Source organism: Chlorocebus sabaeus, chromosome 19 (assembly GCF_047675955.1).
Source record: "Chlorocebus sabaeus isolate Y175 chromosome 19, mChlSab1.0.hap1, whole genome shotgun sequence".
Taxonomy (NCBI): Eukaryota; Metazoa; Chordata; class Mammalia; order Primates; family Cercopithecidae; genus Chlorocebus; species Chlorocebus sabaeus.
In genome coordinates, this window is record NC_132922.1 from 25,901,912 (window position 1) to 26,121,666 (window position 219,755).

A 219,755-nucleotide genomic window follows, 5' to 3' on the forward strand; every position below is an offset into this window, starting at 1 on the left:
AGGCGGAGCTTGCAATGAGTGGAGATCATGCCACTGCACTCCAGCCTGGGTGACAGAGTGAGACTCTGTCTCAAAAAAAACAAAAAAACAACCCTGAGGTTTTGATGCTGCTCATTATAATTAAATCAGGCTGTGCTTCCATAGCTGAAAACTAGTTTTCCTCAGTCATGTTTAGAGACTGATGGAGGTGGAGATCTGTGCACAGTGCTCACTGCCTGATGACTATCGTTCTGAACGGCAGCCATGAGTGAGAACCAGCGATGTTGGGGGAATGAACTCGTTGTCTTTGGGAGCATCGGAGTGAGAAATGAGCTAGCTCAGCAGTCGGGATTCAGGGAAGTGTTAATTTAGAGCTATGCTCTCAGGTCAAATGGCTGACTGGGAACCCCTCTTGTGCACTGGGCCTTTGGGAATGTGGCAGACTCTTTGCAAAAATGGCCTCAATTATCTCTCAGCCTGGATCCATGCTCCTTTTCTTTTTTCGAGATAGGATTTTGCATTGTTACCCAGGCTGAGGCACAGTGGCATGACCGTGTCTCACTGCAGCCTCTATCTTCTGGGCTCAAGTGATCCTCCCACTTCAGCCTCCTGAGTAGCTGGGACCAGAGACACATGCTACCACATCCAGCTAATTTTAATTTTTTATTTTGGAGAGATGGAGTCTCATTACGTTGCCCAGTCTGATCTTGAACTTTTGGCTTCAAGTGATCCTCCTGCGTTGGCCTCCCAAAGTGCTGGGATTACACGGGTGAGCCACTATGCCTGGCCCATGCTCCTTTTCAGTATCACTTTCCAAAGACTCTCATCAGGAAGTACAATCCATTTGCCTACCCTTTGAAGCTGGGCTTAGTCATGTGACTTACTCTGACCAACAGAATGTGGCAGAAATGACTACGCCAGAGAAGTTGAGACCAAGAGGCAGTGCATGTTTCTGCTTACCTTCTAGGATCTGCCATCATAGCCATGTAAACAAGCCTAAGCTAGCTTGTTGGAGGATAGGAGATGGAGAACCCAGTTTCCCCCACTGCCCTAGTCAACAGCCGGACAACCATGAGAAGCAGAGTTGCCTATCTGGACATCGGCTGACCACAGACACATGAAGAAGTCTGACTAAGAACAGAAGAACCTCCCAGCTGAACCTAGCCTGGACTGCTGACCCACAGAATTATCAGCTAAATACATGGCTGTTTTAAACCACTACGTTTTGGGTCATTTGTAATGCAGCATTAATTGTGGTAAGAGCCAACTCATACAAGAAGTCAGAAGTGATTCACCTTTTCTGGGAAAAGGCCAGGTAGATATTACAAAAATCTGACCCCGTATAGGGTTACTGGGGTGTGAGTGGGAAGACACAGTATTCAGAAGCAAGCATTTCTTTCTTTCAGAGTAAAAAAAAAAAAAAAAGACAAAAAAACCCAGATTCACATATTTCTCTGTTTATATATATTTTCTCTATATATAGACACAACTCTTCAGCAAACATTTACAAGATATGTGGGCCACATTGAAAAAAAAGAGTGCACTCTGTGGACAGAACGACTCCCACGCATCCAATTCCAGGACACAGAAACACACACGACATACAGAGATCTGAATAGGCACAGTAAACCAAATAAATATGACTTATTCCAAATCACAACCACAGATGCTCTCTGGAACATCACGAGAGAAGGCAGAGAAGAGATTTTGTGCTGTACTTTGAGACTAGTCTGTTAAAAAAATAAATAGGAATCAGAAGGTCTGGGACCTGGGTCTCACCAAAATAACACCCTCTGTAAAGAACAGCTGAATGGCAAAATACAGTTTTCTCCGGAGGGGCCTTTTGCACATTTCTTCCTGTCTTGGAAGCTGGGGTACATAGCGCAGGGAGACGCAAGTCTAATGGCAGCCAGAACGTTGCTGTCTCCCGTTTCTGCTTTGGTGGGGTGGGGTAGGAGCTGGGAGCCATGAAGGCTACCGTAGCCTCAAGTCTCCCACAGAGCTCTCTTCAGAAAGTAAGGGTTGACTAGACCTCTATCCACCCTGCACCAGAGGCTAGGCAGAGGTTGGAGGTTCAGGTGCAGTTGAAGTTGCTGTACTGAGGGCAAGAAGCCTTCACAAGCACACAAGGCAAGGATGCATCCCAATCCCGGTGTGCTCAGGATGGGAGGACTAATACGCCCCTTCGCAAATGCTTCAATACGCTGCTTTACCTATCCTCTCCCCTCTCCAAAATCCCAGCTGCCATTCTTTGACCACCCTAGAGGTGGCAGGTCTCCCGGGAAGAGCCTTTCTCTCTGATGCTTGCTGGGTTTCCCCCATTCTGGGTGCATTCTCAGAACAGAAGAGCGGGCAAGACTGCTCTATCAAAAGGACAGGTAGGCAGAGTACACTAGCTCACTTCCGGTCTGTTTGTGGATTGGTGACACTCTGTGTGAAGACCTCGGGGGGACTGTTCCAAGACCTAGCATGGTCCCGGACCCAGCTCATCAGCTGATGTTCCCTAAGGAAAACACACACCACGCTCTACGCTGGCCGACCTCTGCCTTCCTTTTCCTCCTTTGTCCTGAGTGAGTAACTGCACTTAGAGAAAAGCTAATTCTAATACCACCATTAAGTAGCTTTCACCACACACACACATTTCTAAGACCAAATACTTGGAAGGAAAGGCAGTTTTCCCTTGCAAGATGGCAGCAGGATACAGACTCTGCCCGGCCTGGGCGGCTCTGAGCAGGACCCCAAAGAGCTCTGACCGTCTCATGCCTACAGACACTTTTTGGGTCCACTCCCTATGTGGGGAGATGCTTTTCTTGAAAAGAAGAAAACGAGTATCTTCTGGCATCACACAGAGGAGAAAAAAAGGAGAAAATACAACAGATGGAATCCCAGACTCCAAGAGAGATGTGTGAGGGACTCCTGTGTGCCTTTTCTTTTTTTATATTTTTTTGAGACAGAGTCTCGCACTGTCACCCGGGCTGGAGTGCAGTGGTGCGATCTCAGCTCATTGCAACCTCCACCTCCCAGGTTCAAGTGATTCTCCTGCCTCAGCCTCCCAAGTAGCTGGGATTACAGGCGCCCGCCACCACGCCCAGCTAATGTTTTGTATTTTTAGTAGAGACAGGGTTTCACTGTGTTGGCCAGGCTGGTCTCAGAACTCCTGACCTTGTGATTTGCCCGCCTCGGCCTCCCAAAGTGCTGGGATTACAGGCGTGAGCCACCGCACCGGGCCTCCTGTGTGCCTTTTCTAAGTGGGGGGAGGCCTCAGGACCAGGATGGTTTAGCATCAAAAGAATGGGGGAGGAAGTCATTTGTAGTCCCTCCTCCAAGCCAGTGGTTCTCAAATGGGGGCAATTTTGCCCTGCAGGGAACATCTGGCAATGTCTAGAGACATTTTTGGGGGTTGTCACAACTGGGGTGTGAGTGGGGGATGGTGCGACTGGCATCTGGTGAGGCCAGGGATGCTGCTCAGCATCCTACAATGCAGAAGACAGTCCCCTCAAAAAGAATCACCTGGCCGCAAACGTCAGTAATGTCGACGTGGAGGGTCAATCTCTAGCCATGTCCAGAATATCGCCAAAGGCTCCTTGCCGAGGAGCACAGAGGTAGCCCCACACACCTCTTCTACACCAATTTCCAAAAAGAAATTCCCTACCCAGGTCTCATCTTACAAGACAGTTTGGAGGGATAGGGAAAGAAGAAGAGGAGACCATTCTGGACACCAGCAAACAACGATGGCTCCTCGTCCACCAACAACCCCTACCTCCTGCAAGGGAGGAACGCCAGACTTAGGCAATCTTTGGTCAAACAGGAAAACGTAAGGCTAAATTGAAGGGGTACTCCCTCCACCCCACCTGCCCAGAAGTGAAAGTCAGGGTAGTTTCTTTTTGCACTGAACTCCATGCTTGTGAGCAGACACCAGGACCCCGCTCCTGGGGTGACCGTTCAGCCAGGAGGAAAAATAAGCAGAGGAACAGGTGGGGCAGCTTGGCTGAGGCTGCCTGGGTGAGGTGCCCCTCACTTGTTCTCAATCAGAGTCTGCACCTTGTACACGAGGTCCCGCGCCAGCTTCAGGACTTGCTTGGTGTTGTGTCGCTCAGCCATTTCTGAAAGAGCAGAAAAAAATCTCATGAGCCTCCTTCTGTGTCCAGTCTTAGGGCACACTTCCAGGCCCTGGAGGCTTCTCTGGGGGCGTCTCCATCACAGATTGGCTCAGGAAGCAGAGGCCCTGGAGAAGCCCTCTAACTCTGGACCTCAGTTTCCTCATCTGTAAAATGGGGATTGGAACAGCAGCCGCCTCACCAAGTTACTGTGGGGATTGAATGGGATAATGCTGGTTCACAGGATGTGCTATAAAAAAGGTGAGGTCAGGCCGGGCGCCGGTGGCTCACGCCTGTAATCCCTGCACTTTGGGAGGCCGAGGCGGGCGGATCACGAGGTCAGGAGATCGAGACCATCCTGGCTAACACGGTGAAACCCCGTCTCTACTAAAATACAAAAAAATTAGCCGGGCACGGTGGCGGGCGCCTGTAGGAGGCTGAGGCAGGAGAATGGCACGAACCCGGGAGCGGAGCTTGCAGTGAGCCGAGATGGTGCCACTGCACTCCAGCCTGGGCGACAGAGTGAAGACTCCGCCTCAAAAAAAAAAAAAAAAAAAAAAAAAAAAGGTGAGGTCAGTCGGGCGCGGTGGCTCACACCTGTAATCCCAGCATTTTGGGAGGCTGAGGTGGGCAGATCACCTGAAGTCAGGAGTTTGAGACCAGCCTGACCAACATGGAGAAACCCTGTCTCTACTAAAAACAGAAATTAGTCGGGTGTGGTGGCGCATGCCTATAATCCCAGCTACTCAGGAGGCTGAGGCAGAAGAATCACTTGAACCTGGGAGGCAGAGCTTGTGATGAGCCAAGATTGCACCATTGCGCTCCAGCCTGGGCAACAAGAGCGAAACTCCATCTCAAAAAAAAAAAAAAATGAAAAGGTGAAGTCCTTCCACTCCTCTCCTATAAACAGAAAGACTGAAAGCAGTGCTGGGCACACAGTAGATGCTGAAAGATATGAAAAGGAGGAAGCAACAGAGGGAGGAAAGATGGAGAGGGAAGAGGAGAAAGGGACAAAAAAAGCAAAGAAAATAATAATTTTATCAAAGAGCCATACAATGTGGTCAGACTTCCAAACCAAATAATCCTAAACGTAGATATTTATCATAAACAAACCATTCAGTAGAAAGCAAAGAAAAAACAAAACAACACTAAAATTAAGACATGGTTCCCAAACTGGGTACCAAGGTACCCAAGCATGTCACAGTGAACTTACAGGGACACTGTGGAGTATCTGGATATTTCGAGGGAAGCGCGGCAATGCTTCATCTAAGTTGAGCGCCATGTCAGCTGTTAGCTGGAGTGAGTTCATGAATTTTACTACACTCTCATCAATAACTTTTTTTCTTTTGAGACAAGGTCTCACTCTGTTGTCCAGGGTAGAGTGCAGTGTGGTGTGATCTCGGCTCACTATAACCTCCGCCTCCCAACCTCAAGTGATTCCCATGCCTCCTGTAATCCCAGCCTCCCGAGTAGCTGGGATGACAGGTGTGCACCACCATGCTGGGCTAATTTTTGTATTTTTATTAGAGACAGAGTTTTGCCACATTGGCCAGACTGGTCTGGAACTCCTAGCCTCAAGTAATCCACCCTCCTTGGCCCCCCAAAGTGCTTACAGGCGTAAGCCACCATACCCAGCGTCCCATCAATGACTGTCTTTGCAAAGCTAGGTTTTCAGCAGCTGCTGAAATAGAAAGTAAGTGCCATGGGCCGGGTGCGGTAACTCACGCCTGTAATCCCAGCACTTTGGGAGGCCGAGGCGGGCGGATCACAAGGCCAGGAGATCGAGACCGTCCTGGCTAACACGGTGAAACCCCGTCTCTACTAAAAATACAAAAAATTAGCCAGGCGTGATGGCGGGCGCCTGTAGTCCCAGCTACTCGGGAGGCTGAGGCAGGAGAATGGCGTGAACCCAGGAGGTGGAGCTTACAGTGAGCTGAGATCGTGCCACTACACTCCAGCCTGGGTGGCAGAGCGAGACTCCGTCTCAAAAAAAGAAAAAAAAAGAAAGAAAGTGCCATGTGAAAATCAATATGGAACAGAAAACGAAAGAGGTGGTGTCCAATCTGATTCCAAGGCTTGAGAAGGTGTGCAAAGCCCAACAGGTGCACACACCCCATTAGCAATTGTGCTTATTTAGGAATGAAGTAAAAATGTTATTTTCTTTAGATATGTATGTATTATTGGCTGGGCATGGTGGTTCACACCTATAATCCCGGCACTTTGGGAGGCTGAGGTAGGTGGATCACCTGAGGTTGGGAGTCTGAGATCAGCCTGACCAACATGGAGAAACCCCATCTCTACTAAAAAAATACAAAATTTGCCGGCTGTGGTTGTGCATGCCTGTAATCTCAGCTACTCAGGAGGCTGAGGCAGGAGAATCACTTGAACCCGGGAGGTGGAGATTGCAGTGAGCCAAGATTGCGCCATTCCAGCCTGGGCAACAAGAGCAAAACTTCATCTCAAAAAAAAAAAAAAAAAAAAAAAAAAAAAAAGCTGTAATCCCAGCACTTTGGGAGGCCGAGGCAGGTGGATCACGAGGTCAGGAGATCGAGACCATCCTGGCTAACACGGTGAAACCCCACCTCTACTAAAAAATACAAAAAACTAGCCGGGCGAGGTGGCGGGCGCCTGTAGTCCCAGCTACCCGGGAGGCTGAGGCAGGAGAATGGCGTAAACCCGGGAGGTGGAGCTTGCAGTGAGCTGAGATCTGGCCACTGCACTCCAGCCTGGGCGACAGAGCAAGACTCCGTCTCAAAAAAAAAAAAAAAAAGATAAAATATATGTGTTATTTTTTTAACGGCTTCTAAGTTGTTAGGATATAAATATTTATGAAGTGGTTTGGACCTAACTACTTACTAAATGAAACTTTTGGCCTGAGGTGCTTTATAATTTTACAGAGACACTAGCAGTGCATGAATTGAGAAAATTTAGGTATCTTTATGCTAACAGATTAATTGCTTTGGACTCTCAATCACACCTTCAAACTGAAAATAACCTACATGCTAATGATAAGAAATGGTTCAGTAAGTTATGGAACAGTCACTTGAGATATAGTTTGTAGTTTAAAAAAATGACTGGTTGGGCACAGTGGCTCACACCTATAATCCCAGCACTTTGGGAGGCCAAGACAGGCGGATCGTCCAAGGTCAGGAGTTCTAGACCAGCCTGGCCAACATGGCAAAACCCTGTCTCTACTAAAAATACAAAAATTAGCCAGGTGTGGTGGCGCACATCTGTAGTCCCAGCTACTCAGGAGGCTGAGGTGGGAGAATCGCTTGAACCTGGGAGGCGGAGGTTGCAGTGAGCTGAGGTCGAACCACTTCACTCCAGTGTTGGTAACAGAGGGAGAGACTCTATCTCAAAAAAAAAAAAAAAAAAAAAAAGATTATATGAAAGACAATGTTTGAAATATTAAGTGAAAAAAGGTATATACAACTGGATTCTGAAATTGTAAAAACATAAAAATAAACATGACTGTGGTTTCCTGGATTAGACCCTAGAACAGAAAAAGGATATTGGTGAAAAAAAACAGGTGAAATCCAAATAACGCCTGTAGTTTAGTAGATGGTAATGTGCCAGTGATAATTTCTTAGTTTTGGCAAATGTACCAGAGTCATGTAAATGCTAACAGTAGGCAAAGCTAGGCCAAGGTACCATGCATCTTCTGTGTATCTAAATCTAAAACAGTTCTCAATCTACAATTTCAGTAGACAACTAAAATGCAAAATTATTCCCCCCAAAAGTTTACTTAAATTAAGAACCCTAATAATGTTTCAAAAGTGAGGTCACAGTTGGCTTTTTTCTTCTTTTGTTTTTTCCAGAACTTTTTCATTAAAAAAATGTTTTAATAGTGATAACAGTGGCGACAGCTTTCGTTTATTGGCTTCCCTCCAGGTACCACGTGCTAGGATTTAACCATGTTGTCTCCTGTAATCCTCTGGACCTCCCTGTGAGGGAGGGAGTGTTAGTACCATTTTATCCCTGAAGAATCTGAGGCCTAGAGACGTGAAGTCACTTGGACAAGGTCACACAGCTCCCAGGAGCCTGGATCAGAATTCACATCTGCCTGATTTCAAAGGCTGTGTCTTTTTCGTGTTACTTTAATTGCTGCCCTGGGCCTGCTTTTCCCACACACATCAACCAAAGCAGACCACTGCTAGCCCATTTCACAGATGAGGAAGTGGATGTTTAGAGAGAGGGGAAGTGACTTGACCATGGGCACAGCTGGTCAGCGGTAGAACCAGGCTTTGCCCCTAAGCTGATTTCAACACCCGTAGTCCCTCTGCCAGATCCCTGAGAAAAATGCACCCTCAGCATTACGAGATGTGAACTTGTCCTTTTGGAAACAGCCATAAGAAGTGTGCAGAGCCCTCTTTATCCCCTTCACCATGCATCCATCTCAGCCCATCTTCATGCCTCCTGAGATCCCCAGAAGGGGCCTCCAGCAGCCTGCACCCCTCTCATGAGGCCCCAATCATGTGGGTACCATTAAAGAATTTGATGATGTCTGTGAAATCCATGTTGTTCTCCAAAATGATGTCGCGGTAGACTTCCACCAGAGCTAGCGCAATGAACAAGACGTAGTGTGCTGAGGAGACATGTTTGGCTGCCCAGATGGTCTCCCAGACCAAGAAGACGTCATCATAGATGAGTTCTGCCAAGACACCAACACACATGGGGAGAGAATTGGTGACAGGGCTCACAATGGTGCCTGCCCTTGGGAAATCCCCAAAGCTGGGAAAATCCCGGGCAAGTTTTGCCTTATGCCTCTGCCCTGGTGCAGTGGATAGAACTCAGGTCAGAAGACAGGAGAGGACTCTGTCATTTGACCACCAGAAACCTCAGTTTCCCCATCTGTAGGATGGGCTGTGTAAACCACGTAAGTTCTAACTTCCTTCCAGCTCTGACATTCTGTAAGTGGAGGAACCAGGCATGTGTGGGTTTGAATTACACAGATTCGTCCTTGCCCTGCCCCTAGACCAGCAACACCTGCTATCCCCGCACCCACATCTCCATCAGCACCCATGGAGGCCTCTCTCCTTTCCCCCCCCACACGGGCAGAGCTGGCTGTGGCCTCTGAGTCTAGTGAAGAGGCAGAATAGAGCAACGGTTAAAAGTAAGCCTTCGGCTGAGCACGGTGGCTCATGACTGCAATTCCAGCACTTTGGGAGGCTGAGGCGGGTGGATCACAAGGTTAGGAGTTCAAGACCAGCCTGGCCAACATGGTGAAACCGCCATCTCTACTAGAAATACAAAAAAAATTAGCCAGGCATGGTGGCGGGCGCCTGTAATCCCAGCTACTCAGGAGGCTGAGGCAGAGAATTGCTTGAACCCGGGAGGTGGAGGTTGCAGTAAGCTGAGATCGCGCCACTGCACTCCAGCCTGGGCGACAGAGTCAGACTTCGTCTTAAAAAAAAAAAAAAAAAAAAGGCCGGGTGTGGTGGCTCACGCCTGTAATCCCAACACTTTGGGAGACCGAGGCGGGTGGATCACCTGAGGTCAGGAGTTTGAGACCAGCCTGGCCAAACATGGTGAAACCCTGCCTCTACTAAAAATACAAAAAAAATTAGCCAGGTGTGGCAGCGGGTGCCTGTTATCCCAGCTACTCAGGAGGCTGAGGCAGGAGAATCGCTTGAAGCTGGGAGGCGGAGGTTTCAGTGAGCAGAGATCGCGCCATTGCACTCCAGCCTGGGCAAAAAGAGTAAGACTCCGTCTCAAAAAAAAAAAAAAAAAAAAAAAAAAAAAAAAGCCTTCCTATGTCTGATAAACTTGGTGTGAATCCTTCCTCCATCACTTGCTGGCAAGGGGATCCTGGGGTAGTTACTTCTCCATGAGCCTGTCTCTTTCCTCATCTGTAAGTGGGGTGAAGCTGATAATAGAAAAAGGCTAAAGAGACAATACACATAAATGACTCAGCACAGTGCGTGGCACTGAAACACTCCATACATGTCAGATTTTTTTTTTTTTTTTTTTTTGAGATAGAGTCTTGCTCTGTCACCCAGGCTAGAGGGCAGTGGTGTGATCTCAGCTCACTGCAACCTCCGCCTCCCAGGATCAAGTAATTCTCCTGCCTTAGCCTCCTGAGTAGCTGGGACTACAGGCGTGCACCACCATGCCCAGCTAATTTTTTGTATTTTTAGTAGAGACGAGGTTTCACCATGTTAGGTCTTGATCTCCTGACCTCATGATCTGACCTCCTTGGCCTCCTTGGGATTACAGGCGTGAGCCACCGCACCTGGCCCATGTCTGATATTATTATAATTATTAACATTATCCCAAATCTGTACAACAGCAACAAAGTACTGTGTTATATGACACTTTTATGTCATGTTGGAATGTGCATGAAATAGCCCCTGCCTCATGGGCTTTAGAGTTCTTGGGCTCTGAAAAGCAGCACAGCAGAATGAAAGAGGTGGGTTCAAATCCTGGCTAGACTCACCCCAGCCCTGAAGTTATCTCTCCCTAGCTCTGAATTTAACCCTTCTCAGCCTCGGTTTCCTCATTGATTGGAAAGATGAAGATCTTAACAGCACCTACTGCAGACTGTCAATGTCAAGATAAGGCAGGTGAAACGATAGTCCCAACTCCATAAACGTGTGCTTCTCTCCCCTGCTGCCTCTGCTGCCAACCCTTCAACCTCACCTCCACAAGATCTTTTCCCCTGAAAGTTCTGCTACAAAGAGTCTGGACACAGGTCCCCCGTTTAAAGTCTGTACCTCGCTTGAAATCCAGCAGGAACCAGCGGTAGCAGAAGTAGAAGTGAGTGTAGTCCCCATTCTGATGCATCAGCTCAAACAGCTCCGAGTCCAGGATCTGTCAAGGAAGGAAAGGCAGCATCAGCCTCTTGGGAAAAGGCTGGAGCAGAGGAGACAGCTGAATAAATGGTGGTACATCCACACACCAGACACCATGTAGCCCTTAACAGACAGGTATAGTTTAAAAAATGGGAAAGGGGCCGGGCTGCGGTGGCTGAAGCCTGTAATCCCAGCACTTTGGGAGGCCGAGACAGGCGGATCACGAGGTCAGGAGATTGAGACCATCCTGGCTAACACGGTGAAACCCCATCTCTACTAAAAAATACAAAAAACTAGCCAGGCGAGGTGGCGGGTGCCTGTAGTCCCAGCTACTCGGGAGGCTGAGGCAGCAGAATGGCATAAACCCGGGAGGCGGAGCTTGCAGTGAGCTGGGATCCGGCCACTGCACTCCAGCCTGGGTGACAGAGCGAGACTCCCGTCTCAAAAAAAAAAAAAAAAAAAAAAAGGGAAAGGATCTGAATAGACATTTCTCCAAAGGAGATTCACAAATAGTCAAGAGGCACATGAAAGATGCTCAGCATCCTTAATCCTTAGGAAAACGCAATTCATAACCACAGCAAGATACCAATTCACACTCACTAGGATAGTGAAAAATGACAGACAATAACAAGTGTTGGCGAGGATGCAGAGAAACTGGAACCCCCATACACTGCTCCTGAGAATGTAAAATGGTGTGTCTGCTATGGAAAACAGTTTGGTAGTTCCTCAAAAACCTAAACACAGAATTTCCATATGATGCAGCAATTCCACTCTTAGGTTTATCCCCAAGAAGAATGAAAACATCTCTCGGTCAGGTGTGGTGGCTCAGCACTTTGGGAGGCCAAGGCAAGAAAATTACTTGAAGCCAGGAGTTTGAGACCAGCCTGGGCAACATAGCAAGACCCTGTCTCTAAAAAAAGAACAAAGAAAGAAAAGAATGTATTATTAGCCTGGCATGGTGTCCTGGGCATATAGTCCCAGCTACTCAGGATGCTAAAGTGGGAGGATCATTTGAGCCCAGTTCAAGGCTGCAATGAACTATGATTACACCACTGGACTCCAGCCTGGGTGACAGAGTGAGACCCTGTGTAAAAAAACAAAATGAAAACAAAAACATATCCACATAAAAATCTGTACATGAATGAATGTGTGTAATAGTGTTATTCATAATAGCCAACAACTGGGAAACAACTCAAATGTCCATCAAGACATGAATAGATAAATATAAGTAGCATATCCATACCATCTATTTTAATATTATCTGGTAATAAAAACAAACTAAGTTTTGCTTTTATTTTTTTGAGACTGAGTCTCGCTCTATCGCCCAGGCTGGAGTGCAGTGGCATGATTTCAGCTTACTGCAAGTGAGTTCAAGTGATTCTCGTGCCTCAGCCTCCCAAGTAGGCTGGGATTACAGGTTCAAGTGATTCTCGTGCCTCAGCCTCCCAAGTAGCTGGGATTACAGGCACCTGCCACCATGCCTGGCTAATTTCTGTTATTTTTAGTAGAGATGGGAGTTTCACCGTATTGGTCAGGCTGGTCTTGAACTCCTGACCTCAGGTGATCCACCTGCCTTGGCCTCCCAAAGTACTGGGATTACAGGCATGAGCCACTGCGCCTGGCCTCGAACTAAGTTTTGATACATGCTACAATGCATCATACATACACGATAAACCTTGACATCATTATGCTAGGTAAAAGAAGCCAGTCACAAAAGGCCACATATTGTATGATTCCATTTATATGAAACGTTTAGAAAAGGCAAATCCACGGAAACAGAAAGCAGCTCCTTGGTTTTCAGGGGCTGGGGAGACGGAGGGGATGGGGAGTGGCTGTTAATGAAGAGTTTCTTTCTAAGGTAATGAAAATGTTCTGAAATTGGTGATGATCGCATAACTCTGTGAATAAATGAAAAGCCACTGACTGAATCGTACACTTCAAAAGGGTAAATTTTATGTATCTAAATTATATTTTAACAAAATGTTATAAAAAAACAGGCGGTGGAAGAATACCTCCAGCTATTGGATATGCTAGTCAGTGGGGAAAAAAAACCTTGTTTGAAAAATAATGTACAGAAAGAAAAGTATGTACAAAATGACTCTAATTATGGAAAAAATGTACATAGAAAATGGGCAAAGTTGGCCGGGTGCGGTGGCTCACGCCTGTAATCCCAGCACTTTGGGAGGCCAAGGTGGGCAGATCACGAGGTCAGGAGATTGAGACCATCCTGGCCAACACGGTGAAACACTGTCTCTACTAAAAAGAAAAAAGTACAAAAAATTAGCCGGGCATGGTGGCGGGAGCCTGTAGTCCCAGCTACTCAGGAGGCTGAGGCAGGAGAATGGCGTTAGCCTGGGAGGCGGAGCTTGCAGTGAGCCAAGACCACTGCACTCCAGCCTGGACCACAGAGCGAGACTCTGTCTCAAAAAAAAAAAAAAAAAAAAAAGAAAAGAAAAATAAATAGGCAAAGCACATGAATAGGCACTTCACAATCCAAATGAATAAAAAAAAAAAAAAAAAAGAAGATACTCAATTTCACTGTCAATCAAGACAATGCAAATAAAATCACAATTAAAAAAACTGAATGAAGAAGACATACTATTTGATCGCACAGCAGGGTAACTATGGTCAACAATAATTTCACTGTACATTTAAAAATAACCAAAAGCATGTAATTGGATTGTCTGGAACACAAAGGATATCAATGCTTGAGGGACTAGATACTCTATTTTCCATGATGTGCTTATTTCACGTTGCATTCCTGTCTCAAAACAACTCATGTACTCCACATATATATATACCTATTATGTACCCACAAAAATTAAAAATAAAAAAATTATAAAACACAATGGGATGCTCGAATTATATCCAAGAGATTGACAAAAATATGTAAGTATGACAATATCAAGTGAGGATGGTGTGTGTTGAAACCCTTACCATACTGCCCTGGAGCATTAAGAAACTGGTACAATCACTTTGAGAGTGATTCCGTCGTGCCTGATAAAACTGAGGACGTGCATTCTCTCTGCCCCAGCAATTCCATTCCGAGTAGATGACCAAGCAAAGTTGTTGCATGCATGCAGCAGGGATGCACACATGAATTTCAGTGCAGTGCTGTTTATAAAGGCCAAAGGCAAAACCCCAAGTTCCCCAAAGCAAAAGCAAAACCAAACCAAATAAAAACAACCTAAATGACCACCAACAGGAAAATGGATCCAAATCAAATGTGATAGAATGCGCTGTGCTCCTAACACAGAAGACTGTACTTCCGGGAAAGAGGAATCAACTGCCCCCTTGTTGATGAGCCTCTCAAACTTGTTACTGAGTATAAAGACAAGCCGCACAAGAGTTCATACCATTTAAAACTATTTATGTAAAGTGGGGAGTAAAGAAACAGAGTTATATGCTGTTTAGGAATATATGCATATATTGTAAAAGAGTTTTTAAAAGTACATTATAATGGTGAACACAGGAATCTGCAAAGTGCTTACCACTGGGAGGAGAGTGGTGGGGAAATGCTATCAAGAAGGGGTACACGAATAATGAAAAATCTAAAGTTAACTTTTTTTTGGGACAGAGTCTTGCTCTGTCACCCAGGCTGGAGTGCAACAGTGTGATCTCAGCTCACTGCAATCACCACCTACCGGGTTTAAGAGATTCTCCTGCCTCAGCCTCCTGAGTAGCTGGGATTACAGGTGTGTGTCATGCCTGGCTAATTTTTGTATTTTTAAGTTAGAGATGGGGTTTCACCACGTTGGCCAGGCTGGTCTCAAACTCCTGGCCTCAAGTGATCCGCCTGCCTTGGCCTCCCAAAGTGCTGGGATTACAGGCGTAAGCCACCACGCCTAGCCTATGGTTAATATTTTATTTCTTGGGGAGGTGGGGGTGGAAACATGGGTGTTCATTATATTACTCTTTTACCTTCCTTATGTCCAAAATATTTTGTAGTATTTTAAAGTTCCACTAAAGAAGAAATCAGAGCTAACTGTAGCTCTACCGCTAGTGTGTAGATAACAAAGCATCCGCACCATTTACTCGTTAACACATTTGCATTCCTTCTACTCAAAAGGTTGAGTGTCTTAACTCCTCTGGGGAGTAGATATACTAATCGCTATGAATGCTGAAGAGCTAGCATTTATTACAATACTTCTCAAATTTGAGCTTGCACCAGCATTACCTGGAGAGCTTCATATGGCACAGACTCCTGGGCCCAACTCAGAGATTTTTATTCGGTGGAAGAAAGGTGCCCAGTAATTTGCACTTCTAACAAGGTGCCAGTGAGGCTGATGTTGCCAGCCCATGGACTATGCTCTGAGAGGCACTCAGGCACTGTGCTGAGCACTATAAAATCATTAGTTTATTTCATTTCCATGATAATTCTAATAACTTATTGGGACTCACGAAAATGAGAAAACCTATTTCACAGATGAGAAAACTGAGGCCCAGAAGAGATAAGAGCATATGCCAAGTTTGTACGACAGAAATAGGATTCCAGTCCAGGTGGGCTCTAAACAGCTCAGTCTGGGGCCACTAAGCTTTACTTACTGTTTCCCAAAAAAGTCCAAAGCAGGACTGGACGCGGAGTCATACCTGGATCAACGACCTCATGTTTGCAAAGTGCGTGTCCATGGCGCCTCCGTGGGGGAAGTTCTGGTTCATCCTCTTCATGAGCTCCGTGAAGCAGCTGAAGGCAAGCGCCTCTGAGAAAGCAGCACAGAACAGTCAGCTGCCCCGCTGCCCAAGTGATGTGGTTTGGATGTTTGTCCTCTCCAAATCTCATGTTGAAATATGACCTTCAATGTTGGGGGTGGACCTTTCGTGTATTTTTAGTAGAGATGGGGTTTCACATGTTATCCAGGGGGGTTTCACCATGGTCTCGATCTCCTGACCTCGTGATCCACCCACCTCAGCCTCCCAAAGTGCTGGGATTACAGGTGTGAGCCAACGTGCCTGGCCTAAAAGGCTTTATTTTTATTTTATTTTATTTTTGAGATAGAGTCTCGCTCTGTCGCCCAGGCTGGAGTGCAGTGGCACAATCTCGGCTCACTGCAAGCTCCGCCTCCTGGGTTCATGCCATTCTCCTGCCTCAGCCTCCAGAGTAGCTGGGACTACAGGGGCTCCCCACCACGCCCAGCTAGTTTTTTGTATTTTTTAGTAGAGATGGGGTTTCACCGTGTTAGCCAGGATGGTCTCGATCTCCTGACCTCGTGATCCGCCCGCCTCGGCCTCCCAAAGTGCTGGGATTACAGGTGTGAGCCACCACGCCCAGAAAAAAGGCTTTATATTTTAGAAAAGTTTAGATTCACAGAAAAACTGCAAAGACAGTAAAAACTTGTCATACACCCCACACGCGGTTCCCTCTATTATTAGTATCTGGACATTAGCATGATACATTTGTTGAACCAATATGGACACATTATGAACTAAAGTCCATACTGTATTCAGATTTTCTTAGTGTGTACTGAATGTCATTTTTCTGTTCCAAGCTGTCATCCAGAACAGCACATTACGCCGCTTGGTCATGTTCCCTTAAGCTCCCCTTAGTTGTGGCAGTTTCTCAGGCTTTTCTTGTTTTTGATGACCTTGATAGTTTTTTTTTTTTTTTGAAACAGGGTCTTGCTCTGTCACCCAGGCTGGAGTGCAGTGGCACAATCTTGGCTCACTGCAAGCTCCACCTCCCAGGTTCACTCCATCCCCCTGCCTCAGCCTCCCGGGACTACAGGTGCCCACCACCACACCCAGCTAATTTTTTTATATTTTTAGTAGAGACGGGGTTTCACCGTGTTAGCCAGGATGGTCTCAATCTCCTGACTTCGTGATCCGCCCGCCTCGGCCTCCCGAAGTGCTGGGATTACAGGCATGAGCCACCGTGCCCAGCGACCTTGATAGTTTTGAGGTGTAGTGGTCGGTATTTTTGTAGGATGCTGCACTATTAGCAATGGAATTTATCTGATGCCTTTCTCATGGTAAGACTGGGTTATGGGTTATCGAGAGGAAGACCACAGAGGTAAAGGGCCATTTTAATCACATCATAAGGGTATATACTATCAGCATGATTTATGATTGCTGATGTTGGCCATGGTCACCTGGCTGAGGTCGTGTTTGTCAGGTTTCTCTGCTGTAGTTTCTTTCTCATCCCGTCACTGCCTTCCATACTGCACTTTTTGGAAACAAGTCACTATGTGTAGTTCGTGTCTAAAGAGTAGGTAGTTGGCTGGGTGTGGTGGCTCACGCCTGTAATCCCAGCACTTTGGGAGGCCAAGGCGGGTGGATCACCTGAGGTCAGGAGTTCAAGACCAGCCTGAACAACATGGTGTAACCCTGTCTCTACTAAAAATACAAAAACTAGCCAGGCATGATGGCGGGTGCCTGTAATCCCAGCTATTCGGGAGGCTGAGGCAGGAGAATTGCCTTAACCTGGGAGGCGGAGGTTGCTGTGAGCTGAGATCGCACTATTGCACTCCAGCCTGGGCAACAAGAGTGAAACGTGTCCAAAAAAAAAAAAAAAAAAGAGTGTAGAATTATGCTCCCCATTTATTATGTATGTATGTAGTATTTATTTATTTTTCTTTTTTGAGACGGAGTCTCGCTCTGTCGCCCAGGCTGGAGTGCAGTGGCCGGATCTCAGCTCACGGCAAGCTCCACCTCCCGGGTTTACACCATTCTCCTGCCTCAGCCTCCCGAGTAGCTGGGACTACAGGCGCTGCCACCTCGCCCGGCTAGTTTTTTGTATTTTTTAGTAAACACGGGGTTTCACCGTGTTAGCCAGGATGGTCTCCATCTCCTGACCTCGTGATCCGCCCGTCTTGGCCTCCCAAAGTGCTGGGATTACAGGCTTGAGCCACCGCGCCCGGCTGTATTTATTTACTTTTGAGATAGGGTCTCATTCTGTCACCCAGGTTGGAGAGCAGTGGCACAATCACAGCTCACTGCACCTCGACCTTGGCAGCCTCAAGTCATCTTCCTGCCTCAGCCTCCCGGGTAGCTGGAACCACAGGTGTGTGCCAACACACCTGGCTGATTTTTCTATTTTTTGTAGAGACAAGGTTTCACCATGTTGCCCAGGCTAGTCACAATCTGCCCATCTCGGCCTCCCAAAGTGCTGAGGTTACAGGCATGAGCTACCATGCCAGGCCTGTATTTTATTTTATTTATTTTATTTTATTTTATTTTATTTTATTTATTTTGAGATGGAGTCTCGCTCTGTCACCAAGGCTGGAGTGCAGTGGCATGATCTTGGCTCACTGCAACCTGTGTCTCCTGAGTTCAAGTGCTTCTTCTGCTGCAGCCTCCCGTGTAGCTGGAATTACAAGTGCCCGCCACAATGCCCGGCTAACTTTTGTATTTTTAGTAGAAATTTTTCACCATGTTGGCCAGGCTGGTTTCGAACTCCTGACTTCAAGCGATCCACCCGCCTCAGCCTCCCAAAGTGTTGCAATTACAGGCGTGAGCCACTGGGCCTGGACCTAGTTGTTGTATTTTAGACATAAATGTTTATATATTTAGCCCAGGGGCTTGGAATACAGTAGCACAATCATAGCTCACTGCAACCTCCAACTCCTTGGCTCAAGCAATCCTCGTCTTAGCCTCCTGAGTAGCTGGGACTACAGGTGTGCACCACCACGCCCGCAAATTTTTAAATTTTTGTGTAGAGATGGAGTCTCACTATGTTGCTCAGGCTGGTCTCGAACTCCTGATCTCAAGCAATCCTCCTGCCTTAGCTTCCTGAGTAGCTGGGACTACAGGTGTGCACCACCATGCCCGGCTAATTTTTAATTATTTTTGTAGAGATGGAGTCTCACTATGTTGCTGAGGCTCATCTTGAACTCCTGATCTCAAGCAATCCTCCTGCCTCGGCCTCCCAAAGTGCTAGGATTACAGGTGTGAGCCATTGCACCCAATCCCATTTTGTAACAGGTTTACTGAGATTCTCATATAAAATTCACCCTTTAAATGTACCATTTAGTGGTTTTAGTACATTCACAATGTTGTGCAATCACCACTATTAGTTCCAGAACATTTCTTCACTCCCGCAACCCCAAAATCCCTGTATCCATGAAGCAGCAACTTCACATTTCTCTCTCCCCCAAGTCCCTGTCAACGACTAGTCTTTCTGTCTCTATGGATTTGTCTACTCTGGACATTTCATATAAATGGAATCACACCATTTGTGATATTTTGTGTCTGGCTGCTTTCACTTAGCATAATGTTTTCAAGGTTCATCCACATTGCAGTTTGGATCAGAACATCATTCTTTTTTTTTGCCAAATAATATTCCATTGTATGGATATACCACATTTTGTTTATGCATGCATCATTTGATGGACATTGGGACTATTTCCACTTTTTTGAGTATTATGAATAATGCTATCATGAACATATATGTACAGGTATTTGCATGAACATATATTTTCAATTCTCTTAGGCATATATCTATGGATGAAATTGCTGGGTCATATGATAACTCTATGTTCATTACTATGAGAAACTGCCAGACTGTTTTTTAAAGTGGCCAAACCGGCCGGGCATGGTGGCTCATGCATGTAATCCCAGCACTTTGGGAGGCCAAGGTGGGCGGATCACCTGAGGTCTGGAGTTCGAGATCTGCATAGCTAGCATGGTGAAAACCCATCTCTACTAAAAATACAAAAATTAGCCAGATGTGGTGGTGGGTGCCTGTAATCCCAGCTACTTGGGAGGCTGAGGCAGGAGAATCACTTGAACCCGGGAGGCAGAGGTTGTAGTGAGCTGAGATTGTGCCACTGCACTCCAGCCTGGGCGACAGGATGAGACTCCATCTCAAAATAATAAATAAATAAATAAATAAATAAATAAATAAATAAATAAAGTGGCCAAACCATTTTACAATTCCACCAGCAATGTATGAAGCTTCCAATTTCTTCATATTCTTATCAGTACATGATTTTCTATTGTTTTGATTCCAGCCATCCCAGTGTATATGAAGTGGTATCTCACTGTGGTTTTGATTTCCATTTTCCTAATGACTAATGATGTAGAACAGCAGTGCTCAATCTTTTTGTCACCAGATACCAGTTTCCTGGAAGACAATTTTTCCATGGACAGGGAGTGGAGTGGGGGGTATAGTTTCTGGATGAAACTGTTCCACCTCAGATCATCAGGCATTAGATTCTCAGAAGGAGTGCACAACCTAGACCCCTCATATGCACAATTCACAATAGGGTTCGCACTCCTAGGAGAATCTAATGCCACTGCTGATCTGACAGGAGGTGGGAGGTGGAGCTCAGGTTGTAATGCTCACTAGCCTACTGCTCACCTCCTGCTGTGCAGCAAGGTTCCTGTCTGTGGCATAGGGCTTGGGGACCCTGATGCAGGGCATCCTTTAACTTGCTTATTGGCATTTGCATATCTTCAATTCTATTGAGAAATGTCTATTCAAATCCTTCAGCCACTTTAATCAGGTTGTCTTTTTATTGTTGAATTATAAGAGTTTTTTATATATTTTGACTACGAGTCCCTTATCACACATACGACTTGCAAATATTTTCTTCTAGTCTTTGGGTTCTTTTCACTTTCTTGATGGTGTTCTTTGAAGTACAGAAGTTTTTAATTTCGATGAAGTCTAATTTGCCTATTTTTTCTTTATGTTTTTGGTGTCATATCTAAAAAAAATTCCCTAGCCTAAGGTGACAAAGATTTACTCCTGTTTTTAAGTTTTACACTTTTAGTTCTTGCATTTAGGTCTATGATCCATTTTGAGTTAGTTTGTTATATGTGGTGTGAGGTAAGGGTTCAACTTCAATTTTTTGCATATGCATGTCCAGTAGTTCTTGCACCATATGTTGAGAAGACTGTTTTTCCTCACTGAGTTGAATTTTCTTAGTACCTCTGTCAAAATCAATTGACTATCAATGTAAGGGCTTACTTCTGGACTCTCAATTATATTCCATTGATCTACATGTTGATCCTTATAGAAATACCACTATTTTAAGACCTTTGTAGTAGATTTTGAAATCAGGTACTGTGAGTCCTGCAACATCTCCTTTTAAAAATTGTTTTGGCTATTCTAAATCCCTTAAATTTCCAATTTTAGGGTCAGCTTGTCAATTTTTTAAAAAACAAACAAACAAACAAACAAAAACAAAGGCAGCTGTAATTTTTGACAGAAACTGTACTGACTTTACAGATCATTGGAGAGCATTGTTACCTTAACAACACTAAGTCTTCCAATCCATGAACATGAGATATCTTTCCATTTATTTTGTTTTTTAAAATTTACTTCAACAATGCCTTGTAGTTTTCAATGTACAAATCTTGCATTTCTGTTAAGTTTATTCATAAGTTTTCTATTTTATTTATGTATTTATTTATTTGAGATGGAGTTTCACTCTTATCACCCAGGCTGGAGTATAATGGCGCAATCTCAGCTCACTGCAACCTCCGCCTCCTGAGTTCAAGCAATTCTCCTGCCCAAGCCTCCCAAGTAGCTGGGATTACAGGCGCCTGCCACCATGCCTGGCTAAATTTTGTATTTTTAGTAGAGACGGGGTTTCACCATGTTGGCCAGGCTGGTCTCAAACTCCTGACCTCAGATGATCTGGCCACTTCAGGCTCCCAAAGTGTTGGGATTACAGGCGTGAGCCAACATGCCAGGACTATTTGTTTTTTATTTATTTAATTTTTTAGATAGAGTCTCATTCTATCACCCAGGCTGGAGTGCAATGGTGCAATCTCGGCCCAATGCAACCTCTGCCTCCCAGGTTCAAGCGATTCTCTTGCCTCAGCCCCCCAAGAAACTGGAATTAGAAGCATGCACCACCACGCCTGGCTATTTTTTTTTTTTTTTTTGTATTTTTAGTAGAGACTGGGTTTCACCACATTGGCCAGGATGGTCTCAAACTCCTGACCTCAGGTGATCTGCCCACCTCGGCCTCCCAAAGTGCTGGGATTACAGGCATGAGCCACTGCACCCAGTCAGTATTGTATTCTTCTAGATGCTATTGCAAATAAAATTGTTTTCCTAATTTCATTTTGGGATTGTTCATTTCAAGTGTATAGAAATACAAGAGACTTTTGTTTATTGATCTTGTATCCTGCAAACTTGATAACCTTGTTTATCAGTTCTAATTTTTTTTTTATTCCTTAAGATCTTCTATATGCAAAATCACATCTGTGAACAAAGATAGTTTTACTTTCTTTCCAATCTGAATTATTTTTATTTCTTTGTCTTTCTTAATTGCCCTGGCTAGAACCTATGGTGGCAAAAGTAGACATACTTGTCCTGTTCCTGCTTTTAGGGAGGAAGTGTTCAGATTTTCACCACTGAGTATGATGATATTTGTGAGGTTTTCACAGATGCCCTCTATCGTGTTTAGTTCCCTTCTATTCCTAGTTTGTTGAATGTTTTTTATTATCAAAGGATGTTGGATTTTCTTGTGTTTTTCTGTGTCAATTGATATGATTGTGTGGGTTTTTCCCTTTATTTTAGTAATGTGGTGAATTACATTGATTGAGTTTTGCATGTCAAACCACCCTTGCATTCTGGAGATAAGCCCAAGTTGGTCATGGTGTATCATCTTTTTTATATCTTGGTGAATTAAGTTTATTGGTATTTTGTTGAGGATTTCTGCATTTGTATTCATAAAGGATATTGGTCTGTAGTTTTCTTGTTATGTCTTTGTCTGTTACTGGTATCTGGGTACCAATGAGACACCCAGTTCTCATACGAGGTCTGGCTTTATTGAATGAGTTAAGAAGCATTCCTTCCTTTTCTATGTTTTTGAAGAGCTTGTAAAGAATTGGCATTAATTCTTCTTTAAATGTTTCACAGAACTCACTGGTGAAACTGTCTGGGTTTGTTGTTTGTTTTTGTTTGTTTGTTCTCATTCATATTCATACAATGAGTGGCTGGCGAAGGCCTATCTGGGTGTTGAGTATTGGGCATCATGGAATATAAGGACTTTTTATTTCACTAGGATATTGATGTGTTCACCAGACAGGCCTTCGGAGCACCTGGCTGGAGCCACATTCCGTAGAGTCACAAAGTGAGATCAACCCCTCTGCCATGCAGTGGAAAGGAAATGCACCCCCAGCCCTGGGGCAGTAAAGACACACTCACCATCATCCAGAATGACCAGCAGAGGAGCCAGAAGATCACACATGCCCTGGACATAGCCGATCTCAATGTGCTGCCAGATGTAGCTAGAAGAGACACAAGGGGCCAATTATGGCAGCCACGGCCTGCCTCTCCGACACACTCCAACTTCCGCTCCTCCCGCTTCGGTCCCCAATCCCTCACCTGGACCTCTCCCTAGCCTCCTGCCTGCATCCCTGTTCCCAGTGTCTCTCTTTAAACATCCTATGTGCAGCTACCAGGATGACCTCCCTAAAGGCCAACTCAGGAGGCCTCTTCAGGCTCAAAACTTGCACAAGCACCCTGCTGTCTGATGGGATGTTATCCAAACTCCTTTACTGGGGGTACAAGGAATAATGGCCTCCTCCCAACGCATCTTCACAGCCTCAAACATTGCTTCCACACTGTCCTCCTCTCCAGCTACATTGACGTATCCACTTTGCACAAAAAGATCACAAATTTATGTTTCTGTATCTTTGCCTTACAGCTCCCTTTGTCAGGAATTCCAATCTGTCCCTTACTAGTAACAGCTTATATTTACTGAGCACTTACTGTATACTCAATCCACTCTTTTCTTTTCTTTTTGGGACGGAGTCTCGCTCTGTCGCCCAGGCTGGAGTGCAGTGGTACGATCTCCACTCACTGCAAGCTCCACCTCCTGGGTTCACGCCATTCTCCTGCCTCAGCCTCCCGAGTAGCTGGGACTACAGGCGCCCGCCACCATGCCCGGCTAATTTTTGTGTGTGTATGTTTTTAGTAGAGATGGGGTTTCACTATGTTAACCAGGATGGTCTCGATCCCCTGACCTCGTGATCTGCCTGTCTCGGCCTCCCAAAGTGCTGGGATTACAGGCGTGAGCCACCGCTCCTGGCCCCTCAACCCACTATTTTCAAAATAGTCATGTGAAACATGGACCATTATCCCATTTCACAGATGAGGGGACTGAAGCATAGACAGGTAAATGACATGCCCCAAATCATACACCTAATAAGTGGCAGAGGCAGTACTTGAACCTAGGAGGCCTTACTCAAGGATATATGATCTTAGCCTGTATGTGAAATGGTTTCTTTAGTTTTCCTTTTTTTTTAAGACAGAGTTTCACTCTTGTTGCCCACGCTGGAGTGCAATGGCACAATCTCAGCTCACTGTAACCTCCACTTCCCTGGTTCAAGCGATTCCCCTGCCTCAGCCTCCCAAGTAGCCGGGATTACAGGCGCGTGCTGCCACGCCTGGCTAATTTTTGTATTTTTAGTAGAGACAGGGTTTCGCCATGTTGGCCAGGCTGGTCTTGAACTCCTGACCTCAGGTGATCTGCCCGCCTCGACCTCCCAAAGTGCTGGGATTACATGTGTGAGCTGCCATGTCCGGCCTATGGTTTCTTTAGTTTTCTTAACTTTGTCAAAATCCATCTCAAAAGGTCACCACCTCTGTGAAGTCTTCCATGATTTCTCCCTATGCCTTTACCAGGAAGAAGTCAGTTCATTTTTACTTCTTCCCAGCATTTTTTTCATTTTAATGTAACACTTATCAGACTATATCATAGTTTAAAACATTTAAAAAAATGTACATTCAGGCTGGGTGTGATGGCTCATGCCTGTAATCCTAGCACTTGAGAGGCCAAGGCAGGTGGATTGCCTGAGCTCAGGAGTTCAAGACTAGCCTGGGCAACATGGCGAAACCCCTTCTCTATTCCAGTGCAAAAAATTAGCTGGGTCTGGCAGCCTGCACCTATAGTCCCAGCTACTTGGGAGGCTGAGGCAGGAGAATCACTTGAACCCAGGAGGCAGAGGTTGCAGTGAACTGAGATCTCGCCACCGCACTCCATCCTGGGCCACAGAGCGAGATACCATCTCCATAAAACAACAACAACAACAACAAAAAAACAAAAAAAAAAAACTACATTCATATTATGTTATACAATATATAATCGATTAGACATTACTAAATTGTTAGTGGTCATTAATTCTGGGTGAGGGGCACTGATGGGCAGAGATGAAGGGAGACGTTTCTCTTTCTATCTTACGACCTTCTAATTTCTTTGATTTAGGTTTTTGTTTTGTTTTGAGACAGGGTGTCAGTCTGTTGCCCAGGATGGAGTGCCGTGGTGTGATCCCAGTTCATTGCTCCTCAACCTCCCAGGTACAAGCCATACTGCTGTCTCAGCTTCCCAAAGTAGCTATGACTATAGGTGCACACCATCATGCCTGGCTAATTTATTAAAACTTTTCTAGAGATGGGGTCTTGTTATGTTGCCCAGACTGGTCTCAAACTGTTGGCCTCAAGCGATCCTCCCACCTTGGCCTCCCAAAGTGCTGGGATTCGAGTTGTCAGTGATCTAGATTTTTAACAAGCATGGGTTACTTTCATATTTTAAGAAATACCAATAATAATTTTTTATTATTCTTATTACTTTTTAAGAGATGGGGTCTCACTCTGTCACCCAGGCTGGAGTACAACGATGCAATCATAGCTCACTGCAACCCTCTCACCTCTGGGCTCAAGCTACCCTCCTGCCTCCACCTCCCAAGTATCTAGGAGTACAAGTGCATACCACTATGTCTTGCTAAATGTTAAGTTAAAAAAAGTTATTTTGTAGTGACAGGGTCTCACTATGTTGCCAGGCCAGTCTCTACTTTTTTGAAATCTGTGAAGAACTCAAGTGGCCTCAAGTGATCCTCCCACGTCAGCTTCCCAAAGCGCTGGGATTACAGGAATAATATCTTTTTAGTCAACAGTAATAAACAGTCTTAGATCCTGGCTTCAAGAAAAACAGAAGAAGAACAGATTCTACAGCCAGAGAGGCGTGGCTATGAGTTCCCGCTCAGCCACTGCCCGATGCCCACTCAGCAATGAGGCTCTTCTGGAGCCTCCACATCGTCACCTAAAAAAGGGGTTAATACCTTGTAGTGTTGAGGAATAAGTGAGTGATGATAGTATAGGCCTCAGGACAGTGGCTGGTATACAGTAAGTGCTTAATAAATGTTCTATATTATTGTTGTTAAATTGTCACTGTGGGCTAAGTAAGATTCCAGGTGAGTACGATGTCAGCTTCAGAAGCTGAAATAACTTCTAGGTGGGCCCCCTATGTCCCCCATTTCACCCATCCCCCCTCCCCATCCCCTAGATCCCCCCGCTGCCCCCAGCCACCTGCACATGATGTTACGCAGCTTCTCCAAGTTGGCGGGAGTGAAGTACCAGTAGTTGCGGTCACACCTCTGCACATCCTTCTCGATGCGGTGCAGGTTCACCGTGTACAGGTCCAGCAGCTCTGGCTATAGGCCACCGGGGCGGGGGGTAGGGGGAAGAGATGAAAAATTACATCTGAGTCCCCACTGGGAGGCAGCAATCCTATCTCTTCCTCCTAAACCTCTCCTGTTGTCACTGAAAATACATCTCCTACCTGGACCAGTCAGGTGTTTGATTTTGTTTTTGTTTTCTGGGAGGGTGTCTTTAATTTGCAGGATGGAAATTCTCCCTCAGAGAGTTACAACTATAGCTGGAAGTGAACCTCTCCCTGCTGAAAACTGGACAAGGAGAATGAAGAACTGAACAGAGGTCAAATTCTGGTAACAAACCAGCCTGGCTGCTTGAACAATTAGCTTAATTTCAAAATGACTCAATGATATGGCAAGAAAATAAGAAACATTTAAGGACCAAAAACTAACCCAGAAATGTGAGGAAACACTAAAGCTGGCCTTTGCCTTAAGGAAAGCTAGTAAAGTGGGAAAATTAAAGCTTAGATTTAATTGGTTTATACTCCCCCACCCAAGCTGAAGATCTAATAAGAGACCTTCCTACAGGAAGGTAGGACCCCAAAGAGTCACACTCTCAGCAAGGAAAAACTAGGAAAACCCACTAATATTTTGGGATCTCCAAACAACTGCCTGTCCACAGTGACAGCAATATTTTTCATCCACAGTAGTTCACCTTATGAATGTTGACACTTTGGGTCTGAGTGAAACAGCAACGATACCTGACTGCTTGTACCTTGAACATAGTTATTAAATTAAATGTAAATGTTATCTCCCTGGATAGTTAAGAGCCACAAATCAGGTTTGTAACTCATGCGATTTATAACCCAAACTCCCATTACCTGGGTGGTCTGAAAGATCAGAGAATGTAGTTGTCATCTCAAATTTGTTATTTCCCTAGTATTAGAAAGAAGCAAAAGAATACCCCTCTCTTGAGGAATCTACCTTCCACCTGGGTCTTAAATAGTGCAGCAGATAACATCCCAAGAAATATGAGCTCATGTTCAAAACATCACAAAACACTCAGAGAAAGAAGGTGCCCAGAGTGACGGTCAGCATAAATACAAGACAACAGAATCAGAACCATCAGGGCTTCAGTTGTTAGAGGTATCAGAAACAGATCATAAAATAAGTATGTTTATTGTATTTAAAGAAATAAGGCAGGGCGCCAAGGCTCACGCCTATAATCCCAGCACTTCGGGAGGCCGAGGTGGGCGGATCACTTGAGGTTGAGAGTTCGAGACCAGCCTGATCAACATGGCGAAAACCGATCTCTACTAAAAATACAGAATTAGCCGGGCGTGGGTGAGTGCTTGTAATCCCAGCTACTCCGGAGGCTGAGGCAGGAGAATCGCTTGAACCCAGGAGGTGGAGGTTGCGGTGAGCTGAGATCATGCCATTGCACTCCAGCTTGAGCAACAAGAGAGAAACTCTGTCTCAAAAATGAATAAATAAATATACAAATAAATAAATAATAAAAGAAGAGGTTAACAGAACAAAAGCTGGGGTGCACTGGTTCATGCCTGTCATCCCAACACTCTGGGAGGTCACAGTGGGTAGATCACTTGAGGCCAGTTCAAGACCAGCCTGAGCAACATGGCAAAACCCTGTCTCTATAAAAAATACAAAAAATGGTCGAGCGCGGCGGCTCACGCCTGTAATCCCAGCACTTCGGTAGGCTGAGACGGGCGGATCAGGAGGTCAGATGGAGACTATGTGGCTAACACGGTGAAACCCCCTCTCTACTAAAAATACAAAAAACTAGCTGGGCGTGGTGGCAGGCGCCTGTGGTCCCAGCTGCTCGGGAGGCTGAGGCAGGAGAATGGCGTAAACCTGGGAGGCAGAGCTTGCAGTGAGCGGAGATCCAGCCACTGCACTCCAGCCTGGGCGACAGAGCGAGACTCTGTCTCAGAAAAAAAATAAAAATAAAAAAATTAGCCAGGCGTGGTGGTACATCCCTGTAGTCCCAGCTACTTGTGGGGCTGAGGTGGGAGGAAGGATCGCTTGAGTCCAGGAGGTGAAGGCTGCAGTGAGCCATGATTGCGCCACTGCCCTCCAACCATCGCGACAGGACACTGTCTAAAAAAAAAAAAAGAGCAAGAGACTATATAAAATAATCAAGTAGGTCATTTTATAGCATATTTGAAGAAAGGCCAAATAAAAAGTTAAAAAATATATTAAACACTAGAGACAGGTGACAGAAAATAAAACATTCTGGAAGAGAGAATTACTCAATTGAAAGGAGATCTAAAGAAACGATCCAGAATTCAGCACAGAAGGGCAAAGAAATTATAAAAAAGAGAAGCCCACCAAGCGCAGTGGCTCATGCCTGTAATCCCAGCACTTTGGGAGGGCGAGACAGGCAGATTACGAAGTCAGGAGATGGAGACTATCCTGGCTAACCCGGTGAAACCCCACCTTTACTAAAAATACAAAAAAATTTGCCAGGCATAGTGGCGGGTGCCTGTAGTCCCAGCTACTTGGGAGGCTGAGGCAAGAGAATGGCGTGAACTCGGGGGACGTAGGTTGCAGTGAGCGGAGATCGCTCACTAATAATTTGGACAGAATAAGTAAAATGCACTCCAGCCTGGGAGACAGAGCGAGATTCTGTCTCAAAAAAAAAAAAAAAAAAAGCGAAAAATGTGGAAGTCACTGAGGTACGTGCTTCATCTAAAAAGAGAAAACAGGCCGGGCGCGGTGGCTCAAGCCTGTAATCCCAGCACTTTGGGAGGCCGAGACGGGCGGATCACGAGGTCAGGAGATCGAGACCATCCTGGCTAACACGGTGAAACGCCGTCTCTACTAAAAAAAATACAAAAAACTAGCCGGGCGAGGTGGCGCCTGTAGTCCCAGCTACTCGGGAGGCTGAGGCAGGAGAATGGCGTAAACCCGGGAGCCGGAGCTTGCAGTGAGCTGAGATCCGGCCACTACACTCCAGCCTGGGTGACAGAGCAAGACTCCGTCTCAAAAAAAAAAAAAAAAAAAATCAAGCCTGTAATCCCAGCACTTTGGGAGGCCGAGACGGGCGGATCACGAGGTCAGGAGATCGAGACCATCCTGACTAACACGGTGAAACCCCATCTCTACTAAAAAATACAAAAAACTAGCCGGGCGCGGTGGCGGGCGCCTGTAGTCCCAGCTACTCGGGAGGCTGAGGCAGGAGAATGGCGGGAACCCGGGAGGCGGAGCTTGCAGTGAGCCAAGAGAGCGCCACTGCACTCCAGCCTGGGGCACAGAGCCAAGACTCCGTCTCAAAAAAAAAAAAAAAAAAAAAAAAAGAAAGAGAAAACATGAGTGACACAAAAGAAAGCTCAAGTTCAGGACGGAGGAAGATCGTGAATGATAACGACACATCAGGTGCAGTGGAGTGGAGGGCGTCAGTAGGCTTTTGGGGAGAAGTCCTTGGACACACAGAATAAATGAAAAACCTGGTATGTTTGAATGTTTGAAAATAGATTTAGGAAAGTGGCAAAGACTTCTGGGGGTGAACTGACTTTAAATATGCAACAAACTAAGAAAAAGAAAACAGGAAAATGAAAACACATCTAGGAAAAACAAATTTTTTACAGGAAAGACAAAAATTAGGACAGTTTACTACACGGCTTACATATTACTCTGTTAAAATAATGCCAGCACTGACATTTACAGTAGATACATAAAATATTATAACACTGTACACATTTTTTTTTTTTTTTTTCCGAGACACAGTCTCGCTCTGTCGCCCAGGCTGGAGTGCAGTGGCCCGATCTCGGCCCACCGCAAGCTTTGCCTCCCGGGTTCACGCCATTCTCTTGCCTCAGCCTCCCGAGTAGCTGGGACTACTGGCGCCCACCACCACCCCCGGCTAATTTTTTGTATTTTTAGTAGAGACGGGGTTTCACCGAGTTAGCCAGGACAGTCTCGATCTCCTGACCTCGTGATCTGCCCATCTCGGCCTCCCAAAGTGCTGGGATTACAGGCTTGAGCCACTGCGCCTGGCCCACTGTACACATTTAACTAAATCATTACATAACTATATTAGAAGGACAGGGATGAGATGGTGTCACGTGTGGTGAGAGCTGGAAGTTGGGAGGAAATGGGAACTGAACCATCCTCTTTGATAGTGGGAAGTCACTAGAAAATGTCTGAAACTGAAAGAAAAAGAGATCAAGAAGCAGCAATGCCAGTGTGTTAGAGACCTGGGGGCAAACAACAAATAATTTGGGCAGAATAAGTAACATGATGGCCTCTGCGGAGGGTTAAATAGGGTGAGATGGGGCAGGTATCTTCTGGGTTTTATATCCAGCCTTTTCTGTGTTTCACTCTTTATGGGCTTGCCTATCTTTGAAAGAAATAACAAGTTCTTTAAAAAATAATCATAAATATGACCCTCCCTTTCAGTTGATGGCCTTTGGCTTGGGCTTTCTAGTAAGAAACCAAACTTGAATATTTACAAGGTATTGGACCTAACTCTAAATCACAATGCTCATGACCAAGGCTGCTGTTGACTGACTGCTTACTATGTGCCAGGCACACAGGACTTTAACTCATTCATTCTGAAAACAACTCAGGGAGAGAAGTAAGATACACACAGAAAAACTCAGGCTCAGAAGAATAAAATGACTTGCTGAAGCTGGGATTCGAACCCAGGGCTGTTGATGACAAAGCCTGCCTTTTTTTCTTTTTTTTCTTTCTTTATTTTTTTTGAGACGGAGTCTCGCTCTATCACCCAGGCTGGAGTGCAGTGGCCGGATCTCAGCTCACTGCAAGCTCTGCCTCCCGGATTTATGCCATTCTCCTGCCTCAGCCTCCCGAATAGCTGGGACTACAGGCGCCTGCCACCACGCCTGGCTAGTTTTTTGTATTGTTTTAGTAGAGACTGGGTTTCACCGTGTTAGCCAGGATGGTCTTGATCTCCTGGCCTCGTGATCCGCCCGTCTCGGCCTCTCAAAGTGCTGGGATTACAGGCTTGAGCCACCGCACCCGGCCATTTCTTTTTGTCTTTTTTTTTTTTTTTGGAGACAGAGACTCACTCTGTCGCCCAGGCTGGTGTGCAGTGGCATGATCTCGGCTCACTGCAAGCTCTGCCTCCCGGGTTCACCCCATTCTCCTGCCTCAGCCTCCCGAGTAGCTGGGACTACAGGCGCCCACTACCACGCCCAGCTAATTTTTTGTATTTTTAGTGGAGATGGGGTTTCACTGTGTTAGTCAGGATGGTCTCAATCTCCTGACCTCGTGATCCACCCATCTCAGTCTCCCAAAGTGCTGGGATTACAGTCTTGAGCCACCGTGCCCGGCCCCCGTTTTAAAATACTGTATTATCTTCTCTCCCAAATGGGTTTCTACAGTGAATCCTCCATGATGGAAAAAAATGCAAGAAACCAGAGGTCTGACTCTGGGGTCATTCTGGATAACCGGCTTGTAGTACATCTCACCCTCCTGCAGCTGGAAAGAAGGAAATGGAACGGAGGGTCCTGGTGACTTACAGAGTAGGTGACACCGCTTGAAGACACAGGGGACACCTCGTTGGCAGAAGTAGTCACAGCCAGAGAAGCCAGGGCAGGGAAGAGACTTTCCATCTCAGGCTCCTCCGAAAGGTTGTCCTCGCTGTCCGCCTGGCCACGTTTCTCTGGCTCGCTGCTCCTCCAGCCCTCCATCACGACATCGTCCTTTTCAGGCAGGGCCACGTCCAGGCTGCCCGTGATGGACATGAACTCGTCCATGCTCTCGTTGGCCAGGAGGTCGCTCTCCAGGCTGTCCTGCACGGCCAGCTCCTCCCGGGGAGCCTCATCCTGGGATGTGGTGGCCTCGCTGCTCTGCCTGTCATCCACGCTGCCATCCCGAGGTCGCAGCACCGGGGGAGTGTTCCGCTGGGCATCCAAGACACTGTCTTCTGTGCTCAGACTGGGCTCCGAGTGCTCTGAGAGGCCCGAGGAGAAGTTATGGGAGGAAGGATGACCCGAGTCTGGGGAACAAGTGCCATTCACTAGGTTCCCATTGGGGATCTTGGGCTGTTTCTCCTCCAATCTGCCTTCGGCCTCCACCTGCTCCACCTCATCCACAGACTCAAACACCTGAGGACAAGGTGCACAAAAACAGATGGACCAGCATGTCCACTGCAGCACTACTTACAGCAGCAGCCTAAATATCCAACAACAGGTGATCGGCTTAAATATGGATCAAGCATGCAGTGGAATACCATACAGTCAGTGAAAAGAGTGAGGCAAAGTAAAGTGTAATATATGCTCCCATTTGTGAATAAGAAAGTGGTCTAGGCTGAGCATGGTGGCTCATGCCTGCAATCCCAGCACTTTGGGAGGCCGAGGCAGGCAGACTGCTTGAACCCAGGAGTTCGACACCAGCCTGGGCAACATGGTGAAACCCGGTCTCTGCAAAAAATACAAAAAATTAGCCTGGTATGGTGGTGCACACCTGTGGTCTCAGCTACTTGGGGGGGCTGAGGTGGGAGAATCACCCGAGCCTGGTGAGTCCAGGCTTCAGTGAGCTGTGATCATGCCACTGCACTCCAGCCTGGGTGATGGGAGTGAGGCCCTGTCTCAAACAACAACAAAAACGTATTCTATGCATAGAATAACCCAGAAAGAAACAAGAAAGTAATGCAGTTGAGTCTGTTTGGTTTTGTTTTTTGAGATGGAGTTTCTCTCCTGTCACCCAGGCTGGAGCGCAGTGGCACAATCTCGACTCAATGCAACCTTCGCCTCCCCGGTTCAAGTGATTCTCCTGCCTCAGCCTCCCAAGTAGCTGGGATTACAGGTGCCCACCACCACACCTGGCTGATTTTTGTATTTTTAGTAGAGACGGGCTTTCACCATGTTGGCCAGGCTGGTCTCGAACTCCTGACCTCAGATGATCTGCCCACCTCGGCCTCCCAAAGTATTGGCATTACAGGTGTGAGCCACCGTGCCCCGCCTGCAGTTGACTCTGAAAAGGGGATACTGGGGAATCAAAATAAGGTGAGACAATAGCTTTTCGTCATATAGACTTTTACCATGTGTACCTAATTTTATTTTTATGTATGTATTTATTTATTTAAGATGGAGTCTCGCTCTGTTGCCCAGGCTGGAGTGAAGTGGCATGATCTTGGCTCACTGCAACCTCTGCCTCCTGGGTTCAAGTGATTCTCCTGCTCAGCCTCCCAAGTAGCCGGGATTACAGGCAAGTGCCACCATGCCCAGCTAGTTTTTGTATTTTTAGTAGAGTCAGGGTTTCACCATGTTGGCCAGGCTGGTCTCGAACTGCTGATCTCAGGTTATTCACCTGCCTCAGCCTCCCAAAGTGCTGGAATTACAGGTGTGAGCCACCATGCTCAGCCTCATGTATACATAATTTTTCTCATTCAAAAAAATTAGTTAACACATGGAAAAGGCAAAAAAAACCCAAAAAAAACAGAAAAAAAGAAACAAAAAAAACCCTATTGCTTTTACACCATGTGGTTGACTATTATGAATCAATTTTTAAAGTTAGATAATACATGAAATACTATGAAAAAAATCTCCAGAATAAATTTGAGAGATTTTTTTGTGATTCTTTGTGTCCTTAGGTCATATCAAGGGTACGCAGTTAAAGATCATGTTCCAAAGTCATTTGAAGTATTTCTTCCCTGTGTGTTTATGTCACCAACTTGATTTATGGTTAGCTTCATGTGTTTCTGTGTTTTCAAAAACCTCTTTTTGATTCAATTGATTTAAATTATGTAAAATATTTACCTAGCTTCAGAGCCAGGACCAGAGGGGTTTTTTTTACTCCAAAATCAGAATTAGGAAACAAGGCATATTCAAGGAAATGTAGCTTCTGTCTCTGCCCCCTCCTCTCTTGGTAACCATTCTGATTCGTTTCTGGTTTCTCCTTACACTGTTCTCCAAAACGGAGGCAAATATATACAGATATTAATATTGCCTCTTCTTACATAAAAGGTGACAACACACTATGCATGTTTTAGCACTTGGCTTTGTGTGTGCATGTGTGTGAGACAGGATCTCACTCTGTCGCGCAGGCTGGGGTGCAGTGGCGTGATCATGGCTCACTGCAGCCTCAACCTCCTGGGCCCTGGTGATTCTCCCAGCTCAGCCTCCAGAGTAGCTGGGACTACAGGCACACACCACCATGCCCAACTAATTTTTTTTTGTATTTTTTGTGTTTTTTGCAGAGACAGGGTTTGCCATGTTGCCCATACTGGTCTTGAGCTCCTGGGCTTAAGCTATCTGCCTATCCTGGCCTCCCAAAGTGCTGGGATTACAAGTGTGAACTACTGTGCCAAGCCAGCATTTTTCTTTAAAAACGGAGTGAGATTGAGTCATCTCTTTTCAGTGATTGAAATGGAAAGTTGTTGAACAACATATATGATGGCACTTAAGTACATTTTTTTTTAAACTATCAAACATTGCCATAGATTATCTACATATTTCTGTGTATGTACAGGCATGCAGAAGGTTTTGAAAGGAACACAGCAAACTGATGATAGCGGTGTTATTTCAAAGGAGGGCAGGCAGAGATTAAGGATGATCAAAGCAGACTTTGACTTTCTCTGCAATGTTTTAGTTTTTTGCAAGGGTGATAGATCCATATATTTCTTGCATTACTAAAACAAAAAACAAAAAAAACCCACAATGTTTAATGCTAATATAAAAAGCTAAAACAAATAAAGCAAAAAGTGATCTACAGATGACGGACACCCAGTCCCCAGGACCCCAGGCGGAAGGGAGAGGCGTGGGTGGGAGGGGGCGGGGCCTCCACAAGGTCACCTGTGTGCTGCTGCTGGAGTCGCTGTGCAGGCGGATGTTCTGGTGGCCCGAACTGCAGCTCTGGGAGGACTGAGAGAAGAAAGAGCGGGAGGGAGGGAGGGTGAGGCTGCACCCTTGCCCAGAGTAGGAAGGACTGCTGGGTTGGGAGCCCAGGAAGTCTTGTTTCATCTCTATTCCTAACTTGCACAAGTCCTCCCTCAAAGCATCAGTTTCCTAGCTGTAAAATGAAAGGGGGGACCACTCCCTGCTTCCTGGAGCCTCTTCAGAGACCCCTTTGACCTCTAGGTCCCCACCTCTTACCTCTGCAACTACAGCACACCACTTTTAACTGCTCTGTAATTGAGACTTCTGGCCAATATTTCAGTTCAACGCACAGAGTAACTGGTTCTATTAATGGTTCCACATTTTTTTTTTTAACCTGATCCCTGTATACATGCTTCTGCCCTATAAACTCATAGTCCTTGCCTACTCTAACACGTGGCCGTGTTGCTTGCTTTTGTCAATGGGATGTTAACAAATTGATTCAGCAGAGGCTTAGAACACCCTTGTGCATTTCTGCTTTCTCTCTGTGGCATCTGCCTTCACCGTGAGAGCATGTCCAGGTTCACTTGCTGGGCAGTGGGGCACATGGAGCACAGCTGAGTCACCCCAGACAAATAAGAGAGCCCAACCAAGATAAACAAATGTTTTAGTTGACCAGCTACGGACAGCCAGTGCCGGAATAAGCCTCACCCAGCCCAGTGAAGAACAGATCTTCCCAGCTGACCCACAGAGTTGTGAGCAAAAATAAACGCTGACTGTTGGAAGTCACTGATTTTTGGTGGTTGTTTGTTACATACTGTTATTATGGCAATTGATGACTGATACAATCACTGGTGAAGAGAATTAACTTTTTTTTTGAGAGGGAGTTTCACTCTCGTTGCCCAGGCTGGAGTGCAGTGATGCAATCTCGGCTCACTGCAACCTCCGCCTCCCGGGTTTAAAGTGATTCTCCTGCCTTGGCCTCCTAAGTAGCTGGGATTACAGACGGCTGGCTAATTTTTTTGTATTTTTAGCAGAGATGGGGTTTCACCATGTTGACCAAGGCTGGTCTCGAACTCCTGACCTCAGGTGATCCACCTGCCTTGGCCTCCCAAAGTACTGGGATTACAGGAGTGAGCCACCACCCCTAGCCAAGAATTAACTTTTTTTCTGAGCTCCTACTTTGGGCTATTAAACTGGAGGTTCTGGGAGGACAGACCAGTCTGTCTGGGTCACTGGAACATTCCTGATATCCCAGGATATTCCTGATAGTACCTGTACATAGTAGATACTCAATAAGCAGTTGTTGAATCAATGAAAGTCAGGCAGTGTACCAGGCACTTTATATACATCATCTTGTTTGGACTCTACACGAACCTCCTCTACACCTGATTATTCCCATTTTATAGATACATAAAACTGAGGCCCAGAAGAAAAGGTACTGGTAGGGAACCCCAGAACTACTAAATGGTGGGACTAGAGTTTGAACTCAGGTTTGATTCCAAAGTCACCCCACACTCTTAAAGAAAAAGCCAGGGGTGAGACTGTCACCAGGCCCCAGATACCCAGTCTTCACCACTCTTAGAATAGCCCAGTGAAGCAGACCCTGACCTTCCCCAGCCCCCATGCTCCCTGAGGCCAGCAGCCCATCACCTCGTTGCTGATGGTTGAGTCCCTGTGCAACATCCGGTGCAGGTGGCTGTCCAGGCTGGCCCCAGATGAGCATTTGGCCAGGGCGGCCGCATGGGACTCCCGCTCCCTCTGCCGCACGATCGCCTCGCAGCCCAGCCACTCGGCCATGGTCTGTGCATAGCAGGCATGAATCTGCTCGTCCACCTGCCAAGGCAGATGCAATGTCACCCAAGGTGTCAACAAAGGGGCCCATGGGGAGGGCCAGAGCAACCTGGAAGAGAGTGGCTCTGACCCATCCAACATTCATGCAGTTAACATCCAGCACATATTAACTGAGCACCTACTATGCTACTCCTAGCACTGGTTAGGCTCTGAAGACACAGAGGGAGCAAGGCTACTTCTTTATTTCCTTCCTTCCTTTATTCATTCATGCACACATATATACATTTCAACTATTGAGTCCCTACTATGTGCTAGACAGTACACAGGCCCTGGGGATATAAAAGTGAGAAGACTGGGCCGGGAGTGGTGACTCAAGCCTGTAATCCCAGCACTTTGGGAGGCCGAGACGGGCGGATCACGAGGTCAGGAGATCGAGACCATCCTGGCTAACACAGTGAAACCCCATCTCTACTAAAAAATACAAAAAAAAACCTAGCCGGGCAAGGTGGCGAGCGCCTATAGTCCCAGCTATTCGGGAGGCTGAGGCAGGAGAATGGTGTAAACCCAGGAGGCGGAGCTTGCAGTGAGCTGAGATCTGGCCACTGCACTCCGGCCTGGGCGACACAGCGAGACTCTGTCTCAAAAAAAACCAAAAAAACAAAACAAAAAAAAGTGAGAAGACTGTTGCCTTTTCCCTTTCTTTCTTTTTTTTTTTTTTTGAGACGGAGTATTGCTCTGTCACCAGGCTGGAGCGCAGTGGCGCAATCTCGACTCATTGCAGCCTCCCGGATTCAAGGGATTCTCCTGCCTCAGCCTCCCACGTAGCTGGGACTACAGGCATGTGCCACCACGCCCAGCTAACTTTTGTATTTTTTTTTTTTTAGTAGAGAGGGGTTTCACCATGTTGGCCAGGATGGTCTTGACCTCTTGACCTTGTGATCCACCCCCTCAGCCTCCCAAAGTGCTGGGATTACAGGTGTATGCCACCGCGCCTGGCCAAATGTGAGAAGATTGTTTCATTCTTTTTTACTACGTTCCCTCTCTCTTTCCTCATTCATTCATCTATTCATTCACTCATTCATTTAATTTGATAAGTACCCATTACATGCCAGGCACCACTAGCCACATAGAATACAAGATAAGCAAGATGCTGACCTTCCTCCACCCATCCACTCAATCAACACATGACCTGAGGGCCTCCCACGTGCCCCACATGGGCTACAGGTGCTGAGGATACAATACGAATAAAACCAACCCTCTTCCTTTCCTTACAGCAATGGCCTTACAGAAGGGCCACAGATTTCCAGCTTTTTCCTTGTGGGATTCAACCAAGAGGTGGGGAGCTTCCACTGTCCCTGAGTGACACAGCCCAGGTAACAGGCTCTGCGTCTGCCAGACCTCTGGGCACCATGGGGACAGATAGGCTGACCTAGGTAAGGAGAGGCAGGAGGGGAAAAGAGAGGGTGGGGAGCTCGACCCTCTCCTATGGTTACTCAGGACTTCGGGAGGGGGACTCAGGGTCCATCCTGCCCAAGGGCCTCGCCTGAGCCGCTCCCTCCTGCCCACCTCCCTGAGACTCCTCCAAGCCCTACCCACCTCCCAATTCCCACTGCCATCCTAGGCCAGGGTTACACCACTTTCACCTAGATGCATGGCCCCAGCAGCCTCCATCCAGGTCTCTGTTGCAGCTGGGCCCCTCCGATTCATGCACCACTTAGCAGTCGTGATCCTTGTTTCCTCTCCAGCCTCCTCTCTCACTGCTGCTTCCACCATCCTAGTCCTGGATGTCTCAGCAACTCACGCCCACCATGCCCTTCCTGCCCCTCTCTAAACCCATGGGGACACACACCACGTCACGCTGGTCTCCCTTCCAGACCTCTGCCTGTGCTGTCTTCTCTTCCCTTCTTCACCCTCTTGGCCTGAAAAGTAATTCCTTCCGATAATATAGGAACAACCAGCTCCTCCAGGAGTCTTCTGTGACCGCCTTCTCACCTGCCCAGCTTAGGTGCTTCCCATGTGCTCCTGCAGTCCTTGGGGCTGCCTCAGTCCCACCAGGGACCACCACAACCCCCACAAAACTGGGATGGACCTCACCTAATGCGCTTCTGCGTCCCCAGCTCTGAGCACGCGGCTGTGCACATCAGAGTTGTCAGTTACTGACTGCCCAGGAAGCCATCAGGCATGGGTGAAGTGTGGAGGGGCCTCACACCAGTACTGAGATGAACAGACACTTCACTGGCATGGGTCCTTATAATACAGAACTACAGAAACTTTCTGCTTTCAACTCTCCTTCAACTTTTCTGGTTACTCCAGGGAGAAAGGGCCAGTCTGGGGCTCCTGTGCTTCCCACACTTCTCGATACTTCATAATCTCCCCTCCATCCTTTATTTATTTATTTTTTTAAGATAGGGTCTTACTTTGTCACCCAGGCTGAAGTGCAGTGGTGCAATCATAGCTCACTGCAGCCTCCAACTCTTGGGCTCAAGCAATCCTCCCATCTCAGCCTCCTGAGTAGCTAGGACTATAAGCACATGCTACCACGCCCAGCTAGTTTTCAAATATTTTGTAGAGAGGGGGGTCACGCTACTGTGCTCAGGCTGGTCTTGAACTCCTGGCCTCAAGCAATCCTCTTGCCTTGGCCTCCCAAACATAATCTCCCTTTTTAACAAAGAGAGGGCAAGCCTTAGGCAGGCTATAACATCTACTTAGAACAGAATTGCACCATTTAGTCTTACTCTATTTTTATAGTTTCCTTCTATTCACGGCCAGTTATACTGGCTTCCTGGCAGGGATATAAAATATCTTTTAAAGTAAGTTGTATAAATCTTAAGTGAGTCAATTTAAAGACAAATTTAGGTAAATAATAGTACAAGTGATACAAGAATATAGAGTGTAAAATACCACCAGATTTTAGGCTGGGTGCGGTTGGCTCACGCCTGTAATCCCAGCACTTTGGGAGTCCGAGGTGGGTGAATCACAAGGTCAGGAGTTCAAAGACCAGCCTGGCCAACCTAGGGAAACCCCACCTCTACTATAAATACAAAAAAAAAAAAAAAAAAAAACTAGCCGGGCGTGGTGGCAGGCGCCTGTAGTACCAGCTACTTGGGAGGCTGAGGCAGGAGAATCGCTTGAACCCAGGAGACGGAGGTTGCAGTGAGCTGAGATCGCACCACCGCACTCCAACCCGGGCAATAGAGCGAGACTCCGTCTCAAAAAAAAAAAAAAAAAAAACCACAAGCAGATGCAAAATCTGGTGAAATTCTAGTAAGGCCTGTAGTCTAGCTACTTGTATTGTGTCAGCGTTAACGCTCTGCTTTTGACAGTGTACTTTAGTTACATAAACTGTTACCACTGGGGAAAGCTGGGTGATGGGTACCTGGGACCTCTGTTACTATTTTTGCAGCTTCTTGTGAACTTATAATTACAGATGCTTCTCGACTTATGATGGAGTTATGTCCCAGTAAAATGCATCATAAGTTGAAAATATCTTAAGTTTAAAATCCATTTAAGGCCAGGCGTGGTGGCTCATGCCTGTAATTCCAGCATTTTGGGAGGCCAAGGCAGGCGGATAACGAGGTCAGCAGTTCGGGACCAGCCTGGCCAACATGGTGAAACCCCGTCTCTACTAAAAATACAAAAATTAGCTGGGCGTGGTGGTGGGCACCTGTAATCCCAGCTACTTGGTAGGCTGAGGCAGGACAATCACTTGAACCCAGGAGGCGGAGGTTGCAGTGAACCAAGATTGCGCCACTGCACTCCAGCCTGGGCGACAGAGCAACACTCCGACAGACAGAGACTCTACCTCAAAAAAAAAAAAAAAAAAAAAAAAAAGAGAGAATATGAAAACATTTAAAATTACACGTGTTATAATAATCATGACAGAGTGGTACTGGCAGAAGGATAGATTCACAGATCACCAGAACAGAAGGGATAACCCAGAACCAGACCTACAAGTATGTTCCCAACTGTTTTTTTTGTCGTTTTGTTTTTTTGAGACGGAGTCTTGCTCTATTACCCATGCTGGAGTGCAGTGGCGTGACTTCGGCTCACTGCAACCTCCACCTCCCAGGTTCAAGCAATTCTCCTGCCTCAGCCTCCTGAGTAGCTGGGACTACAGGCGCCTGCCACCCTGCCCAGCTGATTTTTTTTTTTTTTTGTATTTTTAGTAGAGACAGGGTTTTGCTATGTTGGTCAGGCTGGTCTTGAATTCCTGACCTCAGGTGATCCACCCGCCTCAGCCTCCCAAAGTGCTGGGATTACAGGCATGAGCCACCACAGCCAGCCCCAACTGTTTTTGAACAGTGCAAGAGCAATTCAATGGAGGAAGGACATCTTTTCAACAAATGATGCTGGAGCAATTGAAGACCCAAAAGCAAAAAATGAACTTTGACCTAAATGACAGACTGTATATATATATATAAAAAAAAAAACTCAAAAGATTTTACGTCAAATGTAAAATAGAAAATTTTTAGGATAAATCGTAGGAGAAGATCTGCAGGACCTAGGGCTAGGCAAAATTTTCTTAGACTTGACACCAAAAGCATATTTCACAAAAGGAAAAATTGATAAACTGAGTTTCATTAAAAATTTAAAGATTTGTTGACCGGGCGCGGTGGCTCAAGCCTGTAATCCCAGCACTTTGGGAGGCCGAGACGGGCGGATCACAAGGTCAGGAGATCGAGACCATCCTGGCTAACACGGTGAAACCCCGTCTCTACTAAAAAATACAAAAAACTAGCCGGGCGTGGTGGCGGGCGCCTGTAGTCCTAGCTACTCGGGAGGCTGAGGCCGGAGAATGGCGTGAACCCGGGAGGCGGAGCTTGCAGTGAGCTGAGATCCGGCCACTGCACTCCAGCCTGGGCGACAGAGCTACACTCCGCCTCAAAAAAAAAAAAAAAAAAAAAAAAAAAAAGATTTGTTTTGCAGAAGACCCTGCTTACAAGATGAAAAGTTACAGACTGGGAGGAAATATTTGGCAATCACCTATCTGAACAAAGGGCTGCTATCAGAGTATATAAAGGACTCTCCAACTCCACAGGAAAGAAAAACAAACAATCCAATTAGAAGGTGGGCAAAAGAGGTTAGCAGACATTTCACCAGAGAAGATACACAATGGCAAATAAACACATGAAAAGATCTTCAACTTCACTAGCTGTTTGGGAAGTGCAAATTAAAACAACGAAATATCAATTATCCGTGTCAGGTGGCTGAAATAAAAAATAGTGACAAGACAAAACTCTGGTCAAGATGCAAGTGTGGATCATTCCTATTTTGCTGGTGGACACGGAAAACGGTATAGCCACTGCAGAGGTGTGGAAGTTTATTTTCTCCCCTTAGAGACAGGGTCTCCCCATGTTGCCCAGGCTGCACTAGAACTCCTGAGCTCAAGTGAACCTCTTGCTGGGACTAAAGGCATGTGCTACAGTGAAAGTTTGTCAGTTTCATATAAACATCAAACTGAACACGCAACTACTATATGACCCAGCAATTACATTCTTACTCATTTATCCCAGAGAAATGACCATTTATGCTCATACAAAAACTGTACACGAATGTTCATTACAGCTTGATTTGTAATAGTCAAAAAACTAGAACCAACTCAGCTGTCTAGCAACAGGTGCTACAGCCTATCATGGAATACTACTCAGCCATCAAAAGGAATTCACTCTCGATACTCTCAACAACTTGGATGAGGTTTTATGCTGAGTGAAAAAAAGTCAATCCCAAAATGTTACACACGGTATCATTCCATTTATATAATATTCTTGAAATGATAAAATTATAGAAATGAAGAATATATTATTAGTGGTTGCCAGGGATTGCGGCCAGAGTGTGGGTACGGGGGAGGTGAGTCTGGCTATAAAAGGACAACGTGGGGTTCCTTATAGCATCAAAAATGTTCTGCATGTGGGCTGTGGTGATGGACACAGATCTACACATGTGAGAAAACTGTAGGGAAACACACACACACACACACACACACACACAAATGAGTACAAGTAAAACTGGGAAAGTCTGATTAAGATGAGTATATTATATACCATGTCAATACTCTGGTTCCGATATTTTACTACTTTAGAGTTTTGCAAGATGTTACCATCAGAAAAAAATTGAGTAAAAGACGCACGATATTTCTCTGCATTAATTTCTTACAACTACGTGTGAATCTACACTTAGTCCAAAATTTAAAAGCCTAAAAATTGCCTATGTGGCTTGTGTTGTGCTTCTATTGGACAGCGCTGCCTTCAGGTTCCCATCTTTCCCGTATCCCCCTCCTCTTCCTTCTTCCAGCATGAAACCAGAGCTCCCCAGCCCCACAGTATCTGGCTCCTTTTGTTGCGAAAGACCCCAGTGCCCATGGTGGGTAACCGACCTCTTTCCTTTCCGTTTCCGTCATCCCGAACTGGTAGTGGCCCAGGAGGAAGGGCCACACGGCCTTGCGGATCTCAGGCTGGATGCCCCCGTAGTAGATGAGGCGTAGCAGCTCCCGCTCCTCGTAACTCTGTGGTGGGTGGGGAGGAGCAAAGAGTTTGGTCAACAGAAAAACAGTGGGTGGCTTTAGTAGAGACAGAGTTTCACCATGTTGGCCAGATTGGTCTTGAACTCCTGATCTCCAGTGATCTGCCTGCCTCAGCCTCCCAAAGTGCTAGGATTACAGGTGTGAGCCACTGCACCCAGCCACCCTGAGCTATCTTCTTTTTTTGAGACAGAGTCGCTCTGTCACCCAGGCTGGAGTGCCATGGTGTGATCTTGGCTCACTGCAACCTCCGCCTCCCAGGTTCAAGTGATTCTTCTGCCTCAGCCTCCCGAGTAGCTGGATTACCAGTACTTGCCACCACATCCAGCTAATTTTTGTTTTCTTAGTAGAGATGGGGTTTCACCATGTTGGCCAGGCTGGTCTCAAACTCCTGACCTCACGTGATCCACCCTCCTTGGCCTCCCAAAGTGCTGGGATTACAGGTGTAAGCCACCACACCTGGCCACCCTGAGCTATCTTCTCACCAATATTCCTCAACTCCTGTGCACTTATCCTTCTAGAATACTAATTGGCAACGCCCTAACTGTATCATTATGATCTACTTCCATGATCTACCTGGGGGTATGATCTACTTCTATGATCTACTTTTGTGGTCCAGCAGTCCTGCTTCTTCAACCTAGCCCTCAGATATCCAGGCATGAATAAGCAAAGTCATAGGTACTTGGATATTTGTCATGGCATCGTATGAAAAAGTCAAACCCAGGCACCTCTCCAGCTGCCCATCAATGGGTGAACATGTGTCCCTACACGGGTATGCAACAGAGATGTAAAAGAGTGAGGGATACATCTATGGGAACCCACATAAAAAGGTGTTCAGATGGGCACGGTGGCTCACGCCTGTAATCCCAGCACTTTGGGAGACCGAGGTGGGCGGATCATGAGGTTAGGAGTTCCAGACCAGCCTGGCCAATATGGTGAAACCCCGTCTCTAAAAATACAAAAATTAGCTGGGCGCAGTGGTACCCAACTACTTAGGAGGCTGAGGCAGAAGAATCGCTTGAACCTGGGAAGTGGAGCTTGCAGTGAGCCGAGATTGCACCACTGCACTCCAGCCTGGGCAACAGAGTGAGACTCCGTCTCAAAAACAAAAAAACAAAAAAACAAAAAAAGATGTTCAATGTGTATCGTTAAGTGAAAAAAAAAAAAAAGTTGTAAAACATATGTAGTATGTAGTATGAGCCCATTTTTATAAAAAGAGAAAGGGCAGGCTATCATGAATTAATATTTTAATTAATTTTCAGCCCATTTTTGCCGTGTGCTTATTTGAAAATATTATCTTGCAATTATTAATCTTGACTCAGCTCTAGGAAAATTTCTTGGCTGGGCGCAGTGGCTCACACCTGTAATCCCAGCACTTGGGGAGGTTGAGGTGGGCAGACCACCTGAGGTCAGGAGTTTGAGACCAGCCTGACCAACATGGAGAAACCCCGACTCTACTTAAAATACCGGGCATGATGGCGCATGCCTGTAATCCCAGCTACTTGGGAGGCTGAGGCAGGAGAATTGCTTGAACCCAGGAGGCAGAGGTTGCAGTGAGCCAAGATTGTGCCATTGCATTCCAGCCTGGGCAACAAGAGCAAAACTCCATCTCAAAAAAAAAAAAAAAAAAAAAAAATTATCTAAAGCAAATTAATCCAAAGTGAACAATTCTAGCTGCTACATCATACACTAATATCTTTTGTGCACACTAGGATGACTTTAACAGGTATGTGATGCATTGTGGGGTTGAGTTTGTCTGTTTTCTTTCTAAAATTTCATTTTCAGGCAAAGGTTTTGCAGCTACAATTAGTCAAGCTGCGGGACCAGCAGGTCCTAACTGCACATGCACGGTGGGAAGGCTGCCCTGAAGGGCCCCGGGGCCTGTTCCCTCTCACCTATTCATTCCAATATTAAAAGCCTATTTCACTTTAGTCTTAGGTGTACTCAACCATAATGGCAAGCTCATTTTTGTATTTTTAGTAGAGATGGGGTTTTACCATGTTGGCCAGGCTGGTCTCGAACTCCTGACTTCAAGTGATCCACCTGCCTGGGCCTCCCAAAGTGCTGGGATTACAGGCGTGAGCCACCGTGCCCAGCCCAGCTGATGCTTAATAATAAATGCTTATAGACCGATTTGTTCTTTACTCCTTCCAGGTGAGCATATGTTTTACTTCCCATTCAATCTCCCCACTCATGGGCAGAAGTGAGCTGTAGGTCTTGGAACTCTCAAGAAGAGAAGGGGAACTCCAATTTGCCTATGCAGAATCCAAGCACATCAGCTCGAGTCCTGGGCTTATTTCTCAGATAATAAGATGACCCCCCTGGAGCCTCTGCATCACTGCAGACCAAGCCCGGCTAAGCCTTACTGTGCTGTCCTGAAGGTACTGCTCCCAGATCCCGGCTGTCAGCCCCTGTCCAGCATCGCAGGGCAAGTCCGGAGACACGATCATGTGATTGACCAGGGCTGACAGGTGGGTCCTCACGGTGGACAGGTGTCTGCAGTAGGCCAGCCCTGTTGAGGGAGGGAGGGCAAGTGTCATCATCCACCACCTGAAGCCCCTCACCTTGTCTCATGGGGCCTCCCAAATGCTGTCCCACCCCCCATTTAAAAAAATTTTTGTTTCGAGACAGGGTCTTGCTCTATTATTAATTATTATCATGGCTCACTGCAGCCTGTACCTCCCAGACTGATGCGATCCTCTCACCACAGCCCCCTGAGTAGCTGGGACTGGAGGCACGCGCCAGCATGTTTGGCTAATGTTTTATTTTTTGTAGAGACGAGGTTTCACCATCTTGCCCAGGCTGGCCTTGAACTCCTGGACTCAAGTGATCCTCCTGCTTCAGCCTCCCGAAGTGCTGGGATTACAAGCACAAACCACTGCACCTGGCCCACTCCTGTTCTTACTAAACGCCATGACTCAGTGAATTCTCGTCAACTTCCCCTTTTCCAGACAAGGAAGATGGAGCTTGACGCACTTGCTGGCTGGACTGCTAAATAGCTCTATAACCACAGGGAAGTCTTATCACCTGCCTCAGCCTCAGTCAGGGTGATGGCACCCTTCTCTGCTCTAAGCCAAAGCATTTAATTCATAGGCTAGAGGCAGAGAAGGGGCAGAAAGGAAGGTGGCCAGTGACTCTGTGGGCTTGCTGTGCCTCTGTCTGCCTCTAATCCATACAGCAAGAAAGAGAATGTGAAATGTGGACAACTCCTGTTCAAATTGCAGCTGAATGAGTATTTATCCAAAAGAAAGGTAATCAAAGAGATATCTGCACCCCCATGTTTACTGCAGCACCCTTCACAATAGCAGAGATACAGAATGAACCTAAGTGTCCATCAATGAATGATCTGGATAAAGAAACCATGGTATACAAATGCAATGGAATATTCAGCCATAAAAAGAATGAAATTCTGTCATGTGCAGCAACGTGGATGGAACTGGAGGTTATGTTAAGCAAAAAACGCAAGGCACAGAAAGACAAATATCGTATGTTCTTACTTACAATGGAATCTAAAAAAGTAGTTTTCATGGAGGTAGAGAGTGGACTGGTGGTTACCAGGGGCTAGGAAGGGAAGGAGGTAGGAGGAGGATGCAGAGACGTTGGTTAATGGTACAAAAATACAGTTAGATGGAATACGCTCTTGTATTGGATGGTATAGTAGGGAAATTACAGTTAATAATTTACTATATATTTCAAAATAGCTATTAAAGAAGAACCGTAATGTTCCCCAAATGAAGATAAATGTTTGAAGTGATGAATTTCACAATGACATGGACTTGATCAATACACAATGCATACATCTATCAAAATATCCTATGTACCCCTAAAATATGGACAAACACAATATATGTATCAAAAAATAAAAAACAGGGCAGTCCAGTGGCTCAAGCCTGTAGTCCCTGCACTTTGGGAAGCCTAGGTGGGCAGATCTGTTGAGCCCAGCAGTTCAAGACCAGCCTAGGCAACAAGGTGAGACCATATCTCTACAAAAAAATACAAAAAATTAGCCAGACATGGTGCCACGTGCCTGTAGTTCCAGCAACTCACGCTTGTAGTTCCAGCTACTTGGGAGGCTGAGGTGAGAGGATCGCTTCAGCCAGGGAGGTAGAGGCTGCAGTGAACCATAATTGTGCCACTGCACTCTAGCTGGGATGACAAGGCGAGACCCTGTCTCAAAAAACCAAAAATAAAAATAGAAATTTTAAATTTTAAAAAAAGAAAACAAAAATTGCAGCCAAATTAAAAAGACCCCCCCGTAAGTCAGTAACCAGGGAGATGCTGAAGGGGCACCAAGTTTGCTTTCAAAGATGGCCCTGCCTTCTTAAAGCATGCCTACCAACGTGCCACCCCTTATCTGGCCCACGCTGGCACCTGGAAGGTGTCAGGTAAAGTGCCTGAGCAAATGCCAGCCTCTGCTGTTTGAAGGGGCTGTGCCCCTTCCTTCTGGCTCTCCAAGACTATTTCGTCCTCAATTCTCAGAGAGAACCCTGGACCTTCTGGAGACTGCAGACTAAACCTTAACAAAAGAGACAATCATAGTGATGATGGTGAGGAGGAGGATGATGACAATGATATAATAGCTAACACTTACACAACACACGCTGCATGGCAAGGAGCCGTTCCCAGAGTTACGTAACTTAACTCATCCCATTCTCCCCACAACCCTAGAAATTAGTTACTACTATTATCTCCATCTGTTTTTTTCTTTTTGAGAGGGAGTCTCGCTCTGTCGCCCAGGCTGGAGTGCAATGGTGTGATCTTGGCTCACTGCAACCTCCGCCTCCTGGGTTGAAGCGATTCTCCTGCCTCAGCCTCCCGAGTAGCAGAGACTGCAGGCGTGCACCACCACACCCGGCTAATTTTTTTTGTATGTTTAGTAGAGATGGGGTTTCACCATGTTAGCCCAGCTGATCTCGAAATCTTGACCTCAGGTGATCCGCCCGCCTCAGCCTTCGGAAGTGCTGGGATTACAGGCATGAGCCACCATGCCCGACCATTATCTCCGTATTATAGATGGAGTAAACTGAGGTATAAACTGGTTATGTCACTTGCCCAAGTCACATCGCTGGGATCTGAAACCAGGCCACCTCGCTTCAGAACTCAGGTTCTCAGTCACTGTCAGGGATGAGCCACACTGGCCAACATTGTTCCAGACCCATCTTAACCCTCCACCCCTTCCTGCATAAAGAGCTTCCATTTGGGTCCAATAAATACTTGCCCAAAGCCTGCTTCGTGCCAGGTCCTGCATTAGGCACTGCGGATGGGTAGTAACAGAACAGATAAAGTCCCTGCCCTAGTGGAGTCACACTCTCCCCGCCTCTCCAGGCACTCAGGGTGTGAGCGCCACTGCTGTTTCACAGGCCCATGCAGGTTGTATTAAGATATTTCTAGAATCCCTGAATATACACAAACGTTTCATCTTCCCCATATAGGCTGTGAGGCTGGGGAAATAAAACCGAAAAATGAAGACAGTGGGGACAGGCATGGTGGCGCATGCCTGTAATCCCAGCACTTTGTGAGGTTGAGGTGGGTGGATCACCTGAGGTCAGCAGTTTGAGACTAGCCTGGCCAACATGGTGAAACCCCGTCTCTACTAAAACAGAAAAATTAGCTGGGCGTGGTGGCAGGTGCCTGTAATCCCAGCTACTCGGGAGGCTAAGGCAGGAGAACGGCATGAACCTGGGAGGTGGAGCTTGCAGTGAGCTGAGATCCCGCCACTGCATTCCAGCCTAGGCGACAGAGTGAGACTCTCCCTCAAAAAAAAAAAAAAAAAAAAAAAAAAAAAAAAGGTGGGGTGCGGTGGCTCACGCCTGTAATCCCAGCACTTTGGGAGGACGAGATGGGCGGATCACAAGGTCAGGAGATCGAGACCATCCTGGCTAACACAGTGAAACCCCATCTCTACTAAAAATACATAAAATTAGCCGAGTGTGGTGGCGGGCACCTGTAATCCCAGTTACTCGGGAGGCTGAGGCGGGAGAATGGCGTGAACCCGGGAGGCGGAGGCTGCAGTGAGCCGAGATCACGCCACTGCAACTCCAGTCTGGGTGACTGAGCGAGACTCTGTCTCAAAAAAAAGAAAGAAGAAAAGAAAAGAAAAGAAAAGAAAAGAAAAGAAGAAAAGAAAAGAAAAGAAAAGAAAAGAAAAGAAAAGAAAAGAAAAGAAAAGAAAAGAAAAGAAAAGAAAAGAAAAGAAAAGAAAAGAAAAAAGAAAAGAAAAGAAAAGAAAGACAGCAGAGAGGAAAACACAAAGCTTTTGGAGTCAGACAGGCCAGGGTCTGAGTCCCAGCTCTGCTGCTTGTTAACTGTGTGACCTTAGACAAGTCATTTTGCCTCTCTGTGCCTTAGTGTCTTCATCTGTTAAATGGAAATAATCAGAACACAAGTATTATGAATTTAATATTTAAGTTTTGGGGGAGGGATAAGGTCACCTTACTCATTCTGCAGCTTCTGCTCATGAGAGAAGGAAACTGACATTCATTGAGCACCTACAGCATGCAATACTAGGTGCTAGGGGCTTTCTACGTGGTCCTCATTCAATCCTGAAAACAAGTCCTCCGCTGCAGCACCTGGGGATGCAGTGGTGATTAAACCAAATCTCTGCCCCCAGGGGACCCCACTGTCAGGACCCAGGGATAAAATTTCTCCCGTCAGTAGACAAGGAAACTGAGGCTCAGAGAGGTTCATGTAATGTTACTAAAACCAGACATTTAGGGAATAAAGGAGGAGAGGTCCAAATTCCAGAGCCAGTATCTCTTGATGTTGCTGGCATACAGCAGGCACCAATAGCTGCTCCACGGAGACACACTGGCAATGAAGCCCTATACGTACATCCATAGAAGGCTCTGGAGAGGATCTGGTACTTCATATTGTCACAGAGAAGTTTCAGGGGAGCCCTGCAGGTGGAGAAAGAGGGAGATGCTTAGAATAGATCCAAACACAGCCCAGATTTTCTGGAGAGGGTAACCATGTGTTATCTCTGGAGGGCAGATTAAAATCAACCAGTCAGGGGGACTATAGGGAGGGCTGCTATTATCTGTACTTGTACAGCATTATTGCCTCTTCTGCTACCAGCCCCAATATTCCCCTGAGAAATCACGCTCTCCACAACTCTCTGTCTGTGTGGTTTGCATGGGGATGACTCTGCCCACTACAGGACTCAGGTTGGAGTCATAGTGATTGGGGCAGAGATGGTCATGTGACCCAACCTAAGCCAGTGAGAATTAGCCCTGGGACTTTTGTTGGAATTACTAGGTAACAGACACTTTTCTGCTTGGGTTTCTAAGCCAGTGGGATATCGGGCAGTGGCTGCTGGGAGCCATCTTTGCCACTGCATAGGAAGCGCCTGTCTGAGGATGGAACCATCATAGAGGCAAGCAGAGCCAAGAGCTGAAGAAACAGAAATTCCTATTTCGATCATCTGTATCCAGCCATGCTTGAAGCCACTGTGTCACTGAACTTCTCAGCTTTGCCAACACATTTCCTTTTTTACTTGAACCAGTTTGAAGTGGGTTTCTATCCCTTGCAGAAAGCATTCTGATTTCTGAAGTGATCCAGTTGAATCAAGTTGAACCAAATTGGGATTCAGAATCTGGCTGATTGCCAAGTAGGTGACGTCTCAAAGCTTCTCTTTGTGTGGGAATTTTTGGGAATTTTTTGGCGAAAAGAGGTGAGAGGAGTCAGATTCTAGCATTGTTGGAGAAATCCAGGACACTGAAGGGAGTGTTGTACACTCTCGTAGAGGATAGAATGGAAGCATATCTGCGTATTTGTTCTCAGGACATCCCAGGAGACATTAAGAAAAACAGGTAGACTGCAGCAGGGCAGGAGGAGCATAGCTGAAGTCCTCCACTTAGGCATACAGAGGCAGGTAGGAACATTAAGCAGGAGTCCCCCTTTGTGCCCTCAGGTTGGTGAGGCTCAGACTTGCTCAGGTTACGTGAGAATAGGATCGCACCAACAGCTTTCCCACTGTAGACTTCGCTTTCTGCAAGGTAGTGAGTTCTCCATCACTCAAGGTGTGCTACAGCAGGTGCTACAACATCCTGCTCCTGTTGTAGCATCAAGCTACAACAGGAGAGGGGGCAATGGGTTACAGCAGCCTTTCTCACTGGTCCACGGACCATCAGCCCAAGAGTTACTTAGAATTTCTCCAACATGTGGATTCCTGGGTCCCGCACATACCTACTCAGTCAGGACCTCTAGGAAGTAGTCCAGGAACTGGTATGGCTTGCCACCTAGCCCAGGTGATTCTGATGCACAATAAGAGAATCTCCAGGCCGGGTGCAGTAGCTCATGCCTGTAATCCCAGCACTTTGGGAGGCCGAGGCAGGCAGATCACTTGAGGTCAGAAGTTCGAGACCAGACTGGACAACATACTGAAACCCTATCTCCACTAAAAACACAAAAATTAGCCAGGAATGGTGGTGTGTGCCTGTAGTCGTCCCAGCTACTTGGGAGGCTGAGTCAGGAGAATTGCTTAAACATGGGAGGTGGAGGTTGCAGTGAGCCGAGATCACCCCATTGCACTCCAGCCTGGGTGACAGAGAGAGACTCTGTCTCAAAAAAAAAAAAAAAAAAAAAAAAAGAATCTCCAGTAATATCAGCACTTCTCAAACTTTAAAGTATACACATGGTCTTGAAACCGTGTTAAATACAGGTTCTGATTCAGGAAGTTTGGGATGAGAGACTCAATTTGCCCAGGTGCTGATGTTGGTTCACGGACCACACCCTGAAGAACCAGGGGGTTGGATGACTTCAAAAATTTGATGCCGACTCCCACCCCATACATCCTATGGCTGATGACTGGACCATCCACTGGGACGGAAGCCCCGCAAGGACAAAAGGGTTCCATTCTCTCAGGCCAGGCCAGGTCGGACCAAGTGAAAACAAAACCAGTCTCATGAACTGGCTGAATAGTTTCAAAAAGACAAAAGATCTATGGGCAAACAGTAGATGAGCTTGAGATTTAACTTTATACAACAAAACAGGAAGTGTCATTTACTGAACAGTACCATGTGCAGGTGCCACATTCTGGCCACTTTAAACCATTACCTGAGCTGGTCCTTACCACAGCCATATAAACTAAGAACGGGAATTTCCACTGTGAGGAGGTGCAAACTGAGATGTGGTTGTCATTAAATTATAGTTCTGGGATTATTCTGTCTTCTAGGTGTATGGTAGGGTTGCACTTGCTGTCCCCTTGTGGATGGGGCCAATGGGCTGTGAGTGGATATGACATGTGCTGCTTTTGGGCAGAGCCTTTTTATTGTGGGTTCCAACCTCTGCAGAGTTACCTTTTCCTGTCACTGTGACTGGCAACATTCAAGATGGTAGCTGCTCCATCACCCAGGCCCTTTAGTGTGGAAAAAATAGCACCAGATGACCCATGATAGAAACACAGCATGCATGATAAATAAACTTTTGTTATAAAAAAGCCACTGAGATTTTAGGACTGTTTGTTACTGCACCATAACCTTGTTTATCCTGAATAATACATGTGACCCTCTAACAGCTAGGATTTCATGGCCAGGATTTAACCTATATCTGCCTGAGTCCACAGGTTATGTTCATTCTGAATTCAGTGCAGGGTAAGATATGGGCATCTACAGATCTCTGGTACATCCTTCAGCTCCCTCCATCTGCAGCTCAGGCTCCTCATACCTCTCGTGGTTGCAGCCATTGGTTGAGCCACCATCAGCCGAGCCACTCTGTGAACAGGAGGAACAGGAGGACTTCCGGGGACTGGGTTGCCATAGGGATGGGAGGTTGCTCACGGAGACATCCATCAGATCCTGGGGCACTGTGGTGGATAGAAGGAGGGGCAGAAGAATCACCCTGGTTAAGCCTATGTGGGTCACAGAAATCTCACCCCAGAGCAAGCAGTTCACCCGCCCCAGCCAGCACAGAGATAGGAAAAGACCCTGAAGGTGACAGTAGGAAACAGCAGCCCCGAACATCCTTGAGTCTGCCTGATCCAATGAAAGCCACCAACAAAATCTGGTGGCCCTGAGAGATGGGCAGAGCTGATGACAGCCAAAGAGAAAAGAAGAGGACACAGAGAGCCAAGAGCCAAGAAAACAGGCCCAATCCCAGAGCAGGAAGCCAAACCTCACCATGTTGTCACTTAGTCATACTAACAGGATGCTGCAGGAGGGAAGGGGAGCCTGCTGGGTGATTCTGGAGAAGAGACAGGCCTCACGGGTGAGATGGAAGGGAGCCTGACTCAACAAATGAGGCAGGGCGCCCAAGAGCCAGAGACCCAGTGAAGCCCCTGCTGATGAAGAGGGCACCTGCGCTGTCCATGGTTCTGAGGCTAAAGCTGCTCCACCAAGTGGGTCTCAAACATTAGCGACTCCCTAAAATCATGTGCGAGGCTTGTTAAAAAGCAATATGACTGCCTCACACTCTGGCCTACTCAACTAAATCTTGGAGACAGAGCTCTCAAATCTGTATTTCTAAAGCAAGTTTGATACAGCAAGTACATTTGACAGACTCTGGTTTCCCAACTTGTGGACACTGGTGATTCCTGACCAGCCATTCTCAGGATACAGCACTCATAGCTTCCTTTATTTATTTTTCTTTCTCAGTTTCGTAAAAACTGCAGTGTCTACAAAGCCACATAACAAACATACTGGGGACATATGCCTTACAAATTCTATAGTCAATTTCCTGGCTTCTTGGTAGTCCTAGACAGGCGCAAAAGCTTTATTTTCTTTAAAACAGGGATCCATAAACTTTTCCTGCAAAGGGACAGCGAGTAAATATTTTAGCGTTTACAAGCCATTTGGTCTCTGTCGTAAGCACTTGACTCTGTTGTTGTAGTGCAAAAGTAGCCATAAACAAAATGTTAAAAAGGAAGCATGCGCACATTCTAATAAAATAAATAAAACTTTATTTATAAACAGTGAAATGTGAATGTCATATCATTTTCATGTCACAAAATATTACTCTCCTTTTGGCTTTTTTGGATCATTTAACAATTGAAAAACCATTCTTAGCTCATAAGCTGGTACGGAATGGGGCTGAATTTAGCTCCTGAGTCTTAGTTTTCTTTTCTTTTTTTTTTTTTTTTTTTTTTTGAGACGGAGCCTCGCTCTGTCGCCCAGGCTGGAGTGCAGTGGCCAGATCTCAGCTCGCTGCAAGCTCCACCTCCCGGGTTCACGTCATTCTCCTGCCTCAGCCTCTCAAGTAGCTGGGACTACAGGTGCCTGCCACCTCGCCCGGCTAGTTTTTTGTATTTGTTAGTAGAGACAGGGTTTCACCATGTTAGCCAGGATGGTCTCCATCTCCTGACCTCGTGATCCGCCCATCTCGGCCTCCCAAAGTGCTAGGATTACAGGCTTGAGCCACCGCGCCCAGCCGAGTCTTAGTTTTCTAATCCCTGTTGTAGGAAGTGAAGAGAGTGGCACACTTTTTCTCCCATATGTCATGGTCCCCACAGGACAGCTGGTAATACCCTGACTCTTCCCTTGGGCCCCAAGGTAAGGGAGAGTTGTGGAACTGGTCCTCTGGCCATCAGAGCTCCGTAGCTGATAAGCTCAGCCCCTGCCCACTGACAGAAGAGGAAGCTGCCTATATGATGTAGTTCTCACAGCCACCAAATGTGGCTTGTTACACTCTTCTTCCCCATGTAACTCACCCACGAGCTAGCCAAGGAAGACCAGTAAGCCCCTGTAAAATGTTCTAGAAAAATAGCCCCAGTTCTTAGCCAACCTCAGGGGTGCACTGACCAGTTTAGCCCAAGCGTGGTAACTGTGCCTTCCTCCATCTCAGCCTCTCACACTCGCATCCAGACAGATAACACCAATTGATCCCTTTGCTACTGAACCTACCACACTGCAAGCTGCCTTCCATAGGGTGGAGGCTAGACAGCAGGAGGGCATCAATCTCTCTGTCTCCATCTCCCTTCCTGCCTCCATCTCCCTTGGGACCAGGACTCAAATGACAACATGGCAGAGGTGGCTGGCACCCAGCCCCCAGGGAAGGGGAGATCCCAGACATTACTGGGGGGCTGCTCCTTCAGGCTCGGCGTGGGGAGAGTAGTGTCCCATCTGGCTCGCTCCCACTGACTCCCTCTGGCCACCACCAGCATGGACTGGCCTGCAGGAACCATCATCCAGGCAGGGCCCACAGAGATGGAGGAAGTGCTGCCCAAGAGGTCGGGGGCAACTTGAGATACAAAACAGAAAGAACCGGTGAGGTGGGGGTTCGGAGCCACCTCAGGACACTGAGACAGCTGGAAGAGTCAGTTTCTGGGGGCTCCAAACCTCCCCCTCCCTGGCTCCACACAGCTCCCACATTACTGTGTTCAATTAGAAGAAAGAATGCTGATTTTTATAATGTGCCTACTATGTGCTGAGTGTCAGGCTAGGCAGTTTGCAACCTGAGCAAACCTAAGGAAACTAGTTATTGTCCTTCACGACCCTGTGAGGGATGCATCCTCCCTCTTCCACTTTGCGAAGAAGAAACTGAGGCTCAGAATGATGGCACAACTTAATCACCCAAAGTCCTACCAGGCAGTAGTCTTTTGACTGAAGTCGTTCTCCTCTTTCCCCTAACAGCTGTCCCTACTGAGTACAGTACTATCATTATCCCCTTTTACAGACTGGAAAACTGAGGCATGGAGAGTTTAAGCAACATACCCAAGACCACCCAGCTAATAAGCAGAGGAGCCAAGATCCCAACTCATGGGATTTGACTTTTTTTTTTTTTTTTTTTTTTGAGGCAGGGTCTTGTTTTGTCATCCAGGCTGATGTACAGTGGCACAAATGTGGCTCACTGCAGCCCTGATCTCCCAGGCTCAAGTGATCCTCCATCCTCAGTCTACTGAGTAGCTGGGACTACAGGCACGTGCCAGCATGGCCAGCTAATCTTTTTTTTTTTTTTTTTGAGACGGAGTCTCGCTCTGTCTCCCAGGCTGGAGTGCAGTGGCCGGATCTCAGCTCACTGCAAGCTCCGCCTCCCGGGTTTACGCCATTCTCCTGCCTCAGCCTCCCGAGTAGCTGGGACTACAGGCGCCCGCCACCTCGCCCGGCTAATTTTTTTTTTTGTATTTTTAGTAGAGACGGGGTTTCACCGTGTTCGCCAAGATGGTCTCGATCTCCTGACCTCGTGATCCGCCCGTCTCGGCCTCCCAAAGTGCTGGGATTACAGGCTTGAGCCACCGCGCCCGGCCGGCCAGCTAATCTTTTAAAAATTTTTTGTAGAGATGGAGTTTCGCCATGTTGCCCAGGCTGGTCTCGAATTCCTGGGCTCAAGCCATCCTCCCACCTCAGCCTCCCAAAGTGCTGGGATTACAGGCATGAGCCACTGTGCCTGGCCTGAGGACTTGACTGTCATCCTACTCTTTCTACCTCAGCTAGTTTCTCATAGGCACTTCTCTCCACACCATCTGTTCTCAACCTGGGCAATCCTGTCGATGTTTGGAGACACTTTGGGTGTTCACGCCTTGGGGATTAATTAGGTGCTACTGTTGTCTAGTAGCTGGAGGTCAGGGATGCTGCTCAACATCATACACAAGGCAACCCCCACACAAGGAATTATTCAGCCCTAAATGTCAACAGTGCTGAGGCTGAGAAATCCCACGCTAGACCAGCACTATCCAATAGAAACACAATCAAGGGGCTGGAAGGTGGCTCACTCCTGCAATTCCAGGACTTTGGGAGCTCGAGGCGGATGAGTTGCTTGAGCCCAGGAGTTCTAAGCCCAGCCTGGGCAACATGGCAAAACCCCATCTCTACAAAAAATCAAAAAAAAAGTAGGCAGGTATGGTGGCTTGTGCCTGTGATTCCAGCTACCCAGGAGGCTGAGGTGGGAGGATCAATTGAGCCCAGGAGGTCGAGGCTGCAGTGAGCCACGACTGCACCACTGTACTCCAGCCTGGGCAACAGAGCGAGATTATACATAATCTTTATTTACAAAAACAGTTGAGTGGGCCGAATTTGGCCCATGAAAAGGGGTTTGTTGACGTCTGATTTAGGCCCTCTTTCAGAAAGAACTTCATACCTCTCACAGATAGAAACCTGTCACAGATGGAAACCGTAAGATGACTGTTTTTGCTAAGCCTGTGAGGCTCAAGCCCCAGAAAATCAACCAAGGATGCGGTTGCCATTTCCATGTGGGTTGAAGCTGACCTTGAGAATGAAGGCAGTGAAAGCACAATGCCTGCTCCCTGCCAGCCAAAACGATGTGCATGGAGTGGTGGTTACAGGCACAGGCTCTGGAGCAAGACCTCCTACGTTCAATTCCCAGCCATGACAAGAATTAGTTATGGGATCCTGGACTGGTTGCTTAACCCTTCTGTGAATCAGTTTCCTCCTTGCAAAATGGGGGATGGTGATGACAACCTGGGAGGGCTATGGTGAGGATGGAATGAATTAAGATAGGGACAGCGGGACAATGGACAGAAGTGGGCCTGGCACACAGTGGCACTCAAGACACAATATCTGCTATTGCTTACTAAGCATCTGCCAAGCGCCAGGACCCATGTCAGGTGTTTTAGGAATGATCTTGCTGATTCCTCAGAATATGATGCTGGTGGGGAGTGCTGTTACCCCACTCTACAGAGAAGAAAGTGAGGTCTGCGGAGGACAGGTCACTTAACCACATCGCAGTGGCAGAGCTGAATACAGTGATGCATTCTTTTCTCTAAACCAATGGTTCTCAACCAGGGGCAATTTTGCCACCCTTCAGAGGACACCTGGCAATGCCTAGAGACATATCTGGTTGTCACAACTTAGGGCAAAGTAAGTTTGCTACTTGGCATCTAGCGGGTGCTCAACATCCCCCACAATGCACAGGACCACCTCCTACAACAAAGAATTATTCCATCCCAAATGACAGTAACGCTAAGGTTCAAACGTCCAATTCTAGATAAACCGAATTAGTTGGGTGTTTCCTCAAGGGCAGACAAGGATCCAAGTGCAAGTTCCAAAGGCACATCAGTAAGGGAGGGGCAAACTGAGACAAAGGAAGAAAAGGGGAGGGAGTAAAGGGTTAGTCGCCAAGCAAGTTACCAATAGAGGTAACTATGCTTAATCTCCCATGGAAGCTCTAGGAGTCTGTGCAGAACATGTATGTCAGAGTTTGCCTCACAAAGGGAGAGGGAGCTGGGACATTGATACACTAACTCCTATCAGCTATGAGCTGAGGGCTGCTCCAGGGAGGCACTGGTTCCCTGATGCTTCCAATATGCCCCATCCCTGGCCAGAAGGGACTCTTGTGGCCAGAGAAAACCCTCAGGCGAAGAGATACTGAGACAGAGAGCTGTAGCTGGTAGCTGAACAGCGTGCACAGAATGGGAAATGCTGAGGTTGTGGGTGAGCGCAGCCAGTGTCTGTTCCACTGGCCTTCACCAAGCCACAGAAGGATGACATGGAGAATCTCCAAATAAACTCAACACCCAGCACTCTGCCTAGCTCCCAGTGGGAGTGTGCACATTGCCTGTTGGATGAGAAGCTGTGGAGTTTCCTGGGAAGGCAACTACAGGGGATCTAGCCCTCTCTGATAACAGGCTCTCGAGTGGAACTCTTAATGAATGTTGATCTTCACAGGGGTGGGAAGCCCAAGTTCTCGGGCAACAGGACACAAGCTGGCTCAGCATCCCAGGGGATTTCACCCTCATACATGGAGCCTTTTCAGCCTTGGGGCCCACAAGAGCCTTGGTGTCTGGCCAGGATTTTGAGCACCTGGTTCCATGGAGTGGCTGGGAGGCCCTGATCCAGGGCAGGAACAGACATGGTCATGAACACTTCAGGACACTCTGTAGCGCTTAAGAGATTCCAGCCTTGTCCAGGAAGACATCTGCTCTCAAAAGAGCCTCTCACTGCCCAGCACATGGCTGCTTCAGCAAAGGGAGGCTCAGAGCCATTATCCTCAGATGGGAACATCAGGGCCGCTGCATGTTAAATAAAATGAAGTGAACAGAAAGAGCCTACCATTCAATACTGATTTAACAGACACCCATACCATGCTTCATAAACGCCAGGCCCTCTTCTAAGTACTTTTCTTTTCTTTTTCTTTTTTTTTTTTTTTTTGAGAGGGAGTCTGGCTCTGTGGCCCAGGCTGGAGTGCAGTGGCCGGATCTCAGCTCACTGCAAGCTCCACCTCCCGGGTTTACGCCATTCTCCTGCCTCAGCCTCCCGAGTAGCTGGGACTACAGGCGCCCGCCACCTCGCCCGGCTAGTTTTTTTGTATTTTTTAGTAGAGACGGGGTTTCACCATGTTAGCCAGGCTGGTCTCGATCTCCTGACCTCGTGATCCGCCCGTCTCGACCTCCCAAAGTGCTGGGATTACAGGCTTGAGCCACCGCGCCCGGCCCTAAGTACTTTTCAAATCTTAATTCACTGAATCCTCACAATAGCCCCGCAATGACGACGCTCTTAGTAGTAAGAACTTCCACTTGCTACGCATCAGTATCACGAAGGCACCGTGCAACCTGCTTGCCATTCACCACCATCTCATGTGCTTCGCCTCTATTGGTGTCAGGTCTGACTACAACTTACTGAGGGCCTACTGTGTGCAAGGCCTTACTCCATGGGCTCTACGATGAATATTTCATCATCTCATTGACTCTTTATAATAAGGGGAAGTAGAATATTAACAACAACATTTGAGTGTTTTGTATGTGTGTGAAATGCCTTATCTCATTTTAAAAATATTTTAATTTGCATTTATTTTGAGACAGGTCCTCACTTTGTTGTCCAGGCTGGAGTGCAATGACACAATCACGGCTTATTGCAGCCTTGACCTCCCCAGGCTCAGGTGATCCTCCCACCTCAGCCTCCCAAATAGCTGGGACCACAGATGCATGCTATCACACCTGGCTAACTTTTGCATTTTATGTAGAGACAGGGTTTCACCATGTTGCCCAGGCTGGTCTTAAACTCCTGGACTCGGGCAATCCAAAGTGCTCCCTCCCAAATTTTGGCCTCCCAAAGTGCCAGGATTATGGGTGTGAGCCACCATGCCCAGCCACCTTACCTCGTTTAATCCCCAGAATGACTTATGTAACTGGTGCTATGAACATGTCCATTTTACAGATGAGGAAACTGAAGCACAGAGGGCTGAGACGACTTGCCCAGGTTCAGCCAGGATTCCAGAACTGATGCCATTGCCACTACCCCAGGCCACCTCTCCTAGTGTCTTTATTAGACAAGTAGAGGGTGGTTATTGTTCTTATTTGGGGGGGAACTGAGGCTACCAAGAAACCAACTTTGTTTCCAGATCCTCCTGTTAGCCCCAGAATCCAGACCTGTCATCTTCTAGTTTCAAACAACTGGAATCATTTTCAGCATCAGTTAGCAGGTGACTCCCTGGGGCCCGGGACAGAGCAGCTCACCGAATTCCGACTGCATGCCAGGGTAGATGATCCTGAACACATAATCCGTGGCCTCGTCATCGTCTTTGTCTGAAGATGTGGACTCGGCAGAACCCTGAGGGCTTCGCTTGCGCAGTTTAGGAAACACTTTGCCCTGCAAGAACATGTCCCAAAGCAAGATCCTTGGGACACACCTGTCCCCATAACTTGCTTAGTCTGAAGGTATCAGTGGGGAGTGCGTGAGGCCACACAGCCACATAAGGGCACACAGGCAAAAGCAACCACCCTCTGTGACCAGCCTCCACCCCAGCCTCCCCGGGTCCCCATGATCACTCACCTTACCCCGCTGGGACCACAGTGGCGGGTCCAACTGCCCATGCGGGAGCAGCCCATTCTCCAGGCATGAGAGGAACTGCAGGAGGTGCCCACCCTTGGGGAAGCGGAAGGGCGGCCTCTGGATCCCGTCCTGGCTGACCAATACCACCGTCCCGCCGCTGTCCACTGCCGCCACCAGCAGCCAGAGAAGACCCAGTGGGAAGTCACTATGAGGCACGGTGACAGCCCCTTCCTGCAAACACATCCCCCAGGGGTGCCAAGCCAGACCCAGGGATCCTGCTCTGAGGCTCTGGGAAAGGCCTGGGCAAAGGTCAGGAGCAGTTTTTATCTCCCCTGAGTCTCTCTCATCTCACCCACCATCCACCTCTGACTGGGGACTACAGGACAAAGTCAAGAAAAACCAAGTTTACCTTCCTGACATTAACCACCAAAAGAAAAAGATGCCTCCTAGTACTCAACGCTCCTCAGGAATCCTTTACAAATCTACCCGACCTATTTTTGTATGGAAGCCTTCAACTTCCCCTGTCTCGGGGCAGTAGCTGACTCTGGCTAGCATGTATTGAGCACTTACTGAGTACAAGCACAGCATGTTAGAGGCACTGTCTTATTGAAATACAGTATCCCTAAGAGTCCTATCTATTATTGCCTGTTTTACAAATGATGAAACCAAAGCTCAGAGAGGTTAAGTAACTTCCCCCAAGGTCACACAGCTGATCGATGGCAGAGTCATCTAAGCATTATCAGTGCTTAGTGTCAGCAACTAATGCCATAGCCATAGGTGGATTTCATGCTGAGCCCTTAACATCCATCATTTCATCTTCACAACTACCCCATGAGAGGGTCCTGTTGTAATTCCCATGTTACAGATGGGGAAACTGAGGCACAGAGAGGTGCGGTCCCTTGCCCAAGGTTGCACAGGTAATATGGGGTGTCCACCATATCACTGTCATACGATGCTAATGAATAGGCAGGGGTGGAGACAGGCAGGGGATCCAAGAGGAACACACAGCCCCCTTCCTGTCCCCACAGTCCCTACCTTGCTGGTGGCAGTGCAGGTAGACAATCTCCTCCAGGCGGATGGTCATGGCATAGTCCCAGTAGACGCTGGAAGTGGAGGGAGCGTCAGGCTTGCAAGACTTCTGCCTACCCCACTGTGCAGAGGGGCTCAGACGCCAGCAGACCACACCCAGGAGCTCCTCCACCCTTCCCACTAGGTCCCCCACATCTGTGTCCCATCCTGCCCAGATTCTATCTCCCCTTCTTCTGGTCTCAGAACCCCAATTTTCTGAGGTTACCATCCTTCCTATCCCCAGTCCCATATGGGAGGTGAGGTGGACCCCACCCACTCTCCACCCTGGGACTCCAGGAATGGCCACCTGACCCAGGCCTGGTCAATCAACCTGTCCCACTGTTCCAGCCACAGTGTTCAGTGCAGGACTGACTCCTGACTCTGGCAGAACCAATGAGACTCAATTATTAGGTTTCCACTTGAATGACTGGGACAGAGCTGCCTCGTTCTGTCTGGAGAGTAGTGGTATTTGAAGATGGAAGCGACTATACCTGAGAATGGCGTCAAGAGACAGAAAGACAGAGCAAAGAGATGGAAAGAGTGCAGGTCCCCGTTATTCAAATCCCTGGATCCATCCATGCCCGAAGCTACTGCCCCTGGAGTTTTCAGTTCCTGTGGGCCAGTGCTTAAGTCAGCTTGAATTTGGTTTTCTCTAACTGGCGTCTAGGAGTCTTGACTAAAACACATCCCAACTCCAGGCCACTATGTGTCCATGTGCAGCAGTTAGAATAGCCACTCAGTAGCTTCACAGGTCCCCAGCAGTGCGACTTGAGGGTTTCTCTGAGCCTCAGTTTCCTCATCTATAAAATGGGGACTAGAATAACACCCACCCCATTGTGTGGCTGTGAGGATTAAATAGAATCACGTATTTGAAGGGCTCAGCACAGAGATGATACATTAACAAGTGCGTACCTGGGAAGTGGTCCCTATGATTATGTCTTTAAGTGTTTTCATTTCCAGCTCAAAATCTTGCTGCTGTTCTGAAACAAATAGCTTTTCTCATCAGAACACACGAAGGGGTGGAGGCCATAGAAACTTGGGCTTTGTGGTGGCCATGGAAATACACCACTCAGATCTCCTTCAGAAGACCTTGCTGAGGGGAGCAGAGCGGATTAACTTGAGAGGGCACCCCCTGGATCTATCACCACATTTGCACCGAAGCCATGCTTCCCTTAGGCTGCTCCCAGCCAGGACCTAGCATGCCGGAGTACTAGTGCCGCTCATTCCTGCGAGACAAGGAACTCCTCCAACAGTCAACAGTCCACTGGAGACTTCCAACTGACCTGGCCAAACGTTCTTAGAGCCGTGCTGTGTCTCAGACTCCTTCTGCCCGACCTTCCTTCCTTCCTCCTCTTCCTCCCTGCATGGCGGGTCTGAAGGCTCTCCCTGTCTGCTCCTGCCCCTCCCTTAACCTGCACAGGTGTGTCCCCAGTAAATCTCTGCTGGTCCAATACTGTCTTGGCGCCTGCTTCTTGAAGGACCCAAACTAACACAGGCTTCAAAGTCAGCAGCGTTCAAATCCCACTTCCACCAGAGACCTTAGCCAGTTCCTACCTCAGTTTCTGGCCCTCAGTTTCCCCAGCTGTGAAATGAAAAAAGTGGAATAGGCTCAGAAAAACCTTCAAGTCACACTGCTGGGGACCTTTTCTCTTTGAAAGCCCTTCCTGCCCTGGCCTGTACCAGAATCAGCCTCACCAGAGTTCACGGAAGCAAATGTCCTTCGAAGACAGTCGAGGACACAAGGGTAGCAGCCTCTGTTGAGCCCCTCCCATACCCAGTCTAGTCAGGGTGTCCTCCCTGGGCTCCCACAGCCCCGTGTGCCCGTCACGCTGGATTGCAACCACCTGTCCTCTCCTCTGATTCCCCAAAGGGTGCTGACACCTGCAGAAGGGCTCTGTTTTGTTTGCTTCTCTGTGATGCTCAGAGAATGTTCACAGTGCATAGCGAATGCTGAACACTGGAAATGCCCAGTGAACAAAGCCACCACCAGCCATCAGCAAGGAGGAGCTCTGTGGCCACAGTCTCTTTGGATCCATGAAAATGACACCAACAGCCCCCATGACTGAGAGCCCTGTCCAGGTGCCAGGCTCCCAGCTAAGGGTTTTCCACGCACTTCTGTTACATAAATTCTCCCTATATGCTTATTCAGAGGTTCCCTTACTACATTCCCATCTTACAGATAAATAATATGAGGCTCAAGGAAGTGGAGCTGATTGTCCCAGGCCGCATAGCTAGGAAGGAGCAAGGGCTGTTTCTGGTTTTCTTTTGCATGTTTTAGCAGCTTTACTGAGGTATAATTTACACACCATAGAATTTACTCACTGTAAGTGTACAGTCTGATGAGTAAATATACAGATTTGGGCAACCATCATCACCAGCCAGCTTTAAAACATTTTTACCACCCCCAAAAGGTTCCTGTTGCCTGTTTGTGGTCAAACTTCCTTCCCACCCACAGCCCTAGGCAACCAACAGTCTGCTTTCTGACTCCACAGATGTGCCTTTTTCTGGACATTCCATCTAAATAGAATCCTACATGTGCCCTTCATGGCTGGCTCCTTTCATGTGATATAAGGCTTTTGAGGTTCGTCCATGTTGTAATGTCCACTGGTGATTTATCCCTTTTTATAAACAAGTAATATTCTGTTGCATGGATGGACCACAGATGTCTACATCCATTCTTCAGTTGATGGGCATTTGGCTTGCTTCCAGTCTGGGGCTATTATGAATAATGCTGTTATAAGCATTTGTGTGTAAGTTTTTGTGTGGGCCTAAGTTTTCATTTCTCTTGGGTAGATCCCTATGAGCGGAACTGCTGGGTCACATGATAAGGGGATGTTACAAGAAACTGCCAAACTGGTCTGCAAATTGGTTGTCCTACCAGCAGCACAGGAGGGTTCCATTGCTGCTCCACACAGCAGAGTTGAGATTGGAGGCAAGTCCAGCCTGACTCCAGAACCCCAATATCCAGCTTTTTGGTGACATTTTCTCTGTAACACTGGGATACCCAGCTAGTGAGGATCCTGGCTGTGCAGGAGTGAGGTTGGCCGTGAAAAGAAAAAAGAGTTCCGGCTAGGCACGGTGGCTCACGCCTGTAATCCCAACACTTTGGGAGGCCAGGGTGGCTGGATCACCTGAGGTCAGGAGTTCGAGACCAGCTTGACCAACATGGAGAAACCCCGTCTCTACTAAAAATACAAAATTATCCAGGCGTGGTGGCACATGCCTGTAATCCCAGTTACTCGGGAGGCTGAGGCAGGAGAATTGCTTGAACCTGGGAGGCAGAGGTTGCAGTGAGCCGAGATCACACCATTGTACTCCAGCCTGGGCCACAGGAGCGAAACTCCATCTCAAAAAAAAAAAAAAAAACAGAGGCTCCTGCACAAGCTCAGACAAAAACCACCCCACTTCATTGCTTCTTGGTCCCCCAAGGGATGCTGGAGCTCCTGGGGCAAACCCCTTCCCCACACACCAACCTCCGTATTTCTGACTCCTGCCATTTATCTTCCATTGAGCCTCAGGTTCTGGTAATAACAAGGATAGATAGGAGTTCACAGCCCAGGGCTAGAGGCACCCCAGCTCCTAGGCAGTGACCTTAGAAGTTCTGATTCAGCCAGAACTCAGTATCAAAGTGCCTACGAGGTGCCTGTTCACCAACAGGGAAAGATGATGCGGAAACACGGGTCCCCGATGATCTGCGCTGGGGTGGGGCTTGGCAATCATCGGAGCCAATGCTTTTCCCAAAACACTAGCATCAGGTTTCTGGCCCACACAACCCTGGGCTCAAGTCCAAGCAACAAACAGGGTCCTCGTGTAGTTAAAGCTTTGACGTTGGGTGCAAGATGCTTAAAGGTTTGAGAAGCCCCTGAAGATCCCCTGGGGATGCCTTCAATTCTAAGGAGACTGTCTTATCCTACTTCTCCACTTCATAAAAAGGGAACCCTGAGGCTCACTGAGGTGAAGTGACGTACCCCAGGTCATCCAGCAAGGTGAGAGTGGAGCAAAGGCTTGGGACCGTAGCATACGTCCATCCATCTCCTTGCCCATTCATTGTCTTCCAGTAGAATGTAAGCTCTGAGAAGGTAAAGATTTTCCCCTCCTTTTCTACAACGGCTGTCTCCCTTGCATCTAGCACAGTGGCTGGCACAGAGTAGGTGCTCAGTAAATATCCACTGAATGAATCCAGGTCTCCTGACTTCCCTAGTTCATTTCACAAGGCTGATGTGAGCACCTACTATGTGCTACAAGCTGTGGTAGGTGCTGGGGATAATATACGAACAAGACAGGACTCTTGCCTTTAAGGCACTGAACTCTTGAGGGCAAGATGGTAGGTATACAGACACAGATCAACTGTGTAGTCACACAGTCTTCTAAATGCTACAAAGGAGATTCAGCGCTTATGTGATCTGGACTCAGCGGGGAAGTCAAAGAAGGCTTTAGACCAAGGTTTAAGATAAAGAGGCTAAGGCGAGGTTCCAAGCCCACAGCACCTCGGGACACCTCCCCTATTCTTCCATGATGGTCTTCTGATTAGAAGAAACTCTAGAGTCTGGGAGGCTGAGGTGGGAGGCTTGCTTGAAGCCAGAAGTTCAAGACCAGCCTGGGTGACAAAATGAGACACCATCTCTATATAAAATAGAAATTTTAAAAATAAATAAAAATAACCTTGTGAGGCGACCGAGACAGGCAGATCACTTAAGATAAGATTGAGACCAGCCTGGCCAACATGATGAAAACCCATCTCTACTGAAAATACAAAAATTAGCTGGGTGTGTGGCAAGTCCCTGTAATCCTAGCTACTCGGGAGGCTGAGGTGGGAGAATCGCTTGAACCCAGGAGGCGGAGGTTGCAGTGAGCCAAGATCGCGTCACTGCATTCCAGCCTGGGCAACAGAACGAGACAGTGTTTCAAAAAAACGAATAAATAAATAAGATAAAATATGAATAAATAAAATTAAAGTGTTTAAAAAGAGAGAGTGAGATACTGCAGGGTCTGGCTGGAGCTGAATTATTGTGCCTAGCACAGGACCAATTGTCCTGTCCACTGACCAGCTCTGAAGACAGATGGTGACTCCTGCACAATAAATGACCAGCTTAGAAAACATCTTTTTTTTTTTTTTTTTTGAGATGGAGTCTCGCTTTGTCATCCAGGCTGGAGTGCAGTGGCACGATCTCGGCTCATTGCAGCCTCCGCCTCCTGGGTTCAAGCAATTTTCTGCCTCAGCTCCCCGAGTAGCTGGGATTACAGGTGCCCGCCACTATGCCCAGCTAAGTTTTGTATTTTTAGTAGAGACAGGGTTTCACTATGTTGGTCAGGCTGGTCTTGAACTCCTGACCTCATGATACACCCACCTCAGCCTCCCAAAATGCTGGGATTACAGGTATGAGCCACCACGCCCGGCCTAGAGAACATTTTTCATCAGTACAAGGCCAGATGTTTCTTGAAAAGAGTCCATATTTTTTGAGATACACATTAAAATATTTACAGATGAAATCATGTCTGCATGTTGCTTCAGAATAATATATATATATATATTATTTATTTATTTATTTATTTTTGAGATGGAGTCTTGCTTTGTCACCCAGGCTGGAGTGCAGTGGCACGATCTCGGCTCACTGCAAGCTCCGCCTCCCAGGTTCATGTCATTCTCCTGCCTCAGCCTCCGGAGTAGCTGGGACTACAGGCATCTGTCACCAGGCCTGGCTAATTTTTCGTATTTTTAGTAGATACCGGGTTTCACTGTGTTAGCCAGGATGGTCTTGATCTCCTGACCTCGTGATCCGTCCGCCTCCACCTCCCAATTATAGGTGTGAGCCACCATGCCAGGCATGTATATATATATATTTTTAAGACAGAGTCTTGCTCTGTTGCACAGGCTGGAGTGCAATGATGCGATCTCAGCTCACTGCAACCTCTGCCTCCTGGGTTCAAGCAATTCTCCTGCCTCACCCTCCTCTGAGTAGCTGGGATTACAGGCATGCGCCACCATGCCCAGCTGATCTTTGTCTTTTTGGTAGAGATGGGGTTTCACCATGTTGGCCAGGCTGGTCTTGAACTCCTGACCTCATGATCCACCTGCTTCAGCCTCCCGAAGTGTTGGGATTACGGGTGTGAGCCACCGCACCTGGCCCAGAATAATATTATTCTGGAAGGAGGAAATGGGTTCATGGCCATGAGGGCAGGGTGATGGGTACCTGAGTTCTGTCTATCTTTAGGTTAAAAATTCTTAATTGCAAAGTATTTTTTTAGGAAAGCAATAAAATGTAATATAAAAATAAGATTCGATGTGGACTTGGAGCAGGAAAAACCACTGCTTCTCCTCCCCACCAGCAGCCAAGCCTCCTCAAGCTGAAATATTTGAACCAGCCACACCCCTGCACCATGGCTTTATTTGTTCCTCCTAAAGTCTTCCCTAATTGGGCTGAAATCCAGGCACCGCAGCAGGAAATCCCCTGTCCCTGCATTCCTTTCAAGTGTCACTCGAAAGCCTTTCCTGGGTCTTATAAATCACAGGATTTCATGGCAGATGCAGCCCTGGACTAGATGCCTGCTAATACCTCCTGCCTTCCCTTTTTATTGAGTGATCGAGAAGGAGGACAGAGACTGAAGAATATTTGCCATTTGTAGGCTTAGAAGATCTCTGTAAAGATTTCTCCCTCTGGATGGTTTTGTCCAGGGCATTGCCAACTCCCAGGCCTTAAGACTCTTCCAGCTGGTTTCCGGATCCTCTCGAGCCTTTGAGTTTCCCAGGAGGCCACAGCTGCAGGGAGGCTGAGCCAAGGGACCCTAACAAGAAGGCAGAAGAGCGGGCAGAAGCAGGGGCTGGATACAAGCCTCCCCTCTCCCGGGGAGGAACTTCCTTGTGCCGAGGGGAGTGGAGGGACCCAAGGGACACATAGCAGACGCAGTGCCCTACCTCTTCTCATAGTCCAGGTCCCCCACAGACCCGTTCATCAGCTGGTTGGGGGTCCACTTCAAGGTCATGACGTCAGCCGTCTGGTGCAGGGACAGGTACCCTGGCACAGCCTCCATGTCGTCCCTCTGCAGAGAGAGGAGGACTCAGGTCTGGCCATGGTGCTGGAGTCGCTGTGGACATAGGTCCTGGCCCATTTGACTCAAGAACACACAATCGGAACTAAGAGGTTGGGTTAATCCCTTCAAGGCCCTGGCCACGTGGAAGCCTCCTTCCAGGTGGCCTTGCTAAGCAAAGCCATTTGCAGCCAACCTCCCAGGATGGGTTCTACATCATTCAGCTGTAAAAGCCTCCCACTCCCATCACTTTCACACTCTGACTTCCTACTGATCTCGAGGGTCCCTGACCCCAGGTTCCTTCAGAGCCAGGAAGGAGGCCCTGCCCCACTGAAAATCATGCTTTCCAAAACAGAAGGCATTTATCTTGGCCAGGCTTAAGGGAGAAACAGATGGCAGCTGGGCTCTAGGGCCCGTCCCAGAGACAATACTCAGAAACCTCCTCCCAAAGACCCCCGCCACACTCCCCGCCCAGTAGCCGGTCCCTTTTCTCCCCTAGAGTTACCTACAGGGATTCTCACCGGCTTTGTTTTATCCCAGGTGGGTGTGTGGGGAGGGCAATGTCACCATCCCCCCACCAAAATCACCCCAACATTTACTGAGCACCAAATGTGTCCCGAGCACGGCTCAGCCTTCAAACCCACTGTCTTGATTTAACCCACGCGCTTACAACCCCAAGGGAGGAGCAGTGCAGTATTTCATCGATCCAAAGACACACATCTTGACTGTTCATGTTTTCATGTACCTGAAATGGGGGTGGGTCTTCTAATCACAACCGTGACGTGGCTGTCCTGCCTGACTGAACAGCCGTTCAAAGCATCATCATTTCAATTAAGTTTTGGACACGGTTGTTATTTCACATGTGGAATGTAGGTGCTATTTTAAATGTCTTCAAAAAGATTTGACCGCAATTCATCTTTGAATGGAAAACCTACTGTGCACATATGAAGGCTAGGAACAGAGCGGTAGAGTGCCTACGTGATGCTGGCAAGACAGGCATGTATTCATCCCTGCAGGGAAGCCCACAAGTCCAGATTGTCTTTCTTCTTCTTCTTTTTTTTTTGTGAGATGGAGTCTTGCTCTGTTGCCAAGACTGGAGGGCAGTGGTGCGATTTTGGCTCACTGCAACGTCTGCTTCCCAGGTTCAAGTGATTCTTTTGCCTCAACTTCCCAAGTAGCTGGGATTACAGGCACCTGCCATCATGCCCGGCCAATTTTTGTATTTTTTTTTTTTTTTAGGGGAGATGGGGTTTTGCCATGTTGGCCAGGCTGGTCTCAATCTCCTGATCTCAGGTGATCCATCTGCCTTGGCCTCCCAAAGTCCTAGGATTACAGGCATAAGCCACTGTGGCCAGCCAAGATTTTCTTGTAAAGCAACAAACAAATACTTTACAGGACTTAAGAACCATCACAGCCTGGGTGCAGTGGCTCACGCCTGCAATCCCAGAGGTTTGGGAGGCTGAGGTGGGATAATTACCTGAGCCCAGGAGTTTTACATTAGCCTGGACAATGTAGCAAGACCCCATCTCTACAAAAAAATAACTTAAAAATTAGCCAGGCATGGTGGTACACACCTGTAGTCCCAGCTGCTCAGGAGGCTGAGGTGGGAGGCTTGCTTGAGCCCAGGAGTTTGAGGCTGCAGTGAGCCATGATCACACCACTGCACTCCAGCCTGGGTGACAGTGAGACCTTGTCTCAAAAAAAAAAAAAAAAAAAAAAAAGACAAAAAACAAAACACATCCCGGAGATGAGAGTGGACATTCTTGCAAGAAATGCTGCACTTTCTGTGCTCCTGGATCAGGGACCACCAAACTTTTTGTGTAAAGGGACAAATAGGAAATATTTTTTGGATTTGTAAGCTATACAAGCTCAGCTGCAACCACTCAACTCTGCCAGCAAGGCCTGAAAGCAGTCATAGGCTGTAGCTGTATCCCAATAAAACTTTATTTGCATAAACAAGTAGAGGCACAGATGATTGTTAACTCCTTCTCTTGATGGAACAGAAAACAATATGTGGAAAAATGAGGGCACTGATGACTCTAAGTCGAAAAGTGATACAGAGGATGGAACTCTGAACTGGAAGAAGTTTGAAGAATATCTTAATTAATGCATTTCAATGACATTTTCCCTGTGTGTTACTTATAAAAGTGATACAGATTAAAAAACAAAACTACATCCATATAAGTTTCAAAGACCTCTTTCAAAAAGCATAAGCTAAATTTTCTAAGTAGCAAAACAAAACAAAACAAAAACACTGTATATAATCTAAATAGCTTTTTTTTTTTTTTTTTTTGAGACAGAGTCTTGCTCTGTTTACCAGTCTGGAGTGCAACGGCCCAGTCTCGGCTTACTGCAACCTCCACCTCCTGGGTTCAAGCAATTCTGCCTCAGCCTCCCGAGTAGCTGGGACTACAGGCGCCCACCACCGTACCCAGCTATTTTTTCCTATTTTCAGTAAAGACAGGGTTTCACCACATTGGCCAGGCTGGTCTTGGACTCTGACCTTGTGATCCTCCTGCCTCAGCCTTCTAAAGTGCTAGGATTACTGACATGAGCCAGCAATCCCTCTAAATAGCATTTTTAATTTGTTTAGATTACATTAAGAAACGTATCTTAGGCGGGACCCAGTGGCTCATGCCTGTAATTCCAGCACTTTGGGAGGCAGAGTGGGCAGATCACAAGGTCAGGAGATGGATACCATCCCGGCTAACACGGTGAAACCCCGTCTCTACTAAAAATATAACAAATTAGCTGGGCGTGGTGGCGGGCGCCTATAGTCCCAGTTACTTGGGAGGCTGAGGCAGGAGAAAGGCGTGAACCCGGGAGGCAGAGCTTGCAGTCAGCCGATATCGTGCCATTGCACTCCAGCCTGGGCGACAGAGCGAGACTCCGTCTGAAAACAAACAAAAAAAAAGAAAACAGTGTATCTTAAATCAGTGGCTTCTTAGATTTGCAGCAATCGGATTTTATACCCATTGTGATGCAGATATGGAGGCTCAGAGGGAAAAGTGACTTGCTCAAGGTCACTCAGTGATTAAAACTGACTACAGAGATGGAGTGGTTGATGGTTTTCCCTTTGCTTCCTCCCGCTGAGAGCCCAAACACCACAATGACCATGCAACCAAATGGCCCTAGGGAGGATACAGCCAAAGGGGACACTGCCTGAAGGCAGGAACTACATATGCCTCACCTACCACCCATCCCTGCAGCCTAGCTGTGTGATGGGGCGGAGAAGGTGACTGAGTGATGGCACTGACTCTGGCACCCGCTGGCCTGAATTCAAATCATAACTGTCTGCACCTTACTTCACCTGTATAGCCCTCAGTATTACCATCTGATAATACTGAGGCCTGAAATAATGGTACCTGCCTCAAAGGGTCGTTGGGAGGTTTAAGAGTTAATACAGTTGAAAACATTTTGCACAGTGCCTGACACATAGAGAAGCATCAAGAAATATTGGTCATGAGAATGAAGGTCTTGACACCATATGCACCTAGCACATAGCAGGTCCACGGAAATGTTAGCTGAATCAATGAGTGAGAACAAGAGGGAACAGATGGATAGAAGCCTGAGTATGCAGGTGAGTGAAGAGATGGACGGGAAAATAAATGGACAAATGGATGGATGGACGGATGGATGGAAAGATGGGTGGATAAATGAATGTAAAGATGGGTGGATTGGCCGGGCGCGGTGGCTCATGCCTGTAATCCCAGCACTTTGGGAGGCCGAGGCGGGCGGATCACGAGGTCAGGAGATCGAGACCATCCTGGCTAACATGGTGAAACCCCATTTCCACTAAATATACCAAAAATTAGCTGGGTGAGGTGGCAGGCGCCTATAGTCCCAGCTACTCGGGAGGCTGAGGCAGGAAAATGGTGTGAACCTGGGAGGCGGAGCTTGCAGGGAGCTGAGATCGCGCCACTGCACTCCAGACTGGACGACGGAGCGAGACTCCGTCTCAAAAAAAAAAAAAAAGATGGGTGGATGGATGGATGTGACAATGGGTGGATGGATGGATGGATGTAAGGATGGGGGGATGTACATATAGATTGACGGATGAATGAATGTTGGGCAGATGGATGTGTGCATGGGTGAGTGGATAAATGGATGAATGGATTGGCAACCTGGAGCCAGAGAGGCCTCTTCCTCCATAACCTAGAGTGAGACCCTCGGTGCAAGATCTGGGCCCAAGATAACCTCTCACCGGCTGAACCAGAACGTTGTTTTTGCCATAGAGCAGGGTGGCACGGGAGTTCTGATGCAGGGACTCCACATAATCGCGGGCAGAGAGGGATGGCCGGTCGTCCATGCTGCCACTGGAATGCCTCTTCTGGATCTGGTAGAGTGTGAGGGGAGACAGAGGGATGAGGCCTGAGGTGACCTTGAGGGCTCCTACCCTGTTTCCTGCCCCCATGCGAGGTCCCTCCCACAGCCCCACCGTCTACCCCACTCACACAGAGCGCAGGGCGCTTGGTGGGCGAGTCCTGCCGCACGTGGGAGCTGTGGATGCGGTGCCTCTGGACAAGTTCGTCAGCCGAGGGATCGGTCCAGAAGTGATCTGCAGTCTTCATCTTGGTGTACTCTAGGGCACAGGGCCCCACTGAGGGGCACGCGGGAGCTGGGAACCCACTGCCCCGGAAAGTACTCCCGCTCATCTACCACCAGATGACCGCCCACCTCACTACCCTCTCTTCCAGCCTGCCAGGACAACGTGAATTTTGATGGGCGAGGCTGGACAGGGGTGAGAGTGTCCCAGAGGAGTTGCCCCTGAGACTCAAGACCAGGGGTCTAGATGAAGCTCAGCTCCATCTAGAAGTGGTCACAGGACCACTTACCCAACAAAGACGCAAGGATGGGGCCGTCCACAGGGTCCATCAGGAGAGCTTCCTTCTCATAGTATTTACTAGCAAGAGGAGAGAATATGCAGGTTTGGATGGAGACCAGCAGAGGACGCACAATCCACAGACGAGAGTTCAATCCCCAGTGTCACTTGGTTACCACCCAGAGCCTCAGCTGCCCCATCTGTAAAATGGGGATAATAATAATATAGCTCATAGGGCTGACAGAAGGACTTTTTTTGTTGTTTTTAAAGATAAGATCTTTCTCTGTCACCCAGGCTAGAATGCAGTGGCACAATCAAAGTGCACTGTAACCTCGAACTCCTGGCCTCAAGTGATCCTTCCACTTCAGCCTCCCGATTAGCTGGGGCTAGAGGCATGTGCCACCAGACCTGGCTAATTTTTTAATTTTTTGTAGAGACAGGGTCTTATTACTTTGCCCAGGCTGGTCTTGAATTCCTGGCCTCAAGTGATCCCACCAACTTGGCCTCCAAAGCACTGAGATTACAGGCATAAGCCACAACGCCCAGCCTATTGGAAGGACTTTTGAGAGAAACAAAAAATTAAAGGCATTTAGCGGAGTGCTCAGCATGTACCTCCTTAACACATGGTCATGATAGAGCCTTTATAATAATAACAGGAATAATAATTAATAGGTTGCGGAGGCCTGGCTGACTCTATCTGCCTCTACCACATCTTCCATTTGAGACAGGAAGTGACTTAGAGGCTCAGATGATGTCTGCCCTTCTATTACTGGGGCAACCAAATGCTGTTTAGCAGCAGTGGGTACTGAAAGGCTGTATAACAAGCTTTCCCGCCTTGATAACTAATATGGAGAGCACTGGCCTCAGATGCTCAAAAATGCCCCCTGGGATGTGGCTGTGAAGAATAACAAGTGATGCCATCTGATATGGTTTGGCCGTGTCCCCACCCAAATCCCAAATTGAATTCTATCTCCCAGACTTCCCATGTATTGTGAGAGCAACCCAGAGGAAGGTAATTGAATCATGGGGGCTGGTCTTTCCCATGCTATTCTTGTGATCATAAGTCTTACGAGATATGATGGGTTTATCAGAGGTTTCTGCTTTTGCTTCTTCCTCATTTTTCTCTTGCCACCACCATGTAAGAAGTGCTTTTGCCTCCTGCCATGATTCTGAGGCCTCCCCAGCCATGTGGAACTTTAAATCCAATTAAACCTCTTTTTGTTCCCAGTTTCAGGCATATATTTATCAGCAGTATGAAAATGAACTAATACACCATCAATATAATGTTTGTGCTAAATGTTTCCACAACTGACTTATTGTGTAGTGGTTTCTAATTCCTTGAAAACTCATACAGTCTAGAAACAAACAATTTCAGGATGGAAAAGGACCTTGTTCTGACCTCCCAAGGGATCTCAGGCCCAGAGAGGGTGTTGCGGGAAGTCAGGGACTCTGAACGGAGCGACCGGCTGAAGCCATGGCAGAAGAACACAAATTGTGAAGATTTCATGGACATTTGTTAGTTCCCCAAATTAATACTTTTATAATTTCTTACACCTGTCTTTACTGTAATCTCTGAACATAAATTGTGAAGATTTCATGGACAATTATCACTTCCCCAATCAATACCCTTGTGATTTCCTATGCCTGTCTTTACTTTAATCTCTTAATCCCGTCATCTTCTTCGTAAGCTGAGGAGGATGAATGTCGCCTCAGGACCCTGTGATTGTACCAACTGCACAAATTGTTTGTACAGCATGTGTGTTTGAACAATATGAAATCTGGGCATCTTAAAAAAAGAACAGGGTAACAGTGATGTTCAGGGAACGAGAGGCAACTTTGAACTGGCTGCCGGTGAGCCGGGCGGAACAGAGCTATATTTCTCCTCTTTCATAAGCAAATAGGAGAAATATCACTGAACTCTTTTTCTCAGCAAGGAACAGCCCTGAGAAAGAGAATGCGCCCTGAAGGTAGGCCTATGAATGGCCCTCTCAGCCGTCTTTTATGGTCGAAGTCGAAGGGATGAAATAAGCCCCAGTCTCCTGTAGTGCTCCCAGGCTTATCACGTGGAGGAAAATTCCCACCTAATAAATTTTGGTCAGACGGGTTGTCTGCTCTCAAACCCTGTTTCCTGATAAGATGTTATCAACGACAATGCGTGCGGAAACTTCATTAGCAATTTTAATTTCACCTCATCCAGTGGTCCTGTGATCTTGCCCTGCCTCCACTTGCTTTGTGATATTTTATTACCTTGTAAAGTATGTGATCTCTGTGACCCACACCCTATTCATGCACTGCCTCCCCTTTTGAAAATCGCTAATAGAAACTTGCTGGTTTTACGGCGCGGGGAACATCACGGATCCTGCCAACATGAGATGTCTGTCCTGGACACCCAGCTTTAAATTTTTCTCTCTTGTGCTTTTTCCCTTTACTTCTCAACCCAGCTGAGACACTTAGGAAATAGAAAAGGACCCACGTTAAACATCGGGAGTGGGTTCTCCCAAAAGAGGGTAAGTGATTTAGTTGCTGGAGGCCATACAGCAGGCAGATACAGGCTTGGGCTGAGCCCACCTGCCTCAACTCTTGCCAGCATACAGTAGAAAGTAAAGGACATGGGATCTGGAGTGACACAGAGTGGGTGGGAGCCCAGCTATGCCACTCCCTGCCTTGCTGTGTGTCGCTGGACAAGTGAGAGCCCTCTCTGAGCTTTGGTCCTCGGCTGTAAAATGGGAGAAAGTATAGAACTCAAATGCCTGGGTTGTTGGAAGGATTCAATGACAACTTGCTTACATAGCGCAGCACAGAGCCCAACATCAGGGAATCCTCACGAAATGGTGGCAACATCACTGTAATCTTACCCCCTAAGAGTCTTTCATCAACTGGAATATTGTATGAGCCAGAATTGACATGCTCTGGACTTATTCAATATCAAGGTTGTACATTTTGGCATCAAATCTGAAGATAACACATTAAGAAACTTTTCACTTTGCCACCACTCAGTTTCTAAAAATCAGCAGAATTATATGATCAAAACCTTTGAACGTGCTGCCTCAAAAATGAGCAGGTAGGACTCTCAAAATAAATAAAAAATGACCAGGCACAGTGGCTCATGCCTGTAATCCCAGCACTTTGGGAGGCCAAGGTGGGAAGACCACCTGAGGCCAGGAGTTCGAGACCAGTCTGCCCAATATGGTGAAACCCCGTCTCTACTAAAAATACTAAATTAGTCTGGCATGGTGGTGCGTGCCTGTAAAACCAGCTACTTGGGAGGCTGAGGCATGAGAATCACTTGAACATGGGAGACGGAGGTTGCAGTGAGTCAAGACTGCACCATTGTACTCCAACCTGGGTGACAGAATGAGACTCCATCTCAAAAAATAAAAATAAATTTAAAAATTAGCAGGTAGCATTGGAACCGAGGTGTGACTGTAAAAAGTAGCTGAAGGGGCCGGGCGCGGTGGCTCAAGCCTGGCCTTGAGCCAGCTGAGATTTCAGCACTTTGGGAGGCCAAGGTGGGCGGATCACAAGGTCAGGAGATCAAGACCATCCTGACTAATACAGTGAAACCCCGTCTCTACTAAAAATACCAAAAAAAAATTAGCCGGGTGTGATGGTGGGCACCTGTAGTCCCAGCTACTCGGGAGGCTGAGGCAGGAGAACGGCATGAACCCGGGAGGCAGAGCTTGCAGTGAGCCGAGATTGCGTCACTGCACTCCAGTCTGGGCGACAGAGCAAGACTCCGTCTTAAAAAAAAAAAAAAAAAAAAGAAGCTGAAAGGAGTGTCTTTGGGGTGATGAGGTTTATTGTGGAATAATTCTGTATCCTGACGGTGGCGTGGGTTATATGAAACTATACATGTGTTAAAAAGTGTCAGAGAACTGTATAAAAAAATTGAGTACATATAAAAATTAATGAAATCCAAAAAAGTTTTGCGGTTAGTTAATAGTATTGTACCAATGTCAATTTCCTGGTTTTGATCATGGTATCAAAACCATGATCTATGGGTATGTAAAATGTTATCATTGAAGTTAGGCAATTAGTACTCTCTGTACTAATTTTGCAACTTCTACGTAAATCTAAATTAAAAATAAAAAGTTGAAATGAAAAGAAAGCAGGTTGACATTGCTTCTCAAATAAATTACTAATTCCCTTTGATCAACTGAATCAGCAGGTCATATGCTCAAGGTCATATGCCAAAGGCAATAATTAAAGAGGCCCAGAAACCTTCATGGGGCAGGAGGCAGAGACATGTTATTACTACAAGGTAAATAGTGAACTGGAGATCCAGAGCTTGGATTTCTTGCAGTTTCTCTCCTGTCTCTAGGCCTCTGCACCTGCTACTCCCTCCACCAGAAACACTTCGTTCCCCATCCCATCACCTGGCTAATGCCTCCGTGCTCTTCAGATGGAGGCTTAACTGTTGCGCCATCCAGGACACTTTCCCTGACCACCAGGAGAAAATAATCACCACCACCACGCCCCCTTGGAACATCCATCACGTATTATCACCATGACTATTTGCTGGTTTTCCTTGCAGGCACAGGAACTTCACGAGAGGAGGGACTTTTTTCTCCACTTTCATGCATATTTTCCTTGCAAAGTTGCAAAGAATGATAACAAAAACATCTACTGTGTGAAGATGTGGTTAAGTCAGCACTTTTATACTCTGAAAGATGGGGAGATTCTGAGATATTACTCTCTCTCTCTCTCTCTCTCTCTCCCCCCAGCCCCATTCCTGCCACCTCTTGGGGGCTAGAGAGGCATGCTGGCCACGAGGAGTGTCAGGTGATAAATTCTTCCATGGCTCTTGAGATGATGTACAAGCTCTGTAACATGACAGGCATCACCACTGTATCCCTGATGTCTGGGTTACTGCCAGTACACAGCAGGTCCTCATTAAATATTTGCTGGATGAATGAATGCATGGATGAATGGTTACCCAAGAGGGTTCATACTATAAAACTTTCACATCAGATTAATCTAAGCTAGTGGAGAAAATGTAGAAAGGCTCACCATGCATTTTCAAAATGCTGCATATTTACCAAATTCCCTTCTCACTTCTCTGGAGTATCGGGAATCGCCATGCCATTTACCAAAGGAGATTAACAGGCACAGAGAGGCTAAGCAACTCTCTAGGGCCACACAGTGATTGAGTGGAGTAATCCACAGGAGAAGGAAGAAACTCAGGATCCCTATACTCCACTCTAAATCCGAAGACCCTGCACTGCCATTAAGCTCTTGAATCTACCCAACGTTCCAAGCATTTAATCACTTTCAAACTTAGTGGCTGTCAAAGAGAAAAAGAAAGCAGCTTTGTGTGAGGGGATGCAATTCCCATGACGGCCAGCAGGTGGGGGCAGAGCATGGCCAGGTATTGGGTCTTTCCCTCTCACCTGCTGTTTTCCACAAGGTAATGCACAATTTTGTCCAGGACCTTCTCAAACAAGGCCGTGCGAATCCACAGATGCTTGATGGCAAGTGGGGACAAGCTGGGCAGCTTCGGCAGCTTCCGCACATTCTCCTGGAGGCCCTGGATCTGGTTTCTCCTTCAAGACCAATGAGAGGAATAAATACTCACAAGAGCAAATCCACACAGGACTAATTGGCAAATGGGAGAATGTTCAATCTCTCGGGAAAATGAAGGAATGGCAGCTAAACCACAAGAGCCCGTATTGCTGCTAGCAAGCTGGTCAGGAGTTAAAAAAATAATAATACCCAATGAGTGTGCAGATGTGGTTAAACAGACACTTTCCTACACTGCCAAAGGGTAAGCCCGATTCTCATACTGATATCCCCCCGCCTCTCTCTCTTGGAAAGGAATGCTGGCTAAGAAGAGTCCTGGAGTGTAGATCCTTCATTGGGTCCCCAGTGCACTTGGGAAGCAAGCTCTTCAACATGACTGGCAGAGAGCTCCAAGACCTTGCCCCACTCATCTCTCCAACAATCTCCTTACCACTAACCCTTATCACTCCATGATCCAGCCAGACAGAGGTATGTGCAGATGCCTGAGGGCACCAGAGTCTCATCTGAAGCCTTTCCCTGGGCTGCCGCTTCTTCCAGGTTCCCTCCCCACCCATTCCCAGGCTAATCCCTCTCACTGTTTAGGTCTCAGCAAGGGCTTCACCTCCTACATACAGGAAGCTCTCCTGGACCAATTAAAGCTGGTCTGTGCTCTGTCAGCCTCCGCTCCCTGCTCACTTTTCTGTCTTCCCCTCCATGCTGTGATCTTGGGGATATGAAATTGCCAACTTATTTTGCTGTTGTTGTTGTTTTGAGATGGAATTTCACTCTTGTTGTCCAGGCTGGAGTGCAATGGCACAATTTCGGCTCACCGCAACCTCTGCCTCCCGGGTTCAAGCGATTCTCCTGCCTCAGCCTCCTGAGTAGCTGGGATTAGAGGCATGCACCACCACGCCCAGCTAATTTTGTACTTTTAGTAGAGATGGGGTTTCTCCATGTTGGTCAGGCTGGTCTCCAACTCCCGACCTCAGGTATTCTGTCTGCCTTGGCCTCCCAAAGTGCTGACTACAGGCGTGAGCCGCCGCACCCGGCCGCAACTCATTTTTTTTTTTTTTTTTTAAATAAAATACTTACTGAGAGTCTACCATGTGGCAAACATGTTCATGTTTATATCTCCAGGGCCCAGCACAGTGGCTGACACATAGAAGAGGCTTAGGAAATGTTTATGAATGAGGCCGGGCGCGGTGGCTTAAGCCTGTAATCCCAGCACTCTGGGAGGCTGAGGCGGGCGGATCACGAGGTCAGGAGATCGAGACCATCCTGGCTAACACGGTGAAACCCCGTCTCTACTAAAAAATACAAAAAATTAGCCGGGCGAGGTGGCGGGCGCCTGTGGTCCTGGCTACTCGAGAGGCTGAGGCAGGACAATGGCGTAAACCCGGGAGGCGGAGCTTGCAGTGAGCTGAGATCTGGCCACTGCACTCTAGCCTGGGTGACACAGCGAGACACCATCTCAAAAAAAAAAAAAAAAAGGTTTATGAATGAGTGATTGCATATATGAATAAATGCTTCTCCCTTACCACTTGCACAGGCATCTCTAATTCCTCCATTAGGAGGGTGACAAATCTAATCCTTTAAGAAGTTATCTGCAAACACCTGGGAACTTAGCAGATGGACTGGAAGGTACTCAAAGACCAGTTGGCTGAGAAGTCATTCCAAATGGGAGTTGACAGAGCCAAATCCTGAGCTCTGACCACCATACCGTTCTGGCCAGCAGCCCTGGGCAAGCAGGGCCTGAAACGCAAGGAAAGGGCCATTCTCATCCAGTGAAGTAGAGTGACCACCCACAACAGAGACTGCAAACATAGGACATGCTTGTATGCTTGTCTCTTCCCTGCCTTTGCCCTTGACAGACATGACCAATCAATCCATATGCTTTTCCCCAGAACACCCAATCACAGCTTCAGAACCACAGTACATTCCTCTGGAAAGCCACTAGCACCAAATTTGTTGCCAGGAGTTGAAACCAGATTTGTCATCCCTGACCAGGCTGTAGTATAGACTGGGGGTTTGGCTGTGCAGACAGGACCTCCCAGGGAGTGGCTCTGGCTGAAAGTGCTCACATGCACACATTCTGTCCATGAGCCTCCCCCTAACACATACCACCAGCCACCAAGACGAGGGAGGGAAGCCACCTCTCCCCTTCAAAGGTTACTTCAATATAAGGGTTTTTTTTAAAACTTTTTTTTTGAGAAGGAGTCTTGCCTGTTGCCCAGGCTGGAGTGCCATGGCATGATCTCAGCTCACTGCAACCTCCATCTCCCAGGTTCAAGCAATTCTCCTGCCTCAGCCTCCTGAGTAGCTGGGATTACAGGCGCCCGCCACCATGCCCGGCTAACTTGTATATTTTTAGTAGAGATGGGGTTTCACTATGTTGGCCAGGCTGGTCTTGAACTCCTGACCTCAGGTGATCCACCAGCCTCGGCCTCCCAAAGTGCTGGGATTACAGGCGTGAGCCACCACACCCAGCCGGGTTTTCAAAAAACTTTTAATCAGTGTATTTGAATGTGTTACAATATGCCTATTGATATGAGGCCCTCACGTCTGGTCCACGCAGACAGAGACCATATTGGTTCTATCAAACTTTGGTTGCCTTGCATTTAGAACAGGCTGTGGCTCCCAGTAGGCTCTCACTCAACAGTTGTTTCTTGGGCATCTACCAGGTGCTAGACACTGGCCCAGATGCTTGAGACATAATGGGAGGAAACAGATCTAGTTGCCTGCTCTCATGGAGTTCAGCATCAAGTGAGATAGACAACAATCAAACAAACCTGACATGAATAACTACAGATGGCCAATCAACAACAACTAGGAGTAAAATAAACAGGGTGATATGGAAGAGAAGACGGAGTGAGGGGTGGAATTTTCTGAGCTAACGGAAGGTCTGAATGATGGCAAGCAAGCAGCTACGGACGATCAGATGGGTGAGTCTGGTGGAGGGTGAGGCACGTGCAAAGATCCTGGGGTGAGAAAGAGTCTGGTGGGTTTGAGGAGCAGGATGGGGAGTGAAGAGAGTGCCCAGGGATGCAGGCTCTCTCGGGGCCCAGGGAGGACGGTGGACTATTCTCTGGGAAGCTGCCCCCACCTGTGCCCCACACTTTGCACTCACGCGCTCTCAATCAGCTGCTCCAGGTCTTGCACCTTGCGGCTCAGATCCTCAGCCGGCGGGAAGCTCTTGCCCACTTTCATAAAGAGGGCTGCAATCTTGTTGCTGCGTAGAAAGCCGGCCGCCCGCCGCCGAAGCCCGTGCAGGACGCAGGCCTCCACAGCCGCTGCGGGGACATGGCAGTCATCAGGCCCTGCCCTGCCCATGCTCCCCAGCACCCAGCGTGTCCCAGAGCTTCTGTCAGACACAGGAACCTTGGAGAGCCCTCTCAATCTTCTTACCCTCTGTCTTAGCCCAGAGACGGGGAGCTCACACTTGTATAGGTGCATAATCAACGTTTATTGAAAAAGTGATTATATAAGTACTCCTCATTAGGCATTTGCTGGGTGTCGGATAATTGTTAAAATTTACCTTTCCTAATTCTTGTGACAAAACCCATGAAGTAAGAGCTCTAAAGAGCAAACCAGCGCTCTCAGGGGGCAGAGCTTGACCAAGGTTATGCTATGTGCAAGGAGAAATATTGACAATTTTGATCTCATCATTTTGGGGTTTTTTTGTTTTTGTTTTGTTTTGTTGCATTAGAAAACAGTCTGTTTTGAATGAGTGATCAAATATTGCCTACTCTGCCCACAGATTTAAAATATTCCAGGAGATGATCTCTTAGATATCTTACTTTTAACTTATATATGCAGTACTTTTCATTTGCTTATGGCGATGTAAGTGAGCTGTCTATTCAGACTTTGTAGACATCGTTTAATCCTTCCTGACAACGGCTTATAAGAAACAACGGACAAAAGAAACCTCGAGGAGGTTCTTCAGGTTTCATTTAGTGCCATCAAATTTCTCCCACCCAAATACTTTTGAGTAGAGCTACCGAATTATTATACTATTTTTATCACTTTTATTCCTCTAAGTTAATTGGTAAGTATGCTAGCAAGTCTTAAGATGGACATGCATGCAATTTTATTTGGAAATAAAAATATTCGGGAACACACAAAAAGCTAGGAATACAAATAAATATATATACACACATACATATATGTATCTAATTATGTGTATGTGTATGCATGTACAGCTATATGTTTACATAAAGACATCCCACTTAAAAAAATAAGATCTTCATTTTGGGAGGCCAAGGAGAGAGGAATGTTTGAACCGAGGAATTCAAGACCAGCCCTGACAACATGGCAAGACTCTGTCTTTACAGAAAATTTAAACATTTGCCAGGTGTGGTGACACATACTTGCGGTCCCAGCTACTCGGGAAGCTGAGGTGGGAGGAACGTTTGAGCCTAGGAGGTTGAAGCTGCAGTGAGCTGTGATTATGCCACTGCACTCCAGCCTGGGGGACAGAGTGAGATCCTGTCTCAAAAAAAGAAAAAAAAGAAAGATCCTGCCCAAAGTCAATTCAAGAAAGTGGCAGAGGTGGATCCAGGTCTGCCTGGCTGTAAAGGGGGTGAACTGAGGTCTGTGGCCTCCCGGGACACGGTGTGTGCTCAGTATGTTGTGGGCCCTGTGGGGTAGTGCCCCCAGACATTTGGATGGCAGCTGATGGGCTGGCCAGCTGTCCTAGCTCAGGCTTCTCCACAGGACCAAGATCACGGGAGGGGAATTCGAACACGTCCTTCATTATGAGACACTCCAATTATTAAATTAAGACATTTTCAGGGAGACAGAAAGACTCCCACTTCTATGTACACACTGATTATCCTGACCTCAGAGACACTCAGAACCCATCTCTACCATTCTTAAAGTACAGCAAGAGCCTGGCCATGGGGTTATTTCTGGAAGCTTGTGAGCAGAGCTGGTTCAAGGAGACATGTCTGAGTCACGCTCTGAGCCCTGGGCCTGCCTGCTTTGCTGAGCCAGATGGACATGATCCTTCAGGCTATGTCACAGGCTCTTAGTTCCCTTTTTTAAAAAGTCCCCATCTACCCTCTCCCTTTACCTAGCAATAGCCACAGGCAGAATGACGGACAGGGAGCCCATTCCTCAGACGCAAGACCGTGTGTCACTTGAGGCATGGTCAGTGTGAACGGTGCCCACGGGGAGGGGAAGACAATCAACTCCTCCAGTGTTAACCACACTGACCTCTTCATGGGGTACAGCAGTCATTTTTAATTGTTTATCTACACTGTTCTATATTTTCAAATTCTCTAGTGGAGTCCCCCTTTGGAATCCAAAACTAACTTCAGAGTCATAAAGCAAAACAGTGGCTCAAAGACGCCACTTCCCCAAGGCAGCCCACAGAGAAAGAAGCCACTTTCCCAGGCCACAGACTCACCACAGAAGGAGATGATGTGGCTGCTGTCTTCGTGGACAAACTTGCGTGTCACAGCCTCCTCCATGATCTGCTTCACCTGGAAGGCAGAGGTGACCGGAGGGGAAGAGGTCCAAGGTGACCAAGGTGACCTGGGTGCAGGTGCCCCAAAAGGGCTGCACTGCTCCCCACAAGGCCTTTCGGGCTGTTTGGGATATTTTGATACCTGCTTTCCTTCCCCCTCCTCGCTTTATCTTTTGGAGGTCTGAGGCCTGCTTTCCATTTTATCTGGGCTTTATGCTTCCTATTTTGTCAATTATTTGTTCAGGTTCTTTGCACAGCGGGCTGCTGCTTCTCTTAGGGTTCACATAAAATGTCATCTCCTTTCCTGACCACACTGTCTAAGGCAGACCCCTCCCCAATCCCATCCCCTATCTTAGTTCCTGTAGGGCCTCACCACTATTCCCATTCTTTTTTTTTTTTTTTTTTTTTAAGACAGAGTTTTGCTCTTGTGGCCCCGGTTGGAGTGCAATGGCGCAATCTCGGTTCACTACAACCTCCCCCTCCCAGGTTCAAGCCATTCTCCTGCCTCTGCCTTCCAAGTAGCTGGGATTACAGGCGCCCGCCACCACGTCTGGTTAATTTTTCTATTTTTAGTAGAGAAAGGGTTTCACTATGTTGTCTTCAACTTCTGACCTCAAGTGATCCGCCCGCCTCAGCCTCCAAAAGTGCTGGGATTACAGGGGTGAGCCGCCGCACCCAGTCTACCACTATTCCCATTCTCTTTGTTGACTTGTTGACCGTCTGTTTCTCTCTTCTAGAATTTAAGTTCCGCAAGGGCAGAAACTTCATCTGCCTCATTCACTGCTGAATTTGCACAGCCTAGAACAGTGCCTGGCACAGGGCAGATGCTCAATCAACATTTTCTAAATGACTGGATGAATGAATGAATCAGTGTATGAATGAATGAATAAGATATACAAAGGAATCGAGAAAGTGCAGGGTAAAAAAACTGCCCTGGAATCAGGTAGACCTGAGTTCAAATCCCAGCTTGGAGACCTCCCAAACAGGTTTCTGATCTTATTTTGGGAAACGGATGCTCAGCGAGATAAAGGCACTTACCCAGGTAGGCAGAGCTGGCTGTCAGAGACAGGTTCCAGCTCGAGACAGACACCCAGGCTGTGTGCTCTTCCCAGCACACTCGCTCCCTCAAGAATTCTCACCTGAGTGCCTCTAATGTGCCAGGCACGGGGACACAATGCCGAAGGGCAGCTGTGCCTCTGCTCGTGGTGTCGATCCTCTGGCAGCCTGAACACCCTTCTGCTCCACTGGATTCTGGGCCCGATTCTACCCAGAGTCACCGTGGGATTTAAGCAAAGTCCGTCTCCTCTCTGGGCCTCAGTTACCCCACTTTGAGGTTGAGGAGGTTGGAAAACACAATCTCAAAGGCCTGTTTCAGCTCTACATCACCCTGAGGGTTCTGATGTTGGGGTAAATAAAGCAAAGTTCTGAGCTACCCCCACCCAGTGGGTTCCCATGCCCTTTCCCACTGTCCTGTGGTCCATCCAGACTCCACCAGGCCAGCACATCCATGCATCCATCTGAGAGCTGTCCCAGGCCCTCCCTGCCCGCTCTCCCTGCCTTCTGGTTACCTCCTGGAGATGAACACAGAGTTCGGTGCATCCCTGTCCACCTTCTCTGCAGAAACACATGGCCATGTCCCCCCAGAACTGGCTCACCACCCCCACCCCACACAACCAAGTCAGCACCAGCCCAGTGAACAGCTCCCGATCTCAGCACTCCACCAACTCCAAGCTGGGCATTGCCTGCAGCATTTCTAACCCTGAAAACTATCTAAGGAGGCCCATGAAGTTGTAACCCTGAAAACTATCTAAGGAGGCCCATGAAGTTGGCTTCATTTTGCAGATGTGGAAACTGAGTCTCATGGAGGCAAACTGGCCCACCCAAGGTCACAGAGTAGGAAGGAGCACAGTAGAAATTCAAATTTATCACTTTTTTTTTTTCTCCCTGTACAGGCTCCTGCTGCTGTATCTTGGCTCTTCTCACTATTAGCTGTGTTTCCTCAGGCAAATCATGTCACTTCTCTGAACCTTAGTTTTCTCCTTGGTTTAAAAGGTTATAGAAATAGCACCAGCTTCAAGGCGCTTGGGAAGGCTGAACAAGATAATGATCATCATGTACTCAGCATAGAGCGTGGCACGCAATGAATGTCTGCAAAGTGTGCTGCAAGTAAATTTTGGCTGCATGCAGGTCATCAGCTCCACCTGAAACCTTACCTGGCCTCCCACCACCATTATTTTGGATCTGGCTGGAATGTCACCGGTTCAGGACATCAAATTCCCCTGCTTGCGTTACTAGAGAAGCTGCTTTTGAAACACCCATCAGGCTGGGCACGGTGGCTCACATTTGTAATCCCAGCACTTCGGGAGGCAGAGGCGGGTGGATCACGAGATCAGGAGATCGAGACCATCCTGGCTAACACGGTGAAACCCCATCTCTACTAAAAATACAAAAAAAATTTAGCTGGGCTTGGTGGCAGGCCTGTAATCCCAGCACTTTGGGAGGCCGAGACGGGCAGATCACGAGGTCAGGAGATCGAGACCATCCTGGCTAACACGGTGAAATCCCGTCTCTACTGAAAAATACAAAAAAATTTAGCTGGGCGTGGTGGCGGGCACCCATAGTCCCAGCTACTCGGGAGGCTGAGGCAGGAAAATGGTGTGAACCCAGAAGGCGGAGCTTGCAGTGAGCCAAGATCACTGCACTCCAGCGCCACTGCACTCCAGCCTGGGTGACAGAGCGAGACTTCGTCTTGAAAAAAAAAAAATAAACACCCATCAGACGTGTAACATTTGGTCAGCACTTGTTTTCCCTGCCAGTCTCTGATCCCCATGAGGGCAAGCACTCTGTGTTTCCTTGCTTTATGGCTATAGTGCCAACAACTACCTCGAGTTCCATCACATGGTATGTGCTCAATAAAGTTCTCTTTGCAAATGAATGGCTCAAAGAATCATGATTGACCTCAGGCTTTGGTAGAGTATTTCATTTGAAAAAAAAAAAAAAATTTTCTTGTAAACATAATTGTGGGTAATAGAGCAGTAACATTATTATCCCTATTTGTCAGAGGAGGAAACAGAGGCCCAGAGAGGTGGCGTAATCTGTTTGGGGTCACACAGCAGATGAGGACTGGATTTGGCATTTGAACCCAGGTTTGTCTGACTCCAGGGGCTGAGCTCCTTCTGCAACATGTCATGAAGCCCACGTGGTCTCAGGGCATTTGCACACCTCTCTCCTCTCTGCAGGAATCTGCCTCCTTCTTTCCTTTGCTCCTCTATGGCAGGACATGGTGATGCTGAGAAACTGCCAGAAGGCAGTGGCCAAGCACCCAAACTCTGATGCCATTCGGGAATACAGCAGCAGACGGAGTGAGTTCAGGCTCAGTCACAGATGGTAGAGGACTTCCAGGGAGGCGCTGGGGGTGGGAATTCCAGGCAGCTGGGTCAGGTGCACTTTCATGAATGCACATGATTAATTACGAACTGAGAATCTGGAGACAGACAGACCTGGGTTCAAATCCCGGATGAGCCACTTATCACAACTTGGGCAAATTCCTTTACCCCCTTAGGATAACAGTACTCAGAAGGCAGAGGGTGCAGTGAGCCGAGATCGCACCACTGCACTCCAGCCTGGCGACACAGCAAGACTCCATCTCAGGAAAAATAAATAAATAAATAAAATAAAAATAAAAAAAATAAAAATAAAAATAAAAAAGCACCAACTTCTAAAGATTCAGTCAAACATGTTGGCTGTACCTTCAAAATGTCCTCAGATTCCAACCGCTTCTCAGCCCCTCCACCACCACCTCCCAGTCCAAGTCACCATCACCTCTCCGCTGAATCAATGCTGTAGACTCTTCCCGCTCTCCCTGCATCCACTTCTAAGAAGCTCATTTTAATGCAGCCAGAAGGATCTCATTAAAAGGTAAGTCAATAGAACAACCAGACAGAATATCAGTAAGGAAACAAAGGCCTTAAGCAACACTATAAACCAACAACTGGACTTAACAGACATGTACAGAACACTCCACCCAACAATGGCAGGACGCCCACTTTTTTCAAGTGCACATGGAACACTCTCCAGGAGAGAGAATATCTTTCATAAACTTTTTTTAAAAAATGACATTATACAAAGCATCTTTCTCATTCACAATGGAACGAAACAAGAAATCAACAGCAGAAGGAAAACTACGAAATCCACAAGAGTCATAAACAGCATACTCTTAAATAACAAATGGGTCAAAGAAGAAATCTCAAGGGAAATTAGAAAATATATTGAGATAAACACAAAAACACAACATGCCCAAACCTATGGGCTGCTATAAAAGCAGTGCTAAGAAGGAACTTACAGCTGGAAATGCTTTTAAATAAAGAAGATCTCAAAGAAACAAGTTACCTGGACACCTTAAGGAACAAGAAAAAGAAGAACAAACTAAAACCAAAGCTGGCAGAAAGAAGGAAATAATAAAGATTAGGCTGGGCATGGTGGCTCACACCTGTAATCCCAGCACTTTGGGAGGTTGACATGGGTGGATTACCTGAGGTCAGGAGTTCAAGACCAGCCTGGTCAACATGGTGAAACCCTGTCTCTACTAAAATACAAAAATTAGCCAGGCATGATGGTGGATGTCTGTAACCCCAGCTACTTGGGAGACTGAGGTGGGACAATCACTTGAACCTGGGAGGTAGAGGTTGCAGTGAGCCGAGATCGCACCATTGCACTTCAGCCTGGGTGACAGAGTGAGACTCCATCTCAAAATATATACATAAAAATTAAAAATTTAAAAATTTAAAAATAAAGATTAAGTCAGCCATAAATGAAATATAATTTAACAACAGAGAAAACTAACAAAGTCAAGAGATGGTTTGTCCAAAAGATCCAACAAAATTGACAAACTGTTAACTGGATTGACTAAGAACAAAAAAGAATTCTCAAAATTAAAATCAGAAATGAAAATGAGGACATTACAACTGACGCCGTAGAAAAAAGCATTATAAGAGAATACTACAAACCAATAAATGTGTGTCAACAAATTGGATAACTTAGATAAGATGAATAAATTCTTAGAAATACACAATATACAAACTAAATCATGAAGAAATAGAAAATCTTAACAGGCCTATCATAGCAGGGAGATGCTGTCAGTAAGCTAAAACCTTCCAATAATGAAAAGCCCAGGACCACATGGCTTCACTGCTGAATTCTACCAAACATCGAAAGAATTAAACTAATTCTCAAATTCTTCCAAAAATATTAAAGAGGCAGGAACACTTCCAAACTCATTTTATAAGGTCAGGATTACCTTGAAACCAAAGCCAGTCACAAAAAAACTACAGACCAATATCTATGATAAATATGCATGCAAGAATCCTCAACAAAATACTAAAAACAGAATTCAGCAGCATATTAAAAGAATATGGTCGGGCACTGTGCAGTGGCTCATGCCTATAGTCCCAGCACTTTGGGAGGCTGAGGCAAAAGGATCACTTGGGCCCAGGAGTTTGAAACCAGCCTGGGCAACACAGTGAAACCTAGCTTCTACAAAAAAATACAAAAACTAGCCAGGTATGGTGGCATGTGCCTGCAATCCAGCTACTCAAGAGACTGGGGTGGGAGGATAGCTTGAGCCCAGGAGGCTGAGGCTGCAGTGAGCCATGATCACACCACTGCACTCCAGCTTGGGCAAATGAATAAGACTCTATCTCAAAATAAAAACAAGACAAATAAATGGAAAGGCATCTTCTGTTTATGGTTTACAAGACTTAATATTGCTAAAATGTTGATATTACCAAAGTAATAGATTTAATGAAATTTCTATCAAAATCCCAATGGTGCTTTTCTTTTTTGCAGAAACATAAATATCGATCCTAAAATTAATATCAAGGAATGTCTCATGGAACCCTGACTACCAAACAGTTTTGAAAAACAATCTTGAAAAATCTTCAGCAAGAGTGAAAGTTCAAGGTCTCATACTTCCTGAGTTAAAAACTTTTAACAAAACTACAGAAATCAAAACAGTATGGTACTGGCATTACACACACACACACACACACACACACACACACACACACACACACTTAGACAAATGGAATAGAGAGCCCAGAACTAAAACCTCACATATATAATCAAATGATTTTTGTCAAGGGTGCCGTGCCCATTCAAAGAAGAAAGTGAAACTGACCCAATTGCCCCATAAACTGTTCTTTTTGATAAACATAGAAACTGACCCTTGTGGTCTTAAAAAGCTTGAAACTTGTATTTATCTGAGTTCCTTCCTCAGAGAAGGTCCTTCAGGCCTCTCAAAAAAAGTATCAAAGAACTGAAACTCACCAGATCACAGATGGTGGGGGACCCCCTCATTCACCATGATTGCTTCCTTATCACTCCCTAGTTCTTGTTTTCTTACACATTGTGGCATTTCTTCCTGGCTATATAAACACCTAGTTTTAGTCAGTCAGGGAGATGGATTTGAGGCTGAGCTCCCATCTCTTCAGCTGCAGCACCCAATTAAAGCCTTCTTCCTTGGCAATACTTGTCATCTCAGGATTGACTTTCTGTGCAAAGAGCGGCAGGACCTAGACCAAACCCCTGGTGTTTTGGTAACAAAAGCATAGTCTTTTCAACAAATAGTGGTGGGAAAACTGGATAGCTACATACAAAAAAATAAAATTGGACCCTCACCTTATACCACATACAGAAATTAAAGTAAAATGGACCAAAGACTTCAATACAAGCTAAAAACTATAAAAATCCTATAAGAAAACAAGGGAAAAGCTTCATGACATTGGATTTGACAATGATTTCTTGGATATGACACCAAATGCATGAGCAACAAAATTAAAAATAGATAAACTGGACAGCAAAGTTAAAACCTTTTGTGGATCAAAGGACACAACAAACAGTAAAAAAGGCAACCCATGAAATAGAAGAAAATATTTGCAAATCATCTACGTGATAAAGGGTTAATGTCCAGTATATATGAAGAACTACAACTCAACAACAACGAACAACCGAATTCAAAAATGGACAAAGGACTTAAATAGGCATTTCTCTGAAGAAGATATGCAAATGGCGAACAAGCACATGGAAAGATGCTCAACGTCATTAATCATTAGGGAAATGCAAATCAAAACCACAATGAGATACCACTCACACCTATTAGGATGGCTGCTATGAAAACACAGAAAGTAAGTATTGGTGGGGATGTGGAGAAACTGGAGCCCTTGTGCAATGATCAGGTGAAATGGTGCAGCTGCTATGGTAGACAGTATGGTGGTTCTTCAAAAGATTAACCATACAATTAGCATATGATCCAGTCATTCCACTTATGGGCATACACCCAAAAGAACTGAAGGCAAAGTCTCAAAGTCATATTTGTATACCCATGTTCACAGCAATATTATTCACAGTAGCCAAAAGGTGGAAGCAACCCAAGTGTCCATCGATGGCTGAATGGATAGACAAAATGTGGTCTACACACACGATGGAATATTATCCAGCCTTAAAAAGGAAGGAAATTCTGACACATGCCAAAATATGAATGAACCTTGAGGACACTGTGCTAAGTGAAATAATCTAGACGCAAAAGAATAAATGCTGCAGGGTTCCACTTATAAGAGGTACTTAGTCAAATTTAAAGAGAAAGAAAGGAGAATGACAGTTGCCAGGGGCTGGGGAGAGGAGAAATGGGGAGATATTATTTAATGGGTATAGAGTTTATCTTTCGAAAAGAGATCTGGAGGTTGGCACACAAGAATGTAAATGTACGCAAGACTGAACAGTACACTTAAACATGGTTAAGAAGGCAATTTTTATGTATATTTCACCATTTTAAAATGTACATATGGTATGTGTTCACATAGTATAAATAAACGAATATTTTTCAGTTAAAGAAAAGTTCTACCAAACCACGTCCCTCCTCTACCCAGAACTCTTTCGTGACTCCCATCTCACCCAGAGTGACAATCAGGTCCTCACCACCTCACACAAGGAGGCCCCTCTGCTTACCTCCAAAGTCCCTTTCCCCTATCCCAACACCTGCTCTACACACACAGGCTTCCTTGCTGCTTGCCCATCTCTGCGGACAGAGCCCATCTCATGCCCTTTGCAATTCCTGTTCCCTCTGACTGGAATGCTCTTTCTCCAGCAATCTCAACTCTTTCTTCAAATGTCACCTTCCCTGATCATCCTATTTAGAACCGCAACTCCCCCACCTGCACCCCACTTGATACCCAACATATCCCTTTTTCCACCTTTTTTCTCTCCATAGTCCTTCACGTGTCCACCACGCTACATGATTTTGCTGATTTACCTTATTCCCTAACTCTCTGATTTAGTGGCCTCTACGCTCTATAAGGTCAGGAATTCATCTCTGCCATCTGGTGGTGCTCTACTCCCAAGACCCAGCAGAGTGCCTGGCACAGAGCAGGCACTCAATATCTATCTGTTGAATGAATGGGGAGTTTAGACGAGGCGATGCGGGTAAAGCGTTTAGCAGAGGGCTTGGTACACGGTGTGTGCTCAGCACTCAGTAGCATGTGAATAATGGTAACAGAGACACCCCTGCTGCCCTGGAACAAGTTACATCTGGTCTGTGCATCCCACCTCCCTGCATCAGGCATGTTTACGCAGGTAAAAATCAAGTTAAGAAGAAACAGCGAAATTAACTTTGCAGGGGGAAACACTGCCACTATTGGCAGTATGGAGCCGGTATGAAGAGTTTTGCCTACCAGGAAAGGAGGGGGAGGAGGCGATAGGCAGGTTGAACGCAGAGAACAACTAGTGTATCTTGAGTGAGTCGCAGTTTGCAAAGCTCTCTCCTGCCTACCTTGCCTCACAACATCAGGCGAATACAACCCCCGCTGGCAGAGGAGGCAACTGAGACTCAAGGGGCAGGGGACATTCCTCTAAATCAGCATAACCAGGAAGATCCAGCGCCAAGCCTGACATCCAAGGCTTTAGACTCCAAAACAGAGGACCAGCCTGGGCAACAAGAGTGAAACTCCATCCCAAAAAAAAGAGGAAATCTGATGTAGATACAAAGGGAAGATCACGTGACGATCAGGGAGAAGATGGCCACCTATGAGCCAAGGAGGGAGGCTTGGATCAGATCCTTCCCTCACGGAGCTCAGAAGGAACCGGTCCTGCAGACACCTTCATCTTGAATTTCCATCTACAGAGCTCTGAGAAAATCGGTTTATGGCATTCAGGTTGCCCATTCCATGTATCCAGCAAACTTTCTCTGTAAAAGTCTACAGAGTAAATAATTTCTGCTCTGCGGTTAATATGATCTCTATGTCAACTATTAAACTCTACCCTTGTAGCATGAAAGCAGCCATAGATAATACATAATGGGCATGGCTGTGTCCCAATAAAACTATTCACAAAACCAGTGGAGGGCTGGATTTGGCTCCAGCAGGCCAGTCTACTTCGCAGCTCCAGCCAAGGAAACTGCTCCCCTATCCTGAGTCATGGCCCAGACGGCCTACTTAGGTGGTTCGCAGTCTGGGACCACTCTTGGGATCAGTGCTGACGTGACTGACAACTCCCGTACACAGTGGCTGGCCCTCTCTGAAGGTTGTAGCCATCCTGCCAACGTCCTCCTGTTCCTTGGAGTCAACCATCTGCTGTCACCTCCAGAAAGGCTCTGATGCAGGCGCGCAGCCACCTGCCTGTGTCTTCCCTCATGGTGAGCACAGAGGCTACTGGGCCCCATCTGTTCCCTCCACAAAAGGAAGCTATGAGCTTGCTCAGGACATGTGGCAAACCCCTAGCTTTCTCCAGAGCACATGGTGGGAGGGTGGTAGGAGGAGGTGCCAGCCTTGGAAAGTTCTAGCTCTGTCACCAACTAGCAGACACCCTCAAGTGAGCACCACCACTCAGGGTCTCCCCACTTATTCCTCTGGCCTCAAAAACGTGCCCACCTCCCACTGTCTGGTATGCCTTCATCCTCCATTCCTTTCCTTTGTCGTGCCTCTTCCACCTTCGGGAATCTGATCATGCAAAATGTTACCTCCCCCACTGCTGTGGGCTTAACTGCGTTCCCTTCACCTCCATTCCATATGTGGAAATCTTTTTTTTTTTTTTGAGACGGAGTCTTGCTCTGTTGCCACGTTGGAGTGCAGTGGCGCAATCTCGGCTCACTGCAAGCTCCGCTTCCTGGGTGCAAGTGATTCTCCTGCCTCAGCCTCCCGAATACCTGGGACTACAGGCACCCACCACCATGCCCGACTAATTTTTGTATTTTTAGCAGAGACGGGGTTTCATCATGTTGGCCAGGATGGTCTCGATCTCTTGACCTCATGATCCACCTGCCTCAACCTCCCAAAGTGCTGGGATATAGGCGTGAGCCACCGCGCCTGGCCCACATATGGAAATCTTAACGGTACTATCTCAGAATGTGCTGTCTTTGGAGATTAGATCTTGACAGAGGTGACTAAGTTAAAATGAGGTCATTAGGGTGGGTCCTAATCCAATACGATTGTAAGTGTCCTTATGAGAAGATGAAATTGGCCAGGCACGGTGGCTCATGTCTGTAATCCCAGCACTTTGGGAGGCCGAGGCAGGTAGATCACACGAGGTCAGGAGTTCCAGACCAGCCTGGCCAACATGGTGAAACCCCATCTCTACTAAAAATACAAAAATTAGCCCGGCGTGGTGGTGGATGCCCGTAATCCCAGCTACTTGGGAGGTTGAGGCAGGGGAATTGCTTGAACCCAGGAGTCGGAGGTTGCCGTGAGCCGAGATCACACCACTGCACTCCAGTCTGAGCAACAAGAGTGAAACTCCACCTAAGAAAAAAAAGAAGAAGAAGAGGAGGATATTTAGACACAGACACAAAGGGAAGATCATCTGAAGATCAGGGAGAAGATGGCCACCTAGGAGACAAGGAGTGGGGCTTGGATCAGATCCCTCCCTCACGGAGCTCAGAAGGAACCAGTCCTGCAGACACCTTGATCTTGGACTTCCATCTCCAGAACTGTGAGAAAATCAGTTTATATCATTCAAGCTGCCCATTCCGTGTACTGTTAGGGCAGCCTTAGTGAAGTAACAGATCTACTGAGAGCACCACCATTACCATCATCTTCGTCATTCTCATCATCTTCATCACCTCTCCCTCTGACCAAGCCCTTCTCGTGTGCCAGACTCAGCTAACAGATGGCGTCTAGGTTTGATCTGTATTACTCGCTCATTATGCCCTCTCCACAGTGCTGTGAGGACAGATTCTATTTCATACATAGTTCTCCGATGATGAGACCGAGGGGCAGAAAGACTAAGGAAAGATGAAGTAACATGCCCAAGGTCATATAGTGAATAGTGGGCAGAAACAGAAGCTAAACCCACGCTCTTGACTGCACCTCTAGAAGCTTCACCCAATGACTATCTCTGAAAATAACACTAACCCTCTTATTTATATGTGCCTGGCACTTGCCACACATACCCTGTGAGTGCACAGAATCCTGATTAACATATGCCCTAGGGAGTCAGTATCACTAAAGCTCAGGGACGTCCCGTTGGTTACTACATGCCCAAAATCATTAACAGATCTGAGGTTTAAACCCTGGTCAACCTGACTCTAAGGGAAGCCTCTTCCCACCACACACTGCCCCACATCTAGGAGTCAGATGAGCTAATTCACCAAATCTCCAAATCCCAGGACCATGTTGGACAGCTGCGGAGTGCCTGCCCTAACACAGCCACGGGCTCAGTCAGGGAGCTGGGAATCCAGGAGGCCTCCCCGCAGACGGCTGCTGCCCTGACTCTCTGCGCGGGATGAACAATGCACCCAGACCACCTGGGCCTCCTCGCTAGGACTCAGTGATACAACACAGAACAAACAGTCTCTTCCCCTTCCTCTTTCTAACCACTGCACCTGGAGGTTAACAACACTGATGTGTTTATTCTTCATTTCATTGCACGCTAGGTTGAGGTGTTGGGGACTTTTGCTTCTCTGTATTACAGGATGGCCTGGTCGAGAAAAATTGAGATGCAGAGGCTGGCTGTTGGCAAAGCCATAGGCAGGTGTCTCCGCTGGGGGCCTGTGTGCTCAAAGGATATCAAGAGGGCCTTTTGGTTTGGAGTTGAGGGAAGAAGGAGTTTGGGGTACAGGGGCCATGGGAACCAAGGATGGGAAGAGAGGGCAGTGGAGGGGGCATGAGAAGGCCCTGACTGCTTCCCAGGTCCTTGGCCAAGTTTGGCTGATGAGGTCGTTGCTGCTTTGCACCACCCAGATCCCATCAGAACTGTCAAAGACCCTCAGCTCTCAGCCCCACGGGGGACAGGACATTGCCTTAGGTGTCCAGAGAGCCTCTTCCAAGGTCTCGCTTCTTCCCACGAGGCACACATCCAATGACTGCTGCATGTGGGGTATAAACCTCCAGCCACTTTGCCCCAACTCAGGACAACTCGGAAAGGCCATCCCAACTCCCCTTGGAACTCCCTGCAGGGCTGGCCAAGGCTTCTCCTGAGGCTGCATCATGGCCTGACTTCTCCCTCTGCCTCTCCTGCTTGCTTTGCTCCACCTCCTGGTGTTGATCCTAAGAGCACCTCCTCCTAACCTGCCCGCACGCTGACCTCCATCTCCACCAAGGACCACTAACCTACAGTGTGAATCCATCTGGGCCAAGTCAATAGAGACAAGCTGCAAATGGTGCAATGCCTGCAAATTCAGCCACACAGGATGCAGAAGCCTAGCCCCTCTAATCAGGGCTGTGATACTGGGTGCAAGATGTGGAAAGCCTCAGGGAAGGAATCACAGCCCTGTCCCGGAGGGGCTTTTAGTGCAGTGAGCCCGAGGGTCAGATGAGATAAGAGGTTCAGGGAAAGTGTTATGCAGTAGTAGCATAGCTGGATGAGATAAGAGGTTCAGGGAAAGTGTTATGCAGTAGTAGCATAGCTGCTCATTCATGAGCCAGCAGCATCAGCATCACCTAGGAACTGGCTGGAAATGCAAATGCTAACCCTAACGCCCCCAACTGCTGGAGGCATTTCCCAACCCTGCCCAGGGATTCTCATGCACGCTCAAATTTCATTAGACTTCAAGCGAAAGGAAAAGGACAGAGGGAGAGTGAAACAACACTGAGAAAAGGAGGGCGGGAATGTATAGAAAACCAGCTACCTCAAGCTTCCTTAAGGAAGGGACTTGGCAGCCACAGCTCATTTGGGGACCTTCTCCATACACCTAGCCCCTTTCTGGTAACCTCTCCCTCCCGCCCCTTCAGACCCAGGAGTGGTGATGGTTCCTGGTTCCCACTGTTAACAGCCACGGGGCGCTATATCCTTCCTTGTGGACTCCCAGCATCCTTCTTCCCACCACCTTAGTCAATAGTCTCTTTATTAAATTTGCCTTAATGTACTCAGTTTGGGGGAGGCATCTGTTTCCTGTTGCCACCATGACAGTTTTCACACACTGTCTCAAGTCCAAACGCTGCAGAGTGGAGAAGGTTGTCCACTTACAGCTGTGGATCTTGAAACTCAGAGAGGTTAAGCTCCTCTCCTGAGGTCACACAGCCAGGAAGCTGGCTGCAAACCTGTTACCTTGGGAATGGATCTGGAGCTGCTGATGCTAAGGGTGCACGTAGTTCTCAGCCTGAGAGACAGGCTGGGATAAGTGAGGACCTCTCCCACCTTTGCTACCCAGTGCTGGTTGTATCTCCCCAGAAGTCTGATATCCCAGCTACCTGTTAGAATATCTCCCCAGGAGTTAATGACAGGCTGACAGCCTAAGGCCAGGAGATGAAGTTGAAAAGGCTGCTAATTAGCAAGGAGGGTAAAAGGTTATTACCCTTGAACACTGCAGAAAAGGGCATTGTCTCCATGCAGGAAGAGAGGAGGCTGCACACTCCTCCGAACCCATCCCGGGGCACAGACCAGATTGTGGACAGGGGAAGAGGGCCAGGCAGCCCTGGAAGGAAGAGCTGGAATTCAGCTCACTCTTTCCCCATTCCAGGCTCTCAGATGTGGGCTTGGGCTTGATCCACTTTGAAGGCTGATAGATGCCAGGGAGTCTGGGGTGGTCCTGAGGCAGTGGTGGTCTGGGATCACTGTGGCCTGTGTGCAGGAACTTTATGGTGGTGAAGCTCACTATTCACTTTTTTTGGGCACTCACTATGCTCCAAACTGTGTATAACCACAACAACCCTGATGATGTAAGTCCCCAAATTATTCCATTTTAGAGATGGGGAAACTGAGGCACGGATTTTTTTTCCACATAATCTGCCCTAGGTTACTCAAAGGTGGCAGGAGTCAGACCCAGGGCCCTTGTTCTGATGAACACCTTGTCTCACAGCAGAAGCTGGAGGAGGCTATTTTGAACCAAGCGATAAAGACAATATTTACTTGAACACGTTCCTTTAAAAAAAAGAAAAAAAAAATTTAAGTTCAAGGGTACATGTGCAGGTTTTTTATACAGGTAAACATGTCACATGGGTTTGTTGTACAGATTATTTCATCACCCAGGTACTAAGCCTATTAGCCAAGTTATTTTTTCTGCTCCTCCCACCTTTCATCCTCCGATAGGCCCCAGTGTCTGTTGTTACCCTCTTTGTGTCCATGTGTTCTCAACATTTAGCTCCCATTTATAAGTGAAAACGTCGTATTTGTTTTTCTGTTTTGCATTAGTTAGATATTAGTTAGGTAAGGATAATGGCCTCCATCTCTATTCACATTCCTGAGAAGGATATTATCTCATTTTTTTTTTTTTTCTTGAGACGGAGTCTCGCTCTGTCGCCCAGACTGGAGGGCAGTGGTGCGATCTCAGTTCACTGCAAGCTCCACCTCCCAGGTTCACGCCATTTTCCTGCCTCAGCTCCCTGAGTAGCTGGTACTACAGGCGCCCGCCACCACGCCCGGCTACTTTTTTTGTATTTTTAGTAGAGACGGCGTTTCATCGTGTTAGCCAGCATGGTCTCGATCTCCTGACCTTGTGATCCATCCGCCTCAGCCTCCTAAAGTGCTGGGATTAGAGGCGTGAGCCACTGCGCCCAACTGATCTCATTCTTTTTTGTGGCTGCATAGTATTCCATGGTGCATATGTACCACATTTTCTTTATCCGGTCTACCATTGATGGGCATTTAAGTTGATTCCATGCCTTTGCTATTGTGAATAGTGCTGCAGTGAACATTGGTGTGCATGTGTCTTTATGACAGAATGATTTCTTTGGGTATATACCCAGTAATGGGATTGCTGGATCGAATGGTATTTCTGTCTTTAGGTCTTTGAGGAACTGTTGCTGTCTTCCACAATGACTGAACTAATTTACACTCCCACCAAAAGTGTATAAACATTCCCTTTTCTCTGTAACCTTCGCCTTTCTGACTGATGTGAGATGGCAGCTTACAGTGGTTTGATTTCCATTTATCTAATGATCAGTGATGCTGAGCTTTTTTTCATATGGTTGTTGGCTGCATGTATGTCTTGTTTTGAGAAGTATCTGTTCATGTCATTTGCCCCCTTTTTAATGAGTTTTTTTCCCTTGCAAATTTAAGTTCCTTACTTGAACATACTTTATGTGCCAGATGCTTTTATAGAATGCTTATTTAATCCTCAAAACAGCATTATTATCCCCATTTTAAAGGTGTATAAACTGAGGCTCAGGAATTTTATGCAATTTTCCCCAGGGTCACACAGCCAGGAAAGGGCACTGCTGGAACTCAAACTAGGCCTCTCTGATGGCCTTAAAGCCCTGCCTCCAGTCCCGCCCAGAACTGGGTCATCTGAAAATCACGGTGCTAGGAAACCCGTGAGAAGGGATTCGACGGCTTCTCCGAACTTGAGGACCAAAAGAAACACCGCATTGGGAGTTAGCAGACCTGGGGTGCCTGACAAGACTGCACCAATCACACCTAAAGGGGGTCTTTTCAGGAGATGCGGGTCCACAAAGGTCCAGGTGGTCAGGAGGCTTTTATCCCTCCGCAGCATCCATTCTAAGGGGTGCTCCAACATTTCCTTGCATTCCTCCAATGATGGGGAGCTCATTCCTTTTGGAACGAGCAAGTTAGCATAAAGAACAGGGTGTCAGGGGGCAGCTGAGAGAGGCTGAGAGCCCAGTATGTGGAGTCACTGACTTGGGGTCGAATCCTCGGCTACTCACTGTATGTGTGATGTTGGCCAAGTTTCCAACCTCATGTGGGTATCTGTAAAGGGAGGTGGGTGGTAACCAGCACCCCTCCCTCTTAGGGGTAAGGTGGGAGGCCTGAATGAGATCCTGGAGATGGTGCCTGACACAGAGCAGGGATTCTACAAATGATAGAGGCGCCTGAGATGACACGGACTACCCAGGAGATGCTCATGGGCGTCAGGTGAACGGCGGCTGCTGAGGCATCCTTCAGCTCAGTGCCGCCTTCCCTGGGCTTCCCACCTCCTGGCTAGTCGGGACCTAGCTGGCCTCTGAGGCTGCAGCCCAGCCCCATCACTCCACATCATGCCTCTGAGCACCTGCCCAACCACCTCCAGCCCCACCCCGCAACCATTCAGAAACCAGCCCCGCCCTCCCTCCCTCTCTCCACCTGCAAATATTTAAACAGCATAAAAACAGGATCAATCTCAGGAGGGACTCAGGGCAAGTGAGCGCTAATTCCGGGCAGGGAAACCCAGGGCAATCTGTGAGGCAGGAAGGGGGACTTCTGGGTCTCCTGGGCCTGCCCTGTCTTCTCCAGTCCTCTCACCTGCCACCTGCCCACACCCAGGTGCCCTCTGCTGCCCACCTTGAGTCCTGCCAGGTTCCACATTAACTTTGCTACTCGTCCCTGCCTCCCCACACTGGGCTGACTTGACTCCTCTGAACCCCAGATGAGACTCATGCCCCAGGGTGCAGAGCTGTCATCAAGATTGCAGAAAATACAGGCAGAGCCTCAAACAGGATGCAGCACACAGCTGGTGCCAGATCAAGGAAGGCACTCTAGGCGGGGCGGGGGGGGGGGGGGAGCGGGGGGGGGAGGGGGGACTGGCAGGGAGGGGGTAAAAACAAAAACAGGTCTCCAGCTGTGCCATTTGCTGGGTGACCTCGGGCCTCAGTTTCCTCATCCGTGAAATGGGGATGGTACCTGCATCACCTCATAGGACTGCTATGCGAGGATGCCATGTGCAAAACATACACAGCACTTGAACAGGGCTGGGCACACCATGAGGGCTAGAGACAGGTTAGCCCCCAGAAAGTCACATCCTCACTCCATTCTGTAGTCGGCCCCAATATCTCCCCCTCGGAGAGCCTCCCTGATCACCTTGTCTAAAACAGGGCCTCACACCTGCCATCGCTACCCTTTTCCTCTGCTGCGTACTCTTACTTAGGACTCAGGCACTTGACTTCTCTTTATACATCTCTGGGCTCATTCATTTAGCCTCCATCTCTCTGAAGAGCTTCAGCCCCTAGGACAGTGTCCGGCCACACAGCAGATCAGTAAATGCTGACGATCAATCGGACTACGTTAGTAACACTAACACCAGCAGCTAATGCTTACTGAGCTAGGTTCCAGGCAGTGTCCTAAGCCCCCTTGGCTCTAGATCCCACTGATACGTGTTTAAAGCTGGGATCAATAAACTTTTCCTGTAAAGGGTTGGGTGGCAAATGTTTTAAGGTTTGGGGTAGGACTGCCTGATACATTACAGGATGCCCAGTTAAATGTCAACTTCAGATAAACAAGGAAGAATCTTTTGAGTATAGGTATGTGCCAAATATTACATGGATTATTGATTGATTCTCTGAAATTCAAATTTAGACAAGGCATTCTGAATTTGTATTTGCCACATCTGACAAATTATTTTTATTTGTTCAATTTCTATTTGCCAAAACTGGCAACCCTATTTTCAGGCCACATACAATCTATCCCATGGTATCTTTTGTTTCCACAACCTTTAAAAATGTAAAGGGTCGGTCCAAACAGGTAGGATTTGGCCCACAGACACCCCTGGTTTAAAGCACCCAGCACAGTGCTTGAGGTACACAGTAGGTCTAAATAAAAATCACCCAGGCCAGCCGTCCCATGCTCCTCTGAGGCCTGCTGACTGAGCGTCCCACCTTTACTCCCCACCTGGGGTCTCTGGTGGTTGAGGTGGGGTAAGTACCACGCAGGTAGGGTGAGGACCACTGAGCTAGCACCCACTTATGACATGGGCTTCCTGACGCTTACCTCCAGAGGAAACTGGCAGTGGAGAGGATGGTTAAATTGGGATGCCTGGAGGGCCCGCAGGGTGGCTTTAAAAATAACTCTCAGGCCGGCCACAGTGCCTCACGCCTGTAATTCCAGCACTTTGGGAGGCTGAGGTGGGTGGATCACCTACACTCAGGAGTTCAAGACCAGCCTGGCCAATACGGTAAAACCCCGTCTCTACTAAAAATACAAAAATTAGCCAGGCGTGGTGGCACGTACCTGTCATCCCAGCTACTAGGCAGACTGAGACAGGAGAATCGCTTGAACCCAGGAGGCAGAGGTTGTGGTGAGCTGAGATCACGCTACTGCACTCCGGCCTGGGTGACAGAGCGAGATTCTGTCTCCAAAAAAAACCATAAATAATAAAAATAACTCAGTATGTGGGCAAAGTGGGGAGAAGAGGGAGTGACTCACAGGTCCCTCAACAACCACTGGAGTAATGGAGCAAGTGGAGGGCAGGCTGTGCCACTCTGCCACTCTCACAGGCACCTGGGACTCTCAGGACAAGAAGAATGAACCAGCATCTCCAGCCCTGCCTGGACCACTGACCCTCAGCCCTGGTCCCCAAAGGTGGCACTAAGTGCTCACTTCCGTACCATTGCTCACGTGCTGCCTTCTACCAGATGCCCCACCCCGAATGCTCCAGCTGGCTAGCTGCAACTCAGGCTTCAAGCTTCCGCCAAGGTGTCGCCTCCTCCTGGAAGCCTTCCTGGACTCCCCATCCCCTAAGCTGGGACAAGTGTGCCTCTTCCATGTCCCATTAACATCTCCTTCCCTGCAAATATCGTAGGAACCAAAACTGTCATTCATGCACTCAATTTCTCAAGTGCTCCTGTGAATCAGGCTCCAGGGAGCAAGCAGACGTGGTCCCTATCCTCGCAAGCCTTACAGTCCAGAGAGATGGAAAGATATAAACAGAATCACAAAATGGGTAAATTGTTACAATTCTTTGCACCTTGGTTCTAGGAGAATAACAAAGCAACCAGACCTGACAGGGTGGCAGGGAAGGTCAGGGAGGGCTTCCTGAAGGTGGTGATGGCTCAAGATGTGAAGAACAAATATAAATTAACTCTCTGGGTCTCAGTTTCTCCCACTGTAAACAAGCGAAAAAAATCGCTATGACTGCCCCCACATAGCCACCGTGGAGCTCAAAGGAAGGAACAGATGTTGTAAGGACATTGTATCAGGGAGAAACAGTCTACGGAAAGAGCTGGCGGCTTTTAATTTTTAAATCTATCAGGGTGAGGCACACAGAAGGTGACAGTTGGGAGGGGCTGGAATGGGGCTGGTGATGGTGATGGGGTGGGGACAGGAGTATTTTGGGAAGCTCCAAAGCACAGACACAAACAGACTTGGGGTTCGGGGAGGGGGAGAGACGGTGCCGCAGCCCTGCAAGCTGCGCCTGGTTCTATGCTGTGGCCAAACCTTCCTTCCCTGCTGAATCCTGTCTCTTTCCCTCCCCACACCCTGGGCTCCGGTCACACATGCCATTCCTCCTGCGTGACCCAGATGACTCCCACCTCCTGGTCCTGGCCCATGCAGTCCCCTCCACTTGATATCCTCACCCATTCCTAGCTCTGTGTCCAGCTCTGGAAAAATCCCCCAATCCTCCAGGGCCAAGTCACGTACCCCTCTCCGCATCCCTTTCTGAGCTCAGCAGTCCATGCAGGTTGCCCTCTGCTGAGCTCCTAGAGTAACACCTGCTGCATCAGGCTCTGGAATCAAACTCCCAGAATTCCAATCCCAGCTAATCCATGCGTGATCTTGGGTAAATCCTGTCCCTTCTCTGAGCCTCAGCTTTCCCATCTGTGAAATGGGTGATATTAGCATCTGCCTCACTGGCGTTAAGATAATACATTTATTTATTTAAGTATATTTTTAGGGATAATGTGTTGCCCAGGCTGGAGTACAGTTATGCAATCATGGCTCGTGGTAGCCTCGAACTCCTGGGCTCAAACAATCCTCCTGTGTCAGCCTCCTGAGTAGCTGGGACTACAGGTACACACCACCATGCCTAGCTAATTTTTTTTTAAATGTTGCCCAGGCTGGTTTTGAACTCCTGACCTCAAGTGATCCACCCGCCTCGGCCTCCCAAAGTGCTGGGATTACAGGCATGAGCCACTGTGTCCAGCCAAGATAATACATTTAAAACATTTGGCACAATAGCTGCTGCATGCTTAGTGTTTTATACGTTTGTTTTAAGTCGTCACGGCCAGCATTTATCTATAAAATGTTGTTTACTGATTGCCTAGCGCCATGCCTTGGGGTATGATCTCATCTAATCTCCATAGTATTTCTGTGAAATGGGTACAATAACCCTCTTTACTTTACAGATGAGGAAACTGAGTTCTGGTCAGATGAAATGACTTGCCCGCGAGCACAAGGCTTGGAAATGGCAGGGCAAGATTCAAATCCAGGACTGTCCTTCCTGCACTGAGCCTAGCATACAGTAGGTTTGTTCTTTCATTCAAGAGACCCCTATGGGTGTTTTTCACAACTGGGTGCTTTACACACTTGAGCTCAGAGAGTCACAACTACCATGCATTGTAGGTGTCATTGTTATCATCCCCATTTTCCCAATGACGCAGCCGTCCTGGGAGATGCAAACGCCATCAGATCTGTGAGGAGGCTGGAACTGAAATCAAAGTCTTGTGTTCTGGAGCCCCACATTGCAATGAAGACCCCAGTACCAGGGCGACCAATGCACCTGCTCCCTTAGCCCTCTGAAGTCGAACATCACAGTCACAGTCAACTTGCTGCTCCCAGAGCCAGGGGACAGCGGCATCTGCCAGCTCCACCTCTGCCTTTGGCTATCATTTTTCACAGCACATCTCTCCCTGCATGCCCAGCACCACCTGGCACCCTTTCTGCTCCACATCGGCTCCCCAAGACGAATCATGGTGACAAAAAGAAATGTCCTATCTTAAATGCCTTTTACTAAATGAAAGAATCCAATCTGAAAAGGCTATGTACTATGCAATTCTAATAATATGACATTCTGGAAGAGGTAAAACTACGGAGATGTGAAAATATCGGGGGCTGCCAGGGGTTGGGAAGAAAAGAGAGATGAACAGGTAGAGCATGGGAGGTTTGCAAGGCACACTCTCCGCATGACACTGTGATGGCAGATGCATGCCATCAGACATTTGTCCAAACCCACAGAACGCACAGCACCAAGACTGAACCCCAGTGTCAACTGCAGACTCTGGGGGATAAGCGTCCATGTGGGTTCATTAACCCTAACGAAAGTACCACTCTGGCTGAGGACGCTGACAGTGGCGGAGGCTACACGTTTGAAAGGGTTGAGGATATATGGGAAATCTCTGCACCTTCTGCTCAACTTTTCTCAGAACCTAAAACTGGTCTAATAAGGCTTTAATAAGTCTTAAATACAGACTTCATGGAGGTGGAAATAAGAAAGCAATGTCCTTTCCTCACACTGTCAGTCATGGAAGATGTTAGCAGGGATCCCGACTTTCAGCAGACAGGCTAAGCGCCTCCTTCTCAAAGGGATCCCCCGTGCCTGCAGTCCACCATGACCTGCAATGGGCTTTGGAGCTTTTGTAGAGAAGGTGTCTGGTGGTGTCAGCTCAGAAATCTTCCCTGCCACCTCCCCAGGGGGACATTCAGGGGAACATTCTGTCTCTGGCCTGTCTCCCATCTCTCTCCTCCTCACTTCCTGCTCCCTTGCCTTCCTTCAATGCTGCACGTTCCTCCCTGCCTCAGTGCCTCTGCTCCTGCCATTCCCTCTGCCATTCCTAGTTCTCTACACAGCCTCTTCTTTTCATCATCAAGATATCAACTCAGGCTGGGCGCGGTGGCTCACGCCTGTAATCCCAGCACTTCGGGAGGCCAAGGAGGGTGGATCACCTGAGGTCAGGAGTTCGAGACCAGCCTGACTAACATGGTCAAACCCCATCTCTACTAAAAACACAAAAATTAGCTGGGCATGATGGCAAGTACCTGTAATCCCGGCTACTTGGGAGGCTGAGGCAGGAGAATCGCTTGAACCCAGGAGGTGGAGATTGCAGTGAGTCGAGATCGTGCCATTGCACTCCAGTCTGGGTGACAAAGTGAAACTCCATCAAGAAAGGAAAAAGGAAAGGAAAGAAAAGAAAGAAAAAGATATGAGATCAAATGCCACCTTCTTAGAGAGGCCTACCATGACTGCCCAGGTAAGCTGCCGCCTACCCAACTCACCCCAGCCTCTCTCCCCACTGCATTGCTGTTTTCTCATCCATTTCTGAATTCATCGCATTTCTTCATCTGTTTGCATGGTCATTATCCACCTCTGCCCTCTTGGCTGAAGGTAGGGATCTCACCTGCTGTGCTCACTGCTGTCTCCCTCGTGCCCAGCAGAGAGCCTGGCATACAGTAGGTGCTTAGCAAATGCTGGTGAATGCATCAGAGTTTCCTGTCCTGGACCCCTCTCACAGGCAGTTTCAGGACAGACGTGCCCCCGCCATTCCTGCCCACACCCTTCCATCTTTCCTGTCACTTCCACACAGCATAGATAACAAAAACAAAGCCACACAGGGGTGGCCTACAGCCCTCGTCATGGGAGAGGTGGGAGTGGGGAGGGCGGAATGAAAAACGATAGAGCCTGTGGACCTTTAGAGTGTTAGAAAAATTCTTCCTCCAATTCCTCGCCACATAACCTGCCCTAAATGTGGTTACTGAGGCTTATGGAAGAAGCAAACACCACTAACTTAGCTGCTGCCAGCCTGGCCCCAGTTAATCGTTTACTGGCTTGCTATAAATAGGCACCACCATTGTTCTGTGACAGTGTGAGGGCCGGCCAACCTGGCTGGGGTTCCTACAAACGAGCCTCCCCTTATCACCCTGCCCAGGTTCCCCAGACTCTCCTTGACCAGAAGGCTCCCCCTGGGCCTGATTCCAAGGCATTCTCCCGAGGACATCCTCGTATAAAGGTCCTTCAGGCTGCCACGCCCATGCACAGGAGAGGACGGAGCTGTGAAGATGCTCTCCAGCCTCCTTCCATCCCCAGAGAAGGCTGCCTGCACGTTTTCCGTTCCCAGCCCACACCCTGGAGACTGGCCAGCCTCCTCCTGGGTGCCTGCCCACTGCTTGCGTCTGGCTTCCCTGGCAGCACCCCCATCTCCACAGACCCAGGGGCCTCATGGATGAGGAAGATACACGCAGACTCGAAGCCCACCCAAGATCCCTGGAAGATGGCCAAACTTGGGGGCGTGGAGGGGAAGGTGGTTTGGGCAACTGCAGAAAACGGAAAAGGAAATTCCCAAATGGTTGCTTAAAACACACACAGGTACATCAGACAGTACTTATTATCTTTCTGGAGCAGGACTAACCACCTCCACCTGACCTTAGAGGGAGGAGCAATCCACTAAGTGTGTCTAACACTGGTTTCAAATCCTGTCTCCACCTCTTACCAGCTGTGTGACCTTGGGCAAGTCACTTCACTTCTCTGTGCTGCAATTTACAGTTATTTATCTGTAAAATGGGATAATAAATAGAGGCAGAGGGCCTCAAACAGGACCCAGCACACAGCCGATGCCAGATCAAGGGAGGTAGTCTGGGTAAGTAAAACCATGAACAGGTCAATCTCTGCTATTTCCTGGATGACCTCGGGCCTCAGTTCCCTCATCTGTTCCCTCTGATGGTTTTTGGGTTTGCTTTCTTTATTTTATTTTATTTTTATTTTATTTTATTTTTTTGACACGGAGTCTCGCTCTATCGCCCAGGCTGGGGTGCAGTGGCGTGATCTCGGCTCACTGCAACCTCCGTCTCCCGGGTTCATTCCATTCTCCTGCCTCAGCCTCCCGAGTAGCTGGGATTACAGGTGCCTGCCACCACGCCCGGCTAATTTTTTGTATTTTTAGTGGAGACGGGGTTTCACCGTGTTAGCCAGGATGGTCTCAATCTCCTGACCTCGTGATCCGCCCGCCTCGGCCTCCTAGTGCTGGGATTACAGGCGTGAGTCACCGTGCCCGGCCTGGTTTGCTTTCTTTTAACATTACATACACTAATGCATACGAAGTACATAGCATACTGTCTGGAACAGGATAGGCTTTTTGGGAAACCCTCTATACCTGTGCTGTCCCACATGTTATCATCAGCCATACGTGGCTATTGAGTACTTGAAATGTGGCTAGTGTGACTGAGGAATTGCATTTTGAATTAAATTTAAATTTCACTTGATTGAAATGTAGATAAGCACTTATGACTCATGGCTAACATACTGGGACAAGGCAGGGCTGGACAAAGTAGGTGCCCAATAAATGCTGATTATAATTATTACTGGGGTTGTGATTATTATTTTATTTTATTTTATTTTTGAGATGGAGTCTCGCTGTCGCCCAGGCTGGAGTGCAGTGGCAAGATCTCGGCTCACTGCAAGCTCCACCTCTCGGGTTCACGCCATTCTCCTGCCTCAGCCTCCTGAGTAGCTGGGCCTACAGGCACCCACCACCACACCCAGCTAAGTTTTTGCATTTTTTAATAGAGACAGGGTTTCACCGTGTTAGCCAGGATGGTCTCGATCTCCTGACTTCATGATCCTCCCGCCTCAGCCTCCCAAAATGCTTGGATTACAGGCGTGTGCCACTGCGCCAGGCCGATTATTGTTATTTTTATCAGAAAGCTATCATTATTGGAACTGGTTTAGAAACCAAGAGGTACGAGTTCATTTCTAGGCACACTGAGGACAGGGAACTGTATTGCAATCATCTCTTTATCACACTAGGACAGTTCCTGCAGGGGGTAACAGATGTTTTGGCATATCCCTCTAAAATTCATATTTCAAAATCCTAATCCCCAGGCCCGGCGTGGTGGCTCACACCTGTAATCCCAGCACTCTGGGAGGCTGAGGCAGGTGGATCACCTGAGGTCAGAAGTTCGAGACCAGCCTGACCAACAAAGTGAAACCCATCTCTACTAAAAATACAAAAATTAGCTGGGCGTGGTGGCAGGCACTTGTAGTCCCAGCTACTCACAAGGCTAAGGCAGGAGAATTGCTTGAACCCAGGAGGCAGAGGTTGCCGTGAGCCGAGATCGCACCATTGCACTCCAGCCTGGGCAATGGAGCGAGACTCCATCTCTAAATAAATAAATAAATAAATAAAATCCTAATCACCAAAGTGGTGGTATTAGGAGGAAGAGCTTTTGGGAGGTAATTAAGTCATGAGGGTGACTCTTGGATGCGATTAGTGTTGTTTTTTTTTTTTCTTTTTTTTTTTCTGAGACAGAGTCTTGCTCTGTCGCCCAAGCTGAAGTGCAATGGCATCATCTCAGCTCACTGCTACCTCTGCATCCCGGGTTCAAGCGATTCTCCTGCCTTAGCCTCCTGAGTAGCTGGGATTAAAGCCCACCACCACACCTGGCTAATTTTTGTATTTTTAGTAGAGACAGGGTTTCACCATGTTGGCCAGACTGGTCTCCAACTCCTGACCTCAGATGATCCACCCGCCTCAGCCTCCCAAAGTGCTGGGATTATAGGCGTGAGCCATTGCGCCCGGCTGGGATTTGTGCTCTTATAAAAGAGAACCCAAAGACTTCTCTCACCTCTTTCCGCCATGAGGACATGATGAGAAGTCTGCAGTGGAAGAGGGCCCTCACCAGATACCAACCACGCTGCCACCCTGATCTCAGACTTCCAGCCACTAGAACTGTGAGAATTCCTGTTGTTTAGAAGCTACCCAGTCACGGTACTTCGTTATACCAGCACCAACCAAGACATAGGGTGATGCTGAACTGTATTTGGGTATTTGGGTGGTGGATTCCTTAGAGGTCCTGACAAAAGCTGAGGATACTCGTGGCCAGGCGCGGTGGCTCACGCCTGTAATCCCAGCACTTTGGGAGGCTGAGGCGGGCAGATCACGACATCAGTAGTTCGAGACAATCCTGAATAACATGGTGAAACCCCGTCTCTACTAAAAACACAAAAATTAACCAGGTGTGGTGGCACGCGCCTGTAACTGCAGCTACTCCGGAGGTTGAGGCAGGAGAATCGCTTGAACCTGGGAGGCAGAGGTTGCAGTGAGCTGAGATTGTGCCACTGCACTCCGGCCTGGGCAACAGAGCGAGACTCCATCTCAAAAATAAAAATAAAAAAGAAATCAATTTTTTATCTTCACTTTCTCTTTTCATTTTATTTTTATATGTTTATTATCATTCTAGCTAGTTTTATCAGGGTTTATCCGACTTGAAATGCATGGAGGATGCAGCTGGCTAACAAACCCTACTCTGCTGTTTCTCAGCTCTGTAGTCCTGGTTCAGTTTCTTAGCCTCTCTGAGCATCAATTTCCTTGTCAGTAAAGAGCAGCTGCTACTTGTACTTCTCTGTAGGAAGGTTGTTTTGTGGATTAAATGAGAGACAGCAAAGCACTTAGAGCAATATTTGGTATATGGTAGTTGCTACAATTCTAATTTGCCAAGTAAGCATAATTTACCAAATAATAATAATTAAAAAGGAATTCATTCAATGCCCCAAGTATCATTGAAACTGGCCCAACTATCCCGTAGAACTAATGTTCATGGTTTCTTTTGAATAAACATAGAATCTGATCCTCCCAGTTTTAAAACTTCAGAAAGTTACATTTGTCTTATCTGAGTTCCTTTCTCAGGAAACCAAACATCAGGCCTCCCCCAAGGAATTGAAACTTACAAGATCATTGCATCTGGACAAACAGATCAACACCCCTCACCCACCATGACTGCCTAAGCCACCACCTGCTTCCTGTTGACCAACTCCTTTTCCTTACCCCTCTCTAATTCCAGTTTTATTGCATGCACTTACATTTCCTCCCTGCTATATAAACCACTGAGTTTAGTTGGTCAGGAAGATAGATGCGAGCCTGACCTCCCATCTCTTCTGCTGCAGCATCCTATTAAAAGACTTCTTCTTGGGCAATATTTATCTCAGTGATTGGCCTTCTGTGTGGCCAGCAGCAGGACCTAGGCCGAAACCCTGGCATTTTGGTAACATCACCAAGTCTCTTGAATTCTCAGGGCTTCAGCTATCCATTTTCTCAATGAGGCCTTACTGCAAAAGGAACTGTTACTGTTCTTTGTAAATACCCACAATCTGAGTTCCTGCAAAATTGTGCAAAGAAATAACATAGAAATATATTCATCTCATCTTCTATATCACTAAGTGAAAAAAAAATACACTGCCCCACATCTGAGTTTAGCATTCTTAGCCCCCTTGCCCAGGGGTGCACAGCAACCAAGTGCAGGGCCAGGAAAGTCACCAGGGACTCTGAGTTCCTTAGGCTGAGGGACTCTCTCCAGGAGCTGATGGGCAGCCAGCCCCAGAGGGAAAACCCAGCTGCCCTCCCCAGGATGGTGATGCAGCCAGCCAAGACTCAGCCCACTAGAGGTCTTGTCCTTTTGGATCACAAGAGAGATCTCTTCTGACTCATTCCACAGCACCGCCCTGGGGGCTGTAGCACCCCCACGTCTGGGCTTACCTAGAGATAGCAAGATCCTGTGCTGAGGGCATCTGTAAGTTCAGATGCGACCAGAAAGGGCAGCAAAGTGTCCTTCTGGGACTGAGTCCAGCTTACTCCCAAAAAGGTGAGCCATGCGGTGTGCCTGGCCCCTCTATAAATACTGCCAACTGCCTGATAGTGACAGCATAGTGGTAGCTGAGGCCCTTGCTGTTTGACACACGAGGAAATGAATGTCAAAAGGGTTCACGCAGCTACTAAATGGCATGGCCACAATGTGAACGTAGGGCTGTCTGGTTCCAAAATGTGGCCTTCTCCCTGATCCCACGCTCTCAGTGGAGCTTGGAACCCTGTGTGGGTTTTGCTGGTTTTAGCTTCAGAGTGATACAGAGGAGGACGGTGCAGCCAGACCCCTTGCTGTACCAATGACAACCTCTGTGACCTTAGGGCGAATTCCTTGTCATCTCTGTGCCTCGAGTTCCTCATCCATAAAAGAGGGGGTGTTATCTATTTTGTGGGGGATCAATAATTAAATGAAGTCATTGATATAAAATGCTCAGTATATGCTAGTTTTGTGTGTGTGGTTTTTTGTTTTTAAAATCTTTATCCCATTAGAATGGTGTTAGTTAAGCCCTGATTTTCCTTGAGTGAACTGAAGGCACTCCAAAAGTCTTACCAGCTATTTAGTTTTAATTAGTCTTAAATAAACACTTGGCAAATTCAGAATGGAAAAAACAAAAGATTTGGCTCTCAGAGAGTGACGCTGGCCAAATTAGATGAGTTGAGGTTCTTGGAATCCTGGAGCTGTCCAACCTCGTCCACTTAGAAAGCAGGAAAATGAGATCTTGAGAAGGGACCTGTGAGAAGCCACACCCATTGTTGGGGTCAGAACTGGAACAAGGACAGGTCTCCTCACTTCCCATCCTGGGCTCTGCAGACAGCAACTGGGGGCCCTTAAGGGTGACCAAAATGCCCTTTCCTACCGGCCAGCCAGCAACAAATGCTACCACCAGCTCCTGGAGCACCTCATGAGGTGGCTGGGGGAGGCCCAGCCACATGGTACAAGAGACACGGCCAAGCAAGCCAGGGGCCCTCCTGCCAGCCTCGCCACATCGAACCAGGGTGCCTAAGCTGCCGCATATGCTCATCACTAGCAAAAGCTCCCAGAAGCCAGGTTGCCAGACCTGAAAAAGCATCAAAACGCTTCAGGTGGATATGGCTGCATTATTCATGAAGAGCGTTTCAAAGCTCTCTTAAGCCGGCAAACACGACATACGCAAGCTGATGTGAGTCAATCCTGCCAGCATCAGAAAGCCCCAAAATAGCCCACCTGGCATTCCTGCATTCATTCAAGCACACGCATTTTTGGAGTCTCTCCTTGGCACAGTGGGGCGAGTAGTGGGTGGGGGGCTGAGATTCCAGCCCAAGAATGGAAAGCTCAGCAAAGGCAGACATTTCCTGTCTTATCTGATGATCCGGTGTCTTTGCTTCCTCTCGACTTGTCCCCAAAACTTGCCTGTTCCTTTCCTGCTCAAAATACTCCCATGGCTCCTATCTCACCCAGAGTCAAAGCCAAAGCCTTCGACGGACAAGGTCTCGAACAATCAGCCTCCCGCTCTCGCAAACCTCATCTCTACTCTTGTTTTCTTCACTCCAAGCCTCACTGGCCTCCCAGCTGGTCTGTTCCCAACTCACAGCCTCTGCATAAGCTGTTCCCTCTGCCAGGCACACACTTCCTGCAGATGTCGACACTGCTCCCCTTCCTTCCTTGAGGTCTCGCTCAAACGCCATCGCATCAGTGAGGCCATCCCTGACCACCTCCTCTGGCAAGCCTTTCCCATCCCTCTCCAGCTGTTATTTTCCTTGGAGCCCTTGTTACCTTTAATACATATTTATCGTTTTCTCTATATGCCCTTCTGCCACTATACTGTACACTGAATGAGGGCATATAAGCAACGACTTTGCTTTACTCACTTCTCAGTCTGCAGCTTCTAGAACAGGGCCTGGCACATAGTGGATGCTCGACTAATATTTGTGTAAGGAAGAAAGACGGAAGGAGGGAGGCAGGGAAGGAGGGAGGCAGGGAGGGAGGGAAGGCAGTGGGGGAGAAAGAAAATAACAGAGGGAGGGAGAAAGTTTTCTTCTAAGAGCTGGCAGAAACTGTCTATCCTGGTCCCTGCTATTAGATGAAACTGCCTGAAGTACAGTCCTAATCAAAACCCTCCCTTGCTCATAAATCTTCTATAGCTCCCCATTATCCACTGTGGGAAGTTCAACTGTCACAGCCTGGCACGTACAGCCCCGCACAAGCTGGAACTAATGGACCTTTCCTGTCCCATTTCCTTCCCCAGCATTTGCCTGAAGCCAAGCTGTGTTTTCAGGGACTTTTCTGAAGCTCACAGCTCCCCACCACTGCTCACTGTAAGCCAAAGTCATGAGATCTCGGCAATGTGAGGTTTGAATCCTGACTTCCCCACGGACTGACTGTGGGACCTCAAAGCGAGCTGCGTAACATCTCTCTGCCTCCAGTTCATCGATCATGGAAAGAGATGATGATTCTCTCCTTCATGAGGAGTGAAGGGGATAACGCTCAGAAAGTTCACGGCACAGTGACCAGGACAGAGGAAGCCGGAAGCCCCCAGCAAACAGCTAGGAAATTAGGAATGTCTATTTTTTTTTTTTTTTTTTTTGAGACAGAGTCAGTCTCTGTCACCCAGGCTGGAGTGCATTTACGCCATCTCAGCTCTCTGCAACCGCACTCCACCTCCTGGGTTCAAGCGATTCTCCTGCCTCAGCATCCCAAGTAGCTGGGATTACAGGCACATGCTACCACACCCGGCTAATTTTTGTATTTTTAATAGAGATGAGGTTTCACCATGTTGGCCAGGCTGGTCTTAAACTCCTGATCTCAAGTGATCCACTTGGCTTGGCCTCTCAAAGTGCTGTTACAGGCGTGAGCCACCACACCCAGTCAAAATTTCTTTTTCTTTTTTCTTTTTTTTTTTTTGAGATAGGGTCTTGCTGTTGCCTTGGCTGGAGTGCAGTGATGTGATCACAGCTCACTGCAGCCTCAACTTATTGGGCTCAAGGGATCCTCCTGCCTCAGCCTCTCAAATAGCTGCAACTACAGGCATGCACTACAATGCTCGGCTATTTTCATTTTGTTTTCTGTAGAGATAGGGATCTTGCTGTATTGCCCGGGCTGGTCCCAAACTCCAGGTCCAAAGTGATCATCCCATCTTGGCCTCTCAAAGTGCTGGGATTGCAGGCATGAGCCACCGTGCCCGGCCAGGAATTACTAGTGTTATTACATAGTCCATTCTCTCTCCTATGGCCTAAGTCCATTTTACACATGAGAAACTGAGGCATTCTGAGGAAGTTTTCCCAAAATGACATGGCTAGGGAGCCAAGACTTCATTCACTGCCCCTGCCCACCCCTGCCCCGGCTTTGGACTCCCAAGTATGCATCCAAGACAATCTAAAAGCAGTGAGAATGAGTTTTTCAAGAATAGGACATTCATATCAGAGCAGCCTAGAGAAGGGAAGGGCGCGGTGGGTGCAGGATGGGTAGGGTCAGCAGGGAGCACAGCGTTGTCATTCTGGGCTGGCCACTTCTTTGTGCTGCTAGTGGTGGTGGGCTGAGGGGGTGTCTTGTGTACTGCAGGAATGTGAGTAGCATCCCTGGCCTCCTCCCACTAGATGCCGGTGGCACCCCCAACTGTGACAACCAAAAATGTTTCCAGACATTGCCAAATGTCCCCTGGAGTAGGGTTGCCAGATTTAGCAATACACACTCATACTGAAAACTTACTCACTGTTTATCTGAAAGTCAGATTTAACTGGGCGACCTGGTAGTTATCTGGCAACCCAACCTAGGGACAGGAGAGAAAACTGCTCCCCTTCATTAAGAGCCACTGGGTCCCAGTAAAACTGCGGAGTCCCCATGGTAACATCAATTGCTTCTCTCGCTTTCCTCCAACCTTCTTAGCAAGTCCTGCCTTCCTCTCCCACCTCATCGCCCCTAACCCAGAGGCTGGAAGACTCAGCTCTCCAAACAGGCTCTGTTCAGCAGCTGTGACGAGGGCTCCACAATTACAGCCCTTCCACCAGCTCCAGTCTGCAGAGCTAAATGTAGCTTCCCCTCCAGGACCTGCCTCATCTCCCTGTCTCCTTCCTGGGGTCTCATCTGCCTGCCACCAGCCCCTGCATTCTCCCTTCCAATTAAGAGGCTTTCTAGCCCCAGCCCAGAGGCAGGAAAACAAGGCAGTTAGTCACTTTGCTTCCATTATCAACTGGCATCACATGGCTGGCTCCTTTAATGGCAGTTGTCATGGCAACGGGAAGCCAGTCCCTGCTCGCTCCGGGAACCAAAACAAAATTAAGGGTTGGCAGGGAGGGTAAAGGAAGTCAGGAAGGAGCCAAGCTAGAGCTGGTGAGATTTAACTGGAGGAAATCATGCTGAGGCCACGCTGTTTGCAGCTGAGGCCACCTTGTTTCCAGCTTTCTCTTGGTGGCACTACGGACAGAGGAAAAAAAAAAGGATGCTTACCCTGGAGGAGCTCAGGCTAACGTGATGGGTGTTCTCGCAGGGTTTATCCTGCCAGCTGAATCATTTTCATCCCCATTATGAATAAACGGAAACCCACACACTGATAAAGGTAAAGACAGATCTTGTCCAAGATCGTGCAGTGAGCAGGTCATCAATTTCAGCTCCATCGCCTTCTTTCCCTGTTCTCCATGTCCTCCCCATTCCTTTCCCCTTGCTTTTGGGATAAGACCATATGTTCTGCCTTCTCTGCATCTGCACCTTTCTCCTTTCTGTCTGCTCTGGTCACTTCGGTTCCTTCAAATTCAGTGTTCCCTGCAGCCACAAAGCTTCTGCATGTACAAAACCCTCGGCCAGAAATGGTTTTTCTTAGTGTCTCTCAACCCCCTCCCCACCTTCAACTGAAAGTCCTCCTCATCTTGCACCTGTCTTCTGAAACATCACATCCTGGGCCCTTGCACATGGTCAGTTGTCCGTTTTGGATTCTTACAGCCCCGGGTGCCTCTCCTTCACATCTCTGTGCACAGCCCGTAATTATCCTTGTAATTGTGATAAAGTATCTGTTGGGAGTGTGTTTCCTCCACTGCAAGCAAGGTCAACCCCAGGAGGACAGGGACAGGGCCTGTCTACAAGGGGCCTGTCCCTGCTATATCCACAGAACCTAGCCCAGGGTCTGACACACAGCCCTTAGTAAATAAACGCATCTGGGATTGGAATCCAGCTCTAGTTGAGCCCGAAGTTCCTTCTTGACCTGCCTAAAGGGTGCTGGGTCCTACTGGCTCCCCAGGCCAGCACTGGACAGTTTCCAGCTCCCAGCCTCTGCCGGCCCCTTGGTGGCTGCAGTGGCTTTGGCAAACCTAGCAGAGCTGCCCAGAGATGTCAATTGTTAAGGCATCCCTTCTAGAAAGAAGGCTGGAAAAACAGATATACACACAGAAGACAGATATACACACAAGACACATGTAGATATGTGTACACAAAATGCAGTCTCTGGGTGAGGCTGTGACAGGCAGAGATGTGGCTCCTCTGAACCCAGAGAGTGGGGAGGAGGACCTGATCTGACTCTCAGATTTCTAGGCAAAGAGCTTTCCCTTCTATTCCACTGGAGACTGGTTCTCTGACACTGAGAGAGATGCCCCCTCAAAGAGGTAAGCAAAGGAAGGTAAGGACAGGAGAGATAAGCTTTGGGGGGAACCGGGTTGTTGCCATGTTCTTAGGGTACCTATGCTAAATAGGAACTCAAAGACAGAAGACCAGAACCTGTTCCCCCACACTGGTTCTGTGTCCTTGAAATGCCATTTATTGTCTCTGGGCCACAGTGTTCTCATCTGTACAGTAGAAACTACTACCCACACATTCTGTCCAAGGTGTGCTACCGTGTAGATTGGGATGAGCATGTTTGTGGGATGGGAGGGCCAGAGTGTGGCTCTGACATCAAAAAGACCCGGGGGGTAAGTCCCAACTCAGTCCCATCTTGGCTGGGTGCTCTCGGGCAAGTTATTCCCCCTCTCTGAGCCCAAGACCCAAACTAGACTGACACGGATCCGACCTTAAAGGACACTGGTACCAATGCATCCTTCCGCAGATGGAGAAACTGAGTCCTAGAGAGGAGAAGGGACCTATGCAGGAAACTGGGGAAGATGGTAGCTGAGCTTGGACCTGGGCCTCAGCCAGAGCCTTCCCCAGATGTCTTACTGGTGTTCTCTTCTGCCTGCAGCCCCCTCCCCAGTTCAACCAAATATTGCCTTAAAAACAAAGCTATCCCAGGCAAAAACATCTTGGGGGCACATATTACATGCAGGTCTGGTTAAATCATGAACAAAAAGACAGCAGGTGCTTTGTAAGGTACATGCCCCTCCCCTGAAATAGTCACAAGAATGTTGTTAGTCTGAGTTCTGTTGAAAAGAGGTTCTAAGCCAGACACGGTGGCTCGCGCCTGTAATCCCAGCACTTTGGGAGGCCAAGGCAGGCGGATCATGAGGTCAGGACATTGAGACCATCCTGGCTAACAAAGTGAAACCCAGTCTCCACTAAAAAAAAAAAAAAAAAAAAAAAAAAAGTAAAATTAGCTGGGCGTGGTGGTGGGCGCCTGTAGTCCAGCTACTCGGGAGGCTGAGGCAGGAGAATGGCGTGAACCCGGGAGGCAGAGTTTGCAGTGAGCGGAGACTGTGCCACTGCACTCCATTCTGGGCCACAGAGCGAGATGCCGTCTCAGGAAAAAAAAACAAAGAAAAGAGGTTCTAGACAGACCTCCCTTGGAGTACTCACAGGAGTCTATACAAAGGCTGAGCTGAACACTCCTGGACCTTTCTGAGGGATCCAATATATTTTGCATGTCTCATTAGAAAATGCTAGAATGTGCCAAACAGCCCTGGAGCTCATTCTTTAAACAAAATAGGACATGCCACACACAGACACACATACACACAGACACATATTCATGCTCCCCAAGGAGGGAGGGGCAGCAACAGGTCCAAGCCTCCAGGCTGCCCTTGGTGGCTGTCTGCCACTGTGCAGGGAAGGACGGGTCATCAGTGATGCTTGATGCTGCCACCTCAGCCAACACCCCCAACACACATACACACGCACATGAGCGCGCACACACACACACACACACTGAAAGCAAGGCCCAGAAACCAGGCCGGCCCACAAGGTCTGCTGCCACGCAAGGCCTTGGGCTAAGTGCTGATAAGGTTAAAAAGTGACAAAGACACAGCAGCAATGGGGTCTGAGGCTGAAGAATGAGGAGGGCAACACACAGACACACGCACACACACGGCGTCACAACCCTAGTTATTCACACAGACTCATGCATCACATGCCACACACCCACTCAAGATACACACGCACAGTCACAGCATCACTCATTCACACAGACTCATGCACCACACAATACACACACATAGAGCCACTCTCACAAAAACAGATACACAGACACACATAGATACGTGTACACACAATGCAAAGAGATACTTAGGTATCTCCAGACAGACACACAGACATTCTCATATGCACATACTCACAGCCACAGGTCCTCACCCACGCAGGCGTACACACCAGAGCACACAGTCCAGGCATGGAAATGCTACCCCAGGCCCCAAGGACTACAAATTCGCCCTGTCTATGGGGTTGTTGGAGGTCTTTGGTCATGAGCCCTAAAGATTAGACTGCGCCCCTGCGCAGACCCCAGGGAGAGTGGAGGGGCAGAGAAATGGCAGAATCTCTCTGATTCTCACTCTCTGAGTGTGTGGGGTGGGAGGTGAAGGACCCCTACTGCCAGGTGAGCAGCTCACTGACCCGGGACTCTCAGGGAGGGAGTCCCCTGGCTCCTGGAAGTGGCTCCAAGGACTGAGAATTTGGGGGCTGGGGAGGGAGGCTTTATTTTCCCTCTCCCTTTTCCCGAAGGGTGCCCCACCTTCGGCAGCCCCATCAGGGCCCCTCCCCCAGCACACCCTGTGGGGGGTCCCCCCACTAGCTTGTCTCTCTTGGAAGATTGCCTTCCTGAACCGCACCCACCTGCTTGCTCCTCCACAACAGGAGGTTCTACTGGGACATAGCCAGGTGGGCCCCACACCTGGAGGGGCCTCACGCTGCATCCGCCCCCGCACAAAGCCTCAAATGAGCCAAAGCCTCCCCACGCCTATACCGACCCCCAAACTCCCTCGCTGCGCCTCCTGCCCTGCGGGAGGTCAATGCCTACCCAGGTGAGTCCCACACCTGGTCTGGCCGCCCCCCCCCCCCCAACCGCCAGAGGCCACCCTTCCACGGAGGCTCTTTTCCCGTTTGGCTGTGCTGCCCCCTGCCCGGGGGAATCCTGCCCAGCGCCCCCACCCCGGCACCCACCTCCTTCTTGACCGTGCGTAGAAGCCTCTGTCGGGTCTCCGCCTCTGTGGGACAAGACGCGAGAGCCGCGGGTTAGCCAAGGGTGGGTGCGGGGGCCGGGCGCTGCCCTCCCGCCGCCCCCGTGTCCCGCAGCCCCTTACCCGCCGGGGCCGAGGCCATGGCTCCGAGCGCTGGGTTCCGAGTCCCGGGAGGCGGTGGTGGTGGCGGCGGTGGTGGCGGCGGTGGCTCCTCCGGCCTCGGCGCTGCTGCTGCAGCCGCGGCGGGGCGGGGCCGAGCGCTGAGTGACGGCCGGAGGGCGCCCGACGTCAGGACCCGAGGCGGCCGCCCCACCCCTCAGGCAAGCCACCGCGCGGTTGGGCGGTCGGGTTGCCTGCGCCAGGAGCCTTCGCGCCAAGCACGCACGCTCGCTCCCGCGCACCCAGCGCCCGAGCCTTTCAGGCTCCCCCACCCTCCACGCCAGCGCTCAGGTCCCTCCCTGTTCCCTGGGGCGAGGAAGGAAAGCGTCCTTCCTGAGCCCTCCTCTGTGGGCCAGGCTCCAGGAAGTCGCAGGAAATGGTGGGACTACTACGGACATTCTCCAAGCCTCAGTTTTCTCATAAAATGGGTATAATGTGGTATAAAATGGGTATCATGGGTCTCAGAACGATCTGAGACTTAAGTGAGATATTGGATGTGAAGCCCTTAATACAGACCCAGGGGGAAAGGCCAGCGAGCATAAATGTTTGCCACTGTTACTGTTATTATTATTAATTATTATTATTGAGAGTCTTCCAGCCGGGCGCGGTGGCTCACACCTGTAATCCCAGTACTTTGGGAGGCCGAGGTGGGCGGATCACCTGAGGTCAGGAGTTTGAGACCAACCTGGCCAACATGGTGAAACCCCGTTTCTACAAAAATACAAAAATTAGCCGGACATGATGGCAGGGTGCCTGTAAACCCAGCTACTGGGGAGGCTAAGGCAGGAGAATCACTTGAACCTGGGAAGCAGAGGTTACAGTGATCCAACATGGCGCCATCGCACTCCAACCTGAGCGACAGAGTGAGACTCTGTCTCAAAAAATAAAAACTACAAATACAAAAATTAGTCAGGCATGGTGGCATGCTCCTGTAATCCCAGCTACTCAGGAGGCTGAGGCACGAGAATTGCTTGAACCCTGGAGGCGGAGGTGGCAGTGAGCCAAGATTGCGCCAGGGCACTCCAGCCTGGGCAACAAGAGTGAAACTCCATCTTCAAAAAAAAAAAAAGAGTCTTCCAAGATACACTGGTTCTCCATCCAGGAGAGGCCGGGACTTAAGTGGCTCCCTCCCGGACATGCAGTTCGCTGGAAGAGGGGGGTTTTCTCAGGAGTCTGGCCCCAACAGGAGGCACTTGTCAGCCAGGATCTCCGAGGCTGAGCAGGCAGTGGGCTCTGTGAGAAAAGGCTTGTTCCATCGAGAGCCTCTGGTCACCCCAAGTCCCTAACTGTATGCACCCAGAATGCAAGTCAGGTCAATATTTAGTGAGCACCTACTCTGTGCCAAGTGACTGTGCTAGAGATTTCTAAGTGAGCAAGACAGACAAAGAGCTATACCCTCATGGAGTTTAAGAGACAGACAACAAAATACATAAGCAAAGGACAGACCATGCTGGAAAGTTCTGGAGAAAAATTAAGTAGGCAAAGGGGATAGGGAGGGCCCAGACCCCTGGGGATCATATTCTGAAGAAGGGTGGTTGAGGGAGGCCCCACTGAGCAGGTGGGTGACATTTGAGCATAGAGGAAAAAGAGTAGGCCATGGGGATTTCTGGAGGAAGAGCAGTTGAGTCAAGGGAATGCAAATGCAAAGGCCCTGAGGAGGGAGTGTGTCCAGTTAAACAGTGACAAATGGCAGAGATGCCTGTGGGGCTGGAGTGGTGTGAACAACGGGGACAGTGGTGGGATGTTGGCCCGAGAGGTGCAGGGCCAAGATCCTGTATGACTTTGATGGCGACGTTAAGGATTTGCAATGCCTTTTAGGGTCCCCCAGTATTCAGGCCTTCCTTCAGAAGGACTAGGGGACAACTTAGAGTGCCTCTCCCTGCAGTAGTGGATCCACAGCCCCCTTTTTCCCATTGGTCAGTGTCAGGGGTCTCTGATTGCAAGCCGCAGAAGCTGACTTTGGCTTCCTTAGGCAAAAGGAAATAAACTGGAAAGATAATGTGTGATCCCAGAGCCCATGGGAGCCTGGAGAACTGGGAAATGGGATGAAATCAAGGCAGCTCTGGAAGGCCAGAAAGGGGATCTCTTGGGAAGATTTGGGCTGGCAAGGACGATGTGGGCCCGGTTAGGGCACTGCTGCGCTGGTAAAGAGAATGCCATTCGTTCAAGGTTTTCATCCTATGGAGGGAGCGCCTGATTATTCTGACCTGGGACACGAGCCTGCGCCTTGGCTCAGGGAGAGGTGTCTCAGTCACAAACGCCTACTCCACAATCTCCAGCAAGCCCCCAGGAGAATGGGAAATGGCTGCTTGGCAGCAAAAATAATCATATATTGCGCACCTACTATGTGCCAGGCACTGCACTAAGGGCTTTGGGTTTTGCTCACATGATCTTATTGACCCTCTTTCCACCCCACCCTCACCCTATGATCCTCATGTCATTGACAAAGCCAAGCCCGGAGGGGGTTTCATCCCAGTTCATTTAAGAAGTGAGTGGCAGCCAGGATCGTGACCTGAGGGCCAAAGTGATTGATCCATTTGCTCTTCTCCTTGGCTTCACCCCTAAGTTAACTGGGGTACTTTAGGAAGGTGGTAGGGTGCCTGAGCCTCACTTTAGGGAATCATTTTTCAAAACCCACATTTTTCCTTTTTCTGCTAAGCACGAAGCCTGGGAAGTTGACCTGTGCTGGTCCTTAAAAACCTGGAGCTTTTCCTCCAAGATAAAGGACTCCATGGTGTTCGGTGCAATGGCAACGGGCAGGAAGGCATGGTTGACCTGCATGCAACTCAGGTCAACAGATATTTACTGAACACCTACTGTGGGCCAGGTAACTGTGCTAGACACTTCTAAGTGAACAAGACAGGCAAAAAGCTTTGCCCTCGTGGAGCTTAGGAGGCAGGCAATAAAATAAGCAAATAATAAATAGAGTATGTTGGAAAGTTCTGGAGGAAAACAAAGTAGGCAGGGGAGACAGGGAAGGCCCAGACAGGTGGGGATTTTATTATGAAGCAGAGTGGTTGAGGGAGGCCCCACTGAGCAGGTGACAATGGAGCCCTAAATTCCACGGGACCGGGGATTGCTCCCTGCTGCAGTTGGAACACTCACCACTAGGGGCACCATCACCTAAGATCGGCTTGGGAAGAATTGCACTCTCCCTGTGGCCAGAATGGGAAAACTTACCTGGGTCCCAAAGCCTCCCCCAGTGTCTGAGAATCCCATTACCTGGCCCATGACACCTCACACCCTTAGCGCTGACCAGTGGTGCAGCAGCTGGAACCAGTAAGAGAAGCCTCTTTCTCCTGCAATGTTTCTTCAGCGCCCTCAACTGGGAAAGCTCAGCTCTGTGATCAGCGTAAATGAGAAGTGATAAAATCCCAGCGCTTTGGGAGGCTGAGGTGGTTGGATGGCCTGAAGTAAGGAATTCGAGACCAGCCTGGCCAACATGGTGAAACCCCATCTCTACTAAAAATACAAATATTGGCTGGGCGTGGTGGCAGGCACCTGTAGTCCCACCTACTCAGGAGACTGAGGCAGGAGAATCGCTTGAACCCAGGAGGGGGAGGTTGCAGTGAGCTAAGATCACACCATTGCACTCCAGCCTGGGTGACAAGAGCAAGACTTTGTCTTAAAAAAAAAAAAAAAAATGTCGGCCGGGCGCGGTGGCTCACGCCTGTAATCCCAGCACTTTGGGAGGCCGAGGCGCGCAGATCACAAAGGTCAGGAGATCGAGATCATGGTGAAACCCCGTCTCTACTAAAAATAGAAAAAAAATTAGCCGGGCGCAGTGGCGGGCGCCTGTAGTCCCAGCTACTCGGGAGGCTGAGGCAGGAGAATGGCGTGAACCCGGGAGGCGGAGCTTGCAGTGAGCCGAGATTGCACCACTGCACTCCAGCCTGGGCGACAGAGCGAGACTCCGTCTCAAAACAAAACAAACAAACAAAAAAAAAATGTCCAGGCTATTGAGGAGCAAACATCTAAGAATGAATTTGGAGCCAAGAAGCAATAAACACATTGATAACTGGCACAATGCATAACGTCACAGTTCATCATAAAATGATCATGATAATAATAGCTACAATGTGTTGAGCACTTAATGTGTCTGACACTGTGCTGTGAACTTTACTCATTAAATTCACCCTCAACTCATGAAGTAGGTTCCTCCCATTATCTGCATTTTGTGTTTTGTTTGTTTTTTGAGACAGAATCTCACTCTGTTGCCTAGGCTGGAATGCAGTGGCATGATCTTGGCTCACTGCAACCTCCGCCTCCTGGGTTCAAGCGATTCTCCACCTCAGCCTCCCGAGTAGCTGGGATTACAGGCACCCACCCAACCACGACTGACTAATTTTTGTATTTTTAGTAGAGACAGGGTTTCACCATGTTGACCAGGCTGGTCTCGAACTCCTGACCTCTGGTGATCCATCCACCTCGGCCTCCCAAAGTGCTGGGATTACAGGCGTGCACTACCGCGCCTGGCCCATTTTCTGCATTTTATAGTGGAGGCTTAGAGAAGTTAAACAGCTTAACCAAGACATGCAGCTGGAAAGTAAGAGAGGCTAGATTCAGGCCGAGGCACTCTTGACCCTCTTATTGTAGAGAGAAATCCTGATTAATGTTGTGTCACGTGCCCCGTGCAACAGATACTCCTTGTTGCTGCGACGGTTAATTTTATCCGTCAACTTGCTTGGACCAGGGGGTGGTCAGACATTTGCTCAAAGGTTATTCTGGGGGTGACTGTGAGGGAGTTTGTAGATAAGATTAATGTTTGGAGATTGCCGTCTCTGATGTGGGCAAGCCTCATTCAGTCAATTGAAGATCTGAATGGAACAAAAAGGCAGAGCAAGAGGAAACTCCTCCTGCCTGACTTCTTGAGCTAGGACATCTTTTCCCACCTTCTGACTCAAATTGAAACCTCAGCTCTTCCTGGGCCTCGGACCTTCGGACTCAGACTAAAAGTGCACCATCAGCTCTCCTGGGCCTCCAGCTTGCTGATTGCAAATCTTGGGACTTCTCAGCTTGCATAATTGTATAAGCCAAGTTCTTATAATAAATCTCCTTATATATGTATGTATACATATATACACACACGTACATCTTGTTGGTTCTGTTTCTCTGGAGAATACTGACTAATACAGTTCTTACCTCAATATTCATTTACCTCCCCCTCTTTTTAATGAAACTGAATTTGCGCAGGTATCCACCTCTACATATTGGCCACTGCCTTGGAAGACTTCGTTCCTCTTCCCATCTAGGTAGGTCCTGATTGGACTAGGTCAATCATGGTGCTCCTGCGATTCACAATTGCAAAAATGTGTAACCAGCCCAAATGTCCATCAATCAATGAGTGGATAAAAAGAAAATAATATATATATACCATAGAATACTACTCAGCCATAAAAAGGAATGAAATAATGGCATTGCAGCAACCTGGATGGAGTTGGAGACCATTATTCTAAGAGAAGTAACTCAGGAATAGGAAAGTAAACTTTTTTTTTTTTTTTTTTTGAGATGGAATCTTGCTTTGTCACCCAGGCTGGAGTGCAGTGGCACAATCTCGGCTTGCCGCAACCTCCACCTCCTGGGTTCAAATGATTCTCCTATCTCAGCTTCCCAAGTACCTACTTTTTTTTTTTTTTTTTTTTTTTGGTATTTTTAGTAGAGACGGGGTTTCACCATGTTGACCAGGCTGGTCTCGAACTCCTGACCTCAGGTGATCCACCTGCTCTGGCCTCCCAAAATAGTGGGATTACAGACGTGAGCCACCATACCCAGCCCTTTTTTTTTTTTTTTTTTTTTTTTTTGAGATGGAGTCTCACTCTGTCACCAGGCTGGAGTGCAGTGGTGCAATCTCGGCTCATTGCAACTTCTGCCTCCCGGGTTCAAACAATTCTCCTGCCTCAGCCTCCCAAGCATCTGGGAATGCAGGTGTGCGCCATCACACTCAGCTAGTTTTTGTATTTTTAGTAGAGACGGTGTTTCACCATTTAGGCCAGGATGGTCTCGATCTCTTGACCTCGTGATCCGCCTGCCTCGTCCTCCCAAAGTGCCAGGATTACAGGTGTGAGCCACCGCACCCGGTCAGGAAACTAAACATTCTATGTTCTCACTTGTAAGTGGGAGCTAAGCTATAAGGACACAAAGGTATAAAAATGATACAATGGGCTGGGTGTGGTGGCTTATGTCTGTAATCCCAGCACTTTGAGAAGTCGAGGCGGATGGATCACCTGAGGTTGGAAGTTTGAGACCAGCCTGACCAACATGGAGAAACCCCGTCTCTACTAAAAATACAACATTAACTGGGTGTTGTGGTGCACGCCTGTAATCCCAGCTACTCGGGAGGCTGAGGCAGGAGAATCGCTTGAACCCATGAGGCAGAGGTTGCAGTTAGCCGAGATCCTGCCATTACACTCCAGCTGGGGCCACAAGAGCAAAACTCCATCTCACAAAAAAGAAAAATAATAAGTAAATAAATAAAAGATACAATGGACGTTGGGGACTCTGGGGGAAGCATGGAGTGGGGAGGGATAAAAGACTACACATTGGGGACAGTGTACACTGCTCAGGTAGTGAGTGCACTGAAATCTCAGAAATCACCACTGAAGAACTTATTCATGTAACCAAACACCACCTGTTCCCCCAAAAACTATTGAAATAAAAAAAAAAATAAGTAAATAAATAAAAATCATGATGCTTCTGTTTCCTTTTTCAGTAGTTGGTTTAGACGTGAGTAAGTGACACAGTTCTGGCCAATGAAACACAGGCGAAGTCAGGTGCCTTCTGGGAATGATCTCCTCACTCTTGAGAGCTCCACATCTGGGCATTAGCACTTTATGTGCTGCCATTGCCTGATAGCCTGAGGGCACAGCCAATACAAGGAGGTGGGCAGAGCCAGAAGGATTGCAGAGAGGTGGAGCCAGAGTAACCCCAACCATTCGGAATTTCTTGTTATTTTGGAAAATACCTTTACTCATTGTGAAGTCATTGAGTTAGGGTTTTCTCTTACTTGCAGTTGAAATTATCTTACTGATAAAATTATTCTGTGTAATGTATTTGTCTATGTTCATGCATGTGAACAAGAAAAACAGGCCAGGCGTGGTGACTCACTCCTGTAACTCCAGCACTTTGGGAGACTGAAGCGGGCGGATCACGAGGTCGAGATCAAGACCAGCCTGGCCAACATGGTGAAACCCCGACTCTACTAAAAATACAAAAAAATAGTTGGGCATGGTGGTGCGTGCCTGTAGTCCCAGCTACTCAGGAGGTTGAGGCAGGAGAATCTCTTGAACCTCGTAGGCGGAGGTTGTGGTGAGCCAAGATTGCACCACTGCACTCCAGCCTGGGCGACAGAGACTTCATCTCAAAAAATAAGAAAAAAAAAAAGAAAGAAAAATATTAACCTAGTTTTTCACTTAAAAATGAACATTTGGCCGGGTGTTGTGTCTCACGCCTGTAATCCGAGAACTTCGGGAGGGCAAGGAGGGTGGATCACGAGGTCAGGAGATCGAGACCATCCTGGCTAACACGGTGAAATTCCGTCTCTATTAAAAATACAAAAAGCAAATTAGCCGGTCGTGGTGGCAGGCGCCTGTAGTCCCAGCTACCGGGGAGGCTGAGGCAGGAGAATGGCGTGAACCCGGGAGGCGGAGCTTGCAGTGAGCTGAGATCAGGCCACTGCACTCCAGCCTGGGCGACAGATCGAGACTCCGTCTCAAAAAAAAAAAAAAAAAAAAAAAAAATTAAATAACATTTTTTAAAAAGGCAGAGCGGCCGGGCGCGGTGGCTCAAGCCTGTAATCCCAGCACTTTGGGAGGCTGAGATGGGCGGATCATGAGGTCAGGAGATCGAGACCATCCTGACTAACATGGTGAAACCCCGTCTCTACTAAAAAATACAAAAATCTAGCCGGGCGAGGTGGCGGGCGCCTGTAGTCCCAGCTACTCGGGAGGCTGAGACAGGAGAATGGTGTGAACCCAGGAGGCGGAGCTTGCAGTGAGCTGAGATCCGGTCATTGCACTCCAGCCTGGGCGACAGAGCGAGACTCCGTCTCAAAAAAAAAAAAAAAAAAAAAAAAGAGATCTGAACCCTTTTAGCTGATGAGTTGATGGGTGCAGCACACCAACATGGCACAAGTATACATATGTAACAAACCTGCACGTTATGCACATGTACCCTAGAACTTAAAGTATAATAATAATAATAAATAAATTTAAAAAAAAAAAAGGCAGAGCTTGGTGGCTCACACTTGTAATTCCAGCACTTTGGGAGGTCGAGGCAGGTGAATCATGAGGTCAGGAGATGGAGACCATCCTGGCTAACACGGTGAAATCTTGTCTCTACTAAAAATACAAAAAAAATAGCCAGGCATGGTGGCGGGTGCCTGTAGACCCAGCTACTCGGGAGGCTGAGGCGGTAGGAGAATTGCTTGAACCCGAGAGGCAGAGCTTGCAGTAAGCCGAGATCGCACCACTGCACTGCAGCCTGGGCAACAAAGTGAAACTCCGTCTCGGAAAAAAAAAAAAAAAAAAAGAACATTTATGTCGGCCAGGTGCGGTGGCTCACGCCTGTAATCCCAGCACTTTGGGAGGCTGAGGCAGGTGGATCACCTAAGGTCAGGAGTTTGAGACCAGCCTGGCCAACATGGTGAAATCTCATCTCTACTAAAAATACAAAAATTAGCCGGGCGTGGTGGCACCTGTATCCCAGCTACTCGAGAAGCTGAGGCAGGAGAATCACTTGAACCTGGGAGGCAGAGGTTGCAGTGAGCTGAGATTGCCCCACTGCATCCCAGCCTGGGTAACAGAGTGAGGCTTTGTCCCCCCCCCCAAAAAAAGAATTTGTATCAATAAATATAGATCTAAAGCATTCATTTTCACATCTGAAAAAGGATTTCATAAGTATGGATGCTTCACAATTATATTTCTATAATTGAGCATTTTAATTGATTCCACTTTTGCTATCATGAACACTTTTGTAATTGAAGAGAACCCTTAATTACTTCCATAGGATATAATTTCAAAGGTTGAAACTGTTTAAAACTGTAACAGTTAGAGTAAATGGTGATGCAGTGAAGTATGTTATTGGTTCCTTTGGGGCTCAGACATCACTACAAATGTGAATGGAGATGCCTTGTTTTGAAATTGCACACCACTATCCACTAACATCCATGGACAGGGCTGGGAGAGAATGGAGGGGCATGGGTGGCGAGGGCCTGAAGGAGGGCAGGCGTGCCCACCTCCCTGTATTGGTTGTGCCCTCAGGCTGTTTATCCTTCTGATTTCCAAAGATATTAAAACATTTTCATGGGCCCTTGAAATTATTGTGGGCCCCAGGCATACTGTGTCTAATGACTAAGTCACCCCATGAATTGTTCGCTGGCTGATTGAGAGCATCACCGACCCAGGGTCTTTGTGTTTTACTCCATCATTCTTGGTTTGTGGCTTGATGCCATATGGCCTCAAAATGGCTGCCGCAAGTTCAGATCTCAAACCCAATATCAGTGCAGAAGGAAAAGAATGGTATTAGTTGCATCTGTTTCTTTTACCAGAAAGCAAAAGCACTCCCAGAGCCCACTCACAGATTTCCTTTTCAGTCTCATTGGCCTTGATCACTTTTATTGCAAAAGATGCTGGATAATTGAGCATCTGCTAAAGAAACAAGATGACCCTTAGCCAGGCGCGGTGGCTCAAGCCTGTAATCCCAGCACTTTGGGAGCCGAGGCAGGCAGATCACGAGGTCAGGAGATTGAGATCATGCTGGCTAACATGGTGAAACCCCGTCTTTACTAAAAATACAAAAAATTAGCCGAGCATGTGGTGGTGTGGGGGTGGTGGGTGTCTGTAGTCCTAGCTACTCGGGAGGCTGAGGCTGAGGCAGGAGAATGGCCTGAACTCTAGAGGTGGAGCTTGCAGTGAGCCGAGATCGCGCCACTACACTCCAACCTGGGCTACAGAGCCAGACTCCCTCTCAAAAAAAAAAAAAAACAAAAAAAACAAAAAAAAAAACAAGATGACCTTGACTAGATTTAACCAGTGATGGTTGAGCAGGTGGGGTGAGCCATCTCTGCATAAAACACAGAAATGGAAGTTTAGAGAGTATGCCAGGCCCAGAATTTCAGCCATTAGCATTGGCTCTCGTGGGGCTCTTGCTGGTGATGTAAGAGCCTAAGACATGGCCTGGTGGGAGCCAGGACAGAAAAAAGTCAACATTGCAGATGCTGAGTGGTGACTGACACCAAAGTAGGTTTATGAATTTCTTTTTCAGGGCCTCCTAGGTATGGAGCAAGGAGCATTTTGCAGGATGGGATGGTGATGCTGTGTGAGCATGTGAAGGAAAGAACTCAGTGGTAGGTGAATGATGTGAATATGATTTCACCGATTGCCAAGACCTGGTCATATGCAGTCATGGTGAGTGGAATCTGTGGGTCCTAAGAGTGTGGGAACCCTGGAGCCAAGGAATGAAGGTGGAAGGCTCCAGGGGAATTTTTAGAGAAAGACTGGTAGTTTCTTTTGATGAGCAGCCCTGGTGGGCAGCAGGTTGATGAATGAAGTGATTTCACTGTGACACATTTCCAAGTCTAAAATCAAGGATAAAAAGGAACCCTGCTTCTCCCCGTAAATAGACATTCTCAACTTTTCTCTGCTTGATTTTCACTTAAGTCTAGAGGTTTTTTCTGCTTTCTCCCAGATGAGCTTCATTCATTCATTCATTCATTCATTCATTCATTTTTTCAGTGTTGTGTTCGAGAGCCTACAACGTGCCCAGCATGGAGGACAGAGTGTGGATAAGTCACGTGATATTGTTTCTTGCATGGAGCTCACATTTGAGCCACGGGGAAGAGACTGGCAATAATCAAGCGATCACATCAGCAAAATACCAGATTGTAGTCAATGTGATACATAAAGCATGTGAGCTGGGTGATGTGATAGTGAGTGTCCACAGGGTGAGGATACTGAGAAGGTAATGTTAGGCCCGAGATGTGACAGATGGGAAGAAGCCAGTCAGGCTTGTGGAACTATTTGGGGAGGTGAGAGCATGAATGAGTCATGAATGGAGAGGGCAGCAGTGAGGCTGAGAGTTGGAGGAAGATCATTTTAGGTGCATGCAAGGGAGAACAGGTACGAAGTCCCCACGGTGAGGATGAGCATGCCTAGACAAAGAAGAGAAAGGGTGCAGTTATGACCGAAGTGAAGTGAGCACTTAAGGCCCTTACAGCCCTTAACTCCCTAAAGGTAGCCAGGAGAGTCTTGATTTCCTTCCTCCACTCTTAGCCCGCATCTATCCATCAGCAACCCTTTTTAATTTATTACAGCAATATTCATATAAAATTCACCATTTTAAGCATTTTAAAGTGGACAAATCAGTGACATTCAGTACATTCAAGTGTTGTGCAACTATCACCACTACATAGTTCCAGAACACTTTCACTACCCCAGAAGGAAACCTCGTACCCATTAAATAGTCACTCTTGTTTCCCTGACTGCCATTAATCTGCTTTCCATCTCTATGAGTTTACCTAGTCTGGACTTTCCATATAAGGGGAGCCATACAACACAACCTTTTGGATCTGGCTTCTTTCACTTAGCATTATGTCTTTGAGGTTCATACGTGGTGTACCATGTATCGGTACTTCACTCCTTTTTATGGCTGAATAATATTCCATTGTATGGGTAGGTCGCTTTTTTTTCCTTTTTTTTTTTTTTTTTTTTTTTGAGACGGAGTCTCTGTCTGTCACCCAGGCTGGAGTGCAGTGGTATGATCTTGTCTCACTGCAAGCTCCGCCTCTTGGGTTCAAGTCATTCTCCTGCCATAGCCTCCCAAGTAGCTGGGACTACAGGCGCCTGCCACCATGCCTGGTTAATTTTTTGTATTTTTAGTAGAGACGGGGCTTCACTGTGTTAGCCAGGATGGTCTCAATCTCCTGACCTCGTGATCTGCCCACCTTGGCCTCCCAAAGTACTGGGATTACAGGCATGAGCCACCGCGCCCGGCCTAGATCACATTTTCTTTATCCGTTCCTCAGCTCATGGACATTTGGATAGTTTCCACATTTTGGCTGATGTGAATGGTGTAGCTGTGAATATTTGTGTACCAGTTTTTGTGTCTACAAATATTTTCATTTTCATTCTCATGGGTATAGACCCAGAAGTGGAATTGCTGAGTAATATAGTAAATTTATTTATTTATTTATTTATTTATTTATTTATTTATTTACTTATTGAGATGGAGTCTCGCTGTCACCCAGGCTGCAGTGCAGTGGTGTGATCTCAGCTCACTGCAACTTTCACTTCCTAGTTTCAAGTGATTCTCCTGCCTCAGCCTCCCGAGTAGCTGGGATTACAGGTGCCACCGCCACACCTAGCTAATTTTTGTATTTTTAGTGGAGACAGGGTTTCACCATGTTGACCAGGCTGGTCTCAAACTCCTGACCTCAGATGATCCACCCACCTTGCCCTCCCAAAGTGCTAGGATTATAGGCGTGAGTCATTGCACCTGGCCTGTAATTTTATGTCTAACATATTAGGAACTTCAAACTCCCATAGTGACTACACCGTTTTGCACTCCTGGCAGCAATGTACGAGGATTTCAATTTTTCCACATCTTTGCCAAAACTTTTAAAATTTATTATTATTACAGTCATCCTAGTGGGTGTGAAGTGATATCTCATTGTCATTTTGGTTTGCATTTCCCTATGAGTAATGTGTTGAACATGTTTTCATATGCTGCAAGCCATTTGTGTATCTTCTTTAGAGAAACATCTATGTAAGTCCTTTGCCCATTTTTTAATTGGGTTGTTTGTCTTTTTGCCATTGAGTTATACAAATTCCTTATGTGTTCTGGATACTAAACCCTTATTACATATGTGATTCATAAATATTATTTCTTTCATTCTGTGAATTGCTTTTTTCTCTTTCTTGAAAAAGAAAGTGACCTGTTAAGATGGTACACAAATGTTTTAAATTTTCCTGAAGTCCAATTTATCTATTTTTTCTTTTTTTGGGGAAGGGGGGACGGAGTCTTGCTCTGTTGCCCAGGCTGGAATGTGGTGGCGCAATCTCACTGCAAGCTCCGCCTCCCAGGTTCACGCTGTTCTCCTGCCTCAGCCTCCTGAGTAGCTGGGACTACAGGTGCCTGCCACCATGCTTGGCTAATTTTTGTATTTTTAGTAGAGACAGGGTTTCGCCGTGTTGGCCAGGATGGTCTTGATCTCCTGACCTCATGATCCGCCCGCCTCGGCCTCCCAAAGTGCTGAGATTACAAGTGTGAGCCACTGCGCCCAGCCCAATTTATCTATTTTTTCTTTTGTTGCTTTTAGCATTGATGTCATAGCTAAAGAAACATTGCCAAGCCCAAGGTCATGAATATTTGCCTCTACATTATAAGAGTTTTATAGTCATAGCTCTTGTATTTAGGCCTCCAATACATTTTAAGCTCATTTTTGTATACCGTATGAGGAAGGGTTTGACTTTATTTGCATATGGATATCCAGTTGTCCCAGCGCAATTTGTTATATTGTTTCCTCATTGAATGGTCTTGGCAACCTCTGGAAAATCAATTAATTATAGATGTGTGGGGTTATTTCTGGATGCTCAGTTCTGTTTAGTTTTCTATGTAGATCTCCTTCAGCCAGTACCACACTGTTCTAATTATTGCAGGGGACTGAATAATCCTATTTTGATCTCCTTTTTCAAGGTTGGTTGGCTATTTGGCGTCTCTTGATATTCTATATGAATTTTAGGATCAGCTTTTCTATTTCTGCAAAAATGGCTATTGGAATTTTGGTAGGGAGTCTGCTGAATCTGGAGATAGTTTTGGGGAGTATTTGCCGTGTTAATATTAAAGCTTTCAATCCATGAATACAGGATATCTTTCCATTTATTTGTGTCTTTAATTTCTTCCAGCAGCACCTTGTAGTTTTGAATGTACAAGCCTTGTACCTCCTTGGTTGGATTTATATTCCTAATCATTTTATTCTTTTTGATGCTTTTGTAAATGGAGGTTTTTTTTTTTTTTGCAGATTGCCCATTGCTACTGTGTAACAATACTACTGATTTTTTTTAATTTTTTATTTTTTTGAGACGGAGTCTTGCTCTGTCACCCAGGCTGGAGTGCAGTGGCCGGATCTCAGCTCACTGCAAGCTCCGCCTCCCGGGTTTACACCATTCTCCTGCCTCAGCCTCTCGAGTAGCTGGGACTACAGGCGCCCGCCACCTCGCCCGGCTAGTTTTTTGTATTTTTTAGTAGAGACGGGGTTTCACCGTGTTAGCCAGGATGGTCTCAATCTCCTGACCTCGTGATCCGCCCATCTCGGCCTCCCAAAGTGCTGGGATTACAGGCTTGAGCCACCACGCCCGGCCTACTACTGATTTTTTTATGTTGATCCTGTAGCCTGTAACTTTGCTAAATGTGATTATTAAGAAATTGATAAATTGTTACAATTAATAAAGTAATAAAACTATTAGCTGTAATAGTTTTATTTTGCGCTGTGGATTATTTAAGATTTTTTTTTTTTTTTTTGAGACGGAGTCTTGCTCTGTCACCCGGGCTGGAGTGCAGTGGCCGAATGTCAGCTCACTGCAAGCTCCGCCTCCCGGGTTTACGCCATTCTCTTGGCTCAGCCTCCTGAGTAGCTGGGACTACAGGCGCCCGCCACCTCGCCCGGCTAATTTTTTGTATTTTTAGTAGAGACGGGGTTTCACCGTGTTAGCCAGGATGGTCTCGATCTCCTGACCTTGTGATCCGCCCATCTCGGCCTCCCAAAGTGCTGGGATTACAGGCTTGAGCCACCGCGCCCGGCCTATTTAAGATTTTTTATATTTAAGGTTGTATTTCAGTCGCGGTGCAGTGGCTCATGCCTGTAATCCCAGCACTTTGGGAGGCTGAGGCGGGTCGATCACCTGAGGTCAGGAGTTCAAGACCAGCCTGGCTAACATGGTCTCTGCTAAAAATACAAAAATTAGCCGGGCATGGTGGCAGGCGCCTGTAATCCCAGCTACTCTGGAGGCTGAGGTGGAGAATTGCTTGATTGGTTCCTGCTCTTAGGAGAGAGCACTGAATTTTCCACCATTGAGTATGAGCGAGAATCCATCTCAAACAAAACCAAAACCAAAATAAAAACAGAAAAAAAAAACCAACAGCAACAACAACAAAAAAATAAGGTCGTATTTATTTTTTCTTTCTTTCTTTTTTTTTTTTTTTTTTTGAGAAGGAGTCTCGCTCTGTTGCCCAGGCTGGAGTGCAGTGGCACAATCTCGGCTCACTGCAAGCTCTGCCTCCCAGGTTCACGCCATTCTCCTGCCTCAGCCTCTCGAGTAGCTGGGACTACAGGCACCTGCCACCTCGCCCAGCTAATTTTTTGTATTTTTAGTAGAGACGGGGTTTCACCGTGTTAGCCAGGATGGTCTCTATCTCCTGACCTCGTGATCCTCCTGCCTCAGCCTCCCACAGTGCTGGGATTACAGGTGTGAGCCACCTTGCCCGGCTGGTCATACTTCTATGTATGTGTATCTATATCGTTTTACTTCTTTCTTTCCAACTTGGATACCTTTTGCTTCTTTTTAATATAATATGATGTTGCCTGATTGGCATGCCGAAAACTTCCAGGACAATGTTGAATGGAAGTGGTGAAAGTGAGCATTCTTGTTTGGTTCCTGCTCTTAGGGGAGAGCGTTGTATTTTCCACCATTGACTATGATTCAGCAAGCCTTTGGGCCCTGAACCTCTCTACTTTCCTCTATTCCCACACCCACTCGCCAGCCGCGTAACTGGACGACTGCCACAGCTTTGTAAAGTGTATCTCCACTCTTCCCCCTGTTCTGAACCCCTCCTGTCAGTTCTCACACACGTCAATCTCTTTCTTCCCTCTGGGGTTCAGAGGATCCAGCTCCCTGCAGGCTCCCCCTTCCCATTTTGCTTCTTTCATAGCCCTTATCATGATTTTATTCTTTTTTTTTTTTTTTTTTTTTTTTTTTTTTTGAGACAGAGTCTCGCTCTGTCGCCCAGGCTGGAGTGCAGTGGCATGATCTCGACTCACTACAAGCTCTGCCTCCTGGGTTCACGCCATTCTCCTGCCTCAGCCTCCCGAGTCACTGGGACTACAGGCGCTCACCACCATGCTCCGGCTAATTTTTTTGTATTTTTAGTAGAGACAGGGGTTTCATCGTGTTAGCCAGGATGGTCTTGATCTCCTGACCAGCCTGCCTGGGCCTCCCAAAGTATTGGGATTACAGGTGTGAGCCACCATGCCCGGCCTTAATTTTTGTATTTTTAGTAGAGATGAGGTTTCACCATTTTGGCCAGGATGGTCTTGATCTCTTGACCTCATGATCCACCCGTCTAGGCCTCCCAGAGTGCTGGGATTACAGGCGTGAGCCACCGCACCTGGCCGTGATAAAAAAATGTTAACAGGCTGCTGAAGCAGATTTTAGTGGAAGTTCTTGGAATAGAAAAGACACCTGCTCCAAGTCACATAATGAGTATCTACTTGCTCAATTTAAGTTGATAAAAAGACATAGGAGAAGTTTGGGCTGGGCACGGTGGCACACACCTGTAATCTCAGCACTTTGGGAGGCTGAGGAGGGCGGACTGCCTGAGGTCAGGAGTTCGAGACCAACCTGGCTAACATGGTGAAACTCTGTCTCTGTTAAAAATATAAAAATTAGCTGGGCATGGTGGCAGGCACCTGTAATCCCAGCTACTCGGGAGCTACTCGGGAGGCTGAGGCAGGAGAATCACTTGAAGACTATCTCAAAAAAAAAGAAAAGATACAAAGGAAATTTGTTAGAAAAAAAAAGAGGCAGGCCAGACAGTATCCTACAGCTTCTCCCTCTGGAGAAGCTGTAACGATGTAATGGGTATCAATTTCCTTTACTAACATATGGGAGGGAGAATTACCTTCAGGTGGGCACCCTCTTCAACAGTTGCTTGCTTTCTTATTTTTTTTTTTTAGACAGAGACTCGCTCTGTCGCCCAGGCTGGAGTGCAGTGGCGTAATCTTGGCTCACTGAAACCTCCGCCTCCCGGGTTCAAGCCATTCTCCTGCCTCAGCCTCCCGAGTAGCTGGGATTACAGGCGCCTGCCACCACACTCAGTTCATTTTTTGTATTTTTAGTAGAGACAGGGTTTCACTGTTGGCCAGGCTGTTCTCAAACTCCTGACCTCATGATTCACCCGCCTCAGCCTCCCAAACTTCTGGGATTACAGATGTGAGCCACCGTGCCCGTCCTTTCATTTTTATTATTAAAAACATGTGTTACCTTTTCACAAAATATAAAATAATAAATATTAAGAACTATAGCGCAGTCTCAGCAGCAGTTGGAAGCGCTGGCCTGTTTTATGAATCTTCCTCCCAGTTGCCTCCTGATCAGCCAGACATAATCAGACAAGGAGCTGGGGTTGTTGTCTTCTGTGGAGCCTCATGCCCCTTCCATATCATTTTTGTCTATATCTGTAGAATTTTTATTTATTTATTTATTTTAATTTTTTTTTTTTTTTTTTTGAGACGGAGTCTCTCTCTGTCACCCAGGCTGGAGTGCAGAGGCACAATCTTGCTCACTGCAAGCTCCACCTCCCAGGTTCACTGCCTCATTCTCCTGCCTCAGCCTCCCGAGTAGCTGGGACTACAGGCGCCTGCCACCATGCCCAGCTAATTTTTTTATATTTTTAGTAGAGACAGGATTTCACTGTGTTAGCCAGGATGATCTCGATCTCCTAACCTCGTGATCCGCCTGCCTTGGCCTCCCAAAGTGCTGGAATTACAGGCGTGAGCCACCACGCCTGGCCAGAATTTTTATTTCAATAGTGTGTGATAAAGGATCAAAGGGAAGTCTGAACTTTCCCTTACTCAAAGGGAAGTCTGAACTTTGTCCTGGGCTCATGGGGTGTGATCTCTAAGCTCTTAGAATGCTGTGCCTGATAAGAGTGTCTTTGTGTACCTGGGGGCTTTGGGTCACAACAGGGAGTTCATGCTAACAGTGGATGTATGGTAGTGGCTTTGAGCCACGTGGTATCATTCACCCTCTCCAGGCACTAAGGTCAGCCATGTAGATGGTCAATGACATCTATGTGAATGAGCCTCAGATAAAGTCTCAACAGCACAGCTCAGGTGATCTTCTCTGATTGGCAATACTCAGTGTGTACTGTCACACACTATTGCTGGGAAGATTGGCTCTGTCCAGGACTCCAGGGAGTGGACAACTGGAAGCTCCATCCTAGGAACAATCCTGAATTCTGCCCCATGCACCTCCTGTCGGATTTTGTTGTCATTTGTATCCTTTCACTGCTGTAGAGGTAACTGGGCACATAACAGCTTTCAGTGAGTTTAGTGGGTCCTCACACTGAAATGTCAAACCTGAGGGTGGTCTTGGGAACCTCTAAATTCTGTAAATAGCAAGAAGTTGAGCTTTTGACAATCCACACAACACAATACATCTTGTGGGGTGAAAAGTTATCCTAACAGAATATATATGTGAATAGTAATTGACTAGATCACAGTGGGAGGAAGATCACAGAGTAAGCGCCATTTGTTCATATCATGTCAAGGGTACACGCATGGTTTTTATTTTTTTTAATTATTTATTTATTTATTTATTTATTTATTTTTTTATTTTTTTTTTTGAGATGGAGTCTCGCTCTGTCGCCCAGGCTGGAATGGAGTGGCATGATCTCGGCTCACTGCAAGCTCCGCTTCCCGGGTTCACTCCATTCTCCTGCCTCAGCCACCCGAGTAGCTGTGATTACAGGCGCACGCCACCATGCCTAGCTAATTTTTTTTGTATTTTTAGTAGAGACGGGGTTTCACCATGTTAGCCAGGATGGTCTCGATCTCCTGACCTCGTGATCCGCCTGCTGCGGCCTCCCAAAGTGCTAGGATTACAGGCGTGAGCCACCGTGCCCAGCCACAATTGAACAATTTTTCAAGTGAAAAATTGTTGCAAGACGAAGAAGGACATTACATATTGTTACAAGGGTCAACTTCTTGAGAATATATAACGATCATAAACAAATATATACCCAACAACAAATACGTGAAGAAAATGACAGAATTGCAGAGAGGAGCACACCATTAAACAATTAGAGTTGTCAATGCCACATTTTCCATAATACGTATCATAACCAGAAAAATAAACATCAGTTTTAAAAAAAGAGAACGTGAACAACACTACAAGCCAACTAGACCTAAGGGACATCTGAAGAACACACCACACAAGATTAGCAAAACATACATTCTTCTCAATTGCACATGAAATATTCTCCAGGATGGACCATACGTTAGGCAACATAACAAGTCTCGGTACATTCAAAAGACTGAAATCATACAAACTATCTTCTATGCCCAGAATGGAATGAAACCGAGAAATTAAGAACAGAAGGAAAACTGAACATTTCAGACATATGTGGAAATTAACCACCATACCTTAAACCACCAATAGATCAAAGAATAAATCACAGGAAAAACCAGAAAATACTTTGTGATAAATAACAGCAAAAACATGACTTCCCTAAATTTCAGGGAGTCATGAAAGTTGTGCTTAGAGTGAAAGTTATAGTTATAAATGTCCCCCCTTGAAAAAGAAGAAAAATCTTATTAAAAAATCTAAAAACAATAATTTTACGTTAGACCTTAAGGAACTAGGAAAGGTAGAGCAAACTAAGCCTAATCCTAGCAGAAGGAAGGAATTAATAACAATTAGAGTGAAGACAAAGAAAATTTCAAAATAGAAAATCAATAAACAACAAGGCTGAGTGCAGTGGCTCACACCTGTAATCCCAGCACTTTGGGAGGCCGAGATGGGCGGATCACGAGGTGAGGAGATCGAGATCATCCTGGCTAACATAGTGAAACCCCATCTCTACTAAAAATACAAAAAATTAGCCGGGAGTGGTGGGGGGCACCTGTAGTCCCAGCTATTGGGGAGGCTGAGGCAGGTGTGAACCTGGGAGGCAGAGCTTGCAGTGAGCTGAGATTGCGCCACTGCACTCCAGCCTGGGAAACAGAGCGAGACTCCGTCTCAAAAAAAAAAAAAAGAAAAGAAAAGAAAAGAAAACAACAGAACCAAAAGTTGATACTTTGAAAACATCAACAGTGGTAAAAGACTGAAAGCTTTCCCCTAAATCAGAACCAAGACGCGGGTGCTCACTTTCTTCTTTTTTCTTTTTTTTTTTTTCTGAGACAGAGTTTCACTCTTGTTGCCTAGGCTGGAGTGCAATGGTCGGATCTCAGCTCACCGCAACCTCCGCCTCCCAGGTTCAAGCAATTCTCCTGCCTCAGCCTCCTGAGTAGCTGGCATTACAGGCATGTGCCACCACGCCCAGCTAATTTTTGTATTTTTAGTAGAGACAGGGTTTCTCCATGATGGTCAGGCTGGTCTCGAACTCCCGACCTCTGGTGATCCGCCTGTCTCGGCCTCCCAAAGTGCTAGGATTACAGGCGTGAGCCACCATGCCTGGCTTTTTTTTTTTTTTTTTTGAGACAGTCTTGCCCTGTCGCCCAAGCTGGAGTGCAGTCGTGCAATCTCGGCTCACTGCAAGCTCCGCCTCCCGGGTTCACGCCATTCTCCTGCCTCAGTCTCCCGAGTAGCTGGGACTAGAGGTGCCCGTCACCACACCTGGCTAATTTTTCATATTTTTAGTAGAGATGGGGTTTCACCGTGTTAGCCAGGATGGTCTTGATCTCCTGACCTTGTGATCTGCCTGCCTCGGCCTCCCAAAGTGCTGGGGTTACAGGCGTGAACCACCGTGCCCGGCCCCAGTTAAAATTTTTGTATTTTTAGTAGAGACAGGGTTTCTGCATGTTGGTCAGGGTGGTCTCGAACTCCCAACCTCAGGTGATCCGCCCGCCTTGGCCTCCCAAAGTGCTGGGATTACAGGTGTGAGCCACCACACCCGGCCAATTTTTGTATTTTTTAGTAGAGACAGGGTTTCACCATGTTGGCCAGGCCAGTCTCGATCTCTTGACCTTGTGATCTGCCCACCCCAGCCTCCCAAAGTGCTGGGATTATAGGAGTGAGGCACCGCACCCGGCCTAAGGATCCCACTTTCAGCCAAAGCCCCGGGAGCTTTGACAGCATCCTGTTATTGCAAGTGGGAGGCCCAACACCACCCAAAGCAAAGCAGCACTTAGATGCATGCACAGTCTTGCCTTTTCTCCTAGCAACCCTGCCTCTAGTGTGGACAGAGCAAGAAGCAGCTTTGCCTTCAGGCCTCCCTCATTGCCTGCCCAGGGCTTTGTTTGGCACAGAAGTGTTGGGCCACCAACCAGCTCATTCTCCTCTGGTTCAGGATGCATAAGCATGGGGTCTAAGACGCAAAAGTTGACCAGAAAGAACAGCTTGCTTGGGAAGTAGCCAGTGTTATGTTCCCCCCATCCTGCACCTTGTTCCTGCTCTATCTGAGTTTCCAACACAAATTCATCTCTGATGCCTCTAATAAACTAATAAACTAGAGAGCCAAGACCTCTAAGGAGCTCTGAGGGGAAGGAAGCAGAATGAGACCAGAGAAAGTCTACCTTTTGCAGCGAGAGTTCCACTGTGGAACCAGGAGACAGATGTGTTCATATTGTCAACCTGGTCTGTCCTGCTCCTGCTCCTGTATCCTGGGGGATCCCAGTGAGAGCATCGCTTCCTGGTTTTCACTGGAAGTTGACCTGGCTGGAGGGTGGAGGGGATAGGATTCTCTTCCTTACATCATTGCAAGGGGCCGTGAGTCTGCCTAAACTTCTACCTTGCTTGTCCTAGCTATAAGAAGAGGTTCCCTTCCTCTTCTACCTTGCTTGTCCTAGCTATAAGAAGAGGTTCCCTTCCTCTGGCCCCCAGGGCCTGTTTGCCCAGGCTTTGCTGCATGTTCCTCATGGATGAGCACTGGGGTGGATGCCCACAGTTCCAGCCTAGCCCTAAGTAACAGCTCCTGAGGGAGCCCAGGGTACTGCTCCTATGAACCCTGCCCCACCAAGTATGCCAACTCTCTCCAGAGATAGCCATTCCCTTCCTACTACCTTCCCTGCAACCTGCAAACTTTTTCTCCTATAACCCTTTTTTTTCAATGTATTTTCTAAATAAAGTCTTGTCATTGTTTCTTTATATAATTGCAATGCATCTTTGCTCTGTAAATCAAGTATGGAGAAATATTGACTTATGTTAAGTAAATGTGTGGCAGGTGAGCAGAGATAGGTTTCTTGGTGTTGGAATAAGGGGAGGATGGAATGATCCATGTGGTAATGGATTAGAGTCGGGGACATCAGTGTAAACTCATGTTTAGCTTCATAAAGAGACAGATGGTTACATATACCAATATTTATAGATATATATACAGTATATATGCAGGTTAATATATGCAGGTTAGCATACACAATTTTTACATTTTTAATTAATGTATTTATTTATGTAAAACCTGATCTTGCTGTCACCCAGGCTGCAGTGCAGTGGTGTGATCATAGCTCACTGCAGCCTCCAACTCCTGGGCTCAAGCGATCCTCCTGCTTTAACCTCCCTAGTAGCTAGGATTACACGGATACGCCACCACACCCACGCAGCTATTTCTTTTTTTAAATGTTTTTGTAGAGACGGGGACTCACTTTGCTGCCCAGGCTGGTATCAAACTCCTGGCTTCAAGTGATCCTCCCATTTCAGCCTCCCAAAGAGCTGGGATTTTGTGCCTGAGCCACGGCATGCAGCCATATTTATTTCCTGGTTCTATCAGCTGACACAGCCTGGAAGCAACAACATTCCAGTAGCAAAAACCACACCCAGCACCCAGATCCTGGTTTCTTTCCTTTCTTTTTCCTGTCTTTCCTTTCTTTCTTTCTGAGACAGAGTCTTGCTCTGTAGCCCAGGCTGGAGTGCAGTGGCACAACCTTGGCTCACTGCAACTTCCGCCTCCTGAGTTCAAGTGATTCTCTTGCCTCAGCCTCCCCAATAGCTGGATTTACAGGTGCCTGGCACCAAACCCAGCTAATTTTTTGGTTTTGTGTTTTTAGTAGAGACGGAGTTTCACCATGTTGACCAGGCTGGTGTCAAACTCCTGACCTCATGATCTGCCTGTCTTGACCTCCCACAGTGCTGGGATTACAGACAAGAGCCACCATACCTGGCCAGATTTTGGTTTCTAACACCATTCTCCAAATTAAGAAACCAAGGCACCCTGGAGAACTAGGTGATCCTATGACAAGTGCAGCAAATACACAAGATGAACCTGGAGCATTATATATAGTACCAGAAAGCCAGGAAGTACAAAGAGAGAGACAGAGAGCGAGCGAGCGAGCGAGCGAGAGAGAATACCCACAATGAGAGGGTATCACAGGGAACCCTGCAGTCAACTAAGAGGGCCCAATAGTCAAAGCTAAAACAACTTGAGCCACAAAATAAAGTAGTATTTGATTATAACCCAAAGTATAAAACAAATATCCATGAGTCCAGGTTGATGTAAAAAATATATTGAGGCCAGGCACAGTGGCTCACGCCTGTCATTCTAGCACTTTGGGAGGTCCTCAGGATCACCTGAGGTCAGGAGTTTGAGAGCTGCCTGGCCAACATGGTGAAATCCCATCTCTACTAAAATTACAAAAAAATTGGCCAGGCGTGGTGGCGAGCACTTGTAATCTCAGCTACTCAGGAGGCTAAGGCAGAAGAATTGCTTGAACCCAGGAAGTGGAGGTTGCAGTGAGTTGAGATCGTGCCATTGCGCTGCAGCCTGGGCAAAAAGAGTGAAACTCCTTGTCAAAAAATATATATATTGAATAAATGAACAAACAGTAAAGAAGACACAAATGTACCATGCAGAACTATTTTAAGTAACTTAAGTAGATACTTCACCCTTAATTACATAGAGGATAACTCCCCACTCACTAAGTGCAGGCTGCATGCAGTCACTTCCTTCATTAGACTACAGTACAGAGGGGCGAAGGAAAAGAGAAACTTTACAGTAGAGAAACCTGACAAAGACTACATCAAGACAGGTAATCAAAGTCAATATCCACAGTGACAAACTATGCATGGCTGGGCACAGTGGCTCACACCTATAATCCCAGCACTTTGGGAGGCCGAGATTGGCGGATCACGAGGTTAGCAGATCGAGACCATCCTGGCTAACACAGTGAAATCCTGTCTCTACTAAAAAAATTTCGACAGTGTCTCACACATCTCTGAGGTTCAGAGAATTACTGCTCAATATTTATTTCTTTGTTCTTCATATTGTATCATTTATATTTATCTGTCTTCAATTTCACTGATTATTTTTTCTCCAGTCTGTAATTGAGTCCAATCAGTACATTTTTCATTTTAGATGTTGCATATGCATTTAAGATTTCCATTTGCTTCTTTTTTAAAAAATAATTTCTTCTCTTCTGGTGAGGACTTGAATCTTTCCATTAATTTTAAGAGTACTTACCTTTATTTTATAGTTTTTTTTTTTTTTTTTTTTTTTGAGACGGAGTCTTGCTCTGTCGCCCAGGCTGGAGTGCAGTGGCCGGATCTCAGCTCACTGCAAGCTCCGCCTCCCGGGTTCACGCCATTCTCCTGCCTCAGCCTCCCGAGTAGCTGGGACTACAGGCGCCCGCCACCTCGCCCGGCTAGTTTTTTGTATTTTTTTAGTAGAGACGGGGTTTCACCGGGTTAGCCAGGATGGTCTCGATCTCCTGACCTCGTGATCCGCCCGTCTCGGCCTCCCAAAGTGCTGGGATTACAGGCTTGAGCCACCGCGCCCGGCCTATTTTATAGTTTTGAGAATGGTTATAATAGATGCTTTCTCTCTAAATTTTAAATCTCATTTTAACTTTAACTAGAATTAAATTTTTTTCTTTTTTTTTGGAGATGGAGTCTTGCTCTGTTGCCCAGGCTGGTGCAATCTCGGCTCACTGCAAGCTCCTCCTACCGGGTTCACTCCATTCTCCTGCCTCAGCCTCCTGAACAGCTAGGACTACAGGCACCCACCACCATGCCCAGCTAAATTTTGTATTTTTGGTAGAGACGGGGTTTCACCTTGTTAGCCAGGATGGTCTCAATCTCCTGACCTGGTGATCCACCCGCCTTGGCCTCACAAAGTGCTGGGATTACAGGCGTGAACAACCACACCTGGCCAACTAGAATTAAATTTTAACCAAACTTCTAATTAAAGCATAAATTGTTCCTTCATGTGGGTCATTTCAAGGCTGGATTGTTGATTATCTTTTCACTTGAGAGTTTGTCAGAGTTGTCTTATGTTCTACTGCAAAATTGTGGAGAGTATCCTGGACAGTTTGCTTATTATGCTGTGAGATTCTGGTTCTTACTAAAATTTGCCAGAGAATGTTCATTTTGTTGTTATTGTTGTTGTATTGAGCATTCAACATAGTTTAGGTTAAACCACATGTTCTGTCTTCTTTTCTTTCTTTCTTTTTTTTTTTTTTTTTTTCCCCGAGATGGAGTCTCATACTGTCGCCTGGGCTGGAGTGCAATGGCACAATCTCAGCTCACTGCAGCCTCCACCTCCCGGGTTCAAGCGATTCATGTGCCTCAGCCTCCCAAGTAGCTGGGATTACAGGCACCACCACGATGCCTGGCTAATTTTTTGTATTTTTAGTAGAGATGGGGTTTCACTATGTTGGCCAGGCTGGTCTTGAACTCCTGACCTTGTGATCCGCCCACCTTGGCCTCCCAAAGTGCTGGGAGTACAGGTGTGAGCCACTGCACCCAGCCCTGTCTTGTTTTCTTTGGCAGTTGTTCCAGTCTCAGTGCAGTTTTCAAGCCATTGCTATGCTGGTGTGTCCACATGGCTCATGTACCACTTGGGTAAATCTGGGAGTTGAGTGGTGGTTTATATTAAAGTTCAGTTCTCGGCCGGGCGCGGTGGCTCAAGCCTGTAATCCCAGCACTTTGGGAGGCCGAGACGGGCGGATCACGAGGTCAGGAGATCGAGACCATCCTGGCTAACACAGTGAAACCCCGTCTCTACTAAAAAATACAAAAAAAAAATAGCCGGGCGAGGTGGCGGGCGCCTGTAGTCCCAGCTACTTGGGAGGCAGAGGCAGGAGAATGGCGAAAACCCGGGAGGCGGAGCTTGCAGTGAGCTGAGATCCGGCCACTGCACTCCAGCCTGGGCGACAGAGCAAGACCCCGTCTCAAAAAAAAAAAAAAAAAAAAAAAAAAAAAAAAAGTTCAGTTCTCAAAGCCCTTGCTCCGCTTCTGTGCATGCATAGCTCAGGGTGATCGTAAGTCCATTCTGTGCATGCATAGCTCAGGGTGATCCTAGGACTTATGTTAGTTCATATATCCATTTAAGTGATCCCGTTTAGCTCTCTCCTCTGCGGGATTCTGCAGGGTTCCATTTTCATGCATCAATCAATGTTGCAGCCCCCTGTGCTGCTGTGCAGTTACGCGCATCTAGGTCAGCCTTTCAAGTGAAGTACGGGAAGAAACAAAAAGAGATTTACCCCATACTTTTCAGACACAGAAGTCTCTTTCCTTTTCCTCTGCCCAGTGAGCCAAGTGATTTCTCAGGGCTTTAGGTCCCTCTGCCACTGTTGAGGCTGCAAGACAGCTTTGCAACTGGGGGGAGAAAAACAGAACAAACCAAGGATGATCCTCTTACTCCTTGATGTGCAGGAGACACCTTTCCCACTAGCCTAGCTAGACATTTAGGTGGTTTATCACAGCCTTTTTACTTTCAGTGCCTGCTTGACAGTTCTGACTCCACCTGCCCCTGGGTAAACCAGAAGAAAGAGGAGGAAAATTAACTTGCTATAGTCACCCCGTTGAAACGGCCTTTGCAAAACTCATAACTGAGAAAATTATGACAGTGAAACAGATCAGACCTAGCCGACCACACCTTGCTTCTAACCCTCTAAGGTGTCTTTGTTCATTCTTGGCCATAGGTCAAACTAGCCTTGGGGAAGAACTGTTTATAGTTTAAATTCTGAAATAAAACTGATAATAGTCCTTTCCTGGAAAAAAAAAAAAAACAAAAAAACTTTCTTGCCTGGGGACTGTCCTGCCTTTGTAGGACTAACATTTTAGCTACAAGAGGAGAGATTACGGTTTAGGGGCCATGCAGCCTCTGGCTGCAAGAGTCTGAACCTCCCCAAGGTGCTTCTGGGAATAAAATCACTGTTGCAAAACTTAAGATCAGTGCTTGAGATATTTTGCAGACCCTGAATTCCGATGCAGCAGATGACAGCACCCAGACTGATAATCTGGCCCAACCAGTCCTGTGATCCCATCCAGGAAGAGAAACCAGCAAGAACTCACTTCCACCCCCATGATTCCATCTCCAACCCAACCAATAAGCACTCCCTACTTCCTGAGCCAATAACCACCAAATCATTCTTAAAAACTGTGATCCCCGGCGGGCATGGTGGCTCACGCCTGTAATCCCAACACTTTGGGAGGCTGAGGCGAGTGGATCACTTGAGGTCAGGAGTTTGAGATCAGCCTGGTCAACACCGTGAAACCCCATTTCTACTAAAAACACAAAAATTACCCTGGCGTGGTGGCATGCGCCTGTAATCCCAGCTACTTGGGAGGCTGAGGCAGGAGAATTGCCTGAACCCGGGAGGCAAAGGCTGCAGTGAGCCGAGATTGCACCACTGCACTCTAGCCTGGATGACAGAGCGAGATTCCATCTCAATAGATAGATAGATAGATAGATAGATAGATAGATAGATAGATAGATAGATATAATAAAATGAAATAAAATGAAATGAAATAAAATAAAATAAAATAAAATAAAATAAAATGAAGATTCTTAAAAACAATAGGAAACCTCCTGAAAACCTCTTCAGAAAAATAGCCACAGGTGCATGTTTGGCTCGTGTTTTTCCCAGAAACAACCTAAATCTGGCTTGATAAACCTCAATTGATATATTTGCCCCAGTCACTCACGTTGTAACTAGCCAAAGGGCCCAGCTGCTCACTGCTTGTAGAAAGAAGTCAAAATAATAATGACATGTGATTTTAAAAAGCAAGAATTTTATAATCTGTGCTAGCAAGAGCAAGAGCAGAGAGCAATTCCACTCTTCCATGTGAGAAAAACACAGGTTTTTTTTGGTGTTGTTTTTTGTTTTTTGAGATGGTGTCTTGCTCTGTCGCCCAATCTGGCTGGAGTTTAGTGGTGCAATCTCAGCTCATTGCAACCTCCGCCCACTGCAACCTCCGCCTTCTGAGTTCAAGCAATTCTCCTGCCTCAGCCTCCGGAGTAGCTGGGACTACAGGCACATGCCACCATGCCCGGCTAATTTTTTGTATTTTTTAGTAGAGACGAGATTTCACTGCGTTAGTCAGGATGGTCTCCATCTCCTGACCTCGTAATCCTCTGACCTCGATCTCCCAAAGTGCTGCAGTTACAGACGTGAGCCACTGCACTTGGCTGAAGCCACTGCACTTGGCTGAAAAAAAAACAGGATTTTTTTTTTTTTTTTTTTGGTCATATGAAAGAGAGGATTTGGAAGGCAAAAGAGGCAGGGGGGCTGGGAGGTGTCAGGTGGTATGACCAGTGGCTTGTCTTGAATTATTTTTCCATCTGTGGAAGTGGCCGGCGCCATCATGGCTGGAGGAGGTGCATGGTTCATATCAGGATCTGACTACTGAAACTTCTAAGGAAATATGTGACCAGATAAGCGAGTATGGTGTGTGCTTACCAAACAGCTAGGTAAATAAATGTGCATAAGGCATGGGGGCATAGAATAGGAAAAGAAAGCGGGTGGAGGTTCACAGCACATTCCAAGGCTGGATTTCTTTTTGTTGTTGTTGTCGATTTCAAGAGGCGAGGAGACACTTCTGCACTTTGTCTCAAAGTTACATCTTCAGATTAGCAGGGGAGAGGAAAGGGGAAAGGAAAAAAGTTTTAAAATGCGGTTTGAGGTTAGGCTGCTAAGCTGCTGGATTACAGGTTCATCTTATATTTGAGCATGTGGGGTATGGATATTTATTTTAAAAATCTAGAGTATCTTGGTCAGACACAATGTGACTCATGCCTGTAATCCCAGCACTCCGGGAGGCCGAGGCGGCTGGATCATGAGGTCAGAAGTTCAAGACCAGCCTGGCCAAGATGATGAAACCCTGTCTCTACAAAAAATACAAAAAAACTGGGTGCAGTGGCGAGCGCCTGTAGTCCCAGCTACTTGGGAGGCTGTGGCAGGAGAATTGCTTAAACCCAGGAGGCGGAGGTTGCAGTGAGCCGAGATCGTACTACAGCCTGGCGACAGAGCGAGTGAGACTCCATCTCAAAAAAATAAAAGAAAAAGAAAAAATCTAGAGTATCTTGTACATATTCTTTAATAATCTACTTTTCAAAACAATATATTTTGGATACGTATGTATATGTGTATATACTTGCATCCTTAAAACCGACTGGCGATGGGCTGGGCGCGGTGGCTCAAGCCTGTAATCCCAGCACTTTGGGAGGCTGAGACGGGTGGATCACGAGGTCAGGAGATCGAGACCATCCTGGCTAACACGGTAAAACCCCGTCTCTACTAAAAAATACAAAAAATTAGCCGGGCGAGGTGGCGGACGCCTGTAGTCCCAGCTACTCGGGAGGCTGAGGCAGGAGAATGGCCTGAACCCGGGAGGCGGAGCTTGCAGTGAGCTGAGATCCGGCCACTGCTCTCCAGCCTGGGCGACAGAGCGAGACTCCGTCTCAAAAAAACAAACAAAAAAAAAAAACAAAAAAAACCGACTGGCGATGATAAATAAAACCGAGGAATTTCTATCAATATATAAACGTTCTGATTCTCAGAAAAGGTGGGCTCTTTGCTCCTCGGGTTGATAGAGATGATGCAGATGGTGGCAGAGGCTTCCATTTTTTGAGCATTTGTTGTGGGACCTGCCTGTGCTTCAAGCTCAATACAACTTCTCCCACTTAACCCTCACAGCTCAAGAGGGGATCCTGCCGGGACCTCCACTGCAGACAGCAAAAGAGGAGAAAGTTGGTATCTTCTGAATTCTCCTAACAGAAGGAGGAGGGTAGAGGGCTCCCGTGCAGGGCGTGCAGGAATGCAGAAGGAGTATGGAGAAGGGGAAGGGACAGTGTGTAGTGCCCCTCCCTGCTGAGCCACATGGTTGGAATGGAGCATCACAGCAGAGGTGGCAGAGCCAGAAACCCTGGGATCTGGTGTCAGAGGGACACAGGGCCCAGCTGCCAATGTGTGGACCAGAGCCATGGGGGACCCCTTGGCTGTGCCCCAGCACAGAGCTTTCTACTGTCCTGGCATCAGCCCTGGGGACTGGGGCAATGGGGTCAGTGCCCTCAGCTGGACACAGACACGTGAAGCAGAACTTGAAAAAGAAGGGTCCCCGAGCCCATAGGATCCAGAGACCCAGCACCCAGGGAGGCCTGGGAGAGGGAGAAGGATGCCCTCAGCTAGCACATGGGGGCTTGAGGTCCTGATAACTGTTAAGGGACTTCCTCTGATCTCCCCACTGGGGACACCCAGCACGTGCAGGCCTCCTTCCTGACTTCTCTGCCAACCTTTTCCCCAGCCTTAAAATTTCCTCGGCCGGGCACAGTGGCTCACGCCTGTAATCCCAGCACTTTGGGAGGCTGAGACGGGTGGATCACGAGGTCAGGAGCTCGAGACCATTCTGGCTAACACAGTGAAACCCCGTCTCTACTAAAAATACAAAAAATTAGCTGGGCGTGGTGGCGGGCGCCTGTAATGCCAGCTACTTGGGAGGCTGAGGCAGGAGAATGGTGTGAACCCGGGAGGCGGAGTTTGCAGGGAGCCGAGATCGCGCCACTGCACCCCAGCCTGGGCAACAGAGCGAGACTCCGTCTCAAAAAAACAAAAACAAAAACAAACAAAAACAAACAAACAAAAAAACCTTCCTCTTCCCAATGTTATTGTGACACTTCATCAGTTCTCCTCCTAGTCCACTAGATGCTGCTGTGCACCCACCTAAGCACCACCATCTCTAATTCCTGGGATCCTAGTTTGGGAAAGACGGGGGAGCTGGTCAGCCCTTCGGATTTCTCAGTGGGGATAATGGAGACTGCAGCGTTTACCAGGGCTCTTCACCATTATGGTAGTGATTTTAACTCCAGTGGCTGTAACTTGCTGAGCACTCAGCACGTGCTGAGCTCATTGCACAGATTGACTCCTGTACCCCCACAGGCCTCTGTAATGTGAGTTTTCACCACCCAACATACTAGGAAACAGTGTCAGAGAGATGACGTGACCTGCTCAGGGTCACACAGTGCATACCTGGACAGGCTGTGAGTCACCAAAGTTTTTGTCTAAGTCCAAATGCCAGGGACATAATATTGTCCTGTTGCTCATAGAAGTTGCTATTTACTGAGCTCTTATTATGCAGACTTTATTCCTTCAATATAAGATTTACTTATATTGTGAAATATACAACTACTTAGTACTTAATACTTATATTGATAAGATTTACTTCTCTTTATTAATATGATTATCAAATAATCCAAGGGCTTAATCTTTCATTCTATTTAAAATTTAGCACTGCTTCTTCTGTAATTGCTGCAATAATTCTTACTGTTTGGTGCATTTATGATACATACTGTGTTATCGGATGTATTCCAGTAAGAGTAGGCTACCAACACAGTTCTGTTGGCCAAGTATGAACCTGAATGTCCTCCCAACTGAGCACTATAGCTTGTTCATTAAGAGAAATAGGCTGGGCACAGTGGCTCACGCCTGTAATCCCAGCACCTTGGGAGGCCAAGGCAGGTGGATCATGAGGTCAGGAGTTGGAGACCAGCCTGGTCAACATGGTGAAACCCCGTCTCTACTAAAGATATAAATATTAGCCGGTCATGAGGCAAGAGAATCGCTTGAAGCGGGGAGGTGGAGGTTGCAGTGAGCCAAAATCATGCCATTGCACTCCAGCCTGGGCGACAGGGCAAGAATCTGTCTCAAAAAAAAAAAAAAAAAGAGAGAGAGAGAGAGAAAGAGAGAAACGGTCTTCAATCCTGAATCTTTTGGGCCTGAAAGTTGGAAATAAAAAATTATATAATAGTAAATTTTAAAATGTTGGTTATGAAGGACAAGAAAACCTCATACATCCACTGTCTCAATTATTTTCTAAAAGAAAGGTCATCTCTTGGGAGGCCGAGACGGGCAGATCATGAGGTCAGGAGATTGAGACCGTCCTGGCTAACATGGTGAAACCCCGTCTCCACTAAAAATACAAAAAAAAATTAGCCAGGTGTGGTGGGGGGCACCTGTAGTCCCAGCTACTCGGGAGGCTGAGGCAGGAGAATGGCGGGAACCCGGGAGGCGGAGCTTGCAGTGAGCTGAGATCACGCCACTGCACTCCAGCCTGGGTGACAGAGAGAGACTCCGTCTCAAAAAAAAAAAAAAAAAAAAAAGAAAGAAAGAGAAAGGCCATCTTAACGTAACCAAACACCAGTCTGGCTGCTCACCAGTCAGGAGCCAAAATGCAAGAAGTGAAGGTGGTGAAAGGAAAGTAACTTTCTTTAAATGTTGCCGGGCGCGGTGGCTCAAGCCTGTAATCCCAGCACTTTGGGAGGCCGAGACGGGCGGATCACAAGGTCAAGAGATCGAGACCATCCTGGCTAACACGGTGAAACCCCGTCTCTACTAAAAAATACAAAAATTAGCCGGGCGTGGTGGTGGGCGCCTGTAGTCCCAGCTACTCGGGAGGCTGAGGCAGGAGAATGGCGTGAACCTGGGGGGCGGAGCTTGCAGTGAGCTGAGATCCGGCCACTGCACTCCAGCCTGGGCGACAGAGCGAGACTCCGTCTCAAAAAAAAAAAATAAATGTTAGCAGTTAGGAAATGACCAGGCTCATGCCTCCCAGAGACCTTTTTAAGTTTTAGGGCTGAGTGAAGGGGTTTAAAAAGGGGAACTTGGCATGGGGGGCACGCAGGGGTGGTGAAGGGTACAGAGTCTATGTGTCTTCTCCCGGTGGCTATTTTGAGTTATTGTTGCCTGGAGCACAGGTTGGGGCTATCATGTCTGGCTGAGGTGTAGCTTATCCACCTTGAGACCATCCTTCTAGGTGGGGGAGAATTCTGTAGCTGGGTCTTCATGTTTGGTCCGCCCTTCCTTTTCCTTCCTTCCTTCCTTCCTTCCTTCCTTCCTTCCTTCCTTCCTTCCTTCCTTCCTTCCTTCCTTCCTTCCTTCCCCCTCCCTCCCTCCCTCCCTTCCTTCCTTCCTTCCTTCCTTCCTTCTTTCCTTTTTGAGATGGAGTCTCTCTCTGTCACCCAGGCTAGAGTGCAGTGGTGTGATCTCGGCTCACTGCAACCTCTGCCCCATGGGTTCAAGCAATTCTCCTGCCTCAGCCTCCCTAGTACCTGGGATTACAGGTGCCTGCCACCATGGCTGGCTAATTTTTTTTTTTTTTTTTGTAGAGATGGGGTTTCACCATGTTGGCCAGGCTGGTCTCGAACTTCCGACCTCAGGTGGTTAACCCGCCTCGGCCTCCCAAAGTGCTGAGATTACTGGCATGAGCCACCACGCCGGGCCATGCTTGGTTTATTTTCAAATTAGCCCCCCTTGGAGTTTCTAAACAGGCACATAATTAGAAAAGCTAGCATGGTACAAGGAGTATCTGGGAGGAAGAGAGTGAAACAAAGGATTTGAAAGTACATTTCAAGGCTAAGGCTAGAAAATTTTTTAAAAAAAGTTTAAAATGTATTTTAAAGCTGAGCTACTTAGTCATATTAACACCTAAAGAGTAAGAAGGACATACTTCAGAAAAACCTATGGCTCTGTCCAGGCAGGGACTGTTGATGTTCTCACACTGACACTTTGACTGCGGAAAACTTCTGACGGATCGGAGTCTTGTCTTCAATACTTGCTAGCTGTGTGACCTTGGCTAAGCAGCTTCATCCCTCGGTGCTCCACTGCCCCCTTCACAAAGCTGTTACGATGAAATGCTTTGATCTACATAAAGCGCTTAGCAGAGTGGCTCGGCAAGCCACAGTGGTTAGTATATAGTTGGTTCTCTGTATCCGTGGGTTCTGCATCTGTGGATTCAAACAACCAACTGGACATGTACAAACACTTTTTTTTTGGTCATTATCCTTTAAACTAAGCTTGTCCAACCCACACCCCTGTGGGTCTCATGTGGCCCGGGACAGCTTAGAATGTGGCTTTGAATCTCGTAAACTTTCTTAAAATATTATGAGATATTTTAGGGATTTTTTTTTCTTTTAGCTCATCAGCTATCATTAGTGTTGGCGTATTTTATTATTATTATTATTATTATTATTATTGTTATTATTTATTTTTTTTTTTTTTGGAGACAGAGTCTGTCTCTGCGGCCCAGGCTGGAGTGCAGTGGCCGGATCTCAGCTCACTGCAAGCTCCGCCTCCCGGGTTCCCGCCATTCTCCTGTCTCAGCCTCCCGAGTAGCTGGGACTACAGGCGCCCGCCACCTCGCCCGGCTAGTTTTTTGTATTTTTTTAGTAGAGATGGGGTTTCACCGTGTTAGCCAGGATGGTCTCGATCTCCTGACCTCGTGATCTGCCCGTCTCGGCCTCCCAAAGTGCTGGGATTACAGGCTTGAGCCACCGCGCCCGGCCGTATTTTATTATTATTGTTATTATTTTTGAGACAGAGTTTTGCTCTTGTTGCCCAGGCCAGAGTGTGGTGGCACAATCTGGACTCACTGCAACCTCCCTTTCCAGGGTTCAAGTGATTCTCCTGCCTCAGCCTCCCAAGTAGCTGGGATTACAGGCGTGTGCCACCATGCCCAGTTAATTTTTTGTTGTTGTTGTTTGTTTTTTAGACGGAGTCTCACTCTGTCGCCCAGGCTGGAGTGCAGGGGTGCGATCTCGGCTCACTGCAAGCTCCACCTCCCGGGTCTGTGTCATTCTCCTGCCTCAGCCACCACGCCTGGCTAATTTTTTGTATTTTTAGTAGACACAGGGTTTCATCATGTTAGCTAGGATGGTCTCGATCTCCTGACCTCATGATCCGCCCACCTCGGCCTCCCAAGCTGCTGGGATTATAGGCGTGAGCTATGGCGCCTGGCCGTGTTAGTATATTTTATGTGTGGCTCAAGATTCAATGTGGCCCAGGGAAGTCAAAAGATTGGACATTCCTGCTTTAAACAACACAATATAACAACTACTTACAAAGTATTTACATAGTATTAGGTATCACAATTAATCTAGTGATGATTTCAAGGTATACAGGAGGATGTGCATAGGATGTATGCAAATACAACACCACTTTGTATCAGGGACTTGAGCATCCACAGATTTTGGTATCCAATCCCTGCCAATCCCTGTGGCAGAAGACTGTGGAGACTGCGGAACCAATCCCTGTGGATACCTAAGGACTGTATGTTCGACCTCGTTTTTATTAACCTGAGACAATAGCACCACCTCGTGGCTCTTTGTCGCCAGCACAGACAAGCTGAGCCCGTGGAACAAAAATGAGCCTTCCACAGATGGCAAAGGGGAAACCTTGTCTCATGGCCAAGGCTGAGGCTGGAGCAGAGAGAAAAGTCCTATTTGTTCACGTAAACATTCCAGGCTCAGACATGCCCATCTCCTTGAGAATAAAGTTTGTTTCTGGGGAACTACTGTCCAAGCTGTCAACCCCTGGGAGAGGGACAAAAAATGAATCTCTCTCCTTGCAGACCTCCTCTACCTGCAGAGCTCTGTTCTTGGGGCGGGTAACACTGTCTGTTCACAGTGGCTGGCAGGACAGTGGGGCTTTGGCCCCGTCACCCATAGAGGTAAGGTCTGAGGGAGACACTGCTGTCAGCCACAGCCCTTCCTGTCTCTTGTTTTCCTTTGATGTCTGCAGAATGAAAAAGGGAAAACAGGTCAGGCATGGTGGCCTGTAATCCCAACATTTTGGGATGCTGAGGCGGGTGGATCACGGGGTCAGGAGTTCAAGACCATCCTGGTCAAGATGGTGAAATCCTGTTTCTACTAAAAATACAAAAAGTAGCCGGGCATGGTGGTGGGCGCCTGTAATCCCAGCTACTTGGGAGGCTGAGGCAGGAGAATCACTTGAACCCAGGAGGTGGAGGTTGCAGTGAGCCGAGATTATGCCACTGCACTCACTCCAGCCGGGTGACAGAGCAAGACTCCATCTCAAAAAAACAAAAAACAACAACAAAAATGAAAGGAAAAAGAAAAAGGGAAAACAAACGGAATATGGGATTCTTTTTGTGATGGTCACAAAACAGTGGCAAATGTCAGCTCTGTGCGGTCCTCAATAAGAGTTTTGCACTGATGAAGGCATCAGCCATTGGAAACAGCAATTTGTCCTCCAAAAAGTAGTTGCAGGAGTCTATCAGACCTGAAAGTGAGTGTGAGCACTCCTTTTACCTTCCTTCTGCAGTGAGAGATGGACAGGGATTTTTCTTTCCTGACTCAGTTTGCAGGCTTTTGGCCTGTGAGCTTGGGAAGGAACCCAGGTGAGGGGCAAAGGAGGTTGGCTCTGGGGACAGATAGGCTTGCCTTCTAATCCCACTTCTGTCACCGTCCTTTCAGTTTGAATATTATGCCTAGACTATAATTTTTGGTATTTATCTTGCTTAGTGTTCTATGAACTTCCTGGATCTGTGATTTAATTTCTGTTTCTAATTTTGGAGAATTTTCAGTCATTATTATTTCAAATACTTCTTGCGTTCCTTTCTCTCTTTCTTTCCTTATGCTATTCCCATTATGCATGTTACACCTTTTATAGTTATCCCAGTTCTCGGGACATATTCTGCTTTGTCTTTTTTCGTTTGTGTTTTTTTTGTTTTGTTTTTTGTTTTGAGATGGAGTCTTGCTCTGTCACCCAGGCTGGAGTGCTGTGGCCGGATCTCAGCTCACTGCAAGCTCCGCCTCCCGGGTTTACGCCATTCTCCTGCCTCAGCCTCCTGAGTAGCTGGGACTACAGGCGCCCGCCACCTCCCCTGGCTAGTTTTTTGTATTTTTTTAGTAGAGACGGGGTTTTACCGTGTGAGCCAGGATGGTCTCGATCTCCTGACCTCATGATCCACCCGTCTCGGCCTCCCAAAGTGCTGGGATTACAGGCTTGAGCCACCGCGCCTGGCCTCTGCTTTGTCTTTTTATTCCTTTTTCTCTTTGTACTTTTTTTTTTTAAACAGAGTTTTGCTTTTGTTGCCCAGGCTGGAGTGGAATGGCTCGATCTCAGCTCACTGCAACCTCTGCCTCCCAGGTTCAAGCAATTCTCCTGCCTTAGACTCCCAAGTAGCTAGGATTACAGGCACGCATCACCACACCTGGCTATTTTTTTTTTTTTTTTTTTAGTAGAGACGGGGTTTCAGCATGCTGGCCAGGCTGGTCTCGAACTCCTGACCTCAGGTGATCTGCCCACCTCAGCCTCCCAAAGTGCTGGGATTGCAGGCCTGAGCCACCCTGCCCAGCTGGCCAGGAATTTTCAAGTTCTTAGCAGGTTCAGACTTTTCAAATATTTAGAATATTTTCAAAATACAGTAAACAAATATGTTACTGCTGCCCCGTAGACAGTGCAGAATTTTTTGAGACAGAGTCTCACTCTGTCACCCAGGCTGGAGTGCAGTGGTGTGATCATAATCCACTGCAGCCTTGAACTCCCAGGCTCCTCCTGTCCTCCTGCCTCAGCCTCCCAAGCACCTGGGACTACAGGTGTGCACCACCATCCTAGTTTAATTTTTTATTTTTTTTAGAGATGGTGTCTTGATATGTTGCCCTGGCTCGTCTTGAACTACTGGGCTCAAACAATCCTCCTGCCTCAGCCTCCCAAAGTGCTGGGATTACAGGCATGAAACACTGTGCCTGGCCAACAGTGCACAACTGAGTCTGGAATTCAAGCTGAGAACGCACACAGATTTCTATAGGATAATGGTGCAATTTCAAAACAACAAGACAAAGATTAGTTAAGAAACGGTGCGAGATAACTATTTCTCTCATGATTAACAGGTATTCAGTGTGTACATCAAGGATCTGAATGTAACTGTGATAAAATATTAAAGAATTGGTGATTTAAAAAATATATCTAGGCGAGGCCGGGCGCGGTGGCTCATGCCTGTAACCCCAGCACTTTGGGAGGCTGAGGCAGGTGGATCACAAGGTCAGGAGATCGAGACCATCCTGGATAACATGGTGAAACCCCATCTCTACTAAAAAAATACAAAAAAATTAGCCAGGCCTGGTGGCGGGCGCCTGTAGTCCCAGCTACTCAGGAGGCTGAGGCAGGAGAATGGCGTGAACCCGGCAGGCAGAGCTTGCAGTGAGCGGAGATTGCACAGCTGCACTCCAACCTGGGCAACCGAGCGAGACTCTGTCTCAAAAAAAAAAAATCCTGGCTTGGCATGATGGCTCACACCTATAATCCCAGAAATTCGGGAGGCTGAGGTGGGATGATCACGTGAGCTCAGGAGCTCAAGACCAGCCCAGGCAACATGGCGATACCCCGTCTCCACAAAAAATACTAAAAAATTAGCCAGGGATAGTGGCAGCGCCTGCAGTTCCAGCTACTCTGGAGGCCAAAGTGGGAGGATTTCTTGAGCCCGAGAGGTTGAAGTGGGAGGATTGTTTTTTTTTTCCCCATTAAGTTGTAGGAATTTATTTTAAATAACCTACAGTTGATTAAAAGGGAATTCATTATAAAAATAGAAGAAGCTTGAGGAAAGATGTAGGTAATGGACTCTGCACACACACTAAACTAACAATGCCTCTAAAACTAGTGATTAGAGCAAAAAAGTCTTCACATTAAAATTCTGCTTTTTATGGGTTTTTTTCCCATTTTTTACACAATTACGAAAGAAAAAAATAAAGGCCCTAAAATCTTGATTATTTTTCCGTTTTTTTTTTTTTGAACCAAATACTCATTTTCCTCTAAATTTATTGACCTGTGGAACTTTCTATACAATAAAATCTTTCAAGTGAAAGATTAGGGTTAAAAAGAAAAAGCTGGATATCTTAAAGTACAGCAAATGCTCAGAAAAAAGGATGATAGGAAAATGGTTTCAGTCACTGATTATTTCATTATCCTTAGACTCACTCGCCCTTCATCCCTCCCTGTTGGGGGCCGCACCGGGGGTGGTGGAGAATGAAAGAACACACACAAAGACAAAGACACACAGAGAACATGGCGGCCGCACTCAGAGCCTCCGCCTCACTTTATTTATACTCCATAAACTTCACGTCAGCAGAAAGAATGTAATGCAAAACAAACTTTCTTTTCCCACATGTAACCTTCTACTCAGTACCTTGTTTCTATATTCTTACTTATCTACCCGCCTTCTTGGCGCCTACGGGAGTTCATTAAAAGTTCAGTTGGAGCTACTGTCCTTGAGCCCTATCTATTCTCAGCATACTGTTTTCAAAGGCCCCTGCACCTCCCCAAACCCAATCTACATGATCTTTAAGATCAAGAAAAAGGTATATATATACACACACACACACACACACACACACACACACATATATATATATATATATATATATATATATTTGAGACGGAGTCTTGCTCTGTTGCCCAGGCTGGAGTGCAGTGGTGTGATCTCAGCTCACTGCAAGCTCTGCCTCCCGGGTTCAAGCCATTCTCCTGCCTCAGCCTCCCGAGCAGCTGGGACTACAGGTGCCCGCCACTACGCCCAGCTCATTTTTTGTATTTTTAGTAGAGATGGGGTTTCACTGTGTTAGCCAGGATGGTCTCGATCTCCTGACCTCGTGATCCGTCCGCCTCGGCCTCCCAAAGTGCTGGGATCACAGGTGTGAGTGCCTGGCCTCAATATTTTTTAAAATTGATTCATTCAAATATTTATTGAGCAGCTAAGGAGATACAAAGGCAATTTAAAACATTGTCAGAGGTGAGGCAAATGCACAAGTAATAGAAAGCAAAGGGCAAGGTTCACGGAACCACAGCAGTTGGAAGAAAGTGCTTTAGGGAACGAAGAGTGAGATTGTTTCCAGCCTGAAGAGGCATGGGTGGCAAATCAGAAAAGGGGATTGAGATTAAACTAGAAGACTTCAGTGTGGATTGTTGATGACACTCAGCATGGACTATATTTGTCTCTCCTTTTCCTTTCTCCCCATCTTTGGGCTTAATTTACATGTAGTGCCCAGGGCTGTTCAATGTGCTTTTTCTATACTTGCTTGCATTTTTGCTTTAATGTCTTCTACAGAACTAGGTCCTTTTGGTGTTTTAGGAGTTTTCTTCCTGTTTTTTGAAGGATTCTTGTCCTTTTGATCTTGGTGTTGATGATGGTTTTGAGTCTTTTCCATTCTGATTTGACTTTTGTGCATTTTTGGCTGGAGTATCTAGTATAGATTTCTTCACTGGTGCTTTTTCTTCAGCTTCTTCATCATCAAAATCATCATCATCATCCTCTTCTTCTTCATCATCATCATCATCAGCAGCAAGTTTTACTTTTTTTTGTGGAACCTTGCTACCACCTCCAGCAGCAGATTGCTTTCCAGATATACTTAAGTGTTTCACGTCCTCCTCCTCTTCATCTTCTGACTCTGCATCTTCCTCCATAGCTACTAAGTGCTGTCCACTAATATGCACTAGCCCTGAACCACACTTCAACCTTAAGACCACTGGGGTGTTATTTCAAAGCCCCCAAGGGAAACCATTGGCTGTACAAACATTTTCAAAGTTGCCAGTGTTAGTTTAATTGGACTGCCTTCGTAATTCATTGCCTCTGCTTCAACAACGTGCAATTCATCCTTTGCACCAGCCCCTAAACTGACCGTTCTTAAAGGTAACTGGTGCTCATTTTCATCATTATCCACCTTAAAGTGATCATCTTTGTCGGCCTTTAGTTCACAACTGAAAAGATAGTTCTGGGGCCTCAGGGGGCTCATGTCCATGTCCATCGAATCTTCCATCAGGAGGCGGCACGCACTTAGGTGGGAGAGAAAGTGGACGGAGATAAACGAACGCTGCTCCAGAGAACAGCCGCGCAGGACGGCATCACACCAGGGCTAAATATTTTAAAATAATTAAAAAGAAATAAAAATTCGCATTTAAAAAGGAAGACTCAAGTCAGGAAATAATTTCCCATCATGCTTTTCTGTGAACAGGTGTCTGAACCAAAACACTGCCAAAGCCATGACTGCTTCAAGTTTAATGAAAATTGATCCACATGATAATAGAGTGATGACTCTAACAGATGCGCTGGGGTTTTTGTTCTACTTAATTTTAAATTCCTGAAATGGGCGAGAGGGGAGGGAGTTTAGGAATTTATTTATATTAAAATACAGAAGTTACTGCAAAACCCTAACTGTAAAAATGCACCGATATAATCGGACTTTGCATACAGTAGCTAAGAAAAGTCAAACATTTCAGTGAAACAGTGAATTTGCCTGGTAGAACGCTGACAAATTCCCGTCCACTTGCCCTCTTGAAAATAAAAACCAAATTCAAAACAAATCATACAGCTAGAATTTTAATATCTGAAATATTTTTAAATAAGTTGTCCATAGGCCAACTGGCTCAGCTCTCCCTTATATTATTATCTCCAGGTTTATCTTTTCTCAAAGATGTTGGTTTGTTAAGACTTGCTGCCTCTCTCCCCCAGGCATGAGGGCAAGGGAGGCCCAGTTTATCCATTTTTCCAAACCACGCTGTTCCTTTTCACAGAACTCTGCCCTTTGAGACTAGCTAAAACTCGTAGTCTTCATCAACCATGTCAATGGCAGGCAAATTTTCCCGCTGGGTTTTGTTGTAAATCTTCTCAACTGGGACGCCCGGAAGACGGAGGATTTCTTGAGCCTGGGAGGTTGAGGTGGCAGTGAGTGGAGATTGCATTGTTGCACTCCAGCCTGGGCAAAAGAGACAGACCCTGTCTCAAAACACATACACACACATACCCACGCACACAGAGCAAGGCCAAAAAGAATGACAGAAACCTGGAATAGGCCAGGTGTGGTGGCGCACTTTGGGAGGCAGCAGTTTGGGAGGCAGAGGCGGGTGGATCACGAGGTCAGGAGTTCGAGACCAGCTTGGCCAATGTGGTGAAACCCCGTCTCTACTAAAAATACAAAAATTTGCCAGGTGTGGTGACACGCGCCTGTAGTCCCAGCTACTCAGGAGGCTGAGGCAGGAGAATGGCGTGAACCTAGGAGGTAGTGCTTGCAGTGAGCGGAGATCAGGCCACTGCACCACTCCAGCCTGGGCGACAGAGTGAGACTCTGTCTCAAAAAAAAAAAAAAAAAAAAAAAGAAAAAAAGAAAAGAAACCTGGAATAAATAGATGAAAAAACAGATATAAGAGATAAGGTTTTAAAAATTTTATTTATTTTTATTTTTGTGTTTAAGAAATACTGGAAGGCTTACCCATGACAGTGGATCCACTTGTAGAGGTCTGTGCTTAAGAGATGAGTAAGGGTGCATCTAGGTTTGAGTCCATGGACGGTCATAGCAGCTGCATTTAGTTACATAGGCCACACCAGGGAGCTGGTTAAAGCTACTAAGTGGTAATGGCTGCATCCTGGGGCTCCAAGTGCACGTCGTTTTATAAGGGCACCTGGCAGGTAAATCCGGGAATGGTTAATGGGTGAGACATGGTGAGGCAGGAAGGCAGGGCAAGCCGGCCCCACTCCCATCCCTGGGAGACTTGGCGGCATCTCTGAGCCCGCCAGGTGCAGCCCATTGTGGCCTCTTTGGGCCGGAAGGAGGCGGCGCCAGAAGAGGCCGGGACCCCAGGGTTGAAATTGAATTGGGGCGGGGGCGATGCCTGCCTTCCTGAGGGTGCGGCACGTCTTGCGGGAGGCTGGGCTGGTCAGTCTGTTTCCCCGGGCCCTTTTGGTGACCGGTGCGGCGCAGGGGGCTGTGTGCCCAGAAAGGCAGGAGGATCTCCCTCTTGGAAAGGGGCTTTGCGCCTCTGACCCCGCGGAGATCAGCGCCGGCACGCTGCGGGGTTGGGACCAGGGACCCGAGGCCACAGAGCGCCAGTGCGTAGCGCACAGATCTCCCTAATTCTTGTGGAAGGAGGGCAGGTGAGCTGTGGGAGCAGAGTCCAGAGGGCCCAGGCAAGAGATGGGTGGGCAGAGGACCCACTCAGGATGCGGGAGCTCAGGTTTAAGTGTAGGGTGGGAGGGCCTGGGGGCACCTGGGCTCCTTGCTGTGCTTGTGGCGGTGCCTGGGAGGTGAGAAGAACCCAGTACTCACCTGACTCATACAGACAAGACTCATACAGACAAGTGTAGTAACCCCCAGTGTCTTGTGAGTCTGTGTGTGGAAGATAACCATAGTTTTCTTAAATTTCTAGAAAAGTTTGGCCGGGCGCGGTGGTTCAGACCTGTAATCCCAGCACTTTGAGAGGCTGAGGCGGGTGGATCACCTGAGGTCGGGAGATCGTGACCAGCCTGGCCAACGTGGTGAAACCCCGTCTCTACTGAAAATACAAAAATTAGACCAGGCGTGGTGATGTGAGCCTGTAATCCCAGCTACTCAGGAGGCCGAGGCAGGAGAATCGCTTGAGCCTGGGAGGCAGAGATTGCAATGAGCCCAGATTTCACCACTGCACTCCAGTCTGGGCAACAGAGTGAGACTGTGTCTCAAAACAAACAAAAACCTAGCTGGGTGCGGTGGCGTGTGCCTGTAATCCCAGCTACTCAGGAGGCTGAGGCAGGAGAATTTCTTGAGCCAGGGAGGTAGAGGTTGCAGTGAGCCAAGATTGCAGCATTACACTTCAGCCTGGGCCACAGAGCAAGACCCTGTCTCAAAAAGTTTTACTAGGTCTCCTGTCTTTTATTACAGGATGCTTCTCTGCTGACTCGTGGCAATCAGTCTTTTTGGTGTCATAGGAGAATGTGTGTCGTTAGTAATCAGATGCTTTATTGGAAGTAATAGTCACACAGGAAGAAAAATGTTACCGGTTGCTATGGTTTGAATATGGCTTGTCCCCACCAAAACTCAGGCTGAAATTTGATCCCCAATGTGGCAGCATTGGAAAGTGGGGCCTACTGGGAGGGGTGTGGGTCCTGGGGGTGGAATCCTTATGAACAGGTTAATTCCCTGCCTTGGAGGTGAGTTGGATTAGTGCCTGCCTGAGCTGGTTGTTAGGGTCCAACTTCCTCAGTTTTTCTTGTTTCACTTCTTGCCATGTGGTCTTTGTCCACACCTCTTCCCCACTTTTGCTTTCTACCATGAGTTGAAGCAGCATGAGACCCTCACCAGATGGGCTGCCCAGTCTTGGACTTTCCAGCCACCAGAATGATGAGCCAAACACACCTCTTCCTTTATAAATTACCCAGCCTCAGATATTCTGTTGCAGCAACACTGAAAAGAGTAAGACACCAGGCAACTCCACAGAGATGTCTAATATAACTGTGTTCTTCAGAGTCATCACCTTCAGGACCACAATGCCTGGTAGGGCCAGGACTCGCGCCCGAGGCAGAGCCCGCCGCAGGGAGAGCTACCAACAAGAGGCATCTGGGGGACCCGGAGCACCTGGATCAGCTACAGTGAGCCCTGTAATGTTCATTGTTTTCTTTCTGCAAGAGATACGTGCCTGTACTGAAAAGAACATAGAATTGGTGGTTGAGCCAAGCTAGTTCAGGTATAGTGCTAAGTGAGGACTAATAAAAGTTCATAAGTCAGGCTCTATAGATGGCAGCATGGGGAGGCTTTACTCGAATGTACTCTCTACTGCTTCCTTCTCACATTTTCACATGTGCAAGCAGACTGACTTTCAGCCAAAAGTGGATGCAAAGGTTTCTAGATCTCTTGGCTTCAGCCAGTGTCTCCTCTTTGGAAGTGACCCAGAATGAGCAACTTCCTGAATGTCCTGGCACAGCCTGAGTTAGACAGAATTTCCAGTCGTGTTGAAAACTTGTTATGCCTGCTCTGTTTTGTCTTCTCTTACTGCATATCCACTTTGCATTCACACAATAGGATCCATAGTGGCACTGAGGGGCCCCACCTGACCACCTCCAGGGCGACCCTATTGTATGGAAGCAGCATGACACCCTCCAGGTCCACTTATTCTGTGGTGTGATTGTTGCTCCTCTCTCCTTCTCCTAAGCCCTCCAACCTCAATTCCTCCTCCTGGTCCTAATTCTCAGTTTTCAACATCAACTTCTGCATCACTGAGATAAAGCATCTAATGAGAGTGTCAGTGGCTCCCCGTCTCGTCTCCTCACTCATGAGCCATAGTCCAACCCCTCACCAGAGATCCTAGGGCACCATCTTTGTTCCTACCTAAAGCAAATCTCTCTACTTAGCCCCTTAGCCAGTTCTCTGTCTAGGGCATGTCTCCTGCAACTTTCCTTTCTGTCTCCCAAGTCAGCAGGTGTGTTCTCCTAAATCATTCCCATCGTCTACAGACTCACTGAGTTCACTCCCACTCATCAGGAAACCTTCCCTGGGCCCTTCCACTCTGCCAGATTCACAGGGCAGCCCTCCGCAGACTTGCCCCTTCACATTTCCTCGGCACATTTGTGACCTCTTTTCTCCTGATCAACTCCCTCTGCTTGGCGTTTAGGTTACCTCCTTCATCACTGACCACCCGTACTTGCTCTCCTTTGTGGAGTTCTCTATGGCCTCTTGATATTGCCAAGACCCAGCCCTTGAGCCTCACTTTTTTCCATATTCTCACTCCCTTGGTGAAGTTATCCAGTGTCAAAATGCTATCTGGTGTGTGGACAGATCCCCATATTTATCTCCTTGGCCAGAACCCCTCCTGCACCTCCCAGCACCCCCAAGGGTGTCCACGGACACCTCACACTCCCAACCCGCCCTATCATGCCATATCCACCTCATCAGAAGGACTTCCGTTCTTCTGTTTGTTCAGGCCAAAAGTCTATGGTTTCATCCTGTCTCCATGACCTCAAGCCCTTCTCAAAAACAACCACAGGATTTTTCTCTCCAAAACTTTTTTTTTTTCTTTTTTTTTTGTTTGAGATGGAGTCTCGCTCTGTCATCCAGGTTGGAGTTCAGTGGCACGATTTCAGCTCACTGCAAGCTCCGCCTCCTGGGTTCACGCCATTCTCCTGCTTCAGCCTCCCAAGTAGCTGGGACTACAGGCGCCTGTCACCATGCCCGGCTAATTTTTTGTATTTTTAGTAGAGACGGGGTTTCACCGTTGTTAGCCAGGATGGTCTCAATCTCCTGACCTCGTGATCCACCTGCCTTGGCCTCCCAAAGTGCTGGGATTACAGGCGTGAGTCACTGTGCCTGGCCTCTAATGTTTTTTCTCAAAAACTAATCCAGTATCAGACAATTTCTCACCACCCCTATCCCTGCCTTCTGGCCCAAACAGCTTACATCCCTTGCTATTTCCTTGTCTCTCACTCAGCCTGTTCCCAACACCAAACCTGACAAATCAGTTCATGTCATTCCTCTGCCTGGCATCCTGTCACAGCTGCCTATTTTTTTTTTTTTTTTAAAGACAGAGTTTCGCTCTTGTTGCCCAGGCTGGAGTGCAATGGTGTGATCTCAGCTCACTGCAACCTCTGCCTCCCGGGTTCAAGTGATTCTCCTGCCTCAGCCTCCCGAGTAGCTGGGATTACCATGCACCACCATGCCCAGTTAATTTTGTATTTTTAGTAGAGATGGGGTTTCTCCATGTTGGCCAGGCTGGTCTTGGACTCCCGACCTCAGGTGATCCGCCCACCTCATCCTCCCAAAGTGCTGGGATTACAGGTGTGAACCACTGCACCTGGCCTCTGTCATAGCTCTCATTTTATCAGTCAGAAGCAATTTCCTTAAAATGACCTTCCCTTCATCTCACTGACGTCTCCCTCCCTTTCCTTCTTCCAGCCATACTGGCCGCCTCATTCTTCCTTGAACATTCCCAGCTGCAGAACTCTGCTCTTTTTCCTTCACCTCTGGCTTGGGTAACTTTGCTAATTCACTCAGCACCTCCAAGTCTTGGGTTCAATGTCACTTTCTCACTGAGGCCCTCCTTTGCCCTCATCAGCTAGTGAAACCTGCCCCTTCACACCCCACCTTCCCAATAATTTTTCTCCTCGGTTGGTTTTGTTCTCTTTTTTTGTTTGTTTCCTTAGCAATTACCACACAAGGTACTATGTATGTTGCTTATTACAACTTAGTTTCTGTCACTGGAATGTGAGCTTTGCAGAGGAAGTTCCTTTGCCTTGTGCCCTGAGAGTGCCATTTGGAGGGAGAATGAACACAGTGGGGTACTGCTCATTATTTCTATTTCCAAAAACATGCAGATCCAGGAGCCCACTCAGTTGCAGCGGACGCCCTGGCCACTGCGGGAGGAAGTCCCAGTGGTTAGACCTCTGCAGCCAAGAGGAGCAGAAGGAGGAGCAGCACAGTCTCAAGGTGAAAGGAGGCAAGGAGGACATGAGGGGCAGGGGATGCTTCATGTGTGAAGGGCAACCACAGCGGTAGAAGGTTCTAGACAGAGCCTCGGGACCCCTGTGAGGTTTGGTGGGATGGGACGTGTGTGCAGCTTGCAACTGTCTTTCTTCGTGCAGTGAATTATCTGATGGTGTTTTCTTTACCTATGTCTTGTGGAAGAGAAATGGAAGTCACTGTTTATTGGCCAGATCAACATAATTGCTTTTCAAATTTAGATGACACATTTGCAGATGATAACTCAGTTAACTTAATGGAATTCTAAGAACACCATTTACTTGCCTTTTTAAATTGTGGCATTAACAGGTTGAACTTGTTACCTACATTGCAGGCTGACAGGTTATCCTCATTTATACAAGTGCTCATGCACACAGGCTCAGATATTGTCATTTGCTTAGGATTTGGCTAATGTGATTCAACTTTAGTCTGGATTCTCCACTTTGCTTTCTATAGCAAAATAGCTTGTGATGAGTCAAAACTTGAAACACTAAGAAATTGTATTATAGATAAATATTAAACCAAAACAAAATCCAGAACCTATAAAATGAGCTTATATATTTGAATACATAAAATTAAAACACATATTTTTAATAATCAGATCCCATCTGAAGGGTTGTTATTAAATAGTATGTATAAATTACATGGACTGAGCGTGGCGGCTCACACCGGCACTTTGGGCGGCCCAGGTGGGTGGATCACTTGAGGCCAGAAGTTTGAGACCAGCCTGGCCAACAGGCAAAATCCCATCTCTATTAAAAATAGACAAGCTAACCAGGCATGGTAGCACGTTCCTGTAATCCCAACTACTCAGGAGGCTGAGGCAGGAGAATCCCTTGAACCCAGGAGGCAGAGGTTCCAGTGAGCTGAGATGGTGCCACTGCACTCCAGCCTGGGTGACAGAGTGAGATTCAGTCTCGAAAAATAAAAGTACATGGTTTGTAGCGAGTGCCAAGGTGCCAAGCTAGGATAGCCTGTTTTCTTTTGCTGACATTTTAATATGATGAATTTGATTGCTGGATGTGTCAGGAACTAGTTGGGAGTTTGATAAAATTGTTTCAAATTTTATGTGTAAAATATAGTTAGTCTGTCATAGAAATGGAGACACTTACTTTGTAAGATCATCATAAACTAAAAAATAGCCTCCAGAAGTAAAATTTTGAGGAAAACCATTGTTGTAACCCGAGGCACAGACGTCCTGGCCATTCAGGGGTACAGGATTTACAACAATGTGTGCATATTCCTTCAGGGTGCCTCTCTTGTCACTGAAAGTCTGCATTGTGCTGTCATTTAAATGTTAACTTTGCAGAATACCTACATCAATATGAACCTTAGAATGGAAGTTAAAATAGTGTGATCCTTTCCTAGTTGCTCTTAATAAAAAGGATAGATCAGTTTTGTATTAAAAGCCAGTTTTGTAGATTTTTTAAATGATTGGCTTATTTGGCATTTTATGATGCCCACTAGGGGGCAGTGTAGTGCCAGGAGATAGGCTTAGAGACAGAGTCAGAACCAAGGTTTCTAGAATCTTGGACCATGAACAAATACACAAAGAAATGGGGCAAATATGTAGCAGGAATGAACAAAGTGCTGGGGCAACCACGGATGTGAACTGGGGACTCCTTGGGAAAGGTTTCTGGGTAAGGTTACGCTTTTGTGGCAACACGTCACCGAAAGGTGTTTTGGAACCTTGGGTGGCATCTTTTTAACCTCCAACAAACTTATGCTGGGTGTTAATACTGGCTTTTCTATTCTTCCCTTTTTATTGTTTAAACTTCTGGCATTTACATTTACGCAGGAGTGAAGGAACCTGGACCTGAGGCTGGGTTGCATACAGCGCCCTTGCAGGAGAGGAGGATTGGTGGAGTTTTTCAGGACCTGGTGGTGAACACCAGGCGATATATGACGCATGTTAAAGACTCAAAAACAGGTATGTTTGCCTAGAACTCAATGTTTATGGAGCTGTTAGTTTTTAACTTTTTTTTTTTCTTTTTCGTTGAGAGACAAGGTCTTGCTGTGTCGCCCAGGCTGGAGTACAGTGATGTTCACTTTAGCCTTGAACTCCTGGGCTCAGCTGTTCCTCCCACCTCGAGTAGCTGGGACTACAGGTGGGCACCACCATGCCCAAATAGACGTATATATTTTTTAATTTTGCAGAGACAGGGTCTTGCTGATCTAGAACTACTGGCCCAAGCCATCCTCTCACCTGGGCCTTCCAAACTGCTGAGATTACAGGAATGAGCCACCACACCTGGCCCATTTTAAACTTTTGATAAAAGCTTTGTTTAATAAATTCTGGAAAGCTTTCTGTCATCACTGTAAGTAGAGGTGCCTCCCACCTGGCCCAGGCTGGTCTGGAACTCCTGGCCCAACCCATCCTCTCACCTGGGCCTCCCAAAGGGCTAGGATTATAGGTGTAAGCCACCATGCCCTGGTCTGTGCTGAGACTTTTTTTTTTTAATTACATAAGGTGGCACTTTTTCTCCTTTTGTAAACCACGAATGTTCTAATTTTTAATCTATTGTTCAATATATTAAACTTCCTAAATGTATGGTTGCATAAGGGCTCACTGAAATTGATAGGCATTCTGGACATCAGGTACATTACAAATGTTATTTATTTCCTTGTCTGACCTAACTTTGGCTTTTTTTTTTTTTTTTTTTTTTTTTTTTTTTTTTTTTTTTTGAGATGAGTTTAGCTCTTCTTGCCCAGGCTGGAGGTCAATGGTGTGATCTCTGCCTCCTGGGTTCAGTGATTCTCCTGCCTCAGCCTCCCGCGAAGCTTGGATTATAGGCACCCGCCACTGTGTCCAGCTAATTTTTTGTATTTTTAATAGAGACAGGGTCACCATGTTGGCCAGACTGGTCTGGAACTCCTAATCTCAGACGATCCCCCTGCCTCGGCCTCTGAGTGTTGGGATTATAGGCGTGAGCCACAGTGCCCAGCCCTAACTTTGGCTTTTAATATTGTAGTGTCCAAACTGTTTGGGCCCAATCAGTCTGTTTCTTTATAGTCACATGGCTCAATTTTTCAGGTTCAGAGGGTACAGTGGTGCAGCTACTCGCCAACCACTTCCGAGTGATCTCTCGTCCTCAGTGGGTTGCATATAAATACAACGTTGACTACAGACCAGATATAGAAGATGGAAATCTCCGTACAATTTTACTTGATCAACATAGAAGGAAATTTGGAGAGTGCCATATATTTGATGGAAACTCTTTATTGTTATCTCGGCCACTAAAAGAGCGGGTTAAGTAATGTTATTTCACATTTTCCTGTGTTCTTTCTCTTGTTTTTACTTTATTATAATAAAATACCTATTTTTGTGCAGTTGTTTGTTGAGACGCCCCAAAGGTCTCTTGCCCATATGACTTGTAGTGAAACCTGCGTGCCATGTTTGGTTATCACTGATATTCAATAATGCTTCTGATTTTAACGCTTAAATGAAATTTAATAGCACAACGTGGCTCACAAATGCTGACAAAGTTTTAGATACTTTTTTAAAAAAAATTCTATTTGTTTCCTTCGAAACTTCAGCCCCTCACTCCTAGCAGAAAAAAAAATTAGAGAACTTATTTTCTTCTATAAATTTCTATATTAACTGAACAATTAAATTTCAGGAGCTTAAGTGAAATATTTCAACTTAAGTATTTAATTCCAACTCTTCACTCTTGCGACTCATGTTTTCTACATGCACGTACTTCTGTGGGAAAGACGGCTCCATCACGATGTGTGTTGGATAGCCAGGTGACATGGTGATTTGCCGTGCAGTGAAGCTGAGTTTTTTGGAAGAATATCTGGACTTTTTGTTTTTAATCTCAGAGAGTGGAATGGTTGAGCATGACCAAAGACAAAAAATTGGTGAAGATTACAGTTGAGTTTTCCAAAGAAATCAGGCCCACGTCGCCAGATTGCCTACGCTATTACAACATTCTCTTTAGAAGGTGTGTAACCGGGGTTGAGTTTCTTTGCTATTCATTCGGTTGTTTCACTGTGTAGTGGTGTGGAACACGGCTATTTGCTTCCAGCACTTTGTGTTCTTCATAGTCCTCGTGTATTAAGAGAGTGAAGGGTCTTGGAGACGAAATGATACTTGAGTCTCAACTAGCATATGCAAGTTCATGGCTTATCCTCAATGTTCTCCTCCTGGCCTATCCCTGCTCTTTGTCTCATACCTGCCTAGAAAGAGTAATAGACATCAGCTATGCACATCTGTGTATGTCTCTGTAGGATATACATGTTTTATTCTGTGGTCACTACAATGACTAAATATTGAAAGGTAAAATTTGAAAGGCAGAGTTTGAGGCCGGGCATGGTGGCTCACGCCTGTAATCCCAGCACTTTGGGAGGCTGAGGCAGGTGGATCATTTGAGGTCAGGAGTCCTAGACCAGCCTGGCCAACATGGTGAAACCCTGCCGCTACTAAAAATACAAAAATTAGCCAGGCATGGTGGCAGGTGCTTCCGAGAGGAAGCTACTCGGGAGGCTGAGGCAGGAGGATCACTTGGTCCCAGGAGGTGGAGGTTGCAGTGAGCAGAGATTGTGCCACTGCACTCCAGCCTGGGTGACAGAGCAAGACTGTGTCTCAAAAAAAAGGCACAGTTTGAAAAAGAGGCCTTAGTTCAGTTTTGAGAATGAAGAACATTTTGATAACCTTTCTATAATATTGTGTTTATAAGGAGACGGAACAACTGAGGTTAAATGAACCTTAATATCCACCTCATAATGTAACTTAGTTATCAGGTACTTTGTGTGCATTGATAATATAAACAGTCACGGGCAGATTTTTTTCTTTCCCTTATGTGTCTTACCAAATGCTTAATGATGTACCTGCTACTTTCAACAAAGTCTATTCTTTCCATTTCTAGAACTTTCAAGCTGCTGGATTTTGAGCAAGTTGGTCGCAACTATTATACCAAAAAGAAGGCAATTCAGTTGTACCGTCATGGGTTTGTATAAAGTAGAAAATTTCATATTCTGCAGACTTCAGCATAGGATTTTTTGAGAAAGTTATTCATTTCACATTTGAAGTGGTATGCCTTAAAAGTGATGGCCTTTTAAATGCTATCCACTAACCATGAACAATTTAGTATCATGTCAACTCAAAGTAAGAGTCACTTTAAAAATCTGAGCATGATAAATATAAACCTTGAGGTATTCAGTTGTTGCATACACATTGTTAAGCCTAAACAATCATCCAAAATGGGTAATTTGTCTTTGAAAATATCTTCAACCATAGCAACTATATCTCTCTATATTACTCACTGGTATATGTATATATTACATGTAAGTTATGTTACAGATAAATATGGATGTAATACTTTAAGCCTGTGGGTGATAAAAAATAGTTTAACAAAAATGGTATAAATAGCACATCCAACAAATGTTTATCTGAAAGTCCTTCAAAAGACTAAGAACAAATACTTAAAACTGACTCTTAAGTACCGATTTTTAGACCCAGAGCTTAGGCCCAGAAGCCCTTGACTTTATGTGAAGAGCTCGGACTTAATACTCTCATGTAATTTATTCTAGTACCAGTTTGGAAATCTGGCTTGGTTATGTGACTTCTATTCTTCAATACGAAAACGGCATCACCCTCTGTGCTGACGTGAGCCACAAACTGCTCCGAATAGAAACTGCTTATGATTTCATAAAGAGAACATCTGCCGAGGCCCAGACAGGAAACATCCGAGAGGAAGTAACTAATAAATTAATTGGATCAATTGTTCTGACAAAGTAAGTCTGTCTTTTAAAAACCTATCCAATCACTTGAACTCCCCCCTACCCCCTCCCAAGAGATGGTCCTATAGTTTTCTGATCACTAAATGTTGAAGTTCAGGAGTTTAAATGGCAAGAACAACTGGTCACGTCTCTCCTCTGGTTATACAACTTGGGAGAAGAATGTGTCAGTTGTAGACCTCACTCTCTTGTAATCCCTAATGCCAGTCCATTTGTTCTGAACACTACCTTGCATATAAGCTGTTTCTGAATTTCTTTCCTTTGTTGTAGGCATTTAGCTAGTTTAAAAACCAGTGCTTAGTTATAATCCATCAGCCATTTCCCATCTGAAGGAAGTTTTAAAACTTTCTACAACGGAAATCTTAAATTGATGAGAGAATGGATTTAAAGAACCAGTTAGTTAGCCAACACAATCTTACATGGACACAACTGGAGGACTCGCACTTCTCAATTTTAAAACTTACCAGAAAGCTCTAGTAATCAAGACAGTGTGATGTTGACCTAACGATAGACGGAGACCAATGAAATAAAGTCCAGAAGGTTAACCCTCCACTTAGTTGACTTCTGACAAGTATGTCAGTGCAATTCAAAAGAGGAAAGAATAATCTTTTCAATCATGTTGCTGGGACAACTGAATATCCACCTGCTTCTTCCTCATGCAGTTCACACAATTCCAATTTAATTCAAAAACCAACTCAGTGGATCTAGATTTAAGAACTAAAAGCGTAACATTCTTAGAAAATGTAGGACTGAATCTTTTTGATTTTGAGCTGGGCAAAAACTTAGATAAGCCACTCAAAGCAGAAGTGATAACAAAAGAAACATATACTGGGCTTCACCAAATTAAAAACTTAAACTATACTATCAAAATTGTGAAAACACAACTGGAAAAAGTGGGGAAAACGTTTGCAAATCACATAAGTAAACTATATCTAGAATAACAAACAATACTTAATCGGGAGACAACATACTTTTTTAAATGGACAAAATATTTGATTAGATACTTCTCCAGATATATTTCTTTAAACAAAATGTGCAAGTGGCCAATGCATGAAAGTGTTCAACATCAGTAGCCATCATGGAAATGCAAGTGAAAACCACAATGAGATATCATTTCATACCCACTACGATGGTTAAAATTAGACAGATGTTGACAAGTGTTGGCAAGGATGTGGAAAGATCAGAAGCAACCCTAGTATGCTGCTTGTAGGAATATTAAATGGTATGGCTTCTTTGGAAAACAGTCTGGCACTTTCTTAAAATGCTAAAGATGTGCATTACTGAAGTGGCCTTGCTTGAGGAAATTTACTAGGTTTGTTGTCTCACACTAAGGAAAGCAAAGATGCAGACGCAGGAGGTGTGGGTTTAGGAGCAGAAAGCTGAGTAGGTTAAAGAAGAGAAAATCCCCCCCTTGCAGGGGGAGGGGCATTCCAAATGGGTCTCCCCCTTTGCAGAGGGATGCAGTTGGTTTCACAGAGGGGCTTGGGGAGGTGGTGTCTGATTTACATAGGGCCCAGAGGATTGGCTGGACCAAGTGTGCTATTTACATAGCCTGCAAAGAGGCTGGCTATCCCACTCTAATCTTTAATGTAGGTGTGGTCTCCATCTGGCTGGCACCATAACACCTGCACACGTGGCAACAAGGAGAAGGGAAGAGAACCTCCACGTTGGATATACTGGCTTCTGGCATAACTGCTGACATTCAACTATGCAAGCTTCCAGCTTGCTTACCTATGCTTGCAGCTTGAGTTTTCAGGCTGCTTTTTGTTAGAAAATAAATGGTTTGGGGGCTGCTTAAGAGAAAATTCCACCGAGAACTTTTACTAACCACCTAAATTCCTTTTTAACTCCTATATCATCACCATATGAACCAGTAATTTTATTCCTACTTAAATACACAAGAGAAATGAGAACATGTTTACTAAAATTGGCACACAAATGTTCGTAACCTTATGGTAACCAAAAGTACATAACAACCATGATGTCCAGCTGGTGAATGGATAAACAAAAGGTGGGATATCATACAATAGAATACTATTTGGAAATGAAAAGGAATTAAGTGCTAAGACTTCAGCGTGGACGAACCTTAAACATGGTGCTAAGTGAAAGAAGCCAGTCGGGAAAGAACACACGTTGTGTGACTCAGTTTATATGAAATGAATGAGCAAATGTGTTGAGACAGGAAGTAGACTAGTGGTTGCCTGAAGGCTGGTGGATTAGGCTAAAATGGGAAGTGACTGCTTATGTTTCTTCTTTGTCTTGATGATTGTACAACTCTGGCTATAGAAAAAAACAGGTGATCGTATGCTCAGGTGGGTGAGTTGTGCAGTATGTGAATTACATCATAGTAAATCTAATACATCCTGCAATTCCTTGCAGGATTAAAAATGTCTTATTTTCGGCCGGGCGTGGTGGCTCATACCCGTAATCCCAGCACTTTGGGAGGCCAAGGTGGGCGGATCACAAGGTCAGGAGATCGAGACCATCTTGGCCAACACAGTGAAACCCCATCCCTACTAAAAATACAAAAAATTAGCTGGGCGTGGTGGCATGCTCCTGTAGTCCCAGCTACTCAGGAGACTGAGGCAGGAGAATGGCGTGAACCCGGGAGGCGGAGCTTGTAGTGATCCAAGATCATGCCACTGCGCTGCAGCCTGGGCAACAGAGTGAGACTCTGTCTCAAAAAAACAAGTCTTATTTCCTGTGTGGATGGTTCCATGCAATGAATAAGTCGGAAATGATACCATATTGTAATTATTTCACAGATACAATAACAAAACCTACAGAGTGGATGATATTGATTGGAAGCAGAATCCTGAAGACACATTTAACAGATCAGATGGCAGCAAAATCACCTATATAGACTACTACAGGCAGGTATGAAACTGTATTTCTTTAAGTATATTTAAATTGGAAACCTTCATGTATATCAGTTTGTCTTATTTAGATACTTGAACATATTTGTCATATAAACATACGTATTTTCCTTTTAGAGGATTATAGCTTGACTGATCTATTATCCACGCATCCAAGTGCCTTGTATAGAGGATAATGTCACATAACTGGAATGGTGCCAGTGTGACCCCTTCTTTCCCTTCTTCCAGTCTTAAAAGAGGCTACTATCATACTCTTTATTTTTTATTTTTTGAGTTGTTATCTCATTCCGTCTCCCAGGCTGGAGTGCAGTGGCATGATCTCTGCTCACTGCTGCCTCTAACTCCCAGGTTCAAGCAATTTTCCTGCCTCAGCCTCCCAAGTAGCTGGGACTACAGGCACCTGCCACCACACCCGGCTAATTTTTGTATTTTTAGTAGAGATGGGGTTTCACCATATCGGTCAGACTGGCCCTGACCTCAGGTGATCCATCCGCCTCGGCCTCCCAAATTGGGTGAAACAAAGAGTAATGCAAAAAAGAACTGAGTCTCAGTAATGACTACGATTGCTGTTTCCTTTCCAGACTGCTCATTCTTTCTATATTGAGAGAATAAGAAACATCAACAATGCATGTAAGGTGCTTGGCACATAGTAAGCTCTGTATTATGTCTAGCTGATTAATATTCTGGACACTTGCTCATGGCATTTGTGGGTACACAACGTGAACCTATCCTGCTGATTCCTCAGTTGTGCTACATGACAGGTACTGATGGCTTACAGCCCTTCTTTAAACTGTCCTCTTGACAGTTTTCAGTATGCTTTGGGAGTTTTCAAGGCAAGCCTGGTGAGAACTACAGATTCTGTCTCACCCACTCTCATATACAATGTTAGAGTAGCTTGACGATTCCAGTGTCATGTTTTGTGGGAGTCCTGTCTTTGGCCAAATATGCTCACAAGAAAAGATCCCTGGCATATCAAAGGTAAGATAATTTTGAGAGTATTCATAGTACACTATTAAACTTGGGGAAGCTATATCACCAGCACGCCTGTGGCCCTTCATTTGTAGTCTCACATATGCACTTGTGAACCTGTGTGTGTGTGATGTTTCTAAGGCTTCACTGGTGGTCATGCTGGTCTCTTGTTTGTTGAGCAGCAACATAAAGAAATTGTCACTGTGAAGAAACAGCCACTTTTGGTCAGCCAGGGCAGATGGAAAAAGGGCCTAACGGGTACACAACGTGAACCTATCCTGCTGATTCCTCAGCTGTGCTCCATGACAGGTACTGATGGCTTACAGTCCCTCTTTAAAGTCAGGTATAACTATGACTTAGTGCAGGCTTTTCAGGGAATTCGAAGTGTGTCTCCTTGGTAAGGTAGTAGGTTCCTCCAGCTATTTTAATTTAGTCCTCACGCAAATTCATGCTTGTTCAGCTGTATCTTTTGGATTTGTTTTTAAAGGTCTAACAGATGAAATACGTAAAGATTATAGCACTATGAAAGAATTGGCTAAACATACAAGACTGAGTCCGAGAAGAAGGCATCATACATTAAAAGAATTCATCAATACTGTACAAGAGTAAGTGCTGCTTTTCTGGCTGAGTGTTTGTGTGTGCATGTGCCATAGTGTTGCAATGAAGCTGATGGCACCTCAACCCTGGCATCTCAGTTTCTTCTATTAGCAAGTGACAATGGGAAGAATTTTGTTGTTGCTGGGACACGACTCTAGTTTTTCTGTCATTGCAGTTAGGAGGCTAGGGGGGGAAGAATGAAATCGAAAGGCTCTATGTACCTTTATGAACATGAGAACAAAAACAAGATGTCAGAGTTTCGGGGAAGGTACTGCCGCATCTCAATGCTGCGGACAAGTGATCGTGAACCTTGGAATAGAAGGAAATTGCCTTGCACAAATGGCTAACTGCTTTTGGTTACCTTACTTGGTTTGATCATCTTGGCGATATTTTAATTTTCAGTAATAAAAAAGTGCGAGACTTACTTCAACTCTGGGATCTGAAATTTGATACCAACTTTTTGTCCGTCTCAGGAAGAGTTTTGAAAAATGCAAACATCGTGCAAGGCAGAAGAATGGTAAGACAGTTTCAAAATCATCATGTCATGGTTGGTCAAATGAAGAGGAATGCAAAAAGGAACTGAGTCTCAGTAATGACTACAATTGCTGTTCCCTTTTTAGACCGCTCATATTTTCTATATTGACAGAATAAGAAACACTTAGAATGCATGTAAGGTGCTTGGTACATAGCTCTGTATTATGTGTATCTAATTAATATTCTGGACATTTGCTCATGGCATTTGGAAGATCCATTTTTCAAATATATCCTGAAGAGTCAAGTACCTAGAATCAAAGTAATTCACTAACCTATGTTAAAAAAACAAAAACAAAAAAAAAAACCACACACACAAAAAAACTTTACTTAAATTTTGTTATCTTTCAGTTTTTGTGGGTACACAGTAGGTATGTATATGTATGGGTTACATGTGGTATTTTGATACAGGCATGCAGTACATAATCGCATCAGATAAAATGGGATATTTGTCCCCTCAAGCATTTGTCCTTCGTGTTACAAACAATCCAATTATATTCCTTTAGTTATTTTAAAATGCACAATTAAATTATTTTTGACTTTAGTCACCCTTTTGTACTAGCAGATACTAGGTCTTCCTCATTTCTTCTATTTTTTTGTACCCATTAACCATCCCCACGTTCCCCTCCAACCTCCCACTACCCTTCCCAGACTCTGTAACCATCCTACTCTATCTCCATGAGTTCAATTGTTTTTGATTTTTTTTTTTTTTTTTGGAGACAGAATCTCGCTCTGTCACCCTTGCTGGAGTGCAGTGGTGTGATCTCGGCTCACTGCCAGCTCCGCCTCCCGGGTTCACGCCATTCTCCTGCCTCAGCCTCCCTAGAAGCTGGGACTACAGGTGCCCACCACCACGCCCGGCTAATTTTTTGTATTTTTAGTAGAGACAGGGTTTAACCATGTTAGCCAGGATGGTCTCGATCTCCTGATCTCGTGATCCGCCCGCCTCGGCCTCCCTAAGTGCTGGGATTACAGGCGTGATCAATTCTAGCCATTTTAATTTTTTGATTTTTTTAGATCCCACAAATAAGTGAGAACATGCAAAGTTCATTTTTCTGTGCCTGGCTAATTCCATTTAACACAATGACCTCCAGTTCCAGCCTTGTTGCAAATGACAGGGTCTCATTGTTTTTTGTGGCTCAAGAGTACTCCATTGTGTATATGTATCACATTTTCCTTATCCATTTATCCGTTAGACATTTAGGTTGCTTCCAAATCTGGATTATTGTGAACAGTGCTGCAATAAACATGGAAGTACAGATATCTCTTCAATATCCTAATTTCCTTTATTTTGGCTATATGCCTAAGAGTAGGATTGCTGGATCACATGTTAGCTCTGTTTTTAGTGTTTTGAGGAACCTCCAAACTGTTCTCCACAGTGGTTATAGTAATTGACATTTCCACCAACTGCATATGAGGGCTCCCTTTTCTCCACATCCTTACCAACATTTGTGATTGCGTGTCCTGCATAAAAGCCATTTTAACTGGGGCGAGATGATACCTCATTGTAGTTTTGATTTGCATTTCTCTGATCATTGATATCAGCACTTTTTAATATGCCTGTTGGCTATTTGTATGTCTTCAGAAATGTCTATTCAAATCTTTTGTCCTTTCTTAATTGGATTATTTTTCCCCTATAAAGTCATTTGCTTTCCTTAGATTTTGGTCATTAATCCCTTGTCAGACAGGTAGTTTGCAAATATTTTCTCCCATTCTGGGATTTGTCTCTTTACTTTGTTTCCTTTGCTACATAGAAGCTTTTTAACTTGATGTGATCGCATGTATCCGTTTTTGCTTTAGTTGCCTGTGCTTGTGCGGTATTGCTCAAGAAATCTTTGCTCACTCTAATGTCCTGGAGAGTTTCCCCAATGTTTTCTTGTAGTGGTTTCATAGTTTGAGGTCTTAGATTTATGTCTTCAAGCCATTTTAATTTTCTTAACATATGGTGAGAAACAGGGATCTAGTTTCATTCTTCTGCATATGGATATACAGAAGAGACTGTCCTTTCCCCAGTGTATGTTCTTGGCTCCTTTGTCAAAAATGAGTTCACATTACATGTATGGATTTATTTTTGGGTTCTCTATTTCTGATCCACCGGTCTATATGTCTGTTTTTATGCCAGTACCAGGCCATTTTGGTTACTATAGCTCTGTAGTATAATTTGAAGTCAGGTAATGTGATTCTCCCAGTTTTGTTCTTTTTGCTTAGGATAGCTTATGCAATTCTGGGTCTTTTGGTTTTAAAATAAGTTTTAGGGTAGTTTTTGTTTCTATAAAGAATGTCCTTGGTATTTTGATAGGGATTGCTTTGGATAGTATGGTCATCTTAATGATATTGATTCTTCTAATTCATGAACATGGAATACCTTCATTTTTGTGTGTGGCTTCTTCAATTTCTTGCATCAGTGTTTTGTAGTTTTCATTGTAGAGCTCTTTCACTAATTTGGTTAGGTTAATTCCTAGGTATTTTATTTGTATCTATTGTAAATGGGATTCCTTTTCAGATTGTTCACTGTTAGCACGTAGAAATGCTACTGATTTTGTATGTTGATTTTTGTATCCTGCAACTTTACTAAATTTATCAGTTCTATGTGTGTGTTTTTTTTTGAGTCTTTAGATTTTTCCAAATATAAGATCATATCTTTGCAATTTGAATTACCTTAATCTTTTGTCTGATGGCTCTAGGACTTCAGTACTATGTTGAATAACAATGGTGACGGGGCATCCTTGTTGTGCTCCAGATCTTGGAGAAAAGGCTTTCAGTTTTTTCCCATTTAGTATGATACTAGCTGCGGGTCTGATGTATATGGCTTTTATTATGTTGAAATATGTTCATTCTATACCGTTTTTGAGAGTTTTTAATCATGAAGAGATACTGAATTTTAATAAATGCTGCTCAGCATCAGTTGAAATGATCATATGAGTTTGTCCTTCATTCTGTGGATGTATCGCATTGATTTGCCTACATAGAACCATCCTTGAATCCCTGGAATAAATCCCACTTGGTCATGATGAACATTTTTAGTGTGTTAGTAAATTTGGTTTGCTAGTATTTTGTTGAGGATTTTTTGTATCTGTGTTCATCGGGGCTATTGGCCTGTAGTTTTCTTTTTTTGATGTGTCTTTGGTTTCAGCAATACTTCATGAAATGACGTGGAAGCATTCCCTCCTCTATTTTTCTACATAGGAGTAGGATTGGTATTAGTTCTTTAAATGTTCTGCAGAATTCAGCAGTGAAGTCATCAGGTCCTGGGCTTTTCTTTGGGAGACTTATTATGTCTTTGATCTTATTACTTGTTATTGGTCTGTTCAGGTTTTGAATTTCTTTATGGTTTGATCTTGGTAGGTTGTATATGTCTAGGGATTTTTCCATTTCTTCTGGATTTTCCAATTTACTGACATACAGTTGCTCATAGTAGCCAGGAGTGATCCTTTACATTTCTGCAATATTGGTTGTAATGTCTCCCTTTTCTTTTCTTTCTTTTTTTTTTTTTTTTTTGAGACTGAGTCTCACTCTGTTGCCCAGGCTGGAGTGTAGTGGGGGTGATTCTGGCTCACTGCAGCCTCCACCTCCCTGGTTCAAGCAATTCTTGTGCGTCAGTCTCCTGAGTCCCAGCACCTGGGATTTTGCCATGTTGGCCAGGTTGGTCTTGAACTCATGACCTCAAGTAATCTGCCTGTCTCGGCCTCCCAAAGTGCTGGGATTACAGGTGTGAGACACCACATCTGGCCTTGCATTTCTAATTCTTTAAGATGCATCATTGGGTGGTTTGAAGTTTTGCTCTTTTGATGTAGGCACTTATAGCTATAAACTTCCCTCTTAGTACTGCTTTCACTGTATCCCACAGGTTTTGGTATGTCATGGTTTCATTATCATTTGTTTCAAGAAAAGTTTCAATTTCCTTATGACCCATGACCGGTGGTCATTCAGGAGCATATCGTTTAGTTTCCATGTGTTTGTGTAGTTTCCAAAATGCCTCTTGTTTTTGATTTCTAGTTTTATTTCATTGTGATCAGAGAAGATGCTTTATGTTTGTCTTTTGAATGTTTTAAGACTTCTTTTGTAACCTAATATATGGTCTATCTTTGAATGATCCATGTACTGAGGAAAAGAATGTTCATCATGCGGCTGTTGGCTGAAACGTTCTGTAACTATGATGTCCCTCTAGTGTATAGTGCAGATTAAGGTCAACGTTTCCTTTTTTTCTGTCTGAAAGATCTGTCCAGTGCTGAAAGTGGGGTGTTAAAGTCTCCAACTATTATCATATTGGAGCCTATCTCTCTTTAGCTCTAATACTTGTTTTATATATCTGGGTTCTCCAGGGTTGGGTGCGTATATATTTACAATTGTCATATCCTCTTGCCGAATTGACCCTTTTATTGTTACATAGTGACCTTCTTTGTGTCATAGTTTTTGTCTTGAAATCTGTTTTGTCTAAGTATAGCTATTCCTGTTTTTTCTTTTTTTTGTGCTTTTTCATGCCTTTATTTTCAGTCTATGTGAGTCTTTATAGGTTAAGTGTTTTTTGCAGGCAGATCTTTTTTTTTAATTAATTCAGTCACTCTTTCAATTAGAGTTTAGTCCATGTACATTCAATGTTCTTATTGAGAAGTAAGGATTTACTCCTGCCATTTTGTTATGTGTTTTCTGGTTTTATGGTCTCTTCTTCCTCCTTTCTTTCCTGCCTGCCTTTTAGTGAAGGTGATTTTCTCTAGTTTGATATAACTTGTTTGTTTTGTGTATCCATTGCATATTTTTGAAGTTCCCATAAGGCTTGCAAATCCTGCCTTATAACCCCTTCTTTTAAGGTGCCGACAACACTGCTTGCATAAGCAAACAAGCAAAAAGAAAATGAATAAACTCTTTTAAATTTGTCCTTTGCTTTTTAAAACATTTTTCTTTTTTTTTTTTTAAATTTTATTTCAATAGGTTTTTGTGGAACAGGTAGTTACATGGATAAGTTCTAGTGGTATTTGTACTTTTGGTGCACCCATCACCTGAACAGTATACACGGTACCCAACATGTAGTGTTTTATCCATTACGCCCCCCCACCCTTCCCCGCAGTCCCCAAAGTCCATTGCATCATTCTTACGCCTCTGCATCCTCATAGTTTAGCTCCCACTTATGAGTGAGAAGATAACAATGTTTGATTTTCCATTTCTGAGTTACTTCATTTAGAATAATGGTCTCCAACTCCATCCAGATTGCTGCAAACCCTTTTTATGGCTGAGTAGTATTCCATGGTGTGAATATACACCACATTTTCCTTATCTACTCATTAACTGGACATTTGGAATGGTTCTATATTTTTGTGATTGCAAACTGTGCTGCTATAAACTTGCATGTGCAAGTATCTTTTTCATATGACTTTTCCTCTGGGTAGATACCTAGTAGTGGGATTGCTAGGTCAAATGGTAGATCTTTTAGTCCTTTAAGAAATCTCTACACTGTTTTCCAGAGTGGTTGTACTAGTTTACATTCCCACCAGCAGTATAAAAGTGTTCCCTTCTTGCCACATCCATGTCAACATCTCTTTTGATTTTTTTTTATTGCCATTGTTGGAGGAGTAAGGCGGTATTGCACTGTGGTTTTAATTTGCATTTCCCTGGTCATTAGAACATTTGTTCATGTTTGTTGGCCATTTGTATATCTTTTGAGAATTATCTATTCATGTCCTTGCCCATTTTTTGATGGGATTATTTTCTTGCTGATTTGAGTTCCTTGTAGATTCTGGATATCAGTCCTTTGTCATATACATAGTTTGGGAATATTTTCTCCCATTCTGTAGGTTGTCTGTTTGCTGATTATTTCTTTTGCTGTGCATAAGTGTTTTAGTTTAATTAAGTCCCATCGATTTATCTTTGTGTTGCATTTGGTTTTGGGTTCTTGGTCATAAAGTCTTTGCATAAGCCAATGTCTAGGAGAGTGTTTCTGATATTATCTTCTAGAATTCTTATGGCTTCAGGTCTTAGATTTAAGTCTTTGATCCATCTTGAGTTAATGTTTGTATAAGGTGAGAGATGATATCCAGTTTCTTTCTGCTACATGTGGCTTGCCAATTATCCCAGCACCATTTGTTGAATAGGCTGTCCTTTCCCCACTTTGTTTTTGTTTGCTTTGTCAAAGACCAGTTAGCTACTAGTAGTTAGCTTTATTTCTGAGTTCTCTATTCTGTTCCATTGGTCTATGTGTCTATTTTTATACCAGTACCATGTTGTTTGGGTGACTATAGCCTTGTAGTATAGTTTGAAGTCAAGTAATGTGATGCCCCTAGATTTGTTATTGCTTAGTCTTCCTTTGGCTATGCAGGCTCTTTTTTGGTTCCATATGAATTTTAGGATTTTTTTTCTAGTTGTATGAAGAATGATGATGGTATTTTGATGGGAATTGCACTGAATTTGTAGATTGCTTTTGGCAGTATGGTCATTTTCACAATATTGATTCTACCCATCCATGAGCATGGGATATGTTTTCATTTGTGTCACCTATGATTTCTTTCAGCAGTGTGTTATAGTTTTCCTTATAAAGAGGTCTTTCACCTCCTTGGTTAGGTATATTCCTTTTTTTTTTTTGGCAGCTATTGTAAAAGGGGTGGAGTTCTTGATTTGATTCTCAGCTTGGTTGCTGTTGATGTATAGCAGTGTTACTGATTTGTATACATTAATTTCGTATCCTGAAAGTTCACTGAATTAACTTCTCAGATCTAGGAGCTTTGTTGGATGAGTCTTTAGGGTTTTCTAGGTATACAATCATAGCATCAGCAAACAGTGACAGGTTGACTTCCTCTTTGCTGATTTGGATGTCCTTTATTTCTTTCTCTTGTCTGATTGCTCTGGCTAGGACTTCCAGTACTATGTTTCATAGAAGTGGTGAAAGGGGGCATCAGTGTCTTGTTCCAGTTCTTGTGGGGGAGTGCTTTCAACTTTTCATTGTTAACCCAATGATCATTCAGAAGCAGGTTATCTAATTTCCATGTATTTACATGGTTTTGGGTGTTCCTTTTGGAGCTGATTTCCAGTTTCACTCCACTGTGGTCTGAGAGAGTACTTGATATAACTTTGATTTTTCTTTTTTTTTTTTTTTTTTTTTTTTTGAGACGGAGTCTTGCTCTGTAGCCCGGGCTGGAGTGCAGTGGCCGGATCTCAGCTCACTGCAAGCTCCGCCTCCCGGATTTATGCCTTTCTCCTGCCTCAGCCTCCCGAGTAGCTGGGACTACAGGCGCCCGCCACCTCGCCCGGCTAGTTTTTTTGTATTTTTTAGTAGAGACGGGGTTTCGCCGTGTTAGCCAGGATGGTCTCGATCTCCTGACCTCGTGATCCGCCCGTCTCGGCCTCCCAAAGTGCTGGGATTACAGGCTTGAGCCACCGCGCCCGGCCTGATTTTTCTTAAATTTGAGACTTGTTTGTGTCCTTTGCTTTTTAATTTATGTTTCTATTTATATCCTATGGCTTTTATTACCTTAAGGTATGTCCCTTCTGTGCCGAATTTGCTGAGGGTTTTTTTTTTTTTTTTGAGACAAAGTGTCACTCTGTCACCCAGGCTGGAGTGCGGTGGCAGGATCTCAGCACACTACAACCTCTGCCTGCCGGGTTCAAGTGATTCTTCTGCCTCAGCCTCCCAAATAGCTGGGACTACAGGTGCATGCCACCAAGCTTGGCTAATTTTTAGTAGAGACTTCACCGTGTTAGCCAGGATGGTCTTGATCTCTTGACTTCGTTATTGGCCCACCTGAGCCTCCCAAAGTGCTGGGATTACAGGCGTGAGCCACCTTGCCCGGCCATGAGATTTTTAATCATAAAGTGATGCTGGATTTTATCAAATGCTTTTTCTGCATCTATTGAGATAATCATGTGATTTTTGTTTTTAATCCTGTTTGTGTGGTGTATCACACTTATTGACTTGCATGTTTTAAACTATCCCTGCATCCCCGGTATGAAGCCCACTTGATCATGGTGGATTATCTTTTTGATATGCTGATGGATTCATTTAGCTAGTATTTTCTGAGAATTTTTACATCTATGTTCACGAGGGATATTGATCTGTAGTTTTGTTTTATTGTTTTCTTCTTTCTTGGTTTGGTATTAGGGTGATACTGGCTTCATAGAATGATTTAGGGAGGATTCCTTCTTTCTCTGCCTTTTGGAATAGTTTCAGTAGGACTGGTACTAACTCTTTGAGTATCTGATAGAATTCAGCTGTGAATCCATTTGGTCCTGGACCTTTTTTTGGTGGCATCTTATATTACCATTTCAATCTCACTGCTTGTTATTGGCCTGTTCGGAGTTTGTTTCTTCTTGGTTTAATCTAGGAGGGTTGTATATTTCCAGTTCCAGGAATTTATCCATCTCCTCTAGGTTTTCCAGTGTGTGTGTGTAAAGGTGTTCATAGTAGCCTTGAATGATCTATTGTATTTTTGTGTGGTATCAGTTGTAACATCTCCAGTTTGATTTTTTTTTTTTTTTTTTTTTTTTTTTTGAGATGGAGTTTCACTCTGTCACCCAGGCTGGAGTGCAGTGGCATGATCTCAGCTCACTGCAAGTTCTGCCTCCCAGATTCATGCCATTCTCCTAACTCAGCCTCCTGGGTAACTGGGACTACAGGCACCCGCCACCACATCTGGCTAATTTTTTGTGTTTTTAGTAGAGACGGGGTTTCACCGTGTTAGCCAGAATGGTCTTGATCTCCTGACCTCATGATCTGCCCGCCTTGGTCTTCCAAAGTTGCTGGGATTAAAGGCACGAGCCATTGCGCTCAGCCTCCAGTTTCATTTCTAATTGAGCTTTTAGAATTTTTTTTTTTTTTTTTGAGACAGTTTCCCTCTGTTGCCCAGGTTGGAGTGCAGTGGTCGCATGATCACGGCTCACTGCGAACTCTGCCCCTCTGGTTCAACCAATTCTCTGCCTCAGCCTCCTGAGTAGCTGGGATTACAGGCACCCGCCACCACTCCAATTTTTTTTTTTTTTTTTTTTTTTTTTTAGACAGAGTCTCCCTCTGTTCCATAGGCTGGAGTGCAGTGGCGCGATCTCAGCTCACTGCAAGCTCCGTCTCCCAGGTTCACACCATTCTCCTGCTTCAGCCTCCCGAGTAGCTGGGACTACAGGTGCCCGCCACCACATCTGGCTAAGTTTTTTGTATTTTTAGTAGACACGGGGTTTCACCGTGTTAGCCAGGATGGTCTCGATCTCCTGACCTTGTGATCAGCCCGCCTCGGCCTCCCAAAGTGCTGGGATTACAGGCGTGAGCCACCACGCCTGGCCATGCCTGGCTAATTTTTGTATTTTAAGTAGAGACGGGGTTTCACCATCTTGGCCAGGCTGGTCTTGAACTCCTGACCGTGTGATTCACCTGCCTCGGCCTCCCAAAGTGTTGAGATTACAGGCATAAGCCACCACATCCAGCCCAATTTTATTTAACTTTTAAAAGAATCAGCTTTTTGTTTCATTTCTCTATTGTGGGTTTTTTGTTTCAATTTCATTTAGTTCTATTCTGATGCTGATTATTTCTTTTCCTCTGCTGGGCTTGGGTTGGTTTCTTCTTGTTTGTCTAGTTCCTTGAGGTGTAACCTTTAGATTGTCTATTTTTGCTCTTTCAGACTTCTTGATGTAGGCATGTAATGCTATGAGCTTTCCTCTTAGTACTGCTTTTGCTGTATCCCGGAGGTTTTAATGAGTTGTGTCACTATTATCATTCAGTTCAAATCTTTAAAATTTCCATCTTGATTTCATTGTTAACCTAGTGATCATTCAAGAACAGGTTATGTAATTTCCATGTATTTGCATGGTTTTGGGTGTTCCTTTTGAAGTTGATTTCCAGTTTTACTCCACTGTGGTCTGAGCAAGTACTTGATACAATTTTGATTTTCTTAAATTTGAGAACTGTTTATGTCCTTTTGCTTTTTAACTTATGTTTCTATTTATATCTTACTGTATGTCTTAATGTTGTTGCTATTTTTGATTGGTTCACCTTTTAGTGTTTCTACTTAAGAGTAGTTTACACACCACCGTTACTGTGTTTTTCTGTGCACTTAACTATTACCAGTAAGTTTTGTACCTTCAGATGAATTCCTGTTGCTCCTCAACATCCCTTTCTTTCTGATTGAAGTACCCCTTTTAGCATTTCCTATAGGGCAGATCTGGTGTTGAAATCCCTCAGCTTTTGTTTGTCTGGAAAAGTCTTTCTCCTTTTTTGAAGGTTATTTTTACCGGGTATATTATTCTAGGGTAATTCTTTTTTCCTTCAGCACTTCAGATGATCTCTCCTGGCCTGTATGGTTTCCACTGAAAAGTCTGCTGCCAGATGTATTGGAGCTCCATTCTATGTTATTTTTCTCTTGCTGCTTTTAGGATCCTTTATCCTTGACGTTTGAGAGTTTGATTATCAAATGCCTTGAGGTACTTGTCTTTGGGTTAAATCTACTGTAACCACCTTATACTTAGATATTGATATCTTTCTTTAGGTTTGGGAAGTTTTGCTATCTCTTTGAGTGAATTTTGTACCATTATCTCTTTACCTCGTCTATAAGGACAGTAACTCTTAGATTTGCCCTTTTGAGGCTATTTTCTAGATTTTGTAGGCATGCTTCTGTGTTTTCTTTTTTATGATACTTTAAGTTCTAGGGTACATGTGCACAACGTGCAGGTTTGTTACATATGTATACATGTGCCATATTGGTGTGCTGCACCTGTTAACTCGTCATTTACATTAGGTATATGTGTTTTCTTTTATCTCCTCTGACTATGTATTTTCAAACAGCCTGCCTTTGAGCTCAGTAATTCTTCTGCTTGATTTAATTCTGCTCTTAAGAGACTCTGATATATTCTTCAATATGTCAATTGTATGTCTCAACTCCAGAATTTCTACTTGAATCTTTTTAATTATTTCCATCTCTCTGTAGAATTCATCTACTAGAATTCTCAATTCTCTGTTATCTTGAATTTGAGTTTCTTCAAAATAGCTATTTTGAATTGTCTGAAAGGTCACATATCTATTTCTCCAGGATTGGTGCCTGGTGCCTTATTGAGTTCATTTGCTGAGGTCCGTGTTCTCCTGGATAGTCTTGATGCTTGGGGAAGTTCATGAGTGTTTGGGCATTGAAAGTTAGGTTTTCGTTATTGTCTTCGCCATCCAGGCTTGTTTGTATTCATCTTCCTTGGGAAGGCTGTTCAGGTGTTCAGAAGGACTTCGGTATTGTGATCTAAGTCACATCTGCATCAGGGGACATCCCAAGCACAGTAATACTATGGTTCGTGCAGATTCATAGTGATATCACTTTGGTGATCTTGGTATGATCCAGAAGACTTCTGGTTTACCAGGCAGAGAGTCTTGTTCACTTACTTTCTGTCTCTCTCTGTGCTGAGCCACCTGGATCTGGGTTTGGGGTGACACAAGCACCCCTGTGGTGATGACCAATGGGACCGCACTGGGTCAGACCTGAAGCCAGCACAGCACTGGGTCTTTCCCAAGGCCCACTGTGACCACTACCACGCTACCACCTATGTTGGATCAAGGTCCTAAGGCTCTGCCATCAAGTGTCAAAGCAGCCAGACTGGTGTCCTTCCCTTCAGGAGCAGTAAGTTCCCCCAGGCCCTGGGCAGGTGCAGAGAATGCCATTCAGGGGTCAGGGACTAGAGTCAAAAATCATAGAAACCTACCTGGTATTCTGTTGTACTGTGGCTAAGCTGGCACTCAAACCACATGATGCAGACCTTTCTCACTCTTCCCTTCCTTTTCTTCTTTTTATTTATTTTTTGAGACAGTCTTGCTCTGTCGCCTAGGCTGGAGTGCAGTGGTGCAATCTCGGCTCACTGCAACCTCCACCTCCTGGGTTCAAGCGATTCTCGTGCCTCAGCCTCCCAAGTAGCTGGGATTGCAGGTGCCCACCACCACAGCCAGCTAATTTCTAGTAGAGGTGGGGTTTCACCAGGTTGGCTGGATCTCCTGACCTCAAGTAATCCACCCGCCTCGGCCTCCCAAAGTCCTGGGATTCTAGGGGTGAGCCACCGCATCCTGTCCCCTTCTCTTTCTACACATAGAGGAGCCTCACCCCCTGGCCACCACCACCACAGGCCCATAGGGAGTACTGCTAGGCTACTGCCAATGTTCCCTTAAGGTCCATGGGCTCTTCAGTCAGCTTGTGGTGAATGCTTCCAGGCCTAGGAATTACCCTTCAGGGCAGCGTGCTCCACCTTGGCCCAAGGCAGGTCCAGAAATGCCATCCACGAGCCAAGGCCTGGGATTAGGGACCCCAAAAGCCTGCTTGGTGCTCTACCCCACTGTGGTTGAACTGGTACCTAAGGTGCAAGACAAAGTCCCCTTGACTTTCCCTCTACTTTTCTCAAGCAGGAGTCTCTCGCCATAGCCACAACAGCTGGGAAATATGCTGGTTCTCACCTGAAGCCAGCATCTCTGAGTCCACTGAAGGCCCTCGACATTCTACCTGGGTATTATTGCTGGTTCTTCAGAGCCCAAGGGCTCTTTAGTCAGTAGGTGATGAATCCTGACTGGGCTGGGTCCTTCCCTTCAAAGCATCAGGTTTCCCTTCTGGCCCAGGGTATGTCTAGAAATGTCATCCAAGAGCTAGGGCCCAGAATGGGGGCCTCACAACCCTGACTCTTGTCCTGTCCTACTGTAGCTGAGCTGGTATCCAAGATAAAAGACAAAGTCTTCACTCTTCCTTCTTTTCTCCTGAAGCAGAAAGAAGGGGCCTCTTTTGGAGCTTTGAGCTGTGCTGCCTTGGGTTGGGGTGATGTAAGCACTCTCTTAGCTACCCTGACTGGTGCCTCAGTAGATCATGTCCCCTGCCGCTCCACCTCCAGTTTACGAGCTCTGAGCTCAGATCAGCATTAGGACTTACCTAGGGATTGCAGTCTTTGTAGCCTAGACTGTTTCTCAGGTTCACTTAGGGCCACAGAGCACTCCAGCCCATGGTGGTGAGGCTTTGCAGAACTTGAACTCTGACCACTGGGATGGGCAATTCCCCTCTGTCTAGGGCCAGAATCAAATGTTCCCCCTGTGGGTGGCCATCAGCTGAGTACAGCCCAGGTCTGCTTTCTGCTGTGACAGGGCAGTGCTGATTTTTATGCAAAGCCTCACAGTTGCTGTGCTCTCCCTCTCCCAACTGCACAGATTCTCCGTGCCATGCAGGGGTGGGAGAAGGGTGACGTCAGCAATTCAAGACTGTTTTTCCCACCTTCAGTGCCTCTTTCAGCAATAGAAAGTAAAAACCAGACACTGAGTGCTCACCTGATGTTTGGTTCCTATGAAGGTGCTCCCTTTGTACAGATACTTGTCAAACTTAGTGTTCCTCTTGTAGGGATGATCAGTGGAGGCCTCTATTTGGCCATCTTACTCTATGCTTGGTTAAATGTTTCAAGTGTCATTCCTTGGAATAAAGTTCCCACCAAAAGACTAAATTTTTAGGGAGCACTTGCTGTGATAGAACAGTATGAAGAGCCAATCTGAGTCTAACAGCATCGAAAAGCTCCAAAAGAAACTTCACATCAAATACAATTAAGTTTATTTGCACTAAGACTGATTCACAAATTGTGCAGCACTCAATCAGAAGGGGTTCAGCGAGCTCTGCTGCAGCAGTGTGAGCAGTGAGCTTTTATAGGCCGATGCGAACTAGGACAAAATACATTTGCTCTATTTAAGTGGAAGAACCCTAGTTGGTAACTGGTAGTTTCTGATCGGTAAAGTCTCCGGCTTTGCTTTACTGTTTACATTGGGCTTTGCTTTGCCTGCATAGGAACCTAAAGCTCTGGAGTCATCTCCCCAGCAATGGCCTCTCAATGAAAATTTTTTGCACCTAGGATAGAATTCAGTTCTGTTAACCTAGATCTTATTGAAAAAAATACCTAAATTGACCATTCAAGTTGATAATTGTAACATTTCAATGGGAGATAGCACAGATTTACATAAGTTGATCTTTAAAGTTTTATGCTAGGTCTTATCATTCTTTTCCAGGTTAAAGCCAATTCACAAGGAGACTGGTCAAGAGAAATAAGAGAATTACCGTTACTTAATGCAATGCCGCTACATAGTTGGCTCATACTCCATAGTAGGAGCAGTCACAGGGAAGCCATGTCCTTAAAGAGTCATCTACAGAGTGTCACAGCCCCCATGGGCATAACTATGAAACCAGCAGAAATGTAAGTAGAGCAGAAATTACTTCCAATTTGAAAATCAGTTAACAATCTTAAAGTATAACAACTAAAATATTGTAGGAATTGGTCACTGTATGAAAACCTTAAAAGTCTGTAAAGTCTAATCTCTAGTCAAAAAATATTAAAACAGACTTTGTGATATATGGTTTACAGCTATTAAGATACATGTTGTAGAAGGTATGAGAATTAAGAACTTGATGTGAATAGATGGAGAATATTAAGCATTCTCAGTCATGTTTCCAAAAACTGAACTGAAACTTTCCAGAGCAGTTTCAGGTTTACAGCAAAATTAAGAGGAAGTTACAGAGACTTCTCATATATATCCTGCCCCCAATAATGCATAGACTCCCCCATCAACATCCCCTATCAGTGTGGTACATTTGTTGCAGCTGATGAGCCTACATTGAAATATCATAATCACCCAAAGTCCGTAGTTTACAATAGGGTTCACTCTTGGAGTTGTACATTCTACTGGTTTGGACAAATGTATATGACTTGTATCCACCATTGGTTTCATGCAGAGTATTTGTCACTGCCCTAAAAGTCTGCTGTGTGTCACCTAATTATCCCTTTCTACCACCACCTACCCTTTTCGTCACAACCTCTGAGGACCACTATTGTTTTGTTTTGTTTTTTTACCATCTCCATGGTTTTGGCTTTTTAGAATGTCATCTAGTTAGACTCACACAGTATTCAGTGTTCTCAGCCTTGGCTTCTTTTGCTTCGTACTTGGATGATAAAATCTATAGAACAAACTCTCAGGGCACAAGTTTACCTGTATAACAAACCTGCATGTGTATCCCTGAACCTAAACGTTTTCTTTTTTTTAAAAAAGGGGTAGGTTCTGGTTAAGTAGCGTCTCCTGAGGGCAGGGCCTGTTAGGAAATCAGGGCCCTGGTGTATTTCACAATAGTTTATTTTCTCCTCTCCCTGCTGGAAGCACTAAACAATCTTCCTCTGGTATTTATTGCGAGGACCTGGTCAAGTTCCTAGAGGTAAAACTCTCAAAATTGTGGGGAGCCTCCTATGACTGGGTATACCTGGAGTTTTTAACCCTCACAGTTGTCCATGCTGAGCCCGCTGTAATTCATCAGTTATAGTTCAGGTCACCTGACACAGGAACTGTTATCCTGGGAAGTTTCTTGAGTCTTTGTTCCAGCTAGCCAGGACTCCCTATTTTGCTTATTTGTCTCTTCAATATAGACAAATATTGACAAATCACAGGCAGTGATTTGCCCTGTGTCCTCACCTCTCTTGAAAATCCTAGGAGAACTGTTCATTTTTTTCAATCTGTTTAGCGTTTGACTTGTTAGGACAGAGTAGTGACTTCAAAGCTCCTTACAAGTAGAATCGGAAACTGAAAGTCTACTGTCTTTTTTTTTTTTTTTGAGACAGAGTCTCGCTCTGTCACCCAGGCTGGAGTGCAGTGGCTGGATCTCAGCTCACTGCAAGCTCTGCCTACCGGGTTTACGCCATTCTCCTGCCTCAGCCTCCCGAGTAGCTGGGACTACAGGTGCCTGCCACCTCGCCCGGCTAGTTTTTTTGTATTTTTTAGTAGAGACGCAGTTTCACCATGTTAGCCAGGATGGTCTCGATCTCCTGACCTCGTGATCCGCCCATCTCGGCCTCCCAAAGTGCTGGGATTACAGGCTTGAGCCACCGCGCCCGGCTGTCTTTTTTCTTTTAAACATACTTTCTACTGAAATGCATATCTTGCCTTTTTATCATGTCTTACTTTATATTTAATTAGCTGTCTGAGATGTTTATCATGTTTCACTGGTCAGTACCTTTTGAATATGCATGCTATATTTTTTAGGATTGAAGTAGATGGGGATGCTAACTCCTATATAAACACATTACGGAAATATACCAGACCAACACTGCAGATGGTAAGTGTCTAGTTGATACATGCACAGTCTTTAGTTATTGTTCTAAACCATTTTGATAAGTATTTTAGAATTCAAAATGTTGTCATTGGTTTCCTGAACTTGCCAATGAAAGTAGATTAACCTGTATTCATATTGCTGAATACAAACTTTCATGGTTTAGCTATTCCTGAATATCACAATCTTAAGCTAATTTTCTCAGGCTTGGGGACCTGTAATTACTTTTAAAATCTCCTAACTTGAAAAAAACACACCATACAAGTGTAAAGTAGTGTGGGTATTAACAATCACCACATTCATTAACTTTCATCCCCAGATGTAACCTGCCAAGTCTGTGATCACGATCTTCTAGCCTGTGTTATTCTTCTTGTCTGGTGTTTTTTTTCTTTTTCTTTTCTTTTTTTTTTTTTGAGACGGAGTCTTGCTCCATGGCCCAGGCTGGAGTGCAGTGGTGTGATCTCAGCTCACTGTAACCTCTACCTCCTGGTTCAAGCAATTCTCCTGCCTCAGCCTCCTCAGTAGCTGGGATTACAGGCGCCTACCATCACACCCCACTAATTTTTGTATTTTTAGTAGAGATGGGGTTTCACCATGTTGGTCAGACTGGTCTCGAACTCCTGACCTCAAGTGATCCACCCGCCTTGGCTTCCCAAAGCACTGGGATTACAGGCATAAGCCACCGTGCCTGGCAATTCTTGCCTGGTATTTTTCTAGGAGCCTGTTCTTTCCTTTCTTCCATTCAGTGTCTTAGACCAAGTTGTCGTTATGTTTTATCTGAATTACTACAGCAAATTCTTCTTATTATTATTTTTTGAGATAGAGTCTCGCTCTGTCGCCCAGGCTGGAGTGCAGTGGTGCGATCTCAGCTCACTGCAAGCTCCACCTCCTGGGTTCACGCCATTCTCCTGCCCCAGCCTCCCAAGTAGCTGGGACTACAGGTGCCCGCCACCATGCCCGGCTAAATTTTTTGTATATTTAGTAGAGACGGGGTTTCACCGTGTTAGCCAGGATGTCTTGATCTCCTGACCTCGTGATCAGCCTGCCTCGACCTCCCAAAGTGCTGGGATTACAGGCGTGAGCCACTGTGCCCGGCCCCTTGAGCCTGTTTTTAACCCATCCTTGTCAACACAGTGATAAGTTCCTGGAAACTGAATAGGATGGAAATGATATTGCAGGCTTAAGCAATTGATGTATATTGCCAAATTGCCTCTTGCAGCAATTGCTGTAATTTATAATTATAATTTATAACATTAATGTTAACTATAATTTACAACATCAATATTAACTATAATTTACAACACTATAATTTAAACTTAACAATTTAATGTTAATTATAGTTTGTAATGTTAATTATAATTTGTTCTACACATTCGCCCTTCCAATTATTTAATGTAACTAATAATTATAACTAATGTAATTATAATTTTCTAATAAATACATACAATATAATTGATATAATTATGTTATAATTAATAACATGGCTCTAGACCCTTCACCCTCTTGGGTTCAAATATTTTCTTAATAAATTGACTCTAGCTTGTCAGTCTTCCACCTAAGTTGCCTGCTCCAGATGGTTTTTCTTTCCTATATCACTGTTGTTGTATCTTATGGAATGTCATGTTGGCTGGTTTTCAAGGTGATTTGTATCCTGCCCAATGATGACAAACACAGATATGACAGTATAAAAAGATACCTATGTACCAAATGCCCAATTCCAAGCCAATGTGTAGTGAAAAAGACCTTAGAAAAAGTCCAGGCAAGAACCATTGTCACCAAGATTGCCCAGCAGATGAATTGCAAGATGGGAGGAGCCCTCTGGAAGGTGGAGACTGATGTACGTTGTATTTCATTGACTTCATTTAACTTATATCTAATAAAACTTAAGATTCTCTTAATTGTTAATGCTTAAATTTTGCTCATGTTCTAACTCTAGTACCTTTTCAAAAAAAACTTAAGGTACAAAGAACAATGTTCGTTGGCATTGATTGTTTCCACGATATCGTAAATCGACAGAAATCAATAGCAGGATTTGTGGCAAGTACCAATGCTGAATTAACAAAGTAAGTAAGCTCTGGTAGATATTGTTTAGTTGGTAGCTGACTGTGGACCAAACAGAAAAGATGAACCTAATTAATATTTGTTAACTCAAGAGGTTGGGAATTTGACAGATGAGTTATTCTTAGTCATGTGCTCTCCTGATTTTGCTGGCAAAGTTATGTTCCCAGAACATTTTTGCACGGTTGGCTGCTCTGCATCATTTTCCATTGCTGCCTAACATACCACAAACGTGGCAGTTGATGACAATGCCCGTCTCTATCTGCACAGTTCTTCTCACCAGACACCTGGTAGTTCACAGCTCTCAGGACCTTACAAGGCATAAATGAAGGTATCAGCCAAGCCACATTATCATCTGGAGGCTGGGCAGCCCTCCCCTTCCAAGCTCATGTCATTGTGGCTGAATCCATTTCTTTGTGGTTGGATGACAGAGGTCCTTGTTTTTTTTTTCGTTGTTGGCTGTCAGCTGCAGGCCAGTCTTGATTTCTCTCACATAGCAAACCCCTCTCCATCTTCCAACCCGCCAGGGCACATTGAGCCCTTGTTCTGTGTTGAATCTGACCACCTCTCCTGCCATCAGCCAGAAAAAACATCCCTGCTTTTAAAGGAGCTCATGTAATTACAAATGACCCATTTGGAAAACCTTTATCATAAAGTCAATGGAGCCATATAGCATAACATAATCACAGGGGTGGTATCCTGCCGTGATCACAGGCTCCAGGGATTAGAACAGGTAGAGTTCTGTCTACCACAGGCTCTGATCAGTAAATGTCTTAAATGGATATCATTAACACATAGTGAAATATTGGAGATGTGCATGGGTAAAGAGACATTGAAACATAATAAGTGGTCAGAGATCTGTAAGTATAAGATCTTGTCTTCATATACTTGCATGTGATGTACTTCCGAGAGGAGATGTGTGTCTATATCCCATGCTCTTGTTTTCTCCCAGGGCCCTTTTATTTTCTGTTCTCAGAGTAGAAACCACGCTGTACCTTGAAATAAGTTTGCAGTCTTAAGTTTGCCGTCCTTTGCGCATTACTTGATGTGTGACCACTGCAAATTACCTCTATGTTTAACAATGATCGTGGCCCACTAGGTATAATTCAGGAATAGCTTTTAAGGAAGATCCATCTTTATTTCCATAGATGATTACTTTTTTTCCAGTCATATTCTGCTTCAATATGATAACACTGTTTTGTTCTACTTTTTGTTTGAAAATAACAATCATAGGGAAAAATTATACTTTCAATTATTCGACAGATGCTTTTTCAAGTAATAAACTTATTTTAATAGTGTAAAATCTGCTTTCCAATCAACGAAAGAAAAACTTCCAGAAAAATTATGAAAACAGCCAATACCTTGAACAAAGAGAAACACACATAGCTAAGTAAATATTACAATTACGTACTCCAAACCCAAGAAAGCACAGACCATCACGAACCAAATCATTCTTGGAGCTGTCAACAGATTTTTCTGAGTGGCTGCCATGTTCCGATGCTGACACTGGCAGTGAAAATGTGGAGCCAAGACGCCTGGTCATACTCTATGAATTAAATCCTAGTGAGAAGAGGCAGACAGACAGATACATCACAATATGTCAGGTGGTCAGATGAGGTTACTCTGAAGTAAACAAGAATGCAGTAAGGGGATAGAAACTTGAGACAGCATACCATTTTACTGGATATGTTGAAGTTGTCACAACAGCTGCCACCATTCCAAAGCAAACCCCTTCCTCAGTGAGGGGGGACATGTAGGAGCCACTGTTGAGAGCATTGATCCCAAAGCAGGAGCCACGGGGAGCACAGGGTTTTCATTTTATTGCACTCCCCCGTAGGCGAAACTGCAGTCGTCTTGTACAATAAAGCATGATTAATTTGTAGTAATGTGAATAAATGCTTCCATTCTATTTGACTATTTGTATGCACTCAGAATTTTCTAAAATGCCTAAGATCAAAAGAGACCAACCAAGACTTTGATCTCTGTGGCAATATGAATTGATGCTAAAATGTCCTCAACTACTGATAATAATATTTTTTTGCTCATAGATTAATGCAGACTCAAAATGAGATTTTAAGAATCTTGTTTTCCAAACTGGTGGTTTGTTTTTTCTGTGAACAGGTGGTACTCTCAATGTGTCATCCAGAAAACAGGAGAAGAGCTTGTGAAAGAGCTGCAGACCTGCTTGAAAGGTTAGTGTCTTGTAGCGGTTGGGGAACCCGACACTATACAAATAGTTCTCCACCAGTCGACCTGTTGCCTCCAGAGGACACTTGGCAAATGACTGAACCTTTAGTGTTTGGGATCTCAACTGGGGTGGAGGTGGTACTGCCATTGAGTCCTAGTGGATAGAAGACAAAGATGCCGCTAAACATCCTAGCATGCATAGGTTGACCCCATCTCTACCACCTCCACCACGAATTCTCTGGATCAAAACTTCCATAGTGCTGTTGCTGAGGAACCCCGGAATAGACAGGACTCATGCAGTAAAACTGCCCTGAAAGCTACAGTGTTGGGAATAGACAGAACTTAAGCAGTAAAATTGCCCTGAAAGCTGCAGTGTTAAAAGATGGACTTAGAATTTGTCAAAAGCAGCAAAGGCTAGTTTGTTCCAAGTTACGGTTTATTTACACAAGCTTCTGATTTCCTCTCAGCTGCCCTGGATGTCTGGTGTAAAAATGAATCATCGATGCCACATTCTGTTATTGTGTATCGGGACGGAGTGGGAGATGGTCAGCTTCAAGCATTGCTTGACCATGAAGCGAAAAAGATGTCGACCTACTTAAAAACCCTCTCTCCTAACAAGTAGGTTGTATTAATTGTAAAGTATAGTGACTCATCCCTGTAATCCCAGCACTTTGGGAGGTCAAGGTGGGCAGATCACTTAAGTCCAGGAGTTCAAGACCAGCTTAGGCAACGGAGAGAGACCCTATCTCTACAAAAAATAAAAAAATTAGCTGAGCCTGGTGGTGTGTGCCTGCAGTCCCAGCTACTCAGAAAGCTGAGGTGGGCAGGTCACTTGAGCCTAGGAGCACTGCACTCATACCTGGGTGACACAGTGAGACCTTGTCTCAAAAAAAATCGTACTGTGAAGATTTTAGCTTGACAGTTTAGTCTTTGAAAAAAAATCTGATGTTTTTTAGGGGGAAACACCAATACAATGTGTGATGAGAGTAGGCGCTTGATATAAATAGTGGCTTCTGTGAATGAGAGTAGGAGCTTGATATAAATAGTGGCTTCTGTGGATGGGTCGGGGGAGCGCGGGGAAGACCCTTCTGCTTTGATTTTGCGTTCCACACCCAAGTCAGAATGCAAAGCAGAACTGGACCTGGCAGGAGCAGACTGCTTTCACCATAAAGCTCCAGCTGAATCTTCCTACTTTATTTCAAGTCTTGCTGTAGGAGGGCTTGTTAACCTCAGATAATCATAGAAATCCATGAACAGCCCGGCATGGTGGCTCACGCCTGTAATCCCAGCACTTTGAGAGGCGGAGGCGGGTGGATCACTTGAGGCCAGGAGTTTGAGACCAGCCTGGCCACCATAGCAAAACCCCATCTCTGCTAATAAAAACACAAAAATTAGCCAGGCGTGGTGGTGCACACCTGTAATATCAGCTACTTGGGAGGCTGAGCCATGAGAATCGCTTGAACCTGGGAGAGGGAGGTTGTAGTGGGCCGAGATCATGCCACTACACTCCAGCCTGGGGGACAGAGTCAGACTCTATCTCAAAGAAAGAAGAAATCCATGAACATAGCCTGCCAACAGTTCACATTTATCCTGGACTTTTGTGTGTCTCCACACTGGAGGAGCCAGCTGGAGGGAATCTCCAGCCCTAAGACTTACAAAACCTGGAAAACTCCATTTTGGAAAACTCCTGTTTCCTGAGGGCCCGCTGCCCAGCCGGGATTGTAGGAATGATCCTAAAGTTGTGAGGAAGGGACCCTTCTCCTGGGATGTGGGTGACTATGAATAAATACCTCCTCATTTACTGCTTCAATTGGGCACATGGAGCTTAGACAGTAAAATTAGGGTGTAAGGAGGGCTGCTGCCCATTCTTCTTAATGGGTCCCAAATGTAAAACAGATGTTTTAATACACTGTATACTTCTGAGGTAAGACTGAGTAAACCTAGAGACACTTACCCTAATTTTTTTAAGTTTCACTCTAGCTTTCATTGTGGTGAAGAAACGAATAAACACTAGATTTTTTCTTAAGCGTGGAAGCGATTTTCAAAATCCACCTCCAGGAACAGTTATTGACATAGAGTTGACTAGGAATGAATGGTAAGTCACCTGTATTTTTTGTATCTGGATCTATAATTTTCTCAATTTGCTTCAGTTCAGCACAATCACTTAATTCCAATAAATTTACTTTAAAGCATTTCTGATTCTTTTTTTTTTTTTGAGACGCAGTCTTGCTCTGTCGCCCAGGCTGGAGTGCAGTGGCCAGATCTCAGCTCACTGCAAGCTCGGCCTCCCAGGTTTACGCCATTCTCCTGCCTCAGCCTCCCAAGTAGCTGGGACTACAGGCACCCGCCACCTCGCCCGGCTAGTTTTTTGTATTTTTTTAGTAGAGACGGGGTTTCACTGTGTTAGCCAGGATGGTCTCGACCTCCTGACCTCGTGATCCGCCCGTCTCAGCCTCCCAAAGTGCTGGGATTACAGGCTTGAGCCACCGCGCCCGGCCCATTTCTGATTCTTTAGAACTAATTTGGTCTGTTTTTTTACTATTGGGTAGAGATTCCTCATTTGGATCTAGAAATTGTGATTAGTCTTCTGGTTGTCGAAGTTCCTTCATCAAACATTTGTAAATGTCTGTGACCACATAAGAGTTAACTTCAGTGTGGCCCTAAAACCCTTTAAATTATGAATACAAAAGATAGCAAGTGATGTTTATATTGACAATTTGGAGTCATCACAAATTGAATTATATTGAATATATCATGACCATCAAAATGTTTATGCAGTAGCCTAAGAGGTTATCTGTCTGTCTGTCTGTCTGTCTCTGTCTGTCTATCTGATGGAGTCTTGCTCTGTTGCCCAGGCTGGAGTGCAGTGGCACAATCTCAGCACACTGTAACCTCTGCCTCCCAGGTTCAAGCAATTCTCCTGCCTCAGCCTCCTGAGTAGCTGGGATTACAGGTGCCTGCCACCACACCTGGCTAATTTTTTGTATTTTTAGTACAGACGGGGTTTCACCATGTTGGCCAAACTGGTCTCGAACTCCTGACCTCAAGTGATCCACCCACCTTGGTGACCCAAAGTGCTGGGATTACAGGCGTGAGCCACCACGTCCAGCCAGAGGTTTCTATTTTTAAAATGTCTTTCCTCTTTAAAATAGCAGTGTGGGGCTGGGCGTGGTGGCTCATGCCTGTAATCTCAGCACTTTGGGAGGCCAAGGCAGGCGGATCATGAGGTCCAGAGATCAAGAGCATTCTGGCTAACATGGTGAAACCCCATCTCTACTAAAAATACAAAACATTAGCCAGGCGTGGTGGTGGGTGCCTGTAGTCTCAGCTACTCAGGAGGCAGAGGCAGGAGAATGGTGTGAACCTGGGAGGTGGAGCTTGCAGTGAGCAAAGATTGCACCACTGCACTCCAGCCTGGGCAACAGAGCGAGACTCTGTCCCAAAACATAAAAAAATAAAAAAATAAACAGCAGTGTGAAAAAAGAGACCAGTTTCTTTCATGTGAAACATTTTGTATGACACTTATTCTTTGTGATCCTGAACAAAGAAATGATGTGTTCAGAAAGTAATACCGAATAGGCTACAAAATAGTTTCACATAGTCAGCCCTGTTGTTCATGGACGCAAGGAAAGTAATTCCAAACAGTGATTTAGAAGTCTTTTTCTTGTTATGAGGATGTAAGTCATTATGAGTGAGAGCCAGCCTTTAAGACATTAAGATTAAGGCCGGGCGCGGTGGCGCAAGCCTGTAATCCCAGCACTTTGGGAGGCCGAGACGGGCGGATCACGAGGTCAGGAGATCGAGACCATCCTGGCTGACTAACACGGTGAAACCCCGTCTCTACTACAAAATACAAAAAACTAGCCGGGCGAGGTGGCGGCGCCTGTAGTCCCAGCTACTCGGGAGGCTGAGGCAGGAGAATGGCGTGAACCCGGGGGGCGGAGCTTGCAGTGAGCCGAGATTGCGCCACTGCACTCCAGCCTGGGCGACAGAGCGAGACTCCGTCTCCAAAAAAAAAAAAAAAAAAAAAAGACATTAAGATTAGACACAACTTCCAGAAGATGAAATGGTTAGAGACATTCTATATAAAAATGTACTGAAAAAAGAAAAGATATAAAAAGGAATAAAGGCCGTAAGAATGTCTAATGAAGAGGTCAATTTGTATTTGAATATCTAACAAACATGAATATAGTCAAAATGAAGAAAAATCAGTGGAAGGGTTAAAGAGTAGGTTAGACATAAAAGAAAACAAATTGTTAACTGGAACATATGTTCACAAAATTCCCATAATGCAGTGGAGAGCCATAAAGATGTGGAAGATATGAAAAAATGTTTAGAAAAATGTAAGGCAAAATAAGATTTACTCTATATCTAATAGAAGTTTTAGTAGTAGATAAGATATGATGGGGGTGTGGTGGGGTGGAGCAACATTCAAAGAGAAAGTCTGAGATTCTGAATCCTCAGATTGAAGAATAACAAGATTTGGGCAAAGATCAGTAAAAGTTCACACTTAGAAATGTTATAGCGAAACTTCAGCAGGCATAAGAAAATGTAAAAGCAACCACAGGAATAATATATTTACAAACAATAAAAATCACATTCAGTAAGAGTAGAAACAAGAATACTATGAAGTATCTTTAAAATGCTTAAAAATAGCCATCAAGCTAGAATTTGATACCCAGCTAACTTATCAAGGGTGACAGTGAAATACAAACATGCTCAGTTTGTGCATATACAGTATATACATTAGCAGATCCACCAGACCCTCACTGAGAGAACTACCCAAAAAGACTGTATTTTAGGAAGAAGGAAATCGAACAGTGAAGGGAGAATGAAATGCAAGCAGCAATGCTGATGAGTTACGATGGAGCATAAAAAAGCCTTGATTTCATAAATGGCAATTTATAGGGTATATTAAAATAAGACCTGGCTGGGCGTGGTGGCTCACACCTGTAATCCCAGCACTTTGGGAGGCCAAGGCGGGTGAATCGCGAGGTCAAGAGTTCGAGACCAGCCTGACCAACATGGTGAAACCCTGTCTCTACTAAAAATACAAAAATTAGCTGGGCATGGTGGTGGGCATCTGTAATCCCAGCTACTCGGGAGGCTGAGGCAGGAGAATTGCTTGAACCCAGGAGGTAGAAGTTGCAGTGAGCTGAGATTGCATCACTGCACTCCAGCCTGGGCAACAGAGTGAGACTGTGTCCAAAAAAAAAAAAAAAACCGTAAAATACTGGATATAACACTTACATGGAAAAGGAGTTATGAGGTTAAAGCTCATAACTTCAGTTATTAGGGAAAATGATAAAGCTTCTGGTGCTTTATACTTAAAGCAGTTATATAAATGAAAGACTTAACGTGAAACCACAGTGGAAATCATGACATTCATACCAAGAGTTAGGAAGAAATGAAGTAAAATGAAGGCAAGGCAGAAACATTTGATCAATCTAGTGCAAGGCAGGAAAGGATTAAAGGGAGGAGCAAATAAAAAGTATCATAAAGTATAACATAAGATTGTAAACATAAAAATAAATTCAATATTTATAACACACATAGATCAATCTTACGGGATGTATTAAGAAGTTTAAATAGAGTCCAGTGATTCTCAGTGAGGGAGCAGGCCTTCATCCCAGGATCTCTGAATGGAATTCTCTACGGCCATATCAGATCAAATGCGCCAATCTTGTTTCTTCCTCTAGGTTTCAGTGCATGTACCTGAAGTCAAAATCCCACGAGAGTTACTATCTCTGTCAGTGATTTAATTGCATTCTATAAATTTGATCTCTCAAATCATTGCTCAGTTAGACAGGTTTCTAAATGCAAAGGAAACTTAGTCTATAGAATAGATTTTTGTAAGCTATTTTAATAAATGTTTTCATTTCAGACATTAGGTTTACTTACTGTACCCTCTTTTGAAAATGAGCTGATACCCACATGTCCTATACTTCCAGGTATGACTTTTTTATTGTGAGTCAGTCTGTGCAAGATGGAACTGTTACCCCCACTCATTATAACGTCATCTATGACACGATTGGCTTGAGCCCAAATACAGTACAGCGTTTAACATACTGTCTATGCCACATGTATTATAATTTGCCAGTAAGTACTTTGTTACTTTTTTCTTCAGATTTTTAAAATGTACTATTCAAGATTGAACAATGTTGGACCTCTGAATTGGCTTCCATGAATTTAAATTTAGGGAAAGTAGATGTAAAGTGAAAAATATTTAGTTGTGGGTTTTTTGTTTTTTTTTTTTTTTCCTACTAAAGGGCATCATTCGAGTTCCAGCGCCTTGCCACTATGCCCACAAGCTGGCTTACCTCGTGGGACAGTCCATTCACCAGGAACCGAATCGTTCCCTGTCAACCCGTCTCTTTTACCTTTGACCTGCAGAGGAAGACCTGATGTGATACTGAAACCACAACGTGTAAACCTGTCTTCTTTTGAAGTAGGATGTCTGAAATATTTTCCTAGGTCCATAGCTTTAAATTCCCATTGTTCTTGATTGGACGTGGGAGAGATTCAGAGTGATATGTTCTACTCTCAGTACTATCACAGACTGATTTTTCCAGAAAGGAGAAATGACAGGGTTTGGCTTGCAGTTTCCCTTTCAAATATGTGATAGAGATCTCATAACAAAACGTGACTGAACATTTTCAAATATGTGATAGAGATCTCATAACAAAACGTGACTGAACATTTTCAAATATGTGATAGAGATCTCATAACAAAACGTGACTGAACATTTTTCACCCCAAGCAGGGCCACTCTAATAATTGAAAAGATGGGACATTTGTCACAGAGAGAGTACATCTGTGAACAAGTAAACTCTACTGAGAAAACTACATCTGCTTTATTTTTGAAACTTTTTTTTGTTAACGGACAGGAAAGGAAGACATAAAAGTAACAACGCCGAATTTCTTTTTAATATTTTGTATTTAGAATTCACCTATTACTGATGAGCTACATAGGAAGCATTGTGTTATTCCTTGTACTGGGGTAGGAAGTTGGATGTATTTTTGGTGGAAAGATCATAAAGAAAGCTTGATTATGCCTGTAATCCCCAGCACTTTTGGAAGCCCAAAGCGAGTGGATCACCTGAGGTCAAGAGTTCCAGACCAGCCTGGCCAATATGGTGAAACCCTGTCTCTACTAAAAATACAAAAATTAGCCAGATGTGGTGGGTACCTGTGATCCCAGCTACTCGTGAGGCTGAGGCAGCAGAATCGCTTCAAGCTGCGAGGTAGAGTTTGCAGCAAGGCAAGATCTTGCCATAGCACTCCAGCCTGGGCAACAGAGTGAGACTCTGTTGCAAAAACAAAACAAAACAAAAAATTGGCAGCTTAGGAACACAAATATTTGTTTTTCCCACAAAGGAGGAAAACTAAGCTCTGTTAATGAACTTGTTTAATTCATTCTATTGCACAGTCCCAGTATGTTATGTTAGCCGGATCAAAATCCAAAGTCTTTAGTAAGTTATTTAAGTGGAGCTATTATGTTTTTCTTGAAAGCAGACTTTTTTCTCTCCACCTAAAAGTATCCTTAATTAGACTCAGGAAACAATTTTTTTTTTTTTAAATGTTGTTGTTGTTTTATATGGAGTCTTGCTCTGTCACTCAGGCTGGAGTACAATGGCGCGATCTCGACTCGCTGCAACCTCAGCCTCTCAGGTTCAAGCGATTCTCCTGCCTCAGCCTCCCAAGTATCTGGAACTACAGGCATGCACCAACACACACAGCTGATTTTTGTATTGTTAGTAGAGACGGGGTTTTGTCATGTTGGCCAGGCTGGTCTCAAACTCCTGACCTCAAGTGATCCGCCTGCCTCAGCCTCCCAAAGTGCTGGGATTACAGGTGTGAGCCACCACGCCTGGCTTTGTTTTGTTTTCTTATACTCAGATAGTGTTATTGTGTGGGTGGGTGTAGGGGTGGGGATTAACTTCAAATATACAAGAAAAGGTATATTTGGAAACAATTGCTTGATTACATATTAGGTTTATAATTTGAACTGGTCTTGTAAGAAATAAAATGGAAAGACTTTAGAATCTAAATGCATTGTAATCTAGGTAATGTCCTCCTGAGCAGTTATTGCCAACGGCAATAAACATTGGGATGGGTCTGTAATGTAAGAAACACTAAGATAAACATGTTCTTAAGTTAGAATCTGATTTATAATGATCAATTTCTAGAGGTCTAAAAACGGTTTCTTGGAAAGAACAAACTGAAAGTAGGCATTAAAACTTTCTGAATGTTCTCTCTAAATACAATATATCATTTATTCCTAACACTGTTAAATTTAAGATGATGTGATTCAGTAAAGTTATTCATGTTAAAATCAGTGATTTTAACATGAGTTAAACATGACTGGCTCTTGTTATTTTTAAAATGTTTTTAGCCTTCCTAATATACTAATTCGTTGCTTTCTAAGATAACTAGAAATACTGCTGTGACCAGGGAAATATCCAATTAGCATATTAGTTCTTTATAAATTGGGTGAAGGAAGCTGGGTATCCAATATTTCCAAGAAAAGTCGCATTTCAGAGGCTTACAGATAAAAATGTAATGTATCACAACACCTCAGTTTCACATTGTTGAGCCAGGGTTGGGAGTGCTAATTAAAGGTCTGTCAGGGCTGGGCGTGGTGGCTCATGCCTGTAATCCCAACACTCTGGGAGGCTGAGATGGGTGGACCACTTGAGATCAAGAGCTCAAGACCATCCTGGCCAACATGGTGAAACCCTGTCTCTACTAAAAATACAAAAATTAGCTGGGCATGCTGGCATATACCTGTAATCCCAGCTACTTAGGAGGCTGAGGCAGGAGAATCCCTTGAACCTGGGAGGCAGAAGTTGCAGTGAAGCAAAATTGCACCACTGCACTCCAGCCTGGGTGACAGAGTAAGACTCCGTCTCAAAAAAAAAAAAAAAAAAAAAAAAAAAAAAAGAAATCCATTTGGCCTACAAAGTAGCAATACAATAATTCAAAAAATGAACTTGACTCTGGCAAATAACATATCGATCCTTGCACTGAATACAGCTCAAAGCTGGACAAAATATTAGAATGTTGAACAGCATCAAAGTGTTAGAAACAAAATGCTTGTTCCCTGGTGCTGCAAAGAAATAGCACTCAAACATTAATTTTCTCAGCAAGGCAGTTTTAATTTTCTGCAGAAAGGGTGCTCATTGCAGATGGAACAATGGCAAGAGCACACCTGGACAGGGGAGAGGAAGGAGTTCTTATTCCTGATACAGGTGGCCCCTACTGCTGTATTGTTCCCTTATTGGCTATGGCTGGACCACACAGTCTAAGCTAATTCCAATTGGCTGTTTTGTTTTGTTTGTTTGTTTTGTTTGTTTTTTGAGACGGAGTCTCGCTCTGTCGCCCAGGCTGGAGTGCGGTGGCCGGATCTCAGCTCACTGCAAGCTCTGCCTTCCGGGTTTACGCCATTCTCCTGCCTCAGCCTCCCGAGTAGCTGGGACTACAGGCGTCCGCCACCTCGCCCGGATAGTTTTTTATATTTTTTAGTAGAGATGGGGTTTCACCGTGTTAGCCAGGATGGTCTCGATCTCCTGACCTCGTGATCCGCCCGTCTCGGCCTCCCAAAGTGCTGGGATTACAGACTTGAGCCACCACACCTGGCCTGATTGGCTGTTTTTTAAAAAGAGCAGGAGTATGAACTGGAGTGGCAGGGTGAGTAGTCTGGCAGGAAGGAAGGTTAGCAACAGGTAACTAAAGGTGACTTAGGTCAGAGCAAGTGACCAGGGGTGAGTCAGGACGGAGCAGGTGACCAGGGGAACAGATGCGAACTACTGATTAAGACTGTTGGGAAAGTTGTTTACCGAAACTGGAAACAAGTGGGCAAAGGGAACCAGGAAGTTAAACTTTAAAATGGAGAATCTAAGAGCTGAACATAGTGACATATTGATTCTTAGAAGAGAAACTTGGGGTTCACTATATTTAACAAAAGGGATGGAAAAGCAGAGAAAACAGTGCCAATATCTGGCAGAAGGAAATCCAGGAATATGACCCTGGTATTTGGGACTGCTTCTTATGCCACAGATTCTGGAAGGAGCCATTGAGTGAGAAGTCAGGTTCGTTTTGACATATTTGTGAGTCTGTTTGGAAAAAAAAAAAACAAGTCCAGCAGCAGTATGGAGGGTTGTAGGTTACTTGCACACTCTGGTTTGAGACTCTCAGGGATACAGTGTAGTAAGGAGCTTGACAAAGATAAGGCTTCCCAGGAACAGAACTTACCTTTAAACCACCTGGATCGTTAATACCCCACAGTCATCAGCCAGAAGCAGTCTCGTTGCAGGATAATAACATCTTTGTCATCAATCTAACATTTCCATGCAATATATAGTACTCGGTCAACAACAACCAATTTAAGAGGACAATAAGACAAAGCCAAGGGAAGCAAGACAACAGAAATAGAACCATAGGTGCTCAGGTCATGTGAGTTATCAATAGTATTCCAAAAAGTAAAATATAAATGTTGAGCAAATTGTAGAAAAGAACCAATTTGGAGATTCCAAAACTGAAAAACATAACTGAAATAGCTCAGGATGGGTATAGCAGCATGTTTGACACAGCTTAAGGAGAGAATCAATGAAATGGAAGATAGGACATGAGAGAGGCTTCTTGGCCTGGGACCAGCCTGGCCAACATGGTGAAACCCTGTTTCTACAAAAGTACAAAAATTAACCAGGTATGGTGGTAGGTGCCTGTAATCCCAGCTACTCAGGAGACTGGGGGGAGAATCGCTTGAACCCGAGAGTCGGAGATTGCAGTGAGCCAAGATGGAACCATTGCACTCCAGCCTGGGTGACAGCAAAACTCCGTTAAAAAAAAAAGGTAAGAAACCAACAAACATTTTTTCTTTCAGACAAAGCGGTGCACCTCACCTGCATAGATAAGGTGTCCTCCGTAAGCTCCTCAGGGGAAACTAAAAGAACACAGAGCAACAGTCCATTGGTGCTGCTGAAGAATCCTGCAGAGAGCTTTGGGGGATGTGGAGTGGGGCAGGAGTGTATGGAGGTGGGTGGTTAACAAGCGTGGACTGTGCTGCTGCTAAGCTATTCTCCTTGGTGAAGGAAGGCAAAGGAGAGGAGCAGGAAGACATGAAAGTAACAACCTTGGCTTTCTAGCTAGCGCAACCTCACCAATGGGAAACTGTCACCTTAAGAACCAGTTAATACAGAAAAACACTGTATGGTTCAATGAGTGCATCTCATCACTCCTCTTGTCTGTTTTGAAGCCCAGGCAAATTCCTACATTTCTTGAAATAATATGGGATCATTTAGTTTCCATGAATCTACAGCCGCTGCTCTTGCATATATCTTCTATTGTATTTTTGAAATTTTTTTATGGTAAAATAGACATCACATTTATCTTCATCATTTGCAAGTGTCTAATTCAGTGGCACTGTTGACATTCACAACACTGTGTACCCACCAGTATCTACACCACTCAATTTTTAATCAGACCCAATATAAACTCTGAACCCACAAAAAAATCTCCCTCAGACGGGCGTGGTGGCTCATGCCTGTAATCCCAGCACTTTGGGAGGCTGAGGAGGGGGCATCACCTGAAGTCAAGTGTTCAAGACCAGCCTGGCCAACATGGTGAAACCCCGCCTCTACTAAAAATACAAAAATTAGGCCACGCGTGGTGGCTCACGCCTGTAGTCCCAGCACTTTGGGAGGCAGAGCTGGGCAGATCACAAGGTCAGGAGTTTGAGATCAGCCTGACCAATGTGGTGAAACCCCATCTCTACTAAAAATGCAAAAATTAGCCAGGCATGGTGGTATCTGTAATCCCAGCTACTCAGGAGCCTGAGGCAGGAGAATCACTTGAACCCAGGAGGCAGAGGTTGCAGTGAGCGGAGATCATGCCACTGCACTCCATCCAGCCTGGGCGACAGAGACTCCGCCTCCAAAAAAAAAAAAAAAAAATCACAAAACAAAACACTCCGTCTCTTCTCTCCGTCCTTCCCTTAGTCATCTATAGTTTCCGTCTCTTTGAATTTGGCCTATTCTAGACATCTTGAGAGGTGACAACGTACTGGCGGCCCAAGCTCGCTCTCAGAGCGTCCTCGGCCTCAGTGTCTACTCTGGCCAGGCTTGAGGAGCCCTTCAGCCCACAATGCACTGTGGGAGTCCCTCTGGGCTGGCCGAAGCTAGAGCCGCCTCCCTCGCTTGCGGGCGGGTGTGGAGGGAGAGGCACGGGCGGGAACCAGGGCTGCGCGCGGCGCTAGCGGGCCAGCACGAGTTCCGGGTGGGCGCGGGCTCGGCAGGCCCAGCACTCGGCGCGGCCGTCCGGCCGGCGCCACCGGCCCCGGGCAGTGAGGGGCTTAGCACCCGGGCCAGCAGCTGCGGAGGGGGCACCGAGTCCCCCAGGACTGCCGGCCCGCCTGCGCCGCAGGCTCGAATTTTCCCGCCTCCCCGCTGGGCAGGACTAGGGACCTACAGCCCGCCACGTCCAACCCGACCCCCACCTCGTCCGAGCGCCCCCTCTCTCTTGCGGTGGGCTCCCGCGCGGCCGGAACCTCCCCTACTGGCGCCCGCGCCCAGTCCCATCGACCGCCCAAGGACTAAGGACCGCCCAGACTAAGGACTGGTGGGCAGCCCCGCCTGCAGCCCTGAAGCCAGATCCACTAGGTGAAGCCAGCTGGGCTCCTGAGTCCGGTGGGGACTTGGAAAACTTTTGTGTCTAGCCGGAGCATTGTATATGCACCAATCAGCACTCTCTGTCTAGCTCAGTGTTCGTGGATGCACCAATCAGCACTCTGTATCTATCTACTCTGGTGGGGACTTGGAGGACTTTTATGTCTAGCTGAAGGATTGTAAGTGCACCAATCAGCACTCTGTGTCTAACTCAGGGATTGTAAAGACACCAATCAGCACCCTGTTAAGACGGACCAATCAGCTCTCTGTAAAATGGACTAATCAGCGCTCTGTAAAATGGGCCAATCCACAGAATGTGGGTGGGGTCCGATAAGGTAATAAAAGCAGGCTGCCCTGGCTAGCAGTGGCAATCTACGGGCGTCACTTTCTGGCTGTTTGGGGCTATGGCTGTTTGGGTCTACAGTGCGTTTACGAGCTGTAACACTCGACGCGGAAGTCTGCAGCTTCCGTTCTTGAGACCGGTAAGACCACAAACCCGTAGGGAGGAATGGACAGCTCCAGACACGGTGCTTTAAGAGCTGTGTGACACTTACCGCGAAGGTCTACATCTTCACTCCTGAAGCCAGCGAGATCAGAAGGAAGAAACTCCAAACGTGTCCAAACATGAGAAGGAACAAATTTCGAATACACCATCTTTAAGAACTGTAACACTCTGAAGGTCCGCAGCTTCGTTCTTGAAGTCAGTGAGACCAAGAACCCACCAATTCCGGACGGAATCTCATGTAAGTAAAAACATGCAATATTTGTCCTCTCGTTGTTTTATTTCACAAAGCATATTTTACAAGGTTCATTCATGTAACAGCATATGTCAACATTGAATTCATTTTATGGCTGAATAGTATTCTGTTACATATATACACATTATTTGGTTTGTCCATTTATTTGTTGATACTGGGTGTCAATCAAGATTTTGTTTCCACCTGTTAGCTACTGTGAATAATTGTGGTGTGAACTTTGATATATAGATGTATGTTTGAGTTGCTGCACTTACTATATATATATTTATACACTTTGCAGTGGAATTACTGGATCAGAGTAGTTTCATGTTTACAGTTTTGAGGCTCTACCAAACTTTCTCACAATGGGTAAATCAGTTTTCATTTCCACCAGCAAGACATAGTTTTCAATTTCTTGGCATCCTTGTGAAAAGTTACTTTACTTTTCCTTTTTATCCCCCCACTACAACCACCCCAGAGTGTGAAGCTGTGTCTCACTATTGTTTTGGTACATACTTCCTCATGCCTAATGATGTTGAGTATCTTTTTTTCTACTTGCCCATTTGTATGTGTTTGGAGAAATACCTACTCAAGTCTTTTGCCCTCCCCCCCTTTTTTTCTTTTCTTTTCTTTTTTTTTTTTTTTTTGAGATGGTCCATCACCAGGCTGGAGTGCAGTGACGCGATCTTGGCTCGCTGCAACCTCCGCCTCCCGGGTTCAAGCGATTCCTCCGCCTCAGCCTCCTGAGTAGTTGGGACTACAGGCATGCGCCACCACACTTGGGTAATGTGTGTGGGGTTTTTTTTTTTTTTTTTTTTTTGTATTTTAGTAGAGATGGAGTTTCACCATGTTGGCCAAGATGGTTTCCATCTGCTGACCTCGCGATCCACCTGCTTCAGCCTCCCGAAGTGTGGGGATTACAGGCGTGAGCCACCGTGCCTGGCCCTTTGCCCATTTTTTAACTGAGTTGTTTTCATTGTTGAGTTATGGGGCGCTTTACATACTGCGGATATGAATTCCCTTGTGAAATATATAACTTGCAAAGGTTCTGTTCCATTGTATAAGTGTAGGTTGTCTTTCTGCTTTCTTGTTAGTCCGTTGATGCACAGTACTTGGCAAAAAATGTTTTATCACATGTTACAATATGTTACATGTTAACAGTTACAAAAATACAGCTAATAATTCAAATATACTAATAATCACTTTAAATGTGCATGGTCTATATACGCTAAAAGACATAGACTAGAAGAGTGGATAAAAAATATGCAAATATGTGTTCTCTACCAGAAACCCACTTCAAATATTAAAGACACAGCAAAAGTGTTTTTTTTTTTTTTCTTTTGTTTTTTGAGAAGAAGTCTTGCGCTGTTGCCCAGGCTGGAGTGCAGTGGCGCAATCTCTGCTCACTGCAAGCTGCGCCTACTGGATTTACACCATTCTTCTGCCTCAGCCTACCAAGTAGCTGGGACTACAGGTGCCCACCACCAGGCCTGGCTAATTTTTTATATTCCTTAGTAGAGATGGGGTTTCACGGCATTAGCGAGGGTGGTCTTGATCTCCTGACCTTGTGATCCGCCCGCCTGGGCCTCTCAAAGTGCTGGGATTACAGGCGTGAGCAACCACGCCTGGCCAAGAACAGATTTAAAAAGACTACTGGGCGTGGTAGCTCATGCCTATAATCCCAGCACTTTGGGAGGCCGAGGCGGGCGGATCACCTGAGGTCGGGAGTTCGAGACCAGTCTGACCAACATGGAGAAACACCATCTTTACTGAAAATATAAATTAGCTGGGCTTGGTGGCACATGCCTCTGTAATCCGAGCTACTTGGGAGGCTGAGGGAGAGGAGAATCACTTGAACCTGGGAGGCGGAGGTTGTGGTAAGCCGAGATGGCGCCATTGCACTCCAGCCTAGCAGCAGAGCAAGACTCCTCAAATAAAAAAAAAGGCAAAGGCAACACTGTGGGCCATAAAATACCACACCTTATGTAAAAGAGTAAAATTTCTAAAATATGCCTTCATACTGTTACAAAATTAAACTAGAATTCAGTAATAGAAAGATAAATGGAAAACCTCCCAAGTATTTGGACATTAAATCATGTACTCTGCAAAATACATGGATCAAAGAAGACGCCTCAATGAAGTTGTAAAAATACATACATGTTTTTTGAGATGGAGTTTCGCTCTTGTCACCCAGGCTGGAGTACAGTGGTGCGAGCTTAGCTCACTGCAACATCCCACATCCTGGGTTCAAAGCGATTCTCCCACTTCACCCTCCCGACTACCTGGGTCTACAGGTGCACACCACCACACCCAGCTAATTTTTGTGTTTTTAGCAGAGGCAAGGTTTCACCATGTTGGCCAGGCTGGTCTTGATCTCCTGACCTCAAGTGATCCACCTGCCTTAGCCTCCCAAAGTGCTGGATTACGGGCATGAGCCACCATACACAGCTGAAAAAATATTTTAAACAGAATGAAATAAAAACGTGCCTTGTTAAGATCTGTGGGATGCAGTCAAAGCAGGGCTCGGAGGGAAATTTGTAACTGAATGCCATGTGATAGAAAAGAAAGACCTAAAGTCAATAACCTAAGCTTTTATTTTAGAAAACCAGAGAAAACAGCAGTGCAATAGAAAGCAGACGGAAGAATAGAAAATATTGCAGAAATCAATGGAATGAAGAAAATCAACAGAAAATGATCAAAACCAACAGCTATTTATGTGAATAGATAAAAAAAAAAATCAATAAACCTCCAGTCAGGCTAACCACGAAGAAAGGAAGTCATAATGTACTAATAACTAAAAGAGAAGTCATCACCTGTGATTCTATGGGCATTGAGAAGACAATGAGGGGAATACATTGAGAAAATCTATGCCCACAAATTTGATAAACTTAGGAACTGATTCCTTCAAAGGCAGAAACTATAAAACTCACCAAAGAGAAATTGATAAACTGAATAGACCTGTATTAGTTTTAGACGTTGAGTCGATCATTAGTAACTTTTCCAAAAAAAAAAAAAAAAAAAAAAAGGCTCAGATGATTTTACTGGTAAATCCTACCAATTTTTTTTTTTTTTGAGATGGAGTCTTGCTATGTTGCCCAGGCTGGAGTGCAGTGGCACAATTTAGGCTCACTGCAGCCTCCGCCTCCTGGGTTCAAGTTACTCTCCTTCCTCTGCCTCCCGAGGAGCTGGGACTACAGGCTCCCACCACCATGCCCGGCTAATTTTTGTATTTTTGGTAGAGACGGGGTTTCGCCATGTTGGCCAGTCTGGTCTCAGACTCCCGACCTCGCGTAAGCTGCCTGCTTCGGCCTCCCAAAGTGGTGGGATTAAAGGTGTGAGCCTCCATGCCCAGCAATCCTACCAAATTCTTATGGCAGTTTTATCACGTAAGTGATCACAATCCTAAGTATTTACCCAGCTTAATTAAAAAATTGTCTGGGCTGAGCCTCCCTACTCAGGAGGCTGAGGCAGGAGAATTGCTTGAACCTGTGAGACGGAGGTTGCCGTGAGCTGAGATCGTGCCACTGCACTCCAGCCTGGGTGACAGGTGAGCTAGACTGTCTCAGGAAAGAAAAAAAAAAAATTATGTCTACTAAAAAGTCTACAGGAATGTTTATGGGAAGCTTTATTCATACTGCCCACATTGAAAGCAACCTTGATGTCCTTCAGTAGGTGAATGTACCAGCAAACTTTGTTACATTGCTCAATGAAATATTATCCAGTGATAAACCATTGAGATACATTTGGATTTGATTTAATCTCAGTTACTTACTATTCTGACATTTTAAGAAGGAGGTAATTGTTTTTAATGATGGATAAACTTGGGCTGGTGTGTTGGATCTTATGATGCTGAGCATGTTCTGCACTGATGCTAATGTCTAATACAATTTTATATTTACAAACATACCTGCTACCTAGAGATTAATTTAGTCCATATGGACTATTGACCCCTTTTGAGACTGCAACATATGCACTCCTAAATCAGTGTTTAGACTTTTCAAGTATCTAACTCATTTCTAAACTTGTATCATGTTTATAAACCTCTTGATTTCCAGCAACATACGATAGAAAACACCTATTAAAAACACTTCACAGCTTCTACTCAGTGTCACCCGTTGCTGTTGGGAGAGAGACACAGCAATATCTCACATGTTGCAAGCTTTCAAGATAGGCTGAACTTAAAAAGTCATTCCATTGGTTATATCTGATGGACATAAATTTGCCTCGTATTTCACTTTGTGTCAAGAGCCAAAACACTGAACCTAACTTTCTCTTACTGGTAGGTAATAACAGAAAATAAAGATTTATTTTCATGCTTGCTTTTTTTTTTTGAGATGAAGTCTTGCTTTGTCTCCAGGCTGGAGTGTAGTGACACAATCTCGGCTCACTGCAACCTCTGCCTTCTGGGTTCAAGCTGATTCTCCTGCCTCAGCCTCCCGAGTAGCTGGGACTACAGGCAAGTGCCACCATGCCTGGCTAATTTTTGTATTTTTAGTAGAGACGGGGTTTTACCATGTTGGCCAGGCTGGTCTTGAATGCCTGACCTCGTGATCCGCTACCTGGGACTCCCAAAGTGCTGGGATTACAGGCGTGAGCCACTGTACCCGGCCACGCTCGATTCTTAAAAGTCATAAAAACAATCAAATAGGATCCTGGGGGGGGGGGGGGGATCCTTGAGATAAAAAGGCACAAATATGAAAAAGTCATAAATGTATATTAAGTGAAATAAGTCAATCTGAAAAAGCTCCATACTCTACAATTCCAAATCTATAAGCTTTCTGGGAAAGAAAAACCAGAGGGGGAGAGTACAAACATCAGTGGTTGCTGAGGGATCTGGAAAAGGGGGAGAGAAGTTAATAGCTGAAACTCAGGTAGTGTTCTGGGCGTAAAACTATCTTGTAATGGTAATGAATGGCATTATTAGTTTGTCAAAACCTTTAGACTACCAAAACACAGACTGAACCTTAATGCAAACTCTGGCCTTTAGTCATTAACAATGTATCAGTAATGATTCACTCATTGAAACACGTGGACCACACCCATGTGAAAGGTGGTTAAGAGAAGCAAACTGGGGGAGGAGGGTCTGAGAACCTTCTGTGCTCTCTTCAATTTTTACGTTCATATAAAACTGTCCTACATAAACTCTTAATTTTTAAAACTCTGGCAACACTTTCAGGAAGAGATCCATCTCAGCTAATGTTTAACGATGAGCTAAATATTCAGACTTTCAATTGAGATGTTTTCTATTTAAAGTGAATGAAACTTTTAGTTGTAAATATGCCATTATTTCTATAGTTGTAGTAGTGGCAACTGACTTAATAATTTAAAGTTGCACACATGAAATAAAAGAAATACGACAGAGCATTTTTAAAGTTTTGTCTAGGCCTGGTGCGGTGGCTCACGCCTGTAGTCCCAGCACTTTGGGAGGCCAAGGCAAGTGGATCACCTGATGTTAGGAGTTTGAGACCACCCTGGCCAACACGGCGAAACTCCGTCTCTACTAAAAATATAAAAATTAGTCAGGCATGGTGGCGGATGCCTGTAGTCCCAGCTACTCGGGAGGCTGAGGCAGGAGAATCGCTAGAACCCAGCAGACAGAAGTTGCAGCAAGCCGAGATGGAGCCACTACACTCCAGCCTGGGTTACAAGAGTGAAACTCCATCTCAAAATAAATAGTTTTGTATTAAATGCGAAATGCTTAACCAACTGGAATCACTCTGCTTGAATGAACTTAATAAAATGACCGCAGTACCTTTGATTGATATGCACACTCATTATTTGCCTAGTCAGAAGTTTTTGGACGCTCTGCTTCCAGGGAGAAATATCGACTGCACTGATTACTGGTGAGTGTTGTTGGGCCAGAAGTTGTCGGATGCTCAGATTGGAGTCGGCAGAGGCTCTGCCAGTTCCTCAGGAATTACTTTTATGTTCGGGATGCAAGATCCTAGGAAATTACAAAAAAGATAGCTGTTGAAATCTTACCGGCAGAAGACCATAGGTAAATTAGTAATACTTGACGCACAGATCAAACTCTTTTTTTTTTTTTTTTTTGAGATGGAGTCTTGCTATGTCGCCCAGGCTGGAGTGCAGTGGTACAATCTGGGCTGAGTGCAATCTCTGCCTCCTGGGTTCAAGTGATTCTCCTGCCTCAGCCTCCCAAGTAGCTGGGATTACAGACATGCGCCACCACACGCGGCTAATAATTTTATATTTTTAGTAGACATAGGGTTTTACCATGTTGGCCAGGCTGGTCTCAAACTCCTGACCTCAGGTGATCTACCTGCTTCAGCCTCCGAAAGTGCTGGAATTACAGGTATGAGCCACCATGCCCTGCTCACAGATCAAACTTTTGATCCGATTTTTTACCACCTGCTTAGTACAGCCACCTGAATCAGTTAGTCCCTACAGAGAGAGATTTTCTTTTTGAGATGGGGTCTTGCTCTGTTACCTAGGTGGCAGTGCATTGGCATGCTCATGACTCACTGCAGCCTCGACCTCCAGGGCTCCAGTGATCCTCCCACCTCAGCCTCCCAATTATCTGGAACCACAAGCACACACCACCATACGGGGCTAATTTCTAAAAGTTTTTTGTAGAGGTGGGGTCTCTCTAAGTTGCCCAAGCTGGTCTTGAATTCCTGCCCTCAAACACTGTCCTCTTGCTTTGGCCTCCCAAACTATTGGGATCACAGGTGTGATCCACTGTGCCTGGTCCTCCTAGAAAGACCTTGCAGTGTGGGTAGCACTTAAAATGGAACAGACTGGTGTTGTAGGCAAATGCCTTTCTTTAGATGAGAATGTAGAAAGGAAGCAGAGCAGACTGACCAGGAGCACGGAGGCTGATGCCTAATGCATGACCTGGATTCAAATCCTATGAGAAGCTGTACATACCTAGGAATGTTACATAAATCTCTCTCTGCTTCAGTCCCTGTTCTGAGATACACAAATGTTAGGCTGAGCGCGGTGGCTTATGCCTATAATCCCAGCACTTTGGGAGGCTGAGGCAGATGGATCACCTGAGGTCAGGAATTCAAGACCAGCCTGATCAACATGGTGAAAACCCATCTCTACTAAAACACAAAAATTAGCTGGGCGTTGTGGCAGGCACCTGTAATCTCAGCTATGTGGGAGGCTGAGGGAGGAGAATGGCTTGAACCCAGAAGGCAGTGGTTGCAATGAGCCGGGATC

General features: G+C 46.1%; 2 protein-coding genes, 1 non-coding gene and 1 pseudogene across 6 annotated transcripts; 2 read left to right on the plus strand and 2 right to left on the minus strand.

Moving 5' to 3' along the window:
* Window positions 1-1,420: 1,420 nt before the first annotated feature.
* Window positions 1,421-121,088, minus strand: SGSM1 (small G protein signaling modulator 1). Of its 3 annotated transcripts, XM_007975204.3 has the most exons (26): window positions 120,944-121,088; window positions 120,804-120,847; window positions 84,786-84,861; window positions 82,506-82,668; window positions 79,270-79,422; window positions 73,893-73,960; window positions 73,512-73,657; window positions 73,262-73,393; window positions 68,945-69,069; window positions 61,999-62,066; window positions 60,964-61,127; window positions 60,648-60,780; window positions 55,313-55,477; window positions 52,970-53,108; window positions 50,138-50,202; window positions 45,673-45,818; window positions 43,163-43,291; window positions 36,649-36,831; window positions 34,975-35,043; window positions 31,699-32,286; window positions 26,130-26,254; window positions 22,968-23,050; window positions 15,461-15,570; window positions 10,793-10,889; window positions 8,563-8,730; window positions 1,421-4,082 (listed from the first exon to the last, which is right to left on the minus strand). In XM_007975204.3, the coding sequence occupies exons 1-26, from the start codon at window positions 120,960-120,962 to the stop codon at window positions 3,994-3,996; spliced, it is 3,447 nt and encodes a 1,148-aa protein (XP_007973395.2). In that variant the 5' UTR covers window positions 120,963-121,088; the 3' UTR covers window positions 1,421-3,993. The 3 variants fall into 3 exon arrangements, with proteins under 3 accessions (XP_007973395.2, XP_007973396.2, XP_072862967.1); XM_007975205.3 differs by lacking the exon at window positions 55,313-55,477; XM_073006866.1 differs by lacking the exons at window positions 120,804-120,847; window positions 120,944-121,088 and adding an exon at window positions 106,950-110,365.
* On the plus strand, window positions 26,871-26,941 carry LOC119627426 (small nucleolar RNA SNORD56). The gene has a single exon (XR_005243620.1). It is a non-coding gene; the product is annotated as a small nucleolar RNA SNORD56 (small nucleolar RNA).
* Window positions 121,089-160,640: 39,552 nt separating the features above from the next.
* On the minus strand, window positions 160,641-161,831 carry LOC103223071 (nucleophosmin pseudogene; annotated as a pseudogene).
* Window positions 161,832-165,201: 3,370 nt separating this feature from the next.
* Window positions 165,202-205,814, plus strand: PIWIL3 (piwi like RNA-mediated gene silencing 3). Of its 2 annotated transcripts, none has more exons than XM_007975202.3 (20): window positions 165,202-165,303; window positions 168,019-168,130; window positions 169,962-170,093; window positions 171,198-171,412; window positions 171,986-172,107; window positions 173,032-173,112; window positions 173,696-173,899; window positions 176,668-176,779; window positions 177,930-178,056; window positions 178,235-178,352; window positions 178,747-178,861; window positions 192,842-193,026; window positions 194,858-194,930; window positions 196,537-196,761; window positions 196,884-196,987; window positions 199,104-199,174; window positions 199,637-199,787; window positions 201,139-201,264; window positions 205,121-205,268; window positions 205,439-205,814. In XM_007975202.3, exons 1-20 carry the CDS (start codon window positions 165,202-165,204, stop codon window positions 205,553-205,555), a joined length of 2,640 nt encoding a protein of 879 aa, XP_007973393.3. In that variant the 3' UTR covers window positions 205,556-205,814. The 2 variants fall into 2 exon arrangements, with proteins under 2 accessions (XP_007973393.3, XP_037862242.2); XM_038006314.2 differs by having other exon boundaries at window positions 196,564-196,761.
* Window positions 205,815-219,755: the final 13,941 nt, after the last annotated feature.

Excerpts from the sequence above, each read along its gene's own strand:
- SGSM1 (XM_007975204.3), bottom strand. Across the intron at positions 73,961-79,269 it reads TACCTTGTGGAAAACAGCAG|TAAATACTATGAGAAGGAAG; the intron begins GTGAGAGGGAAA and ends TCCTCTTGCTAG. Across the intron at positions 32,287-34,974 it reads ACTCCAGCAGCAGCACACAG|GTGTTTGAGTCTGTGGATGA; the intron begins GTGACCTTGTGG and ends CCTTGTCCTCAG.
- PIWIL3 (XM_007975202.3), top strand. The coding sequence starts at position 165,202 with ATGCCTGGTAGGGCCAGGACTCGCGCCCGAGGCAGAGCCCGCCGCAGG. Across the intron at positions 173,900-176,667 it reads GGATCAATTGTTCTGACAAA|ATACAATAACAAAACCTACA; the intron begins GTAAGTCTGTCT and ends ATTATTTCACAG. Across the intron at positions 178,353-178,746 it reads TTCATCAATACTGTACAAGA|TAATAAAAAAGTGCGAGACT; the intron begins GTAAGTGCTGCT and ends TTTAATTTTCAG.